Source organism: Oncorhynchus kisutch, linkage group LG8, assembly GCF_002021735.2.
Source record: "Oncorhynchus kisutch isolate 150728-3 linkage group LG8, Okis_V2, whole genome shotgun sequence".
Lineage (NCBI taxonomy): Eukaryota > Metazoa > Chordata > Actinopteri > Salmoniformes > Salmonidae > Oncorhynchus > Oncorhynchus kisutch.
Genome location: NC_034181.2, coordinates 58,825,715 through 59,039,513, shown reverse-complemented (window position 1 = coordinate 59,039,513; position 213,799 = coordinate 58,825,715). Strand labels below are relative to the sequence as shown.

General features: G+C 43.5%; 3 protein-coding genes and 1 long non-coding RNA gene across 9 annotated transcripts; 1 reads left to right on the top strand and 3 right to left on the bottom strand.

The window, feature by feature from the left end:
* Positions 1-595: 595 nt before the first annotated feature.
* Positions 596-18,184, bottom strand: LOC109895494 (neuropilin and tolloid-like protein 2). Of its 2 annotated transcripts, XM_020489205.2 has the most exons (9): positions 17,721-18,184; positions 14,616-14,672; positions 14,308-14,454; positions 12,576-12,824; positions 11,193-11,240; positions 10,797-10,924; positions 9,900-10,128; positions 2,828-2,941; positions 596-2,702 (listed from the first exon to the last, which is right to left on the bottom strand). In XM_020489205.2, exons 1-9 carry the CDS (start codon positions 17,728-17,730, stop codon positions 2,038-2,040), a joined length of 1,647 nt encoding a protein of 548 aa, XP_020344794.1. In that variant the 5' UTR covers positions 17,731-18,184; the 3' UTR covers positions 596-2,037. The 2 variants fall into 2 exon arrangements, with proteins under 2 accessions (XP_020344794.1, XP_020344795.1); XM_020489206.2 differs by lacking the exons at positions 14,308-14,454; positions 14,616-14,672; positions 17,721-18,184 and adding an exon at positions 13,904-14,052 and having other exon boundaries at positions 1,742-2,702.
* Positions 18,185-18,686: 502 nt separating this feature from the next.
* LOC109895496 (T-cell immunomodulatory protein) lies at positions 18,687-142,198 on the bottom strand. Of its 2 annotated transcripts, XM_020489210.2 has the most exons (18): positions 141,802-142,049; positions 141,289-141,373; positions 140,938-141,077; positions 140,746-140,797; positions 140,509-140,586; positions 140,201-140,295; positions 119,019-119,077; positions 115,423-115,504; positions 111,709-111,803; positions 99,984-100,156; positions 65,837-65,987; positions 64,270-64,378; positions 46,420-46,463; positions 43,377-43,455; positions 28,407-28,531; positions 25,828-25,910; positions 23,501-23,618; positions 18,687-20,007 (listed from the first exon to the last, which is right to left on the bottom strand). In XM_020489210.2, exons 1-18 carry the CDS (start codon positions 141,983-141,985, stop codon positions 19,948-19,950), a joined length of 1,812 nt encoding a protein of 603 aa, XP_020344799.1. In that variant the 5' UTR covers positions 141,986-142,049; the 3' UTR covers positions 18,687-19,947. The 2 variants fall into 2 exon arrangements, with proteins under 2 accessions (XP_020344799.1, XP_020344800.1); XM_020489211.2 differs by lacking the exons at positions 43,377-43,455; positions 46,420-46,463 and having other exon boundaries at positions 141,802-142,198.
* A 39-nt stretch (positions 142,199-142,237) lies between these two features.
* On the top strand, positions 142,238-204,573 carry LOC109895495 (phosphorylase kinase, beta). 4 transcript variants are annotated; one of them, XM_031830739.1, is made up of 32 exons: positions 142,245-142,348; positions 145,088-145,191; positions 147,302-147,388; positions 151,358-151,496; positions 155,963-156,062; positions 157,425-157,532; positions 157,632-157,712; positions 159,622-159,737; positions 162,865-162,928; positions 166,952-167,047; positions 167,603-167,800; positions 172,123-172,180; positions 172,328-172,405; positions 173,369-173,527; positions 173,877-173,971; positions 186,975-187,030; positions 188,062-188,155; positions 191,311-191,394; positions 192,139-192,243; positions 192,401-192,483; positions 192,788-192,878; positions 193,334-193,392; positions 193,521-193,683; positions 193,836-193,917; positions 195,288-195,345; positions 195,587-195,677; positions 199,488-199,684; positions 199,859-199,993; positions 200,065-200,194; positions 202,414-202,521; positions 203,230-203,367; positions 203,764-204,397. In XM_031830739.1, exons 2-32 carry the CDS (start codon positions 145,137-145,139, stop codon positions 203,899-203,901), a joined length of 3,246 nt encoding a protein of 1,081 aa, XP_031686599.1. In that variant the 5' UTR covers positions 142,245-142,348; positions 145,088-145,136; the 3' UTR covers positions 203,902-204,397. The 4 variants fall into 4 exon arrangements, with proteins under 4 accessions (XP_020344797.1, XP_031686598.1, XP_031686599.1 ...); XM_031830740.1 differs by lacking the exon at positions 195,587-195,677 and adding an exon at positions 198,094-198,184 and having other exon boundaries at positions 142,251-142,348; positions 203,764-204,571; XM_020489208.2 differs by lacking the exon at positions 145,088-145,191 and having other exon boundaries at positions 142,238-142,348; positions 203,764-204,573.
* LOC109895497 (uncharacterized) lies at positions 180,425-182,998 on the bottom strand. Its single transcript, XR_002255993.2, has 3 exons — positions 182,623-182,998; positions 182,465-182,514; positions 180,425-182,357 (listed from the first exon to the last, which is right to left on the bottom strand). It is a non-coding gene; the product is annotated as an uncharacterized LOC109895497 (long non-coding RNA).
* Positions 204,574-213,799: the final 9,226 nt, after the last annotated feature.

Here is a 213,799-nt window from a genome sequence, read left to right as displayed (position 1 = left end):
ATCGTATTGTCTAATGCAACATGACAGCAGAGAGAGAGAGAGAGGTTGGGATGTTGTGTGGTGGAGAGAGATATTCGGCTTCTATGACTGATGTCTGTCTCCGTGTTTTGTGTGTCTCATCTAACAATGGTGTTGCAGTAAATTAAGTGAAATAAAATGTAATTGACATTGATTGCTACAGACACTAATGGACATAAGATCCTATACACTGCATGCTACAGAGTGAATTTTGATTGAAGAGGAATTTTAAAAGGCCCGGTTGCACAAAACTCAGTCAATTTTTTTATTTTTATTACATCGGTTCTATGTATAATATAATCAAATAAATACATTTTTATAGGACTGAGCAGAGTCAATTATGGTAATTAATTACAATATACATAATATGAATTGGAGACTCATTTTAAATTCTTCTAAAATGGCTAAGAATACTATGTATTTGTACACATCAACTAAACAAAAACTTATCTTCAGGCTATTTTCAATAGTTTCAATTCCCATGCTGTTTCATTACGTTGTTGTGGGTTTAATTTTTTTTTTTAATTATGCAGAGCAACTGTTAGTGTTTTCTTATAAAATGAAAGGCAGACACAGGTAAGTGAGTAGGGTCTCTTTTAATGAAACAATGAAATCCTACAACCAGTGATTGAAATAATAAATGGTGGCCCATGTCTGTCTGTCTGTTTGCTTTAAATGTCAGATCAGAAGACAAAATCTCATCTGTGTAGTCCTTATTCCACCATTCAGGTAATATCAACATTTCTGAATTAAAAGTAGCTAGCCTATTTAGGCTACTTTCTCACATCACTCTGAATTTATCATCAGCTCCCGAATGACCCTTTTAGCTTTTATCTACCATTTAAAAACTTCATGGATATTCAACCCTGTACCAGGTGTGTTTGTGTGGGCATCCCAATCCCTTTATAGATTCCCCGTTTTATAGTCTCTGGGTTCACCACCATAGTCCGCATCTGAACTCAAAATCCCCAAATGGAACCAAAATGTTAAAAAGCACACAGAAAACACATCTATTCCTCTGTCTAGATGTTATTTATTTTTATTTATCCATTATTTTACCAGGTAAGTTGAGTGAGAACACGTTCTCATTTGCAGCAATGACCTGGGGAATAGTTACAGGGGAGAGGAGGGGGATGAATGAGCCAATTGTAAACTGGGGATTATTAGGTGACCGTGATGGTTTGAGGGCCAGATTGGGAATTTAGCCAGGACACCAGGGTTAACACCCCTACTCTTACGATAAGTGCCATGGGATCTTTAATGACCTCAGAGAGTCAGGACACCCGTTTAACGTCCCATCCGAAAGACGGCACCCTACACAGGACAGTATCCCCAATCACTGCCCTGGGGCATTAGGGGTATTTCTTTAGACCAGAGGAAAGAGTGCCTCCTACTGGCCCTCCAACACCACTTCCAGCAGCATCTGGTCTCCAATCCAGGAACTGACCAGGACCAACCCTGCTTAGCTTCAGAAGCAAGCCAGCAGTGGTATGCAGGGTGGTATGCTGCTGGCAAATATCCTGTAGATATCCTACATGAAAATCTGCCACATCTGAATGTATATTTAGTGTGTTCCCTCAAGACATAGAATATTCATTGGGGCTCTGCATGTGTGTAGATGTGTGTGTGGTAATCATAATCGGCATCACATCATTGTCATCATATATGCACATTTTTATCAAATCAAACAATATCAAATGAATGGGTTAAAAGCAACAACATGAAGCTTGATACTCTGGTTTTAATATACAGTACATAGACGAAAATAAAGACGAAAATAGAAGGATAATATATATGTGCTTGACATGTGAATGAATGTAAATACAGTAAACAGTCAAGTAATTTTCATCTGACTCTGTTTCTCTGTGTGGCAGTGTCCCGTTATTTTGAGCATACAGGGGAAAGGCTGAATCTGCATGCGAGAGTCCCCCCTATTAAACTGATCAAAAGAAGGAAAACCAGAAAATAAACTTGAGTAAGGTTCCTCTCCTCCTTTTCTTCCCCCTCTCCCATCTTCACCTAGAAGTCCATGGACATTGAACGCTGCTGTGGGTCGACGATGCTGGTGTTATTGCGGCCCCCGTTGCGGGAGCTGAGGGTGCCACAGCCTCCTGGCCCAGCACTTGGCCCGGCCGCTCCGCCGCGGACGTAGATCTCACAGGGGATCTCCTCCATGACGCGGTCTTCAATGACATTCTCGGCGCAATCGTGAGTCTGTTTGTAGCCGTAGCAGCTTTTCTTATAGGTGCTGTTAAAGGTCTTCATGGGCGGGGGCTTGGAGAAGTCGTTGTGGTAGGAGAGCTCCATGGAGCTGAGGGTGGTGCGGCTCTGCTTCATGCTGCCTCCCGAGGCCTGCAAGCCACAATGGTGCTCGTGGACACAGCGCGACGTGGTGGAGGAGCGGCGCAGCTTGTGGTAGCTCTCCAGCTCCTCTGATAGGTCAGCCAGGTCAGAGGAGATCTCCTTGTCACGGAGGGAGAAGAGCTCATAGTGGGGAGGGTCAAAGACCTCCTGGAAGCCAGCCTTGTTGAAGACTGGCCGGCGGGCTACCAACTTCTTCCTGGGCTGCTTCATCTGGACGAGGATGGAGATGATGAGTAGGACGAGAACCACGCCTGAGGACACACCGATCACCGTGCCGTGGGTATTAGTAATCTGATGGAACAGGCCATTGGTTTTCTTCTCTGTTTGTGAAGCGGAAAAAACAGTAAGTCTACTATAATGGTTTGGTTGTCGCAAGTCAATTTACCACATGATAAAAGTACTAAATGATTAAAAGTAGAAAATAGGAAATTACATTTTCACTCACCCTTACAATGGTTCTCATCCCAGGGGTAGACACAGTTCTGGACCCCATTACACACCAAAGAGTTATTGATGCACATGTTGCTATGGCAAAAAAACATGTTGCTATTGCACGGGGCTGAAACAAGAGACAAGGTAAAGTTATTAAAGATGAAAACTACTGCGATAAAACGCTAGATGTCTGCAACTTGAAACCATACATCATCATTTACAGCTTGCATGACATGATCGGCAATTGAAATGGCTGCTTCTCCTTGCAAACATGCAGAGTGAAAAAAAAAAACAGCGTAGAGTATGGAGTGCAGTAAATCAATTTAGACGGCCATCACGTGGCACAGATGGCCAGGCGCGCTGAGACTCCTGACTAAACTAGCTCTTACAAGGCTAGTCACGAGACAGCTGGGAAGGCTGGTAAATTGAACGTGGCTGCTGGGCCCAGGAGATGGATGTGTGAGGCTGGTTCTGTGGGTCCGAACAGGATGCCCCCCGCCACACATTTACATCCCCCTTTCTCCTGCCCCCCCACCCCTGCCTCTCCCACCATTCTACATCAGAGATCTGAGCAGCTTGTCATCCCAAACCCCCCCCACCCCCACACACACGCACACACGCACACACCTCAAACCCCATCAGACAGTACGACACCAGCCCCCACCAGGTCCCACTGCACCCCTGACACATACACGCTGTTTAGGGCCTAACACCAAACCATTCCCCTCCAGTGCCGCGAGGCTAAGCAGTTCTGACAGCGGGATGAAGGGGTCATAACACGCCTTTCGTCTCCCGTTGAGTGCGTAGAGTTCCCCTGACTATGCGCTCACTTCCAAACTGATTAGACATCTCTCGCCTTCAAAAAGCTTGTTCTCTCTCTGGGTGTCAGCGCCGGTTCGTGTTCCCCATCTTCACAGTTCCCCCTTGAGAGAGCCCAGAACCACAGAGGTAATGAAAATGAGGATGCACAGTACTCTCTCTGCATGTCAATGGTGTTCTGAGATGGATAAGGACTAAAATATCCAAGGTGATGGTCCAGATAAAAGTGCCTTGACTGATTACTCAGATGAATGTCTCTGTTTGGTCCTTTAATTGAACCCCGGTCTATGACGTAGGGACAACATGAATTTGAAATGCAAGACAAACACTATGAAAAATGTGATCTTTTTTAATATGCATCAGAATGTTTAAGAGCTCTTAAAAAAAAACATCTCTGTTGAATTTAAAACATAATGAAGTGCTGCAGTGATGGGAATAAAGAAAAATGATATCCAAAATGAATACAGGAATTAATATATCTCTGATTATTCAGGCATTTAGTTAAACTATTACAGTGTGGTGGAGGAACAACTGAAGAGATTATTTCCAAAGTGCTATATCGACTAATTCTTCACATTTGTGTTTTTTCATGAGAAATGAATGGTTATGGGTGCCTGTGTGTGTAAAATATTACTCCTCTCAGAATTTTAATTAATAGATTTTCAATGTTTATTTTTTATTTTATTGCACCTTTATTTAACCAGGTAGGCTAGTTGAGAACAAGTTCTCATTTACAACTGCGACCTGGCCAAGATAAAGCATAGCAGTGTGAACAGACAACAGAGTTACACATGGAGTAAACAATAAACAAGTCAATAACACAGTAGAAAAAAATTGTCTATATACAGTGCCTTGCGAAAGTATTCGGCCCCCTTGAACTTTGCGACCTTTTGCCACATTTCAGGCTTCAAACATAAAGATATAAAACTGTATTTTTTTGTGAAGAATCAACAACAAGTGGGACACAATCATGAAGTGGAACGACATTTATTGGATATTTCAAACTTTTTTAACAAATCAAAAACTGAAAAATTATTCATTTTGCACGCCCAATTTTTCAGTTTTTGATTTGTTAAAAAAGTTTGAAATATCCAATAAATGTCGTTCCACTTCATGATAGGTAGATTGGGTGGGCTATTTACAGATGGACTATGTACAGCTGCCGCGATCGGTTAGCTGCTCAGATAGCAGATGTTTAAAGTTGGTGTGGGAAATAAAAGCGATTTTTGCAATTTGTTCCAGTCACAGGTAGCAGAGAACTGGAAGGAAAGCCGGCCAAATGAGGTGTTGGCTTTAGGGATGATCAGTGAGATACACCTGCTGGAGCGCGTGCTACGGGTGGGTGTTGCCATTGTGACCAGTGAACTGAGATAAGGCGGAGCTTTACCTAGCATGGACTTTTAGATAACCTGGAGCCAGTGGGTCTGGAGACGAATATGTAGCGAGGGCCAGCCGACTAGAGCATACAGGTCGCAGTGGTGGGTGGTATAAGGTGCTTTAATAACAAAACGGATGGCACTGTGATAAACTGCATCTAGTTTGCTGAGTAGAGTATTGGAAGCTATTTTGTAGATGACATCGCCGAAGTCGAGGATCGGTAGGAAAATCCGTTTTACTAGGGTAAGTTTGGCGGTGTGAGTGAAGGAGGCTTTGTTGAGAAATATAAAGCCGACTCCAGATTTGATTTTGGATTGGAGATGTTTGATATGAGTCTGGAAGGAGAGTTTACAGTCTAGCCAGACACCTAGGTACTTATAGATGTCCACATATTCTACGTCGGAACCATCCAGGGTGATGATGCTAGTCGGGCGTGCGGGTGCAGGCAGCGAACGGTTGAAAAGCATGCATTTGGTTTTACTAGCGTTTAAGAGCAGTAGGAGGCCACGGAAGGAGTGTTGTATGGCATTGAAGCTCGTTTGGAGGTTAGATAGCACAGTGTCCAAGGAAGGGCCAGAAGTATACAGAATGGTGTCGTCTGCGTAGAGGTGGATCAGGGAATCGCCCGCAGCAAGAGCAACATCATTGATATATACAGAGAAAAGAGTCTGCCTGAGAATTGAACCCTGTGGTACCCCCATAGAGACTGCCAGAGGACCGGACAACATGCCCTCCGATTTGACACACTGAATTCTGTCTGCAAAGTAGTTGGTGAACCAGGCAATGCAGTCATTAGAAAAACCAAGGCTACTGAGTCTGCCGATAAGAATATGGTGATTGACAGAGTCGAAAGCCTTGGCCAGGTCGATGAAGACGGCTGCACAGTACTGTCTTTTATTGATGGCGGTTATGATGTAGTTTAGTACCTTGAGCGTGGCTGAGGTGCACCTGTGACCGGCTCGGAAACCGGATTGCACAGCGGAGAAGGTACGGTGGGATTCGAGATGGTCAGTGATCTGTTTGTTAACTTGGCTTTCGAAGACCTTTGATAGGCAGGGCAGGATGGATATAGGTCTGTAACAGTTTGGGTCCAGGGTGTCTCCCCCTTTGAAGAGGGGGATGACTGTGGCAGCTTTCCAATCCTTGGGGATCTCAAGACGATACGAAAGAGGTTGAACAGGCTGGTAATAGGGGTTGCGACAATGGCGGTGGATAGTTTCAGAAATAGAGGGTCCAGATTGTCAAGCCCAGCAGATTTGTATGGGTCCAGGTTTTGCAGCTCTTTCAGAACATCTGCTATCTGGATTTGGGTAAAGGAGAAGCTGGGGAGGAAAAATGGGTTTTGTTGCAAATCACTATATATCCATTGTTTAGCTGGAATGGAATGTATCCTGTATATTTAACATATATATTAAACCCATCATAAATCTAACCTAATGCTATAGTGTTTGGTTAGTGTTAGGCCTTGTTTGACAGGGCACCCAAGTCCCTATATAGTGCACTACTTTTGACCAAAGTCCAAATCTCATATTACTGTATTGATATACACTTCCGTTCAAAAGTTTGTGATATGCCATCCCACCTTAATGAGAGTATAATTGGTTTTTCAACAGGACAATGACCCAAAACACACCTCCAAACTATGTAAGGGCTATTTTACCAAGAAGGAGTGTGATGGAGTGCTGCATCAGATGACATGGCCTCCACAATTCCCCGACCTCAACCAAATTGAAATGGTTTGGGATGAGTTGGACTGCAGAGTGAAGGAAAAGCAACCAACAAGTGCTCAGCATATGAGGGAACTCCTTCAAAACTGTTGGAAAAGCATTCCAGGTGAAGCTGGTTGAGAGAATGCCAAGAGTGTGCAAAGCTGTCATCAAGGCAAAGGTTGGCTACTTTGAAGAATCTAAAATATATTTTGATTTGTTTAAAACATTTTCGGTTACTACATGATTTCATGTGTTAAATTCATAATTTTGATGTCTTCGGTATTATTCTACAATGTAGAAAAAAGAAAAAAAGAAAGAAAAACCCTTGAATGAGTAGGTGTGTCCAGACTTTTGACTGGTACTGTATGTATATTATATACAGTTGAAGTCAGAAGTTTACATACCTTAGCCAAATACATTTAAACTCCTGACATTTAATCCTAGTAAAATTCCCTGTTTTAGGTCAGTTAGGATAACCACTTTATTTTAAGAATGTGAAATGTCAGAATAATAGTAGAGAGAATGATTTATTTCAGCTTTTATTTCTATTATTTTTCAGCCTTCCACAAGCTTCCCACAATAAGTTGGGTGAATTTTGGCCCATTCCTCCTGACAGAGCTGGTGTAACTGAGTCAGGTTTGTAGGCCTCCTTGCTCACACATGCTGTTTCAGTTCTGCCCACCAATTTTCAATCGGGTTGAGGTCAGGGCTTTGTGATGGCTACTCCAATACCTTGACTTTGTTGTCCTTAAGCCATTTTGCCACAACTTTGGAAGTATGCTTGGGGTCATTGTCCATTTGGAAGACCCATTTGCGACCAAGCTTTAACTTCCTGATGTCTTGAGATGTTGCTTCAATATATCCACATAATTTGCCCTCCTCATGATGCCATCTATCCCTCCTGCATCAAAGCACCCCCACACCATGATGCTGCCACCCCCGTGCTTCACAGTTGGGATGGTGTTCTTCGGCTTGCAAGGCTCCCCCTTTATCCTGCAAAGATAACGATGGACATTATGGCCAAACAGTCCTATTTTTGTTTCATCCGACCAGAGGACATTGCTCCAAAAAGTACAATCTTTGTCCCCATGTGCAGTTGCAAACCGTAGTCTGGCTTTTTTTATGGCGGTTTTGGAGCAGTGCTGAGCGGCCTTTCAGGTTATGTCCTTTGCTGTTATTCTGGGATTGATTTGTACTTTTCACACCAAAGTACGCTAATCTCTAGGAGACAGAATGCATCTCCTTCCTGAGCGGTATGACAACTGTGTGGTCCCATGGTGTTTATACTTGCGTACTATTGTTTGTACAGACAAACGTGGTACTTTCAGGCATTTGGAAATTGCTCCCAAAGATGAACCAGACATGTGGAGGTCTACAATTTTTTTTATGAGGTCTTGGCTGATTTCTTCTGATTTTCCCATGATGTCAAGCGAAGAGGCACTGAGTTTGAAGGTAGGCCTTGAAATACATCCATAGGCACACCTCCAATTGACTCAAATGATGTAAATTAGCCTATCAGAAGCTTCTAAAGCCATGACATCATTCTCTGGAATTTTACAAGCTGTTTAAAGGCACAGTCAACTTAGTGTTTGTAAACTTCTGACCCACTGGAATTGTGATACAGTGAATTATAAGTTAAATAATCTGTCTGTAAACAATTGTTGGAAAAATTACTTGTGTCATGGTTGAAAAACAAGTTAATGACTCCAACCTAAGTGTATGTAAACTTCTGACTTCAACACACACACACACACATATCATTTTTGAAAATATTGATGTCACAAATGTATCATTTTTACACACCAATTAATTTCAGATGTTCTGTAGCCCTTTACGGGTTGAGAATGGCAGATTTGGACACTGATAAGCACCTAAATTCGAACGCAGTGGCTGTACAGTAACATGCTATATTTAACTTCAGAGGTCAGGCTCTGCCCTTCACAGCGCTGTATGGGTTTTTGACTTACAGCCATTCTGAACTTGAGCACTGCACGCGACAAGACGTTTCCCCCTACCCTTCCCGCTAGTTGGGCAACTCTTGCACATTTCTGTTGTCTGAGTGAGGGAAATGCGATCAATTTAAGATGACAATGCGTTTTGAAAGAGTAGATGTTGAGGATTACAATAAATACAGCTGTGATGTCATACAAACATGGAAAACACCTGAGTCCAAATGTGCACTTTACATTTCCATGTCTTAACACCCATGTCATATACAGTGTCAACATTCTGGATCTTTATGTTTGATGTCCAGTTACAAGATGACAGGGCGTCATACTCTGGGTCGTACTGAACAGAAGGAGCTTATGTTTGTCTACTGTGAAGGACATTTGCCGCAGAACATGCACCTGAATGCACTCAGGACTCCTTTCTACACTCACCCCAAATTACTGTTTCTGTTTCTCTCAATTTCCTTGTGAAAGCCTAAGAAACATTTAAATATAGCCCTATCCATATAGGCCAAGAGTGTAAAAAGCAAATTTACTAACATTTCTGAAAATGGATATAGTGTTTTGGAATAGAAGTCTTCAACTGTTTCCTCCAAGGAAATGTTGTGTAATTTACATACAACCTTTAAAACACATCTGCCATGCAAAAGGCAGCGCTTTATGCAAAGCATCTGATCATAATGACATACTAATAATGACAAATGATTCAGCTTTTCCATTCCTCAATGGGAAGATAAATCCCATTTGTCCATTGTGAATGATGACACATAATTATGGCCAATGCGTTACACCGTTATATGCATATTCAATAACTTGTCATTTTCTTTGAGGTACTCTGCAAAGACGGGGGGAAAAGAACTGGCTTTGCGATATCACTGCTTAGCATGCCACTTTAATTAACTTTCCCCTTTCTAAAATGAGAGTAGAATGTCAGTCAGATATTTACTATTCAGAGGACGTGGATGTCGTCAATAAATCAAGGAGAATAATGGGCAGTTGGCCCCATCTATCTCTTCCAACCTTTCATAAATCTTCTGTGTGTCTGGACAAAATACTGACCACTAAATTGTGAGAATTAAAAAAAATAAGGAGACAAGAGGACCTGCCAATTGATAAAGTCCCCAGACTGATCTGCAATTATTTATCTCCAAATTAACTCCTGGTTTAGACGGCCCACAATAACTGCAAGTAACATATTTTTTGGGGGGGACGAAAGAAGGGGAACACTCACGGTCGACAAATGAGGTGAAGAGCATCTGGAAGCGGCTGAGTCGGCTCTTCTCGTCGGCCCACATCCGCACCACTCCCACCCCGTTGGTGAGCATGACGTCGTTAGCCACGGTGCTGCAGAACTTGGCCTTTAGGTTTTCGATGGCACTGCTGCCGTCGTACACGGCCACAAAGTTCTTGTCGCACTCGTTGGAGTGCTCCATCTGGTATTCCAGGAAGCGAATGAAAATCTACAGCCAGAAAATCACCACGTTACAACACGTTACCATGGCGACCCAGCTGGCACTCAGAAAGGAAATGGTACCCAAAATGAAGTGGACATTGAAGCATTTATAAAGGGATATTGGTACTGAAGGACAATAGACTCATACTTGGATTAAGCCTATCCTCGTAGGCTTAGCCCAATTGTACAGCGCAAAACCACTGGGAATCATTGAACTTAGATGAATAGTTGTAGAACTAAATCTTTTGAGCGCAAGATGTATGCTGTGCACCCGAATAGGCTCTAATCTTAACAAACCTGCCTCTGTGTCGCTGTAGAGATCACCTTGTGAATTCAGCCCGGGAACAATCCAGCCTCTTTAGCATATTTGAACTCGTAAGACCGCAGACATCAAGTGACTGCTTTTAGCTTCATTCCCAGTACTGCCGATTCTATTTTCTGCTATTTCTGCGTTATTGGCCTAATACCTGCTGCCCTGGTTATTCTATTGCTAATTTGACATACTGCTAATTTGGTTTCCACAGCAGAGAGAGGGTCAGGGGACTGGTATGTCTTACTCCCAGTCTCCTGTGTTCTAATCAATGGGTGTGTTTTCAGTGGCTGGACCTCTGCAGTGAGTGACGTGATGACCCATTTAGCCACTGGAGAGAAGGAGCGGGGGAACAAGATGTTCACCTTGGACTGAGGAGGAGCGCGGATGGTCCAGATACAGTCCAGAGCGTCACCAGGCTTAATCTTATCCTCCTCTTCTACCTGACTGGAGCGGATAACACCATCATAGCCACCAATCTCAAACTGACAATCTGAGAAGAGAGAAAGGTGGAAAACAAGGGAGGGGGGGTTATGGATAAGAGAAGGATTGCAGAAGAAAAGGTGAGCATAAGGGAAGAGATAGAAAAACGTGAACAAAGAAAGAAGAGAGATGTTAGAGAGAGAGAGAAAGGAGAAAGAGATGTGTCTCTGTGTGTGAGAGCATGTGAGCATGTGTCAGTGAAAGATAGCAGCCAGTAAGCTTTAGAGCACAGAGCTCTTCAAATCGGACAAACACCTGTGAAATATTGAAGCGCTTACCTGGAATAGGGTTTAACAGTCCACCCACGTGCAGATGAAAATCTGGGTCTGAAATTAGAAACAGGAAAGCACATAAGTCTTGATCCACAGAGCTGGAATTCATGAGTAAAGAAAAGTGATAAGATCCCATTAAAGGAAGTCAGATAAACTGGGGAAGACCAATGGGAGCTAATATCTGTGACCCGATGTGAGACGCTGATTTCAGTGTCTTAGTATATACTATTGGATGGTAACAAACAAGTAAAATGAGGCCCTTGACAGTAAATCTGTGGATGTGCTATAGTCCTTATTTTCCACACCTATGGCTGCGTATGTAATGAAGATATGCCCATTAGGCTAGATCTAACTGAGAATGCAGTTGGAGGGCTGGTCTTTATGTTAGATCTTTTATCCAATCATATTCAGCCATCATGTGTTGCCAGGGGTCTAAAATCTGCCCTCAGGCCTTCAGAATCAACAGTGCGGGCGCTTGTAGCTTAAAGTGAATGGAAAGGAAAATTTAGTGTCAACCAATCAGCTTTAGAGTTGGCTATTGTACGCCTGCTGGCTGGCTGCAGTGTTAAACAGGAGCCAGCTAGCAGGCGTAGTGCGTGCACGTCTTTTGATTGGATTACCAATATTGAGAGGCAGGTCCTATATGGGCAGGTCTATGCAGAATCTCAGAACTAGGAAACTGAATTTGATAAACAAATTAATTTGCGTACTACTAAGCTGTTTTTTCAACCCACAATGGTGGAAGGAGAAGATATCGATTTGGTCGAGGATATAATTATAACGCCATTTTCAAGACAAACTTTTCAAGAAAAGTTAGACATTGTCAGGAGAGGTCGACGCCGACGCTACAAAGCCTGTCACAGGCGGGAAAGGGGTTCGTTCGCCACTTTCAAAGTTCCAACTACGAGCGCTATCAATGGCTCACAGGCTCCGAGAAGCACTGCAAACTGTACTGCTGGGAATGCCTATTATTTGCAAGTGATCGATTTGGTGTTTGGAGCCACACTGGCTTTGCAAACTTGAGTTGTCTAACCAAGGCAGCAACGAGACACCAAAGTACGGCTGGGCACTTACAAGCAATGGTGCTTTTGAAAACATTTGGGGACACCCGAGTGGATCTACAGCTCAACGAACAAGCGCGCAGGGCAACGGGAGCTGCACAATGAAAAGGTATTGTACTCTTCCCCTGCAATTGTCTGAATAAAAATGTCAATTTCAAGGTGACGCAACGCCTGGTTATACTGCGTTTCTGTCTAAATGTATAGTGTCTAGAGCCATGATTACCATAATGATGGTAATAAGAGGTGGATTAATTCGGGTGGGACTGTGTAGGACTTCACTGAAGGCCCAGGCCCCAGGCCCACGGCACACTACTGTGAGAATGTGTACCTGCTATAAAGGTGTATTTGATACGGAACCCAACACCCTCCAGCTCCTCGTCGCTGGTGAACTTGATCCACATGAAGCGGCCCGTGGAGGTGACCAGGCCTGGGCTCTTCGACCCACAGAAGCGGTCGATGATCGGTGAGAAACCGAACGGACCATCCCGCACCTCGATGTGATCAAAGCGGCACTCAAAGGAGGGCTCCATGTAGTAGTTCTTATCAAAGGCCAACTGGATTCTTTGACGAGGGAGAGCTGGAGGAGGTGAGAGAGGAGGAGGAGGGGTGTGTTGGGTTTGGTTTTTGCTAAAAGGCTCTGCTCCATGGACTGTGTTTACCAGTACAGCAGCATCTCAGTCTGCACACAAACTTGTTTAAAAATCTGGTAACAGCTAAACTCCTGTTTTCTACTCATATGCACAGCCAGTTTATGGACGCCTGCATAAATACACAAAGGTACCCAAGCTTAGTGCTCGATTCAATCCATGTTGCCGAAGTTCAGCCCTTACACTAATGCACATTGTGCTGATGCATACACACAGGACTTAGCATGACTTGAAACGACTTGACATGTCAGCATGTTTACAAAACACAAAACTTCAACCATACATTTGAGTTTAGAAGTTCATGTCATGTAAATCACACCCCACATGACTGGCTCAAGTAGCCTCCCAGAATCAACATGACTACCACTTGCACATACCATTTTTATTAAAAAGCTAGCTCATTCCTGTCTTCATAGGTGAATTACATATGCATCAGACTGCCTGCAATGCTAAAATGTCAAACGGTAGAAAAATTGATAAGAGCGGGTAATGCCTTTGAACTGAAACAAATGATACCACCATTTAAATGACGTCACAGCGCAGACACACACGTAAATACAAATCATGTCACTAGCTCGCCCACACTGACACAAATCATGTCACCGCCCGCACACACACCGAAACAAATTAGCTGTACTTCGAAGGTATGTGGGAAGCAGTAATGCCACTATTTCAAACAGGAATAAATGACGGAAGCCTACCGTACAGATTCAGCCAAACCGGCAGTACTGTTATCAGAACACTAAATCACATGTATATTTCCCCTGGTAAGGACTAGAAACAAGAGCTCTCAGTTAAAAGTAGCTACATACATACCACATATAGCTTAGCTTGATAACTCAATACAACAACAAACTGAAACAATCAAACAAATACACAAATCGCTAACCAAGAGTCACATCATCCGAGAGACAAAAGAGTCTCTGGAATGCAAGTCAACAAGTCATATCTTGTGAAATATAAACCAGGTTGACTGACATTTCTGACCGATCAGTATTGAGTGACTCACTCTCCTAAGACTTGGAGATGAGCGATGGAGAATTGGCCTCGTTTAGCCCTGCTCATTGTACATGCACACGGATCATTTGGATCGTCAATGCCGTTTTGTCAATGTAGGTTCTATGGCTATGCTAGTTGATGTCTCCACAGGGGGAGCCCTTGAGCTTCACCAAGTCTTCAATTTATCTCCCGACTGACGAAATCCCACTATCAGTTCCTGCAGCCGACTTCGACTGGGCAGAGTTTTACCCACAGACATATAGGTGTTGGACTTTGGATGACATGACTCTGATAAGACGCATATAGTGACTGACAGGCTGTTAAAATTGCAACAAACTAATAAGCAGCTGTTATCCACGTTCTAAGGCACTGCTGAGGCCATTTTCGTTTGAGCGGGCAGAAACGGACATGTACCTTCCAAGATGTAAACACACTCCTTGTTAGGGGGGTATGTGTTGGGGTAGTTGGGGGACGCGAAGAGTCCCCCGTTGATGTTGCGGACCCAGATGCCACATTCGTTAAGATTCTGAGGTGGACTGCCTTCATTCTGAGAAAAGGACTCTGAGAAAAAGACAGTGAAGAGAATCACGACCATGTTTAAATTGGGAAATGTATGGGATTAGATCAATTTATTGTGCTGCTGCCAGTGAAAGTGTTTTACGTGCAACAACATGACCGATTATTCCCCCCATAATATGACAAGATGACAACAGGAGACGCACCTTTAGTTCTCTGTGCCAGAGCAAATCCCTCTTCTATCAGAATAAGGAGTACCCAGGCTGCAAGGGAAAAACATTCCAATGTCAATGATTTGCACCGTTATTTTTCCTAAACTGACCATCAAATACGAGTGGAACAGGTAAAAACAATTGAATCAAAGTGTTGAAATAATAGGCAATCTAACACACTAGCTCGCACACCCCTCATTAAAAAGCAATTATGTGAAGCTTGAAATCTGCTAGTTAAGATAGGAAATAGTAATTACCAGTTTAAATGAGAAACATGCCTTCTATTCTGTTGGGTGAGATAATTATAAACCTTTTATTTTTTATTTTTTACAAAATGGTGTATGGGTGATTATTGGAACAGCAGTGATGCGGGGGCTAGACCGGGCATCATTAAGAACCATAGCCCTACTATATCCATCATAACCTAACATAACCGTGCACGCAAGCACACACACACACACAAGTACACACATAAGCACACACACAGTGAAAGAGCCAATGATCTACGACACTGACAGTAACATATAGTTAAAAATGCATCTTGCAATTGATGTGTACGATGTACAACAATACTTGACAGAATATTGATCCTTGGGTCTTGTAGATGTTTCCCTGCCTTGTATTTCATAGGTTGTGCCATTGAAAGCTTATCTAAAAAGCATCGTATCGGGGGCCAAGACATATCACAACCAAAAGTCTGAAGCCAAACTCAGATGCCTAAAGAGCTCTCTCCTCCATACCATGTACAGCTAAACAAAGAAGGCTGTATATCTGTGTATGTGTTATCATATTGTCCTCTGATGGTGTGTCAGGGAGCACTCATTGGTTGGCCCGCATCATCACGCCTATCAGAGAATCCGCCAACCCTTCAGCCTCCTGTCCTGAATGAAGACAGAACCAGAACAAATGGGATAAGGCTCACAGGCGGGATGCCATAATGAGAGACAGGCATCCGGAGGCAGCAGCAACAGCACTGCATTGTGTATTATATCTGTGCTAAAACTGCTCGCCGTACCCCTGTGCACATTTCAGCCCACGACACCACTGTCTTCTCCAGATAAGCCCGATGTAGGTTTACCCCCAACAGATTTTAATAGACTGCGCTGTTTATATCACATTAAACCATGAGCGAGAGCCTGACTGATGCATAATGAAACGTGGATTGACTATAGCCACCCAGACTTGCAAAAAGAAATCAGACGGCATGTTCTCTACTATACAGAATTTAAAACACACATCCATGCGCACATACACACACACCCTCTCTCTTCCCAGGCGTGATACGCTGGAGGCCAGAAGGCCAGACTGCACACACACACTTTTCCATGCACGGCCTGACTATGAGGCTATTCACAAAGATTTGCCCTTTCCGGATCCTACTCCGCTATGAGGGACCACTGAAAGACCATAATAACTACCTCTTAAAAGCAGTCTATGGCAGACATTCATTGTAGCACACAGTTGGTTCAAATAGCTTTGAATGGACCTGAAAGTCTGAATTGAAAAGGTTGAATGCCTTTACAAGATAGCCTACACTAATGGAAGAACATGAGTAGGAGTGTATTGTAAATACAAATGGATGGCCTACCAGATTGCTTGGTTAAATTAACCCAAAAAGCATAGATATGGCCTCTTTGGGTGTTTGCTGATGCATTTTGATCCTGCAATTATATTAGAAAATAAAACATGGGGCTATGCGGAGTTAGAACGCTACAGTCATTTGTTGATAATTCTAAGACAACTAGACTTTGTGCCCTTCGCGACTGAAATAGCCCAGTCCTACTGAAGTGAACTCAACACGATTTTCTCCCCCTCGGTGATAAGATTCAGTGCAGTTTACAGGCTAGGTGTGTTAAACACTACTTGGCAGTCCCTTTAATAATAGGCCTAGAGTACAGTACAAAACACAATGATTTCACAGCAGAATATATCGCGTCTTTAAAATGAGCTGCAAACCGCAGCTGCGGCCTTGTCCCAGATGTGGCGCGAATCACCAGGCGCTGTCACTTCAGCACCACCCGCCGTTCAGCTAAAACATGGCGATTTTCAACTCCAAATACATTAGGCTATTTGCTTTTACCATTTGTATTCATCACACATGACTTAGATGTTCGGGATGTCTCATGGTCTGACAAACACCGCTCTAGCTCTGTCACCTTTTACCACAGACGCAGAAGTGTTACACATTGAGACTCATCCAATGCAAAAACAAACAAACACAAAAAACACATCTAGTTTAAATTGTTTTTTACAATTTGGATTTTTTAAATGCTAATTAGATTTCCGCGGTGGCGCCGACATCGACCTTAGGCGTTAATAGAAAAGTAGTCCAAATTGGAATGCATTCTTCCGGATTGTGTAGCCTTGTGCAAAGATCTCATCTTTATAAGTTCGGATATTGGCACGTTTCAAAGATGACCCCTTGCAATAGTCTAAAAAGCTAATATAACTGAATAGATGTAAACCTGCTGGTGGCGATGCCATTCAGGGAATTTGGCTTCTTGCAAACATGCATAACACAATAAAAACAACTTGGCGCAAGAGAAAATACAACGGGAGACATCTGGTAAGGGTGAGTTTCGTCTATCTTGCAGAAGAATAAGGGATGAATTATATCACAATAAAACAACTTGGCGCAAGAGAAAATACAACGGGAGACATCTGGTAAGGGTGAGTTTCGTCTATCTTGCAGAAGAATAAGGGATGAATTATATCACAATAAAACAACTTGGCGCAAGAGAAAATACAACGGGAGACATCTGGTAAGGGTGAGTTTCGTCTATCTTGCAGAAGAATAAGGGATGAATTATATCACAATAAAACAACTTGGCGCAAGAGAAAATACAACGGGAGACATCTGGTAAGGGTGAGTTTCGTCTATCTTGCAGAAGAATAAGGGATGAATTATATCACAATAAAACAACTTGGCGCAAGAGAAAATACAACGGGAGACATCTGGTAAGGGTGAGTTTCGTCTATCTTGCAGAATAATAAGGGATGAATTATATCACAGCCGATGCGAGTGATTAATAGCCTTTTGTATCATATCAGTGGTCCTTAATACGATCCAAAAGCGCTCTGATGCCAAGTAAAACTCACCTCTTTGCATTTCCTCTCCCTGTGTGGTGGTGCCAAATACGTTCTCCTTCTTAAGCTTGGGGAGTTACACGCTTTCTCTCTCCATTTTATGGATCCAAGGCATTGAGTCGCTTTTTTATAAAATCCAACTTTTCATTGACCGCCTTAATTCCATAGTCAGAAAGACCATCATCAACTCCGAATTTCCTCTGAGGAAACAAGCGCTTCTTCTTCAACCACTCCCGATAAGTGTTAGATACAACGTTAATTCCATCTAGACAGGTGTCTTGTAGTTCCACATGCAACATATGCTATTATTAAAGTAGGTTGCATTGTCCAGTGAGGTTGAGCAGCAGAGTATCCGAGAGACGCGCACAGAGAGATGCACAGAGTGGTCTGTGGCTGAACTGAAGTAATGGCACTAAACAAGGCTCATTTAAGCTCCGGGCGATGTTTGCGTGAATGAGCAGCTTGTACGCATGCACCCCATCACCGAGTGTAAAATCTCTCGCTGCATACAAGTCTCTGCTCTGTTCATGTTACATTGAAAGATTATATTGGTAAAATTGAGCAAAGCCATTTATGATATAATACAAAATGAACGGAGCAAGTTACAATAGGGTTATGTGCTTTGCGCAAAAAACGGAAAAGTTGACAGCCTACCATTAGGATAATATTTACTCAGTAAGTTGTTGCCAAGAGACAATCGTGCAAAAACATCAACAGACAGTAAAACATCAACTGCTATTTAAATGATGGCTACCATTTTACCATAAATGCCAGATTGCAATACATTACGCTACATGAGCTAAAAAGAACTCAAAACTGTAGGCTATGCCAAGTTGTCACTTCCAATCGTTTCTTTGGTCATCAGCTCACTAGGATAATTCCATTTTTCGGATGGACGTGCCAGTCTATGAAGCGGAAGGCAAAAGCGAGACGGAAATACATTTAAATGAATTCAAAACAAGTGAGAACCACCATGAATTAAGCACGATAAACACTTTTAATTCTCAACCCATCATCCCATAAACATTCTCAACAGAAATGATCATACTTCAGTTGAACATTTCAGATTATAATCACAATCCACACACAGACACAAAAATACAATCAATTAGACTGATCACTATGAATCATTATTTAAAAAAAAGTTCAAACCACAGACATGAGATGATAGCATGTGCCCCACGTTAATTCCAAATGAAATAGAATGATTAATAGAAGAAACTTGACATTGGTGATAATATTGATGATTGCACTTCCTGTTGGTTAAAGAACAAACATACTTCCCCTTGTAAGTAGAAGTAGTTTAAGTGTTATGTGGACCATTCTTCAATTGACCGCCACAGTTTCATGTAAGTTTTTAATGAACACATAAGGGTTTGAAACTCCAAAAACACACTGTGTTTATCATGCGAGACAAACACGATTATTAAGAGTGAGAAAGACTAAAAAGCTAAGGACATGACCAAACCAGAGTGCTCAGTAGTACAGGCCATTCCAAGACCACTGTGAGTGACGGCAGTGGGAGAGTGGGAACGGTCAAACAAGGATAAGACATTGTGTCAGGGATTTGGAGGGGAATTTGAAAAAAGGAGAGGAAAAATACAAAATGAACTTGACACATACAGTAACCCCTCATTATGGACCATGTACATTATATACAGTACAGCACGATGGATGAATCGTGCTATAACAGTCCACGGAAAACAATAACCTTTGCAGATTGACATACAGGAAGACAATGCGTTTACAGACATAAATATTCAAGTAGAATTACAATAGCAATGCTTCCCCCAAAACAAACACATCGGTAATGTGTTTTGCAGATCAGGATGGCTTGGATTGAACATTATTGCAAAATTCATGACGTAAACTGTTAGTGCCCATTTGACAATCATACATAATGAGCTGAGCCAAACCATTGACTAAAAAAGTAAACTGGGATATAACTCAGTGTAATTTCACTCAGTAGTCCTGTTTAGATTTGAGTTCATCCATCATTTTGGCCCTTGAAATGTGCAAGTATGCCAAAACTGTGCAAGTATGCCAGAAGTAACCTGTCTGTCTCTTTTACATTTGATAATGTCTAATGGATATATAAACACTTTAAATGGCTCATCGTCAAGAGCCCGAGGGGATCAAATAAATAAACAATTCCATCGACCAGCAAACATAAATAAAATAAATAAAACAGAAAGCTGGCATGACTTTTTTCCCATGGTCCATCTCTTCCTGTGCTCCTTCACATGGCATCAAAATGGAACCGGTGTGCTTCCTGTCTCTTCTCCCGGTCGTCCGCTTTCTGAAACCCACACAGGGCAATGGTCAGGGGTCACGAGTCAGCCCAACACAGACAAGCAGAGTCTAACAGTCAGTGATGGAGGGAGAGAGAGAGAGAGAGAGAGAGAGAGAGAGAGAGAGAGAGAGAGAGAGAGAGAGAGAGAGGTGGGGCTGACACCATTATAGAATTGTAATGAAACCGGCAGACCTACTGAGTGAGTGGTCATGGCTACAATCTGAGACAGGCAATCATTATTGCGAGTGTTAACGGGATCTCACTTCCACGTACGATTACGTACCCTCTGAGGATTCATGAGGATCATTCACGTTTATTTTTGAGCTTTCCCTTGACAACAGCACATAAAAGGGACGTATGATGGGGAAAAAAAGGGGAAGCTTCAAAAATGCAGCGGAGATGAAGCTGACAGATGTGTTCTGGAACTACTCGCCATACGACAGACAGTCCTGATGGAGGACACCGACATCTAAGCAGAGAGTCTGTCGGCCATGTCTGTGTTGCTCAGGACTTAAGGGAGCAGACTGTCTTTAGGACTGAGTGTTCAGTTACTTTCACTTGTTCTTATGGCGTGTATACAGTACAATGAACATACTGTTATACGCTTCTCAGGTCTCATTCAGTGAACTGGCTTGTAAATCCTGTCAATATTTCCATTTCACTGTGGTGTAGGAACACAAAATAATTGAGTGTTCAGGGGATATAATTGTGTCGTTATTCCGTGCGCGATATCCTCAGTGTCATTTATTGAAGGGTCTGAAACCTACTGATTGAATGTGAAGTTCAGTAACATGATAACTTGACCTATTTGAGAGGTCTACTGTATGCGGTAACCTATCCATACTCTGTGCTAAGGCTATGGGGCCTTGAACTAAGCATAAAAGAAGACCTTTGTCACAATGTATGCATTATGCAACGTGGAGGCATAATGCAGCCTTCACTGCTCTGAAAAACCCTGCATTCTGTTTAAACCCACACCAAAATACAAATGGCTCAAACAAACACTGATTGATTCCTCAGGCATGAAACCAAAGTTATCGGACAAGTAAAGAGAATCCAAAACACCTCTCAGATTTACAGCTAGGCTAAAACAGAGAAAACAGTTTTATTCAAATATCGACAAGCTTTCTTATCTTTAACAGTGTTCTAACAACACTTCCTGAGCCAGTCTCGGCTGTTGCAGGAGGCACTGTGTCTCCAACCAGCCTCTGACGTCTATTTGATCATTGAGATTTGTGGAACAAATAGCAGGGGTCAGCAGAAATATGAAAAGTAAATCACCCATCGCACCGTGACCTGGTCAACCCCATACCGCAATGCAAATGGAAAGGTTTATGGAGATTATTTCTCTCCAAATGCTGTTTTCCCCTGCGTGAAAGGTTAGACTCTCTTATCTAAGAGAGCCCCTTCAATGATGGTGTGTTATTGTGCTGGGCAGAGTGAGTCAGATAGAACAGGAGCACTCAGCAGCAGCCGAGCTCAGATATGACTTCAAGGCAAGCACACTTTACAATGCATATGGCACACCAGACTAGACAAAAAGATGACAATGGGTCACGACCCTCCCCCATTAAAAGCAAACAAAGGCAGGTACCCACGCTCAAAAAACCCACCACAGCGGAGATGTCGGCCATCCCAATACAACAGGAACAAAAACACACAGCCTCACAAGAACTGAGACGTCATACTGACACAAAAACAGGATGCAGATTCAAAAGATGTGACTCATCAGCTGCAACAGTAATAACATGAAGCAGATATAAAGGTAACTGCCAAAAATAATGGAAACACTTGATTAAATAAGGAATGCAAAGTATATTAAAAGCAGGTGCTTCCACACAGGTGTGGCACATGAGTTAATTAAGCAATATATAAACCATGTATTAATCATGAAAATGATCATGTTTAAACATGCTGGGCAAGCCATTATTTTGGCTACCATGGCTATGCCCCCATAGGATGACAATGCCCCCATCCACAGGGCACAATGTGGTCAATGAATGGTTTGATGAGCATGAAGAAAATGTAAACCACATTGCCGTCTCAATCACCAGATCTCAAACCAATTGAACACGACTAGGACATAATTGAGCGGCGCCCGAGACAGCGTTTCCCACCACCCTCAACAAAACACCAAATCATGGAATTTCTTGTGGAAGAATGATGTCGCATCCCTCCAATAAAGTTCCAGAATCTCTGCCAAGGTGCATTGAAGCTGTTCTGGCTCGTGGTGGCCCAACACCTTACTAAGTCACGTTATGTTGGTGTTTCCTTTATTTTGGCAGTTACCTAGATCTATGAAAATGAAGGGGGCTCTGAACTGTAGTACAGATCATCTAAACAAATGAACAGCTAGCTATTACCTGAGCTCCCATTACCTTGGCCATCATGAACATTATCAGTCAATCAACCTCTAATCAACAACGGACAAGGAGCCATGCCTCTGCCTCGCTCGCTTTCTGCTAAAATATAATTGCTGGGCTCAGTTCTTCAGATATGGAGCCAAACATGTTATTTTAATGCAGAGTCAACTCCAATGAAGCTAGTGTTCCCGGAACAGTTCCCTGAGCGGAGAGCAATTATGGCTTCCTGCGTGCATTATAAAGCACCCACAGCAGATGGCTTTGAGAAGACGCCAACGTTGCTCGGCCTCGCTCGATGGAGAAACAGACCAGCCACGGCTGTACTGGGATGGGGATGAATCGCTCTGTGGTTTGTGCACGGTAGGCTGGACACACACCACACATGCATGTCGGCAACAGTTGCATACGAACACATGCAATTGAGCACAAGTTTGGGAAATTCAAACAATACATGATTACCTTAAAACTCAATGTTAAATTCACAAACACCCACACCCACACACACACACACACACACACACACACACACACACACACACACACACACACACACACACACACACACACACACACACACACACTCCCTGGAGGACATATTTACAGGGATTACGAACAAAATATTTGATATGCTGAAGGGGCAAAACAAAAGCAATTACAGCCGAGCGTCCTCACTGGTTATGGCCCTCTAACAGCCGTGCTGGAGCTCTGTGGGAGGCTAGAGGACAGGGCCCATCTGCTGGTTCTGACCCATCTGCTCCTCTCCGAGTGAGCCCTGTTCCCACAGCGGGTCTCCTGCTCTCTGGACGAGCACCAGAGCTCTCCAGCAACCCCCTAGGGTCAGGAGAAGAGAAGACCCCCACCAGATACTATGGACTGGCAATGGTGGGGAGGATGAGAGAAGACACACACTGCTCTGACCAGAACATAACCGGCTTTGGCTCAGACTATTAAGAGGAGGGGGAGGAGGAGAGGATAGTGAGGAGGAATGCAAGGGAGAAGAGGAAAAATGACAAGACAGTACAGCTAATAATGAAGGGGAAGAGATGAGGTTGATGGTGCTCATTACTATCGATTAAAACAGCAAGTGATGATAATGACGACGATAAACGGTGTAAGCGACGTCATTCCGTTCTTACCTTCTCCTGCCAGTGGAGGATGCCAATGATGACTAGGATGAACACACACACTCCGCTCAGAGCGATGGCGGTCAGCAGGACTATGTTACTGGGGGTCAGATATAATTTCGCACTCCAACTAAAACAGGGAAAGGGTAGGAGAGAGAACGAGCGTATCAACTACTACGTGACGTGAAACTCGTTCAAAAAAGGCACGTCTCTCATCTCTTCCAACCCTATCAGAACGTAAGAGTCAACGTGCTATAATTTGGCATATTTTGCTTTATCAGTGGTGTTATTTGACAATAAAGTTCCTGTAATCACAAAATATGAAAATAACCTGAAAGTATGACGTGTTAGGTCAAAACGAATCGAGAAATGCTACATCCCTGTCAGAGATGAACCATTTCAATAAGATCAAAAACAAACAATGACAAGCGCATTTTACAGTCTTTCGATGCACATATTTTGTGACTATTGAAAAGAACAGAGAGTTCATTTGAACGGTTTGACTAAAAACAAGAACAGGCCCAGATTGTGGAGATACAAAATTATTCTACAATAAATGGCTGAAGAACAATGCACCTGCTCAAATATGAATCAAAAAAACCTTGTGAGAGAACTTCATTAAGACATTCTATCAGAACTAATAAACACATTAAATATTAGTGGTGAAAACAAAAACTACCAATAGCAACGCAGGACACAAAATTGGACACAATATGTTGCGTTAACCTGTGCCCAATAAACATTATGAGACTGAACACACCTTCTTTACACAGCTATACACTGAGCATTCACTATAATGTAGGAACAGTACATGATGTATGCATCTACCTAATGTGGGTGTGTTTTTCTGAGTAATAAGTTAGTGTAGTAGCTATATACAGTGCATTCGGAAACACACATTTTGTTACCTTACAGCCTTATTCTAAAATTGAATAAATATATTTCTTTTCCCTCATCAATCTACAAACAAAAACCCATAATGACAAAGCAAAAACTGTTGTTTGAAAAATAAAAAACTGAAATATAACATTTACATAAGTATTCAGACCCTTTACACAGTACTTTGTTGAAGTACCTTTGGCAGCAATTATTGCCTCGAGTCTTCTTGGGTATGACATTACAAGCTTGGCACATCTGTATTTGGGGAGTTTGTCCCACTCTTCTCTGCAGATCTCAAGCTCGGTCAGCTTAGATGGGGAGCATTGCTGCACATCTTTTTTCCAGGTCTCTCCAGAGATGTTTGATCGGGTTCAAGTCCGGGCTCTTGCTGGGCCACCCAAGGACATTCCCGACTTGTCCCAAAGCCACTCCTGCGTTGTTGTGGCTGTGTGCTTTGGGTCGTTGTCCTGTTGGAAGGTGAACCTTTGCCCCAGTCTGAGGTCCTGAGCGCTCTGGAGCAAGTTCTCATCAAGGATCTCTCTGTACTTTGTTCCGTTCATCTTTCCCTCGATCCTGACTAGTCTCCCAGTCCCTGCCGCTGAAAAACATCTCCACAACATCGCCACCACCATGCTTCACCGTAGGGATGGTGCCAGGTTTCCTCTTGGTTTCATCACACCAGAGCATCTTGTTTCTCATGGTCTGAGAGTCTTTAGGTGCCTTTTGGCAAACTCCAAGCGGGCTGTCATGTGCATTTTACTGAGGAGTGGCTTCCGTCTGGCCACTCTACCATAAAGGCCTGATTGGTGGAGTGCTGCATAGATGGGAGAACCTTCCAGAAGGACAACCATCTCCACAGAGGAACTCTGGAGCTCTGTCAAAGTGACCATCGGGTTCTTGGCCACCTCCCTGACCAAGGCCCTTTCCAAATCATGTCCAATCAATTTAATTTACCACAGGTGGACTCCAGTCAAGTTGTAGAAACATCTCAAGGATGATCAATGGAAACAGGATGCACCAAGCTCAATTTCAAGTCTCATAGCAACGGGTCTGAATACTTATGTAAAAACATTTGCAAAAATGTCTAAAAACCTGTTTCTGCTTTGTCATTATGGGGTATTGTGTGTAGATTGATGAGGGAAACAAATAATTTAATCCATTTTAGAATAAGTCAAGGGGACCGAATACTTTCCGAAGGCACTGTATATGCAAGTGCAAGCTTTTGTCAGAGTGTGTGTGTTCCATGTGTTGGTGAGAGAATGTGTTAGCTGGCCATACGGAGAGAGAGAGAGAGAGGGGGGGGGGTTCTGCCATCTGCTGGCACTCCTGGGGGTAGAACTACATGTGAATGACACAGAAAACCAATGGAAACATGGCCTGGGCATGTTTGTGGGCGTCCCAAGTACAGATGTATAAGTGTGTGTGTGTGTGTGTGTGTGTGTGTGTGTGTGTGTGTGTACCTGCGGGGCTCGTTGTGTGGGTATGGAATGACTATGAGCTGCGAGTTGGGGATGATGGCTGTCCACTCCTGCTTCCTTACATCCTGCAAGGCAGAAACAGAGAAACTATGTTATTAGTGCCTCGGGGAGGCAGAATGAAGGGGCAATAATGGAAAAAGTCTAGTTCAAAGCAGGCAATATATCCCACACTTCTCAGTGTTGATTCAATGTAGGGAGTCATTTCCTATACTGCACTACAATTTGCTCTTCGGCTTCAGAGTTGAAGAAACTTCATTCTATGAAGATCAAGCTCAAAAGCTTTTCAACGCCAGCTTCTGTATTAATTACAAAAGGTAATTTTCCCCTCTTCAAGTTGCTACTGTATGGCAATCACTGGCAAACGTTAAATTCATCTTTCTCACAGAGTCCTCTAGGGAAGAGAGACTCATTTCCGACCACACATCTATCATTTGGCAACATTAAGGGATAAGGAAAACACACTTGCTCGCTCACGCACGCAGACGCACACGCAGTGTGTGCCGCCGGTACTTTGCGTCCTCGTTTACCCAGAACCACCCTAATGAGAGCCCAGGGGTTTCAGCTACCTATACCCGAGCTATTTAAAAGCCATGCATTTAAAACACAGACAGGCTAATAAATTAAATAAATGAGGTCTGCTGAAGTATCCCCCTGGTGTCAGCCTACTTCCTACAGTCCCATTAGCTGGAGTATCGTTACAATGCTGAGGGTTGTATGGGTTAGGAAGCCACGCATATGACTCCTTCCTGACACTGAGAAATGTCAACAGAAGTGAATGACACACCTATATCACTCAGCGATGCATATACTATGTAAGGCAAAGACTCAAAGCGATTCAGAGCTGCAGATTCAGGGATTTTGATTTGCCAGTTGCTAGTGATTGTTTGCGTTTGAGGCGAAATAGGTTAAAGGAGAATAATGACGAACTGGAATGAGTCACCTTGAGTCAGTGCACTGTGAACAGTGTGCTAGTTCATTACAAGTTGCAGTTCTTAACCTCCTAAGCTAACCCTGACATGTTGCTCTTCAATGCAGTGTGGTTTATGCAGAACGGCAGTGAGAGACAGTGACAGGCTGCGCTTCCGGCGCTTTGGCTAAGAGAAGACGCCTGCGTTTTAGAGGAGGAAAGCGTTTCTGGGTTTTCAGAGAGCGTTTCAAAGGAGAGCGCTGGGTCTGAAGTTGGGAGTGAAGTGGGTTTTTTGGGAGGCGAGAGCAGAGCGGGAATCTTGATTAGTGAAGTAAACCTTGTGAGCGGAGGAAAGGATCCTCATGGGATTGAGACAAGTGTACAGGAGGAGAGTAGAAGTAGAACACACTCCCTCCTCTCTTTCTCTCTCCCTCCCTCCCTAACTCTCTCACAGGCCTCCTGAATGTTTTTCCCTGTGAGGGAGGGTTGAAGACAGTTCCTATCTGTCTCTCTCAGGTCTATCAGAGACAGTCAGACACACAGCTGTTCATTAAATGTGTACATCGAGTGTAATTTTTTTTAGGAACACCTTCCTAATATTGTGTTCCCCCCCCTGTTCCACAGGGATGCTGGCCCATGACTCCAATGCTCCCCACAGTTGTGTCAAGTTGGTTCGATGTCCTTTGGGTAGTGGACAATTCTTGATACACGCGGGAAACTGTACCCAGCAGCATTGCAGTTCTTGACACAAACCGGTGCACCTGGTACCAACTACCATTTTCTCAAGGCTTAAAAATCCTTCTTTAACCTGTCTCCTCCCCTTCATCTACACTAATTGAAGTGGATTTAACAAGTGCCATTAATAAGGGATCATAGATTTTACCTGGTCAGTCTATGTTATGAAAAGAGCAGGTGTTCTTAATGTTTTGTGCACCATACACCCTCTGAAGGTAAAAATTGGTTAGCATAATACAAAGCATTATATTTTATTAACTGCTGTGTGGGGAAATGTGAACCTTAGTGGAAACATTTTCTTGCATTACTCAAAGGGTGCGAGCGATAACAGAGCACGTTGCTGTACTTCAGATGCCTTACTCTGTATGAGCCTCGCTCCCAAGGTAGTGAGGTATGGGCAGAAATTTGCAATGCAAATCCACTATGATGAAGACCTCTGTTCTTTTCTTTGACAGGCGAGGAACGGGAGCCAGCGTCTCAAATTCAAATAAGCCGCGCAGGGGAATCTATCGAGGAACCGACAAACGGCATTTCAAACGGCACGCGATACGAGAGACAGAAGGCTGTGGCTCCACACGAACCCACACCGCATGCCAATGTTTGAGGTGGCACAAAAGTGGGGGAACGAAGAAGATAACAAATTATTTACTGCACAATAGATCATCTACTTATCATATTGCAACAGGAAGTAACATGTACAGCATTTACATCAACCGGCAGTATAGTTAGTGTCAGTATCATGTGGCTCTGGGTGTGTTCTCCACATGGGTGCAGTGACTAGAAAAAGTATTTCCATGGTGCATTAACTAAGACCTGCTGTAGCTCCTACTGCATCCTGTCCTGTCCTGTCCTGTGTTTTGTCTGGCATCTCCCTCCTCTCCGCTCCCCTCCCCCAGTGCTGCGGCGCACCATACAGTACCTTGTCCCCGAGGGGCCGGGGGATACCCACGTACAGATGGTCCAGGAAGTTGGCGCTGCGCCCCAGACCCAGGACGGTGTAAGGCAGCTGCAGGGAGAGGTGGGCCGACTGGCTCAGCTGGCCCGCTGCATGGAGGGGAAAACAAAGGAGTCATTAGAGCCATTCAGACCCATAAACAAGCCTCATAAAAAGACACAAATCAGACCGTCCTATTCCTACCGTCGCCCAGCCCAGAGGCTTCTACCCCCCCCCATCCCATCACTGGCCCCACGCACAGGCCCTGCCAAGCGCAGCCGACGTAAATCACCCGCTTTACAGTAAACAAAGAGAGCACCACAGCAACAAATCAGGATAAATGTGGATGGATTGCATGGCTGGTCTGGACCCACACTCAGATGGAAGCCTGTTTTTACATTTACAATTTGCAGCAAGCAAACGCTTCAATGACTGATTATAGTAATATATACAGTCCACATTTAAAAAAAACACACTGTGTTCTGCCTAGCTATTATGTACACACACAGCCTCAGTATAGAGCCTAAAAGCCTGGGGTTGAATGCCTGTCTATCAGTGAAGCACAAGTGTAACTCCATCTTGAGAGAATCTATATACTACCTTCCACCAATCTCCATTGTAACAGTTTGAAACGAGGACCATTAGTCCAGCTCCTCTGAAATAAAAGTGTGAGAGAGAGAGAGAGAGAGAGAGAGAGATTTTGAGCCCTGTTCCTGCTTTTCCGTAATTGATTGCAGTGACGGAGCAGGTTACATCGTGCAGCTTCAGAGCAGTTGCTGTAAAAGCCAAATGTAATCGCTTCAATCATTACAGGTAGAAATATGGAACCGTCTACATTTCTGTTAATAAAGTGGCTTGTCCATTGTAGCGACACTGATTCGGAGGTCCACGTCACAGCGCGAGTTACTCCAGCAGGCTGACTGCTAATATGGACACCACACTGATCCCTCCCATCAGCGTTATGATACAATAGCAGGGTATTAACTCTGACACAATGCTATAGTCGTTCATTACAGCGAACAGTGCTGATTGTAGCGTGAGTGGAAGTAGGGAGAATATACATTTTATGGCATACGAACAAAAAAAGTGTTGAACAAAGTGTTGACGGTGCTGAATAACAACTTAAAAACATGAACTTACTCATAAAAACAGCAGCTCTTCTCTGTGTTCACGGAGTCTCTATCAACCTTGCTGTACATTCAAGACTTCTTTTTACAGTCTATGGCTCGAGGAAACTGAGCTGTCTGATTGGCCAGCAGTAGGCCCAGAGGTGCACTTGATTTGCTATCTGGGCCTGACGAGCAGGCGGAGGCATGAAATGGTTCAAAATGGGAACATTTTGCCTTCCCGCCGTTAGGGCTGCTGAATCAAATGGCGCCAACAACGCAAAAAAAAAAACAACCAAAGAAAGGAACGCAAATGAATGTTTGGTGATTGACAACGAATGCCTTGGAGATCGACCCGTTGGTGACCACTGGTGTAGATAAAGGGGCCAAGAGAGGTTAGAGAACGATTTTAAAGCCTTGAGACAGTTGAGACATGGATTGTACATGTGTGCCACTCAGACGGTGAATGTGCAAGACAAAATATTAAGTAAGTGCCTTTGAACGGGGTATGGTAGTAGGTGCCAGGTGCAACGGTTTGTGGGTTTCCCATGCTCAACAGTTTCCCGTGTGTATCAAGAATGATCCACCACCCAAAGGACATCCAGCCAATTTGACACAACTGTGTGAAGCATTGGAGTCAACGTGGGCCAGCATCCCTGTGGAACACTTTTGAAACCTTGTAAGGTCCATGCCCTGACTAACTGAAGCTGTTCTGAGGGGAAAAGGGGCAATTCAATATTAGGAAGGTGTTCCTAATGTTTTGAACACTCAGCGTATATGTTATGTGTGCAATCAATTTAGTCCTCTCTGGACACTCACTAAAGACTGTGTTATGTATGTGTGGTGGGGAATGAGCTGCAGTTTCATTATGTTCTGACCTGGGGGCATCCAAGACCCTACAGCGGGGAGAGACGGGTTAATGATACTATTAAAAAGAAAAACACCCTACCTCTGTTCGGTAAAAAAAAAAAAATCACAGTTTAGAGGTGTTACCGTGCTGGAAAAAAGGACTAAGGAAAGCTAATGGCTTCATCCATGTACATTAAGATGTTGTTTGATTTCTGGGTAACTGTCCTGGCTCTACTTTCTGGCTCTAGAGGAAGGAGTTGCAGTTTCGGCTTTGTCCACTAATGAGAAGACTCACACTAGGAGACCACACATAAACTGACAGAGTAACCTGATTAAGGTGTATATTGCTTCATCAGAATTACTCTTTGGATAAAGTGATATGGTTCTAACTGGGCTACCAGGGCTACCAGGACCGGACCCAAGGATCTTTATCTATACTGTCAGGCACAGGACCAAAGGTTCAGACACACACACACGTACACACTAGTCAGCAGAAAGACGTGTGAGCACTGACTTGTCCCCATCTGAACTGTTGTCTCAAAACACACACACACTGCAGCTTCTCCCTCCAACTGAATGGCAGAGCGAGCTCAGGAAGGTCATATCTGTTTAGTCAAGGTAATAAATGTTTGAAACTAAGAAACACACACGCACATCTCTCCCTTCTCGACTTTCAAAATCCTCACTTTAAAACGACCTTCTTTCCTGTGTTTTCTTCCCCTTGTCTCACTAACGTAGTGGGTGAGCACACTAAACCATGTGACACGCCACAAGATTCTTCCCTTGATGTGATTGGATAGTTAACTCAAAGCAGCCTTATAAAGGTTTTCAGTCAGAGATCCACGCTTGCCATACTGAGTTGAAATATCGAGCCAACACATTTTTGACTTGAATAACGTCGCTCGTGAACTCCAGAGCTGAAACGATTTGACACTTTGGCTTTGGTTAATAAAGGCAAGTACAAACGCATACGAGTGGCAGGCATGGCCTCTGCTGGAGAGTCTACACATCCTGGGTGATGCGGAACAACGTCATCATCTCACTGGCTTCTTCTCTGGCGAGCTCTCATTGACCTATTACTGACCACCGTTCTCAAAAGTTGTCGTTGCACATCTCACACTACAAGAGCGTTGCAGATTTTGTGCAAATAAAAACATCAAACGGTCGACAATATCGGGGCGTCTGGGATGGGTCAAAGACAGGAACAGTAGGCTTCTGATTGCGTCTCTGATCCGCTCAGACAATGACATTGGGATTTTGTCTCCGATATCAAAAACGTACCATAACCCTAAAAATGAGGGCCAAAATCGTCTAGTGCACGCCCAGTTTAAGTAACCACAATCTCTTAGGAAGTATGTGTAAGGTCTGGAGGAGAGGACAGTAGACGACAGACATTTTGAGGTTAACCAGCTACCCTCGCGACAGGCTGTTGTTAACTAAAAGATGTGTTGTGTTGCGAATGGTGACAGTGGGGGGAGGGACGCTGGCTGGAGGATGTGTCACTCAGAGAGAGAGGAAGCTGGCTTAGGGACTGCCACTCTGCAAGTGCGGAGGTAGGCTGAAGAGAGGCCATGCACTGGGGGAGGGGGGGCTGGCTGGGGGAAGGCTGGAGGTGGGATGGGGGTTCTGGCTAGCTGCTGCGGTCTACAGCCTGGAGTGGGAGTCTTATCTCCCTGCAGCGCGGCCGTGGAGCACACAGACAGACCTTGGCCAGGCGCTCCAGCCTGCAGCACATGACTGACAGGCTCCAATCCCCCTCTCAGACCACAAAACGGATTCAGAGCAGCCAGCCAGCCAAACAGCTCCCGAAGAGCAGGTTTACTCAAGGAACCTTACGCTTCCACAGCTTATCACATTCACTCATTCCCAGGCTCTCTCCAATCTGGGTGTGAGGAGTGTCAAGCATGTTGAAAAGTACCACACACACACACATTCTAGAGCCTCTGAGTTTTGTCTGTGTGGCAAACAGAGCAGAACACATCCTCACACCCAACAAGTCAGGACTCCTCAGCTCCAAAAGTTAATTCAGAAACATGTGCGAGTACAATACACACAACGCACACACAGTTAGCCAAAGAGACACCCCCCCACCCAGCATTAAAAGCCTCAGAACATAAAAGTTGCAGTGCTTGCTCTCCTGCCCCATAGAGTTCAGTTATCTAGTGGAGAGGAAGAGGTGAGGAACTTCACAACAAACGGGAAGGAAAAGCTACACTCCAGTCTCCTCCCCAACCACTCACTTCCAATGCTGCTCTGGTAAGTCAGGGAACAAGGGAGGAATCTCACAAGTCGGAAGTTTCCAAACACCTTACTCCCGGTCTTAGGTCAGTTAGGATCACCACTTTATTTAATGTGAAATGTCAGAATAATAGTAGAGAGAATGATTTATTTCAGCTTTTATTTCTTTCATCACATTCCCAGTGGGTCAGAAGTTTGCATACACTCAATTAGTATTTGGTAGCATTGCCTTTAAATTGCTTAAGTTGGGTCAAACATTTTGGGTAGCCTTCCACAAGCTTCCCCCAATAAGTTGGGTGAATTCTGGCCCATTCCTCCTGACAGAGCTGGTGTAACTGAGTCAGGTTTGTAGGCCTCCTTGCTCGCACACGCCTTTTCAGTTCTGCCCACAAATATTCTATAGCGTTGAGGTCAGGGCTTTGTGATGGCCACTCCAATACCTTGACTTTGTTGTCCTTAAGCCATTTTGCCACAACTTTAGAAGTATGCTTGGGGTCATTTTCCATTTGGAAGACCCATTTGCGACCAAACTTTAAGTTCCTGATTTATGTCTTGAGATGTTGCTATATCCACATAATTTTCCTCCTCATGATGCCATCTATTTTGTGAAGTGCACCAGTCCCTCCTGCACCAAAACACCCCCACAACATGATGCTGCCACCCCCGTGCTTCGGGGTTGGGATGGTGTTCTTCGGCTTGCAAGCTTCCCCCTTTTACCTCCAAACATAACGATGGTCATTATGGCCAAACAGTTCTATTTTTGTTTCATCAGACCATAGGACATTTCTCCAAAAAGTACGATCTTTGTCCCCATGTGCAGTTGCAAACCGTGGCTTTTTTATGGCAGTTTTGGAGCAGTGGCTTCTTCCTTGCTGTGCGGCCATTCAGGTTACGTCGATATAGGACTAGTTTTACTGTGGATATAGATTATTTTGTACCCATTTCCTCCAGCATCTTCACAAGGTCCTTTGTGTTGTTCTGGGATTGATTTGCTTTGGGATTGGGATTGATTTGTTCTGGTGATTTGATTTTTGCACTAAAGTAGGTTCATCTCTAGGAGACCGAAAGCGCCTCCTTCCTGGGCGGTATGACGGCTGCGTGATCCCATGGTGTTAAGACTTTTTTTTCTTTTTCTGAGGTCTTGACACGACCCCAAATCCATAAACACGGGCACCCTCAAAGATATCATCCTAACCACCTTGCCCTCCAAATACAACTCTGCTGTTTTCAACCAAGAACTCAGCGATCACTGCCTCATTGCTTACATCCGTAATGGGTCTGCGGTCAAACGACCACCCCTCATCACTTTCAAACGCTCCCTAAAACACTTCAGCGAGCAGGCCTTTCTAATCGAACTGGACCGGGTATCCTGGAAGGATATTGACCACATCCTGTCAATAGAGGATGCCTGGGTATTCTTTAAAAGTGCCTTACTCGCCATCTTAAATAAGCATGCTCCACTCAATAAAAAATAAAAAAACAGGAACAGATATAGCCCTTGGTTCTCTCTAGATCTGACTGCCCTTGACCAGCACAAAAACATCCTGTGGCGTTCTGCATTAGCATCGAATAGCTCCCGTGATATGTAACTTTTCAGGGAAGCTAGGATCCAATATATACAGTCAGTTAGGAAAGCTAAGGCTAGATTTTTTTAAACAGAAATTTGCATGCTGCAGCACAAACTCAAAAAAGTTCTGGGACACTGTAAAGTCCATGGAGAATAAGAGCACCTCCTCCCAGCTGCCCACTGCACTGAGGCTAAGAAACACTGTCACCACTGGTAAATTCACTATAATTGAGAATTTCAATAAGCATTTTTCTAAGGCTGGCCATGCTTTCCACCTGGCTACCCCTACCCCGATCAACAGCCCTCCACTCCCCACAGCAACTCGCCCAAGCCTCCCCCACTTGTCCTTCGCCCAAATGCAGATAGCTGATGTTCTGAAAGAGCTGCAAAATCTGGATCCCTACAAATCAGCCGGGCTAGACAATCTGGAGCCTCTCTTTCTAAATTGATGTGCCAAAATTGTTGCAACCCCTATCACTAGCCTGTTCAACCTCTCTTTCGTATCGTCTGATATTCCCACAGATTGGAATGCTGCCGCGGTCATCCCCCTCCTCCAAGGGAGAGGCACTCTAGACCCAAACTGTTATAGACCTATATCCATCCTGCCCTGCCTTTCTAAAATCTTCGAAAGCCAATTTAACAAACAGATCACAGACCATTTCGAATCTCACAGTACCTTCTCCACTATACAATCGGGTTTCAGAGTTGGTCATGGATGCAACTTAGCCACGCTCAAGGTCCTAAACGATATCATAACCGCCATCAATAAGAGGCATTGCTGTGCAGCTGTATTTATCAACCTGGCCAAGGCTTTCGACTCTGTCAATCACCACATTCTTATCGGCAGACTCAACAGCCTTGGTTCCTCAAATGATTGCCTCGCCTGGTTCACCAACTACTTCTCTGATAGAGTTCAGTGTGTCAAATCGGAGGGCCTGTTGTCCGGACCTCTGGCAGCCTCTATGGGGTTGCCACAGGGTTCAATTCTCAGGCCGACTCACTTCTCTGTATACATCAATGATGTCGCTCTTGCTGCTGGTGATTCTCTGATCTACCTCTACGCAGACGACACCATTCTATATACATCTGGCCCTTCTTTGGACACCGTGTTAACTAACCTCCAGACAAGCGTCAATGCTTCTTTTAAAGGAGCAATCACTGTACAAATACCTAGGTGTCTGTTTAGACTGTAAACTCTCCTTCCAGACTCACATTAAGCGTCTCCAATCCAAAATTAAATCTAGAATCAGCTTCCTATTTCGCAACAAAGCATCGTTCATTTATGCTGCCAAACATACCCTCGTAAAACTGACCATTCTACCGATCTTCGACTTTGGCGATGTCATTTACAAAACACTCTACTCAACAAATTGGATGCAGTCTATCACAGTGCCATTCGTTTTGTCACCAAAGCCCCATATACTACCCACCACTGCGACCTGTATGTTCTTGTTGGCTGGCCCTCGCTTCATACTCGACACCAAACCCACTGGCTCCCGGTCATCTACAAGTTTCTGCTAGGTAAAGCACCACCTTATCTCAGCTCACTGGTCACCATAGCAGCACCCACCTGTAGCACTCGCTCCAGCAGGTCACCCCCAAAGCCAATTCTTCCTTTGGCTGCCTATCCTTCCAGTTCTCTGCTGCCAATGACTGGAACAAACTGCAAAAATCACTGAAGCTGGAGACACATATCTCCTCCATCAGCTTTAAGCACCAGCTATCAGAGCAGCTCACAGATCACTGCACCTGTACATAACCCATCTGTAAATAGCCCATCCAGCTACCTCATCCCCATACAGTATTTATTTATTTATTTATTTATTTATCTTGCTCCTTTGCACCCCAGTATCTCTACTTGCACATTAATCTTCTGCACGTCTACCATTCCAGTGTTTAATTGCTATATTGTAATTACTTTGCCAACATGGACTATTTATTGCCTTACCTCCCTTATCCTACCTCATTTGCACATACCGTATATAGTATTCTTCTACTCTATTATTGACTGTATGTTTGTTTATTCCATGTGTAACTCTGTGTTGTTGTATGTGTCAAACTGCTTTGCTTTATCTTGGCCAGGTCGCAGTTGCAAATGAGAACTTGTTCTCAACTAGCCTATCTCGTTAAATAAAGGTGAAAAAAATATATATATATTTAGATTTTCCATTGATGTCAAGCAAAGAGGCACTGAGTTTGAAGGTAGGCCTTGAAATACATCCACAGGTACACCTCCAATTGACTCAAATGAGGTCAATTAGCCTATCAGAAGCTTCTAAAGCCATGATATAATTATAAAAGCTGTTTAAAGGCACAGTCAACTTAGTGTATGTGAACTTCTGACTCACTATAATTGTGATACAGTGAGTTATAAGTGAAATAAACAATTGTTGGAAAAATTACTTGTGTCATGCACAAAGTAGATGTCCTTACCAACTTGCCAAAACTATAGTTTGTTAACAAGAAATTTGTGGAGTGGTTGAAAAACTAGTTTTAATGACTCCAACCTAGTGTATGTAAACTTAATACTTCAACTATACCTTTAAAACCACTAGCTTTATCCCACACCTACCACATGTAACCCTCAAAAAGACATACACACGAACAATTTGTAATACTCCTCACCGAGTCAGAAGAAAGGCACTGACGCCCAATGGTAGAGCAGAGCAGAGACAGGTGTGAGACCCCCCCCCCCCCCCCCATACAGTGCGTTATTTAGAGCAGGACTCTCGCTCAGTGAGTAGAGGGACAAAGAGATAACTCAGTTCCTGAATTATGTCACAGAGTGTAACTCCAGCCCAGTCGTATTCAAGCCACTTTAGTCCCTTCACTCGCTCAGAGACACCAGCGGTAGAAGAGACTAGTTCTCTACGTGGGCCCACACACACACACACACACACATAGACACACACACACACACACACACACACACACACACACACACACAAAAAACACACCGCAGGCTTTTGACCTTCATTGGTCACACACATCATCTCAAATGGTGACCAGCGTGACCAGTAGCAATCTTTTAAACACAAGTGTATAAAGAATTCACACTGGCTACATCAAATCCTGCGTAGGTTGCACACAGCGAGACACACAAAGCCTCACCCTCACATCTTCCCAAGGCCCCCTGATCATCTTTGGGCAACCTGTTTGCGGAGAGATTCTCAACATCCGTCGCTATAGAAACCACCCCCCACCCCCCCCGATTGGGCACTTTCACAGCAATGGGAGGGAAGGGAAGGACACATAGGGGCGATTGCGGACACTGCGGCAGCAGGGCCTGGGGGATAAAGGAATGAAGTGGTACACACTGAGCCACAGCTAAGCCTGGGAGAGGAGAGGGGGCCCTCAGTGCCCACACAATGCAAACGGCAGATTCAGACATTGATTTGTGGGGAGAAGCGGGTGTCTGTAGCGGAGGAGATAAGTGGCGTGCCCATAGGGCTCCTCTCTTATCACTGATGCTCTCGCAGGAGGAAAAGACCGAATTAAAGCTCACGGCACCGTGGGTGACACAGTGTTTGCTGAGATCCATCAGCGCGTCACGTCTGATCATCAGAAACACAATGAGGAGATGGTGAATGAGGCAAAACTGAGACCTGGGTTTGACAGATCCAAGACTGGCATTGAGAGAAGAGGTAACCAGAATAGGCGGTGACTTCCAACATGCTGGTTGTTTTCACTTGTTCCCCCATCTCTCCTTCTCTCTCGTTCCCCATCGCTCCCTCTACATATCCATTGTTCCCTCTATCGCTCTACCTCTTGTTCCCTCTCTCTCTTATCTCTCTCTCTCTCTCGTAATTGGACACCAGGCTGCAGTTGAGATGTGCCCTCTAATACAGGTTACTGTGGCGACAGAGCAGCCACTGAGAGGCATGCATATCTATTACATTAGGGGAGCACGGAAGATATTAGGACTGAGACCGTTACCACTGATGGAACACAGTGGTGAACATAACACACACACACCACAGGGAGAAGAGATGTAGAGACAATATTAACATACTACAGGGAGAAGAGGAGATGTAGAGACAATATCAACACACTACAGGGAGAAGAGGAGATGTAGAGACAATATCAACACACTACAGGGAGAAGAAGAGATGTAGAGACAATATTAACACACTACAGGGAGAAGAGGAGATGTAGAGACAATATCAACACACTACAGGGAGAAGAAGAGATGTAGAGACAATATTAACACACTACAGGGAGAAGAGGAGAAGAATGACAGAGAGAAAGAGAGGGAGAGAGAGAAAGATATAGTACGCGTGAGAGAACGAGACAGAGTGAGCGAAAGGAAAGAGAGCGAGTGTGTCGTGTGGTTTTGTAGGAGAGAGATAAACAGGAGGAGTTGAACAGGCGGAGGGGTAATCCTGCATTCAATTTGAGACCAATTAACTGGCCTGAGTGCAGAAACCCACAGGAGGGAAATCATGGGCAGAACAAAGCTCTGATCAATAATAATCCTCCCGCCCTCTCCATCTCTGGTTGGTTAGCTCTGCTCATTTCCACACCTTCCACTGACTTCAGCCTGACAAGACACAGGTCCAGCCCAACAGGTGCCGTGTATGTGTGTGAGAGAGAGTGTGTGTAGTGTGCGCGGTGTGTTTGGTTACCTGGGCATCTGTACGAAGAGTGACTTGTTCGACCTGACTTGATCACTCATGAGTGTCGCACAGAGGGTATCAAATCTGTGTCTCTCACAGCATAGAACAGTGATTGTGTGTGTAGGTGTCTGTGTCTGTGTGTGTCTGTGTAGGTGTCTGTGTGCGTGGCGTGGCGGGGGTGCGGTGGGGTGTTATTCTCTGCTGTCCTTAATCCTCCATCCTCATTTGCCTAATTAAACAGAGCCTGCCGAAGTTCCCTAGCTGTTTGTTCCTCACCCCTCCTTCTCCTCTCCTCCCTCCGCTCCTCCCTTCCAATGAGCCAGCCAAAAGCCCCGGCACCATGGCAGAGAAAAAGAGGGGGATGGAATAGAGAGATAGGTGGACAGAGAGAGCACATCTCCACTCCTGTTTTGTACTTGTGGTACGGTTCACTCCCCATCCGTCATTTTTCAAATGACTGTGATTCCTCTGCTTCATTTCATCCAGTATTCTCTGTGCACAGAGAGACAAGCCCTCACTCCTTCCCTTACTCAGTGGAAACAACACACACAGCCGTTGTCCTGTCAGCACCAGTCCAGGGTAATCGATCTCGTCTGCTTATTATGCCTGACACCACTAGCTTTACCCCACACCAACCACATATAGATGTACCTTTAAAATCACTAGCTGTACCCCACACCTACAACATATAGATTGTACCTTTAAAAACCACAGGGGACTGTAGATTACTCAATATGGTCTACTGATTTACTAACTGTGCAGAACAACAACTCCCTTGATCCAAATTGCACAGAAACCAACGGTACGGAACTCTACCGCTAAGGTCAATATTCATCTCTAATACAGCTGAATTCTAATTCCATAGGGGATAAGGAATGAGGGGAAAGGTAAGCTATTGCATACCAGGGCCTTATATAAATAGCCCGAGGGGTGAGGAGACTAAGGTGAGACGTTCAGATGGAGCACTGGTTCTCTGAGGACCAGACAGCACACAGACAGCACATGCATTGCTGCACAAACAGTAAATGAACTACCCCCCCACACAGTCAATCAAGTACGCACATACACACAATCAAACACGCGCACACACACACACACACACACACACACACACACACACACACACACACACACACACACACACACACACACACACACACACACACACACGGCAGGCAGAGCCCACATTAATATTCTGTTGGTTGATTCACTAGCTCCAGCTGGAGATGTGGAGATGGAGACCGCCTGGGTCCTGGGGATCGATACACGTCCAAAGCAGCCAGGCAGAGCAGCCAGGCAGAGCAGCCAGGCAGAGCAGCCAGGCAGAGCAGCCAGGCAGAGCAGCCAGGCAGAGCAGCCAGGCAGAGCAGCCAGGCAGAGCAGCCAGGCAGAGCAGCCAGGCAGAGCAGCCAGGCAAAGCAGCCAGGCAAAGCAGCCAGGCAAAGCAGCCAGGCAAAGCAGCCAGGCAAAGCAGCCAGGCAGAGCAGCCAGGCAGAGCAGCCAGGGGTCATCTGACAGGACCAGCCAGCCAGGCCTTTTAAATCCCCTATGTCCCTTAGCATCACAGACCCAGGCCTCCACAGAACCACCGAAACAGAGACACCGCAGCACACCGAGGCTAATCGGCCACTGCCATACATGATAGTATGACGGGAGCTGCCTGTCCAGCACTATAACCAAGGCTCATTACCATAACGAGATGGCAGAGTTGGGTCTGAGTTACGTACGCAGGTTCACCAATCAGAACTTGAAGCCCTGTGACACAGCGGTAAGAGCATTATCTGTGGACCACAGCGTAGCGTAGTGTGTAGTGTGCGTCCTACCTTCTGAACCTTCACTTTATTTCCCCCGTCCCCTCTACTCCCTCGTTTCCATTGACCCAGATCTTCATTCCATTACCCATTACGCACTTGCCACTATTCGCCACATTTGCTGCTATTTTTCAGCCATTTTAACCTCTCCCTCCACAGTATGTATTTTCTATAGTCCTTTCCTTCCACATCCATTCATGTATTTGATTTCCCATCCCTCTGTCACCTCTTTTCCCTCTCTTTTAGTGCTGAAGAGTAAATGAAGAGAGTGGGGCCCCAGTAGAGAGAGCAGACAGTCCGCGCATCATCGCTCATTTCTGTCAGTCTACCTGCCTTCTCCCCATGCCCCTAGAATAAATACACTTTAAATCACCCTGCACACACTGGCTTTGTCCCGCACTGCACTTTATTACTGTCAAATAAAGAGTCCTGGGAATAACCCAGCCAGGGCTGACCCAGCCACTCTCCATACTGTACAGTATATCTAACCTATACTCCTCAGTCAGTGTACACACAGCTCTGGCCTTTCCCTCTCCTTCTCATTGGCTCAGTCTCCAGGATGGCAGGTGTTGGGGATTTTTCCTCAGGTCAGCCTGTTAGATGACCTTCTCAGGGAGAGGTGTCTGGTGCACACACAGCTGCTCTTAAGCCCACAGAGCAGAGCTCCAGCACAGGGGTAAGAGGACAATCCTAAACCGCTGCATGTTGACACACCCGTTTGGTGTTGAATCCCAAATCTGGGCTTGAAATGAATCCAAGTCGTCTTTAAATAGCCTTGACCACAACCCGGAGGCTCAACATCCACACAGAATACAAACATGAATGGGAGAAAGGGAATTATCCTTTCCCCCCCCCTTGAAGATTGAAGATTACTCTCTGCAAAGAGAACTATCTGGACTTCTATTCTTCTTCATTCCCTCCAGTCAGACATGTATTATAGTATTAAGTTTACCTCGCCGTTTCCCTCTCCTCTGTCAAGGTTTGAGTGTTTCCAATGTTTCCAAACCCTTGAGAGAAGTTTAACTTTAACACAAGAAATAAGAGATTTTTTAATCTCACGGTTTGGTGTCTGAGAGTCCTGCAAAATTGAATGGCGGTTGGGGATTATTGAACAATAAACAAACTGTTTGGAAAGACGGAGGGCTTTCTGACTGTGGTTCTTTTGATTGTACTCCTTGTGGACTGATTGATCTATTCTCTTGCCCCTGTAAACAGGGTCCTGTCACAGAGAGGGAGGAGTGAGGGAAGAGTGTTCTTCTTCTCAAAATGACGATTGTATTTGTTGCATTTTCCTTTAGTGGATGATTCCAACAGAACAGGATGTAGCTAGATACTCAAATAGATTCTCTGCTTTTTAGGCCTTGCTGTCCTATTCATCGTTGAGACCCAGACACACACAGACGATGGATAAAAATATAAAAAATAAATGGTGAACAGAACCAAGGCTTTTTAATAGATGGAATTACTCACTGAGGAAATCTTGCAAATGCTTGAATCCATTCCTCAGCTTTCTGAAAATAACGTCTATCCTCTAAGCCATTTGACAATTTTGTCTTTGAAATGGCCTTGTCACATCCTCGAGACAGCGGGGGAGACATTAGGACTAATTCAACTCATCTGTCCTGTTCAGGCAACAGAACTACCTCCCAGAGTCATGCTTTAGCTGGCCTGCTCTTCACTGGCACCAGTCATACCTCGGACCGGACCAACATGGGCAGGTCCAAAACACTTCATTATCAAAAGTGTAACGCTGGTTGTCTATCAGTTCAGTTCTCAGGTGTTGAACAATGAGACTGAATGGGCCATGGTTTAATGGCTGAACTAGGTTGGGTGTAAAGACCACTTCACAGTGCAGGTGTGTACTTACAATTCAGCCATTTTAACCAATTTTCAGGTTAAATAGCTCAGTCTGACATTGATTGTTACTCTGGCTGGCTAAGTGATTTTGCTACGCGCGACAATACAAACCACCACATTCCATAGGTCCTACGGTATCGCTTTGTATTGAGGAATGCGGCTCGCTTCATTAGAGAAATTCCGTCATTGTGTTGAAGCCTTTCTGATGAAGGGGACCTGACTGAGTGACCCCAGAACGTGGCAATTCCACCTCTGCCTCCAAGCCACCCAGTCACACAGACGTAGACACAGAACCTTTCCTACAGATCTTTGTTAAGAACAAAAAATGTCACCCTCCTCTTCACTGAGCCCTTGAAACGTTATCTCGGACGTATAGCTCGGTTCTTTTTCATCAAATCACTTTTATTTTTCCCAAAGGCAGGAGGCTCTTCTCCTCCTCCCTTTCAACCTCCTAACAAAGAGCACAGCAACAAAGCCCGCCGTTTCTTAGCAAGCAAACCAATAGCCCTCTACCCATCATGCCTTTCTCTAGCAGGAAACGCGTTGTGTCAACATTATCAGGCCGGGCGGTGAGATAACCTCCGGTGAGATGGGCAACAGGGCGATTGTCTGGGCAAACACAGAAGCCAGGCTTCAATTAAACCCCTGGGGCTACAGCCTTGAAAAGGCCTCTCACCCACACACACACACACACTGACCAACACCACACCACAGCCCCGTCACTCAGACCTGCTACCGCAGCACAGATATTATGACCTCCAAGTAGAGGGGAAGTCTGTATTCAACCCCATTCCCAATAGAACAACTGTCATGGCTGACGGCCCACCCAATCTGCACTATTGCCAGAAAGCCTGTACAAGACGGCTGGCCGACTGTCAACTGTACACAGTATCTGTCCATGTTGGACTTACACGAGGCGTTCTTCAGGTAGCCGTTGGAGTCCACAGTAGTGTAGCTAACGTACGGTCCAGGCTGGTTCACACCAAACGGCTGCAAGATCAAAACACACACACACACACACACACACACACACACACACACACACACACACAGCATTAGAGACGAACACGCATATTAGTGGATCCATTATCCCTGAAACGACTGATCCTCCACCATTTAATTCTCAACACAGACGCCAAAGTCTTAACACAGACATCTGTCCCCTTCCATGACTTGCCTCAGGAGGTTTTGGCTGTGTGTACAGAGCGTGTGCGAACCCTCCTTGACCTTCTGAAGCCAATGGGGATCTGGGTGCAAACCCCGGCAGCTCTAAGAAGCTAGAGCTGTCCTCTGGGTGAGGTAAAGCACAGGTTCCGGCAGACTGAGAACAGGCTACAGTGAGCCTGACATCACAGCCAGCTCCATCACATCCTCTGCATTATGCAGTCCTCCCCACTGCTCCTGGTAATCCCTCAAAATGCTAATGAAAGGCACAATTTGGCGAATCGGAGATGAATTTTTAAACGGTTGGGAAAAGTAAATTAGGCCTATGCTATGTAGCTTTCTCTGTGTCTTCAAGGGAGGACTGGGGAAAGATTAGGCCTGGACAGAGTGATCGTACATGAAGTTAGGTCGCCTTCTGATTTAGAGCCTATTGTAATCTTCTGGGTGGGTTACCATAGATACCAGTCACCGATGCAGTACCACCTCTGAGTAGATTTCTGAAAGGCCCTTCTCATTGAGGTAGCCATTTACAGATATGTACTGAATTATTCTATTTTTTTTAAAAACGACAACCGATTTTATTCTCAAGTTGTTGCACTCCAAAGCCACATAAACGCTAGACTTCATGATACACAAGTTGCCACTAAAACGCCTTGGGATGAAATCCACTGCCCTAACAAACTGCAGTGTAGCCCTGGACTGAGTCAAGGCTGCTTGGTAAAGGATTTTCACAATTCTTGACCCACCCAAACGTTTCTCCGGGTTTCCTATCTGAGAGAGCCCTGACCTCTGTGGCCGTCATCAGCTCTACAGTATACGGTTGGGAATTGCCAGGGACCTCACGATATGATATTATCACGATACTTTGGTGCCGATAAGAAACACGGAGTGGACAAAACATGAGGAACACCCACTCTTTGTATGACATAGACTGACCAGGTGAATCCAGGTGAAAGCTATGATCCCTCATTGATGTCATCTGTTAAATCCACTTCAATCAGTGTAGATGAAAGGGAAGGAGACAGGTAAAAGAAGGATTTTTAAGCCTTGAGACATGGATTGTGCATGTGTGCTATTCCGAGGGTGAATGGGCAAGACAAAAGATTTAAGTGCCTTTGAACAGTGTATGGTAGTAGGTGCCAGATTTGAGTGCGTCAAGAATTGCAACGCTGTTGGGTTTTTTCACACTCAACAGTTCAAAGGTACTTAAATCAACGCTCAACGGTTTCCTGTGTGTATCAAGAATGTTCCATCACCCAAAGAACATCCAACCAACTTGCCACATCTGTGGGAGGCACCGAAGTCAACATGAGCCAGCTTCCCTGTGGAACGCTTTCGACACCTTGTAGAGTCCATGCCCCAACGAATTGAGGCTGTTCTGAGGGAAACAAGAGGTGCAACTAAATAGGAAGGTGTTCCTAATTTTTTGTACACTCAGTGCATGTATTGCGATTCCCACAATTCCCACAGTTCCATATGTAATGCGATTCACACGATTCCCACAATTCCATATGTATTGCGATTCACACAATTCCCACAATTCCATATGTATTGCGATTCACACGGTTCCATATGAATTGCAATTCTCACGATTCTATATGTATTGCGATTCTCACGATTCTATATGTATTGCGATTCTCACGATTCTATATGAATTGCAATTCTCACGATTCTATATGTATTGCGATTCTCACGATTCTATATGTATTGCGATTCTCACGATTCTATATGTATTGCGATTCGATACTGTGATTTTTTTTATTGGATGTTCAAACGTATTGCTCATCATATGTCTGCTGCAGAGAGACAGAATAGAGTTTTGATCAGTCATGGAAATAAAAGTGCTGAAAACCATTTGGCTCCCTATTTAAAACAAGTTAGGAAGGAAACATACTGGAGTTTTGGTTCAAGTACAGCTAACGAGTGCAAAAATAATATTGCAATATTGTCAAAACGACACATCGTCAAAAAATTCATATCCAATTTTTCCCACCCACCACTAGTACTGTGGGGAGACGGTTCTCTCAGCATGCTGCGGGGGTGGGGCTCTGAGGAGCAGTAAATGACGGAGTGGTCATATGGAGGCTGTATGATCTCTTCATTATGGGCCGATGACGCCTAATAAAGAGAGCTTTCTGTCTGCCTCGGTTTTAACAGCCTAATGAAACGCTATGGCAGGCTGCTAGAGAATGCAGCCAGTCTCCCACACCGACAGACCCTCCCACACAGTACAGTATTATACATGGCATGTAGGCCTATAGCTTCATCAGACTGAACAATTGTACAGTACTGGGATTGGAAATTGAACAAAGGTTCTGTGGATACTAAAGGGAGGTGGATAGTGATAGACAACGAGACAATAGGCGGGAAGACAGACGGACAGAAGAGGGTTAGAGTGATGGATGTGAGGGACTTAAGGAGGAGGAGAGTGGAGAAAACAGCCCAAAGCTCCAGACATGGGCTCCATCAATCACCCGGCTGAGTCAGGCAATGGTGGGGTGAGTGTGAGCGGACACACAGTGGAGAGGCAAACAACCCAAACAAACACGACGACAGAACCAGCACCAAGCCTGTCTGTTACTAGCTCTGGGGACATTTCCATTTTTAGTCATTTAGCAGACGCTCTTACAGGACCAAGATGGCCAGACTCACTAGTTACATGATAAGCCTTTTCACTCTCTCAAAAATTATTCTATAATTTGTATTTTTTTTTCATTTCAATATCTCCACGGCAATCTTTTTTTCATTGCGTTACAATGCATATGCAATACACAGAGACACTAGTCTTACCTTGACGTTTCCCGGGCAGTCGTTAGAACAGAGTCCACTGAGCACTGAGGTGGAGAAAAGGAAGACTGTTTAGCAAGCAACAGGGATTTTATTTGTCCTACACAATCCCATACAGTGTGGGAGTTGTCTGTGACTAACAACACGGCTCGATGAGTTAGACACTGTACGGTTAACGTCAGTTAGGAAAGCCAAGGCTAGATTTTTCAAACAGAAATTTGCATTCTGTAGCAGTAATTACCCAAAAGCTTTGGGACACTGTAAAGTCCATGGAGAATAAGAGCACCTCCTCCCAGCTATCCACTGAACGAGGCTAGGAAAAACTGTCGCCACCGATAAATCTACGATAATCGAGAAATTAAATAAGCATTTTTCTACGTCTGGCAATGCTTTACACCTGGCTACCCCTACCCCGGCCAACAGCTCTGCACCTCCCGCAGTAACTTGCCCAAGCCCCCCCCCCCCCCCCCCACTTGTCCTTCACCCAAATGCAGATAGCTGATGTTCTGAAAGAGCTGCAAAATCCGGATCCCTAGAAATCAGCCCGGCTTGACAATCTGGACCCTCTCTTTCTAAAGTTATCCGCCAAAATTTTTGCAACCCCTATTGCTAACCTATTCAACCTCTATTTCGTATCGTCTGAGATCCCCAAAAATTGGAAAGCTGCCCCGGTCATCCCCCTCTTCAAAGGCAGACGCAAACTGTAAAAGACCTATATCCATCCTGCCCTGCCTTTCTAAAGTCTTCGAAAGCCAAGTTAACAAACAGATAACCAACCATTTCGAATCCCACCGTACCTTATCCACTATGCAATCTGGTTTCCGAGGTGCACCTCAGCCACGCTCAAGGTCCTAAACAATAACATAACCGCCATCGATAAAAGACAGTACTGTGCAGCCGTATTCATCGACCTGGCCAAGGCTTTCGACTCTGTTAATCACCACATTCTTATCGGCAGACTCAATAGCCTTGGTTTCTCAAATGACTGCCTCGTCTGGTTCAGCAACTACTTCTCAGACAGAGTTCAGTGTGTCAAATCGGAGGGTCTGTTGTCCGGACCTCTGGCAGTCTCTATGGGGGTACCACAGGGTTCAATTCTCGGGCCGAGTCCTTTCTCTGTATATATCAATGTCGTCGCTCTTGCTGCTGGTGATTCTCTGATCCATCTCTATGCAGACAACAACATTCTGTGTACATCTGGCCCTTCTTTGGACACCGTGTTATCAAACCTCCAAATGAGCTTCAATGCCATACAACACTCCTTCCGTGGCCTGCAACTGCTCTTAAATGCTAGTAAAACTAAATGCATGCTCTTCAACCGATTGCTGCCCGCACCCTCCCGCCCATCTAGCATCACCACACCGGATTATTCTGACTTAGAATATGTGGACAACTACAATGGTTCCTCCTTTAAAAGTTGCGAGCTTACACCGCGGGACTTAGAGGTACCCAGCGTCACGGCTTCATTGCTCCAGACCACCACAAGGGGGAGTTAGAGCACTCATTATGCATTTGGGACCCTCTGCACACATAGACAACAGCCACCCTTGAAGCATTGTTACCCATCGCTCCACAAAAGCAGAGCAAGGGGAACAGCTAATTTCAGGTCTCAGAGTGAGTGATGTCACCGATTGAAACGCTATGAGTGCGCACCCCGCAAACTAGCTAGCCATTTCACACCGGTTACACCCAACTTGAAGAAAATCCAAAAATACACATTGCGAGATATTTGGCGAAATAGACAGACATGCCTATATTTCCCCACATAGGAAACAATGGGAAGACCGCATAGTTACAATATTATTTTTGTTGTTGACATTTTGTTGTTTACATTTGAACTATAAAGCAACGTGAGCAGGTCTCATTGCCAACAATAGAGAAGCAGGCATTGTGACGTTGAACAATAAGCTGGGAATAGAACGTTCGGAAGGCAAGTTGGTGCCACGGTGCTCAATAGAACTAATAGGAGCTGGCAGGGTGAAAAATACACAAAAATAAGGCCTGTTTTTTCACGATTAGTTCAAAACGACGGCCTTACCAGCTCTGTTAGGGCGAGTAAAATGGTCAGAGTGGTCTCATTTGTGTCTGGAAGTAGCTAGCCAATGTTATCTTGGGGGCTTGACTGCCGTTGTAAGGCCAGAATGCTCAAATCAACCCTACTCCTTGACCCATTGAATGTCCAGTGTGCACTCCGAGAGGGAAACGGTCTGAATTTACAAATGGACAATTTCTCTCTGAATGGAAACACCAAAATATGAATCAAATTAATTAAGCCACATTTCTTAAAATCAATCCCATATACTATGTTATTACAAAAAAGGTTTTAAATGGTAATGCCAATACGGAATACTATCAAATGCTTCTCAAACATGCCCTCTGGTGGTCAAATTAGCAATAACTTGCAGTAACAGAAGAAATAGCTGAGAATTAAATGACGTGCCACAGAATGCTGCAGCAGCACGCAGGGTGTGCCGCAGTATGACACAACTTTTAAAGGAGGAATCATTGTACAAATACCTTGGTGTCTGGTTAGACTGTAAACTCTCCTTCCAGACTCACATTAAGCATCTCAAAGCCAAAATTAAATCTAGAGTCGGCTTCCTATATCGCAATAAAGCCTCCGTCACCCATGCTGCCAAACATACCCTCGTAAAACTGACTATCCTACCGATCCTTGACTTCGGCAATGTCATTTACAAAATAGCCTCCAACACTCTACTCAGCAAATTGGATGTAGTCTATCACAGTGCCATCCGTTTTGTCACCAAAGCCCCATATACTACCCACCACTGCGACCTGTATGCTCTTGTTGGCTGGCCCTCGCTACATATTCGTCGCAAAAACCCACCGGCTCCAGGTCATCCATAAGTTTTTGCTAGGTAAAGCCCCACCTTATCTCAGCTTACTAGTCACCATATCAACACCCACCCGTTGCACGCACTCCAGCAGGTATATTTCACTGGTCATCCGCAAAGCCAACACATTCTTTGGCTGCCTTTCCTTCCAGTTCTCTGCTGCCAATGACTGGAACAAATTGCAAAAATCACTGAAGCTGGAGACTTATATCTTCCTCTCTAACTTTAAGACTCAGCTGTCAGAGCAGCTTACCGATCATTGCACCTGTACATAGCCCATATGTAAATAGCCCACCCAACTACCCCATTCCATATTTATTATTATTTTTTGCTCTTTTGCACCCCGGTGTCTCTCTTTGCACATCATCTAAACATCTATCACTCCAGTGTTAATGCCAAATTGTAATTATTTTGCCACTAAGGCCTACTTATTGCCTTACCTCCCTAATCTTACTACATTTGCACACACTGTACATAGATTTTTCTATTGTGTTATTGACTGTATGTTTGTTTATCCCATGCATAATTCTGTGTTGTTGTTTCTGTCGCACTGCTTTGCTTTATCTTGGCCAGGTCACAGTTGTAAATGAGAACTTGTTCTCAACTGGCCTACCTGTTTAAATAAAAAATATGAAATATATATATATATATTTTTTTTTAAATAAAATTGCACAGTAAATAAAAGAGGAAAGAATACCAAGAGAAGAAAAAAAAGAAAAGGGTAGTAAAATAAACACAGAGAATAAATGAGCTCAATAATACGCTGCAGGGGAAGTGTATTTGGGTATTTGTGTGCATATGGAGCAGCAAGGAAAAAAATCCTGAATTCTTAAATCAGCAATAAGAGGAATTAATATATTAGCATACTAATTGGCTGGCGCTGGTAATTTGCACATTGAAGTTGAGCTGCTGAATACTTCTTTAATTAGGATCTACCATCATGCATCCTGTACTGCTGCTGCTCACTGACTGGACTCCTTAATGCAGATAAACGCACAACCCCATTCAAAAGTAAACACATGAAAGTCATTCCTCTTTAGAGCTACTAGGCTTAGTCCCAGAAACCGACCGTCGCCGTTGGACCGTGTAGCCGTACCGTATGGAACTGAAGGACGTGTTTCGTGTTATCCAAATCAAATTTCAAATCAAATTTATTTATATAGCCCTTCGTACATCAGCTGATATCTCAAAGTGCTGTACAGAAACCCAGCCTAAAACCCCAAACAGCAAGCAATGCAGGTGTAGAAGCAATTGGTAGTTACGTTCTTGTCACATCGCTGCAACTCCAGTACGGACTTGAGACAGGCGAAGGTAGAGAGCCGTGCGTCCTCCGAAGCACGATCCTGCCAAGCCACACTGCTTCTTGACACACTGCTCGCTGAACCCGGAAGCCAACCGCACCAAGGTGTCAGAGGAAACAGCGTATGCCAGGCAACAGTGTTAGCATGCATGCTCCCGGCCCGCCACAGGAGTCGCTAGAGCGCGATGGTACAAGGACATCCCTGCCGGCCAAACCCTCCCCTAACCCGGACGACGCTGGGCCAACTGTGTGTCGCCTCATGGGTCTCCCGGTCACGGCCGGCTGTGACACAGCCCGGGATCAAACCCGGATCTGTAGTGACGCCAAGCACTGCAATGCCTTAGACCGCTGCGCCACTCGGGAGGCCCTGAGATAAGGCCCTTTGACCTCCACGTGGAGCAATTCATTGGGTTCGGGGGCTATACCTCTGTGGTCGATGGGATCGATACTGCCCATGTTGAAAGGTATATGTTCTGCTGCTGCTGATATTTCATCGGTTACAGCCCTAATCAGGACATGAGAATGCAGATATCTATCTGATCAAACATTGACCTGGGCCCGGTTTCCCAGGCTATGTTCATTGTTGAAACCATTGAGCTCAATTGTTCTAACGATGAAGTTAGCCTTAACATGCTTCTGGGAAACCGGGGCCTGGGATTAGGTCTAACACCTGTCAGCCGTGTACAGAGGACAGAGCAGGTCAATAGATCATAAAACACTGGGCCTCTATACCCAAAAGGGTGTTTCTGTTTGCTCATTGAAAACCATGCGCAATAGTGACCCAGTCTCTGCTTGGGTTGAACCGATCTCATATAGCTAAGGCTATCCTCTCCAAATTCATTTCGATTTTTGGAACTTGTATTACTATTCTCACCATGCCAAGTTCCCAGAACGCCAAGTTAATTCCAATCCACACTGACCCATGGTGTAGAGGCTGGATTACAAACCCCTTCTCTTTCTAAGTGTTCATAGCAAAGATGTGATCCCGAGTCACTCGTGGCCACTATAAAGAGGAGCTAGTGCAACATCTTCTCTGGCTTGTTTAAAGGACTATGGGGACTGTGAGCGTGTGGTGCCGTAAATTGGTTAGTAGAATGGGTAAATCCAATCAATGGTGCTGACATAGAGACTCCATAAAGTGCCTGACGCAGGCAGTGATGTGTGGCTCGGGGAGAGAGACCGAGACGGGGAGCGTGCCTCGCCGCTGTCCTTCACGAATCACTGGCCATGCGTCTACTGCTCCAGGATGTGGATGCTTCTCTGTGTGCTAGGATAGACAACTCTCCCTCTCTGACTCTCACAGAGCAACCCCCCCCCTGCCTTCTAAGAACCCGGTCTTACTTCACAGCTCGCTTTTTCTCTTCTGTTGTCATTCATTAAACTCGCATGCAACAGGTAGCAAAGTAAGGGTCACATACAGACCTGGGACCGCTAACACAGTAAGTATTCAGGGTTTATCCAGAAATCCACAACTGTGCACACAGACGCTGGTCTGCTGCCTCTACTCTGTTGGATAGAGCTATTTGTCAGAGGGAGCTGCGACAAGGGCAATGTCAATGCTGTCGGCAGCTCCCCAGCAGGACTTGCCCACTGACGTGGAGGATGAAATGGTATGTCAGTGTATTCTGCCTGCGTACGCCTGGGCCTGTCTACTAGTGTGTGTTTGTGTTCTTTGTGTGCACAGATGTAGGATCTTAATTTGATCCAGTTTGCTACAGCAGGAAAATAATCCTGCAGCAACAGGAAATGTGAATTATTATGTGGATTATATTTAATGGATATTGCTGTAGGGGTTACTACATTTTACATTAGGGCAAATCAAGTAATGACATTTCTAAGTGGAAATGACAAACTTTAGAAGCCTTTTTAAAACTCAAATTTCACAACACGTTTGCATTCTCAGCAACACAATAGTGATCAAATTAAGATCCTCCATCTGTAAAAAGTGACTGTAGAGAGTGAGTGCCCTCTAATGATGTGCCAGTCTAGAGTGAAAGTGTGGGACATACAGAACTCACAGGGTCGGGCTAAGAGAGCAGCTTTAGAGGAGAATAAATAAACATTCAAAAGACCTGATAACATGTTTTTGATTTTGATTTGATTTTGATTTTACCTTTATTTAACCAGGTAGGCTAGTTGAGAACAAGTTCTCATTTGCAACTGCGACCTGGCCAAGATAAAGCATAGCAGTGTGAACAGACAACACAGAGTTACACATGGAGTAAACAATTAACAAGTCAATAACACAGTAGAAAAAAAAGGGGAGTCTATATACATTGTGTGCAAAAGGCATGAGGAGGTAGGCAAATAATTACAATTTTGCAGATTAACACTGGAGTGATAAATGATCAGATGGTCATGTACAGGTAGAGATATTGGTGTGCAAAAGAGCAGAAAAGTAAATAAATAAAAACAGTATGGGGATGAGGTAGGTAAAAATGGGTGGGCTATTTACCGATAGACTATGTACAGCTGCAGCGATCGGTTAGCTGCTCATATAGCAGATGTTTGAAGTTGGTGAGGGAGATGAAAGTCTCCAACTTCAGCGATTTTTGCAATTCGTTCCAGTCACAGGCAGCAGAGAACTGGAACGAAAGGCGGCCAAATGAGGTGTTGGCTTTAGGGATGATCAGTGAGATGCACCTGCTGGAGCGCGTGCTACGGATGGGTGTTGCCATCGTGACCAGTGAACTGAGATAAGGCGGAGCTTTACCTAGCATGGACTTGTAGATGACCTGGAGCCAGTTGGTCTGGCGACGAATATGTAGCGAGGGCCAGCCGACTAGAGCATACAAGTCGCAGTGGTGGGTGGTATAAGGTGCTTTAGTGACAAAACGGATGGCACTGTGATAAACTGCATCCAGTTTGCTGAGTAGAGTGTTGGAAGCAATTTTGTAGATGACATCGCCGAAGTCGAGGATCGGTAGGATAGTCAGTTTTACTAGGGTAAGTTTGGCGGCGTGAGTGAAGGAGGCTTTGTTGCGGAATAGAAAGCCGACTCTTGATTTGATTTTCGATTGGAGATGTTTGATATGAGTCTGGAAGGAGAGTTTACAGTCTAGCCAGACACCTAGGTACTTATAGATGTCCACATATTCAAGGTCGGAACCATCCAGGGTGGTGATGCTGGTCAGTTTGGAGGTTAGATAGCACAGTGTCCAAGGACGGGCTGGAAGTATATAGAATGGTGTCGTCTGCGTAGAGGTGGATCAGGGAATCGCCCGCAGCAAGAGCAACATCATTGATATACACAGAGAAAAGAGTCGGCCCGAGGATTGAACCCTGTGGCACCCCCATAGAGACTGCCAGAGGACCGAACAGCATGCCCTCCGATTTGACACACTGAACTCTGTCTGCAAAGTAATTGGTGAACCAGGCAAGGCAGTCATCCGAAAAACCGAGGCTACTGAGTCTGCCGATAAGAATATGGTGATTGACAGAGTCGAAAGCCTTGGCAAGGTCGATGAAGACGGCTGCACAGTACTGTCTTTTTGGCGGTTATGATATCGTTTAGTACCTTGAGCGTGGCTGAGGTGCACCCGTGACTGGCTCGGAAACCAGATTGCACTGCGGAGAAGGTACGGTGGGATTCGAGATGGTCAGTGACTTGTTTGTTGACTTGGCTTTCGAAGACCTTAGATAGGCAGGGCAGGATGGATATAGGTCTGTAACAGTTTGGGTCCAGGGTGTCTCCCCCTTTGAAGAGGGGGATGACTGCGGCAGCTTTCCAATCCTTGGGGATCTCAGACGATATGAAAGAGAGGTTGAACAGGCTGGTAATAGGGGTTGCGACGATGGCGGCGGATAGTTTCAGAAATAGAGGGTCCAGATTGTCAAGCCCAGCTGATTTGTACGGGTCCAGGTTTTGCAGCTCTTTCAGAACATCTGCTATCTGGATTTGGGTAAAGGAGAACCTGGAGAGGCTTGGGCGAGTAGCTGCGGGGCGGGGGGGGGGGGCGGAGCTGTTGGCCGAGGTTGGAGTAGCCAGGCGGAAGGCATGGCCAGCTGTTGAGAAATGCTTGTTGAAGTTTAATAAATCATGGATTTATCGGTGCTGACCGTGTTACCTAGCCTCAGTGCAGTGGGCAGCTGGGAGGAGGTGCTCTTGTTCTCCATGGACTTCACAGTGTCCCAGAACTTTTTGGAGTTGGAGCTACAGGATGCAAACTTCTGCCTGAAGAAGCTGGCCTTAGCTTTCCTGACTGACTGCGTGTATTGGTTCCTGACTTCCCTGAACAGTTGCATATCGCGGGGACTATTCGATGCTATTGCAGTCCGCCACAGGATATTTTTGTGCTGGTCGAGGGCAGTCAGGTCTGGAGTGAACCAAGGGCTATAGCTGTTCTTAGTTCTGCATTTTTTGAACGGAGCATGCTTATCTAAAATGGTGAGGAAGTTACTTTTAAATGACCAGGCATCCTCAACTGACGGGATGAGGTCAATGTCCTTCCAGGATACCCGGGCCAGGTCGATTAGAAAGGCCTGTTCACAGAAGTGTTTTAGGGAGCGTTTGACAGTGATGAGGGGTGGTCGTTTGACTGCGGCTCCATAGCGGATACAGGCAATGAGGCAGTGATCGCGGAGATCCTGGTTGAAGACAGCGGAGGTGTATTTGGAGGGCCAGTTGGTCAGGATGACGTCTATGAGGGTGCCCTTGTTTACAGATTTAGGGTTGTACCTGGTGGGTTCCTTGATGATTTGTGTGAGATTGAGGGCATCTAGCTTAGATTGTAGGACTGCCGGGGTGATAAGCATATCCCAGTTTAGGTCACCTAACAGAACAAACTCTGAAGCTAGATGGGGGGCGATCAATTCACAAATGGTGTCCATGGCACAGCTGGGAGGTGAGGGGGGTCGGTAGCAGGCGGCAACAGTGAAGAGACTTATTTCTGGAGAGAGTAATTTTCAAAATTAGTAGTCCGAAATGTTTGGGTATGGACCTGGAAAGTATGACATTACTTTGCAGGCTATCTCTGTGGTAAACTGCAACTCCTCCCCCTTTGGCAGTTCTATCTTGATGGAAAATGTTATAGTTGGGTATGGAAATCCTGAGCCAGGACTCAGACACGGCAAGGACATCAGGGTTAGCAGAGTGTGCTAAAGTAGTGAGTAAAACAAACTTAGGGAGGAGGTTTCTGATGTTGACATGCATGAAACCAAGGTTTTTTCGATCACAGAACTCAACAAATGAGGGTGCCTGGGGACATGCAGGGCTTTGGTTTACCTCCACATCACCCGCGGAACAGAGGAGTAGAATGAGGGTGCGGCTAAAGGCTATCAAAACTGGTCGACTAGAGCGTTGGGGACAGAGAATAAAAGGAGCAGATTTCTGGGCATGGTAGAATATATTCAGGGCATAATGCGCAGACAGGGGTATGGTGGGGTCGGATTAACTACACACAGAGCCTGAGTGCGGCTGGGGCCGACAGATAAAACATAAACAAGCAGAATGGAGTACTGTGATTGATGGACAGTCCAGCATGCATCAGCTATGTAGCCAAGTGATCAGTGTCCAGGGGGCAGCGGTGGATGGGGCATGGAAGCTGGACTGGCGAGTATTATCCAGGTTAAAAACTGGCTGGCTAGGCAAAAGGTAAAAGCCGCTAGCAGTGGCTAACAATGACTAAATAACTTGTAGCTAGTTAGCTGGTTAGCTTCTGGAGGTTCTTGAGTGTGTTCTAAAAATTACAAATAATAGCGATTCCGTATCACATTGGGTGAGGCAGGTTACCGGAAGGTATAAACAAATAAAAAATCGAAAAGAGATTGAAAGTAAATATGGGTCCAGTGAGTGTTTGGGGCGCGGCGATTCAGACGGTTAGCAGGCCTGTGCTAACAAGCTAACAGTTAGTAGGCCGGGGCTAAACAAGGTAGCAGTGAGCTGACCGGGGCTAAACAAGGTAGCAGTTAGCGGACCGGGGCTAGACAAGCTAGCAGTTAGCAGGCCGAATTTGCAAGCAAGAAGATATCAAGGGCTAGAAAGTTAGCCTTTGGGGGGAGGCGTCGCGATGGGGTGAGTCTGTTTATGCCTCTTCATGTGGTGACATCGATAGACCGGTCGTGGGTCCGGATATTGTAGCCCAGGAGTATGTTTCGGTGGTAGCACAGGAGCTCTGGCCGGGCTAGCTTCAAGCTAAGTGGGTGGAAACGCTAGCCAGGAATAATCATCCGGCGTTGCGGTTAGCTAGTTGTGAAGATCCAGCTGAAAATGTTCCGTTTGCGGTGGGAATCCGTGGACAAAAAATAATAATAGGTCCGTTATGCTCTGGATAGAGTCGCGTTGTTCGAACTGGCGAGAGCTTTCCGGGCTAAAGGTTAGCTGATGACCGGTTAGCTGAAGACCGCTAGCAATGGTTTGCTGACTGATAGCTGGTAGTTAGCTGGCTAGCTTCAGTTGAGGGGATCCGGATCCGAAGTAAATAGAAATACTTCAGAAAAAATAGCAACATTGGGTGAGGCGGGTTGCAGGAGAGTAAGTTAGAAGTTCAGGTTTAGCAAAATGTTTTAAAAGATATGCGAAGAAAAATATGTAAAAAAACCAACAACGATATATACGATATATACAAGGGACACGACAAGACGTCCGACTGATCTTGGATCACAATGATGAGCTTTTTATGGATTCATCTGATGGATAATGCACTTCTTTATTGCCAGGGCTTTGTCCAAGAGCTTTTGGGTTTATTGAATGTCTATGCCTGCGAGGGACCATGCAGCAGAATGAGAACTGCGCTATCTCAGTTGCTGGCTGTCGCCATGAGTTAGATGGGATTTCTTGTGGTGTTAGGATGTATGTCACACTGCTATCATGCTGCAATGTTTTAAGAGGTGGCATGTAGCCGTCAGGCCGGTGCATGGGCTGTAGACTTATCAGACAGACTGGTTGATAAGGGAATGAGGGTCCGGTTCATCGTTCCGCCTCATTGAGCAGAACACCAAGCATGGCTCGGAGGAAATAACATCATGTGCACACGCGTGCACACATGCATGCGCGCGCACACACACACACAATCACACACACACACAATCACACACACACAATCGCACACACACAATCGCACACGCATACACACAGGTGAGGCCAGCTGAGCTATCTCTGACATCCTAATGAGAGCAGTAGGAGATTCCCTCCCTCTGTTCTTGGCTGCATCAGATTGACCTGAAATCAGACAGCACCATAATTCAGAGCTGCACGGTGCTGTTGATGTGCTCTGAATGAGACTCTGTTCCAGGACTGTAGAGTGGAGCTAACAGAACAGCAGGGTACATGCATCAGAGTCTGTAGCTGATCTGGGTTGACAACTGCCATCCCAAGTCCAACGGTCCAAATCCTCCACCAGTCCAGTCCCTCCAGATCCTACCCTCTGGGTGCTGTCTGACGGCTCCCACATTTTAAATTGCCTTCGTATCATCATCATAAAAAAAAATCCATAGGGAACCATGGAAACCAAGCCAACGTCACAAGAAAAGAAGAGCCACTCCAAGCTGTCAGATGACGTCACACACGGAGCTGGGCTGGCTGCCTCTTGACAGGGGGAAGACACGTCATGTCACCACGCCATGCCAGTGGCTACAAATTTCAATCAATGAGCAATCTTACACTGACAGCTGAGCAGTCCGAGGTGCTGCTTTCCTTTTCCTCAAGGCCTAATCTGGGCTGGTGCTGACCCTAGGCTTCTTGTCTACCAGACAGGCAGTGACACACGTTTACATTGACATTTTAGTCATTTAGCGGACTCTCTTATCCTGAGCGACTTACAGGAGCAATTAGGGTGAAGTGCCTTGCTCAAGGGCACAGGCAGATTTTCTACCTAGTCGGGTCGGGGATTTGAACCAGCGACCTTTTCTTTCACTGGCCCAATGCTCTTAACTGGTAGGCTACCTGCCGCCACACACACACAATCATAACGCATGCACGCACGCACACAGTCTTTCTACCCACTGCTCATTCATAGTTGAGTAATCCACGAAGGAAGAGTGTGAGTGTGAGTGTGAGTGTGTGTGTGTGTGTGTGTGTGTGTGTGCATAATGTCAATCTCCTCCAAGACGGTTTTGAAGTCTAGTTATCTGTCATGTCGGACTGATCTAATGGTAAGTCATGGTCATACCTCGCCTGCTGCTCTGACATCATTCAACTACCTTTGTTTGAGGCTTATTTGAAGGACACTCTTTAGCTGTCAATCATCTGCAGGCTGCAGACGTGAAATGAAATATTCCATCTGTACTCCCGGAGATGTATTATATTTGAGGGTGGTGGAGTAGACAGAAGACCTTTAAGACCAAAGTGAACGGATGACTACTGGACATGGGAGAATAGTTTACTTCAGCAAAATGATAACACTGGAAGTACTTTCAAAGTTGTGTCAGATTGACAGCTATTGGAGAGGGGAAACACAGTAATCAATATATTTTTATACTATATCCTTGTTTTCCAAATCTTCTTCTCACATTTGATATTTGCCTGTTTGAGCCCTTCACACATGTGCTGCCTATCTCAGTTTAATTCTGTATACTTTAATTCACCACACCATTACACACCAAATGCAGAATTAACCAATAAACCAGCAGAGAAACCTCCAGAAATATGGACTTGTGTCTTGAAATTCCAAAAGAGAGCGAAGAGCAATGTCTCTATGAAAGCTCCCTCATCTGTTGAGCTGAATTAAAATGTGAGCGAGGGTGGATACTTCCTGACTGACAGCTTGGCAGAGGCGGAGAGAGAAAGGGAAAGGAGGATGTGTACTGGACTAAACAAAGCCTGCAGATGTTCCTCAATGCAGCGAATCTGCATCTCAACTCGAGAGGAGATCGTAAATCAGCTCACATTGTTCTGGTCGGTCTGTCACTCACACGCACGCACCCACCGACACACACAACATCTCTGCAACCCCTTTCTAACGTTTCTACTTTGACTCTCAATGTCTCTGTCTTTTTATGAATCACTTGGTAGATCAGGGGGATTTGACTGCTGAACTCGGCTAGTTCAGTGTAGTAAATACTTGTAACATTGTAAGAGCAGTGCCACACTGCCTATTTCTTCAGTCAAAACAGATCTCTGACTTTCTGTGATAGACGGATCCTGGTCTCCCCTAACGGCTGAGAATCATCTTCTCTGGGTCCCAGTGTGACGCTCAGCTACCTGATTAACTCCCCTAATTGAAGGGCCAGTTTGAGTTAACACTGGCCTCAATGAGGCAGTAATTAGAGCCAGTTTTATAGGCCAGGGGTCATCAAACTTTTCTTGCCATCAAACTTTTCTTGCCCAGGGACCCCCATTGTGCGTTTGCCCAACATCATCAGGTGAATGATAATTGCAAAGGAGAAGTAATCTACATTTAAAAATGAATAGATTTGGAAAATCGTTTTTTAATTATTACAATTGGGAAGCTTACACTGTAAAATAGCCTATCAGATAGAAAGGTACAGTAACCCCAAACACATTTTCACTAAGAGCAGCTGTTTAGCTGGTTACACAAATTGGTGCACAAATTGGCCCAGCGCCGCCTGAGTTAGGGGAGGTTTTGGCTTTACTTGGCTCATCGTGCACTAGCGACTCCTTGTGTCAACTGCGTTTATTTTCAGCAAACTTAACATGTGTAAATATTTGTATAAAGATACCAAGATTCAACAACTGAGACATAAACTGAACAAGTTCCACAAACATGTGACTAACAGAAATGGAATAATGTGTCCCTGAACAAAGGGTTGAGGTCAAAATCAAAAGTAACAGTCAGTATCTGGTGTGGCCACCAGCTGTATTAAGTACTGCAGTGCATCTCCTCCTCATGAACTGCACCAGATTTGCCAGTTCTTGCTGTGAGATGTTATCCCACTCTTCCACCAAGGCACCTGCAAGTTCCCGGACATTTCTGGTTGGAATGGCCCTAACCCTCACCCTCCGATCCAACAGGTCCCAGACATGCTCAAAGTGATTGAGATCCGGGCTCTTCGCTGGCCATGGCAGAATACTGACATTCCTGTCTTGTAGGAAATCACACACAGAATAAGCAGTATGGCTGGTGGCATTGTCATGCTGGAGGGTCATGTCAGAATGAGCCTTCAGGAAGGGTACCACATGAGGGAGGAGGATGTCTTTGCTGTAACGCACAGCAGTGAGATTGCCTGCAATGACAACATGCTCTGTCCAATGATGCTGTGACACACCGCCCCAGACCATGACGGACCCTCCACCTCCAAATCGATCCCGCTCCAGAGTACAGGCCTCGGTGTAACGCTCATTCCTTCGACCATAAATGCGAATCCGACCATCACCCCTGGTGAGACAAAACCACGACTCGTCATTGAAGAGCCCATAGGCGACGTTGTTGACGGTGATCTCTGGTGAGGACCTGCCTTACAACAGGCCTACAAGCCCTCAGTCCAGCCTCTCTCAGCCTACTGCAGACAGTCTGAGCACTGATGGAGGGATTGTGCGTTCCTGGTATAACTCGGGCAGTTGTTGTTGCCATCCTGTACCTGTCCCGCAGGTGTGATGTTCGGATGTACCGATCCTGTGCAGGTGTTGTTACACTTGGTCTGCCACTTTGAGGATGATCAGCTGTCCATCCTGTCTCCCTGTAGCGCGGTCTTAGTACGGACATTGCAATTTATTGCCCTGGCCACATCTGCAGTCCTCATGCCTCCTTGCAGCATGCCTAAGGCATGTTCATGCAGATGAGCAGGGACCCTAGGCATCTTTCTTTTGGTGTTTTCCAGAGTCAGTATAAAGGCCTCTTTAGTGTTCTAAGTCTTCATAACTGTGACCTTAATTGCCTACCGTCTATAAGCTGTCAGTTTCTTAACGACCATTCCACAGGTGCATGTTCATTAATTGTTCATTGAACAAGCGTGGGAAACAGTGTTTAAACCCTTTACAATGAAGATCTGTGAAGTTACTTGCATTTTTACGAATTATCTTTGAAAGACAGGGTCCTGAAAAATGGACGTTCACACACACACACACACACACACACAAAATGTTAACACATATGAAAACTGTTGTCCTGATTAAAGAAGCAATAAAACTGGCCTTCTTTAGACTAGATGAGTATCTGGAGCATTTGGCTACCTGCCGGGGAGGTTAACCCACTGTTCCTAGGCCGTCATTGTAAATAAGAATTTGTTCTTAACTGACTTGCCTAGTTAAATAGAGGTGAAAAAAAGAAATCTTCATTTGTGGGTTAAATTACAGGCTCAAAATGGCCAGAAACAAAGTACTTTCTTCTGAAACTCGTCAGTCTATTCTTGTTCTGAGAAATGAAGGCTATTCCAATTGCCAAGTAGCAGAAGATCTGGTACAACGCTGTGTACTACTCACTTCACAGAACAGCGCAAACTGTCTATAACCAGAATAGAAAGAGAAGTGGGAGGCCTCGGTGCACAACTGAGCAAGAGAACAAGTACATTAGAGTGTCTAGTTTGAGAAACAGACCTCAACTGGCAGCTTCATTAAATAGTACCCACAAAACACCAGCAGTGAAGAGGTGACTCCGGGATGCTGGCCTTCCAGGCAGAGTTGCAAAGAAAAAGCCATATCTCAGACTGGCCAATAAAAAGAAAAGATTAAGATGGGCAAACCAGTAGACCAGTGACCTGCAGAGCACCGGGCGCTGGCACGTTAACCATAATAGCACCGGAGCCTCAGGAACCAGAGGCGGGCGCCGTTTGAAGATGAGTTTAAATAGATCAATCCTAGGCCGGGCACTGAATACAGAAATGAGCTGTGTCTCTGGGTCCCACCCTGGGCCATATCTTATCATTTCATCCCGCGAGTGACCCAGACTTAAAGTCAATACCACAGCGAGGCCGCTCGATAAGAGCTCAGGGGATCTGAAGCAGGCAGAAAGCAGCCCCCGTCACCAGGGGGGCCGCCACCTCCTGACGTACGACACACCAACAAGGGGAGGAGGGTGGGGTTGCTCGGGTCTGAGCCTTGTCAAAAAACACCCTATGGACTGGCAGCAACAAAACACCATCCATTATTGATTGCATGTTGGTAGAACCCCAGAAACTGTCGTCCTGAATGGACTTCCATTAGGCCAGATCACCTGCTCCTCTTCCATCAATGTCCACCTTCTTCAATGTTCAACACTGACAAGTCTGTCAGTCAATCCCAACCTTAAATTCCTTCACATGTTCCCGTTCACGTTCCCTCCCTCTCTAACCCTGACACCGTCACTCTGTTCACCACAACAACACAGTCAGACTGTGAGTGAACCCCGGGCCCATCTTCCCTCCGCACCCAAACACAGTTTACCTACCCTTAATCCTTCTTAAACACCTCCGACCATTACTACGTTCACAGGCTTTCTTCCTGCTGAGGGCTGGGCGGGAAGGAAGACGCGGCTCGCGTTTCAAACAGTCACAGCCGAACTGCGAGACAGCAGAGTTTGCTCTGCATGCCCACTAGTGTGTTATTGTGTGACACCAAGACTGGGTTGTAAAGGGGAGGATATCCACGCTGCGCTGAGCGCTCTAGCAGACGGGAGGAGTACGTTAGAGCAATAGGCGGACGGCGCTCGTCTCTCTGGGTTCACGGCGTGCGTCGTCAAGAGGCACGCGAGCATGCACAACGCAGCGGGCCACTTGACGTGTACTGTACGCCACAGCAGGAGAAAGAGGGCACAGGCAGCCTGGGAGCAGTTTGAGATTCATAGTTAATTACCAGAGTGCTTCCTCCATCTCCGGGCCACTTTACAACTTCAGCACACTCCTTATCTATCAGTGCTTTACTGAAGAGAAACAACCAACAGCTCAGAAAAGAGAAGTGGAAAAATCCTCCTGGGGTCAGTCGTGTGAGTTGAGGGAGTGTATGTGTGCAAGTCAGTCTCCGTGTCTGGGCCTGATGTTATAGGCAGAGGAGCAGTCATAGCTCAAAAAAAAAGCCCACCAGTGGGGCTGTGAGGGAGAGAAGGGACGAGAGAATGAAGGAGATGAAAATAAGTGCTTTTCCTTTCATTAAAACCCAGCAGGCAGGATTAAAACGGCATGAAAGTAGCTTTTTAGGGGACACTTTCCGTTTTCCAAAAATGTCAGCTTCCCAAATGTCCGCCATCACTACAGCCACACTGCTACTTTTTCTTATAGGCTGGGGAGGGGAGCCACACAGAGGAATGGAGGTGAGGAGTTCAGTTAAAACACCCAAAGGAGGCTGGGAGATGCATGCCCTGCAGTCATTCGTGTTTGTATCGATGCGTGTGCTGTTGTCTAATGCAAACTAATAGGGATGTAGCCTGCAGTCAACGGAGCGTATACACCGCTGCCGACTCTTGTCTCAGGGAATGAGGACGTCCTTGTGATAACCTGAAAACAGTCCGATAGAAAAAAAACTCCTGTGCTCTTCTTCGCCCCCCTTATGTTGAGAGGAGTGCATTAATACAAATAAAAAACTTTTATGCAGTGGGGAAAAGGGGAGATTCACATTAAAATGTTCAAACAGAACTGTCGAGTCTAAACAGAACTGGAGAGAAACAAAGGCATGCACACAGAAAAGGAATATAATGCATGCATACAAATGTGGATGTTCACAAACATGGACTTACGCGCACACACACACTACAGACACACACACACACACACACTACAGACACACACACACACTACAGACACACACTACAGACACACACACACACACACACACACACACACACACACACACACACACACGCTAACTGCAGAAGGTGAAAAGTTCCGACTCACCAATCACTTTGACGAAGTACGCGTCGGCTTCAAAGTTGTTCTTCAAAGCGTGGATGGCGAAGCCCTCTTTCCCCTCCTCTTTGCTGAGCACGATCATATCCAATATTCCCTGCAAATGAGAAATGGTAATACATGACGGACAAAAGGAAACGGGGGCAAAGCTTCCTTTGACGGTCTCTTCTGATGTACCACTTCATCCCCGTTATAAACGGAGGACAAATCCTCCATTACAGCAGTTATCTGCACTTCTCTCACACGCTCTCTGTCAGGGAATTACAGAGAAAAAGAGCCAACTCCCGAAGAAAGGAGATGGATACCTACTCCCTCCACTAAAACGAGGAGACAGGGTATACCGCACTAAAACACACGTCATAAATAAATCCCACAGCCAAAACAAAACACATTGATTATGTAAACTCTAAGAAGGCCATCTTGGACGCGGCAATGAAGGAGAGGGATGCCAGGAGGCAGGCAGTGACGGAGTGAAGTCAGAGCGAGACAACGCTCTCAGGGAGAAGGATGGGGACGGAGGAGTGGAGGAAAACTTTGACTAAATAAGCTGTCCCAGATGGTGAATCTTGGGCAGGATGAAAGCTACGTGTGTGTTTAAAGATTTTCAAAAAGACAACCAGATTTGAGATGCAGCCGAGCCCCACTCTCCAAATCTCCTGAAGAGCTGTTGGGCCCCAACCTGTTTTATCTACACATCTCGTCCGCACACATCTCATCTCAGAGGGGGGCTGTGCTGTGAGCTGATTGGGCTCCTAGGGGGACAATGACCGTGCTCCGTCTGTCAGGCCCTGTCGCTACACTGTGCCAGGGCCGGGCTGGCATCCTGCGCTAGTCGTGCCCTGCAGTGACATGCTCGTCTTGGCACACCCTTCCGTCGGCCCAGAGTGGGATTAGGAGAGAGATGCTGCTCTAATCTGCAGGCCAGCGTGGGAGAGAGTGCCTCATGAGCGTGCCATTTCCAGCCTCGGCTGAAGCCTCTCAGGGAGACTGTTGTCAAAAGAGGATCCAAGGCCACCCACAAACAGGACAATTAACAAGACTAACCATACTGGAAGACGCATTGAAAAGAGCCAATTCTTGCAGACATAATGAAAAACACTCCCAATGGATTTCTGTGCCATTCAAATTTGGAATTTGTGGGGGTTGTCATACAAATTGAAACAAAATCCTACTAAACTCTGCTCTGCGATGATATAAATGAGACTACATGACAAACTTGACTGTCAGGGTGATCTAACCTGCCCTATACACAGCTGCAGGTGGGATTTAGACTACAAGACAGAGAGAAAAATAGCAATCCTAAAGTGATTGACACGGCCAGCCTGCCAGTCTCCCAGTCACAACTGGGGTAGTAACAACTCCGCTGCTGGTTAATGATGAGACGCGAGAGCCCGAGGTCACCAGTGGTCTTTCTTTTTTTTTTTTATCAGCAGAGCTGTTGGTTGTTTGACAACGTCAAGGCGTGAAGAAGGAAGCCTGGGCTAATTCGAGAGAAAGAGAGCGAGAGAGAGGAGGAGAGGAGGAGAGGTTGAGAGGAATAGAGGGATGTGCTCACATCCTCATAGATGTCGAAGAAGGTGGCCACGGCGGCCCCGGGGATGGCCCCCAGGTCAGACTGGTCCCAGTGGACACGAAACATGCGGCCCACATCCTTACAGCTGGCGTCGTCACACGGAACATTCTCCAGGAGGAAGGCCTGCTGACCACTACAACACAGAGGAGAGAGGGGGAGAGATGCCGTTAGGGACTGTACAAACACATCCTGCGTTAAATCGATGGATACTGTACACACACGGAAAGGAACACAGACAAGGTCAGACAAAACAACAGACAAAAGTAGTCGTCGAAAGAGGCTTCAACATAAGTGATCAGAGCTGAAAATTGACTAGAGCATGTGTGTCAAACTCATTTTGCCCCAGGGGCCGCATTTTGTCTTCACCGAGGTCTGGAGTGCCACACTGAAAAATTGGTTATATTTCCTCACCGTCAACATTTGCTAAAATGAGTCCTCTAGCCATCCTTTTGGGAATTTTTTATATTACCCCTACTGCCTTCCATTTTGGTGATTTTAAGCGAGCTGGACACAGTAAAGAAACTGTATGCATGTAGGTCCATTATCATTCCTACACAGTTCCCATTTGGGTTTAGTCATTTAAAAAGTATATCGAGTTTGTTTCCCCCCACAATTTTTACAAATGTAATTGTATTTCATTTGTTTATTAAAATGTTTTACTCAAACCACCCGCGGGCCCGGATTGGGCTGTACGTTTGGCTCCCCTGGACTAGAGGATGACGATGGACAATGTATCCTCTGCGACAACTTACACACAGAAGATATGGCTGTGTATCGACTATAAAACACGCTCATCAATTAGTGAAGCAATACCCAAATGAAAACACAAGTGCGGTAAAAAATGTAGAATTATACAGAAAACAGAGAAGGGGAGCAACGACACAACAGAGAGACCTGGGCAGAAAATACTCAGCTAATAGGCAATTGGTAGCACTGTACAATTACGTCGGAGATACAAACATTAGACTTATTTCAATCCATTTGAATGGAGGGGGGGGGGGGGGGGGGGGGTTCGAACTCCAGACTGTATTGAATAGGGAAATAGTTTGGTTGCAGAGCTTTCATTTCCACACCATTATCCAACATTTGTTAGAGGTGTGTTTTTTTCCCCTTTCTTCTTTCCTGTACCCATTTTCTGTCGAGACGGTTACCCGTGTATACGGAGTGATCAGGAGTGTCGAAATGGAGCAAGCCTAAAAATAGAATCAGCATGAAAATGTTCTCATTTTCCGCCTGTCTTTTCCTTCCATTCTCTCTCCCCCTCTCCGTCTTGAGCATTGAAGGGAGCGAACCAGCGGCTATGAGGCTGATAGAAACTCTCACCCTCGAGGACGGCTTGGCAGTGTTGTGTGTGTGTGTGTGTGTTTGTGTTGAGAGACAAGGTATGAGTGAGAATGTGTTTCCACCTTTGTGTGTCGCAGAAATACTGAGAAATGTGACACCGCAACGAGGTTCCATTGGTATGCTCAACACAGAGCCTAGCGAGATGGAGAGAGATCAACAAACTTGGAGATGGAAGACAGTCTCCCACTCCGACACACACACACCAAAGCACGTCCTTCCACATTATGAAGCCAGAGGACAAACTCACACATTCCTTATATGCCCAGTCTCTCTCTACTCCCACCAGGACACATGTCTCTATATTAATTTTAGCAGAACAAAAAAGCACAGCTTCTATCAGACTGGGAGGACCTTGAGACCAAGCTGCTGAAATAACAACCTGCTGTACTTCCAGTACGGAGCCTTCGTCTACCAGCCACTTCGGAAGGGATTGGAAGGATAGGTGAAATTACACATGTAGTGAAGGTTTGCTTTTGACTTTTCTTGTCAGTCAATATGGCCATTTGCATTTTCTTCTCCAACACACACCATTAGCGTTTAAATTGTTAGAATAACCATCCAGAACTTTGTATTAACATCAGATGTTAAACTAAAAGAAGTCTGAGCAACACAAGGCACTGTCTGGACACAGATTGAAGTCACAAATTCGTCATCAAACTGTTCACTTGAATGATTGACCCGTCATAAAGGCTTTGATGTGCCAAATTCATTAGGGCGTGTGGTGTCACTCCCAATGTGTGGCATGACTAGGTCTAACTAATGCCACTCTGGAGTGACACCACACGCCCTAATGAATTTGGCACATCAAAGCCTTTATGACGGGTCTATCATTCAAATGAACAGGTTGATGCATTACCGTACATCTGAATGGCCATGTTCTGTGCAGCTCACAGAATCTCACGCCTGATACAGGGTTAGAAATGTGTTTGAGGACCCTTTGGCTGTAAAAGCCTAACACAAAAAGGGTATTTTTCCCTCATTCCAAATCGGATAAGGCAGACAACAGTCTGGAATTGTCCCCTGTGGATGCCAGTCTGAGTGAATGCCCCCAGTGGCCAGCCTTCAGGGGTGGGCACAGAGACCTGCAGAGACCTGTTACTACACACACACTCATGTGGACAAGAATCCTTCCACAGCTAACCAAATACACACACCGTGTCCTGTTGGAGACAAGGATTCCTTCTAGCTTCCAAGTGGTTAACCACATCAAGCCCAACACCTCCTAGAACAGCATCCTGGGTAAATACAATTCAGCACTCTTGTCAGAAAGAGATTTCCTTGGGAGGACACTCAATCAGTAATATCTATTTGCAATTGGATGAAAGTTCTAAGATTCTGTCTTTGATCGTATCTTCACCCCATAATCAGCCCCACGTCTCAATCGAACTGATGCCTGTGCTTATCGATCTCCTCTGTACAGCTAACGATAGCGTGTGTTGCATCAGGAGAGTGATGCTGGCATTTAAAGAGTTTCAGGCTGAACGGTAGCGAGAGCACCCATTGTTATTTAACGCTGTGTGGGTGGGTGTGTGTTCTCGCTCTCTGGGCCTTTGTGTCTTCTGAAGAGCCTGTCTTGCCCCACAGGGGATGTGATGGCTGTGATGAGCACATGGTCAGGAGAGGTGCCAGCGTCACTGATAAAGGGCAATAGCCTGAGTGCATTGCAAATCATCGAGGTAGGATACACTAGAGAGAGCGTGCGTGCACACACACACACCTAGATTCTAGAGCATTCAAGTCTTGTCTGTGTGGCAAACAGAGCAGATCACATGTTCACACCCAACGAGTCAGTTCCAAAAGCTCACTCAGACACACACACACACACACACACACACACACACACACACACACACACACACACACACACACACACACACACACACACACACACACAGGTAAACAGACAGAGATGCAGTACACAAGTCTTGCTCTCCACCAAGTTCCATTTTTTACCGCAGCAGAATAATTCAACTGCAGTCACACTTGTACGAGCTGCACCAAATTGAATGTGCTTCTCAACCCTACACAATTACTTACGGTCACAGAAATTCAATAGTATTACGTCCTATATACCAGGGTTTTCCAAACTCGGTCCTGCCCTGGGTGTACAGTGCATTCGGAAAGTATTCAGACCCGTTCCCTTTTTCCACATTCTGTTACGTTACAGCCTTATTCTAACATGTCTTAAATAAAATACAGAAATCCTCAATCTACCCACAATACAATGCAAAAACGGGTTTTTAAAAATGTTTGCAAAAAAAAAAAAAAAGCATCCGGTTCTCATTGATCATCCTTGAGATGTTTCTACAGCTTGATTGGAGTCCACCTGTGGTAAATTCAATTGACTGGACATGATTTAGAAACATTTCAGCAGCATTGAAGGCCACCAAGAACACAGTGGCATCCATAATTTTTAAATGGAATAAGTTTGGAAAAACCAAGACTCTTTCTAGAGCTGACCAATCAGGGGAGAAGGACCTTGGTCATGGAGGTGACCAAGAACCCGATGGTCACACTGAAAGAGCTCCAGTGTTTCTCTGTGGAGATGGGAGAACCTTGCAGAAGGACAACCATCTCTACAGCACTCCACCAATCAGGCCAAGCATGGTGGTGGCAGCATCATGCTGTGGGGATGTTTTTCAGCTGCAGGGACTGGGAGACTCATCAGGATTGAGGGACAGGTGAAGGGAGCAAAGTACAGAGAAATCCTTGAAGAAAACCTGCACAAAAACGCTCAGGACCTCAGACTGGGGCAAAGGTTCACCTTCCAACAGGAAAACGGCCCTAAGCACACAGCCAAGACAATGCAGGAGTGGCTTCGGGACAAATCTCTGACTGTCCTTGAGAGGCCCAGCCAGAGCCTGGACTTTAACCCGATTGTGGTGCAGCGACTCCCCATCCAACCTGACAGAGCTTGAGAGGATCTGTAGAGAACTATGTGAGAAACTCCCCAAATACAGGTGAGCCAAGCTTCAAGTGTCATACCCAAAAAGACTTGAGGTTGTAATAGCTGCCAAAGGTGCTTCAACATAGTACTGAGTGAAGGGTCTGAATAGTTCAATAAAATGTGATATTTCAGTTTTTTATTATTTATACATTTGCAAACATTGAAAAAAAAAAAACAGTTTTTGCTTTGTCATTATGGGGTATTGCGTGTAGATTGATGAGGCGGGGAAAAACAATTGAATACATTTTAGAATAAGGCTGTAATGTAACAAAATGTGGTAACAGTCAAGGGGTCTGAATACTTTCCGAATGCACTGTACTCGTTTTTGCCCTAGTACTACACAGCTGATTCAAATAATCAAAGCTTAATGATCAGTTGGTTACTGAATCAGCTGTGTAGTGCTAGGGATAAAAACCAAAATGTGCACGCAGGGTGGGCCCCAGGATGGAGTTTGGGAAACCGTGCTATGGGCGAGCGATTCCACGCCAGCGTAGACAGAAAATATTTTTGTTATCTCCGGTTTGTTTAGGCAATCCTCACAAATTTCATTGGGAGGAAGGATGTCTGACATGCTTTTTTAAACATTTTATCACAAAAAAATAAATAATGATGAAAGTGGCCATTTTAGGCCAGTTTTAGTAGACCTAATCATTCCTCATGTAAGACCCTACGATCTGTGAACCGTACACGATACAGACAACACCTTGCTGTTATTATTCTCCTTATAGTGAGCATGTCTACATTTTGAAATACACATTTTCCCGTTCATTTATTAAATTTTTAAAACTATGAATATTCATATCTCAAAAGTACTTATCCCAAAAATATTTTCTGCCGACGCTGAAAATCGGCCATACAAGGCAATAAATACCCTCTCAGCACAGAGCCTACTTCTGCAATGAGACTGACACTGAACAATGAAATCACACAAGAAACAACTGGAGACTGCAGACAGACCCTCTGAGTAATAGAAAGCCTGAACATCAAAACCCATTTCACCACTCAGCACAGCAGTGTTCGACCGAGGGAAGAAGCATTTTAGCTGTCATCAGCCCCCTGCAGCGGTGGACTGTGGATGCGGAAAGATCCAGACAAATCAATGAAATGCACAGAATCCATATTAAAGATGTCTCAGATCCACTCTCATTAGCAGGAACAAACAGATAGGAGATCAGGTAACCGTTTTTTAGAGAGATGTGTAACTCTTCGACTGTGTGTGTATGTGAGCTCAAGGGCTCAGCACTGGGCCTGTTTTTTCGGACACAGAGCTCCCGTCCCCTCCAATGCGGGTGCGAGTCCTGACCGGTGACCTGCTGTGCCAAAGCACTTTCAGGCTCCTCACTAATTGGCCACTGTGGACCCTCTGAGAGGCCAGACTGACAGGGTGCCTGTTGCCTGACCTCTCTCTCCTCCATCCACCAGCCAGCCCAGCCTGTCTGGAGAGGACACCAATCCCAGGGGGTTTACCAGCCTAGACAGTCGTTCACCTCCTTCTCCCTCTCCTGCCCGAGGAAGAGAACTCACTGGTCATTGAAACTCAGCAAGACCAACTACTTCTACCATTGAATGTGTGTGTGAGAGGGAGGGGGAAACAGAAAGAGAGAGAGAGACACAGAGAGAGAACAAGAGATATAGGCAGGAGGGTGTGGTTTTAGAGGGAGCTGGGGATCCATAGAGGCTGAAAATGACAGAAAGACAGTGTGAGGCTTCAGTTCCTTCCTGTCTGTCCATCCCCCTAAGGGTTCTTCAAAGGGAGAGAGATGGAGAGACAGAGATAGAATGTGAGTGAGACAGAGGTAGAGAGAAGACAAGCCCTTCATAATGACATACTATTCAGCCCTTGCCCATTCTACCCGTACCATATTCAGTGCCCGTCCACCTAGCGCCTTCCCCTACCCTGGCCAGCCTCCAGCCTCAGCCCCCTCCTTCTGTTCCTCTCCCTGCTACTCCCTGAGCACCGTGCCCTCTGATCTTCAGCCTGTGATTATTCATCTAAAAAAGGACACTGGCCCATTTAAAGAGGACAATACACCACAAACCACATTCAGATTCTTTGTTTCAGAGCATGCCCTTTTCTGAGTGTGCCTAAATCTTAAAATCTACAGTAGAGAAATAAGATTACAAAACGTGAAAGGGTCATTCGATTGTTGTTAGGATGAGAGATGTGAGCAAGCATGATCTCTCCTTCGTATGTAGCAAAAACACCTTTCAGTCGACCAAAGGGCAACAGGCATTATCTGTCAGAGTCATAGACTGTATATTATAGTCTGAGTGCTGGTGTACTGAGACGAGACTAGCCCTGTCATTCGACCAGGTAAGGGGCACAACATCACACATGTCAACATACGTGCGCCACCTCTTTCTAGGAAGGCAAGTGTCTATGACAAGGTAACATTACATTTCCACCTCTTCCCGTGAACTTAAACCAAAGCAACATTCATAACCTCTCCCCCACCGGCTCAGACAGACATCCCTCCTCTCTTTTCAAGGTCAGTTAAAGAGAACCTACGGTGCTGTCGGTGTCACAATAACACACTTCTGTTCACAGGACTCAGGGATTTATGGGTCCATGATAATGTAATGACATGTACAATATATCTCTTTTAAAGAGGTATCAGCTAGTTGTGGCTAAGCCTAACTGACGAAAAAGCAACTCCTGCTTTCCGAGGCTTGCTACCCACGTAAGTGATTTAATGGCATTGCCTAGCAACACCGTGTCTGGCTGTGGAGGACTCAGTAGGGGTGCATACAAATGGAACACCACAAAGAGCCACGGCTCAGTGTGTGTGGATATAGTACTAGGGGATGGAAGGTCAGTGTATGTGTGGATATAGTACTAGTGGAATGGAAGGTCAGTGTGTGTGGATATAGTACTAGTGGAATGGAAAGTCAGTGTATGTGTGGATATTGTACTAGTGGAACGGAAGGTCAGTGTGTGGATAAAGTACTAGTGTAATGGAAGGTCACTGTGTGTGGATATAGTACTAGTGGAATGGAAAGTCAGTGTGTGGATAAAGTACTAGTGGAATGGAAGGTCAGTGTATGTGTGGATATAGTACTAGTGGAAAGGAAGGTCAGTGTGTGGATAAAGTACTAGAGGCATGGAAGGTCAGTGTGTGGATATAGTACTAGTGGAATGGTAGGTCAGTGTGTGTGGATATAGTACTAGTGGAATGGAAGGTCAGTGTGTGGATAAAGTACTATTGGAATGGAAGGTCAGTGTGTGTGGATATAGAACTAGTGGAATGGAAGGTCAGTGTGTGGATAAAGTACTAGAGGCATGGAAGGTCAGTGTGTGGATATAGTACTAGTGGAATGGAAGGTCAGTGTGTGTGTGGATATAGTACTAGTGGAATGGAAGGTCAGTTTGTGTGGATATAGTACTAGTGGAATGGAAGGTCAGTGTGTGTGGATATAGTACTAGTGGAATGGAAGGTCAGTGTGTGGATAAAGTACTAGTGGAATGGAAAGTAAGTGTGTGTGGATATAGTACTAGTGGAATGGAAGGTCAGTGTGTGGATAAAGTACTAGAGGCATGGAAGGTCAGTGTGTGGATATAGTACTCGTGGAATGGAAGGTCAGTGTGTGTGTGGATATAGTACTAGTGGAATGAAAGGTCAGTTTGTGTGGATATAGTACTCGTGGAATGGAAGGTCAGTGTGTGTGGATATAGTACTAGTGGAATGGAAGGTCAGTGTGTGAGGATATAGTTCTAGTGGATATAGTACTTGTGGAATGGAAGGTCAGTGTGTGTGTGGATATAGAACTACTGTAATGTAAGGTCAGTGTGTGTGTGTGTGTGGATATAGTACTAGTGGAATGGAAGGTCACTGTGTGTGGATATAGTACGAGTGGAACGGAAGGTCAGTGTGTGTGGATATAGTACTAGTGGAATGGAAGGTCAGTGTGTGGATAAAGTACTAGGGGAATGGAAGGTCAGTGTGTGGATATAGTACTAGTGGAATGGAAGGTCAGTGTGTGGATATAGTACTGGAGGAATGGAAGGTCAGTGTGTGTGTGGATATAGTACTAGTGGAATGGAAGGTCAGTCTGTGGATAAAGTACTAGTGGAATGGAAGATCAGTGTGTGTGGATATAGTACTAGTGGAATGGAAGGTCGGTGTGTGGATATAGTACTGGAGGAATGGAACGTCACTGTGTCTGTGGATATAGTACTAGTGGAACGGAAGGTCACCGTGTGTGGATATAGTACTAGTAGAATGGAAGGTCAGTGTGTGGATATAGTACTAGTGGAACAGAAGGTCAGTGTGTGTGGATATAGTACTAGTGGAATGGAAGGTCAGTGTGTGTGGATATAGTACTAGTGGAATGGAAGGTCAGTGTGTGTGGATATAGTACTAGAGGAATGGAAGGTCAGTGTGTGGATATAGTACGAGAGGAATGGAAGGTCAGTGTATGTGTGGATATAGTACTAGTGGAATGGAAGGTCAGTGTGTGTGGATATAGTACTAGTGGAATGGAAGGTCAGGGTGTGTGTGGATAAAGTACTAGAGGAATGGAAGGTCAGTGTATGTGTGGATATAGTACTAGTGGAATGGAAGGTCAGTGTGTGGATAAAGTACTTGTGTAATGGAAGGTCACTGTGTGTGGATATAGTACTAGTGGAATGGAAAGTCAGTGTGTGGATAAAGTACTAGTGGAATGGAAGGTCAGTGTATGTGTGGATATAGTACTAGTGGAAAGGAAGGTCAGTGTGTGGATAAAGTACTAGAGGCATGGAAGGTCAGTGTGTGGATATAGTACTAGTGGAATGGTAGGTCAGTGTGTGTGGATATAGTACTAGTGGAATGGAAGGTCAGTGTGTGGATAAAGTACTATTGGAATGGAAGGTCAGTGTGTGTGGATATATAACTAGTGGAATGGAAGGTCAGTGTGTGGATAAAGTACTAGAGGCATGGAAGGTCAGTGTGTGGATATAGTACTAGTGGAATGGAAGGTCAGTGTGTGTGTGGATATAGTACTAGTGGAATGGAAGGTCAGTTTGTGTGGATATAGTACTAGTGGAATGGAAGGTCAGTGTGTGTGGATATAGTACTAGTGGAATGGAAGGTCAGTGTGTGGATAAAGTACTAGTGGAATGGAAAGTAAGTGTGTGTGGATATAGTACTAGTGGAATGGAAGGTCAGTGTGTGGATAAAGTACTAGAGGCATGGAAGGTCAGTGTGTGGATATAGTACTCGTGGAATGGAAGGTCAGTGTGTGTGTGGATATAGTACTAGTGGAATGAAAGGTCAGTTTGTGTGGATATAGTACTCGTGGAATGGAAGGTCAGTGTGTGTGGATATAGTACTAGTGGAATGGAAGGTCAGTGTGTGAGGATATAGTTCTAGTGGATATAGTACTTGTGGAATGGAAGGTCAGTGTGTGTGTGGATATAGAACTACTGTAATGTAAGGTCAGTGTGTGTGTGTGTGTGGATATAGTACTAGTGGAATGGAAGGTCACTGTGTGTGGATATAGTACGAGTGGAACGGAAGGTCAGTGTGTGTGGATATAGTACTAGTGGAATGGAAGGTCAGTGTGTGGATAAAGTACTAGGGGAATGGAAGGTCAGTGTGTGGATATAGTACTAGTGGAATGGAAGGTCAGTGTGTGGATATAGTACTGGAGGAATGGAAGGTCAGTGTGTGTGTGGATATAGTACTAGTGGAATGGAAGGTCAGTCTGTGGATAAAGTACTAGTGGAATGGAAGATCAGTGTGTGTGGATATAGTACTAGTGGAATGGAAGGTCGGTGTGTGGATATAGTACTGGAGGAATGGAACGTCACTGTGTCTGTGGATATAGTACTAGTGGAACGGAAGGTCACCGTGTGTGGATATAGTACTAGTAGAATGGAAGGTCAGTGTGTGGATATAGTACTAGTGGAACAGAAGGTCAGTGTGTGTGGATATAGTACTAGTGGAATGGAAGGTCAGTGTGTGTGGATATAGTACTAGTGGAATGGAAGGTCAGTGTGTGTGGATATAGTACTAGAGGAATGGAAGGTCAGTGTGTGGATATAGTACGAGAGGAATGGAAGGTCAGTGTATGTGTGGATATAGTACTAGTGGAATGGAAGGTCAGTGTGTGTGGATATAGTACTAGTGGAATGGAAGGTCAGGGTGTGTGTGGATAAAGTACTAGAGGAATGGAAGGTCAGTGTATGTGTGGATATAGTACTAGTGGAATGGAAGGTCAGTGTGTGTGTGGATATAGTACTAGTGGAATGGAAGGTCAGTGTGTGAGGATATAGTTCTAGTGGATATAGTACTAGTGGAATGGAAGGTCAGTGTGTGTGTGGATATAGAACTACTGTAATGTAAGGTCAGTGTGTGTGTGTGTGTGTGTGTGTGTGTGTGTGTGTGTGTGGATATAGTACTAGTGGAATGGAAGGTCAGTGTGTGTGGATATAGTACTAGTGGAATGGAAGGTCAGTGTGTGGATATAGTACTGGAGGAATGGAAGGTCAGTGTGTGTGTGTGGATATAGTACTAGTGGAATGGAAGGTCAGCGTGAGGATATATTACTGGAGGAATGGAAGGTCAGTGTGTGTGTGGATATAGTACTAGTGGAATGGAAGGTCCGTGTGTGGATATAGTACTAGTGGAATGGAAGGTCAGTGTGTGGATAAAGTACTAGAGGAATGGAAGGTCAGTGTGTGGATATAGTACTAGTGGAATGGAAGGTCAGTGTGTGTGTGGATATAGTACTAGTGTAATGGAAGGTCAGTGTGTGTGGATATAGTACTAGTGGAATGGAAAGTCAGTGTGTGGATAAAGTACTAGAGGAATGGAAAGTCAGTGTGTGGATAAAGTACTAGAGGAATGGAAGGTCAGGTGTGTGGATATAGTACTAGTGGAATGGAAGGTCAGTGTGTTTGGATGTAACTGACGGGTGGATTTGGTGTTTACAAGCTATAACAGTATGGGCTTGCTAAATCAGAATCACACACGACAATTCTAGATTTTGCCTAAATCTCCACACACTCTGATTATAAAATGAAGAGAAGCAGTAAACCTTGTTAGTCTTTGATTCCCTTCCTCATTTGCATTGGTTTGACAAGCCAAATTATGGTGGTCACAATAATTGGAAAACAAGCAGGGCAGTCAGAAGTGGGGCAGAGGCATGTTGACCAGGTCACAGGCAAAGTGGAGTCAGGGTTAGTTCTTCTGATAGCCCCACTAACAAGAACGGGGTATGCTACTTCGATGTGAGAGCAATTGCAAGATACATTTGTTTTTAATTAGGTGTATCGCTGATCGTGTTTGTACTTAGGCAGACTACAAGTGTCAGGGTTTAAATGGATTATGCCTACCCTTTGTGCCAGATTGCCATTGACCTACAGTGCGAGAAGCACCAAATCATCATTTCTGCTGTCTGCGTGTGACTTCTTTCACACCCACCCCACCTCCCCGAAGAGTACACGGTCTCCTCACTGAAACAACACACCTATCACAAGAAATATCCCGACATCATAAAGCTGCAGTTTATTGATGATTAGCATTCCTTCATGGATTTAGGTGGTCTGCTAACACTTTCGCTATCCCTTCTGCAAGTGAACGCTCCCTTGAGTTAGATAGCAATCAGGGTAAGCCATTTTCATTAGTGACCTCCTTTCCCTTTCTAGAAATACCCTCCAAGACCGGAGCACACACCTACAGTTCTAAGCGGTGTGACATTCTTCTCCTGACGGGGGCTCTATTATGAAGCAAGGAAACCATTGCACGTGAAAGGGTGTAAAACAGTGCTAACCAGCGAGACACTTGCTTTCACTGTATGAGAGAGTGGGTGGGCGGACTGCCTGGGTAGAACCAATCTTGTGTAAAAACTGTAAAAAAATAGCCCCCTATACGCTCTAGAAATATCCTAAATCTTCAGAGAAAACACAGGTCTTTCATCATCTTTACGAAAACATGAACTCTACAAAGTTCTCAATGCTCTCATTGGTATGAGATTACGTCTCAGGTGTGTATAAACCGATGCATCACTGAAACATAGGAAGTGGCATCAGACATACTTGTATGCTTACAACCCTGTGCACAATTGAGAGGGCTGAGAATAAATGACTATTCCTCAAAATGGCTGCCTATTTACCTGCTCCTTGACGCCACCGACAGATGCTGTCAGGGTGTAGTAAGACAGGCAGAGGACATCTGAGGAAACGATTAAGAGAAACATGCATAATGCATACTAACTCTGGGGAGTTGCATGCAAACCACAACGGCCACGTTGCACGAGTGTTTCAAAATACACTACCGGTCAAAAGAACACTTACTCATTCAAGGATTTTTTAAACTATTTTCTACATTGTAGAATAATAGTGAAGGCTTCAACACTATGAAATAACACATATGGAATAATATAGTAACCAAAAAAGGGTTAAACAAATCTAAATATATTTTATATTCTTCAAAGTAGCCATCCTTTGACTTGATGACATCGTCGCACACTCTTGGCATTCTCTCAACCAGTTTCATGAGGTAGTCACTTGGAAAGTATTTCAATTAACAGGTGTCCCTTCTTATAAGTTAATTAGTGGAATTTATTTCATTCTTAATGCCTTTGAGCCAATCAGTTGTGTTGTGACAAGGTGGGTGGGGGGGGGGGGGGGGGGGGGGTACACAGAACATAGCCCTATTTGGTAAAAGATTCATAGTCCATATTATGACAAGAACAGCTCAAATAAGAAAAGATTAATGACAGTCCATCATTACTTTAAGACATGAAGGTCAGTCAATAAGGAACATTTCAGGAACTTTTAAAGTTTCTTCAAGTGCAGTCACAAAAACCATCAAGCGCTATGATGAAACTGGCTCTCATCAGGACTGCCACAGGAATGGAAGACCCAGAGTTTCCTCTGCTGCAGAGGAAAAGTTAATCATAGTTACCAGCCTCAGGAATTTCAGTCCAAATAAAAGTAACAGACAACTCAACATCAACTGTTGAGAGGAGACAGTGTGAATAATTTTTATTGGACCTTTATTTAACTAGGCAAGTCAGTTAAGAACAAATTCTTATTTACAATGAGGGCCAACACCGGCCAAACCCGGACAACACGGCCAAACCCGGACAACGCTGGGCCAATTGTGCGCCGCTCTATGGGACTCCCGATCACAGCCGGTTGTGAAAAAGCCTCGAGCACTGAGATGCAGTGCCTTAGAGCGCTGCGCCACTCGGGAGCACTAAAATCAGGCCTTCATGGTCAAATTGCTGCAAAGAAACCACTACTAAAAGGACCCAAATAATAAGAAACACGAGCAAAGGACATTAGACCGTTGGAAATGTGTCCTTAGGTCTGGAGTCCAAATTTGAGATTTTTGGTTCCAACCGCTGTGTCTTTGTGAGATGCAGAGTAGGTTTACAGATGATCTCCGCAAGTGAATTTCCCACCGTAAAAGCATTGAGAAGGAGGTGTTATGGTGTGGGGGTGCTTTGCTGGTGACACAGTCTGGGATGTATTTAGAATTCAAGACACACGTAACCAGCATGGCTACCACAGCAATCTGCAGCGATACACCATCCCATCTGGTTTGGGCTTAGTGGGACTATCAATTGTTTATCAACAGGACAATGACCCAACACACCTCCAGGCTGTGTAAGTGCTATTTTACCAAGAAGGAGAGTGATGGAGTGCTGCATCAGATGACCTGGCCTCCACAATCCCCCGATCTCAACAAAATTGAAAAGGTTGGAGATTAGTCAGGCCGCAGAGTGAAGGAAAAGCAGCCAACAAGTGTTCAGCATATGAGGGAACTCCTTCAAGACTGTTGGAAAATAATTCCAGGTGAAGCTGGTTGCCCAGACCATGCAAAGCTGTCATTAAGGCAAAGGGTGGCTATTTGAAGAAAATAAATTGAGATTTGTTTAACACTTTTTTGGTTACTACATGATTCCATGTTATTTCATAGTTTTTGATGTCGTCACTATACACTAATATGTAGAAAACGGTACAAATAAAATAAAACCACTGAATGAGTAGGTGTTCTAAAACTTTTGACCGGTAGTGTACATATACACGTACAGTTGAAGTCGGAAGTTAACATACACCTTTGCCAAATACATTTAAACTCAGTTTTTCACAATTCTTGACATTTAATCCAAGTAAAAATTCCCTGTCTTAGGTCAGTTAGGATTACCACTTTATTTTAGGAATGTGAAATGTCAGAATAATCGTAGAGAGAATGATTTATTTCAGCTTTTATTTCTTTCATCACATTCCCAGTGGGTCAGAAGTTTACATACACTCAATTAGTATTTGGTAGCATTGCCTTCAAATTGCTTAACTTGGGTCAAACATTTTGGGTAGCCTTCCACAAGCTTCCCACAATAAGTTTGGTGAATTTTAGCCCCTTCCTCCTGACAGAACTAGTGTAACTGAGTCAGGTTTGAAGGCCTCCTTGCTTGCACAAGCTTTTTCAGTTCTGCCCACACATTTTCTAAAGGATTGAGGTCACGGCTTTGTGATGGCCACTCCAATACCTTGACTTTGTTGTCCTTAAGCCATTTTGCCACAACTTTGGAAGTATGCTTGGGGTCATTGTCCATTTGGAAGACCCATTCGCGACCAAGCTTTAACTTCCCGACTGATGTCTTGAGATGTTGCTTCAATATGTCCACATCATTTTCCTACCTCATGATGCCATCTATTTTGTGAAGTGCACCAGTCCCTCCTGCAGCCAAGCACCCCCACAACATGATGCGTGCTTCTCGGTTGGGATGGTGTTCTTCGGCTTGCAAGCCTCCCCCTTTTCACTCCAACCATAACAATAGTCATTATGGCCAAACAGTTCTATTTTTGTTTCATCAGATCAGAGGACATTTCTCCAAAAAGTATGATCTTTGTCCCCATGTGCAGTTTCAAAACGTACTCTGGCTTTTTTATGACGGTTTAGGAGCATTGGATTCTTCCTTGCTGAGCAGCCTTTAAGGTTATGTCTTAATAGGACTCGTTTTACTGTGGATATAGATACTTTTGTACCTGTTTCCTCCAGCATCTTCACAAGGTCGTTTGCTATTGTTCTGGGATTGATTTGCACTTTTCGCATCAAAGTACGTTTATCTCTAGGAGACAGAATGAGTCTCTTTCCTGAATGGTATGACGGCTGTGTGGTCCCATGGTGTTTATACTTGCGTTCTAGTTTGGACATTTCTCCCAAGGATGAACCAGACTTGTGGAGGTCTACAGTTTTTTTTCTGAGGTCTTGGCTTATCTTTTCTTTTCCCATGATGTCAAGGAAAGAGGCACTGAGTTTGAAGGTAGGCCTTGAAATACATCCACAGGTACACCTCCAATTGACTCAAATGAGGTCAATTAGCCTATCAAAAGCTTCTAAAGCCATGACATCATTTTCTGGAATTTCCCAAGCTGTTTAAAGGCACAGTCAACTTAGTGCATGTAAACTTCTGACCCACTGGAATTGTGATACAGTGAATTATAAGTGAAATAATCTGTCTGTGAACAATTGTTGGAAAAATTACTTGTGTCATGCACAAAGTAGATGTCCTAACCAACTTGCCAAAACTAGAATTTGTTCACAAGAAATTTGTGGAGTGGTTGAAAAAAACTAGGTTTAATGACTCCAACCTACGTGTATGTAAATTTCCAACTTCACTAACTGTATGTTAGTCAAACATTTCACCCACACCTCCCAGCCATGTGAACGAGCGTCTGCATAGCCAAGAGCTAAAAGAGTCATTTGTTTACAGGAGCATACAACCCAACGTGGGTATTTGAAAGATTAACGAGGAGAACGATTAATCATAGATAACCCTCAAAACTTGAGACATCTCTGGCATTGTGTTGTGTGACAAAACTGCACATTTTAGAGTGGTCTTTTATTGTCTCCAGCACAAGGTGCACTTGTGTGATGATCATGCTGTTTAATAATCAGCTTCTTGATATGCCACACCTGTCAAGTGAATATATTATCTTGGCAAAGTATAAATGCTCACTAACAGGGATGTGAACACATTTGAGTACAACATTTGAGAGAAATAAGCTTTTTGTGCGTATGGAACATTTCTGGGATCTTTTATTTCAGCTCATGAAACATGGGACCAACACTTTACATGTTGCGTTTATATTTTTGTTCAGTGTACATTTTCCAAACAACTTCAAATTAAAGCATGGGCTCTATGTAATCAACATAGATGTGTTCTATGGAAAATAATGAACGACGTGGAAAGTGTGTTCCTAGAAATGCTGCTAGAAATGTGTTCAATAGCCACTGACGTAGCTAGCTAGCTAGCTAGCTAGCAAGTTTACTTGATAGCTCCAGTAGTTACCTTGGTAACCAAACAAGCAGACTTGCTAGTTTAGCTAACCAAACCGTCACCAGTCCTAGCTTGCTGTTATGAAAATCGAATTCAACAATGACGTTTTCAATTCGTCTTTTGCTTTCAAAAGCAGCTTAAACATAGAACATGTAAGAATGAACTACTGTACAGCCCTTAAATTCTACCGCGCTGATATACCGTGCATTATAGGGAAATAATGCACTCTAGAATGCCCTTCAAGCCAATCAGAAAAAGGTATTCAACAAAGCCATTGTATAACATAGCAAGAAGGCCCAAAGGGGTGTGGTATATGGCCAATATTCCACGGCTAAGCGTTGTTCTGTGATCCCTGAGGTGCCTTACTGTATAACCTGTTTATTAAGGTAAATAGAACAGTAAACAAGTCATTTTGTGTCATACCCGTGGCTTTCATCCAATCAGCATTCAGGGCTTGAATGACCTGGTTTATAACTCAAAATATAACTTTTTGTAGAATATTACAGCCACTATTCCCATGCCTTCTACATATGAGCACTTGTGGCAGCATAGGCTACTATGCACAGACTAGTCAAATAATTGTCACGCCCTGACCGTAGAGAGCGTTTTATGTCTCTATTTTGGTTTGGTCAGGGTGTGATTTGGGTGGGCAGTCTATGTTCTATGATTTTCTATTTCTATGTGTTTGGCCGGGTGTGGTTCTCAATCAGAGGCAGCTGTGTATCGTTGTCTCTGATTGAGAACCATACTTAGGTACCCTTTTCCCCCACCTGTTTTGTGGGAACTTAACTTTGACTTTGTTCAGAGCACATAGACCAAAGGTTCGCGGTTTGGTTTTGTCAGCGTCATTTTTAATAAAAAGAAATTGTACGCTTACCATACTGCACCTTGGTCCAGTCCTTCAGCCAGCCGTGACAATAATACAACTTAAATGATGATATTCTGTTCTTTTGAAATACAATTGATTCGTTTTTTTAATGTTTCTAAAGAAATGCCTAAACAAAATAATAATGCATTTCTTTGTGATGGTGTATAACACTTGAATTGTGGTGTTATGCATTTCAGGTAAAATAACAACCCATTGTTCATCTATCAGGACAAATTAGCTAGCAATAGCAAGATAGTTACATTTCAATGAATGTCATCTGTGTTTGACATGCGCCCAAGTTAATATAGTTGTTTCACAGATGGTTTTGATATTTTAACCTGCGTGTCATGATCGTGTCTGGTGTGGATGGACAAAATCAACATAAGCACGAGGGTGCGGGGGCGTGTCCGGTGTAGTCAGTATGTTACTGAAGCAAACAAACAAACGCCAACCCACCCAACCACATCCCAGCTAAATCACCCTATCTTTCCCACAGTGAGGGGATGATAGGTTTTTGATGAGTGCTGATGCGTTGTGACATGATTGGCAGCTGAGAGAGTAATCAAGGCGACAGGAAAAGAACACACCTGCTGATCTGCAAGATGTGCATGATTCGATTCACCAGAAAGAGACGATTCACAGCTTCAAAAGCACTGCTGCCAGCTGTATTCAAAGTCTGTGTCTGTCTTCAGAGACAGCTGGAGATCAAAGACTTTCCAAACAACATTAGCCAGCTGAGACCACAGTGACTGCAACACACCTGTCATTCATCTCAGAGACAAGGTGGAAGGTCAGAGAGTGGTCACACAGACCTAAAGTGACCGGGCCTGAATTGGTCATGGTTGTGGTTTCAGATGCATGGTCAAGTTCAACTACATAAGCAACAATATACATAGACCACCACCAAAAGTTGTGTTATAGAAACGCTTCTCTGACAGGTTTGTTTGATTCGAGCCCAGATGTTCACTTTGGGCCTGAACTGTTTGACAACCTGTCCTCTCCTGATATGACTTGATTCGACAAATAAATACAAATGAATTCTCCTCATCATGTACTTAATAAATAGTTAAATTCATTATGCTAATAGTATTGGACTTAATGTAATAATTCTATATGTCCTAGTGTGTGGGGATGTACAGTAGGAGGGACAAACCATTGAATTATGTTACAAAATCCATAAGCCAGAATAAACCGACTTTGACTTGAAAAGGTTTGGGGAGAACGCTGTGGACCATAAGCCCTTGTCAACCCCCCCCCTCCCCTTGTCCAAACATCTTCACCATAAATCAACATGTTACACCTCCCTTCATCCAACTCCAGCCATTGAGCCCAACAGCCCAAACCGTTAATGCAGAACGTTAATTAATTTTCAAACTAAACGGATGGAGAGCGCCGGCTATTATCTCCGGGCTGAGCTGTGGCGGGGAGCGACTTTGATCTGCAAAAGCAGGGAGACTAGAAGAGGGGGAAAGAAAGAAAAACACTCAAGTTTTAATGGCTCTCCAGTGTGCTAACGGACAGAGGGAGAGAGAGAGAAGCCATGTCATGGGAAAAACATATGCGATACTATCCAACGTGATCAATGTAAAGGGAAATCGCTACATCTGGGGATTCTTCACTGTCAATGTTTGTGTGCTCCTGGCTGCCGCTGGGCCGGTCCACTGTTCCCAAGGTAGAAGACTGGAGCAAGTAGAGCTCCTTCCTCGCCTACACAAACTGTGTTGATTTTATTATGACAAACATCCACTTCATTTGTGCAAAGACGGTAAGTGAGATGCCAACGTGCTGCACAGCAAGATACCTTCCTGATGAAAGAAGAGACTATTGATAAAAGTCGTCTCTTTTCCTCCATTAAGTCTATAGACATTACGGAAAATTGAATTATATGAATTAAGGAACAGCAGCAGATGGTGGTGAGCGACTGGCTAAACATAGATATACTTAGGGGACGCTTGCCAAAGAGTGTAGCCAATAGCCGAATCAGAAAGCCAAGCTGAGAATTGTATCAATTTCTTGAAAGAGGAAAAGGTCCACGGACCATGGACCCAGGGATGGTGGCGGTTGGCTGAAATGGAGCAGATGGCCCGGATGCTGTCCAGGGATACAGTAACTAATTTGGTTCCTGGCTTTCGGGACACGTTAAGAAAAGCAGATGAGACGTGTCAAGAGTGGTGGTGGGTTGGTCATTGGCATTGCAATCTGTGTGTCTCATCAGACCCCTGCCCTGGGGAAGGTCACAGGTTAACATGGCAGCAGCTGCTGCTGCTTTTCAAGTATCAATCTCCTGGTAACAAAGGCATGCTTCACTGTTGATTGTGATCACATGGCTCTTTAATGCACACAACACACTGATCGGGAAGGAATCCCAGCAACATCTAATATTCAAGTGACACGCGCTGAGACCGACCGCAATGCTCATTTGTTTTTAATCCAATCCGAAAACACTGTGCTGTACTCGGATTTGTGGTCTGGATAATTCCAAAGCATTGATGAGGCCAGGGCTTGGTGCTAGTCTATTCATGCTCTGGGCTGGGAGAGAGTGGTTGTGTGTCATTATCCTCAGACAGAGGAGCTCGACAGTGAAGAGGGTTTATACACTAGCATGGCAGGTGGCAGAGTTACATTATGGCATATGTCCTCAAATCAACTGCCAATGTTCCCTCACTGTGAGCGAGGAATCTGGCAAACCCTCTCGTAAACTCACTGCCATTTTGTATGGAAGGAGTCAAGGGTGCAAGTGAGGGGAGAAAGAGACTGGGTAAAATGAATAAGAACAGAATGTAAGCAGAAAGAGTGAGAGACTGCCCCTGACTGAGTTTCTCCAGTCTAAGAACAGACGGTGAGAGAGAGAGAGGGAGAAAGTGAGTCACAAGGTTAGCCTTCAGCACAGACAAACAGGTAGTGACTCCAGGACAGAGACTGAGTTCAGACTGCAGGTGAACCAGTCTGAAAGGCCTGGGGCCAGTGACACACAAACAGCCCTCTCAGCCCAAGCTCCTGATTGAGTTCTGAGTGCACCTCACCTGGACTGAACCCCCTGCTGCTTCCCCTGAGTGTCTCTCAGCTCCATAAAACACCATTCACAGTTGATACAGATGCCAAGAAGAGGAGTGGAGTAAGGGGTAAGGGAGGGTTGGTGTGAAATGGGGATATAACAGCTCTCTCCTCCTCCTGAGACATATTCCTTTTAGAAATAAGTCAGACTCTGTTGCTCTCCCACTGAGAAAGACTGTCATTAGAAGTCATGCCCAAAATGAGCTGCTGGCATTTTTACATCAACACATTAGTGAATTATATAGAGTACCAGTCAAAAGTTTGGACACACCTACAGTACTCATTCAAGGGTTTTTCTTTATTTTTGACTATTTTCTACATTGTAGAATAATAGTGAAGACATCAAAACTATGAAATAACACATACTGTATGGAATCACATAATAACAACAAAAAAAAGTGTTAAAATAAATAATTTATTTGAGATTCTTCAAAGTAGCCACCCTTTGCCTTGATGACAGCTTTAAACACTCTTGGCATTCCCTCAACCAGCTTCACCTGGAATGCTTTTCAAACTGTCTTGAAGGAGTTCCCATATACGCTAAGCACTTGTTGGCTGCTTTTCCTTCACTCTGTGGTCTAACTCATCCCAAACCATCTGAATTGGGTTGACGTCAGGTCATCTGATGCAGCACTCCATCACTCTCCTTCTTGGTCAAATAGGCCTTACACAGCCTGGATGTGTGTTGGGTCATTGTCCTGTTGAAAAAAAAATTATAGTCCCACTAAGCGCAAAGAAGATGGGATGGCATATCGCTGCAGAATGCTGTTGGAGCCACGTTGGTTAAGTGTGCCTTGAAAAATAAATAAATCAGAGTGTCACCAGCAAAGCACCCCCACACCATCACACATCCCCCTCCTCCATGCTTCACAGTTGGAACCGCACATGCGGAGATCATCATTTCACCGACTCTACGTCTCACAAAAACACAGCGGTTTGAACCAAAAATCTCAAATTTGGACTAAAAGACAGATTTCCACAGATCTAATGTCCATTGCTCATGTTTCTTGGACCAAGCAAATATCATCTTATTGGTGTCCTTTAGTAGTGGTTTCTTTGTAGAACTTCGACCATGAAGGCATGATTCACCCAGTCTCCTCTGAACAGTTGATGTTGAGATGTGTCTGTTACTTGAACTCTGTGAAGCATTTCCTTGGGCTGCAATTTCTGAGGCTGGTAACTCTAATGAACTTATCCTCTGCAGCAGAGTTAACCCTGGGTCTTCCTTTCCTGTGGCGGTCCTCATGAGAGCCAGTTTTATCATAGCGTTTGATGGCTTTTGCGATTGCACTTTTTCCGGGTTTGACTGACCTTCATGTCTTAAAGTAATGATGGACTGTCATTTCTCTTTGCTTATTTGAGCTGTTCATGCCATAATATGGACTTGGTATTTTACCAAAAATAGGGCTATCTTCTGTATACCACCCCTACCTTGTCACAACACAACTTTTAACAAGGCACACCTGTTAATTGAAATGCATTCCAGGTGACTACCTCATGAAGCTGGTTGAGAGAAAGTAGAGTAAGAGTTTAAACAGTATATACAGTGGGGCAAAAAAAGTATTTAGTCAGTCACCAATTGTGCATGTTCTCCCACTTAAAAAGATGAGAGAGGCCTGTAATTTTCATCATAGGTACACACTATGACAGACAGAATTAGAAGAAAAAATCCAGAAAATCACATTGTAGGATTTATGATGAATTTGCAAATTATGGTGGAAAATAAGTATTTGGTCACCTACAAACAAGAAAGATTTCTGGCTCTCACAGACCTGTAACTAACTCCTCTGTCCTCCACTCGTTACCTGTATTAATGGCACCTGTTTGAACTTGTTATCAGTATAAAAGACACCTGTCCACAACCTCAAATAGTCACACTCCAAACTCCACTATGGCCAAGACCAAAGAGCTGTCAAAGGACACTAGAAACAAAATTGTAGACCTGCACCAGGCTGGGAAGACTGAATTTGCAATAGGTAAGCAGCTTGGTTTGAAGAAATCAACTGTGGGAGCAATTATTAGGAAATGGAAGACATACAAGACCACTGATAATCTCCCTCGATCTGGGGCTCCACGCAAGATCTCACCCCGTGGGGTCAAAATGATCACAAGAACGGTGAGCAAAAATCCCAGAACCACACGGGGGGACCTAGTGAATGACATGCAGAGAGCTGGGACCAAAGTAACAAAGCCTACCATCAGTAACACACTACGCCGCCAGGGACTCAAATCCTGCAGTACCAGACGTGTCCCCCTGCTTAAGCCAGTACATGTCCAGGCCTGTCTGAAGTTTGCTAGAGAGCATTTGGATGATCCAGAAGAAGAAAGGGAGAATGTCATATGGTCAGATGAAACCAAAATAGAAGTTTTTGGTAAAAACTCAACTTGTCGTGTTTGGAGGACAAAGAATGCTGAGTTGCATCCAAAGAACACCATACCTACTGTGAAGCATGGGGGTGGAAATATCATGCTTTGGGGCTGTTTTTCTGCAAAGGGACCAGGACGACTGATCCGTGTAAAGGAAAGAATTAATGGGGCCATGTATCGTGAGATTTTGAGTAAAAACCTCCTTCCATCAGCAAGGGCATTGAAGATGAAACGTGGCTGGATCTTTCAGCATGACAATGATCCCAAACACACCGCCCGGGCAACGAAGGAGTGGCTTCGTAAGAAGCATTTCAAGGTCATGGAGTGGCCTAGCCAGTCTCCAGATCTCAACACCATAGAAAATCTTTGGACGGAGTTGAAAGTCTGTGTTGCCCAGCAACAGCCCCAAAACACCACTGCTCTAGAGGAGATCTGCATGGAGGAATGGGCCAAAATACCAGCAACAGTGTGTGAAAACCCTGTGAAGACTTACAGAAAACATTTGAGCTCTGTCATTGCTAACAAAGGGTATATAACAAAGTATTGAGATAAACTTTTGTTATTGACAAAATACTTATTTTCCACCATAATTTGCAAAGATTTTTTTTCTCTCATTTTGTCTGTCATAGTTTAAGTGTACCTATGATAAAAATTACAGGCCTCTCTCATCTTTTTAAGTGGGAGAACTTGCACAATTGGTGGCTGACTAAATACTTTTTTGCCCCACTGTGTGTGTGTGTGTATATATATATATATATATATATATATATATATAAGTGTGCTTAAAGTGCATTGAAAGGGCTCTGGGGTGATGTAGACTAATACCCTATTTGATCAGAGCACCATGCACTTCCCTACTTTGTTGGTTTAAAACTGTATAAGGAGGACACAAGAGTGCAACACTTAAATAAATTAACTGTAAGAATGGAAAATACACTCGGCTGACATTCAGATTGCTCTTGACTGCTTCTGCTTTCAGAGACCACTGGATTAGTGTGTTTCTCCAGGATGCGCTGTGATAAAGATGAGGTGTTTTAACTGGTGCCCATTCTTCAGCGAAAGGATACCTCGCTGAAAGGGTCCCATTACACCGTCATCCATAGATCTCAGCATCCCGACCACTCCATCCGAACATATTGATTACCGTCTGTCTGCAATAGCCTCTGAATGCCCAGAGTTATTATGTGCTTGGCAGCTGCTAAATTGGTCAAATGGGTGAAAACCTCTCTCCTGTTGGCATCTGTACAGGAAACTAGGGCTACATCTGTGTGTTTGTGGAGTGTTGCAATGAACTACTCATCTGGCTTGGTTCATACAAGAACAAACAAAATGTGTGTCCATCTATGAAGAAAGGGTGACAATTTAGGAGAAAATCGTTTGAGAGTAGATTCTTATTCCCATCACAGGCAACTCCTCCCAAAATCCTCTGACAGTTCGCCTGGAGGACATGTTATGTCCAGGTCAGAGCATATGCCGCAGGGGAACAGTCCTTAGATTTACGCACGCAAGCACACACGCAAGCACATGGACACACAGACACATACTATGACCCACTGTATAAGGGCAGACATTCACTCTTTCTCCTCCTAAACAAGCCGTCAAATTTGTGCTGATGCTCTGGGGAAAAACATCACCTGAGTCATCCTGCTGTCATGACTGTTCTGTGAGGATCCAAACTGGTCAGATCAGGTTGGCAATGAATAACTTCAACCAGACCCCCTCTCACCCGCAGAGGGGGGGAGGAAGGAACTGGTGGGGATTAACAACTCACGTCCTGTAGTAAATCAAGAGAAGATCGAGGTCTCCCTCTCTAAATTCACCAAAGGAATGTGCCTTTGTTTCAATAAACTTTTTCCCGACGAAACTCTACCATGTTCAAAAGCGAATACTGGAAAAATATTTCTAACATAGAACGTGCGGAATGGTGTCTAAAGAACACAAATGTTGTTTTGATGTAATTAAAAATGTTAGAAAGGAAATACTGTAACTTGGAAAGTATACCCGCGACATGTGTGAAGTGTCCATCCTATGCGAAATATGAAAATGATGAATGTGTTTTTGTTAATATTACGATTTTTGTATTTTGAATTTCGCGTTCTGCAATTTCACCGGATGTTGTCGAGGTGGTGTGCTAGCGGCACGTCTAGTCCAAAGAGGTTTTAAGAGAGGGATGTGATTTTAGGAGCCATAAGAGATAATTGAGTGACGTCAGAGAGCCTGTCAGCCTGACGGAACCGTCCTTTTGAACAAACTGTATAAAATGATGGGTTAAGAATGAACATATCAGTCCAGAAGAGCATGAAGCTGCAGCTGCATGTTTAAAGTGGTCTGAACTTTGAATCTCAACACGAGGTAGAAAAAATCAACTCACCTCCCGGACAATCACTGGTATGGCTGATTAGCTGTCCTAAGTAAAGTATCTAGAAAAGCTCATTTAAGTGGGACCATTCTACTACTCTGCTCAAACCATCTTATTAAGCTACTCTCATCATCCCACTGGGAACCATCGACACGGCTGGCTAGCCAATCTTCAAAAGAGGCATCTTCAGGAGCGAATGGAAGCAAAATCAACTCTGCAGTTCTGTTCAGGACTACACGACAAGTCACCAGATAACTACAAAGAAGAACAGTAGAAGACTTGTTGGAACCATTTTTGGACAATCAGAGCCTTAAAAGCGTGCTGCGAAAAGGCCCAACCCCCTTTCCAAGGCTGCCCTGTCCACCTAGAGCAATCCACGGAAAACCAAGGCATTTCACATGAATACATTAATGATTTTTATTCCAAGTGGGCGGCGTTTCGTCTGCAAAGTATTGGATTACTGTAAGTGAGAGTAGTTTGTAAATGTACCAACGTTAAGTGTGTCTGTCCCTCTTTCTCCTGCCCTCTCTCTGTCTTTCGTAACAAGCAGCCATATTGTTGTCAGTCCACTCGAGAACTGTTAACGTTTTAAGTGTGTATTTTTATCCTGTGTTACCATTTAATTAGCTAGTACATGTAAATAAATAATTAAACTAATTTGTGTAGTACTGAATCATAAGTAAGGCTCATGTTTTTGCAGATGCAGGAGCTCACGACTGTTCAGAATGATGGTATGATACGAGGTTATGACTAATAAGTTGACTGTTTATAGATGTGATAGGTAAATTAAATTATTAAACAACCGCTCTCGTGGTTCCCCAGATCCTAATGAGTTAATTGTTTCATGATTCATTAAACCTATTTAGGTAATAAGATAAATAAGTCTTCAGATTAATGTTAGTCAAGTCACGACAATGCTGTCATTCAGACAGTCACAGTCCCACGAACTAAACCACTGAAACACTAGAGCACTACTCTATCCTCAGAGGTATAGAATCCATCCTGTTTGCGTTGAAGAGCTGTGTGCAATATACACAACCTACACTGACTGTACAAAACATTAAAAACACCTTCCTAATATTGAGTTGAACACCCCTCTTTTGCCCTTGGTCAAGGCAAGGACTCTACAAGGTGTCGAAAGCGTTCCACAGGGATTCTGACCCATGTTGACTCCAATGCTTCCCACAGCTGTGTCAAGCAGGCTGGATGTCCTTTGGGTGGTGGACCATTCTTGATACACACAGGAAACTGTGTGAAAGTGTGAAAAACCCAGCAGCATTGCAGTTCTTGACACACTCAAACCTGGCACCTAGTACCATACCCTGTTCAAAGGCACTTAAATCTTTGGTCTTATCTAAAGGCTTAAAAATCCTTTGTTAACCTGGCTCCTCACCTTCATCTACACTGATTGAAGTGGATATAACAGGTGACATCAATAAGGGATCACCTTATTTCACCTGGATTCACCTGGTTAGTCTATGTCAAGGGTGTCAAACACATTCCACGGAGGTACGAGTGTCTATAGGTTTGAGTTTTTTCCTTTCAATTAAGACCTAGACAACCAGGTTCAGGGCAATTCCTTACTAATTAGTGACCTTAATTCATCAATCAAGTACAAGGGTGGAAAGAAAACCCGCAGACACTTGGCCCTCTGTGGAATGAGTTTGACACATGTGGTCTATGTCATGGAAAGAGATGTTCCTAATGTTTTGTACACTCAGTGTATGAGATCAGTGAAGACTGTCGTGGAAAATTGTGAGATTATGTTATAGTGCTTATAGTTGCATTGCATTAGAATGGTTGTTTTATTCGACAGAATAAAATCTGTTGACTATTGTGTGTTCAGTGTTCCACTGAGGATGGGACTCTATGAGATAGCACTGAGAGGGGAGATTTACGATGTCTTTGGCCAATAAATCCTAAAGAGCATTCCAGATAGTGAGGTAATGTTTTTGTACTATAAAGTACCAGGAACGAGATTAGAACCTCGTCTTAGAGACCAAACTGAACGATAATTTATAGCAAATGCTATCTGGCTATGGGATACTCCTCTCTCAAGTAAAAGTCTTTCTTTGTGAACAGTTCCTATTATCTGTGGTTTGTCATGTCGACTAGGGGGTGGATCTTTGCTATAAAAGATCTCAGTTGCCATTATGTTGACCACTCAACTTTTTATTAGAGATACTGAAATGTTGAAAGTCAAATGCTATTGCAAAAGCTTAATTGTTATTAAAGGTGAAGTTTAAGTATAACTCTGACTGGTGTGTGGTTTGTAATCTCTCCTCATTTGGTAATACAGGAAATTGCCATGACAAGATCCAACATCATGATAATAAATTTGGGAATAGCATGAGGGAATATACAACAATGCGTGTGTGAGAGTGTGGACATGTTTTACTATTCTTGTAGTGAGTGCTATAAACAAACAAAAACATTTGACCAACTGGGGAAATTGTGTTAGTCCCCACGAGGTCAAATGCTATTCCTAAGGGGTTTAAGGTTAGAATTAGTGTTATAATTATGTTAAGGGTTAGTAGCTCGGGTTGGGTTAGGAGCTAGGGTTAAGGTTTTTGGGTCAGGGAGTACAGGTTAGGGTTAGGTTAATGGTTAGGGAAAATAGGAATTTGAATGGGATTGAATTGTGTCCCCACAAGGTTAGCTGTACAAGACTGTGTGTATTTGTGTGCGTTTGGAAACAGTGGGTGAGAAAGTGAGTGACTTGTGTGTAGCCAGCAGAGCAGAAACCTCCATCTGGGAGAATTGTGATGAAGTAATCAAGTGCATGTTGTATGATGCAGAGAAGCACAATCCATACTGTGGGCACAGTGGAAGAGCCCAAACTACCAATCTAACTCCCATTGAACCGGACACAAACAAACCATTGCATAAAGAAAACTATAGTATAGTGTCCCTATAGTATGACAAACCATGTTACACTGAACCAAAATATAAATCGCAACATGCTAAAAAAACCTTTAATGAGCAAGCCTTCCTTCATCAACTGGCCTCTGTAAAATGGTATAGAATCAACTTGATCCCCCCCTGTCGTAGACGCTTGGACCTTCTTTTTGATTTAGTCAGTGGTATTGTTAACAATCACGCACCCATAAAGAAAATCAGAATAAAAAACAGGTTCAGCCCCTGGATTGACTGTGATCTTGCAGAGTTACTCCACCTCAAGAATTGCATTTGGCAAAAGGCTCGGCACACGCATACTCAGGCTGACTGGCTCTCGTTCAGGATAATGAGAAATAAGTGCACTTAGGCTATCCAGAAGGCCAAAGGTAGTTACTTGATGGAGAAGTTCTCTCTGTGTGGGTCTAACCCCAACAAGCTCTGGAAAAAGGTTAAACGGTTAAAGACCTGGAGAATAAACCCTCCTCCTCACAGCTGCCCATGTCCCTTAAAGTTGATGATGTGGTTGTTACTGACAAGAAGCACATGGCTGAGCTCTTCAATCACCACTTCATTAAGTCAGGATTCCTATTTGACTCAGCCATGCCTCCTTGCCCGTCCAACATTTCCTAATCTCCCACACCTTTAAATGTGACTATCCCCGATGCGTCTCCCTTTTTCCCCTGCCCTGCTACAAAGTTTCTTCCTGCAGGCAGCCACTGAGTCCGAGGTGCTAGAGGAGCTCCTGAACCTTGACCCCATCTGGGGTCAATTAGACCCTTTCTTCTTTAAGGTTGCTGCCCCTATCATCGCCAAGCCGATCTCCAACCTTTTTAAATGTTCTCTCCTTTCTGGGGAGGTTCCCATTGCTTGGAAGCCAGCCACGGTTCGTCCACTATTTAAAAGGGGGAGTGGAAGCTGATCCTAACTGTTATAGAACTATTTATATTTTGCCCTGTTTATCAAAAGTGTTGAAAAAAACTTGTCAATAATCAACTGACTGGCTTTCTTGATGTCTATAGTATTCTCTCAGGTATACAATCTGTTTCCCGCTCAGGTTATGGATGTGTCACTGCAATCTTAAACGTCCTCAATGATGTCACCGTTGACCTTGATTCTAAGCAATATTGTGCTGCTATTTTTATTGACTTGGCCAAAGCTTTTGATACAGTAGACCATTCCATTCTTGTGGGCCAGCTAAGTAGTATTGGTGTCTGAGGGGTCTTTTGCCTGGTTTGCTAACTACCTCTCTCAAAGAGTCAGAAAATCTGCTGTCTCAGCCACTGCCTGTCACCAAGGGAGTGCCTCAAGGCTCGATCCTAGGCCCCACACTCTTCTCAATGTACAGTAACAACATAGCTAAGGCAGTAGGAAGCTCTCTCATCCATTTATATGCAGATGATACAGTCATACTCAGCTGGCCCCTCCCCTGATTTTGTGTTAAATGCTCTACAACAAAGCTTTCTTAGTGTCTAACAAGCTTTCTCTACCCTTAACCTTGTTTTGAACTCCTCCAAAACAGAGGTCACATGGTTTGGTGAGAAGAATGACTGTCCTTCTCTCAGCACATATCAAAGCTGCAGGCTAAAGTTAAATCTAGACTTGGTCTCCTCTATCGTAATCACTCCTCTTTCACCCCAGCTGCCAAACTAACCCTGATTCAGATGACCTTCCTACCCATGCTAGATTACGGAGACATAATTTATAGATCAGAAAGTAAGGGTGCTTTTGAGCGGCTAGATGTTCTTTACCATTCAGCCATCAGATTTACCACCAATGCTCCTTATAGGACACATCACTGCACTCCATACTCCTCTGTAAACTGGTCATCCCTGTGTACCCATCGCAAGACCCACTGGTTGATGCTTATTTATAAAACCCTCTTAGGCCTCACTCCGCCCTATCTGAGATATCTACTGGAGCCCTCATCCTCCACATACAACACCCTTTCTGCCAGTCATATTCTGTTAAAGGTTCCCAAAACACACACCTCCCTGGGTCACTCGTCTTTTCAGTTCGCTGCAGCTAGCGACTGGAACGAGCTGCAACAAACACTCAAACTGGACATTTTTATCTCAATCTCTTCATTCAAAGACTCAATCATGGACACTCTTACTGACAGTTGTGGCTGCTGTATGTGATGTATTGTTGTCTCGTCCTTTGTGCTGTTGTCTGTGCCCAACAATGTTTGTACCATGTTTTGTGCTGCTACTATGTTGTGTTGCTACCATGTTGTTGTCATGTTGTGTTGCTACCATGCTGTTTTGTCATGTGTTGCTGCCTTGCTTTGTTGTGTTCTTAGGTCTCTCTTTATGTAGTGTTGTGTTGTCTCTCTTGTCATGATGTGTGTTTTGTCCTATATTTATATGTAATTAAAATACATTTAAAAAAATCTTAATCCCAGCCCCCGTCCCCGCAGGAGGTCTTTTGCCATTTGGTAGGCTGTCATTGTAAATAAGAATTTGTTCTTAACTGACTTGCCTAGTTAAATAAATAAATGTAATGTGTTGGTCTCATGTTTCATGAGCTGATATAAAAGATCCCCATACGCACAAAAAGCTTATTTCGCTAAAATGTTGTGCACACATTTGTTTAAAACTCTGTTAGTGAGCATTTCTCCTTTGCCAATATAATCCATCCACCTGACAGGTGTGGCATATCATCTAAAAATATAATGGAAACCTATTGTTCTTATGTAATTCCGCCTCCCAGATTGCAACTCCTATGGCTTCCACTACATGTCAACAGTCTTAATTCAAGGTTTCAGGCTTGTTTCTTGAAAAACGAGCAAGAATTTTGAGTTTCAGTGAAGAGAGCACCGGAACAATAGTCTTTCGACATGCGGTGAAGAGGACAAGCGCTTACTAATTTTACTTTCCTATTCACATACTACTTTCCGTATGAAATATTATAGTTTATTTACATCTTAGGGTACCTGAGGATTATATAGAAACGTTGTTTGACTTGTTTGGACGAAGTTTAGCAGTAGCATGTTGCATGTTGAACGAGTGGATTACTGAAATCAATGGCGCCAACTAAACTGACTTTTTGGGATATAAAGAAGGATTTTATCTAACAAAACAACCATTCATGTTGTAGCTGGGACTCTTGGGATTGCAAACAGAGGAAGATTTTCAAAAGTAAATTATTTATTTAATCGCTATTTGTGATATTGTGAAGCCTGTGCTGGTTGAAAAATGTGTTGATGTGGGGCGCCGTCCTCGCACAATCGCATGGTATGCTTTCGCTGTAAAGCCCATTGTAAACCAGACAACGCAGTTAGATGAACAATAATTTAAGCTTTTAAATGATATCAGATACTTGAATGAATTATTTATTTGAATTGCGCGCCCTCCAATTTCACCAGATGTTGTCGACAGGTGTCCCGCTAGCGGGATGCCTATCCCTAAAAGCAGCATGATCATTACACAAGTGCATCTTGTGCTGGGGACAATAAAAGGCCACTCTAAAATGTGCAGTTTTGTGACAACACAATGCCACAGATGTATCAAGTTGAGGAAGTGTGCAATTGGTATGCTGACTGCAAGAAGGTCCACCAGAGCTGTTGCCAGAAAATTTAATGTTAATTTCTCTACCAAAAGCCGCCTCCAACGTAGTTTTAGAGAATATGTCCAACCGGCCTCACAACCACACACCACATGTATGGCATTGTGTGGGCGAGCAGTTTGCTGAGTGCCCCATGGTGGCGGTGGGGTTATGGTATGGGCAGGCATAAGCTACGGACAAAGAACACAATTTCATTTTATGGATGACAATTTGAATGCACAGAGATACCGTGATGAGAGCCTAAGGCCAATTGTTGTGCCATTCATCCGCCGCCATCTCCTCATGTTTCAGCATGATAATGCACGGTCCCATGTCGCAAGGATATGTACACAATTCCTGTAAGCTGAAAATTTCCCAGTTCTTCCATGACCTGCATACTTACCAGATATGTCACTAGTTGAACATGTTTGGGATGCACTGGATCGACGTGCACGACAGTGCGTTCCACTTCCCGCCAATATTCAGCAACTTTGCACAGCCGTTGAAGAGGAGTGGGAAAACATTCCACAGGCCACAATCAACAGCCGGATCAACTCTATGCAAAGGAGATGTGTTGCGCTGCATGAGGCAAATGGCTGTCACACCAGATACTGACTGGTTTTCTGATCCATGCCCCTACCTTTTTTTTTAAAGGTATCTGTGAGCAACAGATCTGTATTCCCAGTCATGTGAAATCCATAGATTAGGGCATCATGAATTTATTTAAATTGACTGATTTCCTTCTATGAACTGTAACTTGGTAAAATCCTCAAAACTGTTGCATGTTGCGTTTATATTTGACCTCTAAACTAATGAAGCAACAATGAGTCTTCAACTGCTAAGGGCCTGAAATTCATATTTTTTGATTGACACCTCCTCAGACGAGTCAATAAAAGCCTGAGGCTGATGGCTCTGGCATAGAGTGTTGCTCATTAAATTAAAACATGATCATACTATTTGAAAAGGTCAAATGTCAATCTCTTTGGCAGGAAATAGGTTGGAGACTGCCGTGCTTAAACACTGCGTGCCATGGCGCCTCAAACGAGTCCCAGAGCAGCTATTACCATTCATCACAGCCACTCTGCAGGGACGAGAGCCCGGCGCAACGTTTTCCCCTATTCCTCGTTACATAGGAACTTGTTTGTTTTGTCTTCCAGTTCCCAACACGACACATTGATTGGTTCCCAGAAACAAAATGGCTTTTTGGGCTCATCTTAAAATTCAAATATACATTTATTCTGTAACGATAGGAAGTGTGTGGGCAGGCAGGACTTTCATCCATAACCCAGCTAGAAATAACAAGCGATTGGGAGCGAAATAATAGAAGAGAAGAAAAAGAGAGTGTGAGAACGAGAGAGAGAGAGTGGGAGGCACATTAAACTGGCCAAACATTTGGTAAGCAGAGTCAGTTCGAGCACAGAGTACACTCAACCAATGAACACCAAATGCGGCACGAAACTGCAGACAATTACAAACTAACGTCAAGATGTATGAAAATGTAGCCTCGATCTACACAATGTCGCAAACACAGGCCATGACGGGGTCTTGGGATGAAACCGGACCATCTGTTTTGATGGTATTTTAAAAAAAGTACTACATACCATTAACATGGTTTGTAGTTACTGACAAGAGAATCCTTAATAATCGTCACCATCGTCAATCATCACAGCAATCTTCTGTCCATGTTCCTCATCTGGTTTTAAACTATCACCCTGGATTGGTCATGTATGATGGTTGGTACAGGGCTCAATATGTGATTCAATTCCAAGGCTTAGAGACATGGTCTTGGTGGGATTAGAATAGACATCCCAGAATGAAGGTGACCCAAAGAAGAAGGAGTTAAGCTGCCCGGAGAGATTCGACTGACCCTCCACCGGAAATTAAGGTTCACATGTTCAAGTATGTGTGTGTGTGTGTGTGTGTGTGTCTTTCACCAATGTCCCAGAAAATGTTCCACAGCTTCTTTACTTTGTCTTTGTCTATTATGAAGTCATACAGAAGGAAGAGAACCATCGGCATAAAAAGGCCTAGCTTGGGCCCTGTCCTGACTGATGTCTTATCTCAATCTATGGGCTGCTGATAATCCACACATCCTCTTCCTGCTGTCTGTCCTCTCGGACCGTGCCACCTCATCCCAGGGTCAGGAGCGTTTTAAAGACTGCTGCTAACTTTGGCTCTTATCGGTCATGTCCCCATGCTGAAGTGTGACCTGGGATTTTCACTTCATCACTGAACATTCATTCCTCTAATCTATTTAAATATGGATATTGACACATAATATTGGCCTTCAACGTATAATCATACTGTCTGTAAACTAATCTAATCCAAAAAGCATTTTGGGTCAGTGAACATAAAATAGATAATTGAAAGTCGTGGAGATTACCAATATATTCTTATCTAACAGAGCCTAATTTGACCTGGCATGAGACCTCTCCCCTAATACATTTTTCCTATGGGTCAGTGTGCCACTCACCTCCCGCTAGTATTGCGCAGGATGACCAGGGCGTCAGGGAAGCCGTCCATGTTGTAGTCTCCCAGGTGCAGAGTGATGGGGTTGTGGAGCTCCCCAGCAGGAGGGGTGGTCTGGGGGGGCACGAAGCCCCAGAGAGTCTCCCTCCTCTGGAAATCGGTCAGGACTGGCACCCACTGCAACCGGAGAGAAAACAACGACGCTGGTTCAGCTCATTGATGATATACTACACCTGAATGATACTCGGAGCGAAAAGAAAATGAAACAACATGGACTATTATTAACTGCTGGTGTATTTAGCAGAAATGACATTGCGGTGAGAGCGGGGCTCAGTAGGGTTGCTGAATCATCGCCATTAATGCCACAAGTCAAAAGATAGAAATAAGTGCTAGGACAGAGGGAATTTCTTCCTTCCTGGTCCCAGCAATAAAACCGTCATTTTCCATCAGAACATATTTTGGATTTGAAAAGAGCTGCAGAAATGAGATATATCACTGTGAAACCTACTGTGACTGTGTGGCCCATCCTTGACCTCCCTTGATTATACAGTACCATGATAAATATTGCAGTGAAAGAGATATATATATACACACACACACACACACACACACACGCTCCCGCATAGCTCTATCAACATATATTCCACCCCTGACAGCTCGACTGAGTAGTCAATAAACCCTGGGAGCCTATTTCTCTCTGACAGTGACTGATGTTCATCATAATAGAATGTGAATGTACAAAAATCATACTTACTAACTACTGTGGGTAAATTCACATTAAATTATATTTACAAAATGTACGCACTCACGACTGTAAGTCGCTAAGGATAAGAGCGCCTGCTAAATGACTAAAATGTAAATATTGAATTAGTCACTGAACACGTAACGAATAGTGAATCAAATCCAAGTAAGATTCCGTAATAGAGTGTTGCATCCACTGCTAAAAATGGCAAGTCTCACAGAGCAACATCCTCAGATACCATCATTAGTAACCGTTTTCTGAATGGACGGATGTGAATACGAGAACTACATAAAGAGCTTTAAAAAGAGAGGGCAGCGGAGATCGGAGCTATTCTTTATGCAGCTGAACGCCTCTCTGTTTTCCCCTCGTCTCCACAAGGCCCACCTATTATTGGAAAGCGCTGGGGAGGCGGGAATGCAGATGCCATGGGTTTAAATATTCATGAATGTTAAACAGGAAAAGCCAGGTGCATCTCTGCACATTATATCCGCCAGAGGAAGCGCCACGAGGGTAGCGGTAATGGCTGCTAATATGGCTGTTCTCCCTCTCTGAATACACAAACACAGTCAACATATTGACAGATGGAGAAAAGAGCAGCAGGAAGAGAGAAGAGAGAGTCGAGGTCATAAGAAAGTGTCTCGGAGGAAAGTGTATAGTCTTGTGTGAGTATTTATAGGGGATAGACCTCGGCGCTGTATCAGTACCACATAGGCTCTGATGTATAACCCTGTTGATTTGGCGCCGCTACAAGATATGGCAGGGGAAGACGGTGTGATACGTACGGCTGCACCAGGAGGGAATGCGTTAGGGATGAGGGATGCGTGGGAGAGGCAAGTGTTTTTGTCTGGACAGTGTGGGTGAAACAATTGTGAGTATGTGTATGGTGTATGAGCTATGTACAATTTGTGCAGGGTGAAATGGCATCTCCATCTTAGGGCTCTTGGCCGGAAATACTGTCATACAATCCCACCCAGGTGGTTAAAGTCCCAGTGAGATGAGCTCAGACCCATGTCTTTAGCAGGCCTGGTCGGGGAGTTGAAAAAAATCGAGTGATGCGTCATTGGCTGCAGAGGTTGATTGGCCGCTTCCCTGTCACAGGGACTGCCGACAACGATAACTTTAAATAAATGTGAAATGTTATGACAACTTGACAACTTCCTTCAAGTGATATTAACATGACGACAAATGACAACTCCAATGACGACAAATGACAACAAAGGACAACTTCCTTCAAGTGATATTAACATGACGGGTCATGACGAAGTTGAATGGTCATTCAGCTTGCGTGTGATGAATACTGACTGGTTTTAATGAGGGTTTCATGATTGGCTATGATGATCTAAATACAGTAGAAGTTATGACTGAAACAGCCATGTAAATAAGTCCTAATGATTTGTTTTGGCCAGGTTACGTAGAAATGGGGGTATGAAACCTAAAATGGTGTATTTTAGGTAATTAGTACACGGTAACAAACGCTGCACCGTTAAATGGATCTGCAGAGCCCACGCACGCACATCCACAGTGTCTCACTTCTAGAAGTGCTCCCAAAAGCACTCTGAAAGCACGACACATTTTTAGAGCTTAACTGCCACTTAGCAACAAACAAATAGAAACTATGCTAATGTCAACTTGGGATGAAGCTCACCTTGGACACAGCAGTGCACAGATAACCTTGTGTCACTCAATTGTGCCACAAAATGGATTACGCTGGGTCACTGGCGAGTGGATCCTCAACCGTTGAGTCTGATAATAAAAAGAGGAACTTCTCTGCATCTTGGCTAGGAGTGCTGCTTCACCGTCAGCTCTACTCACAGCTGGTCTACACCGGGGAGCAGAAGTCTATCATCAGCATTGTGCTGACTGAAGATTTACTAGGTTTCTTAGACCTCAACGCTGTCCACTCTACATGCAAATCCTCCCCATTGATTCATAGACATACTTATGAGAGGGGTGATGGAGAAAGGAATGCAGAGAGAGAACAAGCGAGAGAGACAGAGAGCGAAGACTAAGAGTACATTGACTAAAGGGATTTCAGACACTTTTTCAATGGAAGACATCCAGACAAAGTTTATAAATAACCGTAAGGAGCTGCCAGGCAGCCTGAGTGCCAGCTGGTCAGTCGTACTGTGAGGCAGTGGGTGACTCCAGGAGTTGAACAAACCCAAACCATCCCTACCAGACTAACATACTTTCCTGCACAACAATCCCACTAGATTGCCGAAGACGTATACAACACATCAGCACATCATATTCCAGGCCTGCGGCTTGATGAGTCCTGCTTTCTGTTTCCTTTCGAATGCCAATTTTAGGAGGGAGAGAGAAGAGAGGAGAAGGAGGGGAAGAGAAGGAGAGGATGTGTTCAGAATACCAACAGGAGGACTGACTGAGCCTCCCAGTGGCAAGGCAGTCTGCTGAGCTGAAGCCTGCTGGAACTGCTCCAGAGCTGCCTACAGAGGCGTGACTGACTGGGGGGAAACAGGGAGGGGTAGCGGATTGCTGGTCCTGGATTTGACAGGAGAAGTGCGTCCATTGTCCCAGTGTCTTTACAGAGATCTCTCTCTGCCACTTTGCCGTAGGTCTGATCCCTCCTGGAAGAGAAAGTAGATTTATGCTGCATGTCAGAGGGAAGGGAGGGGCAGTGCTCCTCTGACGGATGGAGACAATCATCCTTCATTACCCTGCTGGATCATGGCTCCATCTCCATTCACATGAGTCAGTCTCTAGGCCTCCACTTCAGTGTCTCAGGTTTGTGCATAGACACACAGAGGAGCCAGTGCCTAGTTGCACATGGTGTGTGTCCATCTTTCAGCTACCCACAAGCGAACATGGCAACAACAAAAAAAGACATGTTCTGGTCTTCAAGGTAAAGACCACTTCTTTGGATCGGGCCCATTTAAAAAAGGCACATCACATGCTCTCGTCTGTACCATGACTGACAGAGGAGCAAAGGAGAGGAGTGGAGATGTGACGGTGGAGATGAGAGGAATTGTACATTTTTGCTGCAGGTGTTTGGAGGGGAGAGATCTAGGTCTGGTTTGATCCGACGGGATGTTCTAAAAACACACATAAGGTATTCTCCTTGCGTCTCCCGATCCTCACCGCTCCTGATTGGGTTGATCAGCCTGAGCAGAACGCAAGAGGATCAACCCATAGCTTAATCAAGCAAGAACCAGAAAAGGCGAGGCAATCAGTGTCATCCTAGACAACCAGCCTCTCAGTAATTAACTGACTCCGTTAGGGAATTTCCATTTATTTAAACATTTTTGTTGCTACTATTATTATTATTATTATTATTATCTCTTCTTGGTCATTAGGGGAAACACACCAACCATGTATTTGCCTTTGTTGTGCCACTCAAGCAAAAACATAGTAATGTCCCCACAAACAGAAACTTTTCCCATACACAGCATTAACAGCAGTTTGGGATGTTTCGAACTCATTTACTGACTAAAATCTGAAAATATTGTTTATATCAGGCAGTGAGTCACAACCAGAAACATCACAACGACTCAAAAGGGTGTGTTCTTCTGAACACCAGGCCGACTAGACATCCTCAATCAAGGCCAACACGCAAAGAGGAGCAAGAGACAGACACCACCTTGTAAGAGGTGTGGGTAAAGTAAACATTCCAAAGTAAAATAGGACCTGCAACACATCGAGTGCATGTTGATGGCATCAGCATTATTATTATACAGCAGGTGCAGTGTGTGGAAGAGGAGATCATGCATGATTACCCAGGTAATATGAGTGGTACAGTCAGCGAGGCCTGCATTAATAGACTCATAAGGTCACAAAACCTTGAGATAATTTGAAGGGCAGGGAGAGAAGCGAAGCACATTTTAATAATGAGGTGAGCATGAAGCCTAACATACAACAGTATGTTATTTAAATGAAGTTGTTAAACACTACTTATGTGTGTGTAATCATTCAGAGGTGACAAATTGTTTCGATTTTTATAGGAGTGCCCTTAAACAACTCACTTAAATTCTGAAATTCATTGGATCAAAAGGTCAATGGATTATACATATATCACTGGAAGAGGTGACAGTGCAGGGACATAAATACACGATCTTATTAAATCAGAAAAATATGGTGTTTTCTCCTCCAATGTAATTCAAAATGTTTGATGGTGAGAGGGAAGCGACAGGCATAACAAATGTCATTGTATCAATCCCAGAGAAATCTCAGCGCACAACGCAGCACACACACACACTTCTCGTCGTCACACTGTTTACTAAAGCGAAAAAAGGCTACAGTGTTAGCAGCTTCAAACTCCTATCGATTCACCACTGCGGGAACAACGGCTCATTAGGCCAAGAAAATAAAATTTCAGAAGCCACGGGGAACGGCAGACGAGGTGCCATTATATCAATAGAGAACACAGGCGTCGCCGCGGACAACATGGTAAAAACATATTTCTAATGAACTCCCTGCTTTATGATCCACAGTGGAAAACTATAACGCTCATCACATTATCACTGCAAAGCCCATTCCAGTTCATTCACAAGAGTGCATATAGCGCGCAGCTGTTTTGTTCTTTCAATTCCCATGGAAAGCAGACTATTATTATAATTTATACCACATTATTGTTGAATAGTCATTTCTGATTGCTAAAGGGGAATTTTATAGTTGGCATTAAAACCAGATATGGGACAGTTGGAAAAACGTAGCTAACTGGGATTAATTTGTTTTTGCAGCATCTGATGACCTAACGTGGTGAGTGATCCGTCAATGAGTACGGTGCGCACAATAATGCAATAGTTCGATTAAAACGTTTACATGCTTTGCCAAAATAACAATTTCCCTAATAATCCTGTTTACATCTGAAATCAGGCTACCTGATGGCACTCTGATAAACGTCAATGAAAATAAACGCTCTACCATAGTGACCATGTTATTTTTGGTAAACATATCTGTTCCTGAGTTTGAATGTGGTAAGTACTTCTATGACGCGTACATTGGTCACATTCCAAAAAAGATACCCTATCCCCTCAGCCCTCAAATTAAGTGGACACTTCCAATGACGTCTCACGAGTATTCACTTGCAGGGCAAGGGGTGAAGGAGGAAGGAATGATTTTTAAATGGAACGCCCAGCCCGGAAATTCGTCACTCCTTCATCCCGATTGTGTTTTCTGCCACATGTAGCTTCTGTGCACTTAATATGTGCTTCAGTCAATTATGATTGCATTTCTACCTATAATAACTATATCATTATTCATATAAACCTACTGTATGATAGCTAGCAAATTAATTATGGAACTTATGAAGGAACATGTTTTATTTACACAATTTCCAAAAGCTAACCAAACAAAAACATCTTTACTTTTATGAGAGGTGTTTGTGCCATCATGTGCATTAGTAGCACAATTTCTAACCTTTTTACTTACACGTGTATGATGCCTTATCCATATTGACGTTGAGGTTTTAAGTTTCGGTTGACTTTTCTCATCGGACGTACAATAATCATGAATTTAATTCTGGGGGGCGTTTCAAACTCCCATCAAAAACGAGGGCCGAGGGGCTTATGTTGCGAAATTCCTTTGTTTGGACCGACGTTCAAGATAATGACCTGGATTCCCCAAAATGCATAAGGGTAAATGGACGACGGTGTTTTTTTCCCAATGAGATACAGACGCAGCCATTCAGTTGTTCCGAACTCACTTTCACTTGCGCTAAAGAGGTTCGCTCGGCTGGTGATAGCACATGTGCAGATCGAATACACTACTGGAACGCCAATTAAGGTTACATGTCCTAATAATGACTGCTCAGAAAACTAGGCGTTTTAATCGGCTTATGCTGACTTCGAGTTTGATCTTCAACCGATTTAAGATAAACAGATTAAGGTGTTTACATGACTATTGCATAATCTGCCAACTGTCATAATCAGTTTAATATCGAATTATTACTGTGCATGTAAATGTCCTCAATGCTGCAGTCATCGTGTAAAATGTCACTGCTGTCAAATCCTCCCACATGTTTCTACACTGAACAAACTTATAAACGCAACATGTAAAGTGTTGGTCCCATGTTAAATGAGCTGAAATAAAAGATCCCAGACATTTTCCATATGCACAAAAAGCTCATTTCTCTCAGATTTTGTGAATACATTTGTTACATCCCTGTTAGTAAGCATTTCTCCTTTGCCACAATAACCCATGTTTAACAGTATTTCTGTCTGTAATAAAGCCATTTTGTGAGAGAAACTCATTCTGATTGGCTGGGCCTGGCTCCCAGTGGATGTGCCTGGTTCCCCAGTGAGTAAGGCCTATGCCCTTCAAGGCCCATCCATGGCTGTACCCCTGCCCAGTCATGTGAAATCCATAGATTAGGGCCTAATGAATTTATTTCAAATGACTGATTTCCTCATACAAACTGTACCTCAGTAAAATCTTTGAAATGGTTGCGTTTATATTTTTGTTCAGTATAGTTTCACAATCTGTTTTCAGCAACTGGTATTGTTGAATTCAGTTGTTATATTGGCAGATTTGCTAGTACCAAACGATTTAGCTAGCTTTTCGCCTAGTGTTTCATTTGCAATGTGATCTCCTGTACTGTAATGAACAGTGAAGAGTGAGTAACTTTTCTTTGCCAGGTGAAATGGTGAATCATCAGCTCATTGTTATGGATGTATCCAAATAAATGCCACTAGAAAACATCTTATGCAAATGCAGCTACTCTGCTGTTATTCTGGCTGCACTGTTTGACGTGACTGTGCTAGCTATAGTTGGCTAGCTAGCAAGCAAGGGATAAGAACGTTGCCGGCCATCATGGCAACCGAATAAAAAGAACGAACGACTGGATTACGTCTTTGGCAACGGACGAGCAACTAGGTCTGGTGGGATGGTAAAAAAAAAAAGTATAAATGTACTAATCCAAATGTAAATATAAATAAAAACATGTCATTTCTATTCTATACCAGAAGTGTGCTTTAGTATTGTTTTCTTTGGAATCTGTGGTACTGTATATGCGGGATAAAACCCCTCCACTCTGTATATTACCTTGGAAAAATTTACTCCACAGAGGGACTCAGCAAAATCATCGTCCTAGTGCGTCGTCCATTCATTCCAAGGTAATGTATAGAAAGTCGGCGTTCATCCCTTACTTAAATGATGTATATAATCTATGATGGACTTCTGTACATTTCTCTCCTGATAGAGTTAGAGATGCAGAGAATTTTTAAAGTCAGATTTGACAAGTTAACAATTGAGGCCAAGATAAAATTCCTTCTAACACAAATGTGAAAAAAGGTTACAGAATAGGGGAAATGCAAGAGGTGCTAATGAGTGAGGAAGAGCAAAAGAAAAGAGAAAAAGGGTGTGTATTTCATTGCCCTGTGATGAATAACGAAACATTGGACAGGTGTCCATGAGAGAGAAAGAGTTCGGGGAGGCAGAGCTGATGACAAAGCTGGTGACAGACTACACCCACATGTCAGCATGTCACAAAGACAGAGGTTATCTGTGGATGTCACCTGGTGCTACCGTGCCCTGTGTCTGGCTGTCTCAGACTGATGGCCTGACTCTTTCACATTGGAAATTTGCCAGTGTATATTAAAGCAGTGGGGTGGAGAAAATGGCCATGTCCTGTTCCCACTCTCATATGCATCAAGTGATGTGGGCTTTGGCTGGGATTCAACTCAACTGTCTGTTCCCACACATGTCGTGAGTCTTCAGATGATTGACTGGACCATCCAAATGGATCAAGAAGACATAGGCTACCTAACATTGTACATACTGTACACACACACACACACACACACACACACTCGGCTCAGGAACATATATGATTTATCTTCCTCCCAAAAAGAAATATAAAATAATATCCGACCAGCTCCAGATACTGTCAAACCTAGGGACAAAGGTTTGGATATGCAGTACATGAAAATGAAATGAATAACAGTGTGGTGCTGAGGAGGGGAGGTGGAGCTGTACGGGCCAACCCATGTACCCCACTCTCCCTCCCCTGCACATTGGAATTCCTTGCACATCCCTAGGCGCTTACTCATGCCTCCTCAGACAACCTGCCGTTCCCCTCTCCATGTTTTATGGATGGGCTTTCCTCCCGGCACGCCGATTAAGGGACAATCAAATTCTAGGCCACCTCCCGTCCCACGGATCCCAGTCTCTGGAGGAAGGGCCGGCTATAGGTTCCATTAACATGTCTGGATCCTGTCGGAGCTGGGACACGTGACTCCTCCCCCGACCACGGATACAGAGGGCTGGGTGAAATTAAGCCCAGTGGCTTGTGAAAGTATTCACCCCCGTTTGCATTTTTCCTATTTTGTTGCCTTACAACCTGGAATTAAAATAAAAAAATTTGGGGGGGGTTTGTATCATTTGATTTACACAACATGCCTACCACTTTTTGTGAGAAAAAAAACAAGAAATAACTATTCACCCCCCTAAAGTCAATACTTTGTAGAGCCACCGTTTGCAGCAATTACAGCTGTAAGTCTCTTGGAGTATGTCTCTATAAGCTTGGCACATATAGCCACTGGAATTTCTGCCCATTCTTCAAGGCAAAACTGCTCCAGCTCCTTCAAGTTGGATGGGTTCCTCTGGTATACAGCAATCTTTAAGTCATACCACATATTCTCAACTGGATTGAGGTCTGGGCTTTGACTAGGCCATTCCAAGACATTTAAATCTTTCCCCTTAAACCACTTGAGTGTTGCTTTAGCAGTATGCTTAGGGTCATTGTCCTGCTGGAAGGTGAACCTCCGACCCAGTCTCAAATCTCTGGAAGACTGAAACAGGTTTCCCTCAATTTCCCTATATTTAGTGCCATCCATCATTCCTTCAATTCTGACCAGTTTCCTAGTCCCTGCCGATGGAAAAACATCCCCACAGCATGATGCTGCTACCACCATGCTTCACTGTGGGGATGTGGATCCTCGGGGTGATGAGGATCCTCGGGGTAATGATGTGTTGGGTTTGCGCCAGACATGGCCAAAAAGCTCAATTTTAGTCTCATCTGATCAGAGTACCTTCTTCCATATGTTTGGGGAGTCTCCCACGTGCCTTTTTGCAAATAAACATGTATTTTTTTCCTTTAAGCAATGTTTTTTTTCTGGCCACTCTTCCGTAAAGCCCAGCTCTGTGGAGTGTATGGCTTAAATTGGTCCTATGGACACACTCCAATCTCCGCTGTGGAGCTTTGCAGCTCCTTCTGGGTTATCTTTGGTCTCTTTGTTGCCTCTCTGATTAATGCCCTCCTTGCCTGGTCTGTGAGTTTTGGTGGGCAACCCTCTCTTGGCAGGTTTGTTGTGTTGCCATATTCTTTCTATTTAAAAAAAAAAATGAATTTAATGGTGCTCCGTGGGCTGTTCAAAGTGTTAAATTTTTTTATAACCCAACCCCGATCTGTACTTCTCCACAACTTTGTCCCTGACCTGTTTGGAGAGTTGCTTGGTGGTGTTGGGGCCTTTCAGAACAGGTGTGTATATATACACTGAGATCATGTGACAGATCATGTGACACTTAAATAAATCCCACCTGTGTGCAATCTAATTAACTATGACTTCTGAGGGTAATTGCTTCCACCAGATCTTATTTAGGGGCTTCATAGCAAAGGAGGTGAATACATATGCACGCACCACTTGTACTTTTTAGATTTTAATTTGTAGAATTCTTTTGAAACAAGTCATTTTTAGAATTTCACTTCACCAATTTGGGCTATTTTGTGTATGTCCATTACATGAAGTCCAAATAAAAATCAATTTAAATGACAGGTTGTAATGCAACAAAATAGGAAAAAACGCCAAGGGGGATGAATACTTTTGAAAGGCACTGTACACTCAAGAGAAAAACTAATACTTCATGGATATGGGGTGGATTGGTATAGGTTCTGGATGGATATGGTAGGTAGATGTATGGAGTTCCACCTATAGGAGAAAATAGCCTATCCCTTCTCATGCAGCAATTCAATGAGACCCAGTGTGCTGTGCTCATATTCAGAGGGCGTGTACACATGCTGTGTGAGTGACTATAATGGACAGCCTCTGTAAACAGTCTAATGAGTGTGAAGCTACATGTTTACGCTGTCAATGAGCAGCGGATTAGCGTGATAGGAAAAACACACCGCGAGATCAAATGGCCTCGATCAGTGTGGGAGGGGAAAGCGGGGGGAGCCATGTTCCTGCACACACAGACACCTCTCTACAGAAGCATACACACCTGCAGGAACGTACCGGAACGCGTACCTACACAGACAAAAGATCCCAGACACTGATTGAACAGAGCATCTCCTCCTACCAAGCTTCTAATCCAATCATGTCTCGTAGCCTGAGGTCAGAGGGAACTACACAGGCTAGCTGAGAGAAAACGAGCAGGAACTCAGTGGTGAGAGGAAAGAGAGAGAGAAATACAGTTTTGAGTGAGTAAAGGTAGAAGTAACTAGCTAGAGGATCGCTAATGGAATCAACTATGGAAAACTTTTCCATTCTCCTCATCTCTTGAGCGAAGAACTGCACAGTATGACAACCAAACAAAAGCCAACATATGTTCTGCCATCTTTCTCCTTTCCTTCTACCTCAGTCTCCCCCTGCTCAAATCATAATTGTCTGTGACAGGCACACAAAAGCAGACGTTTGTGGGGGAAAATGTGAAAGCCGTGCTGACTGTTATCTTCTCTGCAAGACTCTCATTAGTCTCGGAGTGGCTATGAACCCATTTTCTCTATTGTTGTCCTGCCACTTATGAGTGTGTGCTGTCGATCTCTTGGATGAGGGGGGTGGTTACTGGGGAGAGTGGTTCTGAAACTAAGAGATGGGGGTGATGCAGGTATTGGCTGTGTCACTCAGCAGCTCTTCTAAAGGACCCCTGGTGTTTTCAACATGACCAAGATGCTCATGTCTGAAAGAAGAAAAAAACAACAACCTGACACTCAAAATGGCAGCCTGTGAAGGACGAAGGCAGGGCTAGTTCATTTAAAGGATGGTGTAGGATTCGAGGTCTCTTGTCAGGTTTCAATGGAGGAGTACTGTACCTCAAGTTCCCCGGGCTTAGAAAGGTAGATGGCACTCCTGTGGCATGCATCGTCCAGACACACTGGAAGAAGGTGGTCCTGGAACCCATCTCCATCTGGAAGAAAAAAGAGAGACACGAATAAAACAAGGAGCAACAAAAAGCAGGATGATGGGAAAAACTGAAATGAACAGAGACAGAACAACGGAGGGAGGAGTAAAAACATTTAATCAGAGCATTGAGGAAAGAGAGAGAGACAGGTAGGTAGGGAGGGAGAGAGATGAGATGGGAGTGAGGTAAAAGGTGAATGATAGAGACTAAAACAGTTTCACAAATCGGAGCGAGCTTGTCAGTCTTTTCTGTGTTATCATCCACTGATGTTTACTGTCAGACTAGTAGGATGGCACTGGCTTCCACCGATGAAGCACATTATTATTCCGGCAGAGAGTTGGAGAAGGAAAAGACACAGAGAGAGGGAGAGATAGGAGGAGGAGAAGAAAGAGAGAGGGAAACCGCAGTGCCTGGTGAAGCTCTGATGCAGGGTGACAACCCCATTGGCATTCATAGGATACAACACAGGACCAATAATAATGTAAATCAGAGGCCGGGCCTGCAGAGAAACCCAGAGATTACACACTCTCCACACTTCCTGTATTCCCCTGGCCCAGGGAACCAGCCTGCAGCCAGACACATTACAACACCCCAGTCTGTAATCTGATCTGGACCCTGTCATGCAACCAGACTTGGGAAGGAGGCTCTCTCTGTGTGTCAATGTGAAAAGTTGGACACATTTTATTTGTGTGTGTGTTGGTGCGCGCCGATTAAAGAGAAAACAATGTACAAGGAGTTATCCTTGAGGACGACCATGAAGTATTTCAGACTTCCTCACGACAATGCAAAAGCTAAGAATAACGTGTGTCACTAGTTTGCCTCTCCAACACTGCTCTCAGAAAAAGAGAGGCAGAGAAGATGAAGTGTACCTCGACAACGTCAGAGAAATATCACACCAGAGATGAACAAATTAATAAATACTGCCTGGGAGAGAGGGGGGGGGGGGCATCACAAATACCCCATTCATATTTCAAATGCATTACCTGAGAAGACTCTCTGCACATGGACCCCTGTAGTTCTACCACAGAGCTGTCACTGTTAAGACACTAACGGAGGAAAAAAGTCGTCACCTCAGAAGTACGCTCGTACATGATCTACCTCCGCTCGGAGAAAAAACAGAACACAAACCGTCACGTCGTCAACGTAATTCCTCTACCTGCATTAGCAGTCAACTCCTCCGGTGGTCCTTAGCTGTGCAGTCTCCATCAATGACTTACGCATCGGGCGCTGTCGCTTTGAGAAATGCAATTACGGTTATGATAAGGCGGACGGGTATGTTTTGTCTGGCGTATGTTGTGCACGCATTAAGACTACGGTGGCGTGGCTACAGTGTGACGGAAGCGCTGCACCAGCGGATGCAGCCGTTAAACTGTGGTTTACGTCAGACATTCTCGTGGAGTCATTCTAATGCGTGTGTCAAACTCATTCCACGGAGGGCAGAGCGTCTGCGGGTTTTCCCTCAAACCTTGTACTTGATTGCTGAATTAAGGTCAATCATTAGTAAGGAACTCCCTTCACCTGGTTGTCTAGGTCTTAACTGAAAGGAGAAAAAAAAAACTAAAACCTGTAGGCCCTCCATGGAATGAGTTTGACACGCCTGACTAAAGAGTCTTTGGAAGAAATCTAACCTTAGTAACACTGAAAAATCACACAATGAATGTAAAATGGAAACAGCCCATCATTATCACCATTTGAAAGCCATTCATTTTATGGATGAATTGTTGATGTAGTGAGTAAGGCGATAGAGATGGTGTGTGTTGGAGAAGAGGTTTAGGAGGAAGGTCTCTCCTGTATCCACCATCTATCACTGAGGTGTATGTGGAAATTGAAAGCTTGGAGTGTGATCAGAATAACTCCCACTCCGATATCAAGCAGACGCGTCACGCTCTTCGCTTTCCTATCTCCCTCTCTCTCAGCTCCATCTGCCTCTCTCTATTCCTCCCTCTCCCAGATCCATCTCCCTATTCCTCCCTCTCCCTCTCTCTATTCCTCCCTCTCCCAGATCCATCTCCCTCTCTCTATTCCTCCTTCTCTCTATTCCTCCCAGCTCCATCTCTATTCCTCCCTCTCCCAGCTCCATCTCCCTATTCCTCCCTCCCCCAGCTCCATCTCCCCCTGTCTGTGTTCTATCTGCACACATCCAGCTTTTCTGTGCTGCTTTTTCCTTTTTATTTCCAACACATTGAAATCATTTGAGTCTTTGAAGCGCCCTGTCTCCTTCTCGTTCATTCCTCTCCCGGAGGTCATATATATCCCCCCCCCCCCCCCCCATCTCCACAGAACAGGTGCTCTGAATCCAATATTTGTCTTTTAATTAGAAGCTGATATTCAAAATCGGCACCAAAAGCTCTGTCGACTCCGGGAACAAAAGTGAAATCAAGGATAACGTGCTTTGAAGATCAGTGCAATTAAGCTCTTTAAACCCATTGCAGGTGTTACAGGCTTGTGCTGGCTTATGCCCCGGTTCTCCTGCCTGCCTGGCATGATGCAGTGACAAGGGCCAAGAGAAAGCAAGCGCAGAAAAATATGGAAAATATAATGAATTCCGAGGGGTTAATAGAAGGCAACGAGAGGGCAACACGGAGTAATTGGGAGCTCCAACATCAGAGCCAAACATTCAACACTCATTGAGTTTCATACTATGAATGGTCAGTCCGTCTTCATTCTTTCGTCATCCTTTTTCCATTTAAACGGCATCACCCACACATGTGCACAGCTGACCAAAACAGTGACGTGTCACATAAACAAACGGGGGCAAAAGCATTGACGCGTTCCTCCGATTCCCGTCGGTCCTGATTAACCTCCAGAGCCTGAAAGTTTAACAGCGTTGACAAGATATATCCCTCTGAATCTTGAAGGAAAGTCTTTGAGCATCCTCCTCTTAACCTTCCCTAACCATGGTAACAGCTTGAAGTGACATTTCCATAGTGATAAAGTGAAAAGATGATTAAAGAAGAAGAAGTTTGCTCAGATAAGCTTGACATTTGAACAAAAAGGCCAAGTCCGTCAGAAATAAAGAATTAAATAGACACAGAAAACCACATAGGTAATTTCCCTTGGTATTTCCCTGGGCTCAAGAAACATTTGCATTTTTGGGATGAGGAAATTTGTACTCTAAATATTTTATGACGCTCCTGAAAATATTGATCTTGGCAACGATGTGTATGTATGTATGTATGTATTTGTTTGTTTGTGTGTTTCATCCAGTCAAAATGTAACAAATAGTTTACTTAGCGTGGATATGATGCTTTATGATATGGAATTGATTAGAACCCTGTGGCCCATCTAGAAATCCAATCTGATTTTGGACCTACTTCAACTTTAAGATTACAACTCATCTACTGGGACTGAATTTTTACTTCAACGCCCAAGCCAACAAACTTCTGAACAATGAGTAAAGCTGAGACATTCTAACAAGATAGGATGTTGGGAAACTCTGTGCTCTCTCTGTCTGGGAAATCCTATTAGATCAGAGCTGTTTGAAAATGTCATCCCGAAGGAGCACAGACAGTTACGTTTAGGGGCCTTTGAAGACAGACACCAACAATTCCTGATACTGCGAAAGAGCAACGATGGAACTGGGAGTTTAAAAGACCGAATGAGAAAACACGGAAAGAGAACTCACTAAAGTCGACAAAAGAAGACTGGCCAACTTTCTTGACATTTTCTGGTATACTTCCGGGCTGGGTTTTGGTGAAGTTCCCATCCTGAAAAAAAAGGAACGTTCAAATTAAGTCGTAGATACAGTTGGCTACTGTACATTTAAAAACTGAATGATGGACAGAGTGAAAGGACAAATGGCATGGTACTTTGACCATCCATTAGTAAGGGGCTGCTTTAATTGTGTGAGCAGGCAGAGTGGGTGACGGGACTCGGGTGACAGGGGACACGGGGGGGGGGGGGTAACAGGGGACACAGGGGTGACAGTGGAACAGTAGCAAAGCATATAACATAGCTGTGCTTTGAGATTCAAGCTGGAATAGTCTCTCTATACAAAAGGTTTCTCTTTACTGTATATGAATATGGCAGGAGTATCAGCGTGTGTGTGTGCCCTCTCTAGACTCTGGGCTCTTGGGGGACTGGTGTCCAGTGACCCACGTAGTGGCATTCATTAACACAGAGCTCTCAGCGGACCCTGACACAAGGCCCCAGGAGAGCAGGAACACTCCTGTTACCATGTAGAAGACCCTCTGGCCTTTACACTCCAACCAGAGGGAACACGCTGCACCCAAAAAAGCATGCAGCGAGCTACATATAGAAACACACTAGCAGGCTGGGATACACACGGCACAGTCGTAGGTTCTGCCGGCTTCTTGCAAACCAAACATATGGCACCTTAGAATGTGAGGTCCCGAAAAGATAACGTCAAATACTTTTTCTCAAACAGGAGTTGCTTTAGTTTTGATACCATAACGTGAACGCAGCAGGACTTCCCTCCCTGCTCCGTGACTCTACACGATGTGGCATAATGAATTGTGTATTTGGTACAAAAACAGAAAAGGGGGAGATATTGGGGCGGCTGTAAAACTCTTCCGCTCTCCTTATCTCCTTCTCCCTTCTGGAGCAGCAGATGAGAACCCGGCCCGGTAGGAAAGAGGAGTCCTACCGAGCAACCCATGACTGATTTATGGCATTTGGGAATATTTTCAGAGAGAAGAGAGTAAAAACAAAATAACATCCCATTTTTTCACGATTCTTCCTTTCTGCTTGTGCTTATTTATTACTGGGCATTCAGACAAAAAGTAGGCAGCTTTTCAGACTGAGCGAGCATGTGAGTGTCTCCCGCCTGCCCATCCATCACGCATCTCTCTCACTCTCTCCGTCAGTCAGTACCTACATACCTACCGAGCAGCTACGGCATGGCAGGACGCACCGCTCCGCAGTGTGGCTCTGCTGATTTGGATCTGTGTTATGTTACACGGTGATCATCTGATTGAGTCTGGGGTTGACTCATGGAGCACCGATGATGGTGTGTTTGGAGAACACAGACACCTGGATGGTTAAATCTGTTCGGAACACACGGAGATGCTCCGACTGAGTGCGTTTTGATTGAGTGTGTCCATGTGCGTATGTGTGTGTGTGTGACTGACTCGTGGATTGCGGGCGTGCTTTAAAAACAAGAAGATTGAGTTGTGGGGGCATCCCGAGTGGCGCAGTGGTCTAAGGCACTGCATCGCAGTGCTAGAGGCGTCACTACAGACCTGGGTTTGTTGCCGGGCTGTGTCGCAACCGGCCGTGATCGGGAGTCCCATAGGGACACAAATGGCCTGGCGTCGTCCAGGTTAGGGGAGGGATTGGCCTGAGGGGGTTTACTTGGCTCATCACGCTCTAGCGACTCCTTGTGGCGGGCCGGGCACCTGCAGGCTGACCTCAGTTTCCTCCGACACATTGGTGCAGCAGGCTTCTGGGTTTGGCAGGTCATGTTTCGGAGGACGGGACCTTCACTTCCCGAGCCCATTGGGGAGTTGCAGCGATGAGACAAGATCGTAATTGGGGAGAAAAAGGGAGTAAAATACCAACAAAATCCCCCCCCCCCAAAAAAAATCATATGATGCAGTCGGTGTTAACCATCTCTAGAGTATAGTAGGGGAGATCTAAGTCTTTGTGATTGACTGGTGGTGGCCTACTGATTGAGCATTTGAGGCACGGAAGCCATTCCTGATTAAATCTGTCGTGTCACCTTTCTGATTGAGTGAGAAGCGCTGATTGAAGTGTGAAGATCCACAGACTACGGCAGCAGGTTCACGTTTACACACCGTGCATTTGGCGTGTCTCTCATGCAACGACGCGCTTTTCGAATCCACTTTACTGCGACTACTGAGAAAACGTATGAAACAGCTAATGCATTCCCTGCATGATTGTTTAGCAGGAACGGCTCCTTCAGCTGGTGAATTGACAGATCATATCAGGTATTAAAGTAAAGGGGTTGCCCATGGCTTGGTATTAGCCAATGAAAAGCATCCCCTCTGCCTTTCCATTCTCCACAAACAAAAGGCTGTTCTTGCGTAATCAGAGAGAAGAGCAGAAGGATGCCCGGGGAGTCTTCGGAAAGAAAGTCATTAAAATGAAGTGTTGAAATGGGCGAAAGCACTGGCCTGTTACCTGCAGCTGTTAAACGAAAGACAGCCCAGTAAAGGCAGCAGCCAGGAATCACTGGGGTCTTACACAGAGGAAACCAGGAAATGAGTCTCTGGTGTGTGTCTGTCACAGGGTGTGTGTGTGTGTGTGTGTGCGCGCGTGTGTTGCGTCTGTGAATTAAATCATGGACACACTTCAATAACTCTGTTGCCACCAATCACTGGTGCATTCCACCATCAACCCCAATAGCAAACCCCTCGTCCTCCCAAAATACGTTCTAGAAACAAAAAGAACACCACCAACAGGAACGGGTAAACCGGCTGGATGAAGGATTTGGTGAACACACCTCTGCTTTTAATCACCCAACCCAATTATCCCCTGCTGGACTGTCTGTCTTTGGCTGATGCACTGTGCAGTGTCCCTACAGGCTGAGGTAAAGCAGCACGGCCCGGGGAACACAGGGGAGATTACCTCCATAAAAATAGATTATTAAAGCACTGTCAGAAAGGTTCCCTCCAGCTCAAAGACAGAACAGTTGCAGCACTGGAGAGGTCAAACTCAGCAGGAGGTGAACAGGGTCCATCTACAATACTGCACCAAAGAAACTCTTTCTCCCCTATCCCACCGTTTTCATCCATTTTGCCCTCCTTCCTATCCCTCCGTCACATTTTCCATATCCCTGCAACCTCAACCCTTCTTCTTCTTCTTCACAAAAGGCGGGTGCCCTGCCTGTGCTTCATGAGCCTCTGCATCCTGAATTTTAAATACCCTAAAAAACCTGAACTGACTGTACCAATGTACCACATCAGTGGAAGCGCTGAATAAAATCTAGCAAAAAGAAAGTCTCTCTGAAATGACTGCCGTGAGAGAAGCAACTACATTTACATGTTTGTCATTTAGACGCTCTTATCCTAGCAATTTACAGCAGCAATTTGGATTATGTGCCTTGCTCAAGGGTACGTCAGCAGATTTTTAACCTTGTCTGCTTGGGGATTCGAACCAGCGACCTTTTGGTTACTGGCCCAATGCTCTTAACCACTAGGCTTCCTGCTGCCCCAACTAAACGCTCCCCATGTTTTCACTGACTGTAGATTGTCATTGTACACCGAGTCAACATAAAAGAGAAATGTGATTGTGTCGTACCTTATTAATCCACGTCTCGAAGCCCAGACCATTGCCAACTTGGGTTGTGAGGAACAAATCTGAAAATATAATGAGAGAAAGTATGTTATTATTCACTGGGAGCCATTCCTCCAGTAGAACCAAAGAAAACCAGAGACAAATGGAATCGTGAGGCCTACAGTGACTTTCGCAGAGGTGTAAAATAGAGAACAGAAGCCAACAGTATAGAAACAGAAGCTATAGCAACCCTTGACTGTGCAGTAAAAAAAAAAGTTAGGTTGATTTTGCTTGTGGAGCCGGAACGGCTGATGGGAGCAGGAGCCTATCTCCTGTTTCTGTAGAGTGAGTCAGCTTGATGTGTAAGTACACCCCCTGGACAGGATGCTAGTCTATCGCAGGGCCTTACCTCCAATATAATCGCATTAATGCTGAGTGCCAAGCAGAGATGGATCGGGTGCCATTTTTACAGTATGTGGTATGACTCAGCCGGGGATCTAACTCCCAAACTTCCCATCTCAGGGCGGACACAAACTAACCACAAGGCCACTGAATTAGTAGGTTTGTTCATCATATTCATCACATCTCCTGCATTGTACTGTCCAATCACACGTCAGTTCACAGTGTGACACTGGTAGGCCCTATGGCCAGAGAGAGAGAAAAGATGGCGAATAGTAAAAACAGATGAACACTGTTTTCTTTTCAGTATCAGTCAAACGTTTGGACACACCTACTCATTCAAGGGGTTTTCTTAATTTTTTACATTGTAGAATAATAGTGAAGATATCAAAACTATGAAATAACATATACTGAAGTGTGAAGCAAATATAAATATAGATTTGATTACAGCTTTGCACATTTGGTATGCCCTCAACCAGATTCATGAAGTAGTCACCTGGAATGCATTTCAATTAACAGGTGTGCCTCGTTAATAGTACATTTGTAGAATTTCTTTCCTTCTTAATGCGTTTGAGCCAATCGGTTGTGTTGTTACACGGTAGGGGTGGTATACAGAAGAGAGCCCTATTTGGTAAAAGACCAAGAACAAGTCCATATTATGGCAAGAACAGCTCAAATATGCGTAGAGAAACGACAGTCAATGAGTAACATTTCAAGAACTTTGAACGTTTCTTCAAGTGCAGTCACAAAAACCATCAAGCTCTACGATGAAACTAGCTCTCATAAGACCCAGGGTTACCTCTGCTGCAGAGAATACGTTTATTAGAGTTACCAGCCTCAAAAATTGCAGCCCAAATAAATGCTTCATAGAGTTCAAGTAACAGACACATCTCAACATTAGCTGTTCAGAGGAGACTGTGTGAATTAGGCCTTCATGGTCGAATTGCTGCAAAGAAACCACTACTAAAGGAAACCAATAAGAAGAGACTTGCTTGGGACAAGAAACACAAGCAATGGACATTAGACCGGTGGAAATCTGTCCTTTGGTTTGATGAGTCCAAGTTTGAGATTTTAGGTTTCCTGGCGGCCATGTCATTGTGAGCCGCAGAGTAGGTGAACGGATGATCTCTGCATGTGTGGTTCCCACCGTGAAGCTTGGAGAAGGAGGTGTGATGATGTGGGGGGGCTTTGTGACACTGTCTGTGATTTATTTAGAATTCAAGGCTCACTTAACCAGCATGGCTACCACAGCATTCTGCAGCAATACGTCATGCCATCTGTTTTGCGCTTAGTGGGACTATCATTTGATTTTCAACAGGACAATGACCCAACACACCTCCAGGCTGTGTAAGGGCTATTTGATTAAGGAGAGTGATGGAGTGCTGCATCAGATGACCTGGCCTCCACAATCACCCGACCTCAACCCAATTGAGATGGTTTGGGATGAGTTGGACCCCAGAGTGAAGGAAAAGCTGTAAACAAGTGCTTAGCATATGTGGGAACTCCTTCAAGAATGTTGGAAAAGCATTCCAGGTGAAGCTGGTTGAGAAAATGCCAAGAGTGTGCAAAGCTGTCAAGGCAAAGGATGGCTACTTTGAAGAATCTAATATATCTCAAATATATTTAGATATGTTTAACACTTTGTTTACTACATGATTCCATATGTGTTATTTCATAGTTTTTATGTCTTCACTATAATTCTACAATGTAGAAAATAGTAAAAATAAAGAAAAACCCTTGAATGAGTTGGTTGTCCAAACTTTTGACAGGTACTGTACATATTTCAGTGCTTTTCTTTTCACTTCCGCTCCGCAGCAATTATTCAGATTTTTTTTCTCTCAATTTAATTCTAAATGACTTTACACTTTTAGAAGCAATCTCCAGTCTGCAGAAAAGCTAATTGTACATGAACAAATGGTCGTGATGAGCCCTTGGGCTCTGTGTGGGCTCCCTGTTTAGCTCAGGGCTGGGGGAACTCAGCAACAACACTAAGAAGGAAGGAAAAAGGATGGAATAACTTAGCCGGGATCCCTATCTCTACAGTTATTAATGAATATATTGTGAGACATCACATGCAAGACAGAATACTAAATTAAACCTCTCAACGCGTCTTCTAACATTACCAGGGTGGCAGAAAAAAAAATGCCCGTAGGGTCCAATGTGTCTTCTCCCTATAGAAATATGCTTGTCATAATAAGTGAAAAGCACTTATGTTCTGTGTACTGTAAAAGACAGCATGATAATTCGGATGGTGTCTTCCAATTCCATTGAGATATTAAACAGATTTTTGGAGTAGAGTGCTGCCCTTTTCTCTTAAGTCAACATTCCTATTCCACTCGTGCAGTGTCTGCTTCATACCGCCCATGGAAATCCAACATCGAACTGTGATAAGCCTAAGTGTGGCAAAATGGAAGGCACACAAAGAAAACTCCACACACCACATGGGCCTTTAAAAATCGGCCATCATGCAGGCAGATGCCCTTTTCACGGAAGGGAGCGATAATCTCATCCACAGAGAGGCTGCTTTGATCAATAGTCCCACTGTGGGTAGCAGATACAGAGGGGAGTGGGGTGGAGAGGTTATCCATACAGATAGAGACCTTTGGAGACAGTCACTACTATACATTTCACAGTGTGTTGCTGAGGGAACCGCAGAGTTTAGCTGCATTCTCCCTTTCCACGAGTCTCTCTCTCTCTCTCCCTCTGTGATCTTCAGACGTGTGGCCCATGTGGAGTGTGTAGCCTCCTGCAGTCTGCTGATGAGGAGTAAACAGGTTCATTAAATCAGGCTGTAAGGAAGCTCTCCCCAGCTAGCGGTGGGTATCTGCCTGTCTGATTAGAGGGGGCATGGACGAGGCAGGGGAGCTCTCCACATCACTGAAAAATCCTGTAAACACTTACAGCCTCCCACGGGACACTCCTCCTCTCCTAGTCATCCTCCTCCTCTCCCTGGTTCACAGTAACGACATACTTCAGTGGTTCTATAAGGACCTCTGCCCAGTAAAATAAAAACGCCTGTATAAACTTCTTCCGTCACTTGGTTTTACAGTTCTACGTGTATAACACTCTTTTATTTATAAATTTTTTACAAATGGCACCGCTACTTGAGCAAGAGAGATCTCAGGAAAACCCAATAGTAGTTATATATATATATATATATATATATATAGATAGTACACAATATAAACGGGATGTGCTCCCACCCATCCAGGACATCTACTAGAAACAGTGGCAGAGGGAAGGCCCACGGCATGATCAAAAACCCCACACACACACCCCCCCAGCCACGAGCTGTTCATTCCCTTACCGTCGGGAAGATGGTGTCGGAGCATGAGGTCTGATAGAAACTGTCTCTGAGCCTGTTGGTATCAACAAGCCATCAGACTGCTGAACACTTGAACTGGTCTGCCCACCTGCTCTGATTCTCCCCATCTTAGCACACCCACACATCACAACTGCTGCTATCAGACTTGTACAATTATTGCTAAATATTGCAAAATTGAAAATAATTTCCTTCCAACCCCCCCCCCCCCCCCCCCTTCCCCACTTGTTAATATTGGACTATAAATTGTGCCTTCCTGTATTATACTAATATCATGACATGATTCGATCAATTATATTACGCATGGAAAAGTACTGATGAACATAAAAATAAATGTCATGGTGAAATGATCCAATGTATTTATAAATCGAAGTGACTGTGTTATGACAGTTGTGAAAGCTTGGGTTAATTCAAAGTCTGTGAAGACGGCAGTAATTACTCTCCTCCTCTACACAGTGATAATGAGAGTGAACTATGTGGCTTGTCTTCACCTTTCTCATGCCATGTATGAATAATAGTCCTATTACCTATTCATTAGACTTCTCCATAGACAGACAGGTTGCCCCCCTCAACGTATCAATGTTCCGGCTTACACAAGCTTTCACAAGTGGCTAGTTTGCATCAACTACCTTCACTAAAATCACTGCTTTATACCGGCAAACTTTGGTATCGGATCGCAACGTTCCAGCACGCCTCGTGATTTGTTGGGAGAGTTTTCTGTCTGAGGCTCCGCCCCTGAATGACATTTTTTTTTCCCTTTTCGAAGTTACCAAGAGAGTCCGTCATTCATCCCAGACCCTAGTCACTGCTGTTGCCTTGGGCCAGAGTTCCCGACAATAATTCATTTGGGAAAGCCATTCATCATGACTTTAAATACAAAACAAATTACAAAAGGTGCAGAAACTTGCAGGTTGATATACACAGTACAGGCAATTGGATAGACTTCGAAACAGACTTGTGCATATTCAACCCGTGACTCCAATGAATGCATAATTCAGGTATGCGTAAAGGCTCTGGGCTCTAAGTGATATGTCATGTCACAGTCTAGTTGCAGGATTGCAACCACAAAGCTAATTAAAGAAAGTCTTAATTATTAAAAGGTGCACTATGCAGAAATTTCCATTTCCTAGTTGCTAAAATTAGAATAAGTTACATATTGCAGCTTTAAAATAGAGAATATATTGTTGTATTACACCAAGACTTCCTAGCTGTGGCATTGGAGTAAAAAAAAAAAAGCAGGTGCATCTGCGGATGAAAACCTACGAAGCAGCAAATCCCAACAGTGATTTCTAACATCTTAATTGCAAAGTGTTCACCCTTAATCAGTTGATTGTTTCTCCCACCTCCTCTCTTGGATTAGGGGTGATTATGTTTGTTTCAGTTAATATTCTCCTCGTAAGAATAGAATAATCTATTCACACAAAACACACAAGACCATAAATATGTTCACAGATGAGGTAGGCTAATTGTTACTTGCAGGATAAGCATTGTCGATTTGAGCCAGCCATTACAGATCCAGAGAGTGGGTATCAGTTTACCTCTCCTTTTCATGGAGCCTGATGAGGCCCATTCAATCAGCTCAAATCAAGTGTCCTTTCAGTCTTACTGCCTCCTTAATTGCACGGTGAAAGACTCTGTCCTCTTCTCTGTGGTTGGTTGTTTGTTTTTCAAGGCCTGCTTGGCATGCTACTACCTCTCCATTATGGCATGCATATTTCAAAGAACTCCAGGATTAATATATTAACGAGCACATTTTAGATTATACCTTTAGGCGAAACCTGCCATAAAAAGTAAATCCAAAGAGAGCTATTAAAAGAAAATATTATTCTATTCATGCCCCGACAGACTTCACACATACAGGTCTACATAGACATGGCTATGCAGCAGCTAAACATGACGTGGTATGGGAATTACTTGATTGAATAGTGTCTATGGAATTGACAATTAATCATGAAATGACGGTGCAAGCGGATTTGGAGAAAGGCGCAAAGCATGATCCCAAACATAGTTACATAACACACATTTACAAAGAAAACACACACATTTATCCATCTGGCTTGCTGTGTTACACACATTATCTATCTAATACGGATTACAATGAGAAACATAAAAAAAGCACAGGGAGGGGACCTCTTGTTTGAGAAGTGAAAACATTATCCCGCAGTTTTGTTAGCAATATTCAATTAAGTCTAATGAGAGTGTTTAATCGAGAGCACTGTGTGGAGTTCCATCCTCCACATCCATAATCTCTGTGCTGGGAATACCAAGCAATACGATGGGTTTGAATGCTCTTCCTCGTGCTCTGCTTTGGAGCAGGACACATTGTTGGGAGACAGGGAGTCCCACAGAAAGGGAATAGGGGGCTCAAGGGAAAAGGAGGCAACTCTGGAGAATTCTGTCTTCTTCTCCAACACTCTATACTGACCTTCCCTGTTGCCCATCTTTCTGAGTGGAGGAAGGAGACAACAAAGCGACGAGTTAATTTCTCTGATACAGAGAGGTTCATTTCAGCAACTACGGCAGGCAAACAGCATGAGAAGAAGAGTCGGCTGTAGACGGTCTTGAGAAGGTGAGTGGGAGATTCTAAAGCAAAGCAAATCAATGTTGTTGGCTTCTATATGTTGGGTATACAGATGACTCCGTAAAATAATCTCCAGATCCAATCTAGAAGGAATATAGCTTCTATCTAAATCGATCCTCAATTTGACCTATTCAAAGAAAATACTAGCCCTGTGTGTGTAATTGGAGAGGAATGCTTTGAGTTATTCATAACCTCTCAATCAGATTTGATTGGGGGGATTGAAAGCAATTTAAGGCATCGGGGCAGCAGGTAGCCGAGTGGTTAGAGCATTGGGCCAGTAACCGAAAGGTTGCTGGATAGAATCTCCGAGCTGATAAGTTAAACATCTGTCGTTCTGCCCCTGAACAAGGCAGTCCACCCACTGTTCCCCGGTAAGCCGTCATTATAAATAATCATTTGCTCTCAACTGACTTGCCTAGTTAAATAAAGGTTCGAAAAATGTATCTGCTGACGGTTTGACTTAGAATTTATTATAGCTCTCAATTCCATTATACAGAACGGGAGCAGGGATGAAGCGCCACAATATCCCTGCATCACAATACCTTGTAAATAAACAGAGCCACCGTTCTGATCTCTACCCAGGTGGAAGTGGGGCTTTGACACAGTGTATAATAGAGCGGGGTATTCTCTCACTCCCCAACCACCTGCATCGATTTCCCTTTCTCTCACACTTCTTTTCTGCCTGACATCATTTCATTATTGCTGGGTAAATCCTAGACGGGAACCTTCAGCTAAGGATGAGGATAACAGGTAAGGATAGTTCAATAGCTTGAGCTGGAAGATGGAAGCAAACCCGTAAATAGACTCACTGTGAGCCGAGGTGGCTGTTATTGGGTTTTTATGTCAGTCGCAGGCCGTCTGCCACTGCAGTTTGCAGCCTTTGGCATGATAGAGCTGCAAGAGTAAGGTAGCGTGAGAATATTTCTTGCTAAATACTAATCAATGGAATTCCAGATTAACCTCATAGTAAATTACCCCAGAGTTTTCAGGGTATTGCGGTGTCTGATTGCAGAGAAAATTCTCCTCAAACTAATTCTCTGAATCTATTAATGTTACATCCTTAGTTGGGAAAAAAGTATTTTTTTTCTCAGTTTTAACAAACATTGACTGAGGTAAGTTCAATTATTTGAATTCCATTTTAAAATGTCTATTTCTATTATGTGAGCTCGATGTGCAGTTTCTGTAGAGATAAATCAGATCAAGACTGAACTGTGGCACGTAGTAGGGAGTTTAGTTTCCAACAGGCCCATATTCGACATAGTTTAGCGCAGAAAACATGGTACAATGACCATAAATCAATTGCGTGACCGCTTAAAACCTGTCCGGTCTGTGTGGAGCAGACATGGAGACAAAGAAGAGAGACATGCGATCGAGAGGGATAAAAAGCAGTTGCTTCGCGAGGCTGAAAATACATTATCTAAGTCAGGGGTGTCAAACTCATTCCATGGAGAGCCGAATGTCTGCGGCGTTTGTTTTTTTTAAGTCCTAGACAACCAGATGAAGGGAGTTCCTTACTAATTATTGACCTTAATTCATCAATCAAGTACAAGGTTTGAGCGAAAACCCGCAGACAAGGCCCTCCTTGGAATGAGTTTGACATATGTTCTAAGTGATTGATAGTTGCAATTCAGCAGTCATAAAGTATGCCTTACTTACTTTGAAGAACTACAAAAATTTTGAATTTGTCAGACAGCATAGGCAGCAGCTCTATAGAGATGAGATGACTTGGAATTAAATAATAAAGTCATCAAATAAAATATTTTATTCAAGTAAAGTGAATTAATGATAGTTAATAAGTGATTAGCAGTAATGGGCAGTCACTAACATCACGGGACTTTTACTAACGGTTTCATTTAGTGTTGTCATAGCATTCAACCCACAATGCATAGCATTTGGTGTCAAAAAATAAATCTAAACCGAAATTGAAAGCTGTGATTATTTTTTTCAATAACCGATCGGAAACCAAACATACCTCAAAAAACACGAATCGCCCAGCACTAAAGGCTAGAAAGCACTCCTACTAGGTTATCATAGAGTCAACAGGGACGAGCAGCAGAGTCATGCCAGCAGGCCAAATTATGAGTTTGGGACTAACTAAATGAAACATTAAATCTCCTCCTTCCATTCTCCTACTGACAATGATGATTAAAGCTCGATATACTTCTCTGGGTCAGACACTAAGGACTGTTAATTGGAGAGAGATTCTGTTTGGAGAAAATGAAGGTAAAACAAACAGCAGCAGCTGATGACAAATGGGGGTGAGCACATTTGAAGATAATTATAGTGCATCCACAGCTCAACCTCAAGTTTCACACAATGCTCACACTGTATGTGGGATGCTCAGCCATCCCTACTGTCTCTAGCATGTGCTACAGCTGGCTGGCGTTGACACCCTCTCTCACACAAGCCATGCGGTTCAGCAAGGTGCGGTGCAGTGCAGTTAATGAGCAGTCTTGGTGGCTTTTCTCTCCCACCATTGTTTATTTATTCAAATGGGAGGTGCGTTGTACTTGGAGTCAGAGGAAGGCAGTCTCCTGAGAGGTTTCCTCCATGCCAGACAGAACACATTCACACAGAGAACAAGGCTATGGCCTAACGAGGAGGAATCAAACTGCTGACAGTCTTCCAACAAAAAGATGTCAAATTAACCAGGGCTTTGTTGTGACATATTTTCTTTGGTTTTCCAATGGGGAAAAAAATACAGTTAATGGGTTGTCTTGACAAAGATAGTTACATGAATGGTGCATAAGGTATGAGAACAATAACACCCGTGTGTATGAAAACAAAGTGCATCATAGTCAGTAATAACCAATCTACAAGATTATCACAGCATCCCATTTCAGAATGATGCAAGTGTTAAAGTTGCATCAACAGGCCAACTGCATTTAGAGCTAGTTAAACCCTGCCTGCTTTAAACCCGTGGTTAATGCCTAAAGCCCAAAGCCTCCTGCCAGCAATGCTGTAAACCAAACAAGACATTCCTCTGCCCCCTCTGCATTAGTGTCCGATGAATCCAGACACCTCCCAAGCCCCACCTGTCTGCAGTTATCACTGCTGCGCCCGCTCCCATTAGTTGAGATGGGGAGCCTAAAAGCAACCCTCTCCTCTCTCCATAGCCTTTAATGCCCCTGAGCAGCATATTTGTTAGACTGTTACTCAGCAAACAAGCTGTGACTCCAATTCCCTGCTCAGTGACAGACGGAGGGGAACAGAGAGGGCGGGGTGGGGGGCGAGCGCTTCACCCCTCAGGCTGGAGAGGAGATGGGATCATGCAGGGCCAAGTGAGTTTGATCTCATTTATCTGCCCAGGGGTTGGAGGCCGGATGTCAATTTGTGTACGAGTGAGGACTCAGAAGGGAAATATGGGTTGAATTAGGCAGCCCATAACGAGGGAAAAATTAAGCCATAATTGTGCTTGTGTGCGGGTGCTAAATATTCAGAGCCCTGAGATAGGCCATTCCGTTCTCATCGGTTTGTCAATTGCGTTTTCATGCATTCTGTTCTTATACAATGATGGGTAGGCCGTCACTGTAAATAAGAATTTTTTCTTCGCTGACTTGCCTAGTTAAATCAAAATAAATGAAAATGTACCTCCCTACTCCAGTCCACGTTTCTGCTGTTGCACGGGAGAAAGAAGCCTTTGACATTATAAAGGAAATGTCATGTCAGTCATCAGTGAAATGGATACCTCAACCACCAGACATAGGGAGCCTTCCAGAGATAAGCAGGGATGGTAGCTTCAAGCTACTGAATCCCTGCACCGACAAAATCCTCAAAGAACAGTACTGGCGTAGATAGAATTCAGGAGAAATACAGGCTAAACATGAGGTAAAAACAACTAGGCCAATATCCCAGAGTCGATCCCTGTGTGACATGAGGATCCAGGGTACATCTCTCTGAGACTAGAAAAGAGACCTTCACCTCACAGTGGAGTGCTCAAATCTGTTATTTTCTCAGGTGCCGGTAAACATTATAAAACAATTTTTTAAATAATTGAATTTCCGACCTGCTGTACATCAGGTAGGTAATGGTTGAAACGTCAGCCATGCCGAATCGATGTTAGCCAAATAGCCATTCTGATGACAGCCACAGACAATATGCAGCCAGGAAAAGCGAAATAAATGAAAAATTGACATTAACTTGAATCATTCAAATGAATCATTTCTGTGCTGCTGAAAATGCCAGACATTTATGCTCCAATGACTACTGCTTGAGCAAGGACAGACAGGACATGGACACTCAGTGGTTAGAGGTTTACTCGCCGCGCTACACGGCTACAGTATATATTCTCTCTCAAGGACAGTAACCCAACACTCAGCCCATTGTCCTATTAAAGAAGATGGGAAGGGAGAGATACAGACTGCCTGGCCAGCTTGAATGAAATGTGGCTCTGTCTTCTGCAGGGAGGAGGTGATCAGACCGTGAAACTACCAATTTAAAACTTGCCAAAGCCCAAAGGAGGATTTAGGCATGACATTAAAAGATGCAATGACAGCATTGAGATACAAAAACCTCAACATATTGTTGGTATTTGTACGATATTGTACATAGCTTTCAAGGAATGAAGAAAAAAAAACAACTAGACAGGCCGGAGAAAAATGCACGAGAGCTGGACTGAGCCGACACTCTTCATGCAATAATCTCCCAAATAAAATACCATATTGTATCAATGTTATCCCCATTCACCTCGTTTGTGTAACTGAAATTAAACGAGTTAGGGACAAACCCAAAACTCCGTCAAAGTGAGCTTCTGACATAAAGCAAAAAAAGAGCATGGAGAAGAGCATGAAATTCAGGGTTGGAAAAAAGTAAAATCCCATAAATAAATCCTCCATAAGCCAATTCCTGTCCATATACACCGTGTGCCTTCAACCCAAAGCACCTCATTCACAAACATGACACAACGGCACCAGAAAATGGAAAGATGCTATTCTGAGGAGAAATAATCTCATAAAACCATTAAAGGGAACAACGTAGGTGCATTATGGGGGATTACACCAACTCCTCATACACTGGATTCCATTTCTCTGCCACTTGATTCTGGGGAGCAAAAACAGGAGTTTAACTGCTCACTGAAGTCCTGTAACAAGCTTAGGAAGCCCACCCTTGCAGTGGAGTATAGCCTACGTACATGGTTAGGCCTATGTGAGCAATGTTATTGTGCCCATGTCAGAGAGAGTGTGTGTGTGTGTGTGTACTTGCAAACCTATTTGATTCCTGTAGTGAACATGGCTTTGCTCCAGACGCCCCTCAAGGTACTTAAAAATCTGAACAACTGTGTGGGTTTGACAAAGATTTTACTTACAGAGAGAGCAGTTACATCGTTCCATGTTGAGTGAGTGCATACGGTAGATCTTTCAATAAAAACTATTTATTCAAACAATTAAGCTTCAGGCAGATACTGCTGTGTGTTTGGTCTATATGGATGAACCCTGTTTGGTATTATGGTAATATACACCACTATAAGCCTGGAGGGGGAGAGTACTACACGTAAGAGGATTGCATTGGAAACAGCTGCACAACCAGAGGCTACAGATATACTGTATACAGTACATCAGTGAGAAATGAGATGCTTTATTTATTCATGCATTCATTTATCTACACAAACTGACGTAAACAAATGTATTGTACGTCTGATACTCTGACAGCTTTCCGGGAAGAGACTCAGCGTAAACGTTGCACCTCAAAGCCTGGTCCCTCACAAGCACACTGTGCTCGTTTCGACTCTGTAATTATTCAAATTAGTACCGAACACTGCAAGTGTAGAACACTAGAATGTATGGTTCCATGTTAAGACGATCACAGAGAAAGTTGCCGTGTCTGACCTACGGCAGGTATCTTTTTGGGGTATTTGCTTACTGAGCTGGGACAATTTAACCAGCACATAATCATTCATATTTAAGCTGCTCAGGGATTAGAAAGCCATACTCCTTTGGACACGCCAGCCCACCTGGAGAGAGTATCTTAAAGGTTAGACTTCTTTGCTACATCACAGACAGGCTATGCTACAGTTTGGATTATGATTTCTTTCTGTGCTGGGTAAAGGTTTGGCACTGTGGGTGTTGACCACCTTCGTCAAATGCAAGCAGGAATGTTACAACTGACAGGTTCAGCCAGTCAGTCCGTTTGAATGACTGCTCGCTGCCTGTTTCTCATATTCATCTTGAGAGTGTCGACACGAGCATCTGTCCTAGTTTTTCTTGTTGTTTGTTGCCTAGGTCGACAGAGAAGCAGAGACCTGAGCCCCGGGGCACACGTCACGCTGGCAGGAGCCTGGCAAGAGTGCCGCGCCCAAACCAGGAGGCTGCCCTGTCGCCGTGGAAACGCTGTAGAGAAAATGGCTGCAGATTAAAAACAGCAAAGAAATGTACAATTATATGGTCTTCTGCAGTGGGTGTCTGGTGCAGCTGCGTTTTAGCTGTGAAGAGCTTAGTGTGGGAGTGAGGATGCTGCTTTTCAGGAGGAAATGAATTAGAGAAATAGGTGAATCAGAGCGGTGTCTTTCAACTGCACCTCACCTGCCTGCCTGCCTCTCTAAGCATGGGGAGAGAGGGACTGGGACATGACTGTGTAGCCTGCACTAGAGGTCAAGAGAGTGTGCAAAGTTGTTCCCATGTTTTCCAATACCCCATAGCAGTGGTTCCCAAACTTTTTATAGTCCTGTACCCCTTCAAACATTCAACCTCCAGCTGCGTTCCCCCTCTAGCACCAGGGTCAACGCCCACTGAAAATGTTTGTTTTTTTGCCAACATTGTAAGCCTGCCACACACACACACACACACACACACACACACACACACACACACTATACCGTTAATTTATTAAACATAAAAATTAGTGCGAGTTTGTCACAACCAGGCATGTGGGAAGTGACAAAGAGCTCTTATAGGACCAGGGCACAAATAATAATCAATAATTTTGCTCATTATTTAACCATCATACATATAAAACCGTATTTGTTCATCGAAAATTGTGAATAAATCACCACAGGTTAATGAGAAGGGTGTGCTTGAAAGGATGCACATAACTCTGCAATGTTGGGTTGGAGAGAGTCTCAGTCTTAAATCATTTCCCACACAGTCTGTGCCTGTATTTAGTTTTCATGGTAGTGAGGGCAGAGAATCCACTCTCACATAGGTACGTGGTTGCAAAGGGCATCAGTGTCTTAACAGCAAAATTTTCCAGGGCAGGATACTCTGAGCACAGCCCTATCCAGAAATCTGGCAGTGGCTTCTGATTATATTCAATATTCACAGAATTGCAATTTTGATGAGCCTCTCTTGTTCAGATATCGGTAAGTGGACTGGAGGCAGGGCATGAAAGGGATAACGAATCCAGTTGTTTGTGTCATCTGTTTCGGGAATGTGCCTGCGTAATTGCGCACCAAACTCACTCAGGTGCTTCGCTATATCACATTTGATATTGTTTGTAAGCTTGAGTTCATTTGCACACACAAAATCATACAATGGTGGAAAGACCTGTGTGTTGTCCTTGTTAATGCAGACAGAGAAGAGCTCCAACTTCTTAATCATAGCCTTAATTTTGCCCCGCACGTTGAATATAGTTGCGGAGAGTCCCTGTAACCCTTGATTTAGATCATTCAGGTGAGAAAAAACATCACCCAGAAAGGCCAGTCGTGTGTGAAACTCGTCATCATACAAGCGGTCAGACAAGTGAAAATTATGGTCAGTAAAGAAAACTTTAAGCTCGTCTCTCAATTTTAAAAAAACTTGTCAAAAAAACTTGGTTAACTTGTTCAAGCAAGGCCCCTGAACTCTCGTGTATTTTCTGCACTATGCAATGATATGGTTAACCAGCGCACTTTTGTATGTTGTAAAAGCGTTACATGGTCATTGCCCATATCAATGCATAGTGCAAAAAATACACGAGAGTTCAGGGGCCTTGCTTGAACAAAGTTAACCATTTTCACTGTAGTGTCCAAAACATCTTTCAAGCTGTCAGGCATTCGACTTGGCAGCAAGAGCCACTCGGTTGATGCTGCAGTGTACCCACGTGGTGTCGGGAGCAACTGCTTGCACACGCGTTATCCCTCCACTACGTCTCCCTGTCATGGCTTTTGCGCCATCAGTACAGATACCAACACATCTTGACCAACAAAGTCCATTTGATGTCACAAAGCTGTCCAGTATATTAAAAATATCCTCTCCTGTTTTCCTGGTTTCCAGAAGAGGATGTCTTCCTTAATTGACCTCCATAAACGTAACGGACATAAACCAGTTGTGCCAGGCCCGCCACGTCTGTTGACTCATCCAGCTGTAAACGCATAGAATTCACTGGCTTGTATGCGAAACAGCAATTGTTTCAAACATATCCTGCCATGTCACTGATGCGTTGTGAAAGTGTTGTTTGATGAAGGCATTGTCTGTATAGTTTTTTGGGCCTTTTCCCCCAGCATTGTCCCAGCCATATCCGCGGCAGCAGGAAGAATGAAGTCCTCCACAATAGTATGGGGCTTGCCTGTCCTAGTCACTCGGTAGCTCACCATGTCAGACGCTTCTAGCCCCTTCTAGCCCCTTCTTATTAGTGTTATCGGTCACTTTTATACATGTCTTACATGTCTTACTACTCAAACATCTTAATTCTCGCTCAAAAGATTCATGTGGCTTATTCTCCAAATTGGCATGTTTTCTTTCTAAATCTCTGCACAAGAGTGAAGGTTTCATCGAGTTGTGAGATAGTACTTTTGCACATATAAACACACTGTGGCTGAGGAAAAGCACTTCTCCCAATATAATTGAACTCCAAATCAATGTAGTTCTCATCATATTTGCGCCTCTTCGATGGTCCAGCGTCTCTGTCTGTTGTTCGGCGCTTTCCCGTGTAAGTGGGCAGTAGATCTTCGGCTGCATCAGATTCACAACTGTCAGTGTCCATGCTAGCTGGGCAAACAACAAAATGTAGAATAACTGATGCTAGCATTGGATGTGCTCGTGGAAGCAGAACAACTTGTCGTCGACAGGTGCAGGTGTAGTACTGCTGGTAATAGCATAACTACCAGTAGAGCTTGTATGTGTCTCTATGGACACGGGCCTTGTTTTTTTTTACCATTTATACATTTTCGAGCAAACGGAATGAGCAGCAGCTATGTTTGGCTACATTGGTGGAATACCCACGGGAGAGTAACGGTTAATGTGATTGGATGTTAATTATTTGACTAGGCTATCTGTATTTGACATTGTGTTGTTATTTCGCTGAACACTAGATGGTTTGATTTTATTTTTGGCAGTGAAACGAGGCTACTCAGGCGAGGAAAAAACCTCAACCAAATGTATAGCCCCGCTGGAAAATATAAATGGACTGTTTGAAAATGTGTGAAAAAAAATGATTTATTATTTATTTTTTATTAAAAAAAGAAATGTGAATCACGTTTTTATTTGGCGTACCCCAGTTTAGGAATACCTGCCCCATAAGATGCACAGAAGAGACTGTATTGGAGAATCGACGACAGTCGGTATAGTAAGTGGAAAATCATGTTAGATCGTTTTTTGTGTTGAACATTTTAAGTGGACCTCTTAAAGCTGCATACTGGACCCTATTCCAACTAAACTACTGAAAGAGCTGCTTCTTGTGCTTGGCCCTCCTATGTTGAACATAATAAACGGCTCTCTATCCACCGGATGTGTACCAAACTCACTAAAAGTGGCAGTAATAAAGCCTCTTGAAAAAGCCAAACCTTGACCCAGAAAATATTTAAAAAACTATCGGCCTATATCGAATCTTCCATTCCTCTCAACATTTTTAGAAAAGGCTATTGCGCAGCAACTCACTGCCTTCCTGAAGACAAACAATGTATACGAAATGCTTCAGTCTGGTTTTAGACCCCATCATAGCACTGAGACTGCACTTGTGAAGGTGGTAAATTACCTTTTAATGGCATCAGACCGAGGCTCTGCATCTGTCCTCGTGCTCCTAGACCTTAGTGCTGCTTTTGATACCATCGATCACCACATTCTTTTGGAGAGATTGGAAACCCAAATTGGTCTACACGGACAAGTTCTGGCCTGGTTTAGATCTGATCTGTCGGAAAGATATCAGTTTGTCCCCGAATGGTTTGTCCTCTGACAAATCAACTGTAAATTTCGGTGTTCCTCAAGGTTCCGTTTTAGGACCACTATTGTTTTCACTATATATATTTTACCTCTTGGGGATGTCATTCGAAAACATAATGTTAACTTTCACTGCTATGCGGATGACACACAGCTGTACATTTCAATGAAACATGAAGCCCCAAAATTGCCCTCGCTAGAAGCATGCGTTTCAGACATAAGGAAGTGGATGGCTTCAAACGTTCTACTTTTAAACTCGGACAAAACAGAGATGCTTGTTCTAGGTCCCAAGAAACAAAGAGATCTTCTGCTGAATCTGACAATCAATCTTAATGGTTGTACAGTCGTCTCAAATAAAACTGTGAAGGACCTCGGCATTACTCTGGACCCTGATCTCGCTTTTGAAGAACATATCAAGACTGTTTCAAGGACAGCTTTTTTCCATCTACGTAACATTGCAAAAATCAGAAACTTTCTGTCCAAAAATGATGCAGAAAAATTAATCCATGCTTTTGTCGCTTCTAGGTTAGACTACTGCAATGCTCAACTTTCCGGCTAAAGCACTAAATAAACTTCAGTTAGTGCTAAATACGGCTGCTAGAATCCTGACTAGAACCATATTACTCCAGTGCTAGCCTCCCTACACTGACTTTCTGTCAAGGCAAGGGCTGAGTTCAAGGTTTTACTGCTAACCTACAAAGCATTACATGGGCTTGCTCCAGCCTCTCTCTCTGATTTGGTCCTGCCGTACATACCTACACGTACGCTACGGTCACAAGACGCAGGCCTCCTAATTGCCCCTAGAATATCTAAGCAAACAGCTGGAGGTAGGGCTTTCTCCTTTTTCTCCATTTTTATGGAATGGTCTGCCTACCCATGTGAGAGACGCAAACTCCATCTCAACCTTTAAGTCTTTACTGAAGACTCATCTCTTCAGTGGGTCATATGATTGAGTGTAGTCTGGCCCAGGAGTGTGAAGGTGAACGGAAAGGCTCTGGAGCAACGAACCACCCTTGCTGTCTCTGCCTGGCCCGTTCCCCTCTTTCCACTGTGATTCTCTGCCTCTAACGCTATCACAGGGGCTGAGTCACTGGCTTACTAGGGCTCTTTCATACCGTCCCTATGAGGGGTGCGTCACTTGAGTGGGTTGAGTCACTGATGTGATCTTGCTGTCTGGGTTGGCGCCCCCCCTTGGGTTGTGCCGTGTCGGGGAGATCTTTGTGGGCTATACTCGGCCTTGTCTCAGGGTGGTAAGTTGGTGCTTGAAGATATCCCTCTAGTGGTGTGGGGTCTGTGCTTTGGCAAAGTGGGTGGGGTTATATCCTTCCTGTTTGGCCCTGTCCGGGGGTGTCATCGGATGGGGCCACAGTGTCTCATGACCCCTCCTGTCTCAGCCTCCAGTATTTATGCTGCAGTAGTTTAAGTGTCGGGGGGCTAGGGTCAGTTTGTTATATCTGGAGTACTTCTCCTGTCCTATCCGGTGTCCTGTGTGAATTGAAGTATGCTCTCTCTCTCTCTAATTCTCTCTTTCTCTCTCTCGGAGGACCTGAGCCCTAGGACCATGCCTCAGGACTACCTGACATGATGACTCCTTGCTGTCCCCAGTCCACCTGGCCGCGCTGCTGCTCCAGTTTCAACTGTTCTGCCTGTGATTATTATTATTTGACCATGCTGGTCATTTATGAAAATTTGAACATCTTGGCCATGTTCTGTTATAATCTCCACCCGGCACAGCCAGAAGAGGACTGGCCACCCCACATAGCCTAGTTCCTCTCTAGGTTTCTTCTTAGGTTTTGGCCTAGCCACCGTGCTTCTACACCAGCATTGCTTGCTGTTTGGGGTTTTTAGGCTGGGTTTCTGTACAGCACTTTGAGATATCAGCTGATGTACGAAGGGCTATATAAATACATTTGATTTGATTTGACCTCATATGGTTTGGACCACCACTTGCTATCTTTGTGGCCTGGTCAGCAGCATCACAGAGAGGTATTTTATTATCATGCGCCCTATTCGGGGATGATCAGAGGAGGGTCAACCCCATGTTGCGACTCCAATTTTAGTTGTGTTTAAAGCTGTAAACATACACGGCCGAGGTACATCCAGTGACCCTCTACCCACGACTCCTTTTAAGAGATCTGAAATTGCTTCCTGTTCAATGTCAAGGCCTCATTTAAGCTGTAAATTGGACTGCCGAGCAGCCGCTGTCCCCCTCTACAGTATATCATATGACCAGTCTGTATCATGTCTCACCTCTCTCTTCCACTTCTGGTGTTTTCTGTTCACTCCTCCTCATCTCCTATCTGATCTATGTTCGGTTAGTTTATTAAGTTGAGCAGCTTGTGATTACTACAGATGGTTAAGTATCCCTGTAAAAATGCTCCTAAATGGCTAATTCTGACACACTTGAGTGGTTCTACTGCTACCAAGATCACAGAGTCAGCACTGACACAATAGATAGATGCACAACGAGCAATAGATGCTTAACGTGACAACGAGCTCTAATAAGCCTCTAGCATCACATAACAACCTTGAGGGATGTAATTTTATTTTGCTCTGTTATATCTTACTACAGTGTGGAGGTTCCCTGGAGTCGGTATCAGTTTCAGATCTCGATAATGGTTTTGCTATGCCGGGGAATCGGAATGCGAGAACTCATTAGAAAAAGGTGGTAATTGCCAAATAATTATAAATGTCATTATGCACAAAGACACCAAACCGATACTATCGTATGGCTTGTCGCTAGGCAACGTGGCTCTGCAACGCTCCCCGCAGTATCCAATTAGGAATCCTTTTTTTGGTTCGAGAGAAGTTGATTGTTGGTGTAATGTAAGGGAAATAGATTTGCCTCATCAAGGTTACTGGAGTGGGACTTAAAGGGATTCACTCATTGCAGAACTGGACGATTTTAAAAAGGCATATTTAGATGTTTGGCCTGTTTTGAATCACTGTGTCACATTTTGCATGTTAGAAGTTGTTCGTTTTTTTTATGTATACAGAATCATTTCTGGTTTTGTTGTGGAATATTCTAATCAAGTGAGAGAGACTTTGTCATTCTTCTAACAATCATAAGTCGCCTCAGGTTCATCTTGTGGTTAGTGGTAGCCGAGTGGTTAGAGCATTGGGACAGTAACCGAAAGGTTGCTGGATTGAATCCCTGGGCTGACAAGGTAAAATTCTGTCATTCTGCCAGTTAACCCACTGTTCCCCGGTAGGCTGTCATTGTAAATAAGAATTTGTTCTTAACTGACTTGCCTTGTTAAATAAAGGTTCAATTAATTAAATTGAAAAAACACACAAAAAAACAACCTGGCTTAGTTTCCCAGATGCCAGGATGATTAGGAACAATGAGGGGTTTGCTCTACTCCTCGTGTCTATGGAATGCAGTCTTTAACTCAATTGTCAGCTCAAACTGTCTCTAGTGATTATATGGCCAGATTAACTGCAGGGAGCTAGAGTGGAGACCATCCCTTTAAAAAACAACAACACCGCATTAGTAGAATAGAAATGTCTTACTATTTGTTAAGTATTAATTGTTACCTATTAATATCAAACAAATACATACTTCCTCTCTCACTATTTCCATAATATTGATTAGGTTACCAAATGTTTGCGAAGTGTTTGGCATTGGCCTACCTGTTTTTAAAGATCTATTGTAGGCCTACATGAAGCATTTATAGCATATGCTGTAAATTAACATGATATAATCACCACATAGATTTTATACAGATATTACAATCATGAAAGGATGAAATTCGTCGATATCTCATAATGGTATTGTACCGACTCTTCCTTAATATGGGATTTGACTTCCTGGGAGAAAAAAAAATCTAAAACTAGTCTAAGTGACAGGTTTGTCGGATGGAATTTTGTGGAAAAAGAGAAATCCAGTAAAACAAGAAGAAAATGGGAATTCCTCTCTCTCTTAGTCAACTTAAATTGTTGAACTATATTATATTTTAATCCAATTGTTTGGAGCGTAAGGAACTCTTAGGAGAAAGTAGAAAAAAAAGGGATAATTGCCTTGACAGATCATCTACCCAGCTGTCTCATGAAACTTGTGGAGTAGGCCATCAGGCTGGGACGATACCAGTACCGCGATACTCATTAGTGTCGTGGCAAGGAAAGAAAACACAAACCGGATTTAACTTCTTTAGGAAAACAGCCCTAATGTTGGAAACAAACATTATGTTGTCATCCAGAGTAAATTTTTTTCTTCCAAGCTATAGCACACAATGTTTGGAGTGCTTCGAGTTTGGTCTGCTTCTTGTTTTCATTTTTGCGATGGAAAATAATATTGTGATACCGGCCCTAGTATGCCAACATTCTCTCCAAGGGTTGAATACCACAAGGTAACCCACATACATATCCCAATACAGACGGGAAATCTTTACCAAGTTACTACATCATATCAATTCAAAAATATATGAAGAGAAGAGGATGGGCTGCCATGAACAGACTCAAATTCCCTGCTTTTGTATACAGTATGTGAAATGCTGATTTTGACCATTTATACAAGCATCTACTTACCAAGCTCCAGAAGAGTGCCCAATTACGCAGAATGAACTCACTACTCTTCACTCTAATGCTAAAGAGACTGATCACACAGCCATTAGATTGCCATGCACCACTGTCCATATGTTTCATTGTAGAAAGTGAGTCTATAGACTCCAATCTTGCTGAAGAAATTGAAAAGATATTGCACACCAGCACTACACACACCATGTAAAACAATCTAATCTGGTATGGTTCCAAATTAGCTTCCATCCAGCCTGTCTGCAATACCAGATTACTGAGTCTGGCAATGCAAGGTTCCCATTTAGGATATTTGTCTACTCACCGGCGGTGAAATCCTTATTTAGGTCGATGAAAGCATTGGAATGAGGAATACGTATCTTGACAGGTGAACTAAGAGCTGGCTGCCACACTGCGTTCCTGTGAGGAAAGAACACAACACAACATGATTCATGTGCTCAGCAGACATTCTGAAAAAACACAGAACAACAAAGGTACTATTTTTAACACTACATACATCTACAATATTTCAATTGCAATTGAGTTTTGTCAAGACATGGAGAATAATGTAAAATAAAACAATGTCTATGGGGACTGCAAAGCATTGAGTCACTTTTCGAATCTCCACCTTACCTTCCAGTAAGATAGCAGACTTCAGTGGAGAAATCAGCAGAAACCCCAAAGATGTCTGGAATCATGTCCCCATTGAAGCTGCGTAAGATAATTTCATTTATAAAACCGTCAAAACTCCCAACTCATGAGCAAGATCATAGGTCTAAGTTTAGGAAAACAATATTGCTTACATGGAAACTCATCATACAACTCCTACAGGTGATTTGTAAAAATAAAAAAAATTAATGCATAACCTACTCCATTATCAGAGGTTGGTCCACAAATGTCTTATTAAGGTCAACTTGTTCATCTGCAAAACCAGATAAGAGATGTTAATCAGTTAGCTATTTAATAACAGTGAACAGAAGTCATTTTTCTGACTGTATTAGAGTACATTATTTCTTTGTATTCCATAAGCCTGAATCTAGGCCTAATAAAGCAACAATTTACCCAGGGTTTGGTTGTTTCCCCAGAAAACAACAGCCATTGTGTCTGAGGTGGCCTTGGTCTTGAGCTGAACTGTAAGAAGCACATCCATCTGAGAATCTCCATCGTAGTCTCCGGGAACAACACCGGTTATGATACAATTGCTGAGAGAGGAAAGATGTTTACAGAGTGCCAGCTGTTGACATAACCCAGTAAAGAATAGCATAAGGCTTTTCTCAGTGACAGCTAAAATCATCTTGTGTCAATCTACCCTAACCCACAGAGTTTGACTGGACAATGTGGAATTATTGATGCTTCAAGATGAGAAGTGATGTGTGCACTAGTACAATTGAGAGAATAAGATCAGAAACTTACACAGGCAAATCCTTTTTAGTGATATGTACTTTTGGCTTGAAGTATGGGGCTTTCAGATCAGCCAAGAATATCACCAACTCAGATTCTGAAAGTTCAATGAAATATGCAATAAAAAAACAATGCACACAATACTCAATTTCAAAGTCCCCACAGCAGTCACAAAACCATATCAACAATGCAGTGACTAATTCACTGAAATACATTCATTGGTGAGAGATCTAGACCCATTTTATGCTTTTGTTTCAATCTAGTTACTAGGCTACTGTGTCTTATAATGTAGGTAATGCATTGAACACCAAACAGCTTTTCAAAGCAGAGAAAATAGATTTCTACGTCATCACTGTTTTCATTGCTCTGCTAGATTAGCTAGCATCTTATGAGTTTTTGGAACACATGCACATTAAATGTCAATAATTCAAATATCCTCATCTAGTATCTAGCTAAAGTTTCTATATTATTCACTAGCAAAATGTATCCTATTGAAAAGCCAGCTAGCTAACGTTAGCTACTCACGTTCTCTGATGATGAAAATATCTGTCTGTTTATCCGAGTTGAAATCACCAAAAGCAGCCACAGTGCCATGATTTTCAGACCCGAACAAGTCAGTTGTTACATCTTGAAGAGCAGATGCTGAATACTTCCCAGCAAAATACACAGTAAATGTAAAAATATTGATAAACAAAATCCACATCCTCATAGTTCAATTCAAACACAAACTGGAATACTGCAGTGCGTGTTCGGTTTACGGCAGATGGTGAATTGGCAGCAAGCAATGCCTTAAGCCTAAACGAGTGGGGTTTGACACTTGTGAATATATATTTTTTTTGCGTTATTTAGTCGTATGTATAAAGTTAAAGAACATAATTGGCACAAGAGGTAGAAAGACTCTTGACATGTTCATTAAAGGGGTGATGTGACGTCACACCTTCAGCGCTTCCTAGTTTACTGCAGTGTCGCAACGTACTGTCACTTGGTAAACACAGAGAACCAACCAACATGTCAAGCTTGGGAGATATCGGCAGGAAACTCCTGGAAATCAAAGCCAGACAAAAGCGTTCAGGTTTGACAGTGTGTTATTGTAACATGCCCTTTTGTTGTATTTCTGCAAACCTCTGAATGTCCTGAGTGAAAAACAAACGAAACAGATTAACGCTATATCAGTTCCTTGCCTGCTATAGCCGCTATAGCGGGCTTGCATGAGCATGAAAGGTCACGCTTAAACGTTTGCAGCTACTGAAGCTATTTTAGGAACTTCACATCAGGTGTTGCTTCTACCCTTGTCGTTTGTGTTACGCTACATAAAACAGCAATGTTATCATACTGAACGAGAATGAATGTACATGTAGGCCAAAGGAGGCTGGTGGGAGGAGCAATAGGAGGACGGGCTCATTGTCATGGCTGGAATGGAATACATGAAACAGAGTCAAACGTGGTTTATATGTAGTTAACTCAATTTGAATACCATTCCAGCCATTACACTGAGCCAGTCCTCATACTGGGATGAGAACACGTATTTGATAACCTGCCAAAATCGGCAGTGTTTCCTACTTACAAAGCATGTAGAGGTCTGTAATTTTTATCATAGGTACACTTCAACTGTGAGAGTCGGAATCTAAAACAAAAATCTAGAAAATCACATTGTATGATTTAAGTAATTAATTTGCATTTTATTGCATGACATAAGTATTTGATACATCAGAAAAGCAGAACTTAATATTTGGTTCAGAAACCTGTGTTTGCAATTACAGAGATCATACATTTCCTGTAGTTCTTGACCAGGTTTGCACACACTGCAGCAGGGATTTTGGCCCACTCCTCCATACAGACCTTCTCCAGATCCTTCAGGTTTCGGGGCTGTCGCTGGGCAATACGGACTTTCAGCTCCCTCCAAAGATGTTCTATTGGGTTCAGGTCTGGAGACTGGCTAGGCCACTCCAGGACCTTGAGATGCTTCTTACGGAGCCACTCCTTAGTTGCCCTGGCTGTGTGTTTCGGGTCGTTGTCATGCTGGAAGACCCAGCCACGACCCATCTTCAATGCTCTTACTGAGGGAAGGAGGTTGTTGGCCAAGATCTCGTGATACATGGCCCCATCCCCCCCCCCCCCCCCAATACGGTGCAGTCGTCCTGTCCCCTTTGCAGAAAAGCATCCCCAAAGAATGATGTTCCCATGGTGTTCTTGGGGTTGTACTCATCCTTCTTCCTCCAAACACGGCGAGTGTAGTTTAGACCAAAAAGCTCTATTTTTGTCTCATCAGACCACATGACCTTCTCCCGTTCCTCCTCTGGATCATCCAGATGGTCATTGGCAAACTTCAGATGGGCCTGGACATGCGCTGGCTTGAGCAGGGGGACCTTGCGTGCGCTGCAGGATTTTAATCCATGACGGCGTAGTGTGTTACTAATCGTTTCCTTTGAGACTGTGGTCCCAGCTCTCTCCATTTTCTAATAATTGCGCCAACAGTTGTTGCCTTCTCACCAAGCTGCTTGCCTATTGTACTGTAGGCCATCCCAGCCTTGTGCAGGTCTACAATTTAACCCTGATGTCCTTACACAGCTCTCTGGGCTTGGCCATTGTGGAGAGGTTGGAGTCTGTTTGATTGAGTGTGTGGACAGGTGTCTTTTATGCAGGTAACGAGTTCAAACAGGTGCAGTAAATACAGGTAATGAGTGGAGAACAGGATGGCTTCTTAAAGAAAAACTAACAGGTCTGTGAGAGCCGGAATTCTTACTGGTTGGTAGGTGATCAAATACTTATGTCATGCAATACAATGCAAATGAATTACTTAAAAATCATACAATGTGATTTTCTGGATTTTTGTTTTAGATTCCGTCTCTCACAGTTGAAGTGTACCTATGATAAAAATTACAGACCTTTACATGCTTTGTAAGTAGGAAACACTGCCGATTTGGCAGGTTATCAAATACTTGTTCTCCCCACTGTAGCTCCTCCCACCGGCCTCCCCTGATGTAGGCTAACTGCCATTACACTTGCCAACATGGCAACCTGTTCACATAGACAGTGCAGGGGTAGGAAGCTAGATTCAGCCGCGACCTCTTTTTTTTGTCGGTGTGAATCATCTGGAGTCCGAAAGAGATTATATTGGAAAATAATAATTTCATACCTTGATTATATTGAGACACGATCAAATATGGCGGGTAGCCTAGCAGTTAAGAGCATTGGGCCAGTAACCGAAAGGCCGCTGGTTTGAATCCCCGAGCAGACTGGGTGAAAAATCTGTTAATGTGCCCTTGAGCAAGGGGGGTGGGAGGTGTAATCACTCGCGGGCTTTGCCTATGTCCATGTTTTCAATCTGAAGTCATAAAGCTTGTATACTGATTTTGATTATGATCAATGGTTAATCAAGCTTGCTGTCAATTAAAGGCCTCATGCAATAGTTGGTTATTTAAGAAATACTTTATCATCATAATAGTTTTAATTTGTTAAGTATCACTCATAAAAAAAACATTATAGTTTGACGAATGAATGCCTGAAAATATGTATACACATTTATGAACTTTTTGGGGATAGCACAACAGCAGACTGTATTTGAAAACAGACACATTCAGACATTAGGCTAATTCAAACCGTCATAACTCATCTTAACTATCATATGCCAACATACAAATAATTTCCAAGTAGGCTAATCTTTTCATGATCATTGTAGGCTACATGGCATATTAATGTGTTGTCATTTGTCTGTTTTGTAGCCACCCAATATTAACTTGCTCTGTGATTTCTGATTGATTTTGTTTTTCTTCTTAATCCGCTCTACTAACCCTCCTGTGAATTGCTGTAGATTTGTAATTTAGCTCAGAGACGATTGCCCTTTACCTCACCTTTTGAAAATGGCCAGTTCGGAATGTGAGATTTCCCAAGCTCCTCGGAAACTTAAAAGATATGGTAAGTAGTGAATTAAGCTTATGTAACTATTCTCCAGGTCGTTGATGTAAATGAGAATGTGTTCTCAATCAACTTAACTGGCTAAATATATATATATATATATATATATATATATTTTTTTTAGAGGTAGGTAAGCACACCCAAACCCAAAGCCTTTCAAATTTGGTTGAACTCAATTTTGATTCAATCGAGTGTAATTCTTGTATATCATTATATGAGAAAATTCTCAGGGTGACACCACTCCAAATGATACATTTCAATGAATAATCATGCCAGCCAGAGTTTTGTATTACTATACCACCCTAGTATCATATGTCAGTTTCAGTGGAGGCTGCTGAGGGGAGGATGGCCAGCAGCATACCACCCTGCATCCCACTGCTGGCTTGCTTCTGAAGCTAAGCAGGGTTGGTTCTGGTCAGACCCTGGATGGGAGAACAGATGCTGCTGGAAGTGGTGTTGGAAGGCCAGTAGTAGGCACCCTTTCCTCTGGTAAAAAAAAATGTCCCAATGCCCCAGGTCAATGATTGCCCTGTGTAGGGTGCCACTTTCTGATGGGATGTTGAACAGGTGTCCTGACTCTCTGTGGTCACTAAAAGATCCAATGGCACTTATCGCAAGAGTAGGGGTGATAACCTAATCATCCCCAGCTTACAATTGGCTCATTTATCCCTCCCTGTAACTATTCCCCAGGTCGTTGCTGTAAATGAGTGAACTTACCTGGTTAAATAAAATAAAATAAAACGGACCGAATGGCATCAAACACATGGAAACTTTACCACATCAGGATTTATCACACGCCTGTCCTCCCAAATTAAGGTACCACCAACCTCCTGTGTTCAGTTTTCTTCAGGTGAATAGTATGATATGCTGAATATGCTATGATACACTATTATTAATGCTGTCTACGTGGCTTGGTCAGGATGCTATACCAATATACCCGTCGTGGATATAGGCTGCTACGTTCAATTCATGGGGTATATTTTGTGAGGTAAAATATGGTATACACTACTGTATCTAAAAATGATCCAAGTTGTTATAATTCACTTTTTTGTGCTGCAACTATGATTCACAGTCTCTCCCTAGGGTTTCCACCAAAGATAGTACAACCATTATAATTATACTGTTTAATGGAAATAGAACATTATACTAACCAGTATACAGTACTAAACCTAGTATTAACAAATATTGAACTCTCTCAGTGAAATTAATCACACAATATTTCCAAGCAACCACATACTTCAATCCGTGTTTCTATTCAGTAGAAATTAAATAAAACCTTTCATTTGCATATTAGCCTCGCACTGCCTTTGCAGAGTTATCTTGAAAAGCGATGGCTTTGTCCCTGCCACTTAAAAGCTGATGGAAATTATGGTAATTTGACTGTATTTTTTTTTTTTTTTTTTTTCAGTACCTGAGGTATTGACCCAAAGATTGATCCCATTAAAATGTAAATCACTCCAAAGTAAAAATGTGTCTGAAATAGTGGTCCAACAGATGGGGTTCCCCTGAAATTCACTTTGCTCTGAAGAAATGATGGCAAGTTCCATTATATTTTAAATTTGTGCTCAGCGTAGGAAATCACACTTCATGCTAGAGATTTGTTTTGGTATTTGCAGTGACTAAATGTGAGTTGGAAATGGGGCCTTGTCGTGATTGCATGCGTCAATGCATTGTGGTTTTTGTGTGACCTGTTCATTGAATTCTTACGGAATTCACAAAAAACATGGCTGATACTGAATTATTTTGACCATGTGTTTATGATGATGTTCTTCAGTCCCTTGTGTAGCTAAAGTCTTCATTAACAGCATTATCTAAAAAAAAACATTCTGTAAAATATGTTTAGCATTTAGGTCTAAATACATTTGCTTCTGAAGATTTAAGATAGAATTGCTGATCACTAGAAACCTTTTGTAGCATCAGTCTTACAGCCAACTACTCCCCAAGTGTTCACGGGGGTCTTTCTGTGACATATAATTACTGTAGTGTGTGTCTCCAGAGAGTGTGGGAAAGTACCACAGAGGCACCTGAGACATGAACAAATGAACTCTAATTGAGCTCTGGCTCAGCAATTAATGTTCTGTAAATAATTGTGTTTTGTATCTCTCCTCAGGCTCCATCTATGAACCTCTCAAGCTCTCCATTCTCCACCGGGAGGATGAGCCACTATGGGAGAGACTTGACCGTTACTACAATGCAGGTAAGCACAGTGATTATGTTTAAATTACTTAGTATTTAAAATCCTTGTTTTGAAGATGAGGTCCTTTCAAGTTTATTTTTCTACTTGTAGGTGGTGTAGCTTTAAAGTATTTGTGTTTGAAATATGGATTGAATTTTGTACGTTACTCTTAGGTTTGTTAAAATAGAGCCTTAACACAATGGTAAATCTAAGTGTAGGCAGTAGTGCTTTTGGTTCAGTGGTGTGTCAGAAATATTTTCTCTATTTTCACTGTCACAATTATTAAGGCCTAAAAAGATAACTAAGAATTCTAATTCAAATTAGAAACAAAACAAAGAAACAACTTACAGGCAAGATAAGTTCTCTCTGTGGGCATAGAATATTAAAACAATGCAGAATATGGAGGGTTTTACACACATCTATAAATCCAAAGCGGGACCTGCATGGCTAAAATATTGTAGGCCTGCCTACAATGCATAGATAAAAAGTGAATGTCAGCTCACTGTTTTACTCCTCTCAGACTTGATATTTGAATAAGGCTTTGGTGATTTAAGATTTATTTCCAAGCGGTCTCAGGAGCCAAGTCCTTTATCGACAGACGTGACTACTTCACAATTGCATTGGGCACACAAAAAAGGGAGGTTATGCTTGGTTTTTAATCAAATAATACTAAATGTAATAACATATTTGTTTTTTATGTTTCTAAATACGAAGTATACAGGCGACCAAAAGCACATTAGGCTACTCTTGTTCCATGGGCAGTGTGCGTCACGGCTGGATCGGCTGCGTTTCCACTGTCAAAATTCATATGGCTAAAAACAGCTTTTGATTGGTCTTAAATATCCCTATCAGCGCTGCCTGAAATTAGCACTTTGGATCATGTTTTTAAGGACACACCTCAAATATTTCCACCATGCCCATCTGAGCGTATGCAAGCTGATATTTAAGACAGATAAATTGACGAACCTGGCATTGGGGCTGGAAAATGCTAGTGCGCCAATTTTCACATGACGAAATTTCAAACTAACGTGCGTTTGACACTAGTGCTGCCTTAACACCATAGAGCCATGCAATTGTCACAGGTTACTGTACCATTGGCAGACATGTCACACCCCATTGGTCAGTTGTGATGATGACAGGGGGGCATGGATACAGCCTGGCAACTTATTTCATGGCTTTCTTTCTTTAATGGCACATCTCCCTTTGCTCATTGTGGAAACAGAGGAAGTATATTGCATTACGTAGTCATTTTATGAAGGATATTGTGATATGTGCTTTGCTGTGACCTGGGGCTGTGGTCCAAATGCAATATCTATGTTCAAGACAAATTACTTTTCAAGGGCAATACAGCTTCTATTATATTTTATGTTGTGAGCCTATTTGAAGAGAGAAGAAACAAATGTTTGTTCTACTGAAGACAAAGATACAACAAAGATACTTCAATGAGTTCTCAAAGATATTCCCCATGTTCTTGGGGAGCATAGTTTATCAATATGGTTTCATGTTTGAAAATCCCATGGGTTGTATTATGTTTGTATCCCCCTCCCATAGGCTAGTATAAGACAAAGAGACAGCGTACTTGTGAAATATTGACCAAAAAAAGTTTCCCAGAAGTGAGGGTTATTTGAGGATGAAATGAGGATGCTACAGGAAAAGCAGCCAAGTGAAAGACACTAGGGGAGCAACTGGTCCCTCATCTGAAACCAGTGTGAGCTCATGGTGACAGACATTCCCAAAGAGAACAACCTATCAGTGTTTCTCACCACCTGAGCTCCCCGGGTGAAAATGAATCACTCTCATTACTCCATGAATTTTGCGTTCATTGTTACCATTGTAGCTTTTATATATTTGGTGCAATGTTTTGTTCTTCACAGTAAACAAATGCAATTTTAGCTATTGAAATAATGTGCCAGCACACGTTTTGTGATGTAGGCTATATTATAGTAATATTTGACACAGTGCTTTTCCCATGCCTTTTTCTGCTCCGTCAGATTGGTCGAAATTCTGGAAGCTTTAGATTGCCCTTGGTGAGTGATTTTGTTCTACTAGCAATGTACGAAAGAGTACTGTGACAGTAACATGCATCAAGTCCCCTGTTGCTCTCTCGGGAAACGTTCTCTGTGAGATGACTATGTTGAAATGTTCTTGCTTAATTTTGTGGTCGGTACGCAGCAATTGAAGCAGGGAGCAAAGCAGCAGTTGTTATCGCCAATGCACGTGGGATGAATTCCCCCAGCCCCCCCCCCTTTTTTTTAAACTTCATGGGTAAGTGACGACTCAGATCTTTCTCTATCTACTAAAAAAATAGTGCAGTTGTAAAGCCAGTGGCATTACATGCGCTTATGATTCAGTGTGGACCAATTCTCTCTCATTTCTGAGCAAACGACATTAGGGATATCACTGTCCCTCACAGTTTTTCTTATTTTTCTCCTGTGCGGGCCTCGGGTTTCTTATTTATGTGGTAATGTGGCCACACTCCAGTGCCTCTTTATTTTATTCTCCCACTTGATTATAGTGGAGGCGCAGGGCTGATATCTGACTGGCTCGGGGAGATTTAAGAAATGGTAGCGTAAGTTTTATGTTTTGTTGTGGAGGTCTCTTGGCACTCATTTGTTTCTTTCTTTCTTTCTTTCTTTCTTTCTTTCTTTCTTTCTTTCTTTCTTTCTTTCTTTCTTTCTTTCTTTCTTTCTTTCTTTCTTTCTTTCTTTCTTTCTTTCTTTCTTTCTTTCTTTCTTTCTTTCTTTCTACTAACTATCGGGGAGCAGAGGAATGGCCCATTCTAAGACATAGACTGTGTCTAAAGCGTTAGCTGTTGATTTAGTGGGACATTAGGTCGGTGGATGATATGAGGCTGAGCAACTCCAACCTCAGTTTATTTGCGTCTAGAGTGCTGTTGTGTCTTTTGGAATTAGAGAATAATAACATATTTTAACCGTGGTTTTGATTCAGAGGAGTCTTACTAAGGTGCCATTTTTCCTCTTTGATGTGCCTCAAATACATTATATTGCCGTTAATAACATGAATCCTAGTCAGAAGAAGCACTGTACTTTTTTAAATGTGTTTTTTCCCAAGCAGCCTCTGGGGTCAAAGTAATTGTCACTTCAGAGTTACTGAAGGGAGTTTATTAATATTCTGCTTAATTCCCTCCACCTCTTTATCCTGGCAATGCTGACTTTGTCTCTTTGAATTGACCCGGACTCCCTGTAACCAAACGATCTCGCAGAAATGGATGTCCCCCTTCATTTGCTCTGGCATAACGTGGTGATGAAAAATGAAGTACCCTGATCGGACAGATTATTCGTCGGTGAGGGAGGACGGGGAAGGGTAGATGGTGGTGTGGTGACAAATACATTCCTGTGATTCCAGGCCTTCTGTTTTAGTGTGACTTTTTATTCAAACAAAATACTATTTAGAGGATTTGCATGAAGATAAACATTTGTGTCACTCTGGAATGTACAGTATGTGACCTGAAGCCAAAGTTATTGTCACCTTCACATGTGCAGTAACACACCTTGTTAGAATGTCTGGTTTTACAGCTGCTTAACATACCTTTATTTTACATTCCATTTCACCATTTTCTTATTTTTGATTTTTTATATCAAACCATTTCTGGGTAACTTACTGCAACAGTTGTCCACTACAATGGACTAAAAACTATTTATCAAGCAAGAATTTAGCTAGGACTGTCTGGGACTGGTCTGAGTGTGGAGAGCGGTTTGGAACTCTCTTTGTTATTGGTCTATTAACCAATTAACCACATGGTTATGTCACCAGGCAAGCCTAAACTCCCACCCATGCAAACAGGCTGATTAGAAGCTGCTGTGTAGATGGTATTTCTAACCAGCAACTATCAGGAAATAACACTGATCAATGTTAGTTTCGTCAGCTGTTGGACAATATTATGCAAAATACAGGAAAAATATAGTTTTGACTATACTGAGCCTTTAAAGGCTGAGGGATCACCTGTATCTCCCTTGTTTCTCTCTCTAGTGAAGACCACCATTCTGAACTACCAGAGCCCTACCACTGGCCTCTTCCCTACCAAGACATGCTCCAGCTGCAAGGAAGCCAAGGTGCGGGACTCCCTGTATTGTGCAGCCAGTTCCTGGGCCCTGGCTTTAGCCTACAGGTGACACACACACACACACACACACACACACACACACACACACACACACACACACACACACACACACACACACACACACACACACACACACACACACACACACACACACACATCTACAGCCACCTTAGCTCACTGTATATTAAAGTTGATCTTAGTAATGAATCTAGTACAACCTTAGTTAATGGGCTCCATCAGGGACCGATATTCTTAATCAAAGCAGACGGCTTTTGTAACGCCAAGGGGGTGCTGCGCATTGGCATGTACTGCTGCTGCTGCTGCAGCATCCAGACTACACAGACTGCAGAAAACATTAGGAACACCTGCTCTTTCCATGACATAGACTGACCAGGTGAAAGCTATGATCCCTTATGGATGTCACTTGTTAAATCCACTTCAATCAGTGTCAATGAAGGGGAGGAGACGGGTTAAAGAAGGATTTTTAAAACCTTGAGACAATTGAGACATGGCTTGTGTATGTGTGTCATTCAGAGGGCGAATGGACAAGACAAAAGATTTAAGTGCCTTTGAATGGGGTATGGCAGTATTTGCCAGGCTCACCGGTTTGTGTCAAGAACTGCAACGCTGCTGGGCTTTTCCACGCTCAACAGTTTCCCGCGTGTATCAAGAATGATCCACCACCCAAAGGGCATCCAGCCAACTTGACACAACTGTGGGAAGCATTGGAGTCAACATGGGCCAGCATCCCTGTAGAACGCTTTTGGCATCTTGTAGAGTACATGCTCCGACAAATTGAGTCTGTTCTGAGGGCAATTTTTCTCTAGTCCCCAGGCACAATGCTCTCACCTTCAGACATTCTGTTGATTCTGTATCTGATTATAAAACAGGTCACTTTTTTCCCTTTGTAGTAATGTGTCCTTCACTTCATACACTGAGGACTCAAGTTCAAGGGGAGCTCTGAGATACTCAAAATAGGCAGGGACTTTCTCCACTAGACCTTCTAACCAAGTGCTCTTTCGAAACCCACTGGTGTGCATTTTTTTCTCTCCAAGGGGACACGAGAGTAAAAATAGAATGTTCAAGTAGACCAGAGGGGCCTACTCATTCGTCATGGTTTCTTCCCGTTAAAATTGTCACAGGAATTTAATTAAGATGACTCCAATCTGACAGCACAGGCCCAAACCATTACTTACCCTCCCATGTGACTAGAGAGGACTGGAGTGGGTGCTTTAGATTGGAGTAAATGGGTGCCCATGCACTGGTGGAAATGTATGTTTCAAAGTAAGTGCATGTCATTAATGAAAACATACACGAGGTCTACTTGCAGTGCATTCGGAAAGTATTCAGACCCCTTCACCTTTTCCACATTTTGTTACGTTACAGCCTTATTCAAAAATGTATTCAATTGTTTTTTTCCCCCCTCATCAGTCTACAGTACACAAAATACCCTATTATGACAAAGCAAAAACAGGTTTTTAGAAGAAATCAAATCAAATTAATGAAAAAGACTGAAATATCATATTTACATAAGTATTCAGACCCTTTACTCAGTACTTTGTTGAAGCTCCTTTGGCAGCAATTCCAGCCTTGAGTCTTCTTGGGTATGATGCTACAAGTTTGGCACACCTATATTTGTGGAGTTTCTCACTTTCCTCTCTGCAGATCCTCTCATGCTCTGTCAGGCTGGATGGGGAGCGTCGTTGTACAGCTATTTTCAGGTCTCTTCAGAGATGTTCGATCGAGTTCAAGTCCGGGCTCTGGCTGGGCCACTCAAGGACATTCAGAGACTTGTCCCGAAGCCATTCCTGCATTGTTTTGGCTGTGTGTTTAGGGTGCTGCCACCACCATGCTTCACCGTAGGGATGGTGGTAGGTTTCCTCCAGACGTGACACTTGGCATTCAGCCCAAAGAGTTCAATCTTTTTTTCATCAGACCAGAGAATATTGTTTCTCATGGTCTGAGAGTCTTTAGATGCCTTTTGGCAAACTCCAAGCGGGCTTTCATGTGCCTTTTACTGGGGAGTGGCTTCCATTTGGCCACTCTACCATAAAGGCCTGATTGGTGGAGTGCTGCATAGATGGTTGTCCTTCTGGAAGGTTCTCCCATCTCCACAGAGGAACTCTGGAGCTATGTTAGAGTGACCATCGGGTTCTTGGTCACCTTCCTGGCCAAGGCCCTTCTCCCCCGATTGCTCAGTTTGGCTGACTTATTTGATTTAAGAATGGTGGAGGCCTCTGTGTTCTTGGGGACTTTCAATGCTGCAGAAATGTTTTGATACCCTTCCCCAGATCTGTGCTTCAACACAAATCAAATCAAATCAAATTTATTTATATAGCCCTTCGTACATCAGCTGATATCTCAAAGTGCTGTACAGAAACCCAGCCTAAAACCCCAAACAGCAAGCAATGCAGGTGGAGAAGCACGGTGGCTAGGAAAAACTCCCTAGAAAGGCCAATACCTAGGAAGAAACCTAGAGAGGAACCAGGCTATGTGGGGTGGCCAGTCCTCTTCTGGCTGTGCCGGGTGGAGATTATAACAGAACATGGTCAAGATGTTCAATGTTCATAAATGACCAGCATGGTCGAATAATAATAAGGCAGAACAGTTGAAACTAGAGCAGCAGCACAGTCAGGTGGAAGTTGAAACTGGAGCAGCAGCATGGCCAGGTAGACTGGGGACAGCAAGGAGTCATCATGTCAGGTAGTCCTGGGGCATGGTCCTAGGGCTCAGGTCAGTTGAAACTGGAACAGCAGCATGGCCAGGTGGACTGGGGACAGCAAGGAGTCATCATGTCAGGTAGTCCTGGGGCATGGTCCTAGGGCTCAGGTCCTCCGAGAGAGAGAAAGAAAGAGAGAAGGAGAGAATTAGAGAACGCACACTTAGATTCACACAGGACACCGAATAGGACAGGAGAAGTACTCCAGATATAACAAACTGACCCCAGCCCCCCGACACATAAACTACTGCAGCATAAATACTGGAGGCTGAGACAGGAGGGGTCAGGAGACACTGTGGCCCCATCCGAGGACACCCCCGGACAGGGCCAAACAGGAAGGATATAACCCCACCCACTTTGCCAAAGCACAGCCCCCACACCACTAGAGGGATATCTTCAACCACCAACTTACCATCCTGAGACAAGGCTGAGTATAGCCCACAAAGATCTCCGCCACGGCACAACCCAAGGGGGGGGGGGGGGGCGCCAACCCAGACAGGATGACCACAACAGTGAATCAACCCACTCAGGTGACGCACCCCCTCCAGGGACGGCATGAGAGAGCCCCAGCAAGCCAGTGACTCAGCCCCTGTAATAGGGTTAGAGGCAGAGAATCCCAGTGGAAAGAGGGGAACCGGCCAGGCAGAGACAAACCTGTCTTGGAGCTCTACGGACAATTCCTTTGAGCTCACGGCTTGGTTTTTGCTCTGACATGCCCTGTCAACTGTGGGAGACAGGTGTGTGCCTTTCCAAATCATGTCCAATCAATTGAATTTACCACAGGTGGATTCCAATCAAGTTGTAAAAACATCTCAAGGATGATCAATGGAAACAGGATGCACCTGAGCTCAATTTCGAGTCTCATAGCAAAGGGTCTGAATATCGAGAGCATCCTGAATATCGAGAGCAAGCCGTGGTTGCATCACCGCCTGGTATGGCAACTGCTTGGCCTCTGACCGCAAGGCACTACAGAGGGTAGTGTGTATGGCCAAGCTTCCTGCTATCCAGGACCTCTTTACCAGGTAGTGACAGAGGAAGGCCCAAAGAATTGCCAATGACTCCAGCCACCACAGTCATAGACTGTTCTGTTCTATGTACATATTAACTCAATTACCTTGACTAACCTGTGCCCCTGCACATTGACTCTGTACCGGTACCCCCTGCATATAGCCATCACTACTGATATTTTATTGTTGCTTCTTAATGACTTTTTATTTGATTTATTTCTTACTTCAGTTTATTTTAGTAAATACATTCTTTAACACTTTTCTTAACTGCATTGTTGGTTAAGGGCTTGTAAGTAAACATTTCACTGTAATGACATATGATTTGATTTGAATACTCATGTAAATAAGGTATTTCTGTTTTTTATTTACCTAATTTGCAAGAATGTCTAAACCTGTTTTCGCTTTGTTATTGTGTGTAGATTGAGGATATTTTTTTTATTTAATCCATTTTAGAGGAATATTGTTAAGTAACAAAATGTGGAAAAAGGGAACAGGTCTGACTACCTTCCAAAAACAATGGCATCTACATTGCATATGTCAACAGTATACTGGAAGCATTTGGGTCATTTTCAAGTGTGATCTTGATGAGAGGTCAATTGGAATGTAGTATGTTCTTGCTTGTTTTAGGAATAACAACTGTCAATAATGTCACAACTGTCATTAATGTCCTAAAATGATTTAAAACCTGTCTATGACTGTGATTTAACATGCTCTTCCGCTCGTTGGGCCGTTTTTTTTTCTCCATCTCATTGTGGCACATGGTGGCGATCAACCCTGTCGTGCAGACGCATCGATGATGACATGGGACGCACCCATGAGTTGGAGCACTCAGCCATCAAGTGCATGAGGGGCATCCTCTACTGTTATATGCGCCAGTCTGACAAGGTGAGTCCACAAACGAAACGTCAGACCACAGGAAACACTGTAGTTCATTCTTAGTGATCTAAACAAATGCCATTATCCAGTAATGAATATAGATTTTTAGCAAACACAGAAACTGTCACTAATGGGGGGGGGGGATGAAGATCTCTCCTTTTACTGATCTTCTCTGTTCTCACGCTTCAGTGGTTTATTATCTCGCGCTTGGACTGGTTGTATCTCTATGTGGATGGAATAATATAGATGTTTCCAGATGTTTTTTGCCTCAACAGAACACTTTTGTTTAAAGCATCTGAGCAGACCGTTCAGTCAAAATAGCAGTGTTTATATTGTTTAAAGACCTCTATGAAAGCAGCTTTAGTACGATAGAACACTGGTCTTGTTCTGGTCTGTAATTGCACATCTCTGTTGGCTTTTGAAATGGTTTTGTTTCATTTGCTCATGACCTTGACGACCTAATTTATGGGAAAGCTTTTCTGTGTCTTAATTATAATGCACCGTTTCTTCAGTTAATTACACAGTGCAGCGCTCATTAACATCTGTCTCTGGCATTCACAGAGAACATGCCATTTTTAATGGACCCACAATAGACGGACTAGGAAGCACTTTTAAAAACAACTACAGAGCCATTAAAGAGAGGGCATCAAAGTTTACCACAATGTACCAATGAAACTAAACACAGTCTTAACGAATTAGCCACAAGACACAAGCTTCTCAAATGTTTTCTGACAGATTTAACTCCGGAACCATTTCACGCTAAGATCACACACACTCACTGACACACAGTGACATTTGACAAGATTCATAAACTGCACTATTGTGGAAATGCACTTTCAATACAAATGTTAGGCTATTTTGGAACGCAGCAGTTATCAGTGCCAAATGTTGGCACAAAATAATGTACTGTGTGAAGCAAACTCAAACAGAGTGTATAGCTCTATGTGTATCACGCAAATCTGACCTGGGATGGTTTGAGGAGAAGTCATATGTGTACATCTTTGGCATGACTCAAGAATTGCATAATGCACCACGATACAAATAAATGGTATGTCTGTTTGCAATATTTACAGATGCATTCATGCATACGAGTGGTTTGCTCATGTCTTCAGAGCCATTCATTTGAGGAAAATTCTAGTGTGTGTGCTAGTGATGACGCAGTGGAATATCCATGAGCCATCCTAGTCCTGGTTTTCACCTCACGTACCTTTTTGTGAGGATAGGATAAATAATTGAAATATGCCCAGTGAGTAAGGTGTGTATATATATATATATATATATATAAAAAATAAATATTATATGGACTGACTCCTCTTTTATTTGCCCTTTCGCTCTCTTTTTCTCTCTTTCTTCACCTTCATTCTATTTCAGGTGGAGGAATTCAAACAGGACCCCAGCCCCTCCAAGTGCCTGCACTCAATATTCAATGTCGACACAGGAGATGAGATTCTGTCCTACGATGACTACCATCACCTACAGGTAAACCCGCTCACAAACATTGTCATGATACTGCATAAAGACCGAACGGATTCCGGTCTCACGCTCTTCACCATTGTAAATACCGTCTCCCTCCATCAGATTGATGCCGTGTCCCTCTTCCTGCTCTATTTGGTGGAGATGGTCTGCTCCGGCCTCCAGATCATCTACAACACGGATGAGGTACGGCCCACTGGCCTTAGTCACGTGACCTCTCTCTCAGAAAGAACACGTCTGTCTGCGGAGCACGACTCTTACGCAGCATGGCTTCTTCATAGTGATTAGATGGGGGGGGGGGGGGGGGACATACGGACAAGACTATAAACGACGCAAGCCAAGAAAGCTCCTGTGTGCAAAAGTGCCCTGAGACAGTTAATAGTAGAGGCAGCAGCTGAATAAAGCAGTAGTTAACGGTCCATGCATCTTTAGAAACGCAGCTATTTACATGTGATGATTTGATGACTATGTAACAGTTTTAAAATCCAATACACCTGCCTCTTGACTTCCACTAACTTATGCAGCACCCTTTTTCATTAGTGAGCAAGTTATTGAGTTGGAGGCCTAGTAAAACGGACAGCTAAAGTAATAGCAACTCCTTCGTTATAGTGGTCCTTTAAGGTGGCTGCAGCCGTAAGTGCTTGTTAATTCTCTTGTCTCCTGTTTTTATAGCCCTTTGGGAGATTTGAAATTCATTAATTCCATCTCTTAATTCAGTTGTCTGCTCACTGGGAGATTTACTTTTAGGCACAGGGGTGAAATTATTGCCTTCAGAAAAAGCTTCTTTTTTTTATCCAGACTTATCTTCAAAAATAGAGCTGTTCTAGAACATTATGCCCGGAAGCAATTACAGTGAGCATTCACTTTGTTTACGGAAAATTGAAAGCCTCACATTTAAATATTTTTTTATATTTTTTTCTCCCAACGGCAAACAAATTGCCTGTGTAGCTTCAATGGGGCCAGTCCTATTTGCAAAGCAGACCTAATTTGCACATTTAAATAGTGCTTATTGAGCTGCGTAATACAAGTAAAGGGCATGAACATGAAATCAACGAGCATGCATCCTTTTATTAATCTACATCAGAACAAATAAACAGGAAATAGGACTCTTAATGTGTGTCATTTCTGCACCGCATTTAGATGCATCTTTTGGTTTTCTCATTATTCCAATTTTGGCTCTTAGCAGTGGTTCAGTATATTTTCCCGACTGGAAGTTCAATTCAATTGAATCTTGCAGTATTAATACAGGTAGATGCTTTGTGTGTTTGTGTGTGTGTGTGTGTTTTGTGTATACTCCCATTCGTGACGGCAACGTTCATGATAATACTATCAAGATACCAGAAAGATACCTCTGTCGTTAAGACAATTTGAAAAATCCTATGCTTCTTTATCTAAATATTGAACAAGCGTGGGTGACAGAGAGGAACAAAATGGCGCAGTTTGAGTAGATGGGGGTGAGAACAGGTGGGTCTGAGCAGGTGTGATGTCGTCGATGTTTGTGTGAGTCGGTATTGTTGTCTTTTGTATGTTTTGTGCTGTACTTTTTTTTTTTCTCAATAAAAAAAGGTCATGATAGATCCTTACATTAATCATACTATTAATGCCCAAAATAAAATAACCCGCAATGTCCTTATTTCAGTGGCTCTGTTTAATTCCCTGTCTTCTCTCCTTGCCTGTCCCATTTTTGTACACTTTAGGCCCTGTCTGTTTCCCTGTTGTCAGTCACATCTCCCCCAGTACTTTCACATTTTTCCTTCATGGCCTCTAAGTCATCATTTAAAAATAGGACATGGTTTTGACTACCCATGTGACTGGGTGATGTTTGTCTTTTAACATGGGGCACACAAATGTTAATTCCATCAGGGGCAAAATGTTAATGTGTTTTATTCAATAAATAACTTACTGAAAATGTGCATAAAATGAGAGTTATTGGAGAATAGTTTATTCCATTTAAATGTGAGTACATTCTTCCCGAAGTTGCATGAGCTCTTCTTTTGACAATATGATGTACAGTTTAATTTCAGGGAGAAAGCGTTCAATGTTGAGATTGAGCGATCTCGTTCATGTGATATTGTCGTATTTTCTACCTCTGCAGGTATCTTTCATCCAGAACCTGGTGTTCTGTGTAGAGAGGGCGTACAGAGTGCCTGACTTTGGAATGTGGGAGAGAGGGAGCAAGTACAACAATGGAAGCACTGAGCTGCACTCCAGGTCTGTCTTGTCCTACTCTAGTGAATACTTTGATTTATAAAGGTATGAACATATTGCTAGACAGTCTCCACACATGGAATGTGTTAATCTCTCCACAAAAACAAAGAGGATATATTTTAGGGTAGTAAAGGTAATGTCGATGACCTATCATTCGAGCAGTAGAACTGCCTCTCCGTCTCTCAAGACCTCGATAATGATTCTGTTTCCTCTGTCCCTTATCTCTGGAAAACATTGGTTTCTCCTAAAGAATGTAGGAAAATTGGTTGCAACTTACCACCATTTCCTAGAGAAAAAAATCTGGCTTTGCATTCTACATAGACAATAATTCGACACCATGTCCATTAGTCAAATTCAGAATGACTGATTTGTAGTTCAGTTTCCATAATACACATTAAAATGCAGTAATGTAAACAGAGAGCAATTGCGGGGGCAGAATAACAACTTTTTACTTTCTGAGTTCATTATCTTCATGCGGAGTCATTCACCAAGTTTCAGGCGCGGTTACAATGGGGTTGGGGGGGGGACTGTTCCATTAACTCAGTGTACCAGACTGCCGATGGGTACGTAGGCCTGTGTGTGGCTGAGTGTCAGGGAAAGCTGTGATGAATGCCTTCATCAAGAGAATTGAATCATGATATTCAAGCTCGGCTGAAAGGAAAATGGCAGTCATTATAAAACAATGTTAATGTCATCAATCCTAGATGGTATTGAGTTTGTGCAAAAATGGCTAAGCTGTAGTCCTATCGAGCTTGGTTACCCCTTGGCAATCTCTCGCCAAGTTAAAATATAGAGCAACTTAATTCTAATATTTTGCTTTGTTCAACTGCGTTAGGTTTCTAATTTAAGTCCACCCTATAGTAGGTTTAAACCGAACTCCACTCATTGGGACGTGTTGACTGACTGTCAACATCAGTCAGGATTAATTACATCATAGAATAGTACATTAGTGTATGTATGTTTCTCCCTTTTGTAAAAAATGTATGACAAGATACTGTGTTGTGCTTGTTGTCTGCAACTTGTTACAATTATCAAACCAATGCCCACCCTGCTCCCTGAAACTCCAGCACTGTGTGCACATTCAATGTTTTAAACCTTCGACCAAGGCGTCACACTCACTCAGAACTGTTGACAGCTCTTACGCATTATTGTCCAGGCAAGTTCGGACAGAAAATCAATAGACTTTCAAAAAAGGCCTCATGTTGCTTGATTGTGATCATTGCTGCTGATTTTGTCAGAGAGGGAGCTGAAGTTGTGTTTCGGGAAAGCTAGTTTCAACTATGTTCTGTTATTTTTCTGCATTTTTGTATCGGTTTGGGCCCTGTATTTGTGGGATTGAACACCTTTTTAACTTGTCGGTGTATCTTGCAACTCTACTTGCCACGTCGTCGTCTTCCTTTTATAGAGACCTATTAAGAGGGAAAGGAAATGCACTGCTATTTTCTCTGCATAGTAAAGTGCACAATGATTTCAGCCCCCTCTCAGCAACAATTAAATCTACGAGTCATCTGTTTGCATTACATTATTAAACCATTCAAATGTATACTTGTAGGCATTTTACAGTATAATTGTAAGGCTCGTTACAAGGCAATGAGTGTTTGTTTTGGGTGTCATGTGCCTTGTACATAGGGGGTTCATAAAAAGTTGAACCAAACCCCCATTTATAAAGTATCTCCAGTTGAAGTTGTAAGTTTACATACACTTAGGTTGGAGTCATTAAATCTCATTTTTCAACCACTCCACAAATTTCTTGTTAACAAACTGTCATTTTTCCAAGTTGGTTAGGACATCTACTTCCAGCATGACACAAGTCATTTTTCCAACAATTGTTTACAGACAGATTATTTCACTAATAATTCACTGTATCGCAATTCCAGTGGGTCAGAAGTTCACATATACTAAGTTGACTGTGCCTTTTAAACAGCTTGGAAAATTCCAGAAAATGATGTCATGGCTTTAGAAGCTTCTGTTAGGCTCATTTACATCATTTCAGTCAATTGGAGGTGTACCTGTGGATCTATTTCAAGGCCTACCTTCAAACTCAGTGCCTCTTCGCTTGACATCATGGGAAAATCAGAAGAAATCAGCCAAGACCTCAGACAAATAATTGCAGACCTCCACAAGTCTGGTTCATCCTTGGGAGCAATTTCCAAATGCCTGAAGGTACCACGTTTATCTATACAAACAATAGTACGCAAGTATAAACACCATGGGACCACACAGCGGTCATACCACTCAGGAAGGAGACGCGTTCTGTCTCTTAGAGATAACGTACTTTGGTGCGAAAAGTGAAAATAAATCCCAGACCAACAGCAAAGGACCTTTGTGAAGATGTACAAAGGTATCTATATCCACAGTAGAACGAGTAGTATATTGACATAACCTGAAAGACCGCTCAGCAAGGAAGAAGCCACTGCTTCAAACCGCCATAAAAAAGCCAGACTACGGTTTGCAACTGCACATGGGGACAAAGATTGTACTTTTTGGAGAAATGTCCTCTGGTCTGATGAAACAAAAATGGCCATAAAGACCATTGTTATGTTTGGAGGAAAAAGGGGGGGCTTGCAAGCCAAAGAACACCATCCCAACCATGAAGCACGGGGGTGGCAGCATCATATTGTGGGGGTGCTTTGCTGCAAGAGGGACTGGTGCACTTCACAGAATAGATGGCATCATGAGGAGGAAAAGTATGTGAATATATTGAAGCAACATCTCAAGACATCAGTCAGTAAGTTAATGTTAGGTCGCAAATGGGTCTTCCAAATGGACATTGACCCCAAGCATACTTCCAAAGTTGTAGCAAAATGGCTTAAGGACAACAAAGTCAAGGTATTGGAGTGGCCAACACAAAGCCCCGACCTCAATAAAGTGGTGATCCTAACTGACCTAAGACAGGGAATTTTTACTAGGATTAAATGTCAGGAATTGTGAAAAACGTAGTTTAAGTATTTGGCAAAGGTGTATGTAAACTTCAACTGAATATTAAGTAACCTGTGCATGTTAGTCTTGCATATAACTTGGAGCTATGGAATAGAACAGAAAATGTGTGTCCTATGGTATTTCAATTATAAATACCATTAGTGCTTTCAGGTTTATATTGGGTTTCTTAAACATGTTCTTTCTTTTGCAGTTCTGTGGGGCTGGCTAAAGCTGCTCTCGAGGCTATCAATGGATTCAACCTGTTTGGGAATCAGGTATTTGATTTATTCTCCAACTTTCATCCACGTTCTGTCAAGAGACCTCGCCATTGTCCTCACTTACTCTCAAGATAAGAGTTTAGGATTTTAATGACCGAACTGCATATGCAGCTCTGGTGTAACAGCGCCTGATGCGTTAAGATTGCATTATAGATAGTGTGTAACTGATCTAATGCTTCAAATTGGGAGTCCCATTACATCACCATCTATCTTCAAGATCTTATAGATGGTCATAGTACAACAGTTCTCAGATATTTAATTAATCAAATTTCCTTAATATATATTTAAATTTGATTGAACCTTTTATTTAACTCGGCAAGTCAGTTAAGAACAAATTCTTATTTACAATGATGGCCAAACCCAGACGACGCTGGGCCAATTGTGCGCCGCCCCATGGGACTCCCAATCACGGCCGGATGTGATGCAGCCTGAAGCCGGTGATGTGATGCAAATGACCGGATATCATCATTTTCTGTGTGTGGAAAGTGAACCACACACTTGTGTTGTACTCGGGGCTGACTAGCTAGATGTCTATGCACTAACAGCTTTGATAGATTACTGCTGTTCCCATTTCCTTGATTTCCTTGCTCCTTTCTGGATCAGCCATTTTGTAGGTTTAATTTGTTTTTGCTGTCTAGAGTAAAGACGGAAATGTGAACATCCATTATATGTGCTAATGGATTGGAAAACTGAAAAAAGACCTCCACTTAGCATTCTTGTTTTTCTCAAAACAGATTTCTTTCTTTTCCATTTTGTTAGTTCATGCAGCACGACGCATTTCAAGCAAATAAAGCACAACAACAACATTGTGTCCCTTGTGAACCTACCATGAATAATGTCTTACCCCTAGTGATTATACAGTTCCTTCGGAAAGTGTTCACAACCCCCTGACCTTTTCCTAATTTTTGCTGTGTTATTTCAAATGGATATCAGCTGATATACGAAGGGCTATATAAATATTTTTGATTTGATTTGATTCAATTGATCGTTTTTTTGTCACTGGCCAACACACAATACCCCATAATGTCAAAGTGGAATGATGTTTTTACAAATTAATTGAAATTATTTCAAAAGGAAAAGCTGAGATGTCTGGAGTCAGTAACTATTCAACCCCTTTTGTTATGGCACGCCCAAATAGGTTCAGGAGTAAAAATGTTGCAAAATGCAATAATTGTGTTTAAAATTATTTTTGAATGACTACCTCATCTACAGAAATTATACCCCACACATACAATTAGGTCCCTCGAGCAGTGATTTTCAAACACTGATTCAACCATAAAGACCAGGGAGGCTTTCCAAGGCCTCACAAAGGACACCTATTGGTAGATGAGTTCAGAAATAATAAAAAGAAGACCCTAAATATCCCTTTGAGGATGATGATGTTATGAATTACACTTTGGATGCTGTATCAATACACCCAGTCACTACAAAGATGCAGGCGTCCTTCCTAACTCAGTTGCCAGAGAGGAAGAAACCGCTCAGGAATTACAGAGGTTTAATGGCTGTGATAGGAGGAGGGATCAACAATAATGTAGTTAGTCCACAATACTAACCTAATTGACAGAGTGAAAAGAAGGAAGCCTGTACAGAATAAAAATCTTCCAAAACATGCATCCTGTTTGCAACAAGACACTAAAGTCATACCGTAACAAATGTGGCAAAACAGTTAACCTTTTGTCCTGAAAAGAAAGTGTTATGTTTGGGGAAAATCCAATACAACACATTACTATCATGTTATGGGTATGCTTGTATCATTAAGGACAGGGGAGTTTTTCTGGATAAAATGAAAATCCACAAGACACTGGCATATGAATTCACCTTTCAGCAGAACAATAACCTAAAACACAAGGCCAAATCTACACTTCTTACCAAGAAGACAGTGAATGTTCCTGAGTGGCCGAGTTAGTTTTGACTTAAAACTGCTTGAAAATCTATAGCATGGCCTGAAAAATGGTTGTCTAGCAATGATCAATAACCCATTTGAAAGAGCTTGAAGAATCTTTGAAAAGAATAAAGGGCAAATGTTGTGGAAAGCTCTTAGAGATTTACCCAGAAAGACTCCCGCTGTATTCGCAGCCAAAGGAGATTCTAACATTTATTGACTCCGGGGGTTGAATAAGATATCAAGATATATTCATGTTTTTTTTTCATAATTGTTTTTTGTGTATTTTGTTTAGATTGTTGACAAAAATGACAATTAAATCCATTTTAATCCCACTTTGTAACCAAACAAAATGTAGAAAAGGTCAAGGGTTGTGAATACTTTCTGAAGGCACCTTATGATCGTTATGGTCTCTTTTGCTACTGTTATCAGTGATTTAATGAAGGGCTCTTCTTCTTAGCCGCCTCCTTCTTCATCTAATTAATCCACTGCCAATGATGTTAAATTGACTCATTGATGATCAGAGTTTTAGATTAAACTCTGTGCCCCACTGGGTTTGGTTCATGTCATTAGGCAGTAGTATAGTAGTGGCTGGTGTGTCTGGGGCTGCTGTGTGGGGATGAAGTGGCTATGAGTCATCACCTAGGTTATTAATGATGGCCAGCTCTCAGTGCCCCTCTGACTTCCCTCCAGATTTTCAACTGAGAATAAGCCATGATCAGTGACTCTCCCCAGCTGTGTTTCTTAGAGGCAACAGCCAATCAATGACTAGCCAGAGCACAATGGTCGAGAGGGAGCCAATCACTACCTTTACCCAGCTTTTATGTGTGGGTTGTCAGTTTATTAAGTGACTGTCTGCTTCAGAGCAAAATGTGGAGTGCTGTCAATAAAGGTACTAAGAAGCGTAGGTCACAGTGGAGACCACGTTCTGTTCTGTCACAATCATTTACATCCCATTCCACCAAACCCTGCATTATGTACAGTAAATCACTAAATTGTTGAGTCACTCTGATGTCTAAAAGCTTTAGTTGGCTTGTTCAAAAGCAGCATACATAATGCATTGTGCAGAAACTGCTTAGATAGTACCTTTTTTTCTTTTTGCCTTAATGTGAACATTTTTTGAGGTGTCAGTGAAGAAACGTGTCCGGGAACATTTGTAACAGAAATTTTGTGAGATTTGTTAATCCAGAAATGGTACAGTAAACTAACCCAGAAAAAGCACTCCGACCCTCATTTCAACAGAGGGGCTGTAGGGTAGGTAAATCATATGGTGGGCAAAGAGTTTGCAGTCTAACAACATGATGTGGTATCGAGGTGATTGGATGGCCCTTCATGGTTGGAGTGCCCCCGCACTGTGCTCAAAAGCATAGAAAAATTATGCTTTTTAGCTTTGTACCCAAAAAGATCAAATGGTCGGGCAATACTGACTCTTTTGTAAGAGTAAGGTTGTAATATTGCTGCCTTCGTAGCTGGTTTTGATCTGCAGAGGCGGCAGGTGAGACTCGGAGTGTGTGCAGCACTTCATCCTCCGAGCTGAATTCACAGTTACGTTAACAAAACGGGTCTTCTGCCGTGCTATGTCGTGTGTGTGTGTACACGTTGGTACGTGTGTCCATGCGTGAGCGAGTGTCAAAATCAAATTGTATTGGTCACATAGACATATTTATCAGATGTTGTTATTGCGGGCGTAAAGAAATGCTTGTGTTCATAGTTGTGACATTTTGATGTTGTTTCCTGCGGATTAAGGCTTCTTTTCAGGGAGCTAGTGGAAGTGGTGGTGACAGCTGCAGTGCGACAGGCCTATATCGGGTCATGCTGAGAACAGCCAGTAGCTGCCATCCATGCCCTGCAGTCCCATGGCTCACTAGTGGCACAGTTCAACAGCACGGACGGAATGACTATAAATGTGTCCTAGATGTTTTGAGTTCTGATTGGCTGTGAAAGTCGGTGTTCAACCAGGTTTTATATATGCGTTATGTCCAAACATGTAAGCATGTAGGCTACGTTGAATCTTGCATTGTGACAAAACGGAAGCGCTACAAGTTTCATCCACATCGAATCGGTAACAGACCTTGTCTGACCCGCATCAATCTTACAACCACCAGTGAATATGACTCGTCATCTCTGTTGGTCTACAGGGTTGCTCTTGGTCTGTCATCTTCGTGGACCTGGATGCCCACAACAGGAACAGACAGACACTGTCCTCCCTCCTACCCAGAGAATCCAGGTCCCACGTGAGTAAAGACAATTAAACCACTCATTGCTAAATACCACTCCGTACCCGATGATGAATTGGCTCAGTGACCAGTTCCAGTCTCCCAGTTCACCAGTAAAGAGGGGGCTAATAATTTTTCTCCGGCATTAAGAGCAACTAGACAGAAAAGTGCTCCTGTAAATGAATTGGTTTAATTAGGGGAGATGGAAGAAATGCATTGGCGCCACATCTACAACATGGGCTAATGGGAGGGAGAGGTGGGGATGGAGTGAGAGAGGGCTGCGGAGGAAGGAGGGGAAGGGAGTACAGTACAAGGCTTATGCAAATAAAACATTGAGCATCTTAATTATATATGAGTCTCTGACTAATGTGTTATTAAATGTCAGCCTCTTTCATTTTGGAAAGTGACCATTAGCAGGGAGAGAGAGAGGGTCCCTTAGTCTCTTAACCCTTTACTAACTACCTGAAGACAGCTGGCACATGGGGGTGAAGGGTTGACTTCGGAAATGATTAAAAACTGGTATCTGTGTTTTAAATGCTCCGCATTTTAAACCTTCTTTGAACCCTATCACAGAATACGGACGCTGCCCTCCTGCCCTGCATCAGTTACCCTGCGTTCGCTGTGGATGACGACGCCCTCTACAGTCAGACCCTGGACAAGGTGGTGCGCAAACTAAAGGGGAAGTACGGCTTCAAGCGCTTCCTGCGTGACGGCTACAGGACCGCCAATGAAGACGAGAATAGGAGACACTACAAACCGGCTGAGATGAAGGTCTGTGGTTTAGTTTAAAAGCCAACCCTGCAGACTGATTGTGATGACTAACATGTGCTACTCTGACTTGACTTTTTCCATTTCAGCTCTTAAAACCCCTTACGCTCTTCGTGAATTGGCCTATTATGGATAAGGCTAAATTGAAGTGTGTCTTACATAAGAAATACGGAAAGCATATGCATAACAATGGTAGCAATTCAAAGGGAACCGTTTGGAAATTATGTGGAAATGATTAGACGTAAGGTGAGGACACAACAGTTCACATGACATGGTTGGCATAATTTGAAAAAAATGTCTATTGACAAAAGGACTATCTAAATTATAAAATATGATCTTAGTCTTAGGATTTCACTACAAATACTAGTGAATTCAGAGAAGCAGATATTAATTTTGGTGCGCATAGACTGGATTCTGATGTGTGGTCCGTGGCAAAGTTTCTCCAACAAACAGGCTCATTCTGTTCAGGATAACCCAGGATGTAACACCATGTCATCTTGTAACTGCACATCAAACATGGTGATTATAAATGTTGAAATTACATGAGTTTTATGAGATAGCTAGCAGTTGATGCAGTTCTTCAATAACACAGACCCCAAAGTAAATCAAGGGGAGGGGAAAAAAAGAAAGAAAAAAAAAGAACAAATCATAGATGTTATACTGGGAAGTAGATGCTCAATGTTCATTGTTTCCTGTCCTCAATGATTCTCCACAGAACAAAGTGACGGGGATCTAATTTATAACCCCCTACCCTAGCCTGTGGTTGACCAATTAGAATTATTTGCAATAGAATTGGGCCAATGGCCCAAGTATCCTGTTTCAGGCTCAATTCCTACACAGATTCGAACCAGGTGTTGAATTGAAAAACAATTCCATTGATTGTTAATTCCCTATTGGCCTCTAGTCCTCTGTGTATTATCTTAAAATATTATTTTTAGCAATTAAACACTGGAGTGATAATTGATAGCAATTAAACACTGAAGTGATAGATATGCAGATGTGATGTGCAAGTAGAGATACTGGGGTGCAAAAGAGCAAGAGGATAACAATATGGGGATAAGGTAGTTGGGTGTGCTATTTACAGATTGGCTGTGTACAGGTACAGTGATCGCTAAGCTGCTGTGACAGCTGATGCTTAAAGTTAGTGAGGGAGATATAAGTCGTCTCCAGCTTCAGAGATTTTTGCAATTCGTTCCAGTCATTGGCAGCAGAGAACTGGAAGGAAAGGGGGCCAAAGGAAGTGTTGGCTTTGGGGATGACCAGTGAAATATACCTGCTGGAGCATGTGCTACGGGTGGGTGTTGCTATGGTGACCAGTGAGCTGAGATAAGCCAGGGCTTTACCTAGCAAAGACTTAAAGATGACCTGCAGCCAGTGGGTTTGGCGACGAATATGTAGCGAGGGCCAGCCAAAGAGAGCATACAGGTCGCAGTGGTGGGTAGTATATGGGGCTTTGGAGTCAGAACGGATGGCACTGTGATAGACTTCATCCAGTTTGCTGAGTAGAGGGTTGGAGGCTATTTTGTAAATGACATCGCCGAAGTCAAGGATCAGTAGGATAGTCAGTTTTATGAGGGTATGTTTGGCAGCATGAGTGAAGGAGGCTTTGTTGCGAAATAGGAAGCCGATTTCTAGATTTAATTTTGGATTTGAGATGCTTAATGTGAGTCTGGAAGGAGAGTTTACAGTCTAACCAGATACCTAGGTATTTGTAGTTGTCCACATATTGTCCACATATTCAAGTCAGAACCGTCCAGAGTAGAGATGTTGGTCGGGCGGGAGAGTGTGGGCAGCAATTGCTTGAAGAGCATGCACTTAGTTTTACTAGCATTTAAATGCAGTTGGTGGCCACGGAAGGAGTGTTGTATGGCATTGAAGCTCGTTTGAAGGTTTGTTAGCACAGTGTCCAAAATATTCTTACAAGATGGAAATGTGGACAGACTCTGAGGTGTTTTGGCTTGCTTGTATGACATCAAAGCGGTATTTCTTATCCTCAACATCTCATCTGTAAAAATACATAGAGTCCTCATAATTTACAGCATTTCCTTCACTCAAACATTTTTTTCTTTGCCAAGTTACCAAATTTAGCGTGAGGGATGAAGCAACTTCTTGTCGCGTTCAGAACGACTGTCAGTCAAAACCCATACAACGCTGTGAAGTGGAGACACTGAGAGCTCTGTCGTCATGTATTGCATGTTACTGTACAGCCACTGCGTTCCAATCTGTGCCCAAATCTGCCATTGTCAACCCATATACGGGTACGAGTGCAAAGGGTTAATCCAGATTTTGTTTTCCTACGACAGAAGCCACGCAACTGTGGCTGCTCTGCCGTTGATAAATCCCAACTGAAGGCATATTAACTTCAGGATTAGCTGCTGTGCCTGCAGAGTGTGAATTTGGAGCAGGGCAGCTACTTAACACTGAGCAAATCATTGCATTAGCTGCAGCACTGACCTCCCGGAATTAATGAGCTTGGATTCAACAGGGGGAAACACAAAGGGAGGAAATATGGGAATAATCTGAGCCACTAAACTTTAAAGTTTCATTATAGGATTTAGACTAGGTGCAATCAACAGGTCCCAGTCAGACCATTTCGGAGAAATGGGAGCTGGATATTACACTATAAAATGCTTTGTGATGAATCATTTTGAAATCTCATCCATTACAGTAGATAATGTGGTAGGCCATTACATAACATTGTAGATGGAATGGTTCTCTGCACATGCATAACCTCTTCTTGCTGCCCACTCAAATAGCTAGAAGTCACATGTATGGGACCACGAAGGACGTTGTACATCATATTTTATTGTTGAAATATGCTGTTTCAGGTGGGAAGGGCATTGATTGCAGGTTTATTCAATTTGAAAACGCACACCTTGTTAGATTTTCTAAAGTCTGTAACGTTACCCGCTACAAGTGAAGGAGTGCATCCTGTTGTACAATATAGTGTTTTACAATCTGTGTAATAGCTGAGGCTCCTGGGATAGCTGGTGTTTACTGCAGATGTAGGCCTCAGTGACTGCTCTCTCCATCCTTGTAACATTTTATTAAATATCTCCATCATTTTGTACCTTATCTCTACTGGCACAGACACACAAGCAAGCACGCACTCACTCACTGACACACACTAGCATGACCCAGCTGTGTCAGCCTAACCCTTGAGCGATGACAAACAACTCGCAGTATGGTATGCAACATAGCTTTGGTAAAGCTGATAACAAAATACAAGAATAGAGATGGAGAATAGAGATGGCCTCTGGGGAATCATATGTTAGATTTCTTTTGATTTGATGGACTGATGGCTGAAGCGGTCCCTGTTATCTCTGCTATAACAGCCAAACCGCAGCCTGGGAAATGTGTGGCCACTCCAATTAACAGCCTTTATTTCATTACGTTGTAGTCACTCTCTTATCTCCTATTGCCATGGAGATTGTCTGCAGAGATGGGAGATGGCGATAACAAAGTCTTAATTACATTTCAAGAGTCGTTATGCTCCGCCTCTCTCTGAAGGCGAGGAAGCCAAGCATACCACGAAAGTGAGTTGCTGCTTTGGTCCCAAAAAGAGCCCTTAGGTGACTGTCTGAGAGCTAGTCAATTTGAAGAAGGGTTGTTACGTAATGCAGATATATCCTTGGGTCTGTTTCATTCAGTTGTTCTTTTAGTGTGTCCTCGGGTAATTGATCCACTAAGTTTAAATGATTTATGTTGCCTTTGGTTTGTGAATGCTACATGAAAACTGAACCAAGGACACTATCTGACAAACGAGGAATACCAACAACAACAAACATGTACTTAAGACTTATTACGTCCTCACAGTTACTGTTGAAGTTTCTCCTTGGAAATATTGAAATTAATACATTGCCGTTTCGCTATACAAACATCTCTACATTTGGCTTGTTTTTAATTTCAACCCCAGATGATTTATGGGTATCGGTGGTGAGGTAAGAAGTCTAAAGCTATGTAATGGAGTTTCTGGTTGGCTGGGACTCTGATAGCATCTCAGAAGTAATTGTTTTTGCCTCTGTTAAACTGTTAGAATTGGAAAACGAACTCGCCAGTCTTCACCTGTTAAGTGTTTTGAGTGTGTGTTTTGGGACAGGCCCATCATTTGCTACGTGCTGCATTTGTTCTAAAAGCTGAGCATTTTTTATTGTGTTCAATATGCAACCACTGACACAAAGCAATATATTTTGAGATTAATGCACTTGCATGCCATGTTTATTTCTCTTTCGGGTTAGAAAACGAGTGACCTTCTCAGTGTTATGTCTTTTTTTCATTTCTTCAAAGACACTTTTATGAAAATTGAATGTACTTTTCTATTTCAGCTTTTTGATGGAATTGAATGCGAGTTTCCCATATTTTTCATCTTCATGATGATTGATGGTGAGTCGTACACAGTAAACACCACAATAGTTGTGATGTTAATATTGTTTTCAAATGGTTGTGAGTATTCTGTTACATAGAACTTGAATATCTTCCACTTTTTAGCCATTTTACGGTCTCCTCTACTCACCTGTATTTGATTTCCAGGGGTCTTCAGGGGGAACAACGCCCAAGTCAAAGAATACCAAGATCTGTTAACGCCTATAATTTTTCAATCTTTTGAGGGTGAGTTTTCCTCCTCCCTTGGTGATCTGTGTTCTTATGGAACTACTGTGTACATATACTGCCATGCACATACACACTCAATTACTCTAGCAGTGTTTCCCCTAGGATTTTTTTCAGCAGTGGTGTCAACGGTGGTGGGGTGCATTGTTACTGGGGGGGGGGGGGGGCGCACTGCTACTAGTGTTAGCATAATGGCATGCTAGCTGTTAGAGCCTAGCAACTATCCATTTCAAAGTGTATCTCAGCAGGAAAAAAATTTATTGTACAAAATTACATCAGATTTGTTACGGCGCTGGCAACAATTCAGCAGTGGTGGGCCACCGCTGCTAAATGAATATAGGGGAAACACTTATTTGTTCCTCTCACATACACATTCAAGCTGGCATCCGTGGGAGTCTTTTGAGAAATGCACATACATTTTGGTTGCAAAGATTACTGTTATTTTCATATTATACACATTACAATATCCATCCATATTCATCTCCCACACGCTGAGTGCACAAAAGCTGTTCACATATTTTAAGGACCAGGCTTTCATATCAGCCTTCACACAAAGCTGTACCCCCCCCCCCCCCCCCCCAGTAAAGAAACCACATTAAAAGATTCTCGGGAGCCAATAGCCTCTGAAGCATGCATGCTGCTTTAGGAATACATCTCAGTGGTTGCAGACAGAGTTGTCACCTCCTTTGGCTTTGTGGTGTCTTTGCGTTTGTTATGCAGCGAAAGCATTGTACTCCCGGTGCGTTCCATCTTGGAAATGTGACATTTCGTCACGTGTGTCTGTTGAGATACCTTTGAATAGATAACTACCACTCCCTACTCCTGAGCAGCAGACACATAAACTGCACTCCTTTCTATGTATCAACCTCCTGGAAATTCCATTAGTGCCCTCTATTCGACATGTTTGTAATCACCCAGCACAGTAAAGTGTATCTATCTCCCGTCCTGTCTGTCGTGGGTCAGGCCATGCTGTCATCCCGAAGTACTACCGCGTACCTGCCGACTTTGTGGAGGCGGAGCAGAAGAAGCACGGGAGCCAGAAGCGTTTCCCTGCCAACACAGGCCAAAATGGCATGCTGTTCCTGTGGGGCCAGGCCCTCTTCAACATCGCCAGGCTGCTGGGTCAGTCTCTCTGTCTGTCTTCCCTTCACTGACCTCACCTCACTGTCAAATACCTTCTCTTCTCTGACCTCTCGCTGGCGAGCTATTCGCTATAGAGCATGCTCGCTGGGGTGTTCACTATACTGTTGTCACGTCAGACTGCAGAGGTCACAGAGTTCAGATATTCAGTTCAACATATGTATTTGCTGTATGTTTGTGAAGTTGCTCACAGGTTAATGGGTTCTCATTACAAAGTAAGGACTTTTTGTAAGGAAAAGTCATTTTATGGGGTGTATGTCCAGTATATCAGTTGGAACCTTTAGTGTGCTCTCTGTGTTCACCCCTCCATTTTGCCATGTCTCTTTTCCAGTGGATGAGCTGATCAGCCCCCAAGACATCGACCCAATCAAACGCTACGTACCCCGCCAGGATCAGAGGAACGTCAGCATGAGATACTCCAATCAGGTTTCGACTCCCATTCCCATGTGACCAGCCATGTTTGGCCATCACTATAATCAGAGATACTAGATACAACGACGAGATGCTTGTGTCTCCGACCTAACAATGGGATTCGCTGTCCACAGAGTAGAACGGCAGGCTGTCAAGTTCCTGCCTATTCCTCTCTTTGTATTGGTTGATGCATGTCGTTATTTTAATACTTTTTTGAATATTCCATGAGGAGTGTTAACGTCAACTGCCTGTATCCAATGGAGAGTGAGTGCAAGCCTCATGAATATGCATAGACAGTCTAGAATTTCAGGGAACAACTCTAATATAAAGTGTTGTTTCTCAAAGTAGCCGGGATGTCACTTCAATCAGTGTAAAGAATGATTTTTAAACCTTGAGACAATTGAGACATGGATTTTGAATGTGTGCCATTCAGACGGTGAATGGGCAAGACAAAAGATTTAAGTGCCTTTGAATGGGGTATGGTAGTAGATGCCATGCACACCGGTTTGTGTCAGCAACTTAATATTAGGAAGGTGTTCGTAATGTTTTGTACACTCAGTGTACACTCTTAACATTACAAAACCTCTATTAGATCAACTAAGCCTAATTTATTTTTTATCTTGACCAAATTCTACCCCAAATCTCATTGCCCCCCATACAAAAAACTCCTCACTTAATGATCTGCTTAATGTGGACAGATTTTGGTCAGAGTAAAGCCTCTCGCTTCGCCTCTTCCTCTCCGCTATAATTAACCTTACAAACTGTGTAGTTTGAGTCCTGGATGCTGATTGGCTGAAACAGCATTCCAGCCATGTGTAGACAATATACCAAGGGTATGACTCAAAATAACTTGTTTACTGTTCTAATGATGTTGGCGAGCAGTTTATAATAGCAATAAAGCACCTCAGGGGTTTGTTTTATATGGACAATATACCACAGCTAAGGGCTGTATCCAGGTGTTGCGTTGTGCATAAAAACAGCCCTCAGCCGTGGTATGTTAGCCATATACCACACCTTCACGATCCTTGCTTATATAGTTAACCTGCTATACGGGCACTACTGCAGACTACTATACACCCTCTGCATGTATACATGAGTCTGCATAATTCTATATATCATTGATTCAGATGTCATGTATTCTTACTTGCTAGGACAAACTTTGATGTATTATTCCAAACCTGTGTTGATATGCGGGTGCCACAAGGCTCAAACGAGAGGTAAAAAAAAATCAATGGGGAAGGAGAGAGATCAGGAGTCTACATAATTTACCTTGAGTTTACCTTTCCTCCTGCATGAAAGTCTATCTCACCTCGGTGGAAAAACAGGTTGTTGTTTTATTCATGACGCAAATGCTCAGCTAAGCAGCTCACCCTGGAGCAGAGGTTGGAGCTCCGGTACCTTCTCAAAGCCTTTCACCCTGGAACGGGGCTAAGGTTTGCGTCGTTGGGAGAGCACGCTGGGAGGGGGATTGCATAATGTTCACAAGCGCGTGGAGCGGCTGTCTCGTTGCCTTTTCATCACTATAACCCTTTGGTCTGTGGGGGGCGGCGCCTGCATGCGTGGGTGCGCTGAGCTTTCACATGGAATCTACTGTTGATTTTTGTGCTCCCATTTCGCCTGAGATACTCTTCGCATCGTCATGTCTCCAATGCACTTAAAGGCACACTACATAAGACCATTCCATGATACATTAGACTAGACCTGCTAAGAAATATTCTGAATGAACGTCTGAATGGAAGTGGGCAGTGCAGCCAGACGCCGCTGTGGTGTAACGGTAAATAGAATAGCACACATTAACACTGCATTAGAATGGCGATTGTGGGGTTACATTTACAGTGCCTTGCGAAAGTATTCGGCCCCCTTGAACTTTGCGACCTTTTGCCACATTTCAGGCTTCAAACATAAAGATATAAAACTGTATTTTTTTGTGAAGAATCAACAACAAGTGGGACACAATCATGAAGTGGAACGACATTTATTGGATATTTCAAACTTTTTTAACAAATCAAAAACTGAAAAATTGGGCGTGCAAAATTATTCAGCCCCCTTAAGTTAATACTTTGTAGCGCCACCTTTTGCTGCGATTACAGCTGTAAGTCGCTTGGGGTATGTCTCTATCAGTTTTGCACATCGAGAGACTGAAATATTTCCCCATCCCTCCTTGCAAAACAGCTCGAGCTCAGTGAGGTTGGATGGAGAGCATTTGTGAACAGCAGTTTTCAGTTCTTTCCACAGATTCTCGATTGGATTCAGGTCTGGACTTTGACTTGGCCATTCTAACACCTGGATATGTTTATTTTTGAACTATCCAATAAAATATCCAATAAATGTCGTTCCACTTCATGATTGTGTCCCACTTGTTGTTGATTCTTCACAAAAAAATACAGTTTTATATCTTTATGTTTGAAGCCTGAAATGTGGCAAAAGGTCGCAAAGTTCAAGGGGGCCGAATACTTTCGCACGGCACTGTAGATTGGACTGTTCAGCAAGCTTGATGCTATGCATTTAAATGTGTCAGGTGATGCCCTGCGACCTTCTAGATAATTCACAAGATAATGGGATTCACATAGTTTACGTGTTATTTATGTGATGTTAGTGTTATACATATTATGAAGAATATAGTGCGACTGTGTATGCTGAGCAGCTCTGACTTGAAACGTCCTAATATTCCCAGAGCCTGTATACTGTACTTTAAATTGTTATTAACTGATACAAATAGTACACTATTTTTGGTGGCGCATATATTTGATGCACTTCCCAGAGTGTCAGGCCCAGTAAGCACTAGACCCAGATCTGTGTGTGTGTGGATCGGGGGTAGTTTAGTATTTAGAATCCATTAGGAGAATGTGAAGTGAATGCTCCTTGTCTGTGGTTTGTTCCACATGAGAAGTGATGCGTTTTGCTAGGCTCAGAGGTTGAGTCAGATCAAACGCACCCCAGGGAGTTTCAGGAAACACTCTCCAAATAAACACGGAACAAAAGCCAGAGAGGAGATATCATTAAGCCATATGCCTTAAAATATACACCCACTCACACACACACACCATCAAAGCACTCGCGCAGCAAGCACGTAATACTATACACCAGATTAGCTAATCGGACACATGAAACAAATGCACACATTTTCACTACCGTAATACTGAGTCAAAAAAGGACACACATGAACACAAATACACAAAAGATGGATTCAAACACATAATAATTAATTGTATTTTTTATGTAACCTCAAAGGGCTTTACTTTGTGGGGGGGAACTCGCCTCATCCACCACCAATGAAATGAGCAAATATATACTAGTATTTTCTTTCACTCTCTTTCTACATGTGTACACATACTCTCATAACACACAGTATCGCATAAGTGTACTGTACAGTTGCTCTCTGGCAGCCAATTCCTTATAGCTCTAGTCCCCACAACAGAAACACAGCTCTCTCTTTAACTGAGTGATTCTGTGAGCCACAGAACAAGGTTAATGGGAATTTCCAAAGCACAGTGCATCCTGGGGGCTGTCACTCAGCCCTGCATCTGTGATGAGGTCTAAAGGTGAGAGGGCTTCAATTGGCCGTCACACTATGAGGCACAAACAAGCCCCTTCAGAGAAAGAGAGGCGCAACATGGAAGGCATTTTGAGGTTGTCGATTTTAGTGTCTCTACTAAATGCACAATGTTGTTGGGGAATTCAGTTTTACAGTCCTGACAGTAAGTCAAAATGTCTTTTTCCAACTTTCCAAGCTTTTGAAAGTCAAACTCTAAACCCCCTTGCTCATACCTTTTCTGCATCCTGGGTTCCATACTACAGGTTTGTTTTGTATCACCATATGAAGGGAATGGCTTCTCGGATCCATTGCAGAACAAAGGAAAACATATTGTGATTGATTATGTAACAAAATAAAATAGAAGAATTAGCATGTTTTAACACAGTAAAACAAACATTAGAGGGACACCATTTTTTAGATGCATAATCCAGACTTCCCTGTTTTGATGTGACACCCTGAATGGTTGTGAACAGATGGATGTTATTTTTTCCCTTGCATCCAAAGATAAATAATATTCATTAGCAGGACAGGGCTGCCAAATGGCACGCTGACAGCACTGTAGAGCAGGGCTGGGCCCCCCTATTGACAGCAGGAGCCCAGGAGAGATTGCCAGTGACCTGAACCGGCAGGGAGTAGGCCATCTCTCACATAATGGGACAGCAAAAGTGGATCACAGCGTCTGCTTTAGAAACTTTACAAGGCCCCGGTCCCAAGTCAAATCTACATTAATGAGTTTTTTATACATTTGGCCCACTGGTTTTTCCAAGCTCACTGTTTGGTTTATTGGCCATAATGACTATAGTAACTCTCCCAGCCTCTCATACCTAAGGGGAAGTGACCTGTGAGCAGGAGAACTTCCAATTTGGCTTTATTTGTCTTTCCAAAGGCAAGCATCTACAAAGCTGACCACCACCTCGACAGGCAAACACAGTTTGGTCTTTCATCATAGAGCTCCATGCTGCTGATTCTTTCTGTGAGTCTCGCGGAATGTGGCCAAGCTCACAGCAGTGATGTAGAGTACAATCGTGTGCTCTCCCTCTCTCCCAGTGCCCTATATGAGAAAGGTCTCTATTTGGGTAAAAACAACAGTTGTGTGTCATCATCCCTGTCTGGGCATATCAATTATCTGTCATGGGGATCACTGTGCTGGGGTTAGAGCCAGGTCAGTCACATGCGCCAGAGCAGAGACCATTTAGATGGCACAGCCATATGGGTCTCCTAACTCGCCCGTGCTGCTGCAGTTGCCATGCCAATGTTATTGCACACCAGGCTCGGTGCTTAATAAACTAAAAAACGGCTTGTGGGTGGCGAGCTGGAAAAGGGCTTTGACATTATACGAGCAATTACTGCCACGTAGGTGACTGTCAGTCTCCACACTTACACTCAACGCCCTCCCATTCCTCTATGTCATGCAGTCCCGTCTTCCATCCCCATTTTAATGAGACTTTAATCCATAATGGCAAAACGGTACTTGAATATGGGCTGAACCTGTCAGCTTAGAGGGCTTTATTGTCTGGGCTGGTGTGTCCGCTCTCTGGGTGACGATGCCGCAGCACCCATACAGAGCCTTTCATAGGTAGGCGGCCTGATTTATCAAAGACGGTCTCTCCCAGTCTCCCCAGTAGAATCTCAATGGGAATTACATCAAATACAACAGGTTTGACAAGCCCAAGGCTCAAGGAGGCTTTCATAGGGCTCAGCTTAATATAAATTGATTTTTTATTTTTTTTTGGTCATAAGGATTCCCGAGTAAACCTAATATATCTGCGGTGTGCCCAGTGAGAGGGAGAAAGAGCGATGCGTATCAAATTCTCAGCAAGCATCCCTCCGTAATTACATAGCGAAGAATCCAATCCCCACCGTTTTCAATTTCTGTGAAGTGATTGTGTCTGTGCCTCCACTATTACATTCAATAAGTCTGCCTTTTTCATGCTACCTGGAAATGTAAAATGAGAGGAAATAAAGTGTGCTTTTAAATGCCAACCTTGAGAAAGTACAATCAAAAACGTGTCTCCTGCTTGGCTGTCTGCGCACTTACAATGTGTAGCACGTCACTGCCGATCGCTTATGAGATAGCGTTGTCTTAGTGCCTTGTCAAGCTTATTTTAAACAACACACTAGTAACACACGTACAGTGATGCGAGTTTAGTATATGTACATTCAAGTCATTGTCCCTTTGATCTAAACTTGCATGTAAAAATGCTGAGCAACAACAGAGTGCATTTTATTTGGTGTCCGTTTGTTGTGTGCACACTCATGGGTACATTCATGTGTATGTATAGGATTGTCTATGTGTACTGAACAAAATATTTACACAACATGTAACACTTTCAAAGATTTGACTGAGTTGCAGTTCATATATAAAGAAATCAATCAATTGAAATAAATTAATTAAGCCCTAATCTATGGATTTCTGTTCTGAGGGCCCAAAAATTAGGAAGGTGTTCCTAGAGTGGAGTGGCATATACAAAATGCGCGCTAGACATGCTGTGAAGGCTCATGGCCAGTCCCGGTGGAGCTGTGTAACCTTGAGCTGGTTAGCTTAGGTCAGTGGACAGAAGGGCTCAGCAGGGCCTAACACTGAATCATCACTGAAGACATATTGAGAGGAGGGATGGATGGGAGTGGGAGAGGAGGGATAGATGGGAGTGGGAGAGGAGGGATGGATGGGAGTGGGAGAGGAGGGATGGATGGGAGTGGGAGAGGAGGGAGGGATGGATGGGAGTGGGAGAGGATGGATGGGATGGGAGTGGGAGAGGAGGGATGGATGGGAGTGGGAGAGGAGGGATAGATGGGAGTGGGAGAGGAGGGATAGATGGGAGTGGGAGAGGAGGGATGGATGGGAGTGGGAGAGGAGGGATAGATGGGAGTGGGAGAGGAGGGATGGATGGGAGTGGGAGGGAGTGGGAGAGGAGGGATGGATGGGAGTGGAGGGATGGATGGGAGTGGGAGATGTGGGAGAGGAGGGATAGGATGGGAGAGGAGGGATGGGAGTGGGAGAGATGGGGTAGGAGGGATTGTTGTCTTCACAAGCTGTGTCAGAAAAGGACCAACACTGTAATTTTCCCCTGTGAAATGATTCCGTCTCAGTCAAAATTTACATAGTGACTATTCTTTTGAAGTAGTGTTTTTTTCAGGCTATTGACCATGTATTTGGAGTACATTCACAGTTCAATTGCTTTGGGGAGATAGGCCTATGTGTATATTTCAGTTACCTACATTATGCTTTCCGATGCTTGGAGAGTTCCACTGTGTGAAATGCACTCTGTATGCAAAGGACACGTATTGGTAGCCAGCGTTTGGGTAGACAAGGTGCAGTGTGAGAAGAAGCCTGAAGGGGCCTTTTCCCTCCATGCAACAATGGAGGGAAAAGTGTAACATTTCAACTCTTTTAATTTGGGAACATCTCAAATGAAGCAGAGATTAAACTCATTTATATTTGCATATATCTGACTAAGCTTGTTTTGCAATTGGGCTTTTACTAGTTGAGATGCACGTTTCTCATGCTGAGAAGCTACTGTTGACGCAAATTGCTCACCTAAATTTGAGTTTTTTTCTTTTTCAGGGGCAATTTATTGTACTCATTCTTTTCAACAGCTTGAAATGAGAGCGGAGTAGCTAGACAAGTTGTAGAAGAGCATTTATTCCAAATAGTGAGATTTTCTTTCTGACAGCCGTTTCTGTTCTCAATGTATTCATGTTATTACTTTTAGTAGTAGCACACGGAGAATGTAAAATATTGACATTTCAGCTCTCCTTCAGACAGAAGAGCTTCAGGTACTGTATGTACTGCACTATTAAATAAGACCATCATTACACATAAAAGGAAAACAAATAAAGAACTAAGACACTCTCCATCTATCTCTTCCTCTGAAAACAATACACGTCTTCCTCCAACCCCGGTCAAAATGTTAATTATTTTGTTTGTGTTTATATTGCCCGACCAAGCAAAAAGCCAGTAACTGCTCATAGCGTGGAACTGAGAAAAGTAGCTTTTATTTCCCTTTGTTTCACAGTAACCTAGTGCTTTTACTGCTAATATGACTCCCAGTTTCTCCAAAACACAATACAGTAGAAGCAGGATACTTGTCCACATGATTAAGCATGTTTTTAATGTAGCAAAAATGACTAACTCATTTTCGACCAAATGAGCAGTTACTGCCGTTTTGCTTGGTAGGGCAGTGTATACAGTATGTGTCCGTTCACACATTTACTGAGCATTGAGGTGGCCTTATGAGAGACTGTTAGTGTCTCCCGGCTGTAGTGTCGTCAGTGTGTTGTCCCTCCATCTGCTCTGGCCCCGGTTACCTCAGGGGCTGGGGGGCCCATGGCCCAGAACCTAGGGCCCAGAGCCAGGTGCCAGCAGGCACGAACATGAGGCGCTAATTGAAGCTTGACCAGTCTTATCCAGGTTTTTTTCCTGAGACATAACAAGATCTCTGCAACACCTATTAAGATGTTCCAGTACATTCTGCTGTCCAATCGAAGCTTTGCTTTAAACCTAATTACCCACCAGGTAGGTATAGTGGTGAGCTGGAGAGAGAGAAGATATTTCCTGCATTATTTTTTTTGCATCTTCATTTCTTATTTTCTTTCTTTCTCTCCTCAAATGATTCCTTTTGTGTTTTGGAGCAGAATACAAATGAGAGATTTCCATTGCAGTGTTTTGGAAGCCGCTGCTCACAATTAATCAGAAGAGATTTCTGTGAACCTCTCTCTCCCCGTCCCGGATTCCTCTGATTAATGATAATGAGGGTGTTGAGAAAAACCTGCTCTTTCCGCCCAAACAAAATGGCTTCCAGCTTTCTCTTCTCAGGCTTCCTGCGGGGCCATCTAACGGAGCATTGCCTCTGATGAACAGCCCTCCTGCGAATCACAATATGTTATTTTCAAATGTTATTCAAATGTTATTTTAAATGATTTTAGTCATTTAACTCCAGTGATATGATTCACTCTGTTTACAAATCACTTACCTCTGAATACATCTCCCGGGACTCAGAGGAGGGAGGCAGAAATGCAATTGCTGCAAATAGAAGAGAAAGGAAGCATGATCATTAGATCAACGTCATTCGATCCTCAAAGATGACTCCTTGAAAGATTCACAGGTGTATGACAGGCTGTTGTATCATACCTTTCACCTTGTTCAGAGTCAGGAGCATTATTCGTGTAACTAAATTCTGAAGCAAAGGCACTGCTTCTCTGCATCTGTGACAACGTTTGCATGCACACCAATATCCTGTTATTATTCAGGATGCTCAAGTATTCTGTTTTTGAGCTGACTCATATAAACATCATATCCCGTTTACAATAACCCGAAAAAGCTTGTATCCCGGTTATGTGACACAAGGATAAAATGCCTGGGATATGCTGATCTTAGACGGGATACCGTAGAGATCTTAGTAGTAAACGGGGTGTTTTTTTTCTCTCAGTCTGCGCAGGCTCAGTTGCACATTATCATGGGTGTTGTGTGATGGTGATTTCATCTGATTGTCAAACAAATCACTTCAAAAAGTAGGCTACCTGCGCAGTTCGAGACACCATAATAATTCAATAATCATTTATTTGTCTTATACTCCGTACTGGGCCGTATAGCATACTGGCCACTTTCACCCTTTAATTTAAACAAGTTTCTGCTTATAATTTCCGACATTTGGTAGGCCATTTGTTTGTCAACTATAGTTAGATATAGGCAACTTCTCTTCTGTCATAACTTGTTGCCCACCAGAATGTCTTACATTGATAGAATGCATGCGCTAACCTCGTTAACACCGGTAAAGTTGTCTTTTTCATTAAGGGACCTTTTCATGAAGGAAATTAAAAGCTGAGAAAACGATTAAACACGTTTCTGATAAGACTTCAAGTTCGTCTTGGGCGCATATTTTATATGGTTGAAATAGTCTGCTTGCATAACAGCGTCAAAGATAACACATTACACGCGCAGTCACGTTTACTCGAGATGCTGAAAGAAAGAAATGCGATTTCTCCACTCCTGTAGCCGAGACAAAATGAACATTTGTTGTATAATTTTACAGCAAGAAATGCATAATTCTGCAAGAGTTCATATTATATTACTCTACGTGTGAGAGGTTATAGGCCTACAGTCGGTGTCCATATTTCAGTTAATATTCCATTTAACCCATATGATCTTAAATTAGGAATCTTCTGTTTTTTTATTTATTTAGATATACTCGTTAGCAGGATATCAAAGGTGCATGTAAACAGTTTATCCCGAAATAAGACCTTAGGTGGAATATGAGCTACTATCTGTATCTGTAGTCACTGACTCTTCTGATTTACTATGGCCAATCCAACTCCTACGAAATCAGTAGTTTACAACCACTATAAAGATTACCACTGTTCAAACTTCTGTAATTTTTTAAATATTTTTTTTATTTTACCTTTATTTAACCAGGTAGGCAAGTTGAGAACAAGTTCTCATTTACAATTGCGACCTGGCCAAGATAAAGCAAAGCAGTTCGACAGATAAAACGACACAGAGTTACACATGGAGTAAAAACAAACATACAGTCAATAATGCAGTATAAACAAGTCTATATACAATGTGAGCAAATGAGGTGAGAAGGGAGGTAAAGGCAAAAAAGGCCATGATGGCAAAGTAAATACAATATAGCAAGTAAAATACTGGAATGGTAGTTTTGCAATGGAAGAATGTGCAAAGTAGAAATAAAAATAATGGGGTGCAAAGGAGCAAAATAAATAAATAAATTAAAATTAAATACAGTTGGGAAAGAGGTAGTTGTTTGGGCTAAATTATAGGTGGTCTATGTACAGGTGCAGTAATCTGTGAGCTGCTCTGACAGTTGGTGCTTAAAGCTAGTGAGGGAGATAAGTGTTTCCAGTTTCAGAGATTTTTGTAGTTCGTTCCAGTCATTGGCAGCAGAGAACTGGAAGGAGAGGCGGCCAAAGAAAAAATTGGTTTTGGGGGTGACTAGAGAGATATACCTGCTGGAGCGTGTGCTACAGGTGGGAGATGCTATGGTGACCAGCGAGCTGAGATAAGGGGGGACTTTACCTAGCAGGGTCTTGTAGATGACATGGAGCCAGTGGGTTTGGCGACGAGTATGAAGCGAGGGCCAGCCAACGATAGCGTACAGGTCGCAATGGTGGGTAGTATATGGGGCTTTGGTGATAAAACGGATTGCACTGTGATAGACTGCATCCAATTTGTTGAGTAGGGTATTGGAGGCTATTTTGTAAATGACATCGCCAAAGTCGAGGATTGGTAGGATGGTCAGTTTTACAAGGGTATGTTTGGCAGCATGAGTGAAGGATGCTTTGTTGCGAAATAGGAAGCCAATTCTAGATTTAACTTTGGATTGGAGATGTTTGATATGGGTCTGGAAGGAGAGTTTACAGTCTAACCAGACACCTAAGTATTTGTAGTTGTCCACGTATTCTAAGTCAGAGCCGTCCAGAGTAGTGATGTTGGACAGGCGGGTAGGTGCAGGTAGCGATCGGTTGAAGAGCATGCATTTAGTTTTACTTGTATTTAAGAGCAATTGGAGGCCACGGAAGGAGAGTTGTATGGCATTGAAGCTTGCCTGGAGGGTTGTTAACAGTGTCCAAAGAAGGGCCGGAAGTATACAGAATGGTGTCGTCTGCGTAGAGGTGGATCAGGGACTCACCAGCAGCAAGAGCGACCTCATTGATGTATACAGAGAAGAGAGTCGGTCCAAGAATTGAACCCTGTGGCACCCCCATAGAGACTGCCAGAGGTCCGGACAGCAGACCCTCCGATTTGACACACTGAACTCTATCAGAGAAGTAGTTGGTGAACCAGGCGAGGCAATCATTTGAGAAACCAAGAGTGTCGAGTCTGCCGATGAGGATATGGTGATTGACAGAGTCGAAAGCCTTGGCCAGATCAATGAATACGGCTGCACAGTAATGTTTCTTATCGATGGCGGTTAAGATATCGTTTAGGACCTTGAGCGTGGCTGAGGTGCACCCATGACCAGCTCTGAAACCAGATTGCATAGCAGAGAAGGTATGGTGAGATTCGAAATGGTCGGTAATCTGTTTGTTGACTTGGCTTTCGAAGACCTTAGAAAGGCACGGTAGGATAGATATAGGTCTGTAGCAGTTTGGGTCAAGAGTGTCCCCCCCTTTGAAGAGGGGGATGACTGCAGCTGCTTTCCAATCTTTGGGAATCTCAGACGACACGAAAGAGAGGTTGAACAGGCTAGTAATAGGGGTGGCAACAATTTCGGCAGATAATTTTAGAAAGAAAGGGTCCAGATTGCCTAGCCCGGCTGATTTGTAGGGGTCCAGATTTTGCAGCTCTTTCAGAACATCAGCTGAATGGATTTGGGAGAAGGAGAAATGGGGAAGGCTTGGGCGAGTTGCTGTTGGGGGTGCAGTGCTGTTGTCCGGGGTAGGAGTAGCCAGGTGGAAAGCATGGCCAGCCGTAGAAAAATGCTTATTGAAATTCTCAATTATGGTGGATTTATCAGTGGTGACAGTGTTTCCTATCTTCAGTGCAGTGGGCAGCTGGGAGGAGGTGTTCTTATTCTCCATGGACTTTACAGTGTCCCAGAACTTTTTTGAGTTAGTGTTGCAGGAAGCAAATTTCTGCTTGAAAAAGCTAGCCTTGGCTTTTCTAACTGCCTGTGTATAATGGTTTCTAGCTTCCCTGAACAGCTGCATATCACGGGGGCTGTTCGATGCTAATGCAGAACGCCATAGGATGTTTTTGTGTTGGTTAAGGGCAGTCAGGTCTGGGGAGAACCAAGGGCTATATCTGTTCCTGGTTCTACATTTCTTGAATGGGGCATGTTTATTTAAGATGGTTAGGAAGGCATTTAAAAAAAACATCCAGGCATCCTCTACTGACGGGATGAGATCAATATCCTTCCAGGATACCCCGGCCAGGTCGATTAGAAAGGCCTGCTCGCAGAAGTGTTTCAGGGAGCGTTTTACAGTGATGAGTGGAGGTCGTTTGACCGCTGACCCATTACGGATGCAGGCAATGAGGCAGTGATCGCAGAGATCTTGGTTGAAGACAGCAGAGGTGTATTTAGAGGGGAAGTTGGTTAGGATGATATCTATGAGGGTGCCCGTGTTTAAGGCTTTGGGGAGGTACCTGGTAGGTTCATTGATAATTTGTGTGAGATTGAGGGCATCAAGTTTAGATTGTAGGATGGCTGGGGTGTTAAGCATGTTCCAGTTTAGGTCGCCTAGCAGCACGAACTCTGAAGATAGATGGGGGGCTGTAGATGTAATGACAGGGTACGGTGAGGTATGGTTCACCTCTCTTCCCTCATCACTCTTTTGTTCCCTCAAACCCCTTTATCTCCTATTCAAAGCTTTCCTTTACAAGTGGAGCAATTTTCACTGCAATGTATTATACAAGATAACAATTCAGTATATTATTGTGATTTTGTTATATACTATAAACTGAAATCGTATTTTCCCCTGTAAGGTGAGCGTTCACTTCTCTCTCTCTCTCGCTCTGTGTTCCAGGGTCCCATTGATAATGACACGGTGGTCCATGTAGCCCTGATTGCTGAGAGCCAGAGGTAGGTGATGGAAAAGATGAATAGGACACTGTGTGAGGTAGCTATGTGTCTCTGAGATGAGAGAGTTTGTGGTAGTTCGTAAAGCTGGCTGTTTTTCTCCCTCTCTCCTTCACTCTTCTGTGTTTTGTTGTTGTTGTTGCACTGTGCACATTAAGCGCTTGGCCATTGCACGGTCTTCACCTGTTAGCACCCTCATTTAGCTGTGGAGTCAGAGAGAGGGAGGTTAAAGTGGTCGGCTGGCCAGCTGAAGCCTGTTGACCTGTCCTGCTGTTCCATTCAGATGGCAGGTCTTAACCTAGCACTCGTACTTCAGCCTGCTCACTTCCTCCTAGCCGTTACCTATTGCTGCGTTTGTTTCAGAGAGTTTTTCGAGATGTAGCTTGTACAAAACCCTATAGCTTTAATCATTAAACCCTTATTGAACCGTCTCTCTGGACGTGGAGACAAACTCTGTGTAACTTTTCAGCTGCAGTAGAGTTGACCATCCTCACCCTGACCCTATTGTCCAGTGGCAGAGGCCCAATTCACACCAATGTGTTTAGGGACCAGGTTGTCAGGGAACAGATTCAGCTGACCTGGTCAGCCAATCAATAGTTTAGCCTGGGAGCAGCCGACTCCCTCTCTGCCTCTCAACACTTCAGTTTTTTCCAGGAGGAGGGCAGGTTGAGTCAACCTCTAAACTCCCGTCCTCCACATCAACTCACCTTTGAACCTTTCCACATGGACAATCCTTCTTCTGTTCTCCCTGACTGGTGTTTTAGTGTGTTGTCAAAATCACTATACACGATTCACGACAACACTTTCAGTAGTCAATCCTCATTGTTTGCTGTGTGTCTATTTGGTAATAAATGTGCGTTCGGTACATGTCTCCTACTGGTCATTTACGTCCTCTAACCGGCACCTCTATCGGAGTCCACCACCAGTAGTTGGCGCTCTTTTTCATAGCTAATATTATTTTGGCCACCCAGACTGTTGGGCTTCTTAAACAGTCCCAGCTGTGTAGCCTAACAGTGTGTTGTGTTGTGTTGCAGACTGCAGGTGTTCCTGAACACCTATGGCATCCAGACTCAGACACCCCAACAGGTGGAGCCCATTCAGATCTGGGCCCAGAAGGAGCTGGTTAATGTGAGTTATACCACAGAATGAAATAGGAGTGATGTTCATCACTATGGGTAACACCGCAACCTGACCGAGGCCATAAAATGCTCAGAAGATTGTGTGATGTTCACGTACATTTTTCTGAAAGTTTTAGGAAACGTACATGATTTTAGAAAGCAATAAACAAATCAGTCAATTTTCCTAGATGTCCAAGGCCATCTATCAATATGTCAGCCGAGCATATGGGCTTAGTCAATTCATCTGACTTTCAATCTTTGCAGCCACGATCTATTAAGCTATCCCTCTTGGTTGCTCAATCAGTCAGAGTGAGGCTGGAGATCGGCCAATGGGATTGACCAGTTGACCTGTCCAATATGTCATTTTGGCAACCAGCGTATTCTTCTTGTGGGATGTCTATAGTATCCAGTGCATCAAGACTAAAAGTATTACTGTATTGGTGTAATGCGTATAGAAACGACCACTGCCTTCCCTAATATATTAATACATCTTAGAAAGGTCTGCCTCTGCTCTCCCTGTTGTTGGGCATGTAGTTAGGCAGCAATGGATTGGGTGGGTGTCACGAGCCAGGGCGAGCAGCATGCTAAATATTAAATCACATTTGAATCTGTTAAAGGCTGGGGCACCGCTCTGCATTGCGTCGCTCGCTTCATCTCTCTCTCTCTGCCGTTCGATTGTGTTTCCAACAGCTGCTTGATGACAGGAGAGCGGCAATTACATCCAGCAGCATGTTATTTATTTCAACCCAGGTGGCACAGCAACGGCGCTGCCAAAATAGCTTCCATTCGCCTTGGTGACGCCTCCCCAACCCATCTGCATGTCGTTTGACCCATCTCCCAGCGATCATGTCTATAAAAGCCAACGGTCGTTCCACCAATTCTTGGTGCCAAGTGGAACTTGGTCCAAAAAAACTTTAGATTTTAACATTGTCATAAAAGGAAACACATTTTCCCCATCTCGTGAGGTTAAATGAATAAGTACAATAGTAAGTGCCTATTAGGTGCCAAATAAACAGGGTTGACGATATCTTCTTAAACCTTAAAATGAGTAAATGAATACCTAATCACATGAAATATATTATAATCTTCAGTTAAGTCAGTTAAGAACAAATTCTTATTTACAATGTCGGGCAAACCCGGACGAAGCTGAGCCAATTGTGCGCCGCCTGATGTGATACAGCCTGGATTCGAACCAGGGACCGTAGTGACGCCTCAAAATAACTAGGGCTTTCTAATGATGAAACTGATGGATGATGGAAAATCTTCCTAGAGGTGACAGGGTTGATGGAGGGACATGTCGATATGCTGAATTTTGGCACTTTAGCGAGCCTTTATTCCATTGAAAATACCATTTGATGGTATGTGGTCTATATTAAAGTGTACTTCATTTAATATAATAGGATTTTAAAATTCAAAATTGGTGCACAATTTCTACTTTTAAATATCAAAGGCCCCCCTTTTCATGGAACGACCCAGATGTCTAGGAGAGAGGAGAGCAGGTTTTCGATTGATGAACAGAGACACTGCGACACTAAAGCCTTCTGTTACAACTGTCATTCTCTTACAACAGGCCTCATATCACCCAACCTAATGACACGCTCAGAATGTAGCCATCTTGATGGCATTAACAGCAATCACATTAGCAGTTTGGTTGCTTTTGATTGTGGTCTAAATGAGAGAACTTTGATGTGAGCCGTGTGCTGTGTTCATTGGTATTCTTCAGGCAGGGACAGGGAGCCGTGGGTGCAGACAAAGGTTCACACAACGTCTCTCCTCAAACAGGCCACATGGCCAGAGGGGCGCTGGGAATTTGTTATGCGACTTAATTCTGAATAAATATTTGCCGTCTTTCTGTACTCTGATTTTTTAAATATTATCATAATATTCTGTTAATTGCTTGATTCTCCTATTATCTTTCGTACTTTCCACCCATGTATAATTGGTTTCCAACTCATTTGAAGATGGGAAAAGCAGGAGGAGTGCCAGAGCTCCATCTAGTGGTAGGATGTACACATTGCTCTTTGGTAAGACTGGCGTTTTTTTTTGTTTTGTTGCTGTGTATTGAAGCTTGTTAGCTACGTTTCCTGCAGCGCCACTGAAGTACACCGCCAGTGTTATTGACCAGGAGCCTCTGATTGGATTGATTAGGAGGAATAATTGACATGTATAGCCCGGTGTGGGAAGATCAGCGCTGAGTTCATCCCATCATCTCGTAAAGGGACAGTATGACACAGAGGTCACAGGGACTGCAATGTGCCTCCTCACATGCATGGATCAGGTGCTGTAAAATCAATTCCCGTTATCCGCATTGTGGATTGACAACAATTTTCCTCATCGCTCTGGCATACAGGTTGTTACCTCTTTCTCTCAGTTTCAGTGTCTTCAGGGCATAGACACTCTGTGACCTTGTACCATTACATAGTGAAAGTGGAATTCAAATATATTTAAAATACCATTAGCCAAGGAAAATTTACACCAAGACCTAACCAGGTAGAAGTGAAAGAATGGGGAGCAGTGAGGGCCGATCCTGACTGACGGAGCCTACTAACTAACTGAGCTACTTGGTGTTGCTTTACAGTAAGGACCTGCAGGGGACCTTTCTATCTCTGCCTTCTGACAACTCTCCATTAAACCCACCGGCACCATGGCACTAAACAGAACCATAAGGGTGTTAGGCTCCACAACAGAGCCGTCATAGGCAGGCTCTGTAGGGGCCGTTAGCTACTGGCGCGTCTCAACTTCAGAGGGAGGTCATTTTAGATTATGGATAGCAACAAAAGAAAAATCATTGGGGATATGAGGAGGATTGATCTTTTTAGAGGTGCAATAAAAATAGACAACTTTCCCTGCCTGGCATTTTTCAAATGACTCCCATTATGATCTCTGTCATATCCAGCTGAGTGTGTTGTCAGATCTGAAGGCTAGATTTGTGTAAGAGAGGAAAGGAAGGTAGCTAGCTACATGACAGCAGTTCTCTATGGATCTGTGACTTGCCGGAGGGAATAGAAGGAGGGTAATCTATGTTGTGGTCTGTTTGTCAGTTGTAATGTAAATGGTGTTGGTCAATAGGCCATGGTCTAAGATTTGATGTGTAATTTCAAAAACTAGGCTTTAAAAAAATGAACGAAACTGAAATAGGTATGCATCTCTCTCTTTCTCCCCCAGGCGTACCGCTTCCTGGCCGTCAATAAGAAGCTGGGGCTGAGTGGGCGTCCAGAAAGGCCAGTGGGCTGCATGGGGACTTGCAAGGTGAGTGTTCACCACTCATTGCTACCACATACTCCGAGGTCCTGGGCACACCACCACCTCCTCACTGATGAACATAAACCAGCACTTTTCAGTGTGCAACCACAGCTCAGAAACGGAATAATATTCATTTACATGTACAGATATAATGTACATAGATGTTATACATATTTTTGCCTGACTCTTAACATTGTACAAAGTACTGCTGCCATGCAATCCATGATGGAAATATGTGTCATTCAATTTCGTAATCCACTTTGATATTGTGAGCTGCTGTCATTCAACTGTTGTTGGTATTCCTTCTAGTTGTCCCCAGTGAAGGACATTTAAATACGTTTTAATTTTTTTTATTGCCAAATGAATCAATCACAGTTCCAAACCTATTACTAAGACTATTTTTGAATGGAACATTTATGTGTTCTGATGGAATAGGGCGTCCTGCCAGAGGGCATTCTAATAATCTCTTTGTTTGTGTGCGTGGTAGCGCTTGTGCTTTAGAAACGGACAGGGAGAACGAGTGTGCATATGTGTTTGTTTGTAAAGGAGAGGTTGTGTGTTAGTTTTAGGAAGTGTCTGTGCTCGCAGGACTGTAAACGTCTATGCGTTCTAGCTTCGGTGTATTCCTTCCTCAAGATCGATGGGTTGTTTTATGTCCTGTCCAGAGTAATGTATATGTCGGTACCTCCGAGCCATCCATCTTGGCCTGCAGGATCAGGTAATGCAATGTGTCTGCTCCACTCCCCACAGATTTATCGGATCCTGGGGAAGACTGTGGTGTGCTACCCAATCGTCTTTGATCTCAGTGACTTCTACTTATCCCAGGATGTCATGCTGCTGATTGATGACATCGAGGTGAGCTGGGGTGAACTCCCCTCATAAACACTTCTGTTTAGACATTCGTCTGGTTTAATCCTTGTTCTGGAGAATGCACACTCACCACATTGTGTCCCTAACTGTATGTCTGTTGGGTCAATGCAAGGGTTAATGTGTTACATATCTTTGTATGTAGAATGCACTGCAGTTCATCAAGCATAGCTGGAAAATGAAAGGTCGCCCACTCTTCCTGGTCCTCATCAGAGAGGACAACATCAAGTAAGATCTACTTTTGTATTTTCTTCTGTGCTGTAATTGTTACTGCTTTTAGAGTGTATTGGAATCCAGCACAGGAGGTGTACCTGTATTTGCCAATAATAGTTTTGTTGTTGTCATTTATATCACTTTAGCTTGGGTGCTATGCTGATCACAGCAGTATTGATCATTATCCAAAGAGCACCTTTTTAAATGCAATAAAATCGCTTACCATCCCACAGTAGAGGTTGTGCTAGTGGAGTCCGCGGAATAGCATATACTCATTAGGTTAATATGGAGAAAATGATAACAGTAGAATATCCTTCAGGGGGAGCCGTTTCAACCCAGTCCTGGACATGTTGGCATCGTTCAAGAAGGGGCGTGTCGGTGGGGTCAAAGTTCACGTGGACAGGCTTCAGGTTCTCAACACTTTTACTTGTTTCAGTCCACTCACACTTCTTTGAGGCATTGTGATATCTACCCTCACAATACTGTTGTATACTGTATGTATGTTCAGTTCTCCTTTCCTTTGGAAATGCATTAAGATATAGTGAATATGTATGTTTGCAAATCCAATGCCTTTGAATTGCCTTCACCGAATTCTATTTCCTACTGTTACAATGACTTTCGGTGTCTCTAGAGAGTTCTTTAGATGTTTTGATGTGACGTCTTTTATGAACGTCACTCAATATTCCCCTCACACCTCTCTCTAGGAGCAGACACAGGGCTCCCTTTTATCATCTCATTCTTCTGGGAACATAATTCCCCTTTGTACATGTGACTGGCTGTCCTCATATCGATGTGACTCCACCTGAACTGTCCATATCCCATGTAAATGAGATTCCTTGATGTCACTATTAAATCGTCCTTCCAGACCCTGATATCAGGAGCTATTGTGGAGCAGTTGGACTTCCTTCGTGTCAACGAAGCAGAGTAAGAGCTTGTTCCTGTCATTTCTGCCTTTTGTGTTTTGTGACACTTTTTTTATAGAGGAATCAGCGTGTAAAGGATTTAACTTGCCTGTAAACCTGAAAATACTCCTGTAACTTCCCCTGGTCTAGAATCCCAGAGTTTAAGAACTTCCAGGAGCTGGAGATGCCCAAACACTCCAAGGTGAAGAGGCAGACGAGCACGCCCAATGCCTCAAACCTGGAGCAGCAGCCTGAGATCGACATCGAGGAGTGGAAACACAAATCCACCAACGAGATCATGCAGAAATTCTATGTGAGTACAGGAGTACGGTGTCAATATTAGGACAGCTACAATCAAAAGGAGATGGGTGTTTTAATGTCAGGGCCCTAGATCTGACTCTTAACTGTCTTTACACCGCCATTGGCATGACCTTTGACCTCTTTCTGTGTTTTTGTCTTTCTCAGGACTGTGACTGCCTGGCCAGTCAAGCACAGCTTGCCACTATTCTCATGAAGAAAGAGGGTCCTGACTTCTTTGCCAAGGATGGTAGGCACGGAAACAAAAACGCACATGCAAAATTGTTTTACTCTGTTAAAGTAACAGTCCAGTGAAAATCTCTTCTTACTAATATTCTGTTTGCTCATACCCAAATAATGTTGTTGACTCGTCCTTTACTTGTTATTGTAGCCAAACATAAATGAGAGAAAAACCTGCGTGAAATTTGCCTGAATAATGACGTCATCCTCTTTGGCAGAGACAGGCCCGTATGTGATTGGTCCAGCAGCTTTTTTGATTTGATATATTTTTCTCTGGTGGAGAGAAGGATCCTTCTTGAGGCACAGGAGTGCACACACTGCACGCACACAAGCAAGCTAGCTAGCCAACAATCCACAGTTGCTGTTATCAAACAACTATCTCGCCAGTCACTTCTATTTCAAATTACGTGGTTTGTAAGAGTTGGCCTGCTGGCTGTTTAGAAGCAGTTATATAACTAGCGTGCTAAGGTTTGCTATCGCGGCTAACTGGCTAGCCAACAAGAAAGCAAGTCAAAGCAGATCCTCCACACAACAGCCACCTCTCCATTCCCTTCTATTTTAAATCCTGTGGTTTGTAGCTAAAAGTTTTATGTCAAGAGGAAACCCAGTTAGCTGTTGTTGACTTATATACAGGTAACTGCCAACATAAAGGAAACACCAACATGTCTTAATAGGGTGTTGGGCCACCACAAGTCAGAAAAGCTTCAATGCACCTTGGCATAGATTCTACAAGTGTCTGGAACTCTATTGAAGGGATGCGACACCACTCTTCCATTTGGTATTTTGTTGGTGGTGGTGGAAAACGCTGTCTCAGGCGCTGCTCCAGAATCTCCCAAAAGTGTTTAATTGGGTTGAGATTTGCTGACTGAGATCACTCTGTTTCCTAACAGGCCAAGCAGAGGCACAGAGCAAATCTGCTTTTTAACATCCTAATTATAATGTTTTGGAAGGACATCTATTTAATTCATATTGTAATTTATTGGAGGTACTATTTTATTTTCAAAAAGAAAATTGGTAACACTGAACAGATACTTTAACACTATTCATCAGAGCCAGACTACCAGGCCAACTAGCCCCAGGGTGGGAATCAGTGCATCACTGTAAATGAAATGTCCATAGCCTAATCCATTTAGCACCCCCGTGACTAACTGATTTAGTTTGGATCCGTGTCTCCTCTGTGTTAGAAATAATACAAAGAACAAATGGGGTCAATTCAACCAAGGCATAGCCTACGCTAGTGTCATGAATAGCAGTGTCTTGGCAAACACTGTTTTCAGACCCAATCATCCACAGTTTACATTCTATATATATATATATATATATACACACAATGATTTGCATTGCTCAGTTCACTTACAGAGGCCTTTTAACTGTTTCCAGAGACCCTAATGGAAGACATGGAGAGACTCTACAGAAGAGCTGGGACCAGGAAGCTTTGGTCAGATTTTCTTCTTTCCCTATCATTCCCTTTTCATTTAACCTGAAAGAATAGTTTGTATTTTATTTCATGTGGCAGGTAATATCCATCCATTTTGTATCGTACCTCCATGAAGAGTCTTCAACTTTTTTGCCTTTCAGATCATTTTACTAATCATTTCAAGATTGAAGTAAAATTTTCTCTTGTTCTCTACTGAATTCCAAACTGTTGTAAACAATGATACATATTTCTATGGGTGTAGGCTGGCGGTGCGTTACGCTGCGGCCGTTATCATGAAGTTTGCCAGTTCTATTGCCCCTCATATCACCACACTGGTGGTCCATGGCAAGCAGGTAATGGAGTAGAGTTGATGTGTAGAGTCTGTGTAGCATGTGTACTGTATTAGCTCAGCTAACCAGTCAGTCACTGTGCACAGCGTGTACCATTAACTGTGAGTGCTATGCTTCACTCATGCACTACTTCCCTCTGCAGCACTGTCCATTTGCTCTCTATGGACGGTCAATTTCACGTTCACATGCTCCGTTGGCCTTTTTGTTCTTGCCGTTGTTGTTGTTGTTGTTGTTGTTGTGGTGGTTTGGCTGTGTCAAGGGAGCTGGTCGTGAGTTTTCATATTGCTCAGCGCTAAGATTGAACATAATTGCAGAGGGACCTGAGAGTCAGAGAGTGGAACAGCCTATAGGCCAGGCTCCACCTTGCCCTGGAACCACGTCAATACTTGGTCCAATTTCCTTTCTCATTTATTTAACGTGGGTTTAATAAGTGGAGCTTGAAATAAGTTCCTTTCATATTACAAAACATCAATGGTTTAACATCACACACCATGAGCATTTAGCCTGACATTTCCTGGACAAAATATGTATAAGTATAAGCCGTAGACCATATCTGTGCTAAAAAGATATGAGCACAATTTACAATAAGTGAAAGAATAGATGGCTGGATGTGGTAAATGGGAGGTGAATGTTGTCGATACGATGAAAGTACACTTTATTTTTTTTGAAAATCTGGGTTTTACTACAACCTACAATCCACCTGAAGTTTAAAACACTGTTCTCCATTTTATTTTGATTTCTATTGAGGTCGTTTTTTTGAAGTTGACGTGTATGGCTAAGCAACCCTGTCTGCTGCCATGTACACTCCCCTCCGTATTTATTTGGACAGTGAAGCTCGAACATTTCATTTGTCTCTGTGCTCCAGAATTGTGGATGTGAGATCAATATGTGTCATATGAGACAACAGCACAGAATGTCACCTTTTATTTTTCTTACGTATCTGTTACCGTTTAGAAATGAAAGCACTATGTACACGACATGACCAAAAGTACATGGACACCTGCTTGTCGAACATCTCATTCCAAAATCAAGGGCATTAAATATGTAGCTCGTCCCTCCTTGGCTGCTCCAACAGCCTCCACTCTTCTGGGAAGGCTTTCCACTAGATGTTGGAACATTGCTGTGGGTGCTTCCATTCAGCCACAAGAGCATTCGTGAGGTCGGGCACTGATGTTGGAGATTGCATGGCTGTGTGCTTGATTTGTATACACCTCTCAGCAATGGGTGTGGCTGAAATAGCCAAATCCACTAATTTGAAGGGGTGTCCACATACTTTTGTGTGTATATATAGTGTATCTAGTCCCACCATTTTTGTAGGTGTCATAAGTATTTGGACAAATTCCCTTGTAGTGTATAATAGTAGTGTATTAAAAGTTAAGTATATGGTCCCATGTTCCTAGCACGCAAGTGAAAAAGTTACAGATGCACAAAGATCATACCTCTTAACTTTCTCACTTGTCATTATTCACGATTCATTCAGGATTATCCGTAATCATGATAGCGTCCATATTAATGTAGAAGTGTTCAGAAACATTTATATTCTTATTTACAATAAAAGTGACTCCAAAATGACACACTACATTATTTACCATTTATTTATATTGGGCACAACCCCAAAGAACTGCAAATGCTTCCAACAAGTTTGTAGAGTCACAAGTTTGATGTAATCATTTCTATGAAAATACCCTCAAATTAAAGGTGACATTCTAAAGGCACTGTCGCCTCATATATAAAATCTCATATCCAAAATGCTGGAGTATAGAGACACATGTTAGTGTTTGCTTACTGTCCAAATAAATACGGAGGGGAGTGTATGTGCCATAACCACAGCCAATGCCTGTTGCTTTTTCCTCACAGGAACCCAGCAAGCAGGAGGAGAGACATTGCACAGTCACTCGAGCGAATGATGCAATCGTAAATTAGTGAACATTCAAATATGTCTGCCCCCCCCCCCCCGGAAAATAAAATATAATATGTTTTTTAATCTAATAGTGAAATTGAATAGGCGGGAAACAATTGCAGGAGCCAGAGCTGGATTCATCCAGTGGAATCTTCCTTTGGAACCACTGCCTGTTCTGCTAGGCTAGGCTAGGTGTCCCAGAGGGAAGCGCCCACCATGCTAATAGCTTTCCATTCTATGGGGACATGAGTGGGACATGCCACGCACATGATTTTACAGCTTTGTTTTAGAACTTCATGATGTTAATTGCACCTTCAGTAATGTGCCTCAACTCACGTTATACAGCCCGTCAGCGTTAATGTCATGGTTATACTGTATGTATGGTTCTTATCATAGAGAACACAGCAGACTACATTGTTATTGCAGTCAGCCATTATGAACGGTTCCTACTGTCGAGTTAACGTATTGACACATATAGTGTTGACCCTATTAAGGATCTCCTTGTGTTTTGTTCACCAGGGGAGTTGTACGAATCGCAGCCAGTGTGATAACTAAGCTAGTGGACAGCATTGCCCCAAGTATTACTAGTGTTTTAGTGCATGGGAAGCAGGTAAGTGGACATTTGAAAATGCGGGTGAATTTTTTCAGTTGAACCATGTTTTTTTTTTTTTCTCAAGTCAGATGCCTATTTTCACCACAAGCTTTATGTTCTGATTTATCAATGAATTCGATGAAATTATGTCCATTTTGAAAGTATTAGGAACGTTCAGTTGACTGAGCTCCCGCATGCTATTGTCCTGTAGGAAATGCTTTGTGTTGTTGTAGTTGCACGCTTCATATTTCCCAGCTACCTCACTGTGCTTTAGCCCTGTAGCAAGGCTGCTATTGTGTTACGTAAAAGTAACCAGGGTTTAACAGGTTCTATGTATGCCGTGACCTGACCTATGACCTAATGACCTATGACCTAATATACTGTAAGCTCCCTTTTCCCTTGGATCTATATGAAGTGAGCTGCCTTGGCCAATGTTTTATCATTATACTTTTTTCCTCTTAAATATTACACAGAGATAAGTTGCTTCCTAACAGTCCCCATTTCTGGCCTCATTTTCCACCCAAGAGTTTTGAGTTTTGGGCGGTTCTTTGCTTTGAAGTACCTCAAGGTGTGAATCTGCATATAGATTGCATCGTAGAAGGGAAATGATTCTGGACAAGATGAGAAAGCTGATTTTTTAAATGAAGTCAGGTATCTGCTTACATGATCTTCCTTGATTTTTGCATATGAGGACTCGAGTTTAGAGAATATCTGCTGTTGTTTGAATGTGTTAAGGTAGGACATGTTTAGATTACACCTAGTAGTGATAGAAATGAGGTGCAGATTTAAAAACTGTGATTTGCTAACTTGAGAACATCAGTCTGCAACCATTAGTTTGAAGGCGCTATTTTTCAAAGGGATATTAAAGGATATCTTGTTTGGGAAGAATAATGATTACCCGGGTGTAATTTTCATGTGGCCTTTATGCTTTGAAAATAGGAAATATCACAAGATAATCTTGGTTATTATCTTTTGTCCCTTTCATGTTCTACTCTGTGGGGGTGCAGTTTTACAGTGGCAAGATGGATAGATAGTTTATGCGAAGGGGACACGGAGACATCAGCATTTCTATATAATATTGCACCCTATCTGGTCAGTCAAAAAGCTTATAGGTAGAGTGATGTCACCCATAATAGAAAATCAAATATAATCTAAGTTTTTGTTTGAACCTTTTTGACTATTTGTTCCTTGTTATCCATGATGTAAACATGTCTATCTTCCTGGTTCATCACTCTGTCCTCTTAGTAAAAGAATCCCCACCAAACAATAAGGGCACTGCAGACATTTCTTTGACGCTGGCTGGGCTGTGCTCTGTTGCCAGGTAACGCTGGGACTGTTTGGGCATGAGGAGGAGGTGATCTCCAATCCCCTCTCACCTGGGGTCATCAAGGGCATCCTCTACAGCAAGTGCTCCGGGGAGAGGGAGGCTGTGCTGCAGCAGGAGCTGGTCATCCACATCGGCTGGATCATCTCCAACACCCCCGAGCTATTCAGCGGCATGCTCAAGATCCGCGTCGGGTACGAATAGAGCCCGGGAGGAATAGAGCTAGGCAGGCTGTAGCCATATCCATTCTGATCCTACAGCTGGGTGGTTGTTATTCTGTTTGTCTCTTAAGTTGTCTGTTTGAGGATAGCCATCTGTGGTTATGAGATGCATTGTTTTTGCTTCGTATTCCTCTGGTATTGGTGCAGGTGGATCGTCCAGGCCATGAAGCATGAGTTGGAGATCCGAGCAGGAGACATGCCACCCCAGGACATTTACCAGATGTCCCCCAGCGATGTTAAACAGCTGCTGCTGGACGTCCTTCAGCCACAACAGCACGGCAGGTAAACACTCACAAACACACACATTTTTTTAATTCAATTTTATTAATTTCCCTATTCGTTACCCATACCAGGTCCTGGATCAACAGGCGTCAGATCGATGGTTCCCTCAACAGGACTCCCCATGGCTTCTACGACCGAGTGTGGCAGACTTTGGAGAGAACTTGTAATGGCATCGTAGTGGCAGGGATCCATCTCCCACAGGTAGTGTAATAGCAACAGTGACATAATAATCCTTCTTTGTTTACATCCTCAAACTCCACATTTAATCACATCTCTGAAGGACCACACTATAGGCTGGCCATGCTTTCCACCTGGCTACCCCTACCCCGGTCAACAGCACTGCACCCCCCACAGCAACTCGCCCAAGCCTTCCCCATTTCTCCTTCTCCCAAATCCAGTCAGATGATGTTCTGAAAGAGCTGCAAAATCTGGACCCCTACAAATCAGCCGGGCTAGACAATCTGGACCCTTTCTAAAATTATCTGCCGAAATTGTTGCAACCCCTATTACTAGCCTGTTCAACCTCTTTCGTGTCGTCTGAGATTCCCAAAGATTGGAAACCAGCTGCGGTCATCCCCCTCTTCAAAGGGGGGGACACTCTTGACCCAAACTGCTACAGACCTATATCTATCCTACCCTGCCTTTCTAAGGTCTTCGAAAGCCAAGTCAACAAACAGATTACCGACCATTTTGAATCCCACCATACCTTCTCCGCTATGCAATCTAGTTTCAAAGCTGGTCATGGGTGCACCTCAGCCACGCTCAAGGTCCTAAACGATATCTTAACCGCCATCGATAAGAAACATTACTGTGCAGCCGTATTCATTGACCTGGCCAAGGCTTTCAACTCTGTCAATCACCACATCCTCATCGGCAGACTCAATAGCCTTGGTTTCTCAAATGATTGCCTCGCCTGGTTCACCAACTACTTCTCTGATAGAGTTCAGTGTGTCAAATCGGTGGGCCTGTTGTCCGGGCCTCTGGCAGTCTCTATGGAGGTGCCACAGGGTTCAATTCTTGGACCGACTCTCTTCTCTGTATACATCAATGATGTCGCTCTTGCTGCTGGTGAGTCTCTGATCCACCTCTACGCAGACGACACGATTCTGTATACTTTTGGCCCTTCTTTGGACACTGTGTTAACAACCCTCCAGACGAGCTTCAATGCCATACAACTCTCCTTCCGTGGCCTCCAATTGCTCTTAAATACAAGTAAAACTAAATGCATGCTCTTCAACCGATCGCTGCCTGCACCTGCCCACCCGTCCAGCATCACTACTCTGGACCGTTCTGACTTAGAATATGTGGACAACTACAAATACAAACCCACTGGCTCCAGGTCATCTACAAGACCCTGCTAGGTAAAGTCCCCCCTTATTTCAGCTTGCTGGTCACGATAGCAGCACCCACCTGTAGCACGCACTCCAGCAGTTATATGTTACGGGATTCTTCCTGGGAAAGAGAGGCGGACCAAAACGCAGCGTGGTTATTTATAAACATCTTTAATAAAGATGATAACGTGAACAATATACTTATACAAAACAAGAAAACGTGGAAAACCGAAAACAATCACCCACAAGAGACCTAAAGAATATGGCTGCCTACATATGGTTCCCAGTCAGAGACAACGATAACCACCTGCCTCTGATTGAGAACCACTCCAGGCAACCATAGACTTACCTAGAATACTTAACTAAACATAATCCCATAAACTACAAAACCCCTAGACAAAACAAACCACATAAATCACCCATGTCACACCCTGGCCTAACCAAAATAATAAAGAGAACACAGAATACTAAGACCAGGGCGTGACAGTATATCTCTCTGGTCACCCCCAAAACCAATTCTTCCTTTGTCCGCCTCTCCTTCCAGTTCTCTGCTGCCAATGACTGGAACGAACTACAAAAATCTCTGAAACTGGAAACACTTATTTCCCTCACTAGGTTTAAGCACCAGCTGTCAGAGCAGCTCACAGATTACTGCACCTGTACATAGCCCATCTATAATTTAGCCCAAACAACTATCTCTACTGTATTTATTTATTTATTTTGCTCCTTTGCACTCCATTATTTCTATCTCTACCTTGCATATTCTTCTACTGCAAATCTACCATTCCAGTGTTTTACTTGCTATATTGTATTTACTTTGCCACCATGGCCTTTTTTTTTGTTTTTTTTGCCTTTACCTCCTTTATCTCACCTCATTTGCTCACATTGTATATAGACTTATTATTGACTATATTTGTTTTACTCCATGTGTAACTCTGTGTTGTTGTCTGTGTCGAACTGCTTTGCCAGGTCGCAATTGTAAAGGGCAACTTGTTCTCAACTTGCCTACCTGGTGAAATAAATAAATAAAACGGGGTGTTCTTGCCTAAAGCATTACTGTTAAAATCTTCCACTTCCCTTCCATTGCAGCAACCTACTCTGTCTGACATGACCATGTATGAGATGAACTTTTCTCTGCTGGTGGAAGACACACTGAAGGATATTGTGCTGCCTGAGTACAGGCAGATAGTAGTAGAGGTAAGGGCCAATCAGATTTCACTGTAATTTACAGCTGCATGTTTTCCGCACACTGCTATTGGTCAAACAGGTTGCTCGATTGACTATCTCATCCACACATTTCCTCTAACAACGCTTCCGCTACACATTGGGTTAACAATACAAAAATCCTATTGGGGGCCTCCCGGGTGGCGGAGTAGTTAAGGGTGCTGTACTACAGAGCCAGCTGTGCCACCAGAGACTCTGGGTTCGCGCCCATGCTCTGTTGTAGCCGGCCGCGACCGGGAGGTCCGTGGGGCGACACACAATTGGCCTAGCGTCGTCCGGGTTAGGGAGGGTTTGGCTGTTAGGGATATCCTAGTCTCATCGCGCACCAGCAACTCCTGTGGCGGGCCGGGCGCAGTGCGCGCTAACCAAGGTCGTCAGGTGCACGGTGTTCGACACATTGGTGTGGCTGACTTCCGGGTTGGATGCGCGCTGTGTTAAGAAGCAGTGCGGCTTGGTTGGGTTGTGTATCGGAGGACGCATGACTTTCAACCTTCGTCTCTCCCGAGCCTGTATGGGAGTTGTAGCGATGAGACAAGATAGTAGCTACTAACAATTGGATACCACGAAATTGGGGAGAAAAAGGGGTAAAATTCACACAAAAAAAAAACAATACAAAAATCCTAATTGTACACACATTTTCTCATGGCTCTATTTTCTTACATCTAATCTCCATGGTTGCAGCTGCTGATGGTGGTGTCCATAGTGTTGGAGAGAAACCCGGAGCTGGAGTTCTCGGAGAAGGTGGACCTGGATGTTCTGGTGAAGGAGGCCTTCCATGACTTCCAGAAGGACAGGAGTCGGGAGGGGACGAAGAAACAGGTAGGTGCTATGCTCTGGCCTACCCTGTCCACTGGGCTCACAGGATCTGAGGTTGGGTCAGACCACTGTCACACAACGTTTTTGGAGTTCATATAGCATGCTGTTGTACTTCCACAATGATGTACAGTACAAGTTTTCTCCGCTAAGTAGAAGCAGACCTCATTGGGAGCATTGGTGATCATTTTTCTGGTCAGTCTACTTAACACTGAATGTTAAGGATGGAAATAATTGTGTCACTTGTTTACTTGTAATGCATATCATATATTTCCATTCTGAATAATTGTTCGCTCTGCATGTCATTGCGGAAAAGCAGTGCTTTGTTAAACAACTTTTGACAGTTCGCACTGTATATAACAGTACCGCTAGTTTACAATGAAAAAAAATGTTTGTCCGCAGGATGACATGGAGGAGTTCTATAAGACACCGCCGATGGGCAGGAGAGGTACCTCCAGTTACCTGACCAAGGCTGTGATGATTCAGCTGCTTCAGGGAGACGTGAAGCCCTCCAAGGATGACCCCTGCTCGGTCAGCTAAACTAAACCCATTCAGCAGAGTGGAGGAATCCACCGCTACTCTACTTTGTCGAACTACTAACAACACGCTAAATTAGTCAGCAGCACTGACTGTTGTTCCACCAGCAATACCCTCCATGTTCTGTTAGCTTCAAGCTATTTACACAGGATGTATCAGCTCTTATCAACACCTTGTTCTGTTAGCTTCAAGCTATTTATACAGGATGTATCAGATCTTATCAACACCGTTATTACTGTTAATAACATTGAACTGTTACCCACCCGAAATCCTTGCATGTAGAATTGTACGTATAGCATTAGCATTGTGGGGCAGCCCACATTGTTGATTTGTAGTTAATCAATGGCATGATATGCAAAACTAGAGTTGCATCCCAGTGCACACTTCTTCTTTTTTTGTCTGTCTTAGGATGTCCGGGTCTTTTTGAAAGCCTGATCGCTGTATTTTTGTGAATGTGGTCATGAGTTCCTTCACTCTATTAAAATGATATATTAAGTTGTTTTATGTCGATGTGTTTACACGTGGTTTGAGTGTGCCTATCCAGTTTAGTGAATCTGAATTGAACTTTTTCAATGTGTGTGTGTGTGATGTTGGCTGATCTGTTCCGTCACTCTGTCAAGGTGATTTTGGAAGCTCCATACTAGTTTCAAAAAAATAAACTTGAGGAACTTGTGACATCCTGTTGATTTATTTGCTTAGGTTCATCGTGTTTGAATTTTGCGGCGCGTTACCCCTACTATAGACAATTAGCCTTGTAGCAGCTAAATGCCCTTGTATAAGCTAAATGTGTAAAAGGCATTATAATCACAACCTGGTGTAACACATTTATTTTTCATTTGGGCTGCAGTTGCAACAGAAATGTCATGATTATTCAAGCGTGTCAGTTCGTGCCTGGTGGTACTGTATGTGTATTGAATCTCACCACTAGTAACTCCCACTCATGTTAGCTTAGCTGCAGTCGTACCAATCTCACTGCTGGAAAATAACATCATTTGACATTTTAAAAAAAGAGGGTTAGACACTGAGAGAAGCAGAGGAATTATTTATTGCGTAGGACTCGGTACATTATATTTACTTCAGAATCTGTTCTAAAGCTGCTCCATCACTTGGACTGGAGAATGGGATTGATAGTTTGAGAAAAGCTTTAAAAAGGTCATTTCAGTGTTCTGAAGCGAGGAAGTTCATAAATAAGGGTGATATTCAATCCATGAGAAGTATGCTCATCGTACATACAGTACATGTATGCTTTAGTTATTATTAGTTAGAGCAGAGTACGTAGTCTGCAATCTAGATCAGGCCTGTGTATGAAATGACAGTAGCAATAGCATTTGTGGAGAGCAATTTATTAATATGATGGTGTAATTTATTGTACACCTGTGTCTGATGCTTCAAAAATTGACGAAAGCATTTTGTAGGAAAATAAAGTATTCTAGTTGTATATGCTACTCTAACATGATCCTTTATGACCAGACTCAATTCACAGTTCAATTCGAATCTGCAGAGCAGAACAATCTTTCATATTTACTGAGTAAGGCCTCATCGCTGTAAAAGGTGTAATGTGTTCGCTTAAAGAACACCCATAAAAGTTAACTGTGCATAAAAGTCAGACTATATTTTTTGCTAGCTGCAGTAAAAGCACATTTTATTTGCCTGTCTCAAGTGTTTGGGCCTGACAGTCGGAGCTTTTTTCCTGCTCAATCTGCATCAACACACTGTACCATGAAGGACATCAAAGACTTTAGCCACTTGAAGATGTCCAGGCCAATGTTTCACGTTTTATGGAACACTATTGTCACTTTATGGTCTGAGGAACCAAAGGGCTGAATAAATAATGAAAGTTGATGTAAAGTGTGTGAGAGAACCAAGGGCTCTCTGTGGTCAGGGTGTGACAGTCATGTTGAAGATACTGACAAGAATTTTCTACCACTTCCTGCAAAGCGAATTGATCATTTCACTTTCAATTTTGCAGTTACCATGTTGCCTTGATGCATTTCAGTACTGACCAAGTTTGCATGGTTTGAAAGAAGACATTGAAGATTGCTTCAAGCTGCTTTGTGATAATTTTTTTTGTTGTTGATTTCATTCTGTTTCTGCTTTTACCAAAATTGTTGGTCTTTGGTCAATCATGATGAAGGCATTTTTTGACAGTGTTTACATTTTAAACGTTATCCCAATATAGGTAACCTCTGCACCTCAAGCTGTGGTGCCTCCCTCCCTCTGATTTAAATGCACACCTCAAATAAAAGGAAAATATAACAATCACAAAGAAGCATAAATGATTGACAGAATTATTACACACAGATCTGAAGAGCAGGGTCTGCTCTCTCCCGCTTATCTGCTCTTCTCTGCCAAATTTTCTGAAAGGCAAACGCATACAGAAAGGGGTCCACACAACTGTTAACAAATGTAAGGCACTTTGCAAAGTCCCGTGTCAACTCCGCAAAGGTCGTCAACTTAACAGATGTAACAGGGTGTGAATACTTCAGTAAGGTGGCTGAGATGTCCACAATGTTAACAACATGACCAGGAACCCAGAGAATGATGAAGGCCACAGTAATTCCAGTGACCAATCTGGTCATCCTTTGGGTGCTGAAGAGGGCTGTCTGGTTCACTCGCTTGTGAAGTAAGAAATAAAAAATGACCAGAATGGAACCCAGAACAAAACCCACCAATGTCTCAATAAAAAGAACAGCCACTCTTTCCCAGTCTGATTCAGTGTGTCTTTGACATCTTAGACCAGAACCAGTAACCACTGTATTCCTTGTTGCAACAGCAGGCCCAGTTAGGATGCATGCAAGTCCCCATAGTGCAGGTAGCAATACCTTCTCACCTCTCCTTCCCAGCCTGGCCCACTGGTGGGGGTGGAGAACCGACACGTAGCGCTGCACACTCATCACAGTTACAGTCATGATATTGATGTATAGGCTGCAATAGACCATGAAGGAGAAGAACTTACAAAGCCCACGGCCAAGATTCCAACCACACAGGAGGGAATAGATCCACACAGGGAGGGAGGCCAGACACAGGATGTCAGAACAAGCCAGATTCAGCATCAGTTTCAGGGTGACATGATCTATTTTTACCTGGCGCAGAATGACCATCACGACAGCTATATTTGCAGGGAGGCCCACTAGGCAGCACAATCCCAGCAGTGTACTGGAGACAACGTTGCCAGGATTCCCTGAGGTGATGTTGGAGATGGAGATGTTGAGCTGATCCACAGTCATGACTTGAGAGAGATTGTTGAGATTATCAGAGTGGTGTGAAGTCAGGAAACTCACTGCACTTCACACTTGCCCTGTGCATGGTCTATTATTAAATACATGCAGTGCCTTCAGGGCCGCTATCTGGGAGGAGGGTGGGGGGTGATGCTGGTAAAGTTGTCTCGTGCACCTACAGTGCTGGTCATAAAAAAAGCTATATTTTATTTTTTTGGACACGCAAAGACCCTAACGGCGTTCCATAGAAATCCTGGTTGAGAATGAAACGACTGAACAAATGAACAACCAAACAGCACAGCAAGTAAGTGAAAGAAATAGGTTTCGATTATGTTTTATTGGTAATGGGGACATATGTAAATGCCAACAAAATACCTTTTCAGTCAGTGTGGTGTGTGTGCGTGTGTAACCTTTATTTAACTAGGTAAGTCAGTAAGTAAGTAAGTAAGTAAGTCACTAGGTAAGTAAGAACAAATTCTTTTTTTACAATGACGGCCTAACCCGGCCAAACCCGAACGACGCTGGGCCAATTGTGCGCCGCCCTATGGGACTCCTAATCATGGCCGGATGTGATACGGCCTGGATTCAAACCAGGGACTGTAGTGCGCCTCTTGCACAGATGCAGTGCCTTAAACCGCTGTGTCCATGTGTGAACTATTTAACTGTACTAGAATGCTTAAAAGGCCGCAACATTTTTAAATATCGGTTATCGGTATCGTTTTTTTTTTGGCAAGGAAAATATTCTATATTGGTATCGGCCAAAAATGTCATATCGGTGCATCACTAGTATTCACTATAGTGTTTTAGAGGACTTTACTGTGGTAGTCACTGTAGTGTTTTAGAGGACTTTACTGTGGTAGTCACTGTAGTGTTTTAGAGGACTTTACTGTGGTAGTCACTGTAGTGTTTTTGCTGACTTTACTGTAGTATTCACTGTAGTGTTTTCACATACATGACTGTAGTATACTATAGTGTGTTTGCAAACATGACTATAGTACAGTGGCTTGCGAAAGTATCCACCCCATTGGCATTTTTCCTATTTTGTTGCCTTACAACCTGGAAATAAAATAGATTTTGGGGGGGGGGGGGGGTTGTAATCATTTGATTTACACAACATGCCTACCTCTTTGAAGATGCAAAATATTTTTTCTTGTGAATCAAACAACAAATAACACACAAAAAAACAGAAAACCTGAGCGTGCATAACTATTCACCCCCCCAAAGTCAATACTTTGGAGAGCCACCTTTTGCAGAGATTACAGCTGTAAGTCTCTTGGAGTATGTCTCTATAAACTTGGCATATCTAGCCACTGGAATTTTTGTCCATTCTTCAAGGCAAAACTGCTTAGGGGAGGGTCTGGGTGGGCGTCTGTCCGCGGTAGTGGCTCTGGCGCGGGACGTGGACCCCACTTCACCATAGTTTTTGTCCGCCTCCTCAACCGCCCCTGTGGCCTCTTATGAGCGGCGACCCTCGCCGCCGACCTCGGACTGGGGACCCTCGCCACGGGTCCCGAACGGACGGGAGATTCCGGCAGTGCTGGACAAGCGGGAGACTCCGGAAGCGCAGGACAGGCGGGAGACTCCGGCAGCGCCGGACAGGCAGGGGACTCCGGCAGCTCCGGAGTGTAGGACGGCTCTGGCGGCTCTTGGCTGACTGACGGCTCTGGCGGCTCAGGACAGACTGGCAGCTCTGGCGGCTCAGGACAGACTGGCGGCTCAGGACAGACTGGCGGCTCTGGCGGCTCAGGACAGACGGGAGACTCTGACAGCGCTGGGCAGGAGGAAGACTCTGACAGCACTGGACAGGCGGGAGCACCTGTAGGAAGAAGACGGAGAGACAGCCTGGTGCGGGGGGCTGCTACCGGAGGGCTGGTGCGTGCAGGTGGCACCGGATAGACCGGACCGTGCAGGCGCACTGGAGCTCTTGAGCACCGAGCCTGCCCAACCTTACCTGGAATGCCAGGCTACCTAAGTATGATTCTCAATCAGAGACAACTAACGACACCTGCCTCTGATTGAGAACCATACTAGGCCGAACACAAAAACCAACATAGAAAAACAAACATAGACTGCCCACGCCAACTCTCGCCCTGACCATACTAAAACAAAGAATAAAATAACAGAACCCAAATTCTGTTGAGCTTCATTTGGAGAACAGATAGCTTTACATCATCCTGGAAAATGTATTGATAAAGTTGTAATTCATTTTCCCGTCGATGATAGCAAGCTGTCCAGCAAAGCAGCCCCAAACCATGATGCTCCCTCCACCATACTTTACAGTTGGAATGAGGTTTTGGTGTTGGTGTGCTGCGCCTTTTTTTCTCCCCACATAGTGATGTGTGTTCCTTCCAAACTTCCTTCAGACGTGCCGCAATAGATTTCAACAATTCGTAATCTTAGGTCTTCTGAGATCTCTTTTATTTGAGGCATGGTTCCCATCAGGCAATGCTTTTTTGTGAATAGCGAACTCAAATTTTGTGAGTGTTTTTTATACGGGAGGGCAGCTCTGACCCGACATCTCCAATCTCATCTCATTGATTAGACTCCAGGTTAGCTGACTCCGGCCTCCAAGTCATTAGCCTAGGGGTTCACATACTTTCTCCAACCAACACTGTGAATGTTTAAGTGATCTATTCAACATGTATTCAATAAAAACATACAATAATTTGTGTGTTATTAGTTTAAGCACACTGTTTGTCTATTGTTGTGACTTAGATGGAAAGGGGACTATCTTGGTAGGAGATGAATGAGGTGAATAATTTTTTGATTATGAATGTGTGGCATCGTGGTTTATATATCAGCAAGGCTCTCTGAGATGTGCTCTGCAAAGCAGGCTGATGGGATGTAAGTCATCCTTATAGACTAATGATATTATAGGCAAACCTAGCCAGTCATGTAGTATACACAGTCCTGAACAGCAGGAGTATTTCTGTGTACTGTGGCGTATGGACGATAAACATGGAAATTCATACATTCGTAAAATGTAAGGCCAAGGGAATTGGCCAAAGAAGTGGGGGCGGGGCATTATACAGAACGTTAACATGTATAGGGTTGGCTCGTCAGGCTTTGTTTAATGCTAGTGGCAGGTCATTGATAAACATAGAAAAAGTAGAGAGCTGCCCTGCGGTACACCACACTTTGCATGTTTAACATTAGAGAAGCTTCCACTAAAGAATACCATTCTGTGTTCTATTGGATAGATAGCTCTGAATCTACAATATGGCAGAGGTTGAAAAGCCATAACACATACTGTACATTTTTTCAACAATAGGTTATGGGCAATAATATCAAAGGCTGCTCTGAAATCCAACAGTACAGCTCCCACAATCTTCTTATTATCAATTTTTTTTAAACAAATAATTAGTCATTTGTGTCTGTGCAGTATATGTTGAGTGCCATTTTCTATGAGCATGCTGAAGGTCTGTTGTTAATTTGTTTACAAAGAAATAGTGTCTGGTGAAAAACACTTTTTGCTAAGAGTCTGCAGCAAGATGATTGGCCGGCTGTTAGAACCGTGAAAGCAGTGCTTTTACCCCTCTTGAGTCATGGAATGACTTTGGCTTCCCTCCAGGTCTGAGGACAAACATTTTGTCAACAAAAGGTTGTGTGACAGATGAGCAATCTGATTCAATGAAAGACGGAGTTTAATTAGTCTTAGAGCCTATAATTTAATATAAATTATTCCAAAGCCTTTTCCATCATACTTAGTCATTTATCTTGGTTTCTTAATACAATTTCAAATTTTTGTTCAGTAATTCCTCAATTTACCTCAAATTTGCCAATCAGATGTGCAGCCAGACTTATTCATCACTCTTTTTGCCTCATCCCTATCAACCCTCTCCCTCTCCTGAGCAGTGGTGTAAAGTACTTAAGTAAAACTACTTTAGTACTACTTAAATAGTTTTTGGGGGGGTATCTGTACTTTACTTTTTATATTTTTGCCAACTTTTAATTTTACTTCACTACATTCCTAAAGAAAATAATGTACTTTTTACTCACTACATTTTCCTTGACACCCAAAAGTACTCGTTATCTTTTGACAGGAAATGGACCAATTCACACACTTATCTAGAAAACATCCCTGGTCATCCCTACTGCCTCTGATCTGTTAGACTCATTAAACACAAATGCTTTGTTTGTAAATTATGTCTGATTGTTGGAGTGTGCCCATGGCTATCTGTAAATAAAAATAAAATTGTGCCATCAGGTTTGTTTAATATAAGGAAATTATTTGTACTTTTACTTTTGATACTTATGTACATTTGAGCAATTCCATTTACTTTGACACTTAAGTATATTTAAAAACGAATACTTCTAACTTGTACTCAAGTAGTATTTTACTGGGTGACTTTCCCTTTGTACTTGAGTCCTTTTCTATTACGGTATCTTCACTTTTACTCAAGTATGACAATTGAGAACTTTTTCCACCACTGCTCTTGAGTGGAGAGCTTGATGAAAACCAGTCTATATTCAGGTCACCCAGAAAGTAGACCTCTGTTAACATTGCATATTATCAAGCAATGTACACATAATATCCAGATAATTCATGTTGGTCTTTTTCTCCTGCCCTTGTCCCATAGTAATTTCTTGGATTTGGATAGCCATGTTGTGGAGTCTTTACAACCCTTTGCTACCACTTGGTAGACATCCCCTTGGATGTGCATAAGCAGAAATACCTATATCTGTCCACCAGGGGACAGCAAAAGTCACTTATGGTGATGGCTAATCTTGGTAAAGAGTTTGTTGTCCTAAAATGACAAATGACTGTCTCCTGGATGTTAGAATTCTCAATTCAAATGAGCAAAAACAATGTCGGTATCCGTTTCACAATCAAACCTCCCATTGTTAAGACAACATCTTATACATGACATTTCTTCTTCTCTGCAAAATAAAAAAAAGACGGGGAAAAGAATGACAGACTGTAAACTGTTAAGATAAACAAATGTACTGTTTTTGCGCAGTGGCCAGACAGAGTTAGCTTTTCCACCAGATAAGCTTGCTAGGAACAATACAAGGTGACAATGTGAGAGAGCTGGCAGCAGCAGCTGCTTGGCTTGGCCTGACCTAAGAGAGCAAGCCCAGAGCTGCTGAGCTGGGGAGAATGGGAATTATGGGTGATGTATTGTTGTGCAGACAGATGAGCTGTGGATGTGGGACTACACAACTCTCTCTCTCTCCTTGAATCTAAGTATTCACATGGCAGTGTAATCAGCCCTTTCCCTGGAGTAGACGGAACATGATATGTCAACATAGAGATAGCATGAAAAGTTAAAAAATACACTTCAATTATATCTGATACATAAGGTGTCTCTGATGTACTCTCCTAGACTGCCAGAGCTAGTCCCCTTAAAAACAACTCAAGCCTTCCAGTTGGTTTCAATTTATTTCCAATGAGAAAAACAAAACATCACAACCTTACCCATAATGGTTTATGAAGCAAGTTTACTTTACTTATTCCTTGTGCAAAACAACTAGATCAAAAAGTTTAAAACTGAGACCCATGCCTCTGCTGCAAACGACTGGTTGTCAAGTAGAGGTCATATGGTATCTTGCATTTCTTTACAAGCTGAATATGGTGTTTGGCCTTATCACACACCTTTTCCCCTTGTTCTCCCAGATACAACATCTGTGCAGAGCAGTGCTGTGGCTTCTAGTAAAACACATTGAGCTTTCTCTTTATCTAAGATTGATAATAGCCATGAAATCACTGCAAAGACTATGGTACGGCTCCACTGAGATTACATCTCATGTTGTTAGTAACACAACATTTTGCATCCCGGGGCAGTTCTGAGAAGAGACTATCTTTTCATTACATCTGTGCAGTGTGTCAGTGCAGAAAGAATGAATTAGGAAGACCCCGTCACATTGAATAGGTCCTACAGTCACCCCATCCCTCATGTGCTGGCAGCAGAATAAGGAGTGTGACATGATGACATACACCCATCAGCACATGCCTCATGTCACAGATATCTTGCCCAACACAGAGAACTTTAGAGATAAACCAGAATGGATGATCTGAGAGCATGGTTGATGCCTGGAAACATGTGTTACAGTATCATACACAGCATCTGCATCACAGGAGGCTGCTGCGGGGAGGAAGGCTCATAGTAATGGCTGGAATGGAGTGAATGGAATGGTATCAAACACATGGCCAATTACGTGTTTGATGTGCTGGATAGCAATCCGTTGATTCCATTCCAGCCGTTACTATGAGCCCGTCCTCCCCAATTACAGTGCCACCAACCTCCTGTGATCTGCAGTACACACAACCTTTTTTTTTTATAGTAGTCTCACTTTCAGCGTTTATTGAGTGTTTAAGTGCAAATAAGGATTATTTATAGATTTAAAATGATAAAGCATCCATAACCTACTCACTGTACTGTTTCAGCATTCAGTCGTCACACTGTTGGGGCAAATTAATACAAAACTCAAGAGAACAAATGATAAACATATGTATCTAACACACCCACCCTTAAGGAAAACATGCAGGAAATAGGATAAAATTCTAATTTCCATCAATTAGTAGTGGTTGATTTTTAAGTGCAGTATTGTGCTTGGCACCCCTTGCCATGTCTCGGCTGGCAGAGACCGTGTGTGTTGTGGCAACATAAGGGAACAAATAGCACGGTTGCTATTTGCGCGTACATTTTTTGATTTTCAGAACCATGAGCTAAAACCAAAAG

Excerpts from the sequence above, each read along its gene's own strand:
- LOC109895496 (XM_020489210.2), bottom strand. The coding sequence starts at position 141,985 with ATGAGGATGTGGATTTTGTTTATCAATATTTTTACATTTACTGTGTAT. Across the intron at positions 28,532-43,376 it reads CTACCTGAAGAACGCCTCGT|CGGGCCAGCTGAGCCAGTCG; the intron begins GTAAGTCCAACA and ends CCCTCCATGCAG. Across the intron at positions 25,911-28,406 it reads CCCGGCCCCTCGGGGACAAG|GATGTAAGGAAGCAGGAGTG; the intron begins GTACTGTATGGT and ends TCTGCCTTGCAG.
- LOC109895494 (XM_020489205.2), bottom strand. Across the intron at positions 14,455-14,615 it reads TCTGGCACAGAGAACTAAAG|AGTCCTTTTCTCAGAATGAA; the intron begins GTGCGTCTCCTG and ends TCTTTTTCTCAG. Across the intron at positions 11,241-12,575 it reads CAAATACACCTTTATAGCAG|ACCCAGATTTTCATCTGCAC; the intron begins GTACACATTCTC and ends TTCTAATTTCAG.
- LOC109895495 (XM_020489208.2), top strand. The coding sequence starts at position 142,285 with ATGTCAAGCTTGGGAGATATCGGCAGGAAACTCCTGGAAATCAAAGCC. Across the intron at positions 173,528-173,876 it reads CAACATCGCCAGGCTGCTGG|TGGATGAGCTGATCAGCCCC; the intron begins GTCAGTCTCTCT and ends TCTCTTTTCCAG. Across the intron at positions 173,972-186,974 it reads GCATGAGATACTCCAATCAG|GGTCCCATTGATAATGACAC; the intron begins GTTTCGACTCCC and ends TCTGTGTTCCAG.